General features: G+C 41.8%; 2 protein-coding genes across 12 annotated transcripts; one reads left to right on the top strand and one right to left on the bottom strand.

Annotated features, from left to right (window-relative positions):
• Window positions 1-59,336: 59,336 nt before the first annotated feature.
• CCK (cholecystokinin) lies at window positions 59,337-68,950 on the top strand. 5 transcript variants are annotated; one of them, XM_061586121.1, is made up of 4 exons: window positions 59,703-59,782; window positions 62,693-63,018; window positions 65,003-65,254; window positions 68,086-68,950. In XM_061586121.1, the coding sequence occupies exons 3-4, from the start codon at window positions 65,005-65,007 to the stop codon at window positions 68,214-68,216; spliced, it is 381 nt and encodes a 126-aa protein (XP_061442105.1). In that variant the 5' UTR covers window positions 59,703-59,782; window positions 62,693-63,018; window positions 65,003-65,004; the 3' UTR covers window positions 68,217-68,950. The 5 variants fall into 5 exon arrangements, with proteins under 5 accessions (XP_061442106.1, XP_061442105.1, XP_061442102.1 ...); XM_061586118.1 differs by lacking the exon at window positions 59,703-59,782 and adding an exon at window positions 60,287-61,122; XM_061586122.1 differs by lacking the exon at window positions 62,693-63,018 and having other exon boundaries at window positions 59,337-59,782; window positions 68,086-68,948.
• An 18,355-nt stretch (window positions 68,951-87,305) lies between these two features.
• Window positions 87,306-218,746, bottom strand: TRAK1 (trafficking kinesin protein 1). 7 transcript variants are annotated; one of them, XM_061587552.1, is made up of 17 exons: window positions 218,451-218,746; window positions 195,624-195,818; window positions 156,882-156,958; window positions 150,490-150,606; window positions 135,902-136,002; window positions 134,760-134,868; window positions 132,168-132,246; window positions 131,509-131,639; window positions 131,259-131,333; window positions 128,993-129,130; window positions 122,012-122,088; window positions 112,339-112,575; window positions 110,455-110,771; window positions 104,283-104,498; window positions 98,863-98,965; window positions 96,996-97,083; window positions 90,353-90,440 (listed from the first exon to the last, which is right to left on the bottom strand). In XM_061587552.1, exons 3-16 carry the CDS (start codon window positions 156,930-156,932, stop codon window positions 97,011-97,013), a joined length of 1,824 nt encoding a protein of 607 aa, XP_061443536.1. In that variant the 5' UTR covers window positions 156,933-156,958; window positions 195,624-195,818; window positions 218,451-218,746; the 3' UTR covers window positions 90,353-90,440; window positions 96,996-97,010. The 7 variants fall into 7 exon arrangements, with proteins under 7 accessions (XP_061443531.1, XP_061443530.1, XP_061443534.1 ...); XM_061587547.1 differs by lacking the exons at window positions 96,996-97,083; window positions 218,451-218,746 and adding an exon at window positions 182,684-183,198 and having other exon boundaries at window positions 87,306-90,440; window positions 104,169-104,498; window positions 195,624-195,713; XM_061587550.1 differs by lacking the exon at window positions 96,996-97,083 and having other exon boundaries at window positions 87,307-90,440; window positions 104,169-104,498.
• Between the last annotated feature and the right edge of the window lie 69,612 nt (window positions 218,747-288,358).

Here is a 288,358-nt window from a genome sequence, read left to right on the forward strand (position 1 = left end):
CCAGTTAGCCTGTAATTTATCATGTTTCCTGGGTAAGAATGCCATAACCATATCTCCCACATCATACACACGTTCTCTGGCTGTTCTGTCATACCAGTAACTTTGCTTCTCCTGTGCTTGACTCAAATTCTTTTGTACAGCTTCCATCATCGATGTTAATTTGCTACGGAAGTCTAATACAAAATCAACTACAGATGTTTTGTACTCTCCCAGGGTTCCTTCCCATGAATTTTTTAACAGTTCCAAAGGTCCCCTCACTTTTCTAGTGAACATGAGTTCAAAGGGTGAGAAGCCTGTTGACTCCTGAGGAACTTCTCTGTACGCGAATAAGAAGCACCCCAAACGTTCATCCCAGTCTTGTGGGTGATCTTGAACATAACTTCTTATCATGCCCTTCAGAACCCCATTAAATCTCTCAGTCAATCCGTTAGTGGCTGGATGGTAAGTGGTGGTCTTTAGATGTTTTAGACCACAACACTTCCACATACACTGCATCACGTCTCCCATGAATACACTGCCTTGATCCATCAGCACTTCATGAGGGAAACCCAGCCTCATAAAGATTTTTAACAAAGCCTCTGCCACTACAGGGGCTTCTACGGATCTTAATGCTTCCGCGTCTGGGTACCTGGTGGCAAAATCCACCACTACCAATAGATATTTCTTGCCATGCCTTGTGGGTTTGGAAAAAGGGCCCACCAAATCTACTCCCACTCTATAAAAGGGTTGTCCAATTATAGGAAGGGGCTTTAAGGGTGCCTTAGTCTTTACTCCACTTTTCCCCACCTTTTGGCATATACCACAAGATAGACAATGTTGTTTTACATCTTTGGAGATATTTGGCCAATAATAGTGTGCCGCCAATCTCCTCTTGGTCTTTTTTATTCCCAGATGTCCTGCACATGGGACATCGTGGGCTACCTCTAGCAATCTGGTTCTGTATTTGCTAGGTACTATCAATTGCTTCACTGGTTCGCATTCATCCTTTCTCTCAGCAGGCATCCACAGTCTATATAAAATCCCATTCTCACACACAATTTGATTCCTCAGCTTGTCAGTAAAGGGAATCTTTTGTGTCAGGGCTTGCTCCTTTATTTGCTTCAAACTTGTATCCCTATTCAGTTCTTTCCTGAACTGCTCTGCTTCTTCACTAGTGTTAGATCCAAACCCAACACGCAAGCTGTCCTGTTACCCCAGCTCACTTATTACACCCCGGGAGAGTGCGGAGCTGAGTAAAAATGAACCCACTATCAGAGATCAAACAACACAAAACAAAGCCTTTGCAAAGGGGACCCAATACTTACAAGCCAAAGCAGGTGAGCATGGGAACCGCGTTTATTGATAGATGGGGGTTTATATAGGTTTACCCCGAAGTTTACAGTATCATGTTCACGTCATAAAACATAAAGAAACAATTGCTAACTGCCCTAGCTTTAGGACGTATGTGACAAACAAAAAGGGGTACAGGAGAAGAACAAAAGTAGAAACATTGCACTGTCAACTTGTCTACATATTTCACATGTCCTTGAGATAAGCACTATGCAGGAACGGACAACGGCGCATGGGAAGAGGAGGTTCAATTGCAACCGGGCGCCCTCTAACTTAAACACAGACATGGTATCATTTCGTCTTGCATATGAAAAGGGAGGGATACAACTCGAGAGCTATGAGGGACAATAAAGCAGCCTTTGACATTTCTGTGTGAAACATTTTGACAGTAATAAGCAAAGCCATAAGCATATATACGGTATGAAATGCATAGTAGGGGAGTCTCCAGCGTAATCCGGCTTTTATTATGTGAGCCACTGGAATGTTGGTAAGGGTCAGGTCACAAGGAAATAAATCTACATTTTATACCGAAAGTCAGATAAATGCCACTCTGGTTCTATTTCTCATGAAGCCTAAGCTGGTTTAGGTAAGACCAGTGAATTATAGTTTTATTAACACAGGGGTTTCAATTTGAACACAACAATCCCCCCTTTCAGCCCTGAGAGACTAGTTAGTCTCTCAGGTAGCTGCATCACCTTGTTTGGATTGCCAAGCCGGTCTCAAAGCCAATTCCATGTAAGTTGGCTGTGGTTTTTTGAAAAGGGACACTGTGAGTCGGTTCAGGCAGGCAGAGGCCAGTTGCATTAAATTGGGAATACATTGTACACAGCAACAAACTGAAATTAACAAGGCACCTATTACAACAATATAAAATAAGATCTTATGCCAACTGGGCCAGGCTGAAAACCAATTGGAGAAGCTCGAGAACAAGGAAAAATTTTCTATGTGCTCTACTTCGTGATATATATTTCCGATGTCGTTAATGTGTTTTATGACATCAGCCTTACTGTCTGTTATGTGGGTACAACATTCGCTCCCTATCAGCGAACAGACCCCCCCGTGGGAGCTCAATAAAAAGTCCAAAGCGAGCCGGTTCTGGAGAACTACAGTTCTAATTTGCCCTTGTTCGTTGGTGAGATCCGAAAAGGCAATGGCCGAATCATTCATAAAACGCTCAAAAGCTTGAGACAATTCTATGAGCTCCTGGTATGTTTTGGCTGCGCCATACTGTGGAAAGAAACCTCTCAGCACTGCCTCCCCTGTGCTTCTTTTGTTACGGCGACGCAGAGTAGGCAATGTGGAGGAAACCCGGAGTCCTGGAACTACTCTTCCCAAAGTACAGGTCCAGGAGCCCGTTACTGGTAATTTCCTTACCGCTGAGTGCCCACAAAGCCACCAGAGTCCAGCTGGGGTTTGATGATCCACTAGATCTGTAAGGAAAGGTACTAAATGGTGGTCCGCAAAAGTCAGGTGTAGCAAATGCTGCCAAATAGAAAGCCACGTTAAACCCGCTGCTTTTCGTGTTTCATTTATAAAAGACCAATTACCTGGTTTTGTAGAGTAAATTAAGCCATCGCATAACATCCCTCCCGCTGGCTGGCTTCCGCTGCCTACGCATACTGATCTAGCGATGGGCCCACTAAGAACCAACCCCCCTTCTAGTTCCTGTGAGCTGGAATGTGAGGCGAAGGAGAGATAGTCATTTAACGGCAATGGGGCCCCCGTCAAGGGGACTCCCGCCTGTCCGTGCGGTGGGGTGTGTGCACAAACATAACAGGTGCCCTTTTCCGGAGCTGTTTCTTCCATTAAGGCAACAAAAGTATTTCCGTCCCACCCATCGCCTCTTTTAGTGTTTCTATGTTTGAACCCGCCCCATGTTTTCCTGGTTTGTGTAGCTTGTGTCACCTTGTCTTGTATGGGTTTCTGAGCGCCCAGTTTATCTTTTAGCCATGCATAACATGATGGTTCTCCAATACCTACACAAAACTTTGGTCTTTCTGCCATCTTGGGCTGGGTTGTTCCATATTTAACCTGGAAAGTAAGCATGTTATATTCTGAACTTATAGATGTTATGTCTACCTCTGGAGGGCAGCCGTAATTAGGCATATGTCGATATTGCCAGCATCGAAGTGCAAGTCTAATAGGCCATTCGATTTCAGCCTGGGTGCAATGCGTTACCCAGCGGCCAGTATAATTATGTTGCAAGATAACGGCTGTTTTATGACACAACCGTCCCGCTATGTCAGCCTTCACTATCCCTTCCTTTATCTGATTTACATCGTAAAGAAAAGGGTCTGGGCAATCCCGTGTTTTTGGGATTGTTCGTCCAAAGTCTTTCAGGTAGTAATAATCATTATCATTGCATATCTTCACGTTTGGGGGGCAGCAAAGGGGTAAGGCATATCGAGCTAACACAGTCATCCCCCATAAGTAAATAGACATCCTTTCTGTTTGTTGGAGCATTTCTGTGTTGATGTCTTATTCAATGTCCGCGTTCTGGAAAGGGAATTGTGCCGCCTGCCACTGGCCGGTTTCTTCGTTCCTCTGCAACCGTATCTTGGGGACCTGGGGTGGTGGCGGTGCCGCTACTACAGCTGGCTTTACGTGGGAATGATGTATCCACGACTTTCGTCCTTCTAGGAAAACAGCAGCTTGTGTAGTCAACAGGACTTGATGTGGTCCCGTGTATCTTGGCTGCAAGGAATCGCCCCTCATGAATTTCTTTGCCCAAACAAAGTCCCCGGGGTTGTATGGATGCACCTGGTCCTCAAGGGGTACCGTCTTAGTGGATCCGGCAGCTTTCCACAGTTCCCGGAGCCTGGTCTGCAAAGAAAGATACTGGGATACAGTTATGTGATCCCCCCCCAATAGTGAAACCTCTACATTTGGCAAGCACCCCCCTTTTGTGGGAGGCCTGCCATACACTAATTCGAACGGTGAAAGCCCTAACGCCCGGGTAGGGCGGGTACGCAAATGGAAAAGAACGAGAGGGAGTACCTGAGGCCACCTTAAGCCTGTTTCCTGAGTATACTTAGCCAACGCTGTCTTAATTTCCCAGTTCTGTCTTTCCGTCGCTCCGGATGATTGTGGATGGTAAGCGGTATGGAACACATGTTTAATTCCCAGACCTTCTTCAATTTTTGTCAAAATCTGTCCTGTAAAGTGTGTTCCTCGGTCTGAGTCTATTACCTCTGGAATTCCGAACCGCGGTATTACTTCTTTCAGTAATATTTTGGCCACCGTTGTTGCCATAGCGTTTGTGGTTGGGAATGCCTCTACCCATGCTGTTAAAGGGCATACCATGACTAGGAGATGTTTCTTTCCTTCCGCCTTAGGGAGATCAACGAAGTCGATTTGGAGCTGAGTAAAAGGTGCAGCCGGCACGGGTCTACCCCCTTGTGGGGCCCTGTTTGGTAAAGCTGGTCCGTTGGCTTGGCAAATGTGGCATGCTTTCACTATTGCGCCGCATACGGGTTGGATTCCAGGGGCATACCAGAAACGTGTGATCGAATCTGATAAGGCAAGTATGCCGTAATGGCCTCCATGGTCATGGAACCATTTTGCTGCTGCGTGATACAACGCTCTGGGTAGACACGCTCGGCCGTCCGGCATGGTCCATAGTTGTTGTTTCAGGATCGCTCCTAGTTCAGTCCATTGCTTCACTTCCTGTGGGGGTATTGAAACAGATACAGGCGGGACAAAAGCAGTGGTCACTAGTGCCAGAGTTGGCATACTCATAGGTAATAATGCTGCGTGGCGTGCGGTCTGGTCAGCCAGGGCATTTCCCAAAGTCACTGGGTCCTGTTCCTTAGTATGTGCCTTGCAATGCACCACTGCTAGCTGTAAGGGATCAAGAATAGTTTGTAACAGTTTTTGCACAAGCTCCAAGTGTTGGATAGGCTTGCCCCCTGCAGTTGTAAACCCCCTGTATTTCCACAGATGAATGTGACAGTGTATAACTCCAAAAGCATACCTGCTGTCGGTAAAAATAGTCACTTTCTTACCTGCTGACAATTGACATGCTCTGGCCAGCGCATAAATCTCTGCTGCTTGCGCTCCCCATCGTCCTGGGAGGGCTGTCGCCTCCACCACCTCCCACTGTGTTGTTATCGCAAATCCTGTATATCTTACCCCATTTTGGTAATAGGAGCTGCCATCTGTAAACAGTATAATATCCGATTCTGGCAATGGCTCATCAGACAAGTCTGGTCTGATCTGTAAGGTAGATTGTAAGACTTGCACACAGTCATGCTCCGGGAGGGGCAGGGGTGAATCGGGTAAGAGTGTGGCTGGATTTAATGGTCCACAGCGTTCAAATCTGACATTTGGATCCTCTAGCAGCTCTGCTTCCAGCTGTTGCTGTCTTTGTGCTGAAAACACCTGTGTGGTACCCTTTCGCAGCAAAGCCGAAAGGGCATGGGAGGTCCATACAGTGGTGGAGTGTCCGAGGGTCAGTCCTTTCACTTTGGTTAGCAGCAAGGCTGCCGCAGTCAGTGTGCGCGTGCATGTGGGGGTCCCACGAGCTACATTGTCAATCTGTTGAGAGTAAAACGCCACTGGGAAATGGCTGGGACCGTATAATTGTGTCAGAACTCCACTGGCCACCCCACATCTCTCATGTACAAACAGATTAAAAGGTTTCCCATAATTTGGCGGTTTCAGGGACATGGACGTGGCTACGCTTTGCTTTAATAATTCAAACGCCTTCTCGTTGTCCCGGCTCCATTGTATCAGATCAGGAGCCTTGCTTGCAGTAAGCGCATATAGTGGCTTGCTCAATTCTCCACATGATGGCAGCCACGGTCTACAGAACCCAATCAGTCCCAGAAACCCTCTTAACTGCCTTTTTGTTCTTGGAAGGGGGCAGTTTTGTATGGTAGAAATACGCCCCGGGTCCATTTGTCGCCCCTCTGGCGTTAAGATAAACCCCAAGTATTTGACTCTTTCTGATAGCCACTGGATCTTCTTCGGGTCTATTTTGTGACCCCTTGAATGCAAGTATAACAGAAAAGCCTTACCGTCTTCTCGCAGCGCCCCCTGGTGCTCATTGGTAATCAAAATATCATCAACGTACAGAACAAGCACGGAACCTCTTTTTGGGGTGAACCCTTCGAGATCATCCCTCAGGCATTGGCTAAACACCCCGGGACTATCGCGGTATCCCTGTGGGATTCGGGTCCAAACGAAAGAGCGCTGGTCCCATTCGAGTCCGAACAGATATTGCGAATCTGGGTGGAGAGGAATGCTAAAAAAGGCATTTTTGAGATCAATCACGGTAAACCACTTCGCGTCCCATGGAATCTGACTGATAATTGTTATTGGATCTGGAACAACAGTGTGCAAAGGGATCACATACCTGTTTACCGCCCTCAAGTCTTGGCAAAACCTCCACCGGACTGGATCTCCGGGTTTCTTTGGAGGTTTCTTTATTGGTAGTATTGGCGTGTTGCAGGGGGTCCGCTGCGGCCGGATAACTCCTTTTGCAATGAAGCCTTCTATTATGGGGCGTATGCCTTCTCTTGCTTCTAATGACAGAGGGTACTGGGCAACGTTTGGTGGCGGGAGGGATGGCTTTACCTGAATTCGAACGGGGCTTACTGATCGCAATAGCCCCACGTCTGTATCTTCCGTGCCCCACAAGTCAGATGGCAGGTCAGCAAGGTCTCCCAGTAAACCGTCTCCTGCATGTTTGTGTCTAAGTGTATTACCCGCAGGCACCCCTAATACACTCATCAGCAAGCCCACCCCTTCAGGGGTGCAGGTTAAGGTAGCCTCCAGTTTACACAACATGTCACGTCCCATTAAGGAAATGGGACAAGAAACAGAGTAGAGAAAAACGTGGTTAAACATTTTATCATTGTATTTAACTTGCAACGGTAGTGTTGTGCACATGGGCGTGGGGTTTCCATCTACCCCCATTGTCATTTTTACTTCTTTACTCAACCAGTTTCCTGGCGCTACATTAATCAGGGAGTATGTAGCTCCCGTATCTACCAGAAAGGTCACCGCTTGTCCTTGCACGTTTAGGGACAGTCTGGGTTCTTGAGTTGGGAGAGAGAGAGAAAGAAACATCCCTGCTAAAGACATCAGATTCATCAGACCGGATCCTGCCCCCTCCCTTTCCACAGTTAGTCATTGTTGGTGTGCTGGGCGCCCTCCGTACTGATCCCATGAAGCCGGCGTCTGTTGGACAACGGGAGGGGGTGGAGGTGGGTAATCCGCTTGCGCACCTGTGAAATCTGGGTAAGAAGGGTTGTTAGAAATGTGTTGCACGTTCCCTGTCCTCCACGGACAGTCCTTCTTGAAATGTGTGTACTCTCCGCACTGAAAACAAGCCCTATCTCCTTGCCATGGACTCCTCGTTTGTCCTCTTCCTCTCTGATTTCCGGCTCTCGGCCCCCTCGGAAAACCTCTGCCTCTACCTCGAAATCCTCTATTTGGTGGCTGGCCTCTTATAGCAAGAGCCAGCATTTCAAAGTCCTCTTTTTTCTCCTTCTTCCTACTTTTCTCCTTGTCCTTATCCCACACAAAATCCGCTACTTCCAATATCACTGTCACAGCTTCCCCCCCCCATCCGGGTCTGAAATTCAGAAAATAATCCCTCACCGCTGGCTGCGCTTGATGAACGAAATTGGCAATGAGGGTTGGGTGATCCAACACGTTTTCTGGGTTCAGATTTGTATAGCTACGTGCTCCCTCTAACAAGCGCGACCAGAATTTTCTGGGAGGTTCACTGGCTTCTTGTTTTATTGCCATGAATTTAGCTTAGTTGGGGGGTTTCTGTGACATCCGCTCCAAGTGTGTCAACAGCCTATCCCTGTCGGTCTGCAGCTGGGCGCGGCGAGGCTGCGTCCAGTCTCCCGCTACCCACGCTGCAGCCACCCGTGCTTGGTCCGACCAAGCTCTATTTCCCGCTGCCTCCGCAGCCCATGCAGTCTCCAACGTCCACAACCTGCTACGTTCTTCACCTGTCAGAACCCTTCTCAGCAAATGTTCCACATCCGAGTATGTCGGATTGTGGCTTTCGAACAACCTGCCCAACAACTCTCTAATTCTCCTTGGCTGCTCACCAAAAGTTCCAGCCATCCTACTCCATTCCTTTAAATCCCATTCCAACCAGCTCTTTAGCTCAACTACTTCGGTACGCTGGATGCCCCCTCGGGCATCTACGTACGGCTGATCATGTACAAGTAATGGCATCTCTAACGCTTCTGCCTCCTGCCTTTTCTTTTCTTTTGTTCGCTGGCGCGTGTCCATACCCCCTGAGGCACCCTTCTCCTCTTCCCTTTCATCTGTGTCATCATCCGACACACATGAAAGAAACCTCTTCTCCGGAGTGGGATTTCTGCTCCCGGGAGCTGGGAGCGGATCCGGAGCAGAAGGTATTATAGATCGGCTCAGGACCGTTCTTTTACTTGACGTATTGTCATTAAAATAAGAAGGAGGGGGTTCCTCAATGGACAGAGTTCTTATTGCCATCAAAGTAAGACTGTCCCATTTTTGTGACCCTATTTTCCATAGGAGCCAAAATTCCAATTGGTCTGGGTGGGTATCCCCAATCCGTCTCCGCAATCCCAACAACGGAACGGTTTCAAAGGACCCATCCCTCGGCCACCGTTCACCCGGCACCGATACTGCAGTCATCCGCGGCCATTCCTCCTCACAGAGCTGTATCATTTTTTTCTTTTTTAAACCTCTCCTCCTCACTGGCAACTCTTCCTCTTGCCACAGCATGCACATAATTCCCAAAGGGCTGTCCTTGACCGGCACACCCTCTGTATTTCCCATGACGTCTGATAGCGGGTTTTTCCTCAACTGTGCTTTATCCCCGAACTGTCAAAGCCGCCCGCTCGCGTTGATAACCGAGGAAATCCTCGTGGCGCCTGTTATCAATTTAAGGGGTGCAATGGCAAAAAGGGGGTCTGCACAAGGGATCCCGGACGAGCCCCCAATTGTTAGATCCAAACCCAACACGCAAGCTGTCCTGTTACCCCAGCTCACTTATTACACCCCGGGAGAGTGCGGAGCTGAGTAAAAATGAACCCACTATCAGAGATCAAACAACACAAAACAAAGCCTTTGCAAAGGGGACCCAATACTTACAAGCCAAAGCAGGTGAGCATGGGAACCGCGTTTATTGATAGATGGGGGTTTATATAGGTTTACCCCGAAGTTTACAGTATCATGTTCACGTCATAAAACATAAAGAAACAATTGCTAACTGCCCTAGCTTTAGGACGTATGTGACAAACAAAAAGGGGTACAGGAGAAGAACAAAAGTAGAAACATTGCACTGTCAACTTGTCTACATATTTCACATGTCCTTGAGATAAGCACTATGCAGGAACGGACAACGGCGCATGGGAAGAGGAGGTTCAATTGCAACCGGGCGCCCTCTAACTTAAACACAGACATGGTATCATTTCGTCTTGCATATGAAAAGGGAGGGATACAACTCGAGAGCTATGAGGGACAATAAAGCAGCCTTTGACATTTCTGTGTGAAACATTTTGACAGTAATAAGCAAAGCCATAAGCATATATACGGTATGAAATGCATAGTAGGGGAGTCTCCAGCTTAATCCGGCTTTTATTATGTGAGCCACTGGAATGTTGGTAAGGGTCAGGTCACAAGGAAATAAATCTACATTTTATACCGAAAGTCAGATAAATGCCACTCTGGTTCTATTTCTCATGAAGCCTAAGCTGGTTTAGGTAAGACCAGTGAATTATAGTTTTATTAACACAGGGGTTTCAATTTGAACACAACACTAGAGACCACTTGATACAGTTTGTCTCCTTCAGCAGGCCTTCCAGGGGTTGCTATGGGGACCGTAGGCTCGAAAACAGGTTGCACCCTGTTTTCTTCAGCCCCTGTTAACATGGCTTCTGTCTCTCTGCCAAGTTGTTGTCTGGTTACCACATATATTTTCCTTGTGCCCCCATTACATCTCTTCCCAGTATCATTGGTTCTTGTTGTTGGGCATTAATACCTACTTTATATTTTCCCTCTCAGCCTCTCCACTCCATTTTCACTAGGGCCATAGGTAAACTTTCTGGTTGACCCCTCACTCCTTGGATAGTCACCGTTTCCTGAGGTAATATTTCCTCAGATTTTATTAAATCTGGCCTCAGTAACGTCTGAGCGGCACCAGTATCAAGCAATGCCCAATAATTTGCCCCTTGAACACACACTTCTTCTCTTAGACTCGAATCCAAGTCTTTTACTTCTGTCCAGATTATCTGGCAGAACTGAACATTTTTCGTTGTCAGCTCTTTTGGTTCTGTTTTTACTGCCCTTGCCTGAGCAAGATTACTAATGGGGTTGGCAACCTCACATTGAAAACGTAGGTGCCCCGGTCTACCACATTTATAGCATAATTTCTCCTCACTTTTAGGGTACACAGATCCACTCTGGGGTGTCCTGTGCCCTTCAGATTTTACTGGAGGACTCACTCGCTGTGGCACCACATCCTTTCTGCCACCATTATATGGTCTGGGTTTAAACTCTCTTGATGTTTTCCCCACCCAGCCAGTTCTATTGGAGGCAAAGTGATCCGCCATCTCTGCGGCCTCCTGCACCGATGTAGGGGAACGGTCTTTGACAAGGAGCCTTATTTCTGATGGTAACTGATGGAATAATTGATCCAGTATCATGAGGCTTTTCACCTCTTCCACTGACTGAGCTTTGGCACTATTCATCCACTTTCCAAATATATCCATCAACTTTGCTCCCAGTTCAACAAAAGACCTCCCTGCTTGGATCTGACAGTTTCGGAATAACTTTCTAAAATAGTCAGGTCCCAGTCTGAACCTTTTGTATACTGCCTCTTTAAACTCGGCATATGTGACGGGCTTGTCTGAGGGGAAATATTGGTATACCTCTGCCAACTCCCCCTTGATCAGGTTTGATAAATATTGCATATATTTATCCTCTGGTAGCTCCCACAATTGAGCTGCCTTTTCAAAAGTGCTGAGGTAAATCTGTGGATCTTGTCCAGGCTCAAACACTGCAAAGTCTTTTGGTGTAACCTTTATCTTTGTTTTGTTTCTGTCCTTTCTTGTTTCATCAGAATGAAACTTCTCTCTTTCAAATTTTAACTTTTCCACCTGTATCTCCGCATCCAATGTTCGTTACTTCTCCCTCTCCTCAAACCCCATTCTCATTCTCTCAGTTTCCATCCTCAACTTCTCAGTTTCCATCCTCAACTTCTCAGTTTCTAACTCTCACTGTTTATCTTTCCCATCAGCTTCAAAGACCCTCTGCTTGTCTTTTTCCTCAGCCTCCCATCTTAACTTCTCTCTCAAATACTCTATGTAAGCTGGATTGCTTGAGTACCCTTCTGGGGTTTCTTCCCTGACAGGTTGTTTTTTGCTGGACAGTTGTAAAAGCTATTAGTGCTACCCTCAGTTCATCTACCCCTTTACCCTTGTGAGGTAAATTGAATGTTATGCACTTCTCCACCAGCTCCTCTCTTTTCATCTTTATGTATTCAACCATGGTGTTTGAGTTCACTCACTCTTTACCAGTCACTCTTTGCCAGCCACTCTCACAAGTAATCTTTATTTGTTATTTCTGTTTGCCACACCACTGTTAGGGACTCTCTATTTCATATCTGGACTCTCTTTTGTTCGTATCCCACCGCTACAGCCAACACCTGTGACGTATTCTCCTTTGTTCGTATCCCACCGCTACTGCCACCACATGTGACACCCTTCCCTGGCTCTCCCTGTCAGGTTCCTATCTGCTCGTGGCTACTGCCTGTCACTAGGCACCACCAGGGACTCCACCAGTCCGGACTGTCCTTTTTTATGGTTTCTCTCTCTGCTCTAGCATAGACCTCACCAGATCCCTCTGCTAGGCAGCACCACCAGTCACGTCCTATAACCAGTATCCCCAGAGACTCTGCCTGAGTCTCTCTCAATCAGGTTACCTCTGTGACTGCATGCTCAAGCTGTCCCAATCCCTTTGATCTATACAGAATGCATATAATTCTGGGTTGCTCTGTGGTACTTGTGGTGTTATATTCTTCCCTTCACCGCTGCCACCATTTGTTATTGTTACCCTTCAGCCTTGGTATTTACCTTACCCTCCCTTCTGGTCTGTGAAACCCCAGCCAAGGATCAGGCCTTTGGTAAACCAAATAAGTATTTATTAAATAACAGAGATAACAAGATTACTTTATAAAGGCACATAAGCATATGGTTTCATCTATTACTATGATACTTGACTTATCATAAACTAGAACTCCCACTCTCTCTTTCTCCACACTCTCCTGACATCTACCTCTCAAACACCTCTCAAAAACCCACCAAAACAACCCACTCACGTCCACCCAGATTCAACTGTCATTCTTCCTTTTATACGCTCAGCCATTCTAACACTCAGCCAATCATCCAGCATTCTACTGCTCATTTACTCCCCCCTCCTCTTTCATTCCACTTACCATGTATCTCCTATACAAACAGCACTTACCATATATACATTAATACAGGAACATCACACATACATCATAGAGATATGAGGAAAGTGATTTGCAAAAATTCCAGAAGGATGGGAGGAAGGCTAAGGAGTTATGATAAATGGGGGGAAAAGCTTTGGACCTCTGTCCTGCTCAGTTCCAAAAGTCACAAACTGATTTCGCAAGAGTAGATGGATGGGTTAGCACATGGCACTAAGGCAGAAAGGCGTCAATATCCTGCATTTTCCAAGCAAGCACCACTGGTAGAATTACTAAAGAGCACAGAACAGATAAGAACAAGGCGATACATTATTTCATCCTTTCCCAAAAGTACTGTGATTAGAAAGCCCTGGTAAGATTATTCTCTCCAATTAGAAGTAAGACCTGTCAGTCACAAAAGAGCTCCCCCCCCTCGTATTATCCATATATGGTAAGCTTGAGATATGTTTCAGTTTTTGCAGACATAATACTGTCTAAAGTGGGGTTTTTTTTAGTATTTGAATATCTGAATCACCCTGAAGCACTTCCTTGGCCTCTGCTTTGGTTTGGGGTAATTTGGAAATATCCCGCTTCAGCTTGGACAAGTCCCAAATCCGTCTGAGGCAGGTCTTTTACAGTTCTTGATTCAGGATTTGTCTGAATCTTTTGCAGACTTCTAGCGGTAAGCGGCGGTAACGCAGCCGAAGCTCTGCTCATGGCCGGAGTTCGATTCCAATGGAAGGAGGAAGTCGAATCTCCGGTAAAAGGGGTCGAGGTCCACTCAGCCTTCCATCCATCCGTGGTCGATAAAATGAGTACCCAGCATATGCTAGGGGGTAAAGAAAGGCCAGGGACGGAACTGGCAATCCCACCCCATATATATGGTCTGCCTAGTAAACGTCACAAGACATCACCCTGAGAGTCAGAAACGACTCGCACTACAAGTGTGGGGACACCTTCACCTTCTTCATCGTAAGCTACAAGCTCCCAAGTGGCTTTGGCCCAACCTACATAAGAGACCACCTCCACCACTGTGCAGAGTTCTGATTACTCAGATGCACTGAAGATCCTTTGTTAATGACACCATCTGTCCATTAGGATCATCCAGCAAGGGTACAATAGGAGACAGTAATCTTTTTGATATATGAATCATACATGCAATAATCACATGGAGGGGAGAAGGGACTAGGTTGTACTGGCTTCATCCCTGACAGGCATCACATATTTATTTATTATTTGATTTATAACCCACCCTTCCTCCCGGCAGGAGCCCTGGGCGGCAAACAAAAGCACTAAAAACTTTAAAACATCATAAAAACAAACTTTAAAACATACCATCTTTAAAAACGTTTCTTTAAAAAAGCTTTCGAAACATCATCTAAGATTAAAAACATTTTTTTTAAAGAAAGTTTAAGAACATATTAAAAAGCAATTCCAACACAGATGCAGACTGGGATAGGTCTCAACTTAAAAGGCTTGTTGAAAGAGGAAGGTCTTCAATAGGCGCCAAAAAGATAACAGAGATGGCGCCTGTCTAATATTTAAGGGGAGGGAATTCCACAGGGTAAGTGCCACCACACTAAAACTCGATTTCCTATGTTGTGCAGAACAGACCTCCTGATAAGATGGTATCTGCAGGAGCCCCCCACCTGCAGAGTGCAGTGATCAGCTGGGTATATAAGAGATAAGATGGTCTTTCAGGTATCCTGATCCCAAGCTGTATAGGGCTTTGTACACCAAAACTAGAACATTGAACTTGGCCCACTTGACACATAATTGCATGCGCATAGGTGCTCTATGCCTCTGGGAGCTTTGTGCACTCAGAGGCTCCAATCATGTGGGATGCCTACAGATACACTATGGGAGCCTTTTTTGAGCCCACGGGCCACATTCCCTCATGGACAATCTTTTGGAGACTACATGTAAGCAGTCCGCAATTTCTGTCCCATCCTGTCACAATCAGTGTTGTTACCATTTCACTACAGTTCAGCTTCCTTGTTATTCATTTTGTAATTAATATGAAACCAATGCAGAAAACAATGTAATTATCACCTGTGTGATTTCCATTCCTGACCTTGAGTGAATAGGCTAACTGTGACCATTTCTGCTCCCATTTCCATTTCTGACAGAATTCTCCAACATCCCCAACAACATGCCAGTGGTGGGCAGAGCTTGGAGCAAAAAGTGGGTGGAGGAACAGATGTGACTCTTACCCTTTGAATGGTAGGCTACATTCCAGACACACAAAAGCTGTGGCTTGAGGAGAGTGTATAAGGCCACATTTGGCCCCCAGGCCTGAGGTTTCCCACACATGATGTAGGTGCTCCTTTCATATGTTGTCACACTCACCAATGGCAAGGCTCATCCTCTCCCCCCTCCAAATTATTATATGTGGGATGCATGCATGAAAAGAGTTAGTGTCTGCCTTAAATTATGGAATACCCTCCTGTTGCAAACTCACCTTAGTTCAAGTTTGAGCATCTTGTGGAAACATCTAATTCTTTGGGCTGGCTTCAGGATTAAGTTAGAAAAAGGTGGAGGATATATTGAATAATGAGTGTTTGGTTTTGTTATCCACCCTGTGTGTTTGGGATGGGCCATGCTCCATATCTAAAGGAATGAATGAATATGGTCCTGCTCACAGCTGGGCCATTTAAATCCTACCAAATCCAGTGGGATTTAATCAGCAACAGCATGCAGGGTTGTGGCCAGTGTTTGTTTCTACAAGTGGAGAGAATGAGATGAAAATAATAGAAAAATCACATAAATTGACAAACATGAAGGAAGACCATTTATCATCCCAAGGAGGAACTGTCATGATTTTAAATAACTTGACACCACCATTTAATAGACATGTTCGTCCCATAGCCTGACATTGCAAATCTTATTTTAAAAAATATGACAGCTTGTAATGAAGAATCTAATTTTTGCTAAGGTCAACAGAAAGGTGTCAAGTTGATGTATACAAAGAAAACTGACAAATTCATTGGTTAATAATTTTGTCTGGTTAATTGAGGTAGGCTGCAGTCCTACACACACTTATCAGTGAACTCAGTGTGGCTATTTTCCAACTAAACTTGCAAGGATCTGGCAGCTAACTGTATAATGAAAAATTAAGAGATTACATCTACTTTTGTTAATCAGAATATTTGAATTTATTTCCTCACTTTCCTGGCATACTACACTTGCCTTTTTAAATTTGAAAAATGCTTCTAGAACGTACATGACATTTGAAGCACCCACTGCTTGTTCCTCGGAATACAGTGGTGGATTGTTTCAGTAGATTATGCAAGAGTATTATATTCAGAGGATTCCTGTTGTCCTTGAAATATCATTTTCACCACTTTATAAACCTAGATCCAGCATTCTTGCTATTTCTCTCATACATGGTGCTATTAGCAATCTTACCTGTAAGTAAAGGCACAGAATTCACAAAATGACAGTCAAACGCCATTTAAACAAAAAAAACAAAAACCATCCAGATTTATTCTCATTGAATCATCTTAGAATTGATCTTTACCAACAAACATTCTCAAGAATTATTTGCAGAATTAAAATCAGTTTTCCCTATGAAAACCACTGTATTTAATTTGGTTGTTCCATTATGGTGTAATGGGAAAGAAATGTGGGTGTTGCACACACTTGGAAAGTAGTTTCTGCCCCAAATAGTTCCCTATAAAGTATGGACATTAAAGCTGCAATCCTACACACATTTACTTTGAAATAATTCCCAGTCAGTAGAGTGAGACTTCTCAGAAATCATGTATAGGATTATATTGTTAGTAGTACTTTACACACTTTTCTTTTTTTTGCACAGGTGTAGATGACTGTAGATGAAAATATGTACTCCATGGTTGCTCTCATGTATGAAAACCACATTGAGTGTCTATTTTGCCGTGCTTGGAAATCTAGGGATGGGCAAGAAATTAGATTCAGTTTGCATTTCAAGCCAAATCTTTCAATTCTGTACTTTCTAAAACAACACGAGAACTAAAAAACAGCCATCCTTTGAAATTTACACTTATTCCAATGTTGCAATGCAGTTTGCCAACCAAACAATTTTTACAAAAAATGCATACGTACGGGGGGGAAATGTGCATAAAAATGAATATATGAGTAAAAATAACAGACAAAAATAATGAGAAATTGCTTGCAAAAATGTGTATAACTAATGTACAACTGCCTACAAAAATGTGTTTATTAGGAGAAATTTGCACTAAAATGCTGGAGAATTTTCATGAGGATGTTTTGTTTTTTAAATTGCAAATAGCTGCAGAAATGTGGAGAACTGAACATAAGATTGGAAAAATCAGAAACTGAGAGAACCGAAATTGACAGATCTTTCCATCTCTACTTTACACAGCAGCTCCCAAATACATACACATGTAGCAAACTAGGCATAATTTTCATGCATGCCTTTGTATAGGGTAGGGCTGTAGCTCAGTGGCAGAGCATCTGCTTTGAATGCAGAAGGTCCCAAGCAGGGCTGGGAAGGACCCTGCTCTGAAACCCTCGAGAGCCAATCTAAACAATACTGAGCTAGATGGATCAATGGCCTGGTGGAGAAGGCAGCTTCTTATACTCCTGCTTTGTTTTCCCTACAGCAGTTCAGAAGCAATTACAAATATGAAGTAGCCTTTACAGTCAGATTAATTAAAAACACATTCAAAATCACTCTAGGACATTTCATAGAAGTAATAGTTCCTAAAGCAAAGGACCAAAGTGATGTTAATTTGATTTAACCCATTTGCTCTGCTCCTTGAGCCTTGAAATTACCCTCCTCATATCACTTCCTACCTACAAGACTGGAATACCATGTTTAATTGATCAAGCATACACACCTTTTATTTACCGGTGGCTTTGAAATACCACTGGCAATCTTCCTGTAGTCCAACTACCCTTCTGTGCATCTGTTCTAAAGAGAAGCAGGCTCAGTGAGACATCAGCCAGTTGCTTCTCCTTTGCCACCTACTGGGAGGAGGTCTTGCAGCATCCTCAGCTTCCCCCTTCCCCTGTGGGAACGCAGGGAGAGCTGTGAGAGGACGCTGTCGAGGGCTCACCCCCTGCTCCAGCGGTGGAGGAGACATCTGACCAGTTGGCAGATTCCCGGCTGGAAGTCCAGCAGTTTCCCACACCTGCCCAGACGGACAGCCCCCCTCAGTTGGAGGGGGAAGTCGAGGTCCAGCCTCTCTCCTCCCGCTCTCCCAGGATTCAGAGGTGCAAAGAACAACAGCCGGTACTTCGAAGGAGCAAACGTTTGCACGCAAAAGAGAAGCCTATAAGTGGGGGGAGACAAGGAAGTGGTGCTGAGTTAACAACTGCAACTGGAGAGTAGGTTAGTCAGTGTCAGGCAGGGAAATAGTTCCTAGAAAGCATAGTTAGATGAATGAGTCGAAAGGCCTTTAAGGTGAATGTAACTTTAGTAAAACGAGAAAGCTTTACTGAAACGTGTGAGCCTGAGTTCCTCGCCTCCAAATGGACCAGAGACCCTATCAGTAAATACCTCTGCACTGAAATCTGCACTTGTTGCTGATTTGCTACCAGACCAAGTTCAAAGTGTGCTTTCCATGTTAAGTGTGCCACATAGTACTTGTTCTGCTCTTGTAAGAAATCATTTCTTTAGTGTGGCAGCACCTATGCTTTGGAACTCCCTGACTATTGCCATTAGGCAGATGCTTTCATTGTACTCTTTTCAACACCTGCTAAAAACATTTTTATTTAGGCAAGCCTCTAGGATGCACTTCTCTAGGATGCACACCTTAATGTGGTGAGGGGGTTTGAGAGTGTCGAAGAAACTGAGAGCAATGCTGTCAAGAGTCTAGACCAAGAGTATTGTTATGTTGATGCATTCCATTTCTTGCTTGACAATTTCTAACTTTCCCTGGTTCATGCTTCTCACATTCCATGTTCCTATTGTGTATGTCGTACAACTCTGGACTCTCCTTTCTTATCTGTGCATGTCAGCCTCTGGGCTTCCATTCGGCTTTGATCCAGTTGTGTCATTAGTCACAGCACTACTCGTTCTTGTCTGTTGTTCTTCCCCAGTAACTCACTGGCTGCTATGCAACCTGGGGGTCTCATCTTCCAGCACTATCTCGTGTTGCATTTTGGATACTCTGTTCATAGGGTTTTCATGGTAAGAGGTATTCAGAGGTGGTTTATCGTTGCCTTCCTCTGAGTCTGGATGCATCAGTAAAAAAACAGGCGAAAAAACGGGGGGGAAACAGAAGTGGGGACTATTCAAGCACAACGCGAATAGGCAAAATGTGGATTATCCAGGTGAGTTTGGATGAACCCTTAGTCTGGTGTCTCAGCTTTGACCATTCCACCTTGGGTGACCCTGCTAGGAGTGCTTTAAATGTGTATATTTGTTTTTAATGTTTTTAATTGTTGTAAACCGCCCAGAGAGCTTCAGCTATAGGGCGGTATACAAATGCAATAAATAAATAAATAAATAAATATGTGTGGGAATTTCACAGAGTAGGATTTGGTGAACACTCTTAGGCACCTTTTAAGGTGACAGGTACAATCTGAGGCTTGTCTTCTGAGTTGTGAGGCCTGTTGGAAGGATAAGGCTCACCTTTGGGGCTAAGGGGCTAACATGTAACACCCACTCAGAGTTGTGTGGCCCTGACGGGGGTGGAGCTAGAAGGCCTCCCTAACCACCTTGCAGGGATAGGGCCCAGAGAAGGGGATTGGGCTTGGATCACCTCCTTTTCCGTGGCAGGGTGTCCTTGCCCGATTGGGTAAGATTTAGGTCCCGCACTTTTCTCTGCAGATCATTTTTCCCCATCAATCACTTAATTGGCTTTATTTAAATAAATGTGGCCCTTGATTTACCCACACTTCATCTTGTCTTGCCTCTTCATTTCCTGACTATGGCTGTAATTAAAACATAGACAGGGTGGTTCATGACAGATGCTACTGGAGGTCGCTGATTCATAGGGTCCTCATAAGTCATAATCGACTTGAAGGCACATAACAACAACAACATTTACAATAGATATAACATATAAAATGAGAATTGTTGGTTTTATTATTATGAATGTTTTTAAATACCTGTCTTTAACTGGTTTTGCTAATAATTTTATTGTTTTAATTCCTTCTGTAAACCACTTTGAGGTTTTTTACAATAAAGTGGTATATAAAAGATGTAAATAAAATAGATAAATAAATTTTGGAGTCACTATGGCCCTTGGGCCTCTTTCCACTTTTAGGAACAAAGGAATCTATCTTATACCGACTTAGGCCATTTGGTATCATCTAGCTCAGTTCTGAGGACGTGGTCTAGCATGGGCTCTCCAGGATTCTAGGCAATAGTCTTTTCCAGAAATTGGATTTTGTACCTTTACATGCAAACCATATGCCCTACTACTGAGCTACAGCCTTTCCCTATTTAAAAAAGCATCTTTAAAAATTGTTCTTTTCAATTCACTAGTGAATAAAAATAGAAAAGAAATTGTTCTTTTCAATTCACTAACGAATACCTAGGGCAGATCCACACCATGCATTTAGAGCACATTCAACACACATTTGAAGCACATGAATCCCATCATAGAATCATGGGAACTGTGGTTTGTTAAGGGTGGTGGGAACTATAACTGTGAGGGGAAAATTACACTTCCCAGAATTCTTTAGGGGAAGTCATGCATTTTAAATGTGAGTTGGATGTGCTTTAAATGTATTGTATGGATCTACTTCATAAACTTTGCCTGCATGTAAATCGTTTTAATTAATTTTTTAAAATGAAAATGTGCTGTAAAGTTTACTGGGCGACCATGGGCTACTCACCATCTCTCAGCCTAATCTGCCCCAATATTATTCCTAAAACAGGGGTATTATGGGAAATGTTTTGCAGTGACTACAGACTCTAGCAACTAATAGTCTCCTTCAGTTAGTGCCAATTACCACCAGTTTCTGTTACAACAATCGCAGTCAAATTGACTTAAGTTGGTTGGCTCTTTTATTCTGGGGGGGAAAAAACCCACAACAAAGCCATAATATTAGACCATTAAATTGACACAACATTGGATGTGATGGGACCTGAAAGGGTTTTTAAAAATGTTTTTACATCTTTTCACAATATTTCCTGAGGAGCATCCTTTAGCCGTCAAAACCTTCAGACAATTCAGACAGTTGTATCAACCTGATTTTGTGCAATGTCACTTTAACAAGGCATAAGGAAACATCTGGGGGAAACGGAGCTGGCAGAAAATGCAGTGATATCTTTTGAAAAGAGCATCTAGGGCCTCGTGGGAAACATTCAAAAACATTATTTCTGAAGGAATAAATACACATTTCAAGTTGCAACTCTTAAATATTTTAATACCAGGGCAAATTCTGTGTAAATATTATCCCTTTGGAGGTCATCTGTCCTCACTCTGTGATCATCATTTGAAGCTGTGGTCTCGCCCCCTTTTAATAACCCTTTCGCACTCCCCAAGATGCATAAAGATGTGAGCAAGGATGCCAGAGGCTGAACAGTTCAATGGGAAAGGCTAAGAACAGGAAAGAAATTCCAGATCTTGTAGATTACAAGCCAAGGGGAGTACAGTTATCTAGCTCTAAAATTTCCTTAATTCATGTAGAAGCTTTAGCGTGCTGGAGACAAAGGCCCAAAGGAAAAGTAGTCCTGTATCTCAAAATATTTACAATAAAGCAAGATTAATGCTAGGGAATGCTTGGCCTCAGACTATTACTAGTAATTTGATCCCTTCTTATTGTTGGAAGTGCAACAGCAGGGATCACTCAGTTTGTAACTTAAGAGTTCATTCTACTAGTGTTCAACTAGCCTAGAGGGAGACAGGTGTAGTTGTTGCTTAGCAACTACCAGGCAGAGTGATATGGTTTTCAGAGAGGTAGCACCTGCTGTCATTAGCTGTGTCGTTCTGAGGGAGTTTGGTATGTTTGGTTGTATGTCTCCCTGCTGTGTACAAGCCAGCCATGAACTAAGAAACACAAAATCTTTGTTCTTTTCTCAACACATTATACACTGTTGTTGTTTCATTTGCTCAGTAACATTTTATCAGGACTTTTCTGTCTGGACTCAGTCTGGTTATTAAGTGAGTTCGCTAATACTTTCTACACTACCAAGTTAGCACAGTCTAATTATGAATTACTATATCCAGCACCTTCTTTTTAACAGGGACCATATTTTGTACTAAGAAGTATTGACAGAACAACGCTGGCTCTGCAGCACAGGCAAGAGTTCATTACTCCTTTCCTCAGCCCTTCACTCTCTGCTTATCCAGTTTTCGCAACAGATTCTGGAAGTGTGGTAAGATTCTTTTCATTGCATGTCTCATTGATACAGTTTACCAGCTTACCACGTAGCTACATGTACACCATGGTAAGTTCCCACTTGGTGGCATGTATTTAGACATGCCTCTTTCCTTGCGGGTAAATCTACTTTTTCTGCCATCAATATTCTATTCTAGTCTAGTCTCCATTTGTATTTCTGGAGGGGTCTGGTTACTCTAGTATGGCCCCAGTATGCCACTTTTGCCCAATATCATCTCTTCTTCTGCAGTATATATAGCTACATTTCTTTTTCCAAAATGCTTTCTTTATGAGCAGCTGTGATTTTCCCTCACCCTTGAGCTGTTTTGTATGATTGCATCCTAGCCATAAAACTGCAGTTTGATAGTGCATTGAACTGAACTAGCAACCAATCATAATGGAAAGGGTTGGGGTTATCACCATCATGCCTTGTGGTTATCACCATCATGCCTTGTGGTTTATAGAACAGAGCAATGAGAATATAGTGGCAACCATCAAAGGTTGCTCTGGAAAACTAGTGGCTGTTGGAGTACAGTTGTCACTGGACTAGGGCCTGTGGCCCTCCAGATATTGTGGCCCAACACCTATCAGCCCTGCCAGCATAGCCAATGGTCAGGGATGATAGGAGTTGTGGTCCAACAACATCTGGAGGGTTTTAGGCTCCCCATCCTGGAACTAGAGCAAAGTTCTAGAGGCCATCCAGATTTTCCTTTTTAACAATAATGCAATCACATGGTGCGTTAAGCTTCTGAGGGCTGCCACCACAAAATGTGATGTATAAATAAATGGAGCACAAGAAAACAATCAGATTTTTTAAAAAATGAATGAACATTGAACTCAGGTCTACTGAATATCACTTGGATGCCATAACCATGTAAAACTATCCTTGCCCTCTTCTCATAGCATTATACAGATCTGAGCTTCTTTTTTGTGTTCTTTTTCAGAGCAGACACACCAGTGAAACAGAAAACCTAGAACACTACAAGATTCAATCTGATGGATATTGGAACTCCCAGATGAGCATATTCTGTTGATTTTAATAGGCTTGGGAGCAGTTACAAGTCAGAAAAATCTGTTTTGCTGCCTACCTGCCCATTATTCATGGGGCAAGTGCAGGGTTGAAAATACATCAGAAGTGCAATGTTGCTTACAAATAGAAAAAAGAATTACTGTTTTGTGTTAACAATGTCAAAGCATACTGTGCTTCAATTGCCTAGTATTATTCTTGGTTGAGTGCCTTTTGTATCTTCCTTAGCCCACTTTGGCACGCAATAACCCAAGTATGCTTAATGTATAATAGAAATAATTACTCTTGGAGTGATTTGAAGAACGGATCTGACAGCACAAATTGAGACATCCAAATAATATTGTGGCGTGCTATACAATTATGCTTTATGGTGGTGAAGCAGATAAAAGCCAAAAACACCTGATTCAACTGGATCCATCCATTGCTGTTCATCAGCGTCTTGGAAATAAATGGTTAATTTGTAATTTAGTTTGTAACTGTTGGTTAATCTTGTTTCCAGTTTTTTTCCCTAACAGATTTTTTAAAAGGAGCAGCATGTACTTTGTTGCTTTCCAGTTATTGAAGATAGCTGTTCTTTTAGGACCTCTTCACACATTGTTAAATTAAAATGCAGAATGTGACTGTGGACAAACCAATGTTTAGAAACTTCTGTGTGGATAGAGAGAATGAAGATCCTTTTGTAGACTTGGTCGCAAGCCCAAGTTGGTTGGTTGCTGTATAATACAATATTTTCTCATAGTTTATTTAAATTGCAGGGCCAAAGGCCAACACAAAATTAATTAATATATCATGTACAACAAACTTACCATGTTAAAATTTATAATTGAGTTTAAAATAAATTCTATAAAGGAAAATTTAAAACATCATAAGGCAATGAGAATCTATGCTGATTGTACAGCATCTAAAATTTAAAACTAAGACAGACTTGAATGGCAGCTGTTATTAAGATTCAGAATAAAATTAGCTCGTAGTTTCAAAGCTGCTAACACAAACAGGGATACCTTATGTGTCACGTCCAAATTTGAATCAGACATTAAGGAAATTACTTTCCCTGCTTCTGTAAGAGATTCAGATTCATCTAAAAGCTTCTTGAGGAACTTAGTTCTGGGGTCCTGATAAATTGTGCAATGAAGCAGTATATGAGGAATGTCCTCCTCCTTATTATATCCACAGGGACATCGTCTTTGATCTTTTGGAATTCCGAGGATTCGTCCCTCTCTGTCTGCATTAGGGAGGGAGGGAGAAGAAGTGTAGTGCAGTGAACGCGTGCCTGAGGCTTTTGGGAAAAGGATACGTGAGGTATGGGGAGAGATAATGACCGGTCTTAAACTTCCCATACCATGGGGCCACTCTAGAGTTAGTTAGTGTTAAGTTATCCAAATACTCAGAGTGGCGGAAAACAATCTCACGTAATTTTTGATTAGGTGGTAATGATATAAAAACCTGAGGAGTTATATGATAACTAGATAATAGTTCTTCTAATTTAGGACCCCAAAGATTAGAGGAGAAGGGGTGGTTTAGGCACAAATTGAATAGTTCCTTGCCTGGCGACCTTCCAGCTAGTTTTGAGAACTTCAAAAGGGCAAGATGAATATGCGCTCCCAGGGGAGGAAGGCCAGTCTCAGCACGTAAGATGGCTGCTGATGTTCCTGGAGGGAGGGATAGTAAACGCCTGAGGAAATTTGTTTGAATAGTCTCTAAGGACAAAACAGTTTCCTTGTCCCAACCCCAAATTGATGCGCCGTATAAGACCTGAGGAATTACTTTAGATTGGAAGATTTTTAGAGCCGGAGGAATTAAGTTACCTCCTACAGAGCGATAGAACTTTAGAATTGCTCCTGCAGTTTTTATGGCTGTTAATTTTATGTGTTGCTGGTGTCTTTTCCAAGAAAGAGTGTCCGCAAAGTATATTCCCAGATATTTATATAACCGACATTGCTCCAACTGATGGTCTGCCATTGACCAACGATGTCCTTCAAATCTCTTACCAAAAACTAAAACTTTCATTTTTTGGTAATTGATTTCTAGCTTTTCCTTTGTACAGAGTGCCTGTAAGTTTCTCATTAATTTTCTTAAGCCAATTGGGACTAAAGACAGCAGGACCATGTCGTCCGCATAAAACAACACGGACACCTTCCTGTGGCCGATAGATGGTGGAAAGTATTGTGGACCGGAGAGGTCAGATATGATGTTATTAATAAATAGATTGAAGAGAAGGGGGGCTAAGAGGCAGCCTTGTTTAACGCCCCTCTCTATTACTATCGGGCTCGTCATGTCTCCACTTTGGCTTACTCTAACCATAGCATTATTAGTGTATAGGGCCCTGATGAGATAGAGAAGACGGCGATCTATGTTTAGATTATAAAGTTTTAACCAAAGAGCATTCCTATCGACAGAGTCGAAGGCTGCTGCCAAATCAACGAATGCAGCATATAGATGTCGTGTGGGTCCAATTATACTCTTTTTTGCCAGGAAGTACAGGGTTAGACAATGGTCAATCGGAGAAGATCCTTTTCTGAAGCCCACCTGTTCGGGATGTATGAGCTGGTTAGTCTCCACCCATTCTTCCAACTTTTGGAGTAAGAATTTACTATAAAGCTTGGAAGCCACATTTAGTAGGCTGATCAGGCGATAGTTGGAGGGTTTAGAGGGATCATTGTTTTTATAAATTGGTACGATAATATTGCGCCTCCACCCATCAGGAATAATGCCAGAGTCATTAATCCTAGAGAAAAGGCTTGCCAAGAATGGGGTCCACCAGTCCGGGAATTGCTTGAATAATTCGGGGGGGAGAAAATCTTCTCCTGGGGATTTACCATTCTTCAAAGAATCAATGAGGATACTGATTTCTTCTGGCGTGACTGGGGGTCACGGAGGCGCTTTTGAAATATCGACATCCAATGAATGGTCATTGGAGGCTATCGCTGGGCAATAAAGCCTTTGGAAATGGGCATGCCAGGCTGGTGTCGGAATTCGATGTACATCTTGGGGGTTTAACGCACCCATCCCAGATTTAACTAAATTCCAAAACAGACGCTCATGTCTGTCAGAGGCCGCGCGGGCTAGCCGCTGCCAGTGGGCTTCAGCAAAGTCGGCTTTCTTTTGAATTAAGAGGGCTCTATAAGAGATCTTCATAGATTTGAAAAGAGCTTGGGACTGGTCACTTGGGTCTATAAGAGTCAATCTTAATTGGGCCTTCAACTTTCTTTTCCTTAGTCTACACTTGCGATCGAACCATGTATAAAGGCCATGTGTCCTAGTGGTGCCATTGCTCTTTTGAGCCAGGCATGGTCTCAGTAGGGTTAAGATAGTTTGAAAGGCCTGAATGGGATCGAGGGTTTCATTCAGTACTCCCTGACGTATTGTTTGATATAAATTACTCCCCAACTGGGCTGCGACACGGTCCCTAGTCTTCTCGGACCAATGGATTTTTTTCTCAGTCTGTGCTAGTCCCAAACATGATGTGGAAAGGACGGTACTCTTATTAATCCTAAGGCATAGTTGGAGGGGAAGGTGGTCACTCTCTATCCTACATTCGACCTTAAAGTCGATAATGTCCGAAAACAGAGATTGTGATACTAAGATGTAGTCAATTGTACTAGCACCTTGGGAGAACCAGTAGGTAAAGGAACCTCGAGAAGAGTCCACTGTAGACCCGTTTATGATTTAGTGAGTGCAGTGAGGCTAATTCCAACAAGTAGGGACCCTGTTTATTTGACTTTTGATCTTTTAGAACCCTGTATTGAGTAACGGCCTGATATAAGGGGTCCCAATTGGAGGAAACCGTGTTAGGTGGCCAGAGGTCACCTATTCTAGCGTTGAAATCTCCGCAAAGTAAAAGACTGTCATTAGGGTACTGCATTTCATATTGTGTGAGAGTCTCTTCAAGCTTATCCCATACATTAATGGGAATTGTAGTAATGTCGTATAAGGGAGGAATATATATATTAATGCATATTAACGATTCAGTCAAGATGCCCCTTATCCTAAGCGCTAGAATAAATTGAGGGAGTGTTGATGGAAGATGATCAACTGAGAGAGAGTGGGAATCTGAAATGAAAGTAGAGAGGCCTCCACTAGGGCGGCCCTTCATTGAATGTTTTATCGCGGGAGAGGAAAAGGAGAGGTATCCTGGAAGGATCAGACTACCTTGAGAAGTGACCCACGTTTCCTGTATGCATACTATTTTAAAATTACTTAGGTACTCTAAAAAATCGGGATCTTCCCTCTTATTCCCCCAGCCATTGACATTCCAAGATAGAATGGGTAAGTGTCATATAACATTGATCTCATTGAAGATATCTGATGGAGCGATGCATCCGTTCATCATAGGTGGGGGCTGTTCTCTCTGTAAGGAGTTGACCGTGGGGTTCAATAATTTAATTGTCGAAAGGAGAGTTTCCTGGGTGGAGGATAAGCAATTGAATTGTTTAAGATCGGAGGGATGGGGTGGAGACCCCCTCTCCTCTGCCTCTAGATAGCGCATTTGGTCCCAAAACCCAGGGGGGTCAATAGTCGCTCATTTTGCGAGCTCATAGCAAGGAGATTTTTGTAACCGATTTCCATCTTGGGCTTGGAGGATAGAGTCCTTTGTCAAGATTTTCTGAACTATCTTCTGATTGCTACCACTCTGGGGTACAATTCTCATTTCATGGCCTAAATGAGAACTTAGAGGCCCACATATCATAGGAACTTGTAATGTGTTTAAGATCTTTGCTGTTGATTCTAAAACAGAGGTAGGTTCTATCATCTCTTCAAGTTGTTGCTTAGGGCTCTGGTTCATGAGGGCGCTAAGATAGGACTTTAAATGGTGTAATTGTACCAAAATCTCATTTTGATTCATTTTTGGTAGTGACCTGAAAGTTTCTATAAGTAGTAGTTCTTCTGAAGTAAAAGTACCAATGTTGTCTTGAGTCAATGAGAGTGCCTCATGAGGCGGAATACCTTTTGGGGGGAGTTCTTGTATAATACAATATGTAAATCAGATGTACTTTGCAGGGTGCTGGATTTGAACTAAAGTACTCAGGGTTCAATTGCCTGCTGGGCCACAATGCTTATCAAGCAGCTTTGAATAAGTCCGTGTGACAATAAAACTGGGTAATTCCATGTACACCTCCCTTAATCCCTTGTATTGGTGGAATGGTGATCACTTAAATACATTTTCATATGATTTTTCATATGTCATGCATGGGCCATCTTACTTTTCTTGAAATTTCCAGATAGTTTTCCACATATATTCTCCTGTAGTTATAGAAAGCAGATTGGGATAAAGCCCATTTTCTCCTGCTGTCCCTTATGTCTAGAACTGTCTCCCTTATTTCCTTAAGTCCTTCCACAAAATTCATCTTCATTTTCAGGGAAGCCTAGTGCCTATATCTTATCGTACCTAAGCCAAGGTACAATAATAGAATTACGAGGTACTGTAATAGAAATTATTGCATATTCTTCCCCTGTCTGCCCAAGCCTCCATTTCCTCTCTTCCTCTATTGTTTCCATGTGGCTTTTTTTAGATTGTAAACCCTTTGGATTAAAGACCTGTCATACGTGTTCTGTAGCAGGCACTATATAAATAACATTCCTTCATATTTTGGCAAGACTGTTCATCTTTCCTATGACTGTGTGGCAAATCACAAAACTGGAGATAGAAGAAAATCAATGTAGATAGCTGTTTAGACATGCACAACCCTACCATTGATGGTGGTAGAGAAAATGAAAGCTAGCAAAAATACAGAGAAGTTTTCTAAACTATGACACAAGGCATAGTCATCATACAGACTTAGGCAGGCACTGTCATTTACAACAAGTAGCCACAGGTAGGATTTGGACCTCATTTGCCTATCTTTAATATGCATCTCATTAACTATTCAAAAATGTAAACACCAAAACCAGAAGAGCTATCTAAAAGATGTGGCAAAGGGCAGAAATAAGTAAACAAAACTGGAAAGTGATGAGAGCAATGCAGGCGAATTAAAGATGAAAACACATCTCCTCCCCTCTCCTGCCTTCCTTAAAACAATACTTTTCTACCAAAAGCACTAATAGATATGCAAATCATATACATCTAGTAATTTATTGCTTAGTAATTGCTTAAAAGCTTCTGGCTGCTAACAGTAGAATTTTATATTAGAAATTCAAGGTGCTCACATTAGTTTTAAAGCCCGAAATGACTTCTTACCCAAATATCTGAAAGACCACTTCCTGCCCTACAACCCCCCTCGGGTGTTGAGATCAGCAGAGAGGCCCTTTTGGTAGTTGGAACTTCGGGGGGGTGGCCCAGGAGAGGGCATTCTCTGTGGCAGCCACTAAGCTCCCTGCCGAGGTGCGTCTAGCAACTTCATTGCACAACTTTTGGCAACTGCTGAAGATGCACCTCTTTACCCTGGCCTTCAACACCAGAGATGTATATTTTTAGGACCCATCCTATTTTCTGTGATGTTGTTTAAGTTGTTTTTAACTGTTTTGAATTATGTGTTTTGAACCTGTTGTAACCTGTTGGGACCTTTGGGTGAAGAGCAGATGATAACAAGAAGAAGAAGAAGAAGAAGAAGAAGAAGAAGAAGAAGAAGAAGAAGAAGAAGAAGAAGAAGAAGAAGAAGAAGAAGAAGAAGAAGAAGAAGAAGAAGAAGAAGAAGAAGAAGAAGAAGAAGAAGAAGAAGAAGAAGAAGAAGAAGAAGAAGAAGAAGAAGAAGAAGAAGAAGAAGAAGAAGAAGGTTTTGCCTTTCTAACTGTGCATGCTTCATTTAGTTTAAATCTAGGTGGTCAGAACAGTTTTACCAGGCTGAGGGAGAGTACCTCTGTGGAGTGGCCATGGTATCAAATGCCTTGAAGCTGAAGCTTTGCTCCTTCCCTGTTTTCCTTTTTCATTGCCTAGCCCTAGATTTTCCTTCCCGTTGGTCCTAATAGGAAGGAAAAGCAATCCACCCACCCAGGGACCAGTATATTCTCCCTCCCTTTCCGGGGGCATTGTCGAGAGAACAGAAGAGCTTTGAGTCCAACCAATCCATAGCTTCGATCAATCTCTCTGTGTAACAACCCCTTTCTGCCCTCTTTGCCATCACACAATTGGGTGGTAAGGGGCTTTCCAGGGCAGATCTCCCTCTCCCCCATCCCTTTCTGAGGGCAGACCTCCTCCTCCCCCTGTGGAGAGGGAGATCCATGGTATTCTATGATCTATGGAATGGGAAGTCCTTGGAAAGCCGCTGCCAAATTGGGATGGGCAAGAAATTTGATTCAGTTCACATTTAAAGCCAAATTTATCAAATCCACACTTTCTGAAACAACATGGCAACTGAAACACAACCATCCTTTCAAATTCATACTTATCCCAATTTTGCAATGTTGTTCTCCCACTAAGCAATGTTTGAAAAAATGCATATATTAGGGGAAAGTGTGCAGAAAACCACATATATTTGTGAAAATAACATAAAAATGCTTACAAAAACATATACATTAGTCAAAACTGCATACAAGAATATGTTTAGTAGGATAAATTCTTACTAAAATGCTGGAGAATTTTCATTATTTTTTAAAAGAAATTGCAAATTGCTGCAGAAATGTGGAGAACTGAATTTACGATTGGAAAAAATTGAATCTGAGAAAACTGAAACTGACAGATCCTTCCATCCCTTCACCAATCAGTGTTGACTATATTAAACTATATAGACAAATGATCTGACTTGGTATAACGCAAGTTCCTAAATTGCTCTTTTTAAAAAGGTCTTTATAAGCCATTAAATGCAGTGCTCTACATATGAAATTCAAATACAAACAATTGGTTTATGAGGCTAAAAAGCAACTGCTAAACAGTCCTACTAGAACCCACAACTATACAAGAAAATACACTATATTTATCTTGTTCCATTTAGTAACAAGGCCCATTTTCTTACAGATGTAAATTATTTGTTTAGCACCTGCAAGTATCTTGCAAGTAATTATGGGACAGACAAGGCAAATGTAGAAATATGTTTCCAAAGATGCAGTGCTCAAGTGAACTCCAAACTACAGTTTAAAATCATCTTAGGGGACATTTGAAGCTGACTTGCCATACATGCATGCACATGTCTTGCTAACTGGCAGCTGCACGTGTAACTCATTCTTCAGGGTTGGGGACAGGAGGGAAGTATTGGATGCAGGCTAGTGTGAAAATTCTACCTGTGGTGTTGTAACTGTGTGCCAGACTAGAATTATTTTAGCCTTTAAGAGCAGGGTTTGAGGGAGTTACAAAACTCATGTGTGGGGGGGGCTTTGACCCTTTGCCTCCCACTATGATCCGTCCAGAGCAGGAATTCCACACCTGTAGTTTCATAGGGAAGTGAATAGGATGGTTTTCTCCCTCCAATGCAAATTGCAGGCATGCAGGGTGGGGGAAGGCATCCTAGATCAGGACCACAGTGGGGGTGATGGTTAAAGCTCCCACATCACCCATGCTAGGGTCCCAACATGGACTATACTCCCTATGCTGGCAACTTGTGCAAAGCAAAACCTCCACTTAAAAGCACAACTATATCGCTAACATGACATGTAGTTTAGCCCTGTGAGAATTCATTAATTTGTATACAATCACCACTTGATGTGTTGCTCTTCAAGGAAGGTGCATGTGAAATCAGGTGTCAGATTTGAATGGGCCAGCGTTTACTCAGTTTCACTGCTATCTCATTAATTTTTAGCAGCCTTCATCTGTGAAGCTTGAATACATTGCATTAACAACATCCTCACCCAGGCAGGAGGATTTGTCACTATATTTTAAAGTGTATTACCAGAAATAAGTAGACTTCTTGTGTGATGCACCCCTATTATATCATAGGAAGGCCACACAAATTCACTGTCCAGTTCTGTAGGAGCATGAGGCTTGCTGGGGAAGCAGGCAGAGAGCATACATGAGCTTGCATAGCTACACAGGGCACTACTAAGACAGCTACCCAAGACATTACTGCAACAGCCTAGAACCACCTGAAGCCTTATGTAGGTTGACTGGGCCTGCAATATGGTAGGCTCTGCCTCCCTGGAGGAGCTGGCAGGCTGCTTAAAGGACCCTTGCCAAGGCAGAGGTACTTGTCCTCTTGCGGCTGGTGGTAAGGCTGTGTCTCTTGGCTAGGAAGGCCCTAAATCAGGTACTGGTAGTTCTCTTCCTAAGGAAGCAATTTACTTCAGCCTCATGAGAGTCCTCTACTGTATACTGTAAGATCCCCAGGTTGTGGGTCATCATGACACTAGCAAACTTCATCCCCAAGAGGAGGAACATCACTGAACATACTACTGTTCAGTTTAGTACTGCTGTAACTAAAACATCACATGTATCTTTTCAGGGGAAACAGCAACACCTCAGTTTTAGTGTTCCAGTTAAATTTATATTTAAATAATATAAATGTATTGTTGCGCGCCTCCCCCAATCTCCGAGCGGTGAGATTTCAGGGGGTCCCTGCACCCATCCAGGGTTTGGTTTCCTTTGGGAAGAAGGCCAGCGGAGACTGCGGTGTCTTTATGAAATATGGTTTATTTATGTACACACATTCCAACCTGAGCTTAGGATGGAGGGGTTCAAGGCATCAGCAGTCTAATATCCAGCTTTTCCATCCGGGTGCAGGGGCATCCTATCACGACGATGCAGGGAGCCAGCCTCTGCGCATGCCTGCCACCCTAGTTCTCCAGTACACCCACTTCCAGTTCCAAGCACACTTCTCCCTGCCCAGGAGTGGGGGGGAGACTCTCCTCCAGTAGAGTTTAAAATGACAAAAAGGATCTTCCTAGCCCCTTTCACCAGTTGCCGGGGCAACTAAATAGGACCATTAACTACCTAGCCACTCTATTTGATTAACAAAGGAGATTCATCTAGCTAGCAGAGCCAGCCTCCCAGGCATAGGATTCCAAATCAGAGGCTGGAAAGGTGACCCACAGAAATCATCCATTCCAGCCCCCCCCCCATGCTCATAACAGTATTTATATTTATTATTGTGGTAGTCTTTTACTTTGTGGTAGTCCTTTGATTCCATGAGGTGAATGATATTTTAATATTTTAATAACACTAATTAAGGCCACTGCAAATTAGAGATTTTAGATAAAAGCTTTTAGCCGAGTGTTACATGGTAGCCAAGCCAGGTGTTGACTAATTGTTACAGCCTCTATCATGATAGTTTTATATCATTAACTTCACCTTGACAATCCCCAAGAGACAGTGAAACATACCATCCCAAAACACCAGGGCAAAGGCTCTTACTTTCAAGTAAGAGGGAAAGTTGTATTTGAGCAGGCTATGATACAGGTCTAGCAGTAGACTCAGGTTATAGGAGTTGCAAAACAAGAGTCTAAGATCAGACTTCGGAATTCAAGACTGGATGGTAGCAACAAGTTGCCACACCCTTCCTGCCAAGCTTTTAAAGAGCAAGGTGTGGCGAGTTCATTCATGTGACTCTTGTCCTGTATAAGAATACTGCCCTTACAGGCATGCACTTCTGCAGGGGAGAGGGCTGCATCTGCTTGTGCCAACAAAGGCAGCACCAAATCCTTGCTGATGGAATAGTGCCTTGTTCCCCTGGCTCCTACTCTTCGTCCTGCCCTCCGCTCCTCCCAACTGGCCAACAATTTCCCCAGTTCCAAGTGAAGTTTCCTGCTCTGGGGGCACAGCAGGGAAGACAGCTGGCAAGTCTGGATCCTCCTCCCGCCTCTCTGTTTGTTTCCATTCATTTGGGCCCTCTGCTTTTTGCTCATCATCTATCAAACAGTGCCACCCCGATCCTGACCCTGTTGGAACCATGGGGTTCATGACAGTTGATCTGAGAGGGAGACTCAACTGGGTGATTTATAGAGCAGTCCGTACATGTCTACTGAGATGTAAGTCTGATTACGTATGAAGAGTCCTACTGGATCAGACTAAAGGTCTATCTAGCACAGCATCCTTTTTCCCATTCAGGCTGCTTTCAGGTGTGGGGCTTATTGTGTTAGTTTAACGGATTAAAATGGTAGCACTTCTGTCCCAATTTCTAAAATTCCCTTCACACTGCAGTACCTGTTGCATTAAGGAACAATAGCTTTTTCACCCGATACTCTGGTATTACACACAACTGTCTTTCACATAGCTGCAATTAACATCTTGTTTTTGTCCCTAACCCATTATACACATGCTCACTGTAGTTCCCCACTGAGTACGAAATCTAAGATCTTCTCCTATTGCCATGCAATCCCTCTCTTTAGCATCTCACTTTTTTTTTTTAGTTATATAGATATGGGGGGGCAAATTCTGCTGCTACCCACACCTATGCTGGAATACTGGCACAGTTTTTGTCAGGTAAAAAAAAAAAGCATGCCTAAAGGGTAGGAATGCATTGCATGCTGGGATGCCTGTCACATGAGCAGCTGCAGCTAGCAAAAAGTTTCCATGATTTTCCGGGTTCCCAAGCTTGCAAACAGATTATTTCTGGTATTATTTGTCATGAAAATTAGCCCTAACCTTGCACTATGTTCCACTAGAATTCCAGAACTAGCTTGTATGTCATGTGAAAAATCAAATATAATGCGCAAGTTACCAGGTAAGAAATTGTCAGAGTAATGACATACAGTGCAATGAGAAAGCAGCCTCAGATGCCTATGGAAAGCCCACAAGCAGGACATAGCCTTCTCCTGCTGTTCCCATGCAATTAGCATTCAGAGGCAGGGTGCCTCTGATAATGGAATCTTGGACTCAGGACCTGTTACCAAAAGGATTGCCTCCCCCTGTCCTGTGCTGCACATGACTTGAGATCTGCAGGGAGACGCTGTTGGTTACACCATCACCAAATGAAGCTCAGGTTGCCATAACACGGAATAGGTTGGACTAGCACTGATGCTGGCTAGTTTTCAGTTTCAGCTGAAAACATTCCTTTCCACCAGGTATTTTGAGTAAACAGCTTTGGCCTATGTATCAGAGTATGGAGGCTGGAGGGAGGTGTAGGCTAAATTTTATATAAGTGAACACTCTGCTTATGTGCTATTTTTACTTGGTTTTATGTTGATGTAGTTTTTACGTTGTCACCTGCCTCAGAACATTTTGTGATGGATGTAAACTTTAAAAACAAATAAATATTGTATATACTCATCCTGTCTAGTCATCCCTGATAGCCTTAATCTTCCATGAATTTGTCCATTCACCTTTTAAAGCCATCTAAGTTGGTGGCCATCACAATATGTTGTGGTAGCAAATTGTACTATGCATTGTGTGAAGAAAAACTGTGTATTCTGAATCTCCTGAACCATTAAGACTTACTGTTAGGTGAGTGGGTATAGGACTGCAGCCTCTAATGAAATATTGAAAAGCAGCCTGCTCTGTTTTGGTTAGCCGCAAGTGCAACAGCTTGCATTCATTCTTCTCCTGCATTCCTCATCCCTGTCTAAGACTGTTTGGAAGATTTTAGAGAATTCCAACAGAAATGGGAATGGAAATTACCAATGTTGTTCACTTATTTGTCCTATATCCAGAAAGAAAATCAATCGAGCAAATATGATCAGAATTCACTGTTGTTGTTTTCAGGCTGCAAATGATGCATAATTGATTGTGTTTTTTCCCCTATTTGCATTCTGCTTCCTTTTAGTTTAAATTAATGGTGTGAAATACTGTAATTAATTATGTAATAACAGTTTTTGTCAGAAGTTGAACTGCAGTACAATAGAAACAGTGCTGCATGCCACAAATGAATCAGAATAGAAATCGATGTGTTCTTATATTCCTGCGTTTCTGTAAAATAACATTTGCAAATCCATCTTTCTTCATTTATATGTGTCATGGAATATGCTACTAGTACCTCTAAGTACCACCTACCAATGTTTAGGTTTGATTTTTATGGTGAAATGGGGTGGGCAGGGTTGCTTACTGTTTATTTCTTGAGCATTTACTAAGGTCGCCATCCTAACTATGGCTCATATCCAATGCTAGTCCTACTCAGAGTAGACCCATTGAAATTAATTGGTGTGACTAACTTAGATTTATTTATTTCAGTGGGGCTGCTCGGTGTAGGACTTAGTTGGATACAGCCCCATGATGACGAGTCCTCCCAGGTAAGTAGAGTTAGGATTCCAGCCCAACTCTCTTGCAATCTGTTAATAAAAGTCACTAGTGTGAAACAGGGTGTGTGTCCCACAGGCACACTTTTTACTTTGAAAGATGAGACCCACTTTCAGTATGTCAGAGAAATCACTGAGAGGAGATGAAATGTTTCCCACCCAAACTAACAGTGTAGACCATGCAAGGCCTACTTTCACAATACATCCTTGGAAAGAAGATGACAGCCTCCAGGAATCTCTCCTTGGGGATGCAGCACTTAGGGCCAAACTTGATAAGAAAGTTTGAAAGGAGGCAAAAGATTAATCCTTTCCAGCTGTGCTATTTCCCAATCCAAATTGCCTGGCTGGGTGTGGGACAATGTCTTGAATATCATCTAGATCCTAGGAAGAACTGGGTATAAGCCTAATGTGAGACATCCAAGGCATTTGGTTTTTTGGGGTGTTTTATGGATGTTTCGTTGTTCTAATAAACAATTGTGTATTTTACACAGAATGACAAAAATGGGGGTGAAGAGTTCATAGAGCATGGGAGTGAATTTAGGTAATCAAGCAACCTCCCTACCCATATTTCCACAGGATGTACTGCTAATGAAGTATCCAGAGGAATGTCAGCTTTCATCTGTTCTGGTGTACACTAGTCAAATGGAATGTATTTCCAGAAGTTCTCTAAATCTCTTCCTGTAGAATCACTCAAAAAGCAACTTCAGAATAGGTATACTATACAACCTGACAACACAATCTAACTTTCGATAAAAGGAGATGTGATGGGAAAACACTAAACATTAAAAGGAAAGAGGGTTGGTTTTTCAGAACAATTTAGATTTTCCATGCAGGTATCTATTTTAAAGACAACAATAAGTAGAAGCTCTGCTGTCAGTGCAGACACTTAATGAAATGTGAACATTAATGGAATATTATTGTTACTTTCCAGGTTGGTACCTTTTTTTGTTCTGTTTGAAGAGGTTTATAATAAAAAATATATAAAAAGGCTCCATGATAAATAAAGGTTTAAGAATTATCCTTCTGGCTCTAAAACAATGCAGAAGGGATGAAACCAACATAAGTAATTACTTCAGTTTAATTGCGTGAATCCTTTATAATGGTATTATGGAAGAATGACAGAAAATTCTGATTTTAGCTGGGTGAGAGTGGTCTACACAAAGCATAAGCCTTGCATCGTTCCTGTTAGAAACTTGACAGTCTTTAGACTCTTTATAAAGTACAGTTATAGCTATCATCGCAGCCACAAAAATTAGTTTGAAAAACTAATGTGAAGACGTGGTTTGTGGGGGAGGGGCACCTCTACTATTAATCGGTGATCATTTATCAGGCTGTACCTACCATGGGTCTCATAAGGAAATAAACAGTGAGAGTTTTACACATCCAACTCATCTAGGGAAGTCAGGGAGTTATGAAATTCTACTTTTCATGTGTGCAGAGGTTCCAGACAGCTGGCTCCCCACATAGCTGGATGACACTTTAGTCCCTAAGTCAACTGTATTCATCTAAAGAGAACTCGAAAAGATAAAATAAAACACATCCAGAGGCAAAATTAATTAATTGAGCATACCACTTTATAAAGTCAATGACACTGGCAAGACAAAAGTACCAATATGTTCACTTTCTTTTTTCCAATCAGTGTCTTGAATGATGAGCACCAGCAATCAAATATTTCATACTTGGTACTTTCAGATTCTAGGGTTCTGCAACCGCTTCAGACAAATCCCAAATTCCAAACCAAATCAGACCAATCTGAGGCGGGTCAGATCAATCCCAATCAATCCAGAGTACTTCTTACTGACCCGGAGCTCAAAATACTCTCTAACAAAGCCAGACAGCCTGTCTCCAACGTGTTGCAAAACAACATCATATAAAGAGAACACCGGGGTGGGGGAAGGAGTTGGACTTTGCTCATGGACAGCTCTAGCTTCCAATCCAGGGCTAGAATCTCACTCAACACACTCCAATCACAGTGCTTTGGGGGAAGGATGGGGAAATGTTAAAACTAGCAGCTCATTCTCACTGCCTTTCACTCTTTTGTAAATTCTCTGAATGTTAGAGTTTGGTAGAGATTGGTGGCATTTGTTCAGCTTTCTTCAGTACCCTACCCAGCCATATATATGTGTGTGTGTATATATGTATGTACACACACGCACACCTGTTTGCTTTACAGTCAATCCCAGTCCCATCATTATTCATCTGTTCAGCTTACCTTTTGTTTATCCTTCAATTCATACCAGTACTCTGTCTTTCTTATATACCTGTTAGTTTTCCAATCCTTTCCCAATCAATCCCAGTCATACATACTGTATATATATATTAGCCTTGCTAATTACTTAAGCATTGTCACTACCCTTTTCCCTCCCCCCATTTTGACCCTAGTTGTTTAGGTTACCTTTGCATTTTAATTACGTGTGTTTGCGTGTGCACGTGTGTGCATGTGTGTGTGTGTTGAGTCTCTGCTTGTAAACACACTAGACAGATCAAAGCGTTTCCATTAACCACATCTGGAGGGAGAATGGGTTGATCTGCCACTCAGCTGTGCCATCTCTTTGAAGCTGAATTTAAAAAAATATGCACTCAAGCTGATCCCACCCGGTTTTACAGTAAAAAAGGGGCAGGGTTTGACTAGTGTCATGTGTTCCTGTTTTCAGAAGAGAGAGGTGGAGGTGAGCTGGGACCGGCACAACAGTGAGTGTGTTTCTACCTCCCCTCTCTCTGCCACACCCAGACACCCCCACATACAACCAGTACATCGTACACAGTCAGTGCACAAGCAGCACACATACAGTGAGTGTATAATCTATAAAGTTTAGCACTAGCAAAATTTTAAAGGGGGCTAGCACAAAACTCCTGGATCTATTTGTCTAAAATTTGACAGAGTTAGTCCCTCTTGAGGGGCTACTGTGTCCCCATGTTTCAAGCACCTATGTGAAAAAACATGGCCATTTTGGTTTCCCAAAGAGAGGACCAAAAATCTGAATTTCTGAATTTTGATTCAGATTCAGGGTACGAACTGAATTGCATTGGGTCCAAACCAATCTTCAATCAGCCCCTGATCCGAATCGCCCTGGGAGGGGGGCTTGCACAACCCTCTCATATTCCATAGAATTTTTTCCTCTAAATGGCTAATTATTACTAACAATGTAATAATAACTTAAATGGAGCCTTAGACTCTAGTGTTCTGTTCTGTTTGAAACTGATTTACATGTTTTTATTATTCCAATCATTTTATTGGTTCTTATAATTGTATGGAGAAGGAAGATTAAGAAATCTTAAACAAATAACAATAAATTCACAAACATCAACAAGCTAGACAGTGACAGTGGAAGCCATGCATGTTTGTTCCCGTATCTGTTCCCATTCATGGACAAACATGGGTCTAATTTTAACAGGGAGCGCATAAGTGGGAGTAAAACCCTACCATCTCTGCCAGCTTCCCACCCTGCAGTCTTCTCAGGTCCTTTCCTCCCAGCTGATCATATTGTCCTGTGCTGACACTGTTGGAATCTGCCTGGGCAGAAATTGAGAACAGGCAATAGCGCTGTACATGCCATTTGATATCATGTTAGAACTCACCCTCCATTTTATCTTTGAAGGGGCCAGTGTGAACAAAGAAACATGGCTGACACCATCACATCTAAGGCAACAACTACTATACTAGTAGAACAAGAAGGTGATGCATCAGTTAGTTTCCCAGTAGACAGTAAAAGATCTGTTCCCTGTCTTCCAAATTATATGCTATCTCTAAGAACATTCTAGAGAAATGTGAGCATTGGTCCATGGTTAGCTCAAATTAAATTAATGGCCCTTGTGCCCAGAGCAGTTTTGAGGAATAGTGTCAGTTTCCAGAGTCATCCATTAATACAGCCTAATTAAGTAGGTAGGGCACTTGCATGATCATAGACTTAGAATATACATTCATCTTTTGATAACTTCTTAGAATTGGGTTGTTGTCCCCTTCTTAAAAAAAATATCTAGATCTGTAGAAATTCATATATTTTTCCCCATTCTGAGCACCATCCTGTACTTTTTTCCCGCTAAAGCGATGTCATTCTAATTCTAAAGAATAGCCTAGTGATTCAGAGACTCCATATCTGAATTTCTGTGAAAGTATTGTTATTCAGTTTATTTATTTTTATCTTCTTGTATTACTACCTGTAAAAGTAGATAGAGATTCTTTTTCTTGCTCCACTCAGATATATTCAGGAAGCTCACAGCCAAGCGTCACTACCCACAGAAAGGTCAACTTCACTGAAGACTGTATGACCCAACATTCAGTCCATTGCTTCTTGACATTTTTAATAGGCTGTGTCTGCAGGCCTTTCTTTTCCTGTAACATTTTTGATAGAAAAATCATTGACAGACAACTAATAAATCCTTCCAAAAAACATGAAAAGGAATATTGACATAATGCATTATAAAATCCCTCATGTTCATAGGTATTAAAAGCAGTATGTAGACCATTTATATTTACATCTTAGATAGTTACCTCTCAAAGGTTTCTGTTTAATTGTTATCACATAATCTCAGTTCAAAGTCCGCTGACCAGGCCCATGGATTGTTTCTCCAAAATGCATTTACTTACTATTTAAACAGAAAACCTATGATAAAATATAATCATATTTGGTCTCCTCCCTGGTAAATGGCTTTCCCTGCATGAAAAATACAGTTAAATGTAAACTATTAACACAGCAATTCAAATTATGGGTATCTGCCATTTTCTGCAGCTACTAGTGATCAGCCAGCATAAAACCCTCTGCATCCAGTTCCCATGCAGCAGTGGATAAGAGGGGCTATGGTGAGTAGAAAACACCTGAACCAGTAGAGGCCATATCCATGGCATCCTAACCAACACTGCTGCCATCAGCCAACCTCAACATATTGCATACCAGGCACACATGCTCCACTTCATGTAGGACTGATCATACACAGAGACATGCACCCAAGTGCAACACTGTAAACCAGGGGTAGGGATCTTTGACCCTTCAGATGTTGGTGAACTACAGCTCCCATAAGTCCCAGCAAGCATGGCCACTGGCCAGGTATAATGGGAGTTGTAGTTCACCAACATCTGGCAGGCCAAAGGTACCCTACCCCTGTTGTAAACAAAGCCACAAAGACTCACTAGCCCCCACCAAGTGCACAGCAATCACAATCCCCATACACACTCATGCACTGTGCCCCCACACCAAGGAACCATGCCCACACACACAGGGCAATACAGAAGAAAGCTTCATGGCAACCATGGAAGTGGGTACATAGCTCACATGGGCACAGCAGCACACAACAGCAGCAAAAAGCCAAAACACCCATCAACCTCCTTGATGGGGGCCTCCTTCAGATGCAGAGGCAACCCTAGCACCATGGCAGACAGCAGGCACCTCTTCCTCATTTGTGGAGCAGCAGCATTGTGGCCATGGCCACATCCCCTAAGCAAATGTTTTCCATGCCTCCCAGGAGGTGATTGGCATTGCCCAGGGAGGCAATGAAGCATTGACCATGCTGTATACCCCCGCATGGAGATCACCTTCACTGGAACTGCATTGCCACCTTCAACTGCAAACACTCTTTCTGTACTGTCAGGTCTGGGTTCAAGGCAACAGCTCCTCCTGCCATAAATATCCATAGGAGCATGCTCACCTCTACCCACAGAGCCACCATGGACCTCAGGCACCTGCAGACTAAAGGAGAGCTCCTCAACATCCTTCTCCACCTCCTTCTCCACTTCAATCCTCATGTCCCACACCCCCAGACGGTACTTAACCCTCTTCGCTCTGCTGCCACTACTGCTGCTTGAGGGGGCACCCTCACCTCCACTTGGAGCTCTGCCCACTCCACCATGACCACTGTCAACTCCACCCCAAGGTTTATTCTAATGTGCAGCTAGACACATTTTGTGTAGTGCCAAAACTTTTTGTGCAGTGTGAAATATGTTTTTGTGCAGTTGAGCATATTGGAATGAATTAGGAGTGAGGTAGTTCCTGACAAAGAAATAGAGAAAAGATAAAAAGAAAAAGAAGATGAATACTGGTTCCTTTATATTACTAGTCAGTGGTAAAAAATGAGGTGCTGGTACTCGTGTCTTGATAAACAAACTGTGGGTGCCAGCATAAAATGGCTGGCATGGACCACAACAACAAAAAAGAGGTGCTGGCACTTCGTATTGATGGTTACTCACAAAAAAAGCCCTCCTAATGATATATTATGGAGCTAATTACCTGAATAGTTTGGGGGCGGGCAGTATGCTGGCTGCTTGTGCAGTAGGAAAAAAACCTGGCTACCCCACGAAGGGCTTAGAATAAACCCTGGCTAGTGGTTAAAGTGTTGGACTACGTCCTGGGAGGCCATGGTTCAAATCCCCACACAGCCACGAAGCTCACTGGGTGGCCTTGGGCCAGTCGCTGCCTCTCAGCCTCAGAGGAAGGCAATGGCAAACCCCCTCTGAATACCACTAACCATGAAAACCCTATTCATAGGGTCACCACAAGTCAGGATCGAATTGAAGGCAGTCCATTTCCTTTTTCACCCCACCAAGAGCCCCTCCCCTTCTCACTGTTACTGCTGCTACTGCTCAAGGGAACCTTCAGCATCAGACAGTTGACCACCAGTCCCACCAGCCCCACAGGGAGCTCCATCCCCCCACCCCATGGAGAGCTCCACAGCTCCCTCTACTAGGGCCGCCCCCATGGGGGGACAGCCCTTCCTCAGTTGCATCCAGCATGAGTCCTCCATAATCGTTGCTGACAGTTCTGATGTCAGCTCCAGCAGCAGCACCACTGGGAGGATGGGATCACCCAGAGCCTTAAATGGTAGTAGCATGGGGTGTGCAGGTGGTACACTTTCCTGGGGCACTTCTCAGTCTCTGAGGGGAAGGCAGCCATCATCTGTACAAGGAACAGTCAGTCAGTGGGAAGAACAGTGTTCTGTGCTACCTGGCTACAGGTATTTTCAGTGACACATGACATTGGGACCCCACTCCATCTTGCAGTCCTCTGCCAGCAGGTATGGTGGTGCCCATCCAGAAATGCATCCACTTCCTTGGCATGGAGGATGAGTATGTGAGAGGATCAGGGATGCCTTCTGTGCTAAAGCTGACTCCCCTGCAGGGAAAGTGCTCATGAATGAGCAGCACCACATAGGATGGAACCCTTTGCTTACCAGCTGGTAAGCAAAGGATGTGATCCTGTGAGGTGCAGGTTGCTGCTCCTTTGCGTGGGGCTTCCCTGCAGGGAAGACCCTCATGAACGAGTAGCACCCCACAGAATCAAACTCCCCTGTTCTCCGTCAGGAAAACATTTAAAAAAACAATTCCAATACAGTTGCAGACTGGAATAAAGGTTTCTTCTTAAAGGCTTGTTGAAAAAGAAAGGTCTTCAGTAGGTGCTGAAAAGATATCAGAAATGGCGTTTGTCTAATATGTAAGGAGAATGAATTCCAAACTCTCAGTGCCAGAACAAACACTAAAGCTCCACTTTCTATGTTGTGCAGAATGGACTTCCTGATAAGGTGGTATCTGCAGGAGACCCTCGCCTGCAGAGCGTAGTGATCAACTGGGTATATAAGGGGTGAGATGTTTAAACATTAGCCCCATTCCTGAATTGATCAGGGATCGGATCCAGGGCAGGTGGTCTCCAGGTCAGCACAGGGTGAGTCGGTCCAATGGGGGGAAACTGGATTGGGGCACTTGGGGTCAATTAGGGGGTCTTTGCATAGTCCTACTAATTATAGTCCAGTCCCAGCTCATCACATTATCTAACTGAAAATTCTAAACCTGCCCTCACCAATCAAAATGTGCATATCTTCTATCCTTCTTTTGCATACTGAAAATTCTAACACCAACCCTTTCTTCTCACAGCTGTCAGTTAAGGTCACACAGTTAAACTAACTTTCACTGAGCCAAATAAAAAAATTCCCACATCAACTACATTAGAATGTACACTAAGGAATGTAAAGGAAGACACAAAAGACCAAGTGACGTAGCTAAGGGAAGGAAGGGATGGCTGGGCTGAACAGAGAGTCGAAGTTCTCCAAAATGCATTTGCTTTCCACCTATACAACAAAATATCATTATATTTTAGCTTCCTACCTGGTAAATGGCTTTGCCTACATGAGGGAACAAAGTCAAATGTAAAATAGATAGCGGTTATCTATCTACCTAACCTCTCTCCCCAAATGACTAAAACTTTGAACAACTATGTATATATAAATGAAATTTAAAGCAAATCCTATCTGTGAGTGGTATTTAGTGCTACTCCTACTCAAAGCAGGCCCATTAAAGTTAATAGACATGACTAACTTAGGTTCATTAATTTCAGTAGGTCTGTTCCATCCCTGTGGAGGAAACCCTATGCATGTAGATCACGTGTCAGCCAGAAGATGTAGCCAGAATGCCAGTTGAAGTCTAGAGTGTGGCTGGCCTTGTTGTTCAGTACTCCCAGGTACTGAATATGAATAACGCTACTGCCAACACATTTTATTAATGCTGCCTCTTTCCCACTGCTTGAATGCAGAGAGCATGAGTGACTGGCCAAGTTTTACCTTTTCCTCTGCAATAAAATTCAGGTATTCTCATTTCTGAATGCAAAGATCTGAGGAAGTCTTTGATTATAAATATACTTTTTATTCAACTGTATGAAGTAACACAGTAAAATGAAGGTGTCAACTAGACACAACCAAAACACACAAACTGCTTTCTGCAAATATATGTTGAATAGATGTGTCTTCCTCTTACGCTTCTTTGAAAGAGTCACTGCCTGGAATTCTTATATGATAGGTCATGTTTAACACAACCTTTAATCTTGTCAAAACATATAGCCTTAAAGAAGCTTTCATATGCAAAAAAATTAAAAAAAATATTTACTCTCTTTTGCAAATGCCGCCCTGGGCTCCTGCTGGGAGGAAGGTCGGGATATAAATCAAATAATAAATAAATAAATACTATTTTCAAGTACACACACAAACACCATTGCTACTTATAGTAGCACCAACAATTAATTTTCAGGAGAATTTTAAAACCTCAAAGGGCACTTAAGGTACAGTAAATTAGTGACAACAGTTTATGCGTAAAAAGATGTTTCACAGTAGGATGATGTTTTACAGAAGGTGAGTTATCTCACATACTTGTTTCACAACTCCATCTATGCTTTAGTCATCATATTATCAGAAGACACACCTACATTGCATTCTTAGATTGAGGGAAGGGAATTGGGTGCAACTAAATACACAAAGTCTTGTAAGAGATTGGAGAATTATAAGTGAAGCCCAATCACTGCAAAGCCTTTGCAGATGATCCAAACTGCACACAATATATGAACAGTGGCTCCATTTTATTTCTTTATGTCAGGACTGAGGATTGTATTCAGCTAAGTCCTACTCAGAATAGACCTATTGAAATGAATGAATGTGTCAGTCATGTCTATTAATTTCAATAGGTCTACTCTGAGTAGGACTGGCATTGATACCACCCTAAGACAGGAAGTGCTTCTGTTGCAAGGATATTGCATTTTCCTAGCATTCAAACCGTAATATTTTCTTGCTGGGAAAATGTAATTCTTCTACCAGCAAGTGCATCCACTACAACTACAAATATAGAATGTGCATTGCATGAGCATAACAGAAAATGAGGTAACTCGTCATCATGTTCTAAACATGCATAAATATTAAACGTTCACATATTCAGATATTTTGAACTGGAGTTCTTACAAAGGTTTGTCACCAAAGATTAACTGCCAAAGAACAAGCATGATGTATTATTGTGCATGGATGCTGCCTTTTCCCATTCATGTCTATCCTGTTCTAAAATAAAATAAAATAAAATAAAATTGGACTTCTCTCTCTTGGAGCATTCTCTACAGTTTTCTATGCATACACAAAGAGAGGTAATAAATATGGGTTGCATAGTCTGCTCCTTTCACAACAGTTCAGAAATGGCCCCTAGCCTCCTTTGTTTCATTGTGTTCTTTGTCTTTGCTTTTATCTAACAATAGCATTGGGGTGGGGGCACAACACTCAGTGACTGGAAAAAGCTGGCAATTCTGCAGCGTGGGCTGCTGTAAAAGAGTAGCAGCACCATGCATCAACTGTGCTATCTTCTGGGTTGGTTCCAGGTACAGTTTTTTTTCTTGTTAAATGTGGTGTAAACAACAAATGTTGATACAAAAGAGGCCTGATGGAGGGTTTCAGGATGATCTGATTGCAATTACTGAGCTAAATAGATCTGAGAAAATTGAAGGGTGGGGGAAAGTGAAAGAAGCTCATCAACGCTTGTCCATGGAAATGTTAGGAGAATAATGAACAGTATCATTTAGAGAGTTCTGAAAGCCCATCTATTAGGAGTTTAGTGACACTACACAGACATTTTATAAATTTATTCCATTATCTGATGCCAGAAACACATATAATGTCACTCATCTGTTTCCACGTGCCAGTTCTGAAGAATATGCTCACTCTGATTCTTGGTACCATTTGATTAAAATCCAATGGAGCTGAATTACTGACATGACCCAGTGTACTTTCCTAAAGTGCAGGGCATTTTGAAAGTACAACCCCTCTCCTCAAACTATATACATGATTTAAAATATAACACTGCAATAATATATAATGAATTTGACTGTCATTCTTTGCACTGCACTGCCTTAGTTCCACACATCTGCCATCTGGTTTAGTCTCTGGGGCACATTTCTCCCATCTGCTCCCATTTGGCAATGTATCTGTTTGTCAGCATATGAATAATGGCAAAAAATTGGTGCCGACATGGACCCAGATTAGTGATGGAAAGATGTGCCAATTTAGGTTCTCTCCATTTCTCTTTTTTCCAATCTTAAATTCAATTCTCCACATTTCTGCAGCAATATGCATATTTTTCTTTTAAAAAATCCTCATGAAAATTTCCCAGCATTTTAGTGCAAATTTCTCTATTTTTATGTGGTTTTGACTTATGAACACATTTTTGCAAGCAATTTCTCAACATACAATACATTTTTGCATGTTATCTTCACTCATATATTCATTTCTATGTGCACCTTCTCCTAACATATGCATTTTATTAACACTGTTTGGATGGCAAACTGCATTGCAAAATTTGAATAAGTGCAAATTTTGAAGGACGGCTGTGTTTCGGTTCTCGCATTGCTTCAGGAAGTGCAGATTTGATAGATTCAGCTTGAAATGCAAACTGAATCAAATTTCTTGTCCATCCCTAACCCAGATGCTAGACTTCTCAAAGGCACAAAGCAGATTCATGCAACAACCTTTTCCCACTCTCAATACATAGTTGTTTTACACTCACCGTTGTGGTGGGCACCAGCATGGAAGTCAGACTCAAGAATAGGTTCAACATCCATCAGTTTGCTTATGTTGGCAGAGCAGATTAACATATTCATCCATTCCAACCATCCACAAAACTGGACTCCATAAGGACATCAGCCACGGCAAAGGCCTGATTCACATGTCAAAACTGTGACATGGTTGTGGCAGGGCCCAGTATTCATATCCCTCTATTAGCTGCAGAGAGATCTGAGTGAATGGACAATGGGGAAGAGTGAGGGAGGTGAAGGAACCAGCCCCAGAAAGAGTCCCAGAAGGCACCACTCCATCAGCAACTCCCAGGAGGTAAAAAGCCCAAGAGTTAGTGAAGCCATCACCTGCATGGCCCCAGCAAGTAGTGCTGCCTTTCTTCTTTGACTCTGAGGACACACACACACACACACCCATTAGAACTCTTGGCAGTGCAAAAGGCTACTCTCAGCCTCCACAGCAGCAAAAGCTCTTGAGCCACACTGGAGACAGTGTCTAAGGAACAGAGTACAACCCCTTTAAGTACCAGACCTGCAGACGAAGGAGAGTGACATGAATTGAAGTATATTTGCTGTATATTTTCCTCCTTCCTAAATGTATCAGTGCCTCAGTTCCTCCATGTACTTATACATTCATGCCATTTATTATTGATACTGCTATTGGAATATTTCCATATGCTTCTGCACTGCTATGCATTTACTATAAATATCATTCCATCATTGTATTCACATTTATGATTTTATCTTTCATATATATAAGAAATGCTCTTAGTACTGAAATGAATAGAAATACAGTTTTCACCCCATGGCTGTATATTGCAGAGTTTAGCACTTAATAAAAGGAAAGCTTCTTGTAATTCAAGACTGAGATAAAGCCAAGAATGTTTATAACTTTCTCCATCTTGAGGCTAGAAATGGTTAAGGGATACAGTATACGGTACTTGCATGTTTGTGAGAATATAGGTTTAGGCTATAGGGCATATGTAGCTCTGCAAAGTTGCTTATTTGCTTTTGAGTGACTCACAAAAGCTCTCCTGGCTGTGTTCATCGAACATCTTTCAATAAACCTTTAAAAACTTTTACATTGGTGTGGTTCCAAAACTCCTGCTAGTATCTTGCTAGCCTCAGCCTAATCAGCTGGGAGCTCTGGATATATTAGAAAGGCCTGATTGCCCAACACTACGTGTCAGTTGGTGGAGAACTGCGAAAGGGGGAGGTATTGAGACCAAACCCAAATGGCTAGCCTGTTCACAAAGGAAAAGGATCCAAGCGCTATTGTGAGTTCAAATGCATGCATAGGGGATATGCAGTTCCCTTGTAAGGCCCTGGGCAGCAGGAGCACGCCCGAGTGGGAGAGGTGATTTTTACTCCACTCAGAATTAGTGAAGGACATAGCTTATCTAAATCAAAGGAAGGACATATTTTGATTCAATTTCAGACTGATGAAGCACCCTTGGGGAAGGATATACTTTGGTGCATAGCAAAGAGCCCTCAGGAGAGGTAATTTTAAACCTGAAGGGTCCGGGAGAAGGACATCTCCCGGCTAGTGATGGCTTTGTTACAAAAGACATGTCAACAGGAGGAAACACCATATGGGTCGGGAGCTGTGCAGCCCCACATGTGGGCAAGGAAGCAGAGAGCTATGCTCTCTCTCAGTAATCCTACTGCTAGGGAAGACATGTCTCATTTGAGAAAGTCCCGGAGCAGCCGCTGGTCTAACTTGCAAGATGTTGATAACTTAGTGAATAAGATGGGTAAATGGCAAGACTTACTGGATTTGTACAAAGACTATGAGAAACAAAAAAGGCAAGAGGCCTGTTGTGGCTGTCACCTGAGGCCAAGCAGCTGCTGTTGTGTGGCAATGACTTAACTGGCTTTTGATGAGCCCGGGCTTTGGGGATGACTTCTGCATTGCCTCAAATCCTGGGCTGGTTAAAACGGAGCCCCAGACCACCGAAAGACTGATGTGTAACAAGGAATTTGATTATGAACCTGCACTGTAACAGCACACAGGAAGAGCTTTTGAACTCTCAAACTGACCTAAGATGGGAAATTTTGATTAAACTGATTTGCATCCTTCGGGAGACTGCTTGAAGTTATTACTATGTCTCCTTAATTTAAAGAAACTAATTGTTTTGCTGGAATAGTGTAACAACAAAAGCTGGCAAGGCTGAGATAACAAGCTGAACATTCACACACAGACCCCTCTCTTATCCTCCAAGAGGCTTTGTTTAAATATCCTGAAGACAAAAGGAGAAGACATTAAAAACTGGTCGTAGATTGAATTGGTATGGTAACGGTCTTTTCACCACTTTCAAGTCACATACAAAAGTATTTCGGGGCTCCTGAGATCAAACACCAGAAAGTATAAGCATGCAACTTAATTGAAGATATAGAGGGTACTTCATTAGTCCTCATTTTTGTCTGTGGTGAAAGGGCTAAATGAATAAGTATCATCCCCATAAAGCTAGGGGAATCTCTCCCAGGGAACCTGTAGATAAAAGGAGCCATTATTTTTCCTTTTGTGCCTATTTGGGAGAGAAAACTGTTGCTTGGGCTAGAGAAAGGAGAGACCACACACATATGTTGTCTACTGGTGCTGTGAGTATACTTTTAAATACAAGATCGTTGTGACTCACTATTGGTGTAAAATCTTTCAATTGTCAACATGATCCATAATTTGAAAGGTTTAAAGAGAAGTAGTGGGCTTGGAATTGGTTACCAAAACCCTGGGAACAAATTGGATTCAGGGTCAGAGAGATGTTTTAAAAACAACAGCCTACTTAGCATAGGCTAAGTATATCTGCTGGCTGCACCTTGAATAGAGTGGCCAGCATAAATTCAAACAAGGGCAGGAGAAAAACAAAGAAGGCAATAACAAACAGGAATAAATGTGTATGTGTGATTGTATTGTGGCTACAAAAAGGATGGCAGGAAGAATGAACGTAGGATGAATGTAGAACTTCATATAGGAAATAGAGGAGTTACTGGTAGGCAGAGGGGGACCACGGGGGGGGATTGGTTATCTTTTCCTGACCTCTCCCCTCCCCATTGTGCTCTTTTGCAGATTATTGTTGTTGCTGTACTGTGAAACACGTGTGAAAGGGAGAAATAAAAGGGTAAAATGTGTAACACTAAAGATAGCAGGCTTAATTGGTAAACCAATTATTGAAATGATACAAAGAAACTCCAATTATTTAATTAGAGATTTTCCAAGAGATTATCCAAATTGCCACACCCTGATATGGGTCAGGAACCAAGCAGATGAATTAATGTTAACCTATCTAGGACAGAACATAAAGAACATAACAATAGCTTCTCTAGATTTTCCAATAGTGAGGTGATGGGCAGATTAACCCTGGGAATAGAAGGACACACTCTGACAAAAGACACAGCATGGCTATTGATGCACCCCAATTCACATTTACCCAAGGCACAAATTGATGGGTTGCTGGCTACAAGCTTTGGGGAAGTCATGCATGCTGCATAAAACAACAGAAAGGGGGTGAAAGCCTCTGCACCGCAGAGGATTTCTGTATATGTAGGACAGAATGTTTGCAAATTGTATTTTTGAGGGTCTGTAACAAAATTGGTTTAACAAAAAGTGTGTTTGGTGCAAAGGGGAGACTCTTTTAGCATCCCTACACACACTTGAAATTGAAATGAAGTGTTGCTCAAATAGTGTTATGAGAAACCTTTTCTGCTGTCTGACTTGTGAACAAATCACAGGTTTGCCTAGCTGATATAAGAATGTAGCTAAAAGTGAGAGCATGTGTATGCAGGGGGATAGAGTTAGAGACCAGCATATTTCAATAAACCTTTCAAAAAGTTTACGTTGGTGTGGTCCCAAAACTCCTTCTGCTAGTATCCTGCTGCCCCCAGCCTGATCAGCTGGGAGCTCTGGGTATATTGGTAAGGCTTGATTCCCCGACACTACGTGTCAAGAGCCGGGACTATTTAAGAGGCAAGCTTTAGACCCTGTTCTGTGTCAGACAGCAGGCTCTACTGGGAAAAGGGATCTTCCCCAGGTGGGCCCTGGTCCTGGGAGGCAAGGAACAAGTCCACATCCAGGGTCTGGAGAGCAGAATTAGATCAAGCTGGGGTCAAATTCCAGAAAGGCAGGTCAGTCATCAGGTGTCAGGTTCCAATATGCATTGTCAGGTGCAGCAAAAGGTGATGTTCCAGGATGGGCAGGCAAGGACGTTCTAGAAACATAGTCAGCCAAAGTGGTGCAGGCATCAGATAAGCAAAAGGAAGTAGCACCATGGAGAGCTGGGGTTGTAAGCCAGGCAATCTTAACTTGAATGTTGCTCCAACAACTGGCAAACTGACTTAACCATAAGTAGGTTAGGGCTTCTTTTAGGTCAGGACTGGGGGATTTGTGGCCGTGCAGATGTTGCCAGGCAACACTTCCCATCATTCCAGTTGTATACCGGGCCCAATTCAAGGTGTTGGTATTAACCTTTAAAACCCTAAACGGTTTTGGCCCAGTTTATCTGAAGAAACGCCTCCAGTATCACCAAATATGCCGCCAAACAAGATCGGCCTCACAAGACCTTCTCTTGGTCCCATCGGTGAAAACAGCTAGGCTGGTGCAGACCAGAGAGAGGGCCTTCTCGGTCGTGGCCCCCACCCTCTGGAACTTACTTCCGTTTGACCTTCGACATGCCTCCTCCCTGATGGCTTTTCGTCGAGCCTTAAAGACCTTGTTATTCAGGCAGGCCTACGGGATTTCTGGGGTGGGTTAGGCTATTATGTTGTATTACTAACGGGTGGTTTAGATGTATTGTTGTTTAATATGGTGACTGTTGTATGAATATGTTTTAAATTGTATTTTATATTGTGTAAGTCGCCCAGAGTGTCTGTTAAGTCAGACAGATGGGCGACTAACAAATAAAATTTTATTATTTTATTATTTATTATTATTCCTGGCCACTGGTTGGGATTGATGGGAGTTGGAGTGCAACAAGTTCTGAGGGCCACAGGTTATGACTGCTTTAGATTGCATGCTCCACTTTCTCAGTGAATGAGGTCTCCAGACCTTTAATGAGGTCCTGCTTACTTTAGGAGCCTGACTGCAGTAATGTGGAAGCAAGAGCTGCATGGTTGTGGCTTTGGAGCTGAAGTCTGAGGATGGTAATGCTTACCTCCTAAGGGGCTGGCCCTGCTGTGTTTTCTGATGATGCGGGTTCTGAGGAGAAAAGGACACTGAGAACAATTTTGGTCTAAGAGACTGTCGATGTCTGTGGCTTCTTTGCCTGAAGAGGGTGGGTCTGAGCATCATACATCCTAGCTTGAGTGCTATAGGGCTTAAAGATACTCTACTCCACAGTGAGTGGTCCACAGTTCTTTACTTCTGCCTCTATTCCTGCTGAGCTTCATCAGTCTTCCACTGTGAGTCTTAGCCTAGAATAGCACGTTTCCACCAAAGAGGCAAACAGCATGAAAACTGAGCAGACTGAAAATTTGGCTAACTATGTGGTTCACTGCCCATTCCATCTGCCCTCTCAGCAGAGACTATGCCACAAATCTATCTTGTCAAGTGGGCCAAAATCTTATCTAGTAATGGGGGGGATGGTAATGTGGACCTGTAGTAATTAATGGTGACTGTTTAATGAGTTTGGTGTGGTAGCAACAACCATCCTCTTTCCTGTATGCAGGCAAGAGATCATCATTGGCAAGGTAGGCAGCAGGAAGGAGGTACAGCCCACACTGTAGTAAGATTTGTTTTGCCCAACTTGCATGATAGTGCTGATTGTCTACAGAAGGGATGTAGCTCAGTGGCAGAGCATCTGCTTTGCATGCAGAAGATCCTCGGTTCAATCCCTGACATCTCCAGGTAGGGCTGGGAAAAACCTTTGCTTGAAATCCTGGAGAGCTGCTGCCAGTCAGTGTAGACAATACTGAGCTGGATGGACAATGGTCTGACTCAATAAAAAGCAGCTTCCTATGTTCCTAAGTGAAAAAAGCAGTCAGCAGGATAAGCATTTCCACTGAAATCTCTTCACCTTATCTTCCCTCCCATCTGCAGTTTGACATGGCAGATCTTCTAGGGGTCAGCACAGCCAATAATTTCTGTTAGTTTGTTGCTTGTTAACCATGAAGTGTTCTGTGTGTGTGGACAAGCAAAGACCATCTACACAAGTACTCCTTGAACAAAGATGAATGCTCACACAGATTGCATGTCAATATATGGTTATATATTTTTCAGCCCATTCCTCACCCTAATCAGTGGAGTTTTGGTGGGTGCTCAGTCCAAACTCTCACAAAAAGACTGCCAGACACTCAAAAGCTCTTGTCTATCTCTTTCCCTTATATCATGCCGGAAGGAAAGGACTATTTGAGCAACATCCTAGGCACAGGCATGTGGCACAACTATCATCTGCATCCACCCAGGGCATTGGCTTACCAAGTAGTTTCCACTTAGTAAATGGCAATCTGTAGTGGACAATTACACTAGAATTTATTGTTGAGAGATGAAATTATAAAAAGAGTGCTCTGAAAAAAAGAATAAAACTATACATCAAAAATTAAAGGGGGAACAACCGTGCTTCTCTTCTTGCATTGGTGTGCAGAATCTTTGAGATTCCTTTATATTTCATTAATGGACATTATAAGAGTGTTGTTGAATTTAATTCATTTTGTTCTAGGATTCAACCATGGTTCGTTGTTTGTTTCCTGTGTTGAGTTAAATTAGCTGTTGTTACTTTTGAGCCATGTATGTATACACCTTTTGCACACTGGTGTTGATCTCATTTGATACACCTGTCATAAGAGAGGCAGCACTCCATCTTGGCACCTAATAATAGGCTTCTTTGCTCTGTGCACACCCAGCTCCCTTCTTCTTTTTCTTTTGACCTCATCTTCTAAGGCTAAGGTCAATAGATCTAAAAAGAGCGACAAATGTCTCTCATTACTGAAATGAACTGCTTTGAGAATTTTTCAGCAGGAGAATGAAAATGATGCTCTTTCTTATTATGAAGAGTAATTTAACTGTCAGGAAGCATGAACTACTTTCCATGTGACTGAAATTGGAAAAAGCTATCACCTTTACAGCCTATGAAATCTAACCCTCTGAAACCACCAGTCTGTCCCTAAGCCTGTATCTCAAGTTTGGAGCCTGTTGATCAGTTGTCAGAGCATGTAGGACTGAATACACATAATAACAAAGCACTTCAGAACTGTGGCCCTGTGACCAGCACTACAACTCATAGATCTGCCCATTTTCTCTCCAATATTCTTCAGTCATTAAAGATCAGAATTGGCTTTAATTCTAGAGGGACAAGCTACATCTTCCTTCAGAACAGCTACACAAATTATAGGCAGTGGACACTGATGTCAGTTGGCAGTGAATCCACTCCAGGATTTAGTCTGAACTTTCAAGGAGCTGTCCAAGGTGACTTCAACTTACACAGCTTCTTGAAAGTTCAGACTAAAACCCAATGTGGATCCAATGCCCCATTGAGATCGAAGCCACCAGTCTCCACTGTATATAATCAATATGCTCATATCTCCCCCTTTACCACCAAAGCACCCAAATGTGCACACCCAAATGCTGAAAGAAAATTAACTAATTCACTATAACTATTTAATAATTGTATAATATTGTATTTACGTTGACAAGTGATAAGGACAAATATAGCAATTATAGGTTCCCCCAAAGTAGGACAATAGAGGGAGAAAAGCAAAGGTAAAAATAAGATGATAAATGAATATAGAAAGAATGTAGTCAATATATTACTCTCAAATGTATTCTTGATTAAAACATATTCATATCTATGCAAAGTAATATTGATTTGAGATTATACTGAAGTGTGATCTATTTTGGAGTTTTACACATTCCTGCAAATACATACTTTCAAATTAAACTGACATGTAGTATAGCTCTTTTTGTTGCCAACATTTTCTGCATAGAAAAATCCAGCTTTTCCCTGGGGACCTCATTATTTTCAAAGGGCTCTTTACCAATAACTGTGTGTAGCTGCTTCCATATTATTTCTATTAAAAATGCATTTTGGCTGAGACATTATGCTATTTTCTCCACCCTGTCATTGCTTGTAGATCTTCTGAACTGCATTGTCTTTTTAAAATAGATGTTATCACAAGAGCATTAAAGACTGGGGGTGGGATGGCAAGGCATTTAGAGGGACAATTTGTCACTCTCTGTCAATCTGAACAACTGACTTCCTACCTCACTCTTGCATGGGGTACATCTAAATGCTAGTTTAAAAAAAGATCCTAGGTTCAGTCCTTAGCATCTCCATATGGGACTGGGGAATTGCCCTGTCTCATCCCTAGAAAACCACTGACGGTAGACAATATTGAACTTATTTTAAATATGGATCGGGGAGCACTTGGTGGGGAAAAGCTCTGCCTGTGACCCTGGTGGGCCACTGCCAGTCAAAGTAAACTGCACTGGATGAGATGGAGAAATTGTCTGACCTGGTCTTGATAGTTCCAGGATATCGTCAGATCTGATAAAATGCTGACCCCATTATGAGCAGGTAAAACTGAAGTCTAAGAGCCATACAGTTCCAAAGCAGGAAACCACAGTGTTCAAATAAGCTATCAAAAGGAAATGTGTACTTAAATGGGGGGAGGGGCTCGCTTTCTGCTGTCCGTGGTACTGAATATGAGAGTTATTTTCCAAACAGCTAGACATCCCAGCAGTAAAGCAAGGCAGAGAAGAATTATGCCAACTTGGGTAGCTGTAAAAGGGACTGTAGACAGAACAGCAGGAGGAACCCTTTTCCATGACTGCGAGTGAACAGTCTGTAGATATGACTGCTCTTATAACTTAGCTCTCACTAGCATTGCAGTTGGCCAACACCAGGTTAGGTTAAATTGTCTCATCAAGAAATATGTTGGTCCTTCTCCTTTATCCCAATATCTCAGTGTCTCACACCTGATCCAGGCTCTTAAAGCCATAATGATGTGACATGGAGGGATGAATATTCCCTAGGGAGTTTATGCTTTTCTTCAACACAATCATTCATTATCATTTCTTTCTTCTTTTGCTGCAACAATCTATAGAGCAACCTACTGAAAAGGGAGATATATTCAAGGACAAATTCGAAGCATACCATTTTGTGAGGCATGTCAGCAGGAGGTAGAATTTTCACATTTGAAAAGAACTTACATTATTGTATTCATGAATTCTTTTCATATGTGCATTGTGTATACATCTCTTACAGAACTATTTGACAAGCTGTGCTAAAGATTGAAATGTTTTAGCCTCTCACTGATTCACATTAAAGATTTAGAGTGCCATCCTATACCTTGGGGAAAGTTCCATTGAACTCAGTAGAACACACTTTTGAGTAGATATATGGAGGATTGTGCAGTTAAAGATCAATTTCCATGCAAGAAATGCTTGCAGGTGTGCTCATACAGTTAATTTTGATCGCTTCAGTAAACAATTCAAAGCAATATTTTGCATTCTCTTTGTTCATGAAGCAGCTAGATAAGATTATCTAGTTTAATGCCCACCTCAATGTACAAAAGCAGATTAAATTATAATCAAGACATGATAGATATATTTCTTATTGTCTCCCTATGTTATTAAATTAATATAGCAATTCTTAACAGTGTCCTCGGGATTCTGGTGGATATTCCTTGTACTGGAGTTCTATGTTAGCTATGATGGAAATTAACTCAATAGGTTTCCCTATATTTTTTTATTAAGCTGAACATCAGAACAAAAATGATAATATATGTAAACTATAAGAATAGAATACCAAATGGCCACAAGCAATACAGATTATCATCTTTGAAAACATGACACATGCTCTTTGATATTCAGAAGATTAATGCTGTAAAGCTCACATACATATGCCTTGGAGCTTATATCTATTTATCTGTCTGTCTCTCTGATTACAATTGTATCCTGTCCTTCCTCAAGGGGTCTCAGGATGGCATTCATAATCCCCCCTTTTTATTCTCATAACAACTGGTAGATAGTGACTGATCCAGGGTCATCTAGTGACCTTGATGGGCAGCTGGGGATTTGAACCCAGGCCTCCTCAATCCAAATCCAGCACTTTACATGCTACACCACACTGATGATGAGTTTCCCATTTCAATCACAGCCTTGTTTTCGTCTTTTTTTAAAGTGTAGCTGAATGAATGCCTGAAACAATGTTCAAGTAAAAAAAAAGATCTTACTACAGAGATTGGATTGTGTTGCAGACCCTATCATGTGCTGATAGGAACCTAAAGAACTTGGTGTAAGCTATTCAAGAAGGAGCACATCCACTCCTGCAGTCACTGATGGAAATAAAGATTGAAGGTAATGTATCATACAGGATTTCACTTACTCATATGTAAGGGCTGAAAGCTTTTCCAGAACTGTAGGGGGGAAATTATGAATAGATCAATGGCCAAACTGAGCAGGAGATTAGAATTTTGTAGCATGGATGAATGTGAACTTCAACATGCGAGGACTTCACTTTTAAGCCATAAATAAACACAGGGTGATTCACGACAGATGCTATTGGAGGTCACTGATTCATAGGGTCACCATAAGTTGTGATCGATTTGAAGGTACATAACAACAACAACAAATCTGAAGAGTATGCTATGGAATGTAAAGAATACATGTTGTCTTTTAATGAGTGACTGGCTCTATTTTACCCATGGACAGCTGGCACTCTGTTCCTGAAATTTGTGTATATATTTAATCCCTTTGTGGTGTTGTGTTTAGCTTAATATGAAATGTTCCCTGATATTTTTAAAAATTAATTCTCATCACCATTTTGATATCATTATTCCGAGGGCTCTTGTTGTTTTCTAATTGTGAAACTGAGTGCCCTCCTGTCCCTCCTTCGGCCGCCACCCCTTGATTTTTAACATTTGGATTGAACAATCAGAGCGACTAAGACAGAAAAACTGGCAAACGTGGGTCAGACCAAACAGGGTGGGCGGGGGGAGTGTGCAACAAGGAGGCAAACAACAAAAGGCATGTAGGTAAACTTAGGGGGGCTGGGAGATAAATGGGGATCAGATCTGTTCTGCAGTAGTTTTCTTCTGAATCCTGCACAGTTAATAGCAACCATACATTATTACAGTAGATTTCTGTCTTCTACTTCCATTACAGGGTCAGCTCCTCAACCCTCCCCGCACCTCTCTCGTTTTCCGATAGCAGACTGTAAACTTTCTAGTCAGTGGTGGCTGGTGCCCATTGGGAGGGAAAGCAGGAAGACCAACAGCCAGGTGGGGGCTGGCTGAGGGTAGGCTAAGGCTGGTGGGACAGGGCCCCGTTTGCTCTCATGGACCAGCCTCCCCTCCTTCTAGGTAGACACATTATCATTGTTGTTTTACAGCACCCACCTCATCAAAGATGCTGTGGTGTGGTGTAGTAAGAGTAGATGTGCAAATACAGGGCAGTGGTCAGAGTGTCGGACTAGGACCTGTGAGACTAGGGTTCAAATTCCCACTCAGCCATAAAGCTCACTGGGTGACCTTGGGCCAATCGCAGTCTCTCAGCCTGAACTACCTAACAGGGTTGTTGTGAGGATAAAATGAGAAGGGGAAGAACCATGTACACCCCCCTTAAGCTCCTCAGCAGAAAAGCAGGATAGAAATGTAATCACAGAAGTAAAAGAAAGTCTTATTCAGTAGTGTAGTGGCAAATTCAGAAGCACAGGGTCCCTTCATGATAGACATAGACATAGACACAGCCACAGCCACAGCCACAACCCTCCCCACTTTTTGCTGCTGGGTTGAGAATGAGATCCTAGTTAATGCCTTCTCCCACAACAACAGATGTCCCCAGGAGCCAACAAGGGAAGAATGTTAGCTACTGCAGAGAGTCTTCTCAGTGGCTGACTCACCTCCTTTTACTCTGATTGGCTCCAATCAGCAGGAAAGGACAAGAAAGCATGTTAGAAGACGCTTTTCAGTGGCTAACACCGTTTCATGTTGATTGGCTTGTAGGATGCTGGAGACATAGGGACCCTGCTCCCAAAAAAGTAAGGGATCTAAGACCCCCTGAGACCTGGACGACTACACTCCTGCGTATACGCTACAACCTCTCCCAAGCTCCCACTGTTCCTCCTACAGGGGCCTGGAGGTGCCTCCATCCCAGAGAGAGCCCCATTCCCCCCGTCTCAGCCCCATTCTGCGCGAGATGTTTTGCGACACCCCAGCTCTGCCACGTGCGTCTCGGGAGAAAAGGGCAGCGTCTTAAAACGCGGGCGGATCGCTCTGGCTCCTCTCTCGGTGCTGAAGGAGGAAAGGGAACCAAGAGGCGCGGGCGACGTTTCAAAGCAACTGCCCGAGCCGAAAGTTCCCAACAAGAGCCGCGAGCGGGCCGGGTCTCGCCGCTGTCGGGCCACGACACCGCGCGCCTCCCAGGCAGTGAGAACCGGCCGGGACGAGAAGGTAAGTGGGGTGCATGTGTGTGGAGACAGGGAAGGGTGGCCTTTTTGGAAACCGATTTGCTAGAGATCGAAGAGGAGAACGGCCGCCAGTCCTGCCGAGCCCAGGAAGATCCCGTGTAAGAGTTGCTGTTTTAAGCCTGGGCAAACCTCTCCGCGCCTTCCTTTTCCCCTCTTTTCCTCCACCGCTCAGCCTTCCCGCCGCCAATAAAGCGATGATCCTGCTCGTGGGGCGGTGATGCTGGCGAAACAGTCGGGCGGGAAGTTGAGGCTCGGATCAATGGGTCTATGCCGGGTCGCCCAGGAGGCCGGCGCCAGGGCGGATCAATGGGCTGGTCGGCTGCTCCAGATGGGGTGGGGGCGGCGGGAGGAGGCGCCCGGCCGCCAGAGTGTTTGTTCAAGTCTTTGCGTGGATCCGCCGGGCCACGTCTGAAGGATCGAAGGTTTTCGGTGCGCGGCTGTTTCCATTTATTTTTATTGTTTAATGACCCCTAAAAGCATCATCTCAGGGCTCTAGTGAGCTCGGAAGAGCCTGATCCTTCATTGACTGAGAAAAAGGGCCGTCGCTTCGACGCGGAAGGTCCTGGGTTTCATCCTCGATAGCTCCAGAGAGGACCGGGAGAGAGCACGGCCTAAGCCCTAGAAGCTGAGAGGCGCTGCCTGGAGCCGATGATCCTGAGCTAGCATAAGGCCACCTCCCTACGCTCCTCGAGAGCCCCGAATCCCTGTCCTCTCTAGGCTGAACGGCCCAGACAGGACAGCCTAAAGCCTGGGGCGCCCTGACGTCGGGACCGCGTTTTCCAGCTCGCTCAGCACCTAGAAGGGCTCCTCCCTTCGATTTCACGCCTTCCGTGCAAAAAGGGGGAAAGCAAAATAGGCACTCTCAGACAGCCACAATCCTTCTAAACCTAACAAAACGAAACAGAGCAGGGGTGTGTGTGAAGCGACCAGATTTCAAATCATTATTAGGAACCTTCCCATTGTCCGGGGCGGATGGGGGTTCAGACTTTTTACAGGATCTTTTGAGTTGGAGGTTCCTTCCTGTCTCCGTGAAAGGCGTTTGATGGCAGGACTGGCAGCCCCTCACACCTGGCCATTCCAGACGCGTTGTTTTGTCACGGAGAAATTGGAAAGGCGTGTTGAAATGAATCGGGAAACGGCCGATATTCCATGGCAAGGCTTCCATTCTTTTGTTTACCGTTGATTGCAGTGGACTTTATTTCTGCGAAAGTATGATAAGGAAGGGCAGATTGGTGTATGTTTTGAAGCTGCCAGAGGAGAGAAATCAATTGTCTGGCATCAACATTTTCTTAAAGAAGTGTTACTGAACTCCTCCTGCAGCAGGTGGGATCACAAACCCTTTGTCTGCAGAACAGTCACCTAGTGTGGGAGCCAGGCTAAGTTAGTTGCACTTAATTCCCATTGAAATACATATGGATCCGGATAAGTCATGGCTAACTTACGCTGGTTCCTAGACCACAGCCTACAATGGAACAGCTCTACATAAACTGGCGGGTGGGCAGCTGCCAATATGTATTCATATTCATCAGTTCAAGCAGGCACAGCGGTGACCCACCAAGTCCAAAATGGTCCACCAGCCCTTTAAGGTGGTCCACCAGAGGCTAAGTAAACCTCTTGCTTTTGCAGTCTGCCTAGAACTGCAAAACTGGAATGAGTGGGGATCAGAGCAGCTGGTGGGCCATAAAACATGATGTTCAGCTTTATGGAGTACACATTTCACATGCCTGCATTAGATTCTTCAAAAAGATCTATACTATCAGATCCAAATTAGAAATATTACACATTCCTTTTGGAAGGCCTAACAATTTTGGTATAACTTACAGAAAGGGGTAGCCAATGTGGTGAATGACAACTCCCATCGCCATGGTCAGTGATGAGGGATAATGGGAGTTATAGACCAATAACATAAGGAGGGCACCAAGTTGGCTACCCCTAATTTACAGTTTAACTAAAAGTGGCTTCCTAGTCTTCTCAGGTTTACAAGGTTTGGAGTAGTTACTTCAAATGTGAAAATCTGCAGGGTTCCATAGAGTAGCAACACCACACCCCAGTCCCTGAAATGATTTATCTCATTTTGATAGACCAGGGGTAGCAAACATGGTGCTCTCCAGAAGTTGTAGACTACAACTCCCATCATCTCTGATCATTGGCCATGCTGGGTGGGGCTGATGGGAATTGGTGCCCTCCAGATGTTTAGGGCTACAAGTTGGCTATCCCTGTGATTGACTGTGCATCCAAGTAAATCAGGATCACACTGTGCGTCCGTGCGTGCGTGTGCGAGAGAGAGAGAGACTGACGGTCAGGATTTAAAGGGAAAAATACTAAGTCTATCATACTTCAGCAACATTTTGCATATTACGGGCAGCCCAGTAGTTGTCTGGGCTTTCAGGGCCCCTTACTTTTTTGGAAGCAGGGTCCCAGCAGGATCGCAATGTCTCCAGCATCCTATTAGCCAATAAGCATGAAAAGGAAGACTCTTCTCAGTAGCTAACACTCTCCCTTTTCATGCTTATTGGCTCCTAGGGATGTCTTTGTTGTGGGAAAGGGCATTAACAGGGTTCTCATTCTCAGCTCAACTGGGGGGGGGAAGGATGGGAGGGGGCATGGCTGTGACTATCATGAAGGGACCCTGCACTTCTCAATTTGCAACCCAGCCCTATGCCTATTTGCTCAGCAGTAAGTCTCTTGGAATTCTTTTGGACTTGTTCCCAAGTAAGTGTGCACATGATTGCCCCCATACAAAATTAAGAACTGTCCTGATCTGCCTTGGCCAAAAGAGAAGGATGCCTCTTCAGGAGAGCATCATTCATTCTAACTGCAGTTGCTAAAGCATCTGCTTCAAAGTCACTCCACCTGCACCCATGAATTATGATGTTCTTATTTCTCCTCTCAGCACTCAGCCAAATACCAAAGTCCCTGGACCATTACTAGAAGAAGTAGGTGTCAGAGAAGCACAGACAGGATTAAACACAAGAGTGTCCACTTTTCCTTTTGGAACTTCTCCTTCTACCCCCAATCCCAATACAAGTGAATTTGCTCCATCCATGCATTGGAGTGTGTCGTACTCCCATCACTGCGTCAGAGCTATGCAAACAAATGACACTCTTAGAAGCACCAAACTAGACTATATAAGGGGCAGCACTGAAGGGTTCTGCTACAACTTCAAGGCTGCATCTGCTCTCTGTGTACAGCAGTAGCAATCTGCACCTCATTTAAAAGGTAGGATATGATGTTCCACTGAGAAAGTCTACCATTTTTGCAGGGGGAGGGAAAATAAAACTACTGCTGGCTGGCTTCTTCACTTATTTTTTTGTAGTTAGAGTTTTTCTCAGACTACACTGAGTTTTTCTTAGAAATGTTAAGGATAAAATCAGTTGTGATCTTCCAAATTGTGAAAGGCAGTTCTGCAAGCACTTCTCATTTAAAAAATGTTCCTCTCTGCCTTTCTTAATCTTTCATTAAACATGTTCAGTGTTCATTCCCTGCATTCTGAGAAAGTATCTTGGGCAACAAACCCAGATTGTCATATTGTTACTGTTTTCAATAAGAACTATTGCTGTATCGTGTGACCTGTGCTATATCAAAAGGGAAAGTTACACTAACTTTCCCTTTTGAGATATGAAATATTTTTGAAGCCCCAATCTAAAATTTATCAGGCAGAATTCAGATTATTATTATTATTTCAGTTACATTTCCACATGCAGTGCAATCCTATATATGTTTATTCTTCAGAAGTAAGCACATTGAATTCAATGGAACTTCCTCCCAGGTAAGTGTGTATAGGATTATAGCCATAATGGGTTATGGATGAGGGGCTAGGGAAGTTATATTATTTGAATTTTGATATCTGTGCTACAATATTGGCAATAGGGTTCTTTCTGATACCTCACTTCCAGTTTGTTGTTTGGTACACAGATACTGGATGCAGAATAAAATGTTAGCAGTCTCACTTTTGTTTAATTCTACCATGATGCTGGTTGCAGAGTCTGTAATGAATGAATTATGCACTCTAATTTACTTATTTACTTTAAGGAACTTGGTAATTTTAGCATGCAATAGATAGTTTGACACAATCCAGCCAAATGCAAAAATTTAAGTCCTCCTGTTGGGTTAAACACACATTGCACTTTCCAACTGGAATAAATGGGTTTTACCTTTAGCTGGATCATATTCTGATTTCTCAGATGAATATGAAACATATCTAATATTTAAGCTTATAATGAATATGCCAAATTGTGGATATGTGCAAAATCAGTCATTCACTTTACATTTCTTTAGGTCTCACACAAGTATCTTCAGATGTGCACTTTCTCTCCCTCAAGCATCCTCACTCAGGCATAAATATTAATTGTATATTCCACACACTTGAATGTGAATTGAAACCTCCTAAGGGTGCACAGAATGGCAGACTAAGGGCACAATCTCAGACTACTTTAGTGCAGATCAGTACCTTTTATTCTGCAATCCTATGCATGTCTATTCAGAAATAGGTCCCACTGAATTCTGTGAGACTTGCATATGGGATTGCACCCTTAATCATTTTGCCCTATTCTCAAATCAGTGTGGTAATTAAAATGCTCTTTCTTATGAGCAAATTTTGCAATTCTAGTCTATATTAGTGAATGCAAATCTGGAACTGGAATAGTGGATATATATTTCCTCTAGATAAATTAATGCAGAGTACAAAAGGTGTGATTTTGTGGCATTGCATACCTGACAATTGCATACCTAACATACCTGATCCACACATACACTATCCTGCAAGGAAATCAACACCATTGATTTTTCTACATGTAAAGATACTATACAGTGACAAAGAACAACCAGAAATATGCTTTTCAAAGCAGAACATCTCACCCTTTTAAAAAAGGGGAAAGTTATTTCCCTCCAGCACTGCTGTGCCTAAAATCAAGCAAAAGAGAAAGTGATGAATGTTTTCAGTTGGCCAAGGCAGGAAGGGCATTCTCCCATCAAACAGCCTTGTGATGAACTGGTGATCTCTGCACAAGCCATAATCAACCATGGGCACTGATGCTATTTCTTCAGCAATTAACGACATCTCTTTCTAATGGCGCCTCCAGAATTTTTTTATTTTTTTATTTGCTTGGAAGAAGCAGATGTGGTGGGGCAGGAGTTGTGTGTGAAAAGTGCTATCTGCGCCTTTTTAGATTCTTGACAACCTCTTCTTCCTTTTCCTTTCCAGCTATGTACAGTGGGATCTGCACCTGTTTGTTCCTGGCTGTGCTGTCCATGAGCTCTTTGGGACAGCAGACTTCAGGGTCGCACAATGGCAGTCCCGTGGTCACCGATCTTGAGCAGAGCTTGCTAGAAAGCCATCGGCATGTCCGTACCCCAGCAGGCTCCGGGAAATCTATTCAGCAGGTGGATGGCAGCATTGACCAAAAAGCCAACCTGGGAGCTCTCTTGGCCAAATACCTCCAGCAAGCCCGGAGAGGTATATTTTGATTAATTTTTCTACCCAAGATATTGGTGTCAAAGAAATGCTCTCTAAAATACAGCACATGAGTAGATCCAAATTGAAGTCAGGGTGATCTCATGACATTTTGCAGAGCATAGGCAAAAAAATTGCATCTTGTTAGTCCAGCCGGTGGAGAAGGTTGTCATTGGTTAGGTAGGTCGATTCTTCAACACATACTGGAGTGACTGATGCCTTCCCAACTTAACCTATCCAAAATTTCTATCCAGTTCACCCCAGCTCAGCCAATGATGGGCAACTGGCCTGATCCTGCTCTTCTTGTGTTCTTATGTAATGCAAGCCCTTCTGGCCAGCCATGACAGCACTATAGAATGTTCAGGAGCAATGTTCCTCTAAATACCAGATGCTGGAGAGAGGCAATAGGGCAGGGCTATCACCTTCATGCCCTGTTTGTAATCTTCACAACAGCAAATGAGAACCTATAAGATAACTGAAGAGGGTGAAGAACAACAGAGAGGTTCCTGAATTGGATTCCAAAGGGCACCTGTTATCTGAGCAATCAGTTCTTAATCCAAGATCATCTCCCTCTTTGTACTTTTAGGGTGAACGTTTTCTCAATAGCCACATTTGGATTGATTTGCCCAGAATAAACTACGCTGGGGTGGCAAGAGTCCTCTAGGATGCAAGTCAGAGCCTATGTCTCTATTTCAACATTTTTGTGACAGCAAAAGGATTAATGCCATGGAGGACATTTTCCCCCTTCCTATATGGTTCATTACTTACCATGCAATCCTGTACATGATTATTCAGAAGTCCCAATATTTCAGTGGGGTTACTCCCTTGTAAGTAGGTTTGAGTGTGCAGCTTTACAGCATGATCCTGTGCATGTCAGCTCAGAACTAAGTCCCACTGATTTCAGTGAGGCTTATTTATTCCCAAGTAAATGTGTATAGGACTGCAGCCTTACAGTCCTATACACCATGTACATTATGTTCACTTTGCATTTCTGCCATTTGGGCATTTAGGCATTAATCACTGCATCAGTAAATGAAAGCATAGCTTAGTTATGCATTCATACCTTTTGGCACTTGCCATTTTATCAAAGAAACTTTCAGCATTTATGGTCATAAGCTGTGGAAAAACATTGTTACACAGTCTTCATTCGTGTGGAGTGTTTTCAGAAGCCCCACTTGGATTAAATAACAGGTTGCATTCTAAATCAGACAACTTCCCTTACTGGCAAATTCCAAAGGGGTGGTAATGTTAGGCTGCAATCCTACACACTTACCTCGGAATAGGTCCCATTGAATCCAATGGAGGTTACTTCTGAGTAGCAGCAATGTAGTGGTAAATTCAAAAGTGCAGGGTCCCTTCATATTGGTCACAGCCATGCCCCCTCCCCCCTTTTTTTGCTTCTGAGTTAAGAATGAGATCCTTGTCAATGCCTTCTCCCATAAGAACAGACATCCCTTGGAACAAATAAGCATGAAAGGGAAGAATGTTAGCTACTGAGAAGAGTCTTCTTGGTGGCTGACTTGCCTCCTTTCACTCTGATTGGCTCCAGTCAGCAGGAAAGGACAAGGAAGCATGTTAGAAGACTCTTCCTTTCATACTGATTGGCTCACAGGATGCTGGAGACATAGGGACCTGCTGGAACCCTGCTCCCAAAAAAGTAAGGGGTCTAAGACCCCCTGAGACCCTGGATGACTGCACTCCTGCTTATCCTATATGCTACAACCTCTCCCAGGCTCCTACTGTTCCTCCTACAGGGTCCTGCTCCCAAAACAGTAAAGGGTCTAAGATCCCCCGAGATACTACACCCCTGCCGTGTAGACATGTTTGGCTTTTAGATCAAAGAATGCCTTCTTTACAAATGAATCTTCAGAACAACTGTGCTGCAATACATTGTTACATGTCCAGGTTAAGTTTTCAGTCACTCATAATTCAAATGAGTGTGTGAAGTCTTTTGATTTTAATAGTTGCCCCATGTCGGAAGAATAACCTCTTGTACTTTTTATATTTTTTATCACATTTGTATTCCCTCTTTCCTCCAATAAGTTCAGGATGATCTATGTTAAACTACACAATTTTGTTTTCACAACAACCTTGTGAGGTAGGTAAACCTTAAAAATAGCCACATGCCAACTTTATGACAGAAAAGGGATTTGTCTCTATTTTTCAAAACTGCTGTACATTATGAGTAAAGCAGAGATGCTTCTAAAATACTGGCACTGTGCTTTCTAGTGTTATAGTAGGATACATTGATCAATGGCAAACCGCTGTAGCAGTAGAACCAGAGTTCATTAACTGTTGTCTTCTGTCTTGACCAGAGATGATTGTTGCCTGCTGCAGATATTGATTAGTAATCTTATTTGTGGTCTTATTCAGATAAAGCACCATCTGGCAAGAGTTAGATCAGGATGGATCACATCCATGGGTTTGGTGGCCCCTAGTGACTAAATCTTGTTGATGGGGAAGGGCTCAGTAACAGAGTGAAAGCTTTGCATGCAGAAGGTCTCAGACTTAATCACTGATGTCACCATTAAGTCCCCTGTTCAAAACCCTGGAGAGACACTCAGCAGACAACACTAAGCCAGCTGGACCAATGGTCTGACTCGGTACAGCAGCTTCTTATGTTCCTGTGACTTCCGTTGAAGAGTTCTGTGCTGTTAGGTGACACCTCTTAATAATATCTTGCAAAACAACCAACCCCTGGGACCATGCAGATATGCGATATGCATCAAACATATTCACTATCTACTCTACACAGCTGATGAAGCAATTTCATGTAAATCTTTGTTGTTACAGTATAGTGTTTTTTAATGAATGCATACTTTTTAATTTTTTAGGTTCTACTGGAAAGGTCTCTGTAATGGGACTACAGAGTTTTGATCCTACACACAGGATAAGAGACAGAGACTACACAGGCTGGATGGATTTTGGACGCCGCAGTGCTGAAGAATATGAGTATTCTTCTTAAAGAGTACTCTTCTGAAAGAGCTTCAAACTATGCTTAAAAGAAATGAAAATCAACTCCCATTTCTGTACAGGAAAAAATGTCATCCTTTTCAGATCAGTGTTTTAAAAGAAACATATGTACTTGATGTAAATTTGTCTGTAAAACTATACAATGCAATATATATTATATAAACATATGCAGAATTTTCCAGAAAAAATCTCTCCTACAGTTTCTTACCACTCATTGTAGACATATTAAAAAGTATTTCACTCATCTGTCTGTTGTTTGATCACCACAATTGTTGATGCGTGTCACAATCCACTGCAAAAGCAAAATGCTTTCCAATCATTCATACACTATTAATCTGAACAACTTCCAAAGGAGTGCTTTTTTAGAAAAAGAAAAAACCCTGTTAGAGCATGTTATAGACAATCTGTCCAGATATCAACATGAAAAGCATTTTCATGGTTATAATCCACTTAAAAAAATAATTCAAACAAATCTCGAATGACTATAATGAGTGCCGCATCAGCAGCTAAACATTTCACCTTTAGGTTCAATATTTTTCTCTTGTGAAGTAAATGTGAACATTCTGCTACAATTATTAATTCCAGAATAAACAGAACATCCCTTGCCTCATGGTGACTTATACATTTGTTTTGAAGTACAAGATGAACTTTTCCCATCCATCACCGCAGAAAGAATGTGGTTACTTTGCTATGGTTAGAAGAAATACAGTGTGGCTGATACAATAATTTGCATTAGAACTCCAGAGTTGATTGTTTTGCTAACGCAGGATCAGCCTCATCCACTTGCCTACCACTCATCCATACCTTAAGAGTTTCAGGACAGGTAAGGGAAAAGGTAACAATTCCTTCCCTTGTCTGGACAAGCCTGGGGGCTTGCTAACAGTACGTCCCTGCTCCCATGAAATCCCATAGCTCTGAACTGTCTCTGGCTTCAAAATCAGGGAGCACACAGAGATGCAAATATTTTAGTAAAGGGATATATCTCACCTGAGCTTGCTTGCTTGCTCATTACTGAGTGAATTTCAACAGAGATTAGTGTAAAGAATTTATGGGTAGTTGATAGTCAAAACTGAGGTCTGGGAGTGTGGTCAATGAGCACGCCATAGACTATGGTAAAAACATTTATTAAGAAAATGAATGATCATGATCATTTCCAAATCACAAACCCAGCAAAATATAATATAACCGAGAGGTTGCTTGAGATAATACAACCACTAAAAAATAACAAAGCTAAGATAAACCTGGCTAAACACTTAAGAACTCTAAGGTTCCTCAGCAAAATAACAACAGGCTGTTAGCATAGTCAGTTACCAGGTGGTCAGAGTCAGATGGAAGAGCAGAGTCCTGATGTAGGTGCAATGTAAATCCTCCAGGCCCACAGCAGGCTGTTCCAAAAATTAAGACCCACCCCTCAGGAGTTGACTTTGAGGCTCTGGCTCCAGAAAAATGTAAAGGTTTAAAAACACTTTCCCCCAAACTACCCAGCAACAGGACTAACAAATCACAGACTAGGAAGGGTGTGACCCTTCAAGGCCTTGGTGGCACAGCTAATTTCGTTACTAAGTTAACCTTAAACATAGGTGCATCTACTTAGGTTAATCAAATCTATAACACTTTCCAATATGCTGACAGCAAAATGCAAAGTTATTAGCACAGACCGCCTTTCAAAATTAATGTCAGCAACAAAATGGATCCCATTCATGACAGTTGGGAAGGGAAAAGCAGCCCCGTACTTCTAACAGCTATAGAACAGGTGAGTGGAAGGTAGATTACTTATTTATTTATTATATTTATTACATATATGCCATCTTTCCTCTGAGCAGCTCAAGGTGCCATGCAAACCTCCCAATTTTATTCTCACAAGAACCCTGCGTAGGTAGAATTCTGGGTGATTTGAAGATCAGCAAGGATTTCTGATTTCCCTGATGTTTATCAATGACAACAGAATAACTCCCCTCTCGCTTAATTATATGCTGAAATGAAGAGAGTTTGAGGGGGACATAAAATCAGGAGTGGGTTTTTGTGTGAAAGGACTGTGAGCTCTGTTTAGTTCTGGTACTGAAAACAAATCCCTGGGCTCCAGATTATTTTATTCTAATTTATGTATTTAATACCAGGCTCCAGTTGGTGGATCTGGAGGTTCTAGTGAAAAAGTAGATCCTGCAAACCGGATGTGTTCTCAAACCTGCTGTAGCAGAGGGGATTTTGAGAGGTATCATTTTCTGCATGATAAGCTGTACCTAATGAAATTCCCTCTTCTACATAATTACTAAAAGAGAAAGATGCAGAAATGCACATATCCAGGTTGCCCAGAAAGAGGCTGTCCTCATTTACTTTAGAGATGCCCCTCCCAGCAGGTGCAAAGTTACCCAGGCATCTTCTAGCAATGCCCCAGATGTTATTGTGCTGGAGGTTAGAGAGGTGGTCTTAAGCAGAGGGCCATTTGAGGCATGCCCAAGTGGGCATAGCTCTGTAAAATGTGCAAATCAAGTCAGTTGTGGGAGGAAAGGATGAGTCTCCTGAATGCCAGATCTATTTAAAGCATTGTGCAGCATGCAACACATATACTCATGAACTCCTCCAAGAGGAGGCCTGGATACTTTCAGGAAGCACCATAAGACTTTGCTGCTGGGCTTTTAGCCACAAGGGTTAAACAGGTGGGGCAATTTTAGTTCCTTTATAATTAGGGATGAGTGAGAATTCTACTCATTTTGGATTTAGCACTAGGTTTTTCAACGGTTTGCAGAGTGATCCTGTTTGTTCCAAACTTCAGCAGCTTTCCCACTGACACTAGATTTCTCTCTCTTGAATATTCCTTCAAATACATTGGTCTTTTGTTGATTTTACTCACAGCACAACAGTACAGGTTGCTCACTCTCTGCCACCCCCCTCCACTCAAATGATCCACTCAAGTAATTACAACTTGATAGGTATAACTGAAACTTGGTGGGATGATTCCCATGACTGAGTTTTCCCAGGGATTGATGTTAGGCTGCCTGGTCTGTAGTTCCCCGGTTCCTCCTTTTTGCCCTTTTTGAAGATAGGGACAACATTAGCTCTCCTCCAGTCATCTGACACTTCACCAGTCCTCCATGATTTCGCAAAGATAGTAGATAGCTGTTCTGAGAGTTCTTCAACCAGTTCCTTAAATACTCTAGGATGCAGTTTATCAGGCCCTGCTGATTTGAACTCATTCAAAGTGATTAGGTATTCCTTGACGGTTTGTCTGTCTCAAGCTCCAATCCTGCCCCTTCTACTTCATGTTTCCCAGGAGGGTCATAGAACCTTTTTTGGGAGAAGACTGAGCCAAAGTAGGAATTGAGCACTTCTGCCTTTTCTTTGTCATCTGTTATCATTTTGACATTGAGTAGCTGTGCCACCATTTGTTTTCTCTGTCTTTTACTATGGATGTACCTGAAGAAAGCTTTTTTGTTGCTTTTAGCATCTCTCGCTAACTTGAGCTCATTCTCAGCTTTAGCCTTCCTGACGCCATCCCTGCAATTCTGTGATACCTGCCAGTACTCTTCCTTTGTGGCCTGGTCTTCTTTCCACTTCCTGAATATGCCCTGTTTTTGTTTTCAGATAATCTCTAAGCTGTTTGTGAAGCCACACTGGCTTCTTCTGCTGTTTTCCCCCTTTTTTCCTTGTTGGAATTGCTTGCCATTGCGCTTTTAGAATGTCCTTTTTTAGAAACTCCCACTCATCTTGGACTCCTTTTTTCATTAGGGTTGCTTGCCATGGAACCGTACTTACAATTCTTCTGAGTTTATTAAAATCAGCTTTCCTGAAGTCCAGGGTGCGCATATGGCTACTCTCAGCTTTTGCTTCTGTTAAAATCAAGAATTCAAGTACGGTGTGGTCACTTTCTCCCAGAGTTCCTGTAACGGCCTCTTCATCCACCAACTCATCTCTGTTGGTTAGAATCAAGTCCAGGATAGCTGATCCTCTGGTTGCTAGTTATCTCCAACACAAGTCAGACATTTCTTGGAGGGACCGTGTTTGGTCTGAAAAGTCCTTCTCTGTTATCATCCTCCCAGTCTCCCTCAAAGAAGAGACCCAGAGAATGGCCTCAGATGAAGATCTAAGGGTCTGAGCAGGTTGACATCAGGAGAGATGTTCCAGAAGATATTGGGGTCCTGAATCGTAAAGGTTGGGTTTACCCTAGGTTGAGAAGTCTGTGGCCCTCCAGATGTTGTTAGACCCCAATTCCCAGCAGCCCCAGCCAGCATGGCCAATGGATAAGGATGATGGAAGTTGTAGCTCAGCAACATCTGGAGGGCTGCAGGTTCCAGGTCCCTGCTGTAAAAGAACAGCATATGGTCTGACCTTCCTGCCCAGACACAGGCTATCATCTTCCCTCTTATCATTGCAGCCTCTGCTTTACCCCAGAAACACAAATGCACAGGAAAGGGGAGAGATGGAAGTTTGCCTACTGGAAGAGTAAATTTTAATCTTTGAGGTATTTGTGTCCCACAACCCTACCTAATTTTCATAAGGGTCTCTTTATTTCATTGTTGTTTTTTAATCCATAAATGACATTGGCTTTCATATTTCAAAAGGGTCTAATATCTGTGATAATCATTGTCTACAGAAAGTAAATTTTTAATAAAACATAGCTTGCAAAGACACTAACATCCCTTTCATTATTATTTTATCATGCAGAAAAATGTGCACATACTAAAACGCAGCATAAGGTGCATTTCCATCACCACCACCACCACCTGTACATCACTGCATGGACCAGCTGCTCAAACTTCATTCTCACAGTGGAAATATAAACACTGATGCTTTCACTGCAAACATTAGACTACACTCTCACTTCCCTACATGGAGACAACTTTTTGATTACATGGCAAGAATGTTTGGAACAATTCTGAGGGGTATATTACACATTTTGGTAACAGATTAAATAGCCTGTGATTTACACAGCAAAAGTGGCGTGCAGATGAGGGGCAGATGCTGAATCCTCCCCAAACATGCCACTTCATCCAAAAGTCTGTGTCACAATGCTATTTTCCCCCAGTAAACCCAGCTGGGAAGTCAGTCCAGCTGGCTGAAGAAACAGAGAAAGGTCTGTGGAGAGCAAACACGGGGAGCAGGGGAAAAGTTTAGCCCCTCCACCTCTACATCTCCCTCCATTTCATACACTATTGGGACAGATTTACATTTAAAGATATGGATCAGCTAAAGCCACATTTAGTTTGGGTCTGAATTTAAGGAAATAATTGCCTGCAAAAGCAAGCACATAACACACAGAGCTAAGGAGAGACATTTCTCTATTGGCCTACCTGGAACGCTGGTTCATAATTAGCATGCTGTCATATTTCACTGCTTTCAAGTTTCTGTGATTCTTTCACGGATATTCAGCTGCTATACACAAGCTGCTCGATTATCAACTGCTGACTGGCTCTTCTAATTATTTTCAGACTGTTCAGTGCTCTCCAAGTGGTTTGTGCCAAAGTTTGTCTAAGGCTGATCAAAATGGACAAGCAGACTAGATATGGCCATAAGGGCTTTGCATTGACTCATCTAGAGCCAAAATGAAATTGTGGGAATATACTGAACTCATTAACTCATCACTTATTAAAGTATCTTTCAGGGTCATGACAGAACAGTGTACAACTGGTTCCCTGGGCTAATCAGCATGACTCTTTACAGGGAAAGAGATAATGCTAGTGGTTTTCAGTCTGGACTAATCTTCCATTCTATTGCACCAGGGAGAATTAACCTTCAGCATTTTAGCTGAAGTCATAAAGCTAAGTACTATAAGTGTGAAAGTATCATACACTGGAAGGTTAGTAGGTTCTTCAATTCCTCTGTTGACAGTCTACTAGGTATATGATTTCAAGTCACAAAGGAAAAACTGGAGACAATTTCCCCATAGCCATCACACCCTCCTCTCCAATCTCCTGCATTATCTCTCTAACAATTCACAGTTGGGTATTAAGAGAACATTTCTGAAGAGAACTTTTGCAGAGGGATATGGCTGTTTCCTTCCTAGGCTGTTTATATATCCTAATATTGTTTAGTCATGCTTACTCAGATTGTGGGTATCTGGGCAGCTTTGAGCAGCAGACCCAGTGAGTCAGCACCTGTATGCTCAAGGTTGACCCAAGTCACAGTAAACACAAGGACTTCAGACCACAGCTTCCCATGGATCCAGGAACACTGTCCCAGTTCCAGTGGTGTCAACACCCAATATAGAGTCTGGAGGAGTTGAAAAGCAATTATGAGGTTTCGAGTTGCACAGGAGAGTCACACAGACGTTGCTAATGGAAAGCAGAAAATGTTTAGAGGCTTCATCTTACAAAGCCAGTCATAAAGCTGTCACATATTTAAAGAACACTGTTTAGCAGATAAACCTAATTCACTGTCCGGAGGCAGTGATCAGCTGGATGTGGGCTAACAAACTGAAGTTGAATCCTGAAAAGACATAAGTTACGGATGAGGGAGCTCCACCACTGACGGCTTTTATGGGGTAATTTTCTATATAAATGCCCCTTGTCGGAGGCTACAACATATTGGAAATACAGGGCAGCCTCCCCCCTCTTTATGCCGTCTCCCTCGTACCTGACCGGGATGCAGCTTGCTGCTTTCACCTGCACCGGGCTGCCGCCGCCGCCGTCACATCGAGCCGGGCTGGAGCTGGAGCTGGGCTGGGGCTGGGGCCTTTCAGCGGGTCTGGTGCCGCGGCCTGTCCCTGGGAACACCATGCTGTTGCGATGATCTTTCGGTGAATGCTGAGGGCGGGGGAGCGCCCCTGCAGCCGCCACTATCTTACCATCTGACCTCTGTCTGCTTGCCCTTAATATCGGCAGTATTTACATCTTAATGCCTTTGTTGTTGGCTTCTGAAGAGAACTTCCCTGTTAGTCGCGACGTGAAGGGGTTTGTTTGCCGCGCCCCACCCCCCTGCTGAATGTACTGGATGTTGGATGCTGAGATCAAGAGGGGGTGTTGTTTTTTGGTCTTGCATATGGACTATCACTCACACCGGTCTTTGTGCAAGGGTGGGAAGACTCATATCACGAGTTTCCATCTGAAGGCACACTTTTTGGACTATACAGATGAGAAGCCTTATTGTAACTGAGTTAGTCTCTATGTTATTGTTTAGCTTTCTTGCTTAGTGTTTGGTGTTTTTGATGTTTTATATGTTTTTTGCTTTGTACGTCGCTCAGAGTGGCTGGGTAGCCAGCCAGATGAGCGACTAAGAAATAGAATAAATAAATAAATAAATAAATAAGTGTTATGTGTTCCAAGTTCTTGAGTTCAGGAGATGGGAAGACAGTCTGTTCTGGATGGGGTTGCTCTCCCCTGGAAGGAGCAGGTTTGTAGAGTAGGGGTACTCCTTGATCCAGCATTGTCACTGGAGGCTCAGGTGGCCTCAATAGCTAGGAGTGCCTTTTTCCAGCTATGTTTTAATTCTTTTTAATATTGTATTTTGGATTTGTAACCCACCCTGGGACCTGTTGGTGAAGGGTGGGAAATAACAACAACAACAACAATAATAGCCACCTAAGATTTCTAGGCCATTGGAGAGTGATTTTCTATGGCAGTTACCACAGGGAAAGGCATAGGAGTGGTGTGAGGCCAGGCCTTAAGGGAGGAATCCTTCCTGAGTGAGTAGTGGCAAAGTCCAGTATCAGGCCACAACCAGAAGACCTGTGAAAATGACCAGGAAGCAGAAAGAAATTCTGCCAGAAGGGATATGGAATTTGGTGGTACTCAGGAGAACCACAGCCCGATCCCTATTCCCTTATCACTTTGTAAGAAAAACTAAAGCACATCTATCATTCTGATTGACACCAGGGCCAGGAGGAGCTGCAGGTGAGAATTCTAACATATAATCCCCACATAACCATGAAGCTCACTGGGTGACCTTGGGCCAGTCACTGCCTCTTAGCCTCATGAAAACCCTATTCATAGGGTCGCCATAAGTCAGAATCGACTTGAAGGCAGTACACACACACACACACACACACACACCAATTCTTGCATGCAACCCCCAGCTTTGTATACACACACACACGGGTTCTGCAGCAGCAGGTCTCCCAACATCACAGCTACTCCAGGCCCCACAAACCCTCTGGGAGGCCCTGCAATGCTGACCACAGGGTATGTATGCTGAAGACATTCCTCACCCAAGGCACTATTTATCTGAACACCACTGAACACCATGAGTGAAAGTGGCTATATCATAGCATGAACTCTGCATGAATTCAGGGTCAGTACATGTATGTTAGCAAAGCTTTCTGGCTCTTTGGAGAGGCACACATAATTTGTGTTCACCTTGTTGTCCCCACTTAGGCTACTGGTGGCTCAGTACAGGCTCTAGCTACCATGCCAGAAGTGGTTAGGACAGGGGATTCTAACTACAAGTTATTTGTGTATGTGTCAAGAAAAGCCAAATAAAGCAAAATTCTTCCTTATCTTAGACAGTATCTGGGTCACAGCTACTTATCTAGCCTGTTTGCATAAATTAGTTACCGTACTTGAGGGCAACCCACTAATTCAAGGTATTGATTATTTTTATTTGTATTAGTATATAGGAAACAGGCTATATAAACCATAGATTTCGTCTTACAGATCTCTCTACAAGTTTACCAGATTGAGTCCCTCATTCATTTTCTCAGCTGTTCTCTGTTTTGTTTTGTTTTTTAAGATGGCTAAATAAAGAACAGCCCCCCCCAAACCCAAACAGCCAGGAGAACGCATCACTGGTAATCACACATACATCCCTTCTGGGTTCCACATTGTTCTCTCTCTCTCTCTCTCTCTCTCTCTCTCTCTCTCTGTGTGTGTGTGTGTGTGTGTAAAGCTGTCTTTCTCAAAGTTTCCAGCACAATCAGTATGGACTAGGAACTGAGGAAAACACTGCCTAAATTACCCATTCTATGACCAGAGCTCTGTGTATTTGGATGGTTTTGTGCAATTACCAGCCAAGGACAGAATTTGACATCCAGCATGGGCTTCTGCACTGAGGATCTCAGCTTCTGTTTGTTACACACACAACATTTCTACTCCTTGTGGTTACAGAAAAGCATTTTTTAAAATGTCTAGTGAGATCTCCATAAAGCAGGAGAAGAATTCAAACTTACAGCAGTAAAAGAGGGGGATCAGTACCATGGATAACACTTTGTACTTTCTGGGCCCATCCATACCTAACCTCAAAATCCATGTTTTCCATATTCAGTTGGTGGCCTTGAGATCCACACCATGTCCTGTTTGTGGTCGGATTTATTTGTTACAACCGGATTTTCAAGCATCCATACATGTGGGCTTTTTTGGGGGAAGGTCTAATTTGCATTTGCATTTTGTCACGTCCCTATGTCCACCCCTTTATGGTGATTGGTCCATAACTGTAGTTTGCTTTTCATGAGCTTTTCCGGAAGAGCACAAACACATATATCTTTTTTTTTAATTAACAAGCATGCTCAGGTTTGTGTTTAAATAGACATTCCTTCAAGTGCAGAAGGCATAAATTATTTTTATTAATTATTATTATTAACAAAATGTATTGAAACATTTTTCAATAAAGTACCCTTGTGGGCTGTTAAGTATAACACCGTACATACTACTTAAAATTTACTACTACAGAGGTATTCCATGTTTTCAATGAATAGTGTGCGTAATAACGCAAAATAGCTTTTAAGTGGAAGTATTATTCATTAAACATTTGATTTTATGTTTGATTGCAAAATAGTAGTTTTTTAAAAGAAAAAGCAATGCGATACAGCTACAGAAGCCAGAAGAAGGAAGTACCTCGGTTCAGTATCAGAAGCAGGAATGAACTGTAAGGAAGAAGGCAGAGGTGTGGACAGAGGGTGGGACCTACCCCTGTGATCCGCCCATAATGCAAAAAGCGGGGAAAGACATCCCCACTACAGAAGTTAGAGGTGGTTAATAATCAGGACAGAAATAACAATTCGTTTATAGCAGGGTATGGGAAGTGCGGATTTTTCTAGAGAAACTCCGAAATGGCAGGGAATGTCATATGGATGCTGGCAAATTAATGGACACACAATGGAGTTAGATCACAGATTAAAAGGAGATATGCATGGGCCCTCTGTATCACTACTGTTCTCTGCTTCCAACTACCCCATCAGTCCACATTTTCTCCAACTTCCAAATCTTTCCCCCCCATTCTTCCAACTTTTTTTTGGGGGGGGGATTTCAAATCATTTGAAAGCAAACAAAATTAATGTTCATAATTAGCCTCATTTCAGAGTTCAGGGGTTTGAGTACAGATGATGATGATGATGATTGCCCACCCTTCACTAGCAGGTCCCCAGACGGGTTATACAGCAGTCTAAAATTCAGTATTAAAAGCAATCAAAACAAATTACTTTCACAAGAATAGGGTGGGTCCTGAAAATGCAAATCTCAAATACCAAAGGCCAGGATCCAGAAGTGCATCTTTAGCATTCACCAAAAACTATACAGCGAAGGTGCCAGGCACACCCTTGTGGGAAGAGAATTCCACAATTTAGGAACTGCCACAGAAAATGCCCTCTCCTGGGCCATCACCACCCCTGAATTTCTGAGGGTGGTGGAACTACCAAGAAGACCCCCTCTGCTGATCTTAACACCTGAGTGGATCTGTAGGGAAGGAAGTGGTCTCTCACAAATTTGGGGGCTGAGTCATTTAGGGCTTTAGACACAAGTGTAAGCACCTTAAATTAGGCCCGAGAATAAACTGGCAACCAGTGAAACTGTTTTAAAATTGGGGTTATATGAGTTCTAAAAGCAACCCCAGCCAGTAATTTGGCTGCTGCATTTTGGACCAGTTGAAGGTTCTGAATAGTCTTCAAGGGCAGCCCCACATAGATCACATTTCAATACTCCAGTCTGGACGCTACCAGAGCATGGAGTACTGTAGCCAAGTTGTCCAAAAGCAGCTGTAGCTGGCAAACCAGCCAGAGCTGGAAATAGACACTCCTAGCCTGTAATATTTTTCTGTAATTTTCTTTTCCTTGATAAAGATGATTTAAAAAAAAAAAAACACCAAGAGATCCAGAAGAACAAGCAGGGTTGCATTCTTCCCATCTCTTTCCTGACAAATGTCATCAATGAGGGCAACCAAGGCAGTTTCAGTGCCACTCCTATAAGAGTAACCATCTTATGAAGAGCCACGTAAGAGCATCCTATAAAATAAAGGACTTTTGCAGAGCACATAACACCCGAATAACTGTATTTTGGTGAGTCATTTGCTTTGCAATTGTCTCCATGTCTTAAAAAGAATGCTCACTATGAACAAACAACATATAAGCTCCGAATACCCATTGGCTCCATTCCAGGCCTGCATAGTTTGTAACCTCCCCCAGGCAAATACAGCCCGTAAGCTAGGTGTGGTGGCCTGCAAGATTGGTTGCCTGGAACAGCAAAAAGAGATAGCTGTGAAACACAGGAGGTGGACCACACCTGGTAATAGAGCTTGGTGGGTAACAGAGACCCTATTCAGGCATTTGATGCTCCACTTGATTAACAGAGAGCAGGATTGCACGTGTCCTGCTGACTCTGTCCCCCTACTGTCCATGCATTGTTGAAAAATCTAAAGGGGGAAAGCCTGTTTCTGTGTGCTGGAACTCTGCGCATTGAGGATACTCCTCCCCTTCAGACCTTCCTCCAACATGTGGACAACATGGGGGCAGGTCTGGAAGGAGGCACGTAGTGTCAGAGGTGACGCTAAAGGTGCTACTTCACAGCCTCTTTCAACATGTTTTACCTCCTTCACCAAGCAACAAATAAAGGAAGGTAAGATGTATAGGCTTTTCTGTTCTCTTTCAAGCAGTGGCAGCTGGTGGCTCCATGTCTGTGGGGCAATGGAATAAGTTATGGATTTTAGTCCAAACTTTCTTGAAAATTTGGACTAAAACCTGGAATGGATTCCACTGCACCACTGACATGGAGCTGCCAGCCACCACTGCTTCCAACACCCTCTGGTGTGGCTGGAAACTTCCAGTTGCTTGGCTAGGTGATGGAAGCTTTCTGGCTTGGTTGGTCACTCTCATTCAGAAGGCTAGAATTTAAAGACCAAGTGTGAAGGGAGAAAACCACACTTCTGCTTTACTTCATGCTGCAAGCCACAGGGGATGCGATATGTGCATTCCCAGTTAGCAGCATGGTAGGCCTTAGGTTTTCTGCTAAAACACATAGAAGTAAAAGAAATCCCTATAACCCAAAAAGGCTGCATCTGTCTAGCAATTTTTAAGAAACGCAGAAAGGTGAAAATAAGATATGCATGTTTAAATTGATTGAAATTCATATAGCTAATATTTTACAGAGAAGAGTAGAAAAAGCAATTATTTTAATTTCATGTTTTGAAAAGAATTTAAGCATGTAGTACTATTTTGTATGTTGACTTTTTGTAAAAAAAATGCTTTTAATTGTGCTGTTACTACTATTGCTTGATTTTAGTTAAGTTGTGAGTCACTTTTTTAAAAAGAAAAGGCGGGATATAACGTGATATTTCTATGTACGTATGTTTATTATTGCTGTGTTTCTGGCAAGTGGTGAGTGATGGGAGGGGGAAGCAGTAGTGTAGCAGCCAATTCAGAAGTGCAGGGTCCTTTCATGTTAATCACAGCCATGCCCCCTTCCCAGTTTTCTTGCTGTAGGGTTGAGAATGAGATCCTTGATAATGTCTAGGAATCAATAAGCATGAAAGAGGAGACTGTTAGCTACTGAGAAAAGTCTTCTCAGCGTTTGATTCACCTTGTTTCACACTGATTGGCTCCAGTCAGCAGGAAAGGACAAGGAAGCAAGTTAGAAGACTCTTCTCAGTGGCTAACACACTCCCCTTTCATGCTGATTGGCCTATAGGATGCTGGAGACATAGGGACTCTACTGGGACCATGCTCCCAAAAAAGTAAAGGGTCTAAGACCCCCTGAGACCCTGTACGACTACACCCCTGGGGGGAAGTGAATGAGTTAGAATGTTCTCTTCCCTAGAAATCACAGCCTTTTAGGCATCCAAAGTCAGGTGCTGGAGTTAGCAGGGGATCACGCCATAGGCATCACACATTTTATATGAGCGTGTGATCAATTCATTACTCATTACATTTCTTTGTTTCTGAAATGGAACGTCTGAATTGCCCCCAAGTATGTCCATACAGGTGGTTTAGGCAGGGCTAGTTTAGACTGGGCTGGTTTAGACATTCATCATATTTTTTAAAAGCTTAATGTAAAGCAGGCTTGCACAACTTGCAATACGCAAGATGTACACAGCCCACCAGCCACATATTCTGGTCTGTCAAGTGATTTTATTTATTGGATTTATATTCCAAGAGCTCAAGGGGACATACATATCTGTCTCCCATTTTTATCCTTGCAACAACCCTGTGAAGTAGGTTAGGCTGAGAGTTGGTGACTGGCTTAAGGTCACCCTGTGAGTTACTTAGATGAGCGGATATTTGAACGTAGGTCTCCCCTTATCCTAGCCTGACACTCTAACCACTGCACCATGCTGGCTGCCTTAAAACAGGAGAGGTTGTCAAAGCACTGGGCAGGGTGTGAACACAGGAAGTTTATTGAGACCCTGGTGGGCCACTATGTGAGCTATATTTGACTGGGTGGATCACATGATGTAGATGCCCAATGTAAAGAATACGAAGCGCATTGCTGTCTAAAGGACAAGACTGTGAAGTGCTGCTGCTCTAGTTTTAGTCTTTCACAGGTCCTGGAGCACCCTCTTGTGGCACAGCGAGGGCAGCCAAATGGACAAAGTAAAAACAGGTTACATCTACACAAAAAGGTAATATATGCATGTGGTAACTGACAAATGTGTATTTGCAGCCTTATATAACTTATATATATATCACAGGAAGCTGGAGTTGGCTACAACTTTCCACTACTGTACATGTACAAAAGGGACAGATGTGCTTAGCTATATTTAGCTTCAACTAGAAGTTGAGCGTGTTGCTGGTCCCATGCTGTGGAATACTCTACCAGCAGCGATGATCCGGCAGGCATCCTTGGGGCCAACCTTCAGATATCTCTTGAAGACTTCTTAAAATGTCAACAGGCCTATTCAGTCATTTAAACTTTTTAAAGATGAGCCAGTCATTTTTATGCACATTCTGTATTGTATTTATGGTATTTTATGCTTTTTGCACTTTATGTTATACACCACCCTGTTATTTTATATAAGGGTCTTTAAATATATTTATAAATGAATAAAATGTTACACAAATTCCCTTGAAATTAAAAGTGCAGGGAGAGCTTTCATCAGCTTGTGCTTCATAAAAACAGATCATCAACTTACAAGAAAACAAGATTGTACTCTGCGGCTTGTTATTCCGATGAAGATCTCTGCAGAGTATTCTACAGACTCCCCCCCCCCATCTTCTCCATGTATTGAGAGTGGTCCATGTATTTCACTGGTAAATCTTATGAAGACACCTAGATGATAGACTTGTAGCACTTAAGTACTGGCAGATGTATAAAGACAGAAAGGTGATTAAGGACCTCACATTGAATTGTAATCACAGCCTTGGAACAGAGGAAGCTGCCTTCTACAGAGTCAGAGCAATGGCCCATCTAGCTCAGTACTTTCTACACTGACTAGCAGCCGCTGTCCAGAATTTCAGACAGGGGTATCTCCCAACCTTACTTGGAGAGGTTGGGGATTGAAACTGGGGCTTAACCCCTGACAGGTGGCCCCTCACTATCACAAGAAGCAGAGTATGAGTACAAGCTCTATCCCTGCAACAAGTGGCATGTGGCTGGTCACCTGGAGCCATGGCAATTCACCACAAGAGACTAAGCTGCCTGATTAGCTCAATCCCAGCCACTGGGAAGACAAGTGGGAAGACAAGCCACTGGGAGGACAAATAAGGAGGATTTACATTGTTTCTGAGAAAATGCTCAGCAAAGCTTTTTGCTCTGGTGCACATCTCTGTGCTCTTTGTGATATGGTTAAAAGGGAAGCTTTTTAATTATCTTTGAAGTTATGATGAAACACGAGGAAGACGACAGCATCTGAAGTCTACTAGACTAAAGACCTTAGGGGCTATATTGATTAAGACACATATCGCATTACATTCAATACATTTTTGGGCTCTGTTCCTGAATGACCTGTCCAAAGTAATGCAATACTTGCTAACATCCAGATTAGATTACTAAAAAACACTCACTGTGGGGCTGCCATTGAAAACTGCTTGAAACCTTAATAGCTGGTACAAAATGCAGCAGCAATATTAGAGCCTGCTGTAGAGAGAGACACTGGGTTAACCACACTAATTCCCCATTTAAAGCAGGGATGAAGAATTTATGGCCCTCCAGATTGGATTTCAACTCCCATGAGCCCCGGGCCAGTATGGGCAACAGTCAGGCATGATGGGAGTCTAACAAACTTTGGAGGGTACCTGATTCTTCTTCATCTTTGCTTTAAAGAAATGTAAGACCTGGGTCTTCTGAGAGCCACCTCATCCCATAAGAGCCCATCTGTTCTCCCATTCAACCATTGCACATAGGCTCTAGAATTCCGTCCTCTTGAGAGGTCAGTTTGGTCTGGGCCTTCCAATTCAGGGTTATCAGCAGTGTTTTCTTCTGCTGGTGTTGGTGGTTTATGTTGTTTCTGCTATTTATTTTATTATTAGTTTGATGTATTGGTTGTTTTCAATGTATATTTTAACCCAATTAGTTGTTGTGGATGTTTCCTTTAACAGAAACATGGAATGCAAATATTTTAAAACAGCGGTTCCCAAACTTTTTTCCCCTTGGACCACTTTAAAAATGCTGGTCTTGGCGGACCACTTAATTCCCCCCCCTCCTATTGTAGTACTGTTCTAGATGCTATATCATTTTAAATTGTATTTTTAGGTTTACCTGAGAATGCAGCCTACACACTGTAGTTCAGTGTCCAGGTTAACTGTCAAATTCACAGAACATATGTTAACTTGTCTGTTCATACAGGAAATCCAGTTTACTGCTGTCTTTAAGGAAATCATTGATTGCTATAACTTTGGCATTCAGCCAGCTGCTCCTGCGTAAAGAACACAACATCAACATGCTTCTGGCTTAAACACAACTATGAAAAGTAAATCCCCGTAAAAAAGTCTTGTAACACTTCTTGTCATCTCTAGGGAAAGGATATTCTTCTTTTTTGGAGCAGCCACAGGGTCCTGAATCAGCATGCATGGGAAACACATGAGGACATCTGATCAAGTTGATGTGTCTGCTGATCCTCCTGCCTATAAATTTGAGTGTTGCTGGTTGTGAAGCTGTGACCACTTTGCAGCTTTTGAATAATCAGTAACTTTAACCCTAACACTAACTACCCACTTGACACTAAGTATTCATGCAGCCTCTTAACAAAAGTAAAATAGTGCAAGACTAGCCCTGCAGCAATGCCCTGCTATCACAATAACCTTGGTAGTTGTTTAGAAAAATTGAAAAAAATAGAAAATACATTAAACCATTGCAGGGATGGCGTCAAGAAGACTAAAGATGAGAATGAGATGAGGTTAGCAAAGGATGCTAAAAGTAACAAAAAGCCGCTTTCAGGTACATCCATAGCAAAAGACAAAGGAAATGGTGGTTTGGCTACTCAATGAGGATGGCAAAATGATAATAGGCCAAAAAAAAAGGCAGAAGTGGTTAATTCCTACTTTGGCACAGTCTTCTTCCAAAAGAGGTCTATGACCCTCCTGGCAAACATGAAGTCCTGAAGGGGCAGGATGGCAGCTTGAGATATAGACAAATGGTCAAGCAATATCTAATTACTTTGAATGAGTTCAAATCTCCAGGGCCCAATGAACTGCATCCTAGAGTGATGAAGGAACTAGCTAAAGAACTCTTAGAACCACAATCGATTATCTTTACAAAATCATGGAGGATGGGTGAAGGGCCAGATGACTGAAGGGCTAATGCTGTCCCTATCTTCAAAAAGGGCAAAAAGGATCTGGGACCTACAAACCATTCAGTCAGATATCAATCCCTGGGAGAATCCTGAAGTAGATTATAAAGAGGTCATTCTGTAAACACCTTGAAAACAATGCAGTGATTCCTAGAAGCCAACATGGATTTGTAAAAAACAAATCCTGCCAGACTAATCTTATCTCATTTTTTGATCAGGTAACCACCCTGGTAGACTGTGGGAATGCTGTGCACATATCTTGATTTCAGCAAAGCTTTTGACAAAAAGTACCCCATGATATTCTGATTAGCAAGCTTGCTAGTGGGTTAGATGGAACAACTATCAGGTGGATCCACAGTTGGCTCCAGAATCGTATTCAGAGTGCTTATCAATGGTTCCTTCTGAAACTGGGCAGAAGTAACGAGTGGGGTACCACAGGGCTCGGTCCTGGGCCCAGTGCTCTTCAACATTTTTATTAACAACTTGGATGAGGAGGTACAAATCTGCAGATGATACAGAATTGAGGGGCACAGCTAATACCGTGGAAGACAGAAACAAAATTCAAAGGGATCTTGATAGGCTGGAGCATTGGGCTGAAAACAACAGAAGGAAATTTAACAAGGATAAGTGCAAAGTTTTACATCTAGGAAAAAGAAACCAAATGCACAGCTTTAAGATGTGGAATACTTGGCTCAACAATACTATGTGCAAGAAGGATCTTGGAATTGTTGTTGATCACAAAGCTGAGTATGAGCAAACAGTGTGATGTGGCTGCAAAAATAGACAAATTCTATTTTAGGCTGTATTAGTTCCCCTCTATTCGGCACTAGTTAGGCCTCATCTTGAGTACTGTGTCCAGTTCTGGACACCACACTTTAAGAAAGATGCAGACAAACTGGAACAGGTTCAAGGAGGGTAACAAGAATGATCAGGGGACTGGAAACAAAGCCCTATGAGGAGAGACTGAAATAATTGGGCATGTTTATCCTTGAGAAGACTGAAGGCAGATATGATAGCACTCTTCAAGTACTTGAAAGGTGGTCACACAGAGGAGGGCCAGGATCTCTTCTCAATCATCCCAGAGTGCAGGACATAGAATAATGGGCTCAATTTACAAGAAGCCAGATTTTGGCTAAACATAAGGAAAAACTTCCAGTTGGAGTGGGACAACAATGAAATCAATTATCTAGGGAGGTGGTGGGCTCTCCAACCCTGAAGGCATTCAAAAGGCAGTTGGGCAGCCATTTGTCAAGTATGCTTTGAGTTGGATTCCTACCTTGAGCAGGGGGTTACTCGATGGCCTTATAGGCCCCTTCCACTCTACTACTCTATGATTCTATTCTATGATGCATACATTTAAAACACTCTTATACCACTTTAACAGTCATGGCTTCCCCCAAAGAATCCCGGGAATGGTAGTTTATTAAGGGTGCTGGGGGAATTTTAGTTCTGTGAGGGGTGTCTTAACAACTCTCAGCACCCTTTACAAACTAGTTCTCAAGATTCTTTGGGTGAAGCCATGACTACTAAAGTATTGCAGGACTGCTTTAAATGTATGGCGTGAATGTGCGCCTGCTTTCTTGTGCTCTCCCCCTTAAACACTAATTAAGGGCTACAATCTTAATCCCACTTATCTGGGAGTAAGCCCTACTAAATTCAATACAACTTACTTCTGAGTAGACATATTTAGGATTGCGCTGTAAAACAAAACAGTCTGGAAATATCTGATGCTGCAGTATTGTTGAAGCTATGCAGGTATGGATCTGATCAGTTCCTTGGCTAGGAGACAAGAAGCCCCACATAAGGACAGGATATACAGTATAATCAGCAAAACATTTTAAGATGAATTTTCAAGTATCCCTTTATTGGGACTGGTTTTTTAAAAAAGAAATGTGAAAGGTATTTATTTCATTGCTAGGCAATAAGTCAAAACCTGCTTCTGGAATTGAGCTCCGGGAACCATAGAAAGCCAGTAATAAAATAGGATAACTGGTATAATGTGCTTCCAGCAAGCTTCCCTCACCAGGTGGCAAGTCATTGCATTCTGCTCTGGTTCCCAGATCAAAAATTATTTGGAATCTTACATTTCATTTGACAACTGAAGTAACAGGTCTTGGATGACGGAAACTCTTATGAACTTGGAAACAAATGCAGAAAATATAAAAAAAACCCAGAAAATAGAAATAATCCACAACAAAACCTTTATTGGTTTACGGATATTCATTTGTGAAGAAAATATTAATGTTATTTTGCATTGCCTTGTGATCTGATTTTCCCGTGGTTAGACATCTTCTATTATTTAAAGAGAGTAAATAATACTACTTTCAATTTAATCATTTGATTTTTACCTTTTTATTCCACAAATGATATCATGGTCTCTTGGTACACGAAACGGTCCTCATACATTCGTGATTTTTTTTAACTATTCAAAATTGTTAAATTTATTGGTTGTCTTAAGATACATTCGGATAAAAAGATGTAGGTACTTGCAAATTGCAATTAAGTGCACACGTACAAACAGCAAGTAGAGGCAATGATAATGTGCTAAAATGTTTGTAGAATAAATAGAAATCTGGAAACACATGCAACAGCGTGTGTACGTGCTTACCACCTCTCTTGCTCTCCTCTAACATTCCCAGTATTCATGGCGGTATTGCAGATAGCTAATTCATGTAAAGATACCCGGCTCATCTGTCATTCATAAACAACAACAACAACAACACCAGTCTACCAATACAAATAATTATCAGTGCTAATGATTTAGTAACAGTCTGGCACAAGGGCAATGCACAGCAATTTACATGTAGTGCAGTACTGGCATAAAAAAAATAAAGTGGGTTTTTTAAATTAATCAAGAAGAACAGCCATCCACACAACCATGCATGCCAATTGCTTCAAAATGAAAACTCAAAAATAATCTTGACCTGGGGCACAAAGCATCAGGAAGTTCTTGTGAATACACCCCACTGAAATGAATGGAAGTTGTTCAAGAAGATGCTGGCACAGCCCACATTCATTTCATTGGGGCTTGGCAGAAGAACTTATTGGTGCATTGTGCTCCTCATTTGTTCTCAGTTCCTTTGAGATGTTATTTCATATTTCTACACATTGGACTATTTTGGATGCAATGTTAAACTGTGATTTAGCGTTACAGCTATAAACCTTAGGCTAGGGAACTTCCACCTCACCTCTGCTCCTCTGATACAACCCGAAGGTCACAAGCATCTGCTTCCACTTTTAAACTAACTAGAGCTCCCTGCAATGTCTGAAGTGTGCGCGCGTGTGGGACTCTAAGTTAATGTATAACTATGGTTAGTTGAACAAGTCAGGATCATAAACCAGAGTTTGATCCTGGCTTGTTTAAATGAATCATTTCTAAAAAACATATAATGCTAAACCATAAATTATTGTTACATCCAAAAAAGCCCATTATCTCTGGGGAAAGAAAAGTCAAAATACTGAGGATTTCCAAAAGGTATAAGGGCAGATGAAGTAAAACTATTTGCTAGTAACAGCTAGCTAGCAGCTGTATCATCTGGATATGAAGGAAACAGATATGTGAAAGACAATTATAACTTCACTTAAATTAGCAATGTTCTAACCCTGTTTACAAAATGATCCACTGGGTCATTTTAATACCTCAAAATCTAGACAGAAGAGGTGGAAAACAGATGAAAATATTTCTCCTTCACTTGTACCACTCTTGCTAATTTTTTTTTAATTATTCTCTAAAGACACATTTTGGCAACACCGTACTACATTTGTTTAAATTTTTTAAACATACCTACAATCAACTCTTTCAGTGACTTTGGTTCCTCATGAAAGCGAGTGGGTATTTTCAGTGTCTGCAACAAAATACTATTTAAAGCATTTTCTCTTCCACACTCCAGTGCAGCATTGAAAATAAAATTAACATAGAACATGAATATGTTAGAAAGAACAGCAGCAGAGGTGTGTTTTCTTCCAGGCATGTAGCAGATTTAGCAGTCACTTTCAACACATTATTACTTCAAGTTTATTGTGTAAGGAAAAAAAGTCCTTTAAATCAGTTAGGCATATGAGCCACGAGCAAGGATATTTACCTCTCCTCCATAAAGGCAAAATAAGATGGTCAGACTGCTAAGCTACTTGCTTTGATGAACAATTCCTGAACTACAAAGACTTCTTGCATTTATAGGAGTTATGATGTGCGCTGATATTCCACAATTCTGATAGCATGATCAGTAACCTTTGCTAGATAAGGCTATTTCCAATGTCAAGCTAAGCTAACTAGAGAATTCATTTTTTTTAATCTAAGGATTGCTTTTTTTCAGTGCAAAGAAACACAAAAACACCTTTTTCAAAAAGTTAGCATGTTAAATTGTCAAAACAGTGTCATGATTCACTTATAATACATCTAGTACATATTTACATCCTGTACAAAGTTTACACTCTTTTTTCCCATTAGGCACAAAGTTGATTTGTCAAACTCAACAGTAAATGGAAGAAAAAATCTTTAAAAAATGTCTGAAGGAGGGTCCTTGGTATCTCTTTGAGAAATTCAGCCACATATTAAGTCATTCACTGTAAGCTAGTTTGTTTGGGAAGCTTTGCTCCCATTAGGATGCCAGGTGTTAAAGATGATGGACCTTTCATCTGCATGCTGGAACCCACCATTGTCGGGAAGCTTCGATTCCTTCTAATGCCACTGTTCAACTGAATGCCCCCAATAGCACTTGTTCCAGCAGGACAACCCAAGGGTAGGCTTTCTGGCACCAGGCTCCCAGAAACAAAGGCCTTCATTGGCCTTGGTGCCCCAGGGAGAAGAAGTCCTTGTTCATCAGTTAATGTAGGAACTTGTGTTTGCCCCGAGCTCACTACTTTGGCAATTCCAAACTTTTTTATTTTGTCCACTAGGTTAAGGTTGGAGACGGACACATCAGTTTGACTCTCGCTGTTCCTGATGTTCTTTTTGTTCCTCACCTCCTTCAGAATGGAACTGGCAGGTTTGGAAGCTAGGAAGTTGTCATAAGGGGGACTCGTGCATTTGAACTCAAAAGATGGCGGGGAAGAAGAAGGTGTCTGCATAGGTGAGTTTGGAGGAGTAGAAGGAATGGCAGCCATTTTGGGAGAATATGTGCTCAGGAGGGTGCTTCTGCCAGCTCTGTCCCAGCTCAGTGGGTTGTATACTGCTGCTGATATCCCACGCTCCTTGAGCAACCACACAAGCCCCAAGGATGTGCTCATAGTAGTTGTGGACTCTCGAAGATTAGTGAAGGATTCTACCAGACTCAGACGCCGAGGAGTGCACGGGGTAGCCACTGGGGTGCCTTTCAAATTGCCAACACTGCTACAAGCTGGAGTAGGTGCTGTATTAAGGCTGGGGGGGGGAGGAGGCAGAAAACGGAGTTAGTATCTCCAACAGAAATCCCTATGTTCAAATTACTTCCCCTTTAAAAACCCACATATAAAAACATACTTAGTACCAATCCACTTGCCTCTGATTATATAAAGGTAAACTTTAGAGATCATGTTTGTCCAGGAAGGCTGGATAAATTGCTTCTCAGCCACCGTTCTCAGGAACGCTTTGAATGCAGTGCATTCTTCTACTTACTGGACCATGCATGCTCCTGCGAGCTTATTTTGGCCAATAAGGAAATGTGTGTGAGTAAGCATTTGCGAGTTATGACAAACAGTTAACAGTTTAGTAATATGATTGCAGCTGTTTGTAAGTATACGAATAGGACATAAGTGCAGTGAAGTTCCAATAGTTATGCTTTCCATTTTATCACTAGTTGCAAAAAAAAGAAGGAATACTTGTCCTAAACTCCTTTTTATTGACAATTTTAATGTGAGTTTTAGAGGTTCTTTTTGCAATCAAGCCATATATACATTTTTCTAAATAAAAAAAATAAAGAGAAGGAGTATGCCCCTGTTTTATAGCAAAGGCTCTTAAATGTGAGCACCCTACAACCAGGCCACATCCACATATGAGTCTAAAATCACTTTTCAGTCTACTGTGCATCAGTCTGGATGCTATTAAATGTGGGAAATATAGAAGACCAGAGTTATTTTAAAATAAATGTACATTCTAGCTAATGTAAGGTGGTAACATTAAAATTACAGTTGAGGAAAAGAGGGGGGGGGCTTCAATCAACATGATCATGTACAAAAGCTACCTTAAACTCCTAGTTGCAAACAACAACCTTGGTTTCCATGCACAACGGAGTAGCAACAGCTGTGATGGGGTTTGCAAGTTATATCAATTTCTTTCATCAACATATTTCCCTTTAACACACAGTAAAAAGGAAACCCCATAATTAAACAAAGTATGTGTGTAGAGAAAAGGGCTAGAAACTGATGCTTACATTTCTGACTCCTATCCACCCAAAAGAGAGCTGGTAATTATTAGTGGCAATTTCGAGCTCACAACTTCTCACATATACCATGCAACTGTCTGATAAATTTCTGATTAGTTAGAGTGAATGATGACTCTCTTTATCTTCCAATCCCATCAAGCAAACCCTGAGCAACAGGTCACAAATACCAATCAAAAGTCAATCTCATTCAATAATGCAAAACAGGCAATATGCACTCTAAAAATGCATGCAAGTTTATCTAGAAGCTTGGTCAATTCCGCTAGTTACAGTGGCTAAGAAAATTGTTTTTCTTTTACTAGACTGCTGACTCTTCCTTTTAGAAGAGAAGCTTTAAATGAGTTTTCTGCTATCAATACATTCTGATTACAGTGATGACAGGAGTAAACAAATAATTTTAGCATGTGTTTTAATTTTTTTTTATTTTAAAATTGTGTTTTAAATTGTTTTTAAATTTGTATATTTGTTTTAATGTTTTTAGTTACTGTAAACCGCCCAGAGAGCTTCAGCTATGGGGTGGTATATAAGTACAATAAAAATAAATAAATAAATAAATGTGTGGCAGAGCATGAATTAAGATGTTCACAAATCCCATTATATACTTCTCTGCTGTGGATACCTGCTACAAAACAATATAGTCACTGAAATAATAATATTTGCACTGACCAACAAGGTTCATATTGGAGCCAATATAAATCTTTTCTCTCTTTTAAAACAGCACACATTGTTTATACTAGGTATACTGGTGAAAATTCATTTTGGAAGATATAAGACTAGCATAAGCAGAGTGTCTCAGGGCTAGCTCACACAGCTTGCAGTTTCCCTTCCACACATAGCTCCAGTGACATATACATCTGGGGAAACATTAGTGTGAACTAGGCTGTACACAGGCCAAGCTGACAACTATTTTCAGACAGCAAGTATTATATAGCCACAGGGATCACAGAATTCACTGTCTGTATGCATAAGTAGCTGTGTCTGCATGAACATTTCCCCATTTGACTGAAGGCAAGAAGGGTAGTAGTTGCTCTGAAGTTTAAAAAACCAAACTGCCTGTGGGAGCTCAAAAGTGGACCTTTAAGCTTTAAGTTTTGCCAGTTTTTGTGCAGACTAAGCAGTTGATCTGCACTGATTGTTCCTTTTAGTAGGATAAAGTGATCTGTGGACATCACCTTCTTAAATTATTTCAAGAATCTACTTCACTGATGCTTGGTATTTTATGGCACTGGATGGCTTTCTTATACATATCAGATTATCATATTAAAAACAAAACACAGGATTAATAAACTGTGTGGGCTGAAGTGCTGCAAATATTACCTGAGCCAATTCTCCTGGTGATGGCAGAAGTGTCAAAATATGGGGATCTAACACAGGGAAGCTGAATGACAAGTATTCTGTGCTCTGAAATGATTTAGCACTCATTTGGAAACACTTAGCTCAATGAAGGCCACAGAATTAAGCTTGGCAGCTGTAACTGAAAAAGTAGTTTCTTAGATTGCAACCAAAGGGCTGCATTCTTATGAAAATGTCTTCGCAGTAATAGCATGGAACTGCACTGTGCATGCAGGCAGAGACTAACAGAGTCATAGAAAAAATGCTACATCGCTGCAATTCTATCAACTGACAATATAGATCGGAGTGGATGGGCTTTTGAAGGAACTAGAAGCATAACATTTATTTGAGGTATAATCCCATGAACCAGCAACCATGAGATCATGATTGAAATTATAGGGTGGTTCAAGGACACTTTATGAAAAGACAGCCTAAGAATGTATTCTTGTCACCATATTTTATATGCAATGATGTATCCTGACAAGTCTTCAACATGAAGTGAGCTATGCATATATTCACTAAAAAGCTGGCGTGCACTGACCACAATGTGTACAAAAAAAAGCAATGAGGAGCTGGCTCAAGAGAAGCCAAAAAGTACACAAAATTTGGAAAAAGCACATTAATCACAACAGCCAGCTCCCTACTGCATAGCAAATGCTTCATATACCCTCTTGTGGTGTATAGTTGTAATTCCAGTTGTTGATACAGCCAGCTAACTCCACACTGCTGGTTTCACAAGGGAACTGTGGTGGAAGCCAACACAAAAAGTAACTCATGTCATTGCTGAATTATAAACATACAGAAGAACGGTAATGGAAAACGTAACATTTTCCCCTTTGGCTACATGTTAAATATATTTTTGATATGCATAGACAGATAAAAATGAACCAGCGTTCATTTGTGTTAAGTGCCCTCAAAACATGAAGGTACTTTTGTTTTGTTTTCAATAAGCATGCAGTGGAAAGACTTAACAGTGTTACATGTCATTAAAAATTGGTGCAACATTGGGAAAAGTGGCCAGGTTTTGGTATTTCATATGAAAAAAAAATACAAGTAAGTGTGTGTGCATGCATGTGCAGTCACCTGACTATAATTTTGCCCTAAGAGTAGTGATTTTATAGGTCAAAACATTCACTTTCTTCTATATTTGCTACTCTTGATTCAGTGTACAAGACCAGTCTAACAAAATCTGCTAGTAAGCTCCAGTACAAGCAAACAGCTTGTCCATTCCCACTCAGTCCAGGCTTAAAAGACCCTTTCCTAGTCATTGGTTCTAGGCTTGGGTTGATATATAGAATGGGTGACTGTACAAAGAATACCAGATCAGCAGCAGTTACCGGAAAGGAACCATTATAGCTTCTACATAGTCCCACACTTGAAGATAGTTGGCAGGCTCTTTCATAAAAGAGGGAGCAATGGAACATAAATGAGTGACTAAAAATTCTGGAGATTTTCATCCTATTCTCTTTTAAATATAGGACTTGCAAAATCTCCTTAGGCATTTGATGCCATATGAGATCAAAAAAAGCAGTTGGCAGCTGACAATTATTATTATAATAATGCCTGCTATAACATCGTGTCTGGGATAAAAACGTCCCTTTCTGTTCAGCATCTGTAAATTGCTGCAGGGTTTACCCTAGCCCTTTCTATCCCCAAATGGATCTGTTGAGTAATCTTCCTAATCAAACAATGCACATGCTAACTAAATACTGGGAATAACATGGAAAATAAAATTTAATTTAGGAAGCGAGTTCATTTTTATAACACTTGGTCAGAGCTTGGAAGTAATTTGCTACAAGTAACAAATTACTTGTAATTCATTACTTTTTTGAGGAACAAGTAGGTAATTCCTTTAAATTTTGATTGTAATAGAACTAGGAGTAATTTTATTACTTTTGTGGAGTAATTGTAATGTTTCCAGCATTAGTTTTGGGCAATACTTGGGGGGAGGAAGCAGGGGAAGTCATCTGCTCCTCTGGTTTGTGGATGAAAACCATGTGCCTCAAACTGGGCTTCTGTGCAGCGTTGCTCTTCCCTCATGCTCTGTGGGTGTGTAGGAGGCAACGAGGAAGGAGGTGGAGAATAAGATGGGGTGGAGTGGAGAAAACAGTTGTTGAAAAAAATGGATGGTGGTGGCGAAGAATGGAGTGGAGGGAAAAAGGAGCCAGAGGGCAAGAACATGGATAAAGGAGGAGAAGGAGGCAGCAGCAGAATGGAGATAAAGAACTGTGCAGGTGAAAGATGATAACGTGTGTGTGTGTGTGTGTGTGTGTGTGTGTGAGAGAGAGAGAGAGAGAGAGAGAGAGAGAGAACGAGAACACTGTGTTTGCACTTGGCACACAAAGTGGCCTCCACCACCCTCTCTGGCTAGTGTGCTGAATTTGCAGTATTTTAACTTTTTTGCATCTCAGGGGAAAATGTTTGCTTGGGTGAGTGTCCCTTAGTTGGCAGCAGGGCAGGGTCCGGGAGGTGGTTAAGTGAGAGAGATTATACTTGCTGGCTGAGTGGCGGGGGTGGGGTGCACTTGGTTTGACGTGCAAAGATCTGAGTAGTGGCCTCTGCCTCCCTCCCCACCTCCCTTACCAGCGGAGAGAACATCATTGCTATCTTATGGATTAAAAGAGTTATTCTACTACCTCTGTATGTGTATTTATTTTTAATGTTGTTTTAGGCTACTTAGATGTGCAGCAGCCAAGGCCAGCACTTTGTAGGCGTTTTGTAAAAAAACTGAAATGTAATTGTAGTGATTACTTTTGAGAAAAAGTAAAGTAATCAGTTATTTTCAGAGCAATTGCAACGGTAATTACTAATTTTGGGGCCACGCAATTGTAACTGTAATTTATTACTTTTTAAAAGTAATCTTCCAAGCTCTGCACTTGGTCTTTGAAACATGTGGCAGCTCAGCTCCCACATCATTTATTACCTCTGAAGCATATGGGAACCCCATTGGGCTCATGGGAGGTTCCACTTGTATGAACCATGTGGTTTTCTATATATGATACCTGTAAGGATGACGGCTCCAGAAAGTGGTGCCACCACAATGGAAATGAGGGTAACATAACAACAATCCAGACTGATGCTCTGGTTCATAACACCACCACCATACCACCATAAGAGATGCTGTGTGTCTGAACTGAGGCCTATCTTTTTCCATGTAAGACTCTCTCTAACCTTTGCCGACAGTGGCCTTCAGTCAAAGTCTTCAAGAACTCCCAGTTAAGAGTACATTATTATACCCAAAATTTGCCATTTACAAGTTGCCCGTGCAAGGGGGAAATTTATGTCAGATTCACTAGTGTTCAGCTTCTGGAGTATTACCTACCAAACACTATAGCTTTAGAATGGTTTACTTTTAATTATAGTGAACACACTTTTTTTTTCCAGTAGAGGTTTGCATAGGCCCCATCTGCACCATACATTTAAAGCAATATCATACCACAGTCACATTTTCCCCCAAAGAATCTTGATATTAGTTTGTTATGGGTGCTGAGACAGATTTAACAGTCAATCCCTTTTTCCAGGGAACTCTGGGAATTGTAGCTCTGTGAGGGGAACAGGGGTCTCCTATCAACTCTCAGCACCCTTAAACTACAGTTCCCAGGATTCTTTGGGAGAAGCTATGACTGTTTAAAGCGGTATGATATTGTTTAAAATGTATAGTATAGGGGCCTAAGTCTTCATATTTCCTGTACTCCCTTCAGTTATTACACTCCTTGAGAGCTAATGTAGATTGTAAACTCCTTGCAACTGGGCCCTGCATTTTTTTTGCTTGGATTCCTCTTTAAAGCATCAAATATATCAATGCTGTCATATAAACAATGAAAGCTAATTTCAGAATATTGTAACAGTGTCCCTACACTAACATTGACTAACAAAACTATGAGTGAGGAGGATGCCAGATGTTCTTTAAGTTGGTAATAGTTCCTTTACTAACAAGCAATGCCTTGTTAAAGGGAGGAAGATAGAGTATCCAAAATATATCCTGAAAACAAAGACCAAAAAAATCCTTCATAAGCCTTGCGCTTGCAAATCAGTATTAAAAACAGCACTCCACTATATGCAATTTAGAATTTTGGTTAGAATATCACCTTGTGTTAGGATGTTAGGTTACAATGGAAAGGGGGATGGGAGTGGTAAGAAGTCTTTGAGTTAGCTGGTACCACAAAACACTAGCATTCCTTCTGTATGACTCTGCCAGCGTAGAGTTAGCTGGAATTGCTGCTCACCCCCTGTCACGCTGGTCATATTGTGTGCCCTATATCTCCTCTCAGCATAAGGTGACATAAAGCAGTCTCATCGTCTTCCTCACATGACCTGTGAAGAAGCATCATTCAGAATTTAAGGAGCTCCTCATCTCCAACCCTTGAACACTTTGGTTCTGAATCCACAATGAATGCTGAAGTAACAAAACCCTAAGCTAAGTTTAGCATTTTACAGTGAAATTAACGTCACATTAAGAACGTTCACATTTTAAGCGATAGGAATTTCCACCAAAACTTCCAGTGAGGCTGGGAAAGGAATTACACTTAAATTGGCCACTTATTTTGTTTATTTTTCCCCCAGCACTTCACTGAGTGAAGTGACTGGAAAAACTTTTTGCATGAGGCTGGAGAAAGAAAAGTATGATGGAGAACAGGAACATGGGAAACCAAATACAATATATATTGGAGGGATTTGCATCATTTCCTCCAGCTTGCTAGAATGGATCGCCTCTGAAAGTATTAAGTGGCAGATTTCATCATCGTCTGGATTATTAATTTTTTAACTTTTTTGTTAAGGCTAAAGAAGACATTCAAAAGACCACAGCTTTTTACATATCAAGTGGAACCCCCCCAAAATGTTGCCGTTTTGAGCATTCCCAGTTTGGTATTCCAGCCAGCTATTTCTTCTTTCAGGATGCTCCATTCCATCTCCTCTCCCCTTGCCTGATTACTGTGTCTCCTCCCACTCCAACAGATGCTCAGCATTTTGCGGCCACTAACCACACTCAGTCCTCACTGGGCTGTTTTGTATGGGGGTGGGTGGGATTGTACCCTAGGCATTAATTCTAAAAAAATTTTGTACTCCTGCAAACCCTGAATTTCCTTGAACATGCTTCCTCTTGTGTCGCAGTAGCCCCATTTGGACTACTTAGCCTTCAAAACTCAGGATTTCAGTTCTTAGTATACATGGGGACAACTCCAAATATTACCAGAATTTCCCCACACCTTTGAATAGTCCTCAAAGTCCCTGAATGTCAGTTAGTTAATGCTTAATGTACCTTTACTATTAACTGCCAGGGCCATTAAGACATAGTAAAGAGATTACTTCCACTACAACCTCCCAAGTAGGTTTATGGAAATTTCTTGTTTTTACTTTAATTCATAAATTACATATTAAAATTACCCTGAACCCTCTCAGTAATACTGGGCCATATCTGTAACTCAATTATAAAATGGACTTTGAAGTAGAGAAAGATACATACCAATTTATTAATTCTTTAATTTGACCTTGTACGCTAAGCTGCTGCTTAAACTGTTACAAAACAGTAATCTTTATCATTGTGTGGACAACTGTTTGCTGTTATTGTATGAGTTTTGAAATCACCAACTCATTTCACAGTTGCACATCTATTTTAAGGAGCCCGAGAGAATTGTAATGTACTATTATATTTAAGAAACAGCTGGAGCACTTTTCACATTTCTTTTCACACCAGGCTAATTTTTTTCTCTCAGGAATCTCCCCCACCCCACCCCCAGTTGAAGATTCTTAGATTACTTCAAGTTTTGTCATACTAATATTTACATACTAATATTTTCAAATGTTTATTTGAATACTTGATTGTATTATCTTTATATTGCATCTTTCTTTAAATGTAAAGCCACTGGCCTTATTAATGGTTCTGAGTCATGAAGTGACATTAATTCCAGTGTTCATTCCCTGTACGTCAATCACTCTTAACAGGAATTGCAATTACACTGGAGGCACTACATATATGTACGGTAAGCTGGTGATGTGATCTGATGGGTTGTTTAGAAGGTACCGAACCGTGAAGTATATCACTGCTAAAATCTCCTTGCCTTCTAGGCACAATTGCTCTCTGGAATCCCTTACCTTGGAGTGACTCGTGTGAGCTCATCAGAAGGGTGTAGAATGCGGCAGGTGGTGAAGGTGAAGGTGGAGTTGGTTTGTGACATGCACTTCCCAGGATGATGTACTACATTAAAAAGAATAGAACATTCTTTGCGTTTATAATAAAAACGGAAAAAAGAAACACTCTGTGCACTCAAACAGATGGAAAAGTGATGCAGTACTTCACATGGTCTCTGTGTAAGGAAGGTGAAATGCACCCACTTTCTGAATTGCTTTACTTTCTACCAGTGCTTTTTTTTTTTTGTAAACAATGAGGTGCTAATATTCATATATTTATAAAAGTGCCATGGGTTCCAGCACAAAATGGCTCCTATGGGGAACAAAAACAGAGGTGCCAGTACCCCATACCAGTGAGCATTGTTACAAACAAATGTCCTGCTTTCTACCTCTTCATCATACCAATATCTACAAGGAGCGTTTGACAATTTGTCATCACTGGAAAGAGCTCTTCAAGTCCGGTTATCATCAGGGCTCTAAACAGTCATTGATGCAGTAAGGGTTAGGAAGTCCAATCCCACTAATCGCAAGCCTAAGTAACAAAGTGCTTAAGGGCCAGTTCTTAAATTACAGGAGTGGCATGGTTGCTCCTCTCACATAGCTGTTTCTCATTTCACTTTGGGAGGAAAACAAAACAGCAAGATCCTTTGGGAGGGGCTATTGATATGGTTACCTCCAAAGCTGGCATTTCACCAGTTATCACACTGTCAGCTTTTCCCAATTGATTTTGCTGTTCTAACATTACTAGAGTAGCATGGGATGGAGCCATGGAAAGAATGGTAACCATGCCACTTCTTATTAAGAACTGGTCCTACTATCCTTTTCTACATTAGCAGTTTTTGAAGAGGTAACACCGGTAGAAAATTAAACATGTCCTGTCAGTAGACAAGGCCTTCATGGCAACTGAAATCCAGAATGCTCATACATTTCAGCTTCCTCCATAGTGATCCAAACAAAAGTATCTCATCACCTTTTGTTTCAGTAATGGATCCCAGTAGAAATGCAGCAGTAAATTTTGGATATGTACATAACAATACACATGTTTTTCCTTTTGTGCCCAGAGACCAGTGTAACCATTTTGAGTCCACTACTGTCCATCTGTGACATTCCCTTGCCTGTTCCCCTCCCCCCAACCAAAGACAGAACATCTGCAGCTGCACCAGATAGCATTTATGTCATATTTATTCATAAAAATATTTTGACGCACGAAGCAAAAGGGGACGATATTGTTCATAATTTTACAATAGTGCAACAAGGTAATTGCTGGTGCCATAAATCACAGAATCCTTTTATAATATACTTAATACGTCCTTAATTTGGGTTTATAAATTGCTATAGAGTGCATCTGTAGAATGCAAACTGGAGCTGGCCATGAAGTATGTCAAGCTGCTTAAGATTTTCTTAACCCTGGTTTACATTTTAATATAATGGGTTCTTAGTTACATGATGAAAACATGCATTTGTATTTTGTCTAGCCTACAAAGAAGTAAGAGATACAGAAGAAAGCACTGTACAGGTCTCTGCTATCAGATCTAGACAAATATTGGGCTGGATCCAGAGTTCCATGAGTGAAGTCCCATTTATAGAATGGGACATCCTCAGGTCAACGGTTCCTTCCAAAAATCTACTCCATAAGGCTAGGGGCCCTCTGGAACAATATGGGAAATGATGTACGAAGCTACAGAGGGAGATGGGAGAAAATCACCCCCAACCTTCCATTTGCAGAAACCTCTGGTGGATCAAAGCCTCTCTGGATGAAAGGAATCCTTTTCTCAGAGGAGTATGTTTGAATTTAACATCCTGTTATATAGCAGCCTTGTGAATAATGCATGTAAGGTGGTCTTTCCCAACCTTGGGTCCCCAGATGTTGCTGGAGTTTAACCCTCATCAACTCCAGCCAGCGTGACTAATGGTCAGGGATGATACGAGTTGAGGTCCAACAAGATCCACAGGGCCACAGGATGGGAACTGCTAATCTAAGGAAAGCTACAAATCTTTTGGGCTCTCCACCTAGATGTGGAGTACTAGTTTACATGATATACCAGGGGACTATACCCCTATATTACATGTATCAGAATATGCATCAAGGGTGACCCTATTTGGACAGATATATCCTGACCTCAATTATCCATGCCCTGGTAGTTTCTAGATTAGACTACAGTAATGCATTATTTGTGGGGTTGCCTTTGAAGATGGCTTGGAAACTGCAATGGGTCTAAAATATAGCAGCGAGGCTGTTAACTGGATGGGGTGTTACAATCACATTACACTTGTGCTTTGCCAATAGCTTTGGCTCCCAGTTCATTTCCCCACCTGATTTAAAGTGATGGTTTTGGCCTTTAAAGCCCTTCATGACTTGGGATCAGGATACTGCCTGTACACCAAGATCTTCGATGGAGGCTCTTGTTTTGGGGATCCCTGTCATCTAAGGTGTGGCAAATGGCTACTAGGGAAGGATCTTCTTGGCAATGGTGCCCTAAATGTGGAACGGTCTCTCCAGGGAGGCTCATCTGGCACCTACTTTGACATAATTTCAACATCAGATGAAAATCTCTTAATTTTGCAGGCTTTTTAATATGGCCTTAGTTTTTATGCAATTTTGTCTTTTATTTCTGCTGACAGCTTTTATGGTGCTATTTTCAATTGTGCATTAATATTTTTGTTTTAATTTGTGTTTACTGTAATTTTAATTACTGGATATGGGTTTACGGACAGGGTGTAAAGCTCTAAAAAAAGATGCATACACATTGTGCAGTCTGGGCATATATGCATGCCTCTGTATGTATTTACAGAGTTACACAGTACAAAGTACAAATGCCAGAAAATATGGGAGTCTGGGATTAGGGAAGCAAAGATGTACATAAAACAACCATATGATTATACCTGGCAAACAGGAGAGAAGGGTTAAGGCAATTTGAAGTTTATATCTAAAAGAGAAACAGGCAAAAGGAGAGTGCATGCTGGTATCTTGTAACCATGGGCTGTAGCGAGAAGCAAATGCATGAGGGTACTGTCCAATCTTAATTAGTATCACCTCCCACACACCTTTATCCCAAACCGGTGTAATTGTGCTAATCTTCCCCCTTCTGACATGTGACATACTTTATGCTTAAGCCCCTTTGTTGCAAAGCTAAACAGAAATTCAAAAGACATGCATCCAAAATGTTCCTTGAAGTTCAACCGAATTAATTACGATAGGAAAGATATCATGATTGCATAGGTTCTTATTTAGTAAACAAGCCGTAATCAGTTAGTGTTGTTAAAACATGCACAAAAAACATGCTGGAGAGGTTCCCTGTGACTTTTGTCCTCCACCTCTCAACTTATAACATATCCCCAAAAGTGTGGGTCATACGTTTAGCATGAAATGACATATGCAACAGTTTGACATATTGTTTTGAACAGATACAGCACATCCACATGCCACTCCAAACTTCCAGAGAGGCTGAAAAATGCACAAGGTCCTTCCTTAGTCACTACACTTACTCTATGTTTTGAGGCACACACACACAAATCACAACTAAAAAACCTCATGTGTAGCTATGCAAGCATTAGAGCAGGAGTGCAGAGCCTTTGGCCCTCCAGATGTTGTTGGGCTACAGCTTCCATCTGCCCTGACTATTGCCCATGCTGTTTGGGGTTGATGGGAGATGAAGTTCAGCAACATCTGAAGAACCCAAAGGCTCCTCACCCCTGCCGTGGAGAATAGCTGTCTGTATCAAAGTGAGACAGCCTGACAAGTGAAGGTGCCTATGCAGATGAGAAGTGACTCAAAATGAAGCAAATTTTCCCCATCCTAATAAATGACCATCACATATTTGAGTTTTAAACTGTTTTTAGCATTTCTGTTTGCCGCCCTGGGCTCCTGCTGGGAGGAAGGGTGGGATATAAATCAGATAGATAGATAGATTAGATAGATAGATAAGTGCCCCTAAACTCTCCTGGCATCCTTGTTTCTCTTTGGATTAGCACACACAAAGGACTGGACACTTTCAGATTCTAAAATGTGTGCACAGAATCCCATCTGAGGAAGCTAAAAAGCAGTGGCCACACACACATTTCAACTGATATGATATACATTTAACTTTATGCATATAATGTTCATTGTCTGCAACCAGCATGATTCTGAAAAGAGCAGTATACTGAACTGCACCTGCATGTACACACACACACAGAAAAAGAATTATATCGTTTTAGTCCACAATATGATAAGCGTTATTCCAGCTGTGAATCAACTATTTGAAGGGCTTTAAAGTGCTTCCTTGAGTAACAATCCAAGATTACACCACAATTTAGCCCAACATTCCCTTCTTTAAAACAGCGTATTTTGGTTTGAGAAAAATCCACTTGTAGCCTTACAGTAATTTTTTTATTCCCAAACAGACAGAACTAAAAGGTAATGTTGTGGGCATGGAGGCACGGATGTGAAAATCCAGTCCACCGCTCCCAGTTCTCCTGCACAGTACTTAAGAAGGCACCTTCTTGGGTTTGTTTTTACAGAAACTACGTGAGAAATCATGGCCTTGGCATGATAGAATTCTTTTTCTCTTCCAACCTCAAACTCCTTGAATATTGGCTCCATCAAATAGCAGCTTCTGTGAAGTGAGTTCTGCTAAGATAGCTGCAAGAGGATTTTTTTATTTAAAAAAAAGACCCTCCAGTCCAGACTGAGCCCCCTGGGGTTGCTATAAAAACAAGCACACACACACACATGCAAAAGCACATTTAACACTCTATGTAGTTGAGCCCTAAGGAGTAACTGATTTGAAGGGACCCATCTTATTATATGAGACAATGATTGTATTCAATCACTAGGTGCTGCTTGCTGTCTCTTGTGATGAATCACACCTCAGCAACAACCTAGCAGCAGAATGTAAACATTGCAGTCCGAATCCTGCTTTACCAAAAAAAGATTATTTTGAAAATTCAGGCTTTTATATTTACATGAATACAGATACACAATACCAACATTAACAAAATTGGCTTCTCTTCTCTCGGCACTGAAATGAATCACATTTTTTAGCAGCCTTCTCTTATCAAACAAGAGAAAAAATATGAACCATCCACTTCTTTAAAAAGAAAACTACAGCAATAGCAATGATTTGTTAGAAGTAGTAGTTTCAAAATGGGCTCATGTTAATTCTCGTATGCATGTCAAGCTACACATGAAGCAACTCTGTGGATGCTGCTCTGGAAAGATGTGAGAATGGCCCAATTATTAACATCCTGCAAACATGGCAGTTGTGCTGGACTTAATGAGGTTCCCTCACCAGACCCCTCATCATCGTCAGTCGCGGGTTCCTGCATCTCCTCTGGGAAAGCCTGAGAGCAACTTGGGGAATTCTCGCTGTCAGAAACAGTCACTTGTGCTTGGGACCTCTCACCTGAGGTCTCAGTGTGCTGAATTGGCGTCGAGGTAGTTAGGCTCTTGTATGTAATGTCACCTGACTCATCTTCTTCAAAATCATTAAGGCAGTATACTTCATCCAGGTCGAGGTCAAGCGTTCGGAAGCCCTTTGTGACAACCCCAGGTCGTGGGTCTAGAATCCCCCCCAGATGAGGTTGAGCAAGCTGCTGCCAATGGTGCAACGTGGCAGAACCTTGGGGAATAACAAAACAAAAACAGAAGTCAGATTATTTGGTGATTTCCCCCAAACAAATAGTTAAATCTTTATATAGCCATATTCTCAAAGAATCACCAGTTGCTTCCAACTTCGACAAAACTTAAGCTGTTCTGTAAGGTAAGCAGTTTTAATAAGTACATAAGTAACATCCTATATAGCAGCCTTTCCCAACCAGTGTGCCTCCAGAAGTTGTTGGACTACAACTCCCATCAGCCTCAGCCAGCATTGCCAGGAAAGATGGGAATTGTGGTCCAACAACATCTGGAGGCACACTGGTTGGGAAAGGCTGCTATATAGTAAGCCATTACTTATGTACTCATTAAAACTGCTAGTGAGCAGAATAACAACTGAGAGCAGTGTGGTGTAATGGTTAGAGAGTAGGACTAGGACCTAGGAGACCAGGGTTCACTTCCCCACATAAACATGAAGCTCACTGGGTGACCATCGGCCAATCACTGTCTCTCTGCCTATCAGTTGTTTTGAGGCTAAAATAGAGAGGAGAACCGTATATACCACCTTGAACTCTCCTTGGAGGGAAGGTGGGAATTAACTGTAATAAATAAGATTTTTTTTAAAAAAAAAATCCTTATCAAGACTTTTGCCATTCATATATCTTCAATAGGATTAGGGCCAACTGTAGAATTTAGGGCCCAAGATGTGCTTGTTTTGTAACTGTCTTGTATTCTTGTTTGTATTTTTAAGATCTGAGGGCCTTTAATCTAAAAGGAAAAAAAGAGGGGAAAACGCCAGGTGTAAGAAATAAGATTTATTCCGAATTTGACATTTCAGGAGGAAATCCTTTCTCAGGGGCACATTTCTAGCAGCAGTTCTCAAGATTCAAGCAACACTATAGCACAGAAGCCACTATAATATCCCTTGCAGGGTCGTTTGCTAGAAATGTGACCCTGAGGATTGATTTTCTTTCTGAAAAGCATCGGCTTGGAATAAATCTTATTTTTTTCCTTCTTTTTTGCCTGCCAGTAGTGCTACCTGTTTTCTGGTTGGTTTTCTACCTTTGTTCTAAAACAATATAAATAGATAGCAGTATAAACTAACAAAATAAAAAAGGAATCAATCTAGATATTTAGGGGGAAATATCACACTAAGACCCATACAGTCGAATGGTCAGAAAATATGACCATCAAGTGTTTCTGGGCAAGTTTTTGAAGACTGAAGGGCTGAATGAAGGATGCCACGCGTACAGTCTAAAATTTATCAGTGCAGATTAAAAAGAGAAATATTATACAGAACGATGCAAACTATATCAGCTCTATCAGTTCTACTTGCATGATTGCCAAACAAACTTTCATTTGCACAGAACGTATTTATTTATTTGATTTATATCCCGCCCTTCCTCCCGGCAGGAGCTCAGGGCGGCAATTTGCCAATATAAAATATGTTCTACTATACCCGTAGATTTGTCTGCAGAAATATTTTGGGTGAGAAAAATGTGCAATATAAACAAGCATTACATATGAAGCACAAATTAAAAATATCAGTCTAAGCACATTTTATTCTTCTAAGACTACATTTTCTGATGTAGAAGCAAAATCCTGATTAAGGAAAATGGTAGAATGATTGCTGTGTATCTCCATTAGGAAAAGGCTAAAACCGCTGTGTAATATATGAAACACTGCAGATTCTACTGAAATTGACCTCAATTCATATTATATCAAAAAAGGAAAAATATTAAGACTTTTTTTTATTCAGTGATGTTACTGGAAAAAATGATAGGGTGACCTCATGAGTCAAATGTAGCTGTTCTGAGGCAGTGTAATGCTGAATACTTTATATCGGGGTAGGGCCCTGCAGATGCTGGGATTACAATTCCCATCATCCCTGACCATTGGTCATGCTGGCTGGGGCTGATGGGCTTTGGAGTCCAACAACTCTAGAGGGCCACAGGTTCCCAAGCCCTTCTTTAGACACATTCTCAGTGCAATCCTATGCATGTTTGATCAGAACAAAATCAAATCCAAGTCAATGCAATTTACTACCAAGTAAGTGTGAATAGGATTGTAGCCTCAATTTTTAAGAAAGTAGTAAAAATATTATTACTGTGTTACTTTGTCCAGAATAAAAATTCCTATATAAGTGTAAATCTAAAAAAGTTGAGTAGTTCTGTGCGCCAAAGAGAAAATTTGAACTTTGTGTTTCAGACTCTAAGGGGAGTTTCAAAAGGAGTGTGTTGCATGTCTGTCATTCAAAAGGGAAAAAAATAAAAAATTATACTGGGCTGCCAAAAGCTATTGGCCACATAATATGAGATTATATTTATAAGCTCTTGAATAAACATGCTAAGTAAAAAATAAAAACAAAAAGCCAATGAGACTAGCCATATATTTCCAGTATAATGATGCAATGCCCAAATTAGATATTCTCTATTGGCAATTAGTTTGCGATCTTACAAAAGGCAAGCATCTTATATAGTAATTTTAGTCTATATACTTCTTAAGCCCCATGTCTTAAATGGTAAGATATATTATTATTTCTCCCTGAAAATGAACAAATCACTTTCTTTTGTAATGCAAAACAGGAAATGCAAAATTAAGCCTACAATCCCATATACACTTACCTGGGAGGAAGTCCTACTGAACTCAATGTGATTTGTTTCAGAATAGACATGCATAGGATTGCATGATTAAGTGTTTATTAATCTACATCAGTAGGAGGGTTAGGCAATCAGAACATAGCTTTGATGGAAAAGTTAACACAAGAAAGGTTGGTGAGGCAGGATCCAAATAAAACATTTTCATATTAAGTGGTTTGTTTACAAGCTACGTAGCAGTGAGTAAGTATAATTAATGTCCACCAACAACACATGCCTCTTTATTTAGGGATGTCTTTGGGTAGTATTTTGGAATTTACTGTGGCTAAACCATTCTACCAAAACTGAATTTCTAAATCTCTATTTAGAGATTTGGTATATTATATTCTATGCTTTTTAAAGCTTACATTAATCTCAGTAACTCCTTTAAAAAAAAAAAATCATTATTATTTTGAAATTTTTTTTGTCTTTGTGTGTGTTTTGCCCCTTGATGTATGTATATATGCTTTGATTGTATAAGCTATATATGCTAGTATATTGTAGTGTAGGACAATGAAATAATACATATTTCTTTGAAGAATTTGATTTGTACACTTAAAAATTGAATAAAAAAAGGGAAAAAAAGATTTAATACCACTGAGGGGGAAAAAACCTGACAGTTCTATCATGCTAATCCATTGAATAGAGGTAACAAAGCACAGGATTGCTGCCAGTGCTGTCAGAAGAAGCCACTTCATCCTGATACTTACAGCCTGGGCAATTTGATGCTTCTGTGATACACTCCAAGACAAAATTTACAGAGATGAATGGTGTTTTGGTGGAGAGGAGAGAGAGAGAGAGAGCATGTGCACACGCAGGAGGAAGGGAAGGGGAAACAGAATTTCGAACCACCTTTGTGATCTATCATAAAGGCCCTAAAAGCAGACCCATCCCTCTAGTCACCACATGCAACAGAAGTCAGAAAGCGGAATGGAGTATAAAATGGACAATGATAGACAAAATTCATCTACATTCCTTATGTGTTGGAATATTTACTCTCAATCTTTTTTCCCACCAACTAAGAGGGCATCTGAAAGCAGTGGATCCTTATCTGTGTCTTCCATTCAGAGTAACACGGGTTGCAACCTGACAGCGGAACTTTAGCTTTCAGGTAATCATCTCAACTTAGTGAAAGGACCCAAGCACATGATGACCCAAACTCACAAATTTACACTTTCTGCAATATACTTTTGATGTTTTAATGTCAACTGAAGCTTCTTCAGCATTGCTAGTAAAGCACCACAAGTGTTATTGGGAAGATGGTTAATGGCTACAGACCTTACAATGCAATACTTTACATTGCAGGTATAGCATCAGATTGCACCACTGTAATAAATAGTAGGGCTCCGCTTATATGGCAACATTTTATTCTGCAAAATTGTAACATTACTATTCATAACTTTTAGATGGTGTAAATATGGGTTTAATTGATCCAGATAATACCCAGGAAGGGGGATGGAAGGTCTATATAAACTGTTACCCAAGCATATTATTCTCATTCAAGTGTCTGCTCAGTTCATTGTTTCGGGACTAGTGAGGCAATAGCGGAGAAAATAATCCAAGTGACCAGCAGAACATTCACTTGAACAGAAATCACACACACAGAAACTTTGTCTGTATATTTTCCCATGCATGACAATGTGGCAGCTGAGGGTCTCAATATGGGCACTGAAAGAAATGTTAAACTACCCAATATTGTAATTGATATTTAGATCTGTATACAATGGTCCTTGGATTGATAGGTACCATTCTATTGACTTTGTTATGTAATGTCTATAGTTATACATTATATAAAAATGTATGCATGGCTCTTTCAGAAAGGGGGGGGAATAAGCTTGTCAAGACTAAGTTAAAAATGTTAAAATACAGTTTGCTATAAGGCAAAAGGTGTTCATTTTTACCTGTAGTGGAAATGGAACTAAATAATTCACTACAACTTTTTAAGCTTTTTATAGTTTTTACAAATTTTGCAGCCATCTAGGGACCAATGGGAAGTAATTCTTAGAAACAAAACACTAAATTTGCTTTTATGTCCTACTGTAAATATTGAAGAAACTGACTGGGTGAAAAACAATAAAATGAAAGGCAAAGTGCAATTAATTATAGTTGGATGAAAAAAAAGGTATGTATTTGCTCTAAAATATTTTCCCATCTTAGCTGCCAAATATCAATTTCCCACCCCCCACTCCACAGCTAATGTTTTTTTAAAAACTATAAGATAGCCAGAAATGTGAATGGACTATGTAAGCAGAAGAGAAGGTTCAATACACAAAGAAAAATTAAAATTAAACAAAGTGAAAAATCAAGAGAGACAGAGAAAATGGAAACTGAAAGTTTATTGAAGAATAAAGCAGAGGTAAGTGGATGACAGAAACCTACTACAGTGCTAAGAACCGGTAAATGAAAGTTGGCTATCCTTCTTTGGAGAAATTTAAGAATTTCATGTGGGCATTTATGAAAGCTACAGAGGAAATTATTTTATTGACGTTTCAGCTGGTAGTACATGCTATTTTCATACAAAAAAAGAGAGAATTTTCTCACATAAAAAAAGAAAAATAGTGCCATGTTTTATTTTGTCCTATATTGGTAATAACAGACTGATGTTGCTATTGGCCTGAAATAGCTTATGGGCTAAAAATGGAAAACAAGTAATGGACAGATTTACTTGTTAAAAATCCCTTGATTGTAACTCCAAACACACAATTAAGAATTTCTGAGTGACCTTTATTTCAGTGAGACTTAAATGTGTCCTGAACGGTACGATAAACATTCCTTAATGCCTTGGAAATCAAAAACTCCTGACATGCTAGTAGGGAGTTCAGCATGACAAATTCTGTGGGGTTGGTTTTCAGTCACTCTGAAATCAGCTAAACAAATGATACAAGTAATGTGGGACTGATGTTTAGACAGCTAGTGGCAACACTACAGTAACAAGTAACTTGCAAATAATTTAATGCAAATGAACCCCCTTATATAAGTTATAATTTAATGAATTATAACTCAACTCTACTGTTCTTCTCCATATCAATATGTTACTTCTCCCTCTCCCTCTGGATAATGTTCTATCTATGAATATGTGAATGAAACTAGGAATTCAACTGGAGTTTACTGAACTATATGAATATTCTACTGAAAAATGTTAAGAGACACAGCACACCTTCTCCAGAGATTGCTTACAAAGAAGAAAACCTTATTCTCAAAAGAGTTCAAACAAGCAGCGTGGATGGCTATCTCTAAAGTAAAACGAATATGTGTTACAAAGATTTCCAGCTTCCTGTTGATGGAGAAGAGACCATAGACAGTCACTAAGGAGAACAGATAAAGGCCTAGGCGTTTTATTATCACCTTCTAAGGGCTTCACAATCTGAAGCTTCTCTGGGAGGTATGAGCGACTGCTGATGGACATTCCTGAATAGCCAGTAAATTCAGAAAACCTGGAGTGAGTTCCCAATGACATGATACTCTCAGTTGGAGTAATGGAGCCACTATGAAGTCTACCCTTCTCTGCAAGTTCTCTCAGCTTCCTTTCCTGCTCTTCTTCAAAGAACTTTCTCTCTGACAAATAGTTCTCTCTCCGAAGGGACAGCCTTCGAAGGGCCATTTCCAAGTCGCTAGAGCCAGGTGTTCCTGGAGTTCCAGGTTTTTTGTTCTTGTCTTCATTTCTAAAACAAAGAGTAAACATACTTTAGTTTATGTTGTGTGTACAATCAACAGGAGCAGTAAGAGAAAAAAACACCTAAAATGTCAGTATTTAAAATGCCAGAAAAATTGCTTCTAGCTCTCCACAGCAGCTTTACCAGCAGAAGCTAGCATTTTATGTTTGAAAATAAATCATAGGGCTGGAAAGGTACGAGGTTCCTTTATCTTACTCTAGCTGCCTATCTCAAAAAGATCACCCCATATTACATATGCTGCCCTTTCAAACTAGGGGACTGCAATGTGTACAGTAGAGATTTATGAAGGATATACAACTGATTTAACAAGTAAACATGGGCTGAACAAATACAATGTGCATCAGGAGGAAGAAGGGCAGACTGCTTGTTTTATTTTGCTCTCACTAGAAACATCAGATCTTTTGCCCAAATTCCATGACAACCAGACCAATGGTGGGCCGCCTAACTAGTTAGAAAGAGGTTGCTATCACAATTTTAATTTTGCAGCTATGTAACAATTATTTCAAAAAATTAAGATATTTTGTTGTTAAGATGTTTTTAGTGTTTTACCACTTGTTGTTTGCCACCCTAGGCTCCCTTTGGGAGGAAGGGTGGGATATAAATTTAATTAATAAATAATAACATTTTAAAAATGGAGGCCAGACTTTCCCTAGCACAGAAAATCTATTTGGGGATTGCACACATCTCAAAGTTACCAAATTAAGTTGCACTCCAAGACTGATACTGGACTTATCAATTGGCAATGTGAGTGATGGCCAAATAATTCCAGGAGAAAAACTTCTTAGTTAGTAATAAGAAAACCTACCCTTTGGAATTCCCTCCCCTTAAATATTAGACAGGTGCCATCTCTGTTATCTTTTTGGCACCTACTGAAGACTCTCCTCTTTCAACTAGCCTGTTAAGTAGAGACCTTACCCAGTCTGCATCTGTGTTGGAATTGCTTTTTAAGATGTTATTAAAGATGTTTTAACATGTTCTTAAAGATGTTTTGTTTTAATATATTTTAACGTCTGTTTTTATGATGTTTGATTATGTTTTTAGTGTTTTTGTTTGCCACCCTGGGCTCCTACTGGGAGGAAGGGCAGGATATAAATCTAACAATCAAGAATTACAAACCCAAACTGATTTAAACAATCATCTTAGTAGGAGAATGTTGTATCATCAATAATTACTGTTAACTGGTTTCAGTATGTATGAATGCAGCCATCAATATCAAAATGATTTGCCTGAACCATACCACTCTGATGTTAAATTACTGAAATACAATTACATGAGAACACTAGTCAACATTTTTGAAGGTGTCTAGTAATTTTAGAAGGCCGAATATAGTTCACTTTTTAAAAAGATCAATGTTAGGAGGCTGGAGCACAGCAATATATGAAAATATGGTTTCCTCTGAGTATCTCACTCAGGCACAGCAGTATTGATCTTCCTCATAATGTTAGGCTAGTGTACTGACCTAATCAATGTATAGCACAAGTCACTGAACGGAAGAAAATAATTAGGATGTTCTTGTTCTGGGGATACATCAGAACTCTAGCTATGCATTACTGACCCAGAGTCAGTAGATTCAGTTTCTAGGATGATGCTATTAGTCTTGTTGTCTATCACAATATTGGAGATGTCTCCTCCATAGAAGCTGGAACGTGGTGTGCTCACACAGCTAGAAATGACTGAATTCATTGCTGAAGACTGATTAGATCCTGGGATGTTCATTGGAGAGGGAGTTAGGGATCTCTGCTTTACCACCTGGTTGACGTTTCGCACTGCGTCAAAGACTCTCTTGTGATGGCTGACAAAGACACAGATAGTTAATAAACAACAAAATAAAACCCACAACAGAGAAATATTCCATAGTGGCATCATATCATAGTTAGCACAAATCTGTAAGAGAAAATATGGTTCTGGAGATTGACTGTGTTATTACTTATTCATACCTAGGATCAACAGTGGACAGAACTGTATCTGTTGTTCAGTGTTGTTCTACAGAAGAGGGAAAGGCTGTAAGACAATAATGTTTCCCAAAACAGTGCTTCCCATTTTCCAGATCACCTACTAAATGAATCTGTTCTCTTGATACTTGACCAAGACTGTACCCTAGGATGTAGCTGGGGATAATTCTCGGCTTCACACACTTATACTCTCAATTCTTATCCTAAGAAAAAGCAATAACTGAACCAGAAGACTCTGTACTGATCATGGGATCTCCCTTACCCTGCAAGCTATCTCTGGTTACAAAAGCAGACAGACGCTCTCATATACAGCCAGGGAAATCCTCTATGGGAATAAAATGTACCATTGGTCTCACCTGAAAGGTGATTTTCATAGGAGTGGGCCATCACTACGGGTAATAGTTCCACCTATCGTGCGAAGGCAAGAATGTTTTTGAAGTCAAGACTAGGGGCGTCAGGCCCCTCCCACTCTCCAGTTCATTCGTAGCGAGTCTAAAAAGAGATATCTAAAAATACAAGAACAAGGCCAACAGACCCGCCAGGAAAATAACACAATAGTCGCATGCATAATAACATGACTCTAACATAACAATATAACAGAGCTAAAAGTCTTGACTTCACTCTTACATTTAAATATAATAGCGTAACAATAATATGTAACCCATTAGAAATATCTAGTCATCCTCCAACTGGGAGGGTCGTGATGGCCCACTCCTATGAAAATCACCTTTCAGGTGAGACCAATGGTACATTTTCCATAGGAGGTGGGCCATCACTACGGGATGTACCAAAGCAGCCCATACAGGGAGGGACCACCCACGTGTTAATCCTCATTAAGAACCTGTTGCAACACTCGTCTGCCGAAAGATGTGTCAGCAGAGGCATAACAATCAATTTTATAATGCCTTATAAACGAGTGTGGGGTAGACCAGACTGCAGCCCTACAAATATCGGCAACAGGAGCATAAGTGGCAAAAGCAGCCGAAGTGGCAGCTGACCTGGTAGAATGAGCCGTTAGACTAGCTGGAACTGACAGCTTCAAAGACTCATATGCTAAAGTAATACATGCCCTTAACCAACGGGATAAGGTAGGATTGGATACTTTATGCCCCATAGATCTTGGATGAAAGGATACAAACAGAGACTCCGTTCGTCGAATCTCTTGGGTCCTAGACAGGTAGGTCTTGAGAGCCCTCCGGACATCTAACGAATGCCAAGCCTTCTCAAGAGGATGGGTAGGATTCGGGCAAAAGGAAGGCAAAAGAATGTCCTGGTTGCAATGAAAAACTGAATCGACCTTGGGACGGAAGGAAGGATCAGTCTTCAGCACCACAGAGTCCTTATGGAAGACGCAGAGGTGTCGAGCAGAAGACAATGCGCCCAACTCCGAAACGCGTCTGGCAGATGTGATTGCGATCAGGAACAAGACCTTGAAGGACAGTATACGTAGGGGCACAGTCCTGATGGGTTCAAACGGAGGGCGTTGCAAAGCCTGCAGAACTTTCGGCAAACTCCATGAGGGGAACCGATGGACAACAGCCAGAGAGCGTAGGGCGACACCCCTCAAAAAACGTTTGATGAACGGATGTGAGGAAATATGAGCTCCAGGAGAGGACACTGAGAGAATGGATGACAGAGTGGACGCATGTCGACGTAGAGTGTTGGGTCGAAGTCCCATCATAAAGCCGCTATGGAGAAATTGCAGCACCTGATGCACAGTGGCCTGGGATGGATCATGGTGGTTGGACTGGCACCACTTGGAGAAAGCCACCCAGGTATGTTGATAAATACGAGTGGTAGATGGTCTTCTTGAGGCCAAAATAATATCAATCACAGCGTCAGACAGTCCAGCTGACCTCAAATGTCCCCGTTCAAACGCCACGCTGTTAGATTGAGCCAAGTAGGGTCCTGGTGCCATACTGGACCCTGGGATAGAAGGTTTGGCGTGACTGGAAGTGTCCAAGGATCCATCATTGACATTGCCAGAAGATCTGAGAACCACGGTCGGCGTGGCCAAAATGGTGCTATCAGAACCAGCTGTGCCCTCTCGGTTCGTGCCTTCCTCAAGGTTTTGGCTAACAATGGTATGGGAGGAAAGGCGTACAAGAGACCGTCTGGCCACGGTGTCGTCAGAGCATCCACTGCTTCCGCTGTTGAGTCCAGGTATCGGGCAAAGTACCTGGGAAGCTGGCAATTGCGACTGGAAGCAAACAGGTCGACTGAGAGAACCGACACTGGAGACGATGGAAAATGACTGGATGAAGTTTCCATTCTCCCGGAAAGACCTGTTGTCTGCTGAGCCAGTCTGCTGTCACATTCCAAATCCCTCTGAGATGTTCTGCTTTCAGGGATTGTAGATGTTGTTCTGCCCAGACAAAGATGAGGGAGGCTAAGTCCTGCAGAGGACGAGACTTGGTGCCCCCCTGTCTGTTCAAATGTGATTTTACACATGTGTTGTCTGTTCGAATGAGCACATGGTCCAAAGGGAACAGAGACTGAAAATGACGTAGAGCTAAGTGGACAGCCTTTAGCTCCAGCCAGTTGATGCTTTGAGTTTGGTCTGCGGTGGCCCAAACCCCCTGAATGTACTGGGAGTTGCAGTGGGCTCCCCAACCGATGAGGCTGGCATCTGTGGTTACAACGGTTCTGCGGGGTTCTCTGAACGACGTGCCCTTGGAGAGGTGTTGAACCTTGGTCCACCAGCGGAAGGAGAGACGCAGTGCGGGGCTCAAATGAACTTTGCGATGGTTGGAGCTAGCAATGTCCTTTTGAAAGGGCAACAGAGTCCATTGAAGGTGCCGAGTGTGGGCTTGAGCCCATGGCACAATGTGGATTGTAGAGATGAACATTCCGAGCACTCTGGCGAGAAGCATGACGTCTGCGGATGTTAGTTGCATCAGGGACCTTGCGATGCTTGTGATGGCAGTGATGCGATCTGGAGCCAAGAACACCATTGCCTGCAGGGTGTCCAACAGTGCCCCTAGATGTAGTAGGCGTTGGGTTGGTTGGAGATGGCTTTTGTCGAAGTTGACAAGCCAGCTGTAGGCCTGCAAAACACTGAGGGTGACCGTTAAATGATGATGAGCCAGCTCCTCAGACTTGGCCCGTATTAGCAGATCATCCAGATATGGGTAGAGATGAACCCCTTGGGTCCGGAGATAAGCCACTAGAATGAGTAGCACTTTGGTAAACACTCTTGGAACAGAGGAGAGGCCGAATGGCATCGCTCTATATTGAAAGTGCTGGTGGCCAAAAGCAAACCGAAGAAACTTTCTGTGGGCTATGCAAATGGGCACATGGAGATACACTTCCTTAAGGTCGATAGAAGCCAGGAAGTCTCCTTCATGCAGACTCTCCGTAATGGAGTGGAGTGATTCCATTTTGAACCTGCGATATGTTACAAAACGGTTGACAAACTTGAGGTCCAATACCGCCCTCCATGATAAATCTCGTTTTGGCACAGCAAATAGGAGGGAGTACACCCCTTCCGACGTCTCAGTTGTGGGGACTGGCTCTATTGCCGCTATGTCCAAGAGGTGTTGTATAGCTGTCTGCATGATTCTGTGCCTGGCTGGTGCCCTTGGGCAAGGGGACAGATGGAATCTGTCTGATGGGATTGCCCAAAACTCTATGGCATAGCCATGACTGAAAAGCTCCCTGATCCAGGAGACCGTAGTGAGGTGCAGCCAACGGTCTCCAAAATGAAGTAATCTGCCACCTATGGGCAGTGTGTTAATACTGCTTGCGTTGGCGAGGACCTCCCCTATATGAGGACGATGAGTTGCCCCTGCGCCCTTGGTACTGACCTCTGCCCTGGAAGCGTCGATTCCAGGAGCCCCTGAATGAAGTGGGGTCATAGGATCTGAAGTCGCGGCCTCGTCCTCCTGGCCACGTTCCTCGAAAGGGCTGGTTAGAACGGAAGGAAGGAAATCGCCTGAAAGGCCTGTGGTCGATGTTCTTGACAGTGGCCAGAACCGGTTTGTGGGCGTCTTTGGGATCAACCAGCACTGCCTTTAGAGCTTCCTCACCGAAGAGTAAAGATCCGGAGTAAGGAGCCCTGGATAGATTCATTCTGGCAGCTGAATCAGCCTGCCAGTGGTGAAGCCAGAGGGTCCGTCACGCGACTATCTGAGCTGTCATGGCTCGTGCCCCCAATTGAGTGGCATCCAAGGTGGCATCGGCCACAAAAGCTGCTGTCTTATGCAACTTTATCAGTGACCTTCTGAGGGCGACAGGATCAGGGTTAGTGTCCTCTAGAAGATCATCCAGCCACATCATAGGTGCTCTGGAGAAAATGGAGGCCGAAGCGGAGGCACGCATGGAGAGGGCAGTGGCCTCGTGATTTTTGCGGAGGGCGAAGTCTATTCGTCGCTCAGATGTGTCCTTTAGTTGGGATTCCCCTTCCCTGGGCAAAAGAGAACGTGAAACGAGGCGAGCGATTGGTTCATCTATGCCAGGGACGTCTAACTTGGTGGCAAAGTCCGGAGCTAGGGCGTAAAACCTGTCAGCCAGGTTCTTGAAGCGGCGAGATTGGAATGGGTGAGCCCATTCTTCAGAGGCCAATTTGGCAATCGGGTCCGGCACCGGGATGTAATGTTCAGTAGGTGCAGGGGATTTGAGAACCTTGGCCCCTTTGATAGCTGGGGTGGAGGAAGTTGAAGGCGCAGTCTGGAGACCAAGGGTATTAACTACCCTGCGTGCCAGGGGCTGATAGTCTGAGGCATTAAACAAGCGATACGATGTATCCTCCTCATGATCTGAATAGTTGCTCCAGTCATCTCCTTCAACGTGGTCAGTGAAGGCTGAATCCTCCGCATACGAGGCTTCGTCAATACATCTGCCTCTGGCTACATCAAAGGGGTTTGGTGAACAGGAAGGATGAGCATCATGACACGCACGTTGGTCCATGTTGAGTTGAGGTATGGCAGGAACTTGTGGTGGTGACTGCATTTGGGTGAAAAATGCCAGCATGGCTTGAAGTTGGGAGAGGAAATCAGGGGACGGCAGCAGCCCAGTTGTGGCAGATGTTTGTGCCTGAGTGGCTATTGGAGCAGATGTTTTTGACGGTAAAACGGAGGGAGGCTGGTTAGGCGAAAGCTGAGTGGGGAAGCCAGCAAAATCTTCGTCAGAGGAAGCAGCAGGGGAATGAAGTGATCGCTTATCAAGGTGTTGGTATCGCTTATGTGTGCCTGAGTTGCTGTGGTAGAGATGGGGGTTGGCACAGAGCCATCAATATGCGGATGACACTCAGCTCTATCTCTCGTTTAAATCTTCACCAGAGTTGGCTGTGGAGACCTTGTCCAAGTGCCTGGAATCCGTGAGTGGATGGATGGGAAGGAACAAGCTGAAGTTGAACCCTGATAAGACCGAGGTACTACTTGTGGGGGACAAGAGAAGGTTGGGTGACATTGACCTGAAGTTCAACGGGGTGAGTCTACCCCTAAAGGACCAGGTCCGCAGCCTTGGGGTTGTGCTTGATTCCAGGCTGTCTATGGAGGCTCAGATTTCGGCAGTGAGCCGGGCAGCCTGGTACCAACTACACCTCATACGAAGGCTGCAACCCTACCTTCCTACTCACCAGCTCCCACTAGTGGTACACGCCCTGGTCACCTCTCGTTTGGACTACTGTAATGCGCTCTACGTGGGGTTACCCTTGAAAACGGTCCGGAAATTACAACTGATACAAAATGCAGCGGCTCGACTACTTACGAATAGTCGCCGCCGAGATCACATCACACCAGTGTTGTTTGACCTACACTGGCTACCAGTTGTTTTCCGAGCCCAATTCAAGGTGTTGGTATTGACCTTTAAATCCCTACACGGTTTCGGCCCAGTTTATCTCACGGAGCGCCTTCAATGCCACCGATTATGCCGCCCGACAACATCGGCCACACAGGACCTTCTCTCAATCCCGCCAACAAAAACAGCTAGATTGGCGGGTACTAAAGAGAGGGCATTTTCAGTGGCGGCCCCCACTCTTTGGAACTCCCTCCCTCTTTCAGCAGGCCTTTGGGGTATCTGGGGAGGGTTAATTGTTATAACTGTAATGCCTCCTGCCCAGTTTTAATATTGTTGCAGATGTATTGTTTTATATTGTATTATTGTATTTTATCTATTGTATTTTAATAATTTTGTAAGTCGCCTAGAGTGGCCATTGGCCAGATAGGCGACGAAGAAATTAAATTTATTATTATTTATTATTATTTATTATAGCGTGGCCGCTTTGGTTTGTTATGGCTGGAAAGATGTTTTGTCTTAGCCATTGCTTTAACATGCTTAGACTTAGTCGCCTTAGAGTGTTGCGGCTGGGCTGTTTGTGACATGCCTGGCTGATCTGGCATCATATTGGCTGATTGCGACATGCCTGGCTGTTCTGCCATCTTATATTAACTTGGGTGCAGTACACGGCCACAGAGGGGGCAGGATGTAAAGACCCGAACTGGCACAGTGTACGACCACAGAGGGGGTAGAATACACTGGCAGATGGCTAAGTGCACGGCCACAGAGGGGGCAGGATGCACTGTGGTATCAGCGTTAGTATAATATAGGCTGTATTTTAGGCTTGGTACACGGCCACAGAGGGGGCAGGATGTACAAAATATAGTTCAGATTAGTGCTGTAGGCTGGATTTCAGGCGTGGTACACGGCCACAGAGGGGGCAGGGTGTACCGAATATAATTCGGATTTAGTACAAGGCAGCCACTGAGATTAAAGCTCCAGCCTTGATGATACAGTCACAGTAAATTTGTGTGTAAGGAAGCCCTGTGTAAGTCTGTCTACGGCCCACATACAACACACATACAGATAGCTTGCAGGGAAGGTATCCGTTGGTTAATAAAGGGGTAACAAAAAGGGCGGGAAATTTAAATCCAAGAAAAATGGCGCCCAGAAACAAGAGCAGGAAAAAATGATCCAAAATGGCGGAGGGAGAAGAAGCAATGGCGGCCGTCTGGTAAGGAGCTGGGGGAAGGGCTGCCCAGCACAGTCTCGCAAGAGGGTCCGCGGGGCCGATAGCCGCACTAGCGGCTCTAAAAAACCCCAAGGAGGGGACAGCCAGGAGAAAGGTAAGGCAGAAGGGGAAAAGCAGCCCCCGCCGCCCGCCTGCAAAGCTCTTCGCGGTGGGGAAATTAAAGCCACGGAGCGAGGCTGAGCTCAAGTAAAAGCCGCTATTGAGAGAACCGCAGCCGCAGGCTTCAGTGGGGCGAGGCAGGACCCGGGCAGGCTAAAACAGGTAACGGGGTAACGCTGGGAGCCACAGCCGCAAGCTCCCGCTGAGATCAGAAGAACCGCAGCCACGGTTCCTCCAAGAGCGTCACGGAGTGCAGCTAAAAGCAGCCCAGCAAGAAAAACCGCTGGAGGAGGATTGCAGCCGCAAACTCCCGAGGGATGCGGCAGAACCCAGGAAGAAAAAGAAAAAACTTTAAAAGGGGTCAAAGGACGAGGGGAAACCGCAGCCGCGGTCTCTCTAAGAGCTGTAAAGCAATCCAACAGGGGAAATAAACTGCCCGGGCAAGGGAAACTCCCCAAGGAAAGTCCCCAGAAATCAGATAAGCAGTTAGACACAAGACAGAGGGGAGGAGAACACTTGGGAGACACACAAGTAACAATACCTCCGCACCCTGTCAAACAAACACACAAACAAACAGGAAAGACTTAGCTAAATGCTACGCTATATAGATCTCAATCTTGTTCGTACGAAGGCAAGAATGAACTGGAGAGTGGGAGGGGCCTGACGCCCCTAGTCTTGACTTCAAAAACATTCTTGCCTTCGCACGATCGGTGGAACTATTACCCGTAGTGATGGCCCACCTCCTATGGAAAATGTGGGATCTCCTGGTACACTTGTTACATTCTCCCTGCAGCAGCAGTAACATGCAGATACAATATCTGCCTTTAAAAAAAGATAAAAATGCTCACTAAATGATTTGTACATAAAATGCTACAGTGGTGGAAAACATCCTCAACTATTGCCTGCACTAAGTAAACCAAGATACCACTTTTTTGTGACTTCAGCATAAAGCAAATGTTATAGTTGCCACATCACCAATTTTAAATTACTTACTAGAGCAGCTGTCACCACATGATGAGCATTTATATGAACCTCATACAGCTGTCACCACATAGTGAGCTATCTGCATACAACACTAACCATGCGGATCAGGACATTTCCTCCAAGCTTTCACAGACTTTTTAGAGGGCATTTGCAAGTAATGTGGAGAAACTAATCTCATCCTGTGAGGAAACACTGCAAACGCCACTGCATGGGGCTACTTAAAGCTGCCCCCCCACACCAGCCAAAGCATATGTAGTGGTTTTAATATACTTTAATGTTTAATAAATAAACAAAATGTTTATATCCTGCCTTTCCTCCAGAAAGCTTAAGGCAGCACATATTGGATTGCTGGCCAGTTTCCCATTCCAACCCCGACCAGACTCACATCTGCTTGTCTTCAGTGAAGTTGTTACATCATGTCTCTTGAGATCATGTTACTATCAAGTTTAGCGGTGCCCACAAAAGCTAGCTAAGCAGCATAACAGCAGCCCAATCTCACTAGTGTCACTTTACTGCTTGTGCAAAATAAGCAGAGGAAATTTTTATTTACTTATTTATTTAACGAATTTCTTAGTCGCCCATCTGGCTGGCTATCCAGCCACTCTGGGCGACGTACAAAATAGGCATACAAATATAATAGACATTAAAAATCTAAAAACAATGATGATAAAATCTAGTCCACCCCAAAAGCCTGCCTGAAGAGCCAGGTCTTCAAGGCCCAGCGGAAGAGGGGGCATGGCGGAGATTATTTGGGAGGGAGTTCCACAGGGTGGGGGCCACAATTGAAAAAGCCCTCTCTTTAGTCCTCACCAGTCTGGCTGTTTTGACTAATTATTTTCCCCCTCACTACCTAGTTTGCACATTGAATTCTCACCTCTGTTAAATCACTATTTTGGCTATCCATCTTCTGAAAATGGAAGTAGCTTGCTTATTTTACCAATTTAAGCTGTAATGCTAGAGAAAAGCATTTTATTTATATTTTTAAAAAGGGTTCTTCAAGCTGTGGCTGTAAAAACATCCTCAAACTGCCTTCTCAATTACTTTCTTGCCAATAGTTAGAAAACCATTTCTAAGTAATGATTTCAGGTCTATCTTCTTTGCTTAGAAGAGTGCTTAGATGAGATTGCACAAAAAGTTTTGTTTCTATCACATGAAACATTACTAGTTTAATAGTAATTTTTCTTATTAAAATATCACAAAATATCACAATGCATCAGTCATACGTTAAGTCAGGGCAGTCAGGATCATCCAGATGAAGTTCTTTTCGCATTGACCCTTCAATTTCTGCTGCCAAGGAATCCTGTTAAGACAATTTTAAATGGTGTCACAGCATGTCATTAACAGATATGTCTATTTTTGTAGTACGCAATGAAATCCACATACTCATAGCCTTCTTTTATGGCACCATTTAGCTAGCCATTCATCAGTAATACGCATGCAGCACAGTTTTTAAATCCTCTTGCATCTTCATTGCATTAAAAAATTGTGCTAGAAGCTGCTGCTGGGCAAGGATTACAAATATTACCCTCTCTTTCAATAGAATACTATGAAGAAAACCTTTATTGTGTGCATGGACATCAGGAATTAATAGTCATCCACATGAACCTATACTATTTTCTAAATAAGGATTTAAGGATTTTCAGAAAACCGAGACAACTGTGATCATCATTAAGATGTTCAAATGCCGTTAATATCACAGGATTGTGGTCCGAAAAAGTTTTTGGTAATATATCCATTTTAAAAATATCCTTCGCTAGAATTTTAGACATCCAAATCATATCAATCCTCGAGAATGTTTTATGTCTTTCTGAAAAATAAGTAAATTCCTTTGCGTTATCATTTATATATCTCCAGGTATCCACCAATTCTAAATGTTCCATCAGTTCAAAGCAAATCTTCGGTAATTTACCCTGTGTCTCTTTAATATTTTTTTCAGAAAGTCTATCAATTTTTGGTGAGATTACCCCATTCCAATCACCCATGACGCACCAATGATCATATGAAAACTCTGACAATTTTTCCATAAGTCCTGTGTAAAACCTTGTTTTATCTTCATTGGGGGCATAAATACCCACTATCAAAATGTTTGTACCCTGTAAAGTAATTTCAACCCCCACAAATCTACCACTATCATCCAGTAATACCAATTTAGGAAGCAATTGTGGGTTAATGTAAAGAACAACTCCATTTTTTTTTTTTTGGTCCAGCCGAAATAAATTCTTCACCCAAATTTTTACAAATCAAATATTTGGAATCTTTCTTCTTAATATGAGTTTCTTGTAAACAAATTATATCCAATTTTAATTTTTTCAAATAATGAAACACTTTCTCTTCTGCGCCGTGTTGGCTCCATTTATATTCCAAGTTAGATATTTGTAATCCATCTTTAAGCGTGTATTTTAAAATGTGCCTGATGCTCCTTTTAATCCATCATCTTCCTTCCCGTCCTCTGCATGTTCTTGTTGACTTTGTTTCCATATATCCATATCTTTGAGTTTATCTTCTTCCATGTCTTTTGAAGCTTTTCTCAAGAAGTCCCTTGCTTTTTGAACAGTATTCAATCTATATTTCTGTTGTCTGAATGTAAAAATCACTCCTTCTGGAACATCCCATCTAAATTGAATTTTGCATTGCTTAAGTTTTTCTGTAAAGAAAGCATATTCTTTTCTCTTACGTAAAAGTCTAATAGGAATTTCTTTCATCACCAGTATTTCCTTACCATCAATTTTAAAGGTATTTTTAAAGTGTTGTTGTAATACCATATCTCTGGTCGTCTTCTTTATAAAGTGAACAAGCACATCTCTTGGAATTTTTTTCATTGCTGCATATCTGGAATTAATTCTATAAACTTTGTCTATTTCAAATTTCATCCGATCTTCATTCAAATCCAGAAATTTTACTAAAGCATTAACAATTTTATCTCTGATGTCTTCACCTGTTTCCTCAGGGATTGCACGGAATCTCAAACAATGTTCTTTATTTCTCATTTCCGTCACAGCCATATAGTCCAAGTTTTTTTCTAATTCCAGATTTAATATATCTGTTCTATTCTCCAAGATTTGTACCTTTTCTTTAGTATTTTTTGCATCCTCCTTTATTTGCCCAATTGTCCCTTTAATCTCATCCACTTGTGTTTTAATATAGTCTTTTATATCTATCAATTCAGTTTTCATTTCCTGTTTTATATCATTAATCCCTTCCATTATTTTTTGAAACATATCTGGGGGTATAGCCCCTTCCTGTGGGTCAATTGAACCTCTTCGCTCCTGGGCCTTAGTTGCTTTTTTAGTTGTCATTCTCGAGAGAAGCCTTTAATTTCTGATATTAACCACTGTTCCAAAACCTAGAGGCAGTCTATTTCTTTTTTTTTTTTCTCCACCAACAAAAGATTTAATATTCCAGGCCTGTTATTATAGTCCGGCCAGCACAGCACAGTTCTTATCTACGTCCAGGAATGCAAAACAATTCTGGTTCACAACACCAAGCGATTAGTAACATATACGAACAGCAGATTCGTCCAAAAAGAAATAGTCCAAGGAGAAAAATAGTCCAAAATATATTTCCATCAAATAATAATTACCTCTCATCCATTTTTAAACTTTAAAACTCCAAATTCAGGCCAGCTTTTTGTCGTAAAAAAAATATATAAGTTGTTTACATTTTCTTTCTTCCTTAATTATATTTAAAAGATAAAAAGTATGACTCACCCAGATTTCTCAGTTGCTGATTCGTAAACAAATCCCTTTTATTGTAGTAATTTAAGCCGAATGATAAGATTTAGACAGAAGTAGGCTCGCTGGTTAAGGACGTTTTTTAAGAAGAAAAAAAAACGCTTCGCTTTTTTCCAGTACAGCTTGCTGGAAGTCCTGACTCCATCTTCAGCCGATCGGCATGCCTTCTTATCTCAGGGATTTCCTGATCAATTCCAGCAGCCGACAGCTCAACGAAGTCCTGTGGAAAATCTGATCGGTTCTCCTATACCTTGGAGAACATTTAAGCCAGTCAAAGTTTCCTCTTGGCTGGCTTTTAAACTGAAAAAAGCTTCCTCTGAGGCAGAGATCTCTCAGAGACAGTCACCAGCTGAGCACTCACTTCCGGGAAATCTTGGATTTAGATGGAGACTAAATGAATCTTTATTACAGAATGACAAAGTAGTACAAGAATGTAAGAAGAAATTAAAAGTGTTTTGAACATAATTTACATAAAGGAACAAATGAAAATATCGTTTGGGATACAAGTAAGGCATTTATGAGGGGATATTTTATTAAATGTAACTCTGAATTAAAAAAAAAGAAACAACAGAAAATGCAATTAATTTTGGAAGAAATAAAACAAAAAGAGGAAGAATTGAAAAAGAATCCAACTAAAGTTTCTATTGTAAATCAAATTAAAATGTTACAGAAGCAAGTATCAATGCTGACAGTTAGAGAAATTGAAAGGAAACTAAATTTTGCTAAACAAAGGACTTTTGAATTTGCAAATAAACCAGGGAAATGGTTAGCATATAAATTAAGAAAAGAACGTCAAAAAAATATTATTTTAAAGATACAAGAAGGAGATGAGACGCTGACAGATAATGTAAAAATCAAAAAGATTTTTCATCAATATTATTCAACATTGTACAAGTGTCAGGAAATTCCATCTGAAAAAATAGAAGAGTATATATCTAAACAGAATTTGCCTAAAATTACAGACTTTCAGAGACAAGCTATTAATGGCCCTATTACGTCAAGAGAGATATCTGAAGCTATAAACAAAATTAAATTAGGAAAGGCGCCAGGACCAGATGGGTCATCTGCAATGTATTATAAATGTTATAAAAGAATTTGGACCGTTAGCAGGATTTAAGATCAACAATCAAAAAACAAAGATGTTGGTGAAAAATTTAACTTTAAGGGAACAGAAAGAGTTAATGGACAAGACAGATTTTACAATAGAGAAAAAGTTGAAATATTTAGGTATCATTATGACAAATAAAAATTCAAAGTTGTTTCATAATAATTATGAAAAATTATGGACAGAGATTAAGAAAGATTTGCTAAGATGGGATAAACTACAATTGTCATTAATGGGTAGAATATCTGTGATAAAAATGAATGTATTACCGAGAATGATGTTTTTGTTTCAAACAATACCTGTAATATCCTCTGATTTACCTTTTAAACAATGGCAAAAAGATATCTCTAAATTTGTATGGCAAGGAAAAAAACCAAGAGTTAAATTTAAATTACTACAAGACGCCAAAGAAAGAGGAGGACTGGGATTACCAAATCTGAGACTTTATTTTGCTGCCTGCTGTCTAGTCTGGATAAAGGAATGGATCTTATTGAGGAATAAAAGACTATTGGATTTGGAGGGACATAATTTGAAGTGGGGATGGCATGGATATCTATGGTATGACAAAGTAAAAGTAAATGTAGACTTTAACAATCATTTTATAAGACGTCCTCTGTTGAAAATATGGAATAGATATAAACCAAGGTTTTATTCGAAAATACCATTATGTGTCTCAAGTCAAGAAGCGTCTTAAGGAAGAGAAATGGCTGGAAAAGAGAAATGGTTAACTTGTCAAGAACTATTAGAAAATGTACATGGAGAATATATAATGAAAGAGAGAGAACAACTGACAAAGGAAGGATATAGTTTTCAATGGTTTGCCTATTTACAATTGTTAAAAAGATATAAAATGGACAAGAAAATGTATGGGTTTGAAATAAGTAAATCTGATTTTGAAATAGGATTGTGTACAATTGATGAAAATATAATTGCGAAAATGTATAAACTCTTACTGAAAATGGATATGGAGGAAGAACAAGTAAAAGAGTGTATGGTAAAGTGGGCAAAAAATTTTGGTTATAACATACAAATGGATCAATGGGAAAATATGTGGAAAAAAGGCTTGAGATTTACACTATGCTATAATCTTAAAGAAAATTTCTATAAAATGATGTACCGTTGGTACATGACTCCAGAAAAGTTGTCAAAAATGTATAGTAATGTTTCTAATGTTTGTTGGAAATGTAAACAACAAGAAGGATCATTTTATCATATGTGGTGGCTGTGTAAAAAGGCAAAATCATTTTGGGCACAGATAGGTAGGAAGATGCAAAAAATTCTAAAAATAAATATTCAGTCAAAACCAGAATTTTTTTTATTGGGTTTTATGGATAAACAAATGGAAAAGAAATATGGAAGAATAATATTATATATGATTACGGCAGCAAGATTATTATATGCACAAAAGTGGAAAATGGAATCAACACCAACAACGGAAGAATGGCTATTGAAATTAATGGACTTAGTAGAAATGGATAAATTGACATGTCTACTTAGAGAAAAATCGACAGATACATTTCTTAAGGAATGGAAGCCTCTCTTAGACTTTTTGTTGAAAGATCAAAATAAAATGATGATATTGGGATTTGACGATTAACTAAGACAGCCTATGGAGAAAAGTGATCCTGTATGTATACATTAAGGGACAGGTTTGATGTATATTATATACTTATAGCTGATCTGCGACAAATCGGAAGTCAACTATTTTATTTTATTTTATTGTTGTATTGTTATGTTTTTTGACTTTGTTTTGTTTGTCTTTTGAAAAATTTGAATAAAAATTATTAAAAAAAAAAAGATGTTCAAATGCCCATTACCATAAAAAATGTTAGAATAAATTATTTTCTTTAGGGTTAAAATCAATGATGGACAATCAACATTTAACATATATTTCTTCTGACAAGAGCATTTTACAAAAGCACTATATTGCTATTAAAAACAGAGTTACAGTTTCTATTAAAACAAAGTCCCATTGCACTGTAAATACTAACTAGTTCATTGTGGCATCATCATTGTGGCTAACTGTACCAACCTGGTATCAGAGCCAAATGTGCCCAGAGAAATATGCAAATAAAATACCTGGTAAAAGTTAAGTATGACACCATTTGCAATTTTTTTAAAAATCGTGTCTTTATTGAGATTTTTCCTTTTCCAGTAAAACAATACCCCATAACGTAAAGTACAAAAACCTATACAAACAATATGTGGAGTCTAATTGACCCCACAATTTAAAATAAAATAATTAAAAAATGTGCCATCAACATAACATAGTTGTGCTATACTTTGCAGATTTGGATGCTGTACACTGCCTCATTGGCATTGTTTATCAATTACAACATATGGCACAAAGCATTGGGGGAAGATTTGTAAACCCTTTCGTGTGTCCACAGAATATGGCACAGGGGCAAGCTTGTCTCTTATACTGATAATTTGGCATTGAAGCCCATCAACGAATCTGAAGACTTTATTGATTCTTTTGAAGAAGACCAGAGACAATGCAATTACTGAAGGTAACCCTCAAAATATTTTTGTAAACTTCTTTCTCTGAACAGAGGTCATCTAAAGGTCCTCAACAGAGAACTGCCATTAAGTCCAGCCAACTGCTGAAGTGAGGGTGCTAACTGCTTGCAAGCACTGCAGATGTAATTGGGGGTTCAGTGACTTCAAAAACCGTATTATTAAGTTTTGCACAAAATGATATGGGGGGGTCAGTTCTGCTGGGTCACAAGGAAGGTAACAAAAAAAATGTGAACAATTCAGATTTGTAAAGGGGCTTTGTAAACCTGTGGGGAACTACTGATCCCAGTACTGTTTGTGGTAAAGTGAGTGATTTGTCTATTATGATAATTGACAAAACATGTTTTTTCCATCCCTCTGTCACATGAAATACACACACCAGTATCTGTAGACATGACAATAAACTAATACTTTTAAATAACAACTTTAAAACAGTTTGGGGGGGGGCTCACTGTGACATCTAGCATGTTATGTGTATGGTTTTTCTACTTCCTAAGTCATTCCAATAAGAGTGGAGTTCACCCCAAATGAGTAAACAAACAAACGAATAAACCCAAGCACAACGTTTCACTAAATAAAGAGAGGAGGGCTGAAACACCACATGGCATTTTATATCTTACCATAGTTGAAGATTATCTCAGTCAGAGTTGTAGAAGACTGAAACAAACATTTTATTATTTTGTTCAGTGCTGTTGGGGTATGTTTGACCCCAGCTGTCAATTAAAGAAAGGGTACTTTAAATATGCCTGTCACTTGTCCACTGGTTTTGGAATCTATTTCCTTATGCTGATCAAGGATGCACCACCTTTGGTGTGAGATTTTTTAGAAAGGGGTTTTATAAGTGTTCTTACCATGGGGAAAAGGCCTAATGAGTGGTAACGGCGTGATATGGCATTTGGCATGGTCTTGTTGCGAAGGTTCTTCAGCTCTTCCTGAGCCTCATGAAGCATTTCCATACACTCTGCATACTTGTCTTCCAGCTCTCGTAACTGCAATGCACAAAGAATGGAAATTATTCCCATGAACCTTGAGCTATTCTAAAGACTACAGATACCACACAAATGAGGAAAAACACTTTTGGGGAAAAAATTATGAATTGTACAGATTTTTAGTTCAATGGTTCCAGCGAATTACTGTTGAAAAGATTGAGATTCCATGGGGTTCTACAAGCTGAATAAATTATGTAACTTGTGTGTACTTGTCTTTGTCTTGCAAAATTTATTCTCCCCTAACAGAGCTCTACAGAGTACAGAAGAGCTATCACTTGATCACAAAGACTGTTCAGGTTTCTGTTGGCTCTTGGGATTTTGTAAGGGCTTGCACACATTTTCAAGCTGTTCTGTGGCAATAAGGACTAGCAGCTTAATTTTAATGAAAAAAGAGAAAACGAAATAAACCAAATGCTGCCCTTACAGGCGATATATGTAACACACAGGCAATATATGTAACACTTGCTTTGGATCTCTCCTAAGGCTACTTTTTCAAAGAGTGAAATCCAGGCATTTATCACAGAATCTTAAGTAGGGCTGAACGATCAGACAAATTTACAGCCAAAAAATATGCAGAGTTAGATGTGCTTATAGGTCACTGACATCTATGGGCTTAGGCATGCTCAACTCTGCATAGAATTGGCCTGTAAGTTCCCCCTATTTTACTTACAATTCTTACAGTGCAATCCCACAAATACTTACTTATATACAAGATCACAGCCTTAGTGTTTCTTTTGATTTGTAAAATCTGTTTATATTGGAGACTATGAGTTCAATGGGGTGAGTTTACCCCTGAAAGACCAGGTCCGCAGCCTTGGGGTTGTACTTGATTCCAGGCTGTCCATGGAGGCTCAGATTTCGGCAGTGAGCCGGGCAGCCTGGTATCAATTACACCTCATACGAAGGCTGCAACCCTACCTTCCTGTTCACCAGCTCCCACGGGTGGTACATGCCCTGGTCACCTCTTGATTGGATTACTGTAATGTGCTCTACGTGGGGTTACCCTTGAAAACGGTCCGGAAACTACAACTTGTACAAAACACGGCGGCTCGACTACTTACAAATAGTTGCCGCCGGGATCACATCACACCAGCGTTGTGCGAACTACACTGGCTTCCAGTTGTTTTCCGGGCCCAATTCAAGGTGTTGCTATTAACCTTTAAATCCCTATATGGTTCCGGCCCAGTTTATCTAAAGGAACGCCTTCAACGCCACCAATTATGCCGCCCGACACGATCAGCCACACAGGGCCTTCTATCAATCCCGCCGACAAAAACAGCTAGATTGGCGGGAACTAGAGAGAGGGCATTCTCAGTGGCGGCCCCCACCTTCTGGAACTCCCTCCCACAAGACCTACGGCACGCCTCTTCCCTTAATGTATTCCATAAAGCCTTAAAGACCTGGTTCTTTCAACAGGCCTTTGGGATTTCCGGGGAGGGTTAATTGCTATGATTAAAATGCCTCTTACCCTGTCTAGTTTTGCTTTTGCTGTTGTATTATTGTATCATTATGTTTTATTGTATTGTGTTCAACTGTTTACATGTACGTCGCCTAGAGTGGCCATTGGCCAGATAGGCGACACATAAATTAAATTTATTATTATTATTATTATTATTATTATTATTATTATTATTATTATTATTATTATTATTATTATTATTATTATTATTATTCCAAAGAACAGAAGGGTCAAGCTTCAGAGGTCTGCCTGAGGATAGGACTAGCTTAGGCCCACTACAGAATCAAATGTATAGAGTTGCACCAGGATAGTCCACTGCTAAATCTACATTTACACTTAGTTTCTTACCCAAAATGCCATTAAAATTTCTAAATATGAATAACCATCCTGCATATACCAAAGAAGATATTTTAGACTAAGAGTTGAGATGAATACTGCATTTCAGGTGTTAAGTAATTGCTTTCATTGATATAGGTCTGAAATGACATTGTGTGAACCTCTAAAATTTTAATTCGAAAACTACTGCATATATGTTCATCTCTAATTCAGATGATTCAACTGCCAAGAGACCAAACACAATTGGGTTAAAACATTTCAAGGCTATTGCTACTAAACTGAATGTAATTTCCCTGCTCCATAATCGTATCATTATTAAACCGCCATACTCACTTCTGCTGTGAGCTGCCTTTGGGCATCTTTAGCTGCTCCCAGATGTTGAACAAGTTCTTCATTTTCCACTGTACACTGAAAAAAGACAAACATGAAAAGCATAAAAACACAAACAATCCCATGTTTCCTCTTCCCTCAAATATATTTAACAGTTTTTAAAATAAATAAATAAAAAGGACTTAGTAAAAAAAGATAATCAACAAGAAATATTGCATTATGTTAGCTATTTTTCTTATTACTTGAATCTTACAGCTTTTGCCTTTTTCTGCAAATCCACTATCTGAGAGAGAAGATGAGTGATTTCTTCCTGCTGTCGAGCAGCATCTTCAGTTTTTTTGGCTAACTCTTCAGAAATACTGGCAATCTGGATGTTTGCATCTCCTTAAATAATTAAGAAACATTCACTTAAAAAGAAGAATGAGCTTACATGGAAAAACATTTAGCATAGCAATGACTTGCTAAATCAAAATAAGCAAGATGCTTTGATGAATATATCTTTTAAAAATGAAAGAGAGAGAGAGAGAGAGAGAGAGAGAGAGAGAGGCAGACAGACAATGAACACCAACATGAAAAAATCTGGGATTAAGAAGGTTTTCTGGTTGATGCAGAAACTACATGAAATAAATCATGGCCATAAATATTGGTGAAGTAAGCATTACTGTAGCTCCAGAATGGATTTTCGTACAGTTTAGGAGTGGTGTGGGAGAACAAGAACCCAACAATTGTGAAACTGAGGGCCAGTGTGTTTTAGGTGCATCAGTTCTCAACCCAAGTGGTGGGGCTGATAACTTAAAAGTAATACACACCAGCCTCGTAATATTCCTTTCCTTGAATACACAGCAAAATGCTACGGACTCCAAAAGAAGCCTCATTACTCTATCAAAAAGCAAAGGAAGAAGAGAAACATACTGAGCTCCTTCACACAGTCGTTTACAAGTTGCTGTTCTTTCTCTTCATAAGTAATGGTTTCGGTCTTCAGCTGGCAAGCCTGTTCAAAGTATCAAAGAAGGCTAAAATTAAAATTGCGTCAACTTCCTGCTGGGTCTAGCACTGCCATTTTGACTTTAAAAAGGGGAAATCTTTCAACAGCAGGCCACAATTCTAGGACAACAGCAAACAACTCATCTCCTTTCCCCTTTCCTCTGTGAATATAATGAACAATACCTCACCACCACTAGGTGTCATTGCTGATTTTTAAAAAAAGTATATAATGTAAATGTACTGCCTTCAAGTCTATTCCGACTTATGGCGACCCTATGAACAGGGTTTTCATGAGGCTGAGAGGCAGTGAATGGCCCAAGGTCACCCAGTGAGTTTCATGGCTATGTGGGGATTTGAACCCTGGTCTCCCAAATCGTAGTCCAACACCTTAACCACTACGCCACACTGGCTCTCAAAAGTATATAGGCAAGGTTGAAAAATTTAATACCAGATTTAATGGCTGGAGAATGCATTCAGGTGAACTGTTATATTCTAAATGCTCATTATAAAAAACCCAAACACAATACAAAACACAAAAAACCTGGAGTCAATAGGAATATACCTTTGCAATATCCTAAGTAAAGAAAGCTTAAGGGAGGCTGTACTTGTAACTTCCAATGCCCTATATAGTTCTTAATGTTTACAATGTTAATCTTGGGAGTAATGTGTGCTAAATACGTAGTGGGGGAAATGCTGCTTTAAGAACCTGTCACAATCCTGACTTTTCAACATCACTATCAAATGAGTGTTCCTGCTTATATCAGCTCTGGTGAATTACAACCCATCTCTAAATACTATGCTAATTCATAATGTTATAGACAAAATGCTGATCATTCTGGCTCTCGCGGTGGGCAAACTGTATTGAAAAAAATGCACAAGTAGGAACATTTTAATTTTATTATTACATTTATATCGCACCTTTCCTTCAAGGACCTCAGGGTGGAATATAAACACAGCTCTTCCCCTCCCAATTTAATCCTCACAACCACCCTGTGGGGTAGGAGAAACTCAGAGACAGTGACTAGTCCAAGGTCACCCAGTGAGCATCATGGTTGAGTGGGGATTTGAAGTCTGGTCTCTCGGTCCAACACTCTTTAACCACTACCTTACACTGGTTCTCATGACAAACATGACAACTCTTTCCCTGACATGGGATGACAGTTAATTATATACAGTAGGGCCCCACTCATACGGCGGGTTACGTTCCGGACCCCCACCGAAAAGTGAAAACTGCTGAAAAGCAGAACTCGTTGAATAGAATGGCGCGCGACGCCCGAAAACCGCCGTAAAAGCGGAACAAGCGCCGTATGAGTGGGGCTTTAGTCTAATTGTGTCTAATTGAGACCGCCTCATTAGTAAAGCGCCGTAAAGCAGGGCCCTACTGTACTGTACTATACTAAGGAGCCATGCTTTTTTGGTAAAATAAAATAAAATGAGAGGACAGTACTCCATACCTGTGAGTACTATCGTACACAGAAAAAGCCCTGCTGAAGGGAATTCCAAATACGATCAGGCTAGGTCTTTGGTGACCACTGAAAGAGACTCAAATTCCACTACCCTGAACCCTAGTCTTTAGTTTTATCCAAATGTAGGCCTTCAAACACAGAGTGAATCAGCCTTAGGCCTAGTGTACACAAACAGATGAGGTGATAAAACTGTTTCTAGATTCAATATTAGTTCCATTTTTGTGGGGAGAGGGGGACATCTTGGGGCAAGACACCCGCTGAGTGCCCCCTCTTCTCTTTCACTGTCTTTGGGCACAATCCTCAACATCATGCAGGGGTGCTTTTCCTCCCACCACCACCAACTGCTCACAGTCAATGATTGCTGTTGCTCATTCTTGCCAGTATCTCTGTCTCTTGCCACTGGGTCACTTGTTTTCTCCCGAGTGATGATCACAGCAAGGAAGAAAGGAGCACCAGCATTTGCAGCTACTTATTTGTGTTTCCTACTCTGGTCCAAAGCAAAAGAGGGAATGGATGAGTGAGCATGCTCCTCCTCCTCTTCACCCTTGCTGTTAGTTGTCTCATGACAGCATATAAACAGTAGTGAGTGACAGCAGCACTAAGGATAAGGAGCAATTGCTACTTTCCTTTGCCCTCTCCCAGAGACTGGGCCCAGTGCTGCAGAGAAGAAGGCAGATGACAATGGCAGTGATGGCAAGATGGTGGCGCAAAAGAGTACACCGGAAGCCAGCATTGCTTGGACTGTAATGACTGGAAGGGAAGGTCCAAAAGATGTAACCACCACTTTCTATAGGCTGCACTCCAGGAACAATTTTATCATCTCGCCTACTGTTGGGCTAAGTCAGGCTTTAGACAAGGGACACCAGAGCTCAGTAATATTTGCAAACATTCATTAGGGAGAGGGGTTGGGGTGGGAGGGGTATCCACTAGCACAGAATCAGCTGTAGACTACACAAAAATTGTGAAGCTACAGCTTTTTCATCAATCAGCACTGGTTCTCATGGAAAAAGAAAAACAAAATTATGGTAGCTAAAATACTGGGGAATTGTTTTACCTCTGATCTAAGCACAACATTCTCCTCTTCAAGGTCCTTAAGTTTCTTTTGAAGAGAATCTAAATGAAAATAGTTCTGGACAGATGAAGACGACTCATTCCTCTTCAACCTGGTAAGAGGTCCATTAAACACATTTTATTTTTGCTCCCTTTTGTTTATAGTAAAGCAACACAGCACCCTTCCAACAACCAAAGATGTACGAGAGTCAGTATTTTCATAGGTTGTTGGAGAGTTTAAAATAAAAGAAATGTAGTAATTTTTATTTCACCCACTTCTAATGGAGAAGCTGAAGCTACAAAATGTGAAAGAAAACTTTGGCTCTCCATAGGAAATTGCTTGGGAAAGAGTAATCTTATAATTTTATGACTGGTACAAAACATGAAAGAATGAAAGACTACAGCAGCAGGCACAAAAAAAAGGTCAATGGCAAGCAAGGGTTGTAATGCGACCACTACAGTTAGCTGCCTATGACACAAGACTGTTCTCTTTGGTTGCTCAAAAACTGATTGAACTGCTGATCAGCCATTGTCCACATGAGTTTATATAAAGCTGTTGTATTGCTGGACCAAATTCTTCAAATGATTGCATTTGGTTCAAAACTTTAGTTGCTGTTGGGTACAACAAAAGTGAAATGGCTCGCATATTACTGAAATAAGGAAGAACTTGCCTGTCACATAGGTAACAGCTGTGGGCCAATGGGGTATGCCTGCTTTGAACCCCATCTGGGGTTAGGTTTCATAGCTTCATCATGCACTTCCATTTTGCTGCATAGTTTAGTTATATCTTCTATCAGCCAATGGAAGCCCAAAACATTTAATGTAATAGGGGTGTCAAGCTATATGTCAACTGCATTGCATTTTAGCACCCTTTACCAGAATGGTCCAAATGGAGCAGCTAGCTGGAGAATGGTCTCACCGCTGAGCGCTGCTAGGAACACCCACTCATGATAAAGACTAGGAACACCCAATGGTGAGATACTATGTTGTACATGCAAGGTTTTATTCTTTGGTCCTTGAATTAGGAGCTGTGGCATGTAGCCCACCTCTAGTCTGACTGCAGAAACCATGTGATGATGCCAGATGGGGAAGAAGGGTGCAAACTGGATGATACAGCATGACCTATGTTTCCCAGCCCAGACTTACGGAGTTGAACAGATGGATTCCGGCTCACTCTCTTCAGCAGCACTTGTATAAAACTGAAGCAGTTCATCTTTCATGGATAGCTCATGGCGTAACTGAGAAACCTGAACAAATGAAGGGGCAAAGTCTGTCATACATTTTCCAAATGCATTTTGAACAGCAAAAATCCACGTTGCTTGTTGTATGGTTCAGCTAGTCAGTGGATCTACTTTAAACGGGTATAGGAAACTTTCCTGTGTTGCAGAAAAATACAGATAAAAAATTCCAATACCTGTTATGATTAAAGAAGGGTTACTTGTCCACCTCTTTTTCATTTCAAAGTTGCCAATTCATCACTGTAATATCAGTAACTGTAGTTAATTAAATAGTAGTGCACCAACAGAAAACTGCAAAAACTTGACAAATCACACAGGAGGACCACAACCACTTCAAGCAAGATATTATAATATGGCTATACATGTCTATGTAACAGTCAAAGTGCTAGTAGATAAATCTGTTTAAGCTAGAACAGATATAGCAGAGCATGACTACTAGTTTGGTAACCTTGCTTCAAAGGGGTAACTTACATCAATGTTGCATGGCCTGGAAAGGATTCTGGCTAATTCCTGGCTATAGTCCAAAACACTGACTGCAGTTAGAAAGTGGCTTCTGAAGGAATGCCACAGATTTCTGCAAGCGTTATCTCAACAGTTGCTAACAGGTGTGCTCATCTTACCAGACGGACGCTAAAACACAAACCTTGCAAATTAAATATGGGTACTGGAAACCTATACAAGCCTTTTCTCTATTTACATAATAATCTATATTCTAAATTAAGTCTAGAAATATCTATGCAACTAACACTAATAACTTTGTGGTTTTATCAGGAATACCTCCTAGAACTGGGTAAGTAATCCACTGTGGAACTTAATCCTCTTGGTTTTGTTGAAAGTGAGGTCAATTTCACCCGTAAATATTTTTGTCAGCAAGAGGAACAGCCCAATTCATCATTTAAGATGAAGAACTTTGATTTAAACTGATTTTTTTTCTTTTGGCAATTTTTATTCAAAAACAATAGATGGGTCAATGATTTTGGCTATGTACCCTGTGGGACATGAATAGATAAACTAGGATTATGTCATGCCAACCCAGACACAATGTAAGATTATAAATAGTAAGATTATAAGTAGGAACCCATCCTTTTCATGAGGAGGAATGAACTTTAACAGCCATTACCTTATTTTTCTCTTTATCACCATTGCTTCAATTTTCCCTTTTTTGTTGTTAGAGCAAGAATCTCATTTCCTGTAACCATGTTTTAGCGTGAATCCATAAACCCTCAAAGAGCAGATTATATTGGTTTGCTCCTCCCCTAATCCTGCTGCTGCTGTGAGCTAAGCCACAGTTTAGCTTAGCATGTCATCTGAACCTGGGCTCATGGTTAGTCTCACTTCAGAGAAACCAGATGCTATAACCAAGGTTTGTTCTGGAGCAAGACAAACCCCAAGCCCAGGTTTAGGCAACACACTAAACGGAACTATGGCTTAGTTCACAGCAGTGCAGCAGCAGGAAGATGGGAGAAGCAGCCAAGCAGCCATGTCCTCTCTGGGAGCATGCATGCTTGTGCTAAGGCCAGGTTGGATACTGAGACTGCAATTTTGACATGTGCGAATTTCTCAGCTTAATTTACATTTTTATCCCGAGTCCATCTAAAACCTGAAATACAAAATGTATTTAAACTTTTTTTAAAAATCACTTAAAATGCACCCCAGTAGGCAAATCCTTGTTCTCAAATTTGACCTGAACATCCAAGGAAGGGGATATTTCTATGGTGTAGTCACCAAAGATTATTCTTCACAGAGGAAAGAATCTTAATAATCACAATGAGAAACAGGGAAAGAGACAGATCCAAAGCCACTATGTGGAAATATGAAAGCTATTTTATGGCTAGAGTGGCCAAAACTCCTGGTGATTGAGCTGGTAATAGTAGCATATAGTCAGAATGCTTCTTTTTCTAATCCATGCAAAAAAAGAAGAAGTAAATGAAACTTTTAACCATTAAAGCAAAACAATAGACATCAAAATCCTATGACCTCCTCTATACGAAACCAGAATAAGAATTTATTTAATAGTAGCTCGTAGATAATATTTCCAAAGGAGACTGGATTAGGTTCCATTGAGTAATGATACCCCTCATCAAGAGACTTAAAATACTGGAACACAGCACAGACTAGCAGCGTTTGCTACAATGATGCATTTGCTTCTGCTTTTAGAAATGCTAAACGGCTACTGTTCCTCTCCAAGGTAATTCACAGGCATAAGAATCCATTACAATCCACAATTCAGAGACTATGTCTGAAGCAGGTGGATGTATACAGTAAAATGTTGACTCCAGTGCACTCACCTCATTTTCTTTAGTGCCTTAAAATGCATCTTTGTCTCAGTTTTCATAATTTAGTACTACTGGAAAGAGTTGCATGAGGTAGAAGTTAGTAGCAATTATTTGAAGTTGGGAAGGGGAAAGGCTCTGTCCTTGAGACAGAAGGAAAAAGGAGATTTCAGTCGGTTTTAAGATAATACCCAAAAGCATGATGCTACAGGATGAAAAGGAAAGTTACCTTAAAAAAAAAAGTTAAAGGAAGTAGAGATAAAGTTAGATAACTGCACTTCTGATGAAATGCCTGCATCATGAGGATTAAATATGTTAGAGCCTGGTCAAGAGCAATTGAGTAAAAAAAATTCAGTCAGATCCGCATGTTTAACATGGGAAGACAATCAGGAAATATGTGGACTTCAAAGGCAATCTTTACTTGTAAGCCAAGTTCCCATGGAATGCTGAACCATGATCGATATATTAAAAAAATTATAGAAATGTTTATGTACTGCCTTTCAGTCTCATAAGAGCCCCCAAGGCAGTAAAATAAAACACATTCTTGATACAAAAAAGAGAGCAAGAACAGTAGAACGACTATAAAAACAAAAGAAAAAAATAGCCATATATTTTACCATGTAATTAAAACTCATTAAAACTTTGGTGAAATAAAAATGTTTTGACCGCCCACCTAAAAGCCATCAATGTCCAACCTCTCTTAGGGAAGAGTTCCACGACCAAGGTGCTGCAACTGAGAAGGCCTTTTCCGTGCAGCTTCTGCACAAGCCTGAATGAGCATGAGTCAAGTGTTTTGCCCCCTCTTCCTTATACTGCCAAGTCTAGTTTCACTTTTACGAAATCTCTCCTTTGCTAAGCCAGTCCAATAATGAGGTGGAATAAGACAATTGTCTCAGGCTGACAGCACTGGAGGAGATGGATGGAAAACTGGTGCCCCCTGCTTGCCAGATTTTTAGCTTGACTACCCAGCTAAGTGGCCACTCACCCAGTCTTTGCTACCCCGTCCAAGGAAGGGCTAAGGGGCCCTCCTTCAGAGTGAGGTCTTTTGGGCAACATGACCAGCAGAGTCCCTGCTATGGTGACTAGAAAGGCTTTTTAAAATATAAATTTATTTTTTTTGCAGCATCAAAGAAAGCAAGGAAGAGGAAAGGGAGCAGCTGGGGAGAAGAGGAGAAGAGCAGAGCCGCTGCCTGCATCAGGTGGTGCAATCCCTTGTGCCAAGCCTGCAGCCTAGTATTAATTGAAATTGGGGATCCTGCTTTAAGACAAACTCTGACTATAATAAGCCAGCTTCATAACACATAGTTTGAAGAAGGGTTATTATGAAACTGACCAAAGTTTTTATTTCCAATTTCATTGTAATACTAAGTCGAGATTGCTTAAAAGTGAAACTAAACTCTGGTGAAGCCTTCTACTGCATCATATAGAAAGAGAGAGGAGCTTGCAAGCCCAGTGCGTGTCCTGGGCTCATTCAGGCACATTGACATAGTGCTAAATCAAGGTTCAGTGCTACATGTGAATACAGACATTGATGTATAAACAAGTAGAGTCCACAGCATTTTCATTCACTTAAATATTTGCAACTTTGCTAACATCCAACCATTGGTCCCATATTTTTCTTATGAAATGTTCATACTGTGCCACATTATGTACAGTATAAAACTAAAGAAGCAGAACATTTTTCTTACTAGACCATAGGGTAGTGGTTCCCAACCTGTATGACTATGGGACCCCCTTTGTAAGCTCAAAAAATTTCACAACCCCCCTCCCCACGCTAATTGTAATCTTAGTCTCTGTTAATTGAAAAAATGGTGCGTGGCAAAATCATATATCCAAATATCCCTTTCCATTAAAAGCTCCCTGCAGACAGGGAGGTGTTGCTTTCTTTTCTTAATGCAAAGAACCAATCAAATTAATATCCCCCTCCCCCCCCCACACATAGTCAAAGGCCAGCTCCAGACACTCTTGGATCAAACCAATTATATGGATCCATTTCAGTTGGGTTTCAGGCCTGGTTTTGGCACGGAAACAGCCTTGGTCACCCTGTATGATGACCTCTGTCGGGAGAGACACAGGGGGAGTGTGACTCTGTTGATTCTCCTTGATCTCTCAGTGGCTTTGGATACCATCGACCATGGTATCCTTCTGGGAAGACTGGCTGAGTTGGGAGTGGGAGGGACTGCATAGCGGTGGTTCCGCTCCTACTTGGCGGGTCGGCTCCAGAAAGTGTTGCTTGGGGAACACTGCTCGGCACCCTGGACTCTCCAGTATGAGGTTCCACAGGGATCAGTTCTGTCCCCCATGCTGTTCAACATCTACATGAAACCGTTGGGTGCGCTCATCCGGAGCTTTGGAGTGCATTGACATCAGTATGCTGATGTCACGCAGCTCTATTTCTCCATTTCATCTTCTTCAGGTGAGGCTGTCAATGTGCTGAACCGGTGCCTGGCTGCGACGATGAACTGGATGAGTGTTAATAAACTGAGGCTCAATCCAGACAAGACTGAGATGCTGCTAGTGGATGGTTCTTCTGACCAGATGGTGGATGTCCAACCTGTCCTGGATGGAGTTGCACTCCCCCTAAAGGAGCAGGTTCGTAGCTTAGGGGTTCTCCTAGAACCATCTCTGTCACTTGAGGCTCAGGTAGCCTCGGTGGCAAAGAGTGCCTTCTACCAACTTCGGTTGGTGGCCCAGCTACGCCCCTATTTGGGCAGGGATAACCTGGCTTCAGTTGTCCATGCTCTGGTAACCTCCAAGTTAGATTACTGCAATTCCCTCTATGTGGGGCTGCCTTTGAAGACGGTTCGGAAGCTGCAGCTTGTGCAAAATGCAGCGGCCAGATTGGTAACAGGGACCAGACGGTTCAAACATATAAAACTGATTCTGGCCCACTTGCATTGGCTGCCTGTATGTTTCCGAGCTGGATTCAAGGTGCTGGTTTTAACCTATAAAGCCTTACACGGCTTAGGACCACAATACCTGATGGAACACCTCTCCCAATACGAACATACCCATACACTACGCTCAACGTCCAAGGCCCTCCTCCAAGTGCCTACTCTGAGGGAAACTGGCAAGAAGGGAGAGGGCCTTCTCAGTGGTGGCCCCCAAATTACGGAATGATGTTTCTGACGAGGTGCACCTGGCGCCAACACTGTTATCTTTTCGGCACCAGGTCAAGACTTTCCTCTTCTCCCAGGCATTTTAGCATGTGTTTTTAAATTGTTTTTACATTTTTAAAAATTGTGTTTTTAAATTGTTTTTTGTGTTTTAAAATTTGCATATTTGTTCTTAATGTTTTTAATTGCTGTAAACCGCCCACAGAGCTTCGGCTATGGGGCAGTAAATAAATAAATAAATAAATAAATAAATAGTCTGAAGATGTACAGTCCTATCTCCCAACAGTTACAGTATCGGACTAAGATCCAGGTTCAAAACCCCACCCAGCTATGAAGCCACTGGTGACCTTGGGCCAGACACAATCTCTCAGCCTGACCTATCTCACAGGGTCTGTGTAAGGAAAAAATGGAAAGGGGGGAGACCATGTGCACCACCTTAAGCAACTTGGAGAAAAGGTGGGATATAAATGCAATAATTAAATAAATAAATACGTTTCAGCTGCAGTATGTGGACCCCAGCCTCAGCCAACCTGCTGAGCTTTTTTCTTCTTTTTAAAAATATAATCAAGAAGCAGCAATGTGTTGGTGATGAGAATGCTAGATTGTGCACTGCAGACAACAAGGTGCACAGACTGAGGCGAGGGGCTAGTGCTTTTAGGCCTTGGGATGATCATCAGAATGTACCATTGGTCTCACCTGAAAGGTGATCTTCATAGGAATGGGCCATCACTGTGGGAAATAGTTCCACCTATCGTGCGAAGGCAAGAATGTTTTTGAAGTCAAGACTAGGGACGTCATGCCCCTCCCACTCTCCAGTTCATTCGTAGCGAGTCTAAAAAGAGATATCTAAAAATACAAGAACAAGGCCAACAGACCCGCCAGGAAAATAACATAATAGTCACATGCATAACAATATGACTCTAAGATAACAACATAACAGAACTAAAAGTCTTGACTTCACTCTTACTTTTAAATATAATAGCGTAACAATAACATGTAACCCATTGATAAAATCTCTAGTCATCCTCCAACTGGGAGGGTCGTGATGGCCCATTCCTATGAAAATCACCTTTCAGGTGAGACCAATGGTGCATTTTCCATAGGAAGTGGGCCATCACTGTGGGATGTACCAAAGCAACCCATATAGGGAGGGACCACCCACATGTTAATCCTCATTAAGAACCTGTTGCAACACTTGTCTGCCAAAAGATGCATCAGCAGAGGCATAACGATCAATTTTATAATGCCTTATAAATGAGTGTGGGGTAGACCAGACTGCAGCCCTACAAATATCGGCAACAGGAGCATTAGTGGCAAAAGCAGCCGAAGGGGCAGCTGACCTGGTAGAATGAGCCGTTATACTAGCTGGAACTGACAGCTTCAGGGACTCATATGCTAAAGTAATGCATGCCCTTAACCAACGGGATAAGGTAGGATTGGATACTTTATGCCCCATAGACCTTGGATGAAAGGATACAAACAGAGACTCTGTTCGTCGAATCTCTTGGGTCCTAGACAGGTAGGTCTTGAGAGCCCTCCGGACATCCAACGAATGCCAAGCCTTCTGTAGAGGATGGGTAGGATTCGGGCAAAAGGAAGGCAAAACAATGTCCTGGTTGCAATGAAAAACTGAATCGACCTTGGGATGAAAGGAAGGGTCAGTCTTCAGCACAACAGAGTCCTTATGGAAGACGCAGAGGTGTCGAGCAGAAGACAATGCGCCCAACTCCGAAACGCGTCTGGCAGATGTGATTGCGATCAGAAACAGGACCTTGAAGGACAGTATACGTAGGGGCACAGTCCTGATGGGTTCAAACGGAGGGCGTTGCAAAGCCTGCAGAACTTTCGGCAAACTCCATGAGGGGAACCGATGGACAACAGCCGGAGAGTGTAGGGCGACTCCCCTCAAAAAACGTTTGATGAACGGATGTGAGGAAATATGATCTCCAGGAGAGGACACTGAAAGAATGGATGACAGAGTAGAAGCATGTCGACGTAGAGTGTTGGGTCGAAGTCCCATCATAAAGCCACTATGGAGAAATTGGAGCACCTGGTGCACATTGGCCTGGGATGGATCGTGGTGGTGGGACTGACACCACTTGGAGAAAGCCACCCAGGTATGTTGATAAATGCGAGTGGTAGATGGTCTTCTCGAGGCCAACATAATATCAATCACAGCGTCAGACAGTCCAGCTGACCTCAAGTGTCTCCGTTCAAACGCCACGCTGTTAGATTGAGCCAAGTAGGGTCCTGGTGCAGTACTGGACCCTGGGATAGGAGGTCTGGCGTTACTGGAAGTGTCCAAGGATCCATCATTGACATTGCCAGAAGATCTGAGAACCACGGTCGGCGTGGCCAAAATGGTGCTATCAGAACCAGCTGTGCCCTTTCGGTTCGTGCCTTCCTCAAGGTTTTGGCTAACAATGGTATGGGAGGAAAGGCGTACAATAGACCGTCTGGCCACGGTGTTGTCAGAGCATCCACTGCTTCTGCTGTTGAGTCCAGGTATCGGGCAAAATACCTGGGAAGCTGGCAATTGTGACTGGAAGCAAACAGGTCGACTGAGAGGGCGCCGAACCGACACTGGAGACGATGGAAAATGGCTGAAGTTTCCATTCTCCCGGGAAGACCTGTTGTCTGCTGAGCCAGTCTGCTGTCACCTTCCAAATCCCTCTGAGGTGCTCTGCTTTCAGGGATTGTAGATGTTGTTCTGCCCAGACAAAGATGAGGGAGGCTAAGTCCTGCAGAGGACGAGACCTGGTGCCCCCCTGTCTGTTCAAATGTGATTTTACACACGTGTTGTCTGTTCGAATGAGCACATGATGCAAAGGGAACAGAGACTGAAAATGACATAGAGCCAAGTGGACAGCCTTTAGCTCCAGCCAGTTGATGCTTCGAGATTGCTCTGCGTTGGGCCAAACCCCCTGAACGTACTGGGAGTTGCAGTGGGCTCCCCAACCTATGAGGCTGGCGTCTGTGGTCACGACGGTTCTGCAGGGTTCTCTGAACGACGTGCCCTTGGAGAGATGTTGAACCTTGGTCCACCAGCGGAAGGAGAGGGGCAGAGCGGGGCTCAAACGAACTTTGCGATGGTTGGAGCTGGCAATGTCTTTTTGAAAAGGCAACAGAGTCCACTGAAGGGGCCGAGTGTGGGCTCGAGCCCAGGGCACAATGTGGATTGTGGAGATAAACATCCCGAGCACTCTGGCGAGAAGCATGACGTCTGCAGATGTTTGTTGCATCAGGGACCTTGCGATGCTTGTGATGGCAGTGATGCGATCTGGAGCCAGGAAGACCATTGCCTGCAGGGTGTCCAACATTGCCCCAAGGTGTAGTAGGCGTTGGGTTGGTTGGAGATGGCTTTTGTCGAAGTTGACAAGCCAGCCGTAGGTCTGCAAAACATTGAGGGTGATCATTAAATGATGATGAGCCAGCTCTTCAGACTTGGACCGTATCAGCAGATCATCCAGATATGGGTAGAGATGAACCCCTTGGGTCTGAAGGTAAGCCACTAGGATGAGTAGCACCTTGGTAAATACTCTTGGAGCAGAGGAGAGGCCAAATGGCATCGCTCTATATTGAAAATGTTGGTGGCCAAAAGCAAACCGAAGAAACTTTCTGTGGGCTATGCAAATGGGCACATGGAGATACGCTTCCTTAAGGTCGATAGAAGCCAGGAAGTCTCCTTCATGCAGACTCTCGGTAATGGAATGGAGAGATTCCATTTTGAACCTGCGGTATGTTACAAAACGGTTGACAAACTTGAGGTCCAATACCGCCCTCCAAGATAAATCTCGTTTTGGCACAGCAAATAGGAGGGAGTACACCCCTTCCGACCTCTCAGTTGTGGGAACTGGCTCTATTGCCGCTATGTCCAAGAGGTGATGTATAGCTGTCTGCATGATGTTGTGCCTGGCTGGTGCCCTTGGGCAAGGAGACGGATGGAATCTGTCTGATGGGATTGCCCAGAACTCTATGGTATAGCCGTAAGTGAAAAGGTCCCTGATCCAGGAGACCGTAGTAAGGCGCAGCCATCGATCTCCAAAATTAAGTAATCTGCCACCTATGGGGAGGGCGTTAATACTACTTGTGTAGGCGAGGGCCTCCCCTATATGAGGACGATGAGTTGCCCCTGCGCCCTTGGTACTGACCTCTGCCCTGGAAGCGTCGGTTCCAGGAGCCCCTGAATGCGTTGGAGTCATAGGGTCTGAAGTCACGGCCTCGTCCTCCTGGCCGCGTTCCTCGAAAGGGCTGGTTAGAACGAAAGGAGGGAAATCGCCTGAAGGGCCTGTGGTCGATGTTCTTGACTGTGGCCAGAACCGGTTTTTGGGCGTCTTTTGGATCAACCAGAACTGCCTTTAGAGCTTCCTCGCCGAAGAGTAGAGATCCGGAGTAAGGAGCCTTGGACAGGTTCAGTCTGGCCGCTGAATCAGCTTGCCAGTGGCGAAGCCAGAGGGTGCGACGAGCGACTATTTGAGTCGTCATGGCTCGTGCCCCTAATTGAGTGGCATCTAAAGTGGCATCGGCCACAAAAGCTGCTGTCTTACGTAATTTCGATAGTGCTCTTCTGAAGGCGACAGGATCAGGGTTAGCATCCTCTAGAAGGTCATCCATCCACATCATAGAGGCTCTGGAGAATATGGAGGCTGAAGCGGAGGCACGCATGGCTAAGGCAGTGGCCTCGTGATTCTTGCGGAGGGCGAAGTCTATTCGTCGCTCAGTAGTATCTTTTAGGTGGGATTCCCCTTCCCTGGGCAAAAGAGATCTTGAAACGAGGCGAGCGATTGGTTCATCTATGCCAGGGACATCTAACTTGGTGGCAAAGTCTGGGGCTAGGGCGTACAATCTGTCAGCCAGGTTCTTGAAGCGTCGGGCTTTGAGTGGATGAGCCCATTCTTCGGAGGCTAATTTGGCAATTGAGTCTGGCACTGGGATGTAGTGTTCAGTAGGTACAGGGGATTTGAGGACCTTGGCCCCTTTGATAGCTGGGGTGGACGAAGTTGAAGGCGCAGTCTGGAGACCAAGGGTATGAAGTACCCTACGTGCTAGCGGTTGATAATCTGAGGTATCGAACAAGCGATATGAAGTGTCCTCCTCATGATCTGAATAGTCGCTCCAGTCGTCTCCTTCAACATGGTCAGTGAAAGTTGACTCCTCCGCATACGAGGCTTCATCCGTACATCTGCCTCTGGCTACATCAAAGGGATCTGGTGAACAGGAAGGATGAGCTTCATGGAACGCACGTTGGTCCATGTTGAGTGGGGGTATGGCAGGAACTTGTGGTAGTGACTGCATTCGCGTGAAAAAAGCCAGCATGGCTTGGAGTCGGGAGAGAAAATCAGGAGACAGCTGCAGACCAGATGTGGGAGATGTATGTGTCTGGTGAACTATTGGAACAGATGTTTGAGGCGGTAAACCAGAGGTAGGTTCGTTAGGCGAACAGTGAGCGGGAAAGCCAACAAACTCTTCCTCGTCAGAGGCAGTAGGAGGAGAATGGAAAATGTCACTTATGTGTGTCTGTGCTGTGGCGTTGGTTGGCACAGAGACATAACGAGGGCGCTTTGGTTTACTATGGCTGGAAAGATGTTTTGTCTTAGCCAGTGCTTTGGCATGTCTGGTCTTAGACGTGTTAGGATGTTGTGGCTTGGCTGATTGTGGCATGTCTGGCTGATCTGGCACCATGTGTGTTGATGGTGACATGCCTGGCTGTTCTGCCATCTTATATAAACCTGGGTGCAGTACACTGCCACGGAGGAGGCAGGATGTAAAGACCCGAACTGGCACAGCGTACTACCACGGAGGGGGTAGGATACACTGGCAGATGGCGAAATGCACTGCCACAGAGGGGGCAGAATGCACTGAGGTATCAGCGTTAATATAATATAGGCTGTTTTAGAGTTGGCACACTCAGATTAGTGCTGTAGGCTGGGTTTTTGGCTTGTTCACGGCCCCAGAGGGGGCAGGATATACAATGTAAATCAGATTTAGTACAAGTCAGCCACTGATATTAAAGCTCCAGCCTTGATAATGTAATCCAGCCACTAGGATTAAAGCTCCAGCCTTGATAATGTAATCCAGCCAGTAGGATTAAAGCTCCAGCCTTGATAATACAATCCAGCCCACTAGGATTGGAGCTCCAGCCTTGATAATATAATTCAGCCACAAGGATTACAGCCACAGTAAAAATGTGTGTAAATCAGCCTTGTGTAAGTCTATCAGCAGCACATATACACAAACATACAGATAGATAGCCTGCAGGGGAGGTATCCGATGCTTAATAAATGGTAACAAAAAAGGCGGGAATTTTGAATTTCAAAAAATGGCGCCCTGAAAAACGGGCGGGAAAAAACGATCAAAAAGGGGCTGAGGGAGAAGGAGCAATGGCAGCCGTCGGAAGCGAACTGGGGGAAGGGCTGCCCAGCACGGACTCGCCGAAAGCCGCAGTAGCGGCTCTGGAAAAACTCTGGAAGAAGCAAGTAGAGGAAAAAACGGCAGCCGCCGCAGAGAGAGCCGCCATCGCGGTCTGTAAAGCCCTTCGCAGTGGGATTTAAGCCACGTAGCGAGGGCGATCTGAGGTAAAGGAGTAACGGCGGGAGCCGCAGCTGCAAGCTCCCGCTGAGATCGGATCAGCCGCAGCCGCGGCAACGATCAGGGGGGGGGAGGGAGGGGGATTCCCCTTCCCTCACAAGCGATCAAAAGCGATCAAAAAAGAGAACCGCAGCCGCGGTCACTGAGGGAGCTCCCTGGCTACGGATACGACAGAGCCGGGGGGGGGAGGGGGCTTGAAACTGTCAAAACAAAGAGAGCCGCAGCCGCGGTCTCAGAGGGAGCCCCCAGTCAAGGAAATAAAAGAAATTAAATAGCTCTGAGGAAAAGGGGGAAGAGAGCCGCAGCCGCGGTCTCTGAGGGGATCCTCAGTAGGCTAGACACAAAAACGGAAAAAAGGCTTTAAAGAGAAATAGACAAACAAATACGAGACTTAGCTAAATGCTACGTGAAATTCCAATCTTGTTCGTACGAAGGCAAGAATGAACTGGAGAGTGGGAGGGGCATGACGTCCCTAGTCTTGACTTCAAAAACATTCTTGCCTTCGCACGATAGGTGGAACTATTTCCCACAGTGATGGCCCACTTCCTATGGAAAACTGATGACTTGGTTAGCGTGCACTTGGGGAATGAAAGCAAGCAGAAGACAGATCAGTGCACGCACACACACACACCTGCATGCATGTATTCGGGGACATGGGAGGGGGGAGCCCTCAATGGCTGCAGCTTCTTGGAGAGATGGGGGTCGCATTGTAGGTGGGAGAGAGGAGGGACGCTGCACACACATTTAGCCTCAGAAATGGAGAATGAGCCAGTCCTGTGCTTCCTCACCGCTTCTTGGCTCTGTCTGGGCTGAAGGTGAGATCTGGGCAGCCTCGCAAATAAGATTTTTTTTTTTTTAAGGAAGTGACAGTGAATCAGGAGCCAAGAAAGGCAGTCAGGCTGGCTGCCAGGAAGGAAGGGGGACAACAGCCTTTCATTGCAGCCTTGCTTCTTTTTGCTTCACGAAAAGCCCTCTCCTCTCATTCTGAGCAAGGGTGTTGTCAGCAGTGGCAACGCGAGGAGCTGGTAGCTGGTGATAGTAATCCCCTCTTCTTCCTGGTAGCTCCACTCTTAGCCTCCTTTGGCATCTGCCATGTGTTTTATAGGCAGACGGCTGCCCTCGATGCACCTGGAATACACTCTGCCACTTCAGCAAAAGTCCTCCCCTATTGTTTGGAGCAAAGAGGAGGTGTCATCTGCAATGGCAGTGGGGAGCAGACAGCATCCAGGAAGGGAAGACCTTTTTTAAAAACTAATTCATTTCTTTACTGTTCTCGCACACACACACACGCATGCGCACACACACAATTATTTTGCAGCTCCCCAGAGATCAAAGGACATAAATGAACCTTCATTCTAAACTATTGAAACTTCTTTATGAGAAGCAATCCAGCTGATAACATGGGGATATGAGATACTACTGAGCTACACAAAGCAAGAATATTGGATTTTACTAAACAAGAACAAAGAAAATGTGATTATGAAAAATCTGTTCTTAATTAGACTGTATGATGGAATATTTGATCTATAAAGAAATACTAGGTGTTAAAGAGAGGAATTTCTTTAAAAAATCCTAAAGGAGGCTTCGGAGTGGCTGTAAGTTAACAGCAAATATGATTGTAAAGACAGTCCAAACAATGCTTTAAAAATGTAAATTCCGACTTATGGCAACACTATGAATAGGGTTTTCATGAGGCTGAGAGGCAGTGACTGGCCCAAGGTCACCCAGTGAGCTTCATGGCTACGTGAGGATTCGAACCCTGGTCTCCCAGGTCATAGTCCAACACCTTAACCACTACACCACAGTGGTTCTAGAGATAGAAAAAGTACAACTAAACATTAGGCGAGACTTAGTTCAACAAAGCATGTGGCCAACATAGATCCATCTTGATAATACTGATAAAAACTGCAAATTAGGATGTGAAAGACAGATAAAGACTAGGCCAGTGTTGGAATTACCACAAAGAATTTTGACCAACAGCTGCTCACCAATAGGAATTTGCTTCCTAGCTATATTTTGGTATACTTGCTTTTACTATTCAGAAGGACATGCAGATAATGAAGGAGGAAAGGCCTGATACTACAAGGAAACATGGCAGGAATTACAGTAGTAGTAAGAGAATGAGCAAAGAGTTGATAGATAGGGAGTGATGGATGAGCAACAGTCAATATCTGTAAGGTGCCAGGACACACCTTGAGAGGTATGGGGGTGTGGTGGGGAAAGAGAGAAACAGGGAAGGAGTCTGTGCAAACTGTGGGAAGTGGCAGCACTGCTGGGTGAGAGAAGGATCTCAATAAGCCACAAGCAAGAAGAATAGGTGAAATACTGCTACAAGACCAAGAAGCTCAGGGATCTGTTGCCTCAGTCTGAACCCACATGGTGACACTGAACCAACAACAAGGAAATGGCAAGACATGAGGGCAAATAAAGCCAAACAAGTTTGGCTTCAGGTACTGTTGGGGGAAAGAGTTTTCTGAACTGGAAACATGTCAGTATTAGTCATATTTGAATGTTCTTACCTCTTCCCTGATATGCTCTACTTGTTCTTCAAGGAGTTCATTTCTCTCAGTCAGAGATTTATTTTTCTTTAACAATGACTGGCCAATCCGAGCAGCTAATTCTAAATCCCGCTCTTTCTGTAAAAAGTAAAAACAAACGGTCTCAATTATTGGCTCATTTAGAAAATAATTACCTTCTGAAAGCACAAGAAGGTTAAATCTATGTTCTAGGTAAGACGAGAAAGTCTGCGTGTTGAAACAAAGCAACCAATAACTTGTGCTTATTTTCTTTTCTTTGTACTGCACAGGAGACACCCACATAATTTGGGAAACCTGATGTGTACGGTATTAAGTATGCATATAAAAGCAAAGCCCTAAGTTCAAGTGTGAGAAAGTTAACGAAATCCAATCCTTACTCCTTTATTTGAAAACTGTCAGCAAGCTTGCCAGTATAAGTAGCATACATATTGCTTAGCACTTTACAGGTAACTTTAGGAAATTACTATTTTATGGTTTCTACTAATGTTAGGTATTTATATATAAAAAAATTAAGCTAGCTATGCTGGCCCTTAAGAAAAATTAAAATATAGGGAATATTGTTTGAGAGTTCTAGAGAAGACAAGATTGACACTACTTTGTGACATTTTAGCTGGTCGAATAAAGATACTGCCCTAATAAGAATTTTAGTATTTAAACAGCATTCTTCCTATGTGCTCAGTGTATCACTTACATTGTCTCAGTAATGTTTACAAGCACCCTGTGAAATAGGCTGGTATCATCCGAGGATCATAGGCATAGGACTGAGGCTAAGAGATAGTTAGTAAAGTCTATCCAGTTAAATCCTGTAGGACTACAACTAGTGGCTTCCAGTTCATAGCTCATAGGACACAGCGGCTAGATGCAAGTGAGAAGAAAATGTTACATGCCAAGGAAAAGGAATGAACTGGATGGATCATGGCAAAACATACAGCATTTCGGCATTGTGTGTGTGTGTATGTGGAGGCTCTTCAAGTGTATATTTAACATACAGGAAGCCATATATCTGTTATTGTTGCCTTATATACACTAATAGGCAAAAAAACCCTTGCGGTTTAAGAATGTACCTACAACCAACAGATATTTCCATCAAACTTTAAAAAGCAGGGAAATTGGGCAGCTATAATGAATGCACCAGAGGACCAGGAGACCTGACCTTCTCTCTGAGATATTGTACTGCCCTACAAATTTGTAAAAGTACAAACACAATTTGGGTTGGTCTTTCACAGTCCAATCCACTTCCTGTGTAACTTGGAAGAATTTGGTAACATGTGCCTCTGAGCATATGGTGAATGGTGGCAACACCTGCAATCAGCCCAAAGAATAGAAACAAGACAATATTAAACAAGCTAATCTTGTTTTGGCAGGGAGGAAGCAACAATATTAAGACAGTTGATATAGTTCAGATAGTCACTTTAAATATGTTTGATTTACTTTGCAATTTTAATGAAGTTTCCTATAGTAAATTATTTTCTTTTGCTTCTGTTTCTGTGAATATGTGAAGTACAGCAACACTTTGCAACACTCTGAACTTCAAAAACAATTGTGGAATAATGGCAGTGACTATTCTGCAGAATAGTCTCCAATGGACATGAGGAGTGTCTCAGTTTGCACAAGATAAAACAGTGGGAGAAGAAATATATTCTAGCAAAATTCTAGGTGTGCTCTATGATTTTATTGACCATGCCCACCTTTCCTTAAGTAGGGTGGTTTAAACATAGCAGGCTCAAAACATGCATCTCCAAAGATGGAGAATTACATTTTTGTATTTATGCTGTTGTTCTTACTTTGGTTCTTTCCTGTGTTACTACTGTTTCTGCAGAGAATATAACCTAGAAAATTATATTTCTCTCATTATTTATCCTAGAAATCTGTGTCAAATTAATTTTCATTAACTTCAAAGCCTTTTTATTGGTCAAAGCCATATGATGGTGAAGGCAGCCTTTTGTGTTTCAAACTGGAGGTTTTGTTCTATTTCTATTTTGGGTGCATTAACAGTCGAATCTCATCTGAAGTGAGACTAATTATAGTATGTTGCTACTTAAGCAATGAATCTAGTTGTTGGAAAAAACAAACTTGGCCTGCCCAAGATGCATGTGTTTCGTCTGCTATGCTTAAAGCACTCAAGGAAAGGTGGGCATGGACAATTAAAAACAGAGCACACCTAGAAATTTGCTAGAATATATCTTACCTCCCTCTGTTTTATCTTGTGCAAACTGAGACACACCTCATGTATCCTTAAGAGACTATTCTGCAGAATAGTCAGTGCCTTTATTCCACAATTGTTTTTGGAGGTTGTTTTAGTGTAAATTTTGCAAAGTGTTGCTGTACTTCACATATTCACAGAAACAGAAGCAAAAGAAAATACTTCACTAAAATTGCAGAGTAAATCCAACAAATTTAAAGTGACAATCTGAACTATATCAACTGTCTTCATATTGTTGCTTCCTCCCTGCTAAAACAAGATCAGCACAGCACATGTCTTGTTTCTGTTATTTGGGCTGATTGCAGGTGTTGCTACCACTCACCATATGCTCAGAGGCACATATTACAAAATTCTTCCAAGCTACACAGGAATTAGATTAGACTGTGAAAGACCAACCCGAATTGTGTTTGCATTTTTACAAATTTGTAGGGCAGTATCTCAGAGTATACAGCATTTGTATCTCAGAGCGGAGGTCAGGTCTCCTGCTCCCCTTGTGCATTCAACATAGCTGTTCAATTTCCCTGCTTTTTAAAGATTGATTTGTCGGCTATAGGTGCATTCTTAAACTGCAAGGAAGGGAAGAGGGGGGAAGGAGAGATGGGAAGGAAAAGGCAGGTCTGATCATTTGCATGCTTATTGAATTCAATGGGATTTACTCCTGTGCAATCATGCTTAGGATAGGTAAAACTGACCATGGAGGAGGAGGGGGAGGGGAGGGGAGAGCAGAGGGGGGAAGGGGGGAGGATACTGGAAGGGGGAAAGGAAGGGGGAGGGAAGGGTCAAAAGGGAGGGGATAGGAGGAGAGCAGGTTTGATCGTTTACATGCTTTTTTTATTCAATGGGATTTACTCCTCTACAATCATGTTTACAATCGGTGAAACTGACCTGGGGGAGGGGCACGGAGGAGGAAGGGGGAGAGAAGGGGAGGAAGAGGGTGGGGAGGGAGAGAGGAGATTGGATGGGCAGGCACTGGGCAGAGGCAGAGCCTCTTTCCTTTCCAAAAGGAAAACATTGTAAACACTATAATTGCTTTTCAGGGTTACCCCACCTTTTTATTCCCCACCTTTTTATTCTATAGCAGGCACATGTAGTCTCCCACCCAAATTTAAACCAAAGCTGTCCCTGGCCACATCCACAGCAGACCTTTATTTCACTTTAGGCAGTTTGGGCTTCTCCCAAAGAATCCTGGGAAGTGTAGTTAGTGAAGGGTGCTGAGAGTTGCTGGGAGATGCCCTATTCCCTTCTCAGAGCTACAATCCCCAGAAGAGGGGCTGACTGTTAAACCACTCTGGGCACTGGAGCTCTGCCAGGGGAATAGAAGTCTCTTAACAACTCTCAGCACCCTTCACAAACAACACTTCCCAGGATTCCTTGGGGGAAGTCATGGCAGTTTAAAGTAGAATAAATGTCTGGCATGGGCGTGGCCCCCTGATTAGCCAAGCCAAACAGCTATGAGTCTGGCTTTTGGAACACTGACAGTTGGTTCTTACTGAAGTTGCCTGATGCTATAATAGACTTCAATGTTAAATACTTTATATTAATTAATATCAGCCATGCATGTTTTTAACTTTTAAACTGCAGAAGATGAAGGTCAGAGTATGGGGCAAGGTCAGTAATAGGATTACAGGTACTCTATGAACATGGCTGCTTTTTAATTTATTTCAACAAATTATGAGACCACTGACAGAAAAAAGTCCAACAGGGGTCTGTGTTTTTTCTCTCTTGTTTTACACTTTGAACTACTGATTCTCTCTGGGTGTTCTGTGCATTGCCATGAAAACTTAGAGTGCTGTTAAGCAAGTGTTTCTGAGTTCAGACTATAAGTTTTGTAAGGTTTTGTTTTGAAATGAGCTTATGGGAAGCATCAGAATGGCATGTGGGGTATTTTAAATTTAACATTGTGGAATGCGAAAAATCCACGCTGGCTATAGCATACAGCCACTGTCATGGCTGTATAATGTAAAGTAGAATCATAGAATAGTAGAGCTGGAAGGGACTTGTAAGACCATTGAGTCCAGCCCCCTGCTCAATGCAGGAATCCAAGTTAAAGCATATGTGACAGACAGTTGTCCAGCTGCCTCTTGAATGCCTCCAATGTTGGAGAGCCAATATTGTAAGTAGTCAACATTGTTGTTGGTCTGGCCTTCCTACAGCTCTTGCCACTGTTCCTTCACCTTGGACTTAAAGATGGGAGTTAAGCCGCTTTAGGGAATGTTTGCATGTCAAAAAGCAAGGTAATCTGGGCATGAAAAGCAAGGTAGTCTTGGTATTTGTTGTTGTTATGTGCCTTCAAGTCGATTACGACTTATGGCGACCCTATGAATCAGCGACCTCCAAGAGCATCTGAGTCTTGGCATAAACTACATTAATAGTAATTCAAAAAATGCCACTCAATCAGCTTTATAGTTCTCCATTTTAACCACAACCCTAGAGTGATTTACTTTCCAGTCTCCATTATTTCATTACAGTTCACTCCAAGTTAGCATGTTTAAAACTATGAGAATTTTCATAATCTTTAGTACACTTTCTTGCAAGTTTTGAGATAGCTTTCCAAGTAAATTTACCTGAGATCAGAGTACCACAATCACAAATTTTATATGACTACACAGGGGAACCATTGGTAGTACTTGATATTGTTATGGGTTTGGGGGCTGACATAGATGATTTCTATGAGTCCCCTTCCAGGCTCTGATTGGGAATCCTGCACCTGGAGGTGGGCTCTGCAGCAGAGAAACCTGGTCTGCTGGTCAGATGAGTCTTTTTTGTTAGTCTAATAAAGTGGCCAGGTGGGCTAATGGTTCTGTTAAGTGCCCATTAACTGGTAAATTGGCCAGGGAGATCCTTTCCTTACTGAAACTCTTCAGGAGAGCCTCCCCCCCTCCTGGGGCCAAAAGAGAAGCTTCTGTTTTTAGTAGAGTCTGAGAAAAGGCTGGGAACTGGAGACATGCAGAGAGACGGGCTCCCTGCATCGTGCCTTTAGAATGTCTCCTGTAACTTTAATGGAAAAGCAAGATCTATTGGACTGCTGATGCTTTGAACCCCTCCATCTTAAGCTCAAGTTGGAATGTGTGTAAATAAAAACCATATTTCATAAAGACACCATAGTCTCTGCTAACCTTCTTTCCAAGGAAACCAAAACCTGGGTAAGTGCAGGGACCCCTGGAGATCTCTCACTACTCAAAGACTGGGGTGGCGCGCAACAATATTCTTTGCAAGAGACAATAGCTGAACAGTTTTGCTTAGACTACAGCAGGAGCAGATTCTGATGGCATAAATGGAAGATTTCCCCCTAAAATACAGTGACTGGCTGGTGATCCTCATCTGTTATTGACTTTTTTTAAAAGCCTCAAATCCAGATTAATTAATTAATTAATTAAATTTATATCCTGCTCTTTGTTCGAACGAGCCCAGGGCACCAAATGAGTTTTGAGTGAGTCTCCTCGAAAAGCCTAAATCCCACTTCTTTTCATGGGACTACGTCACAACTAACTTTGGCTGGATTTGGTTCTATATCGGTCATTAAAAGGACAAATTCACAACAAATAAAGCCTTTATATCCTATAATTTGCATAAGTACTCAAAAAATGTAGCTATTTATAAACTGGCATTAGTGGATTACACATGCTTTGACTATGTATGAACACAAAGGACACAATGTAGCAAAAATTTGTCAGAATTAGATGTCAGTGAAATAAGTGGCACACGCTTGATGCAACTAAAATTCTACTTGATTGCTTTTGAAAGAATTTAGTTTTGACTTTAGAGGTGATAACACACACCCCACATACACACATTTACTGAACATGTAAGGAAGTAGGATTGCTCCTGCTACCCACACTCCCTGCATGCTGGCAAGACTCTCCTGCAACTGCACATTAGGTGCCAGTGTGAAGGGGTCATACCCACCTTCACACCAACACCCAGTTCATGGCATTGGGGGTGTGGGCTAGCAAGGTGGTGATGAAGGTGATGGAACAGAGACACAGTTCTGCTGCTTCCTACGTGTGTAAATACAATTTGTGAAGGGGCCTCATTTAACCCAATTTTGGGTGGATTGTGTACACTATTCTAATCACTTCACTAAGGCTGAAAGTAGTAATTTCTGAAGGTGATAAACCTTTTCCAAGGCACATGTTACTTTTATTATTCCATGTTAACATGGGATACTTACCTCTTCAAGAAGACGTGTAACAGCATCAATGTCATTGTATGTTTTAGTCATCTGGCCCACTCTTTCAGCACATAAAACTGGAAGAAAACAAAAGAAGCAATTCTTGGTTTTGCCCACTGTATGACCAAAACAAAATCTGAATGATATAAGCATGAAAGAGAAAAATAAAGTTTTAATGTTTCATCAAGTAATCTTTCATCAAGTAATGGTTGTATCGCATTACATAATTACTTACAGCCTGGTCTGATACATGCTTACTAAGACTTACTACAATTAATGGGGTTGACCCTGAAGTGTGCACAGAACTGCTGTCTTGCGCTTCCAAACATATTAAAAGGGTTCAATATATTCTTTAAAACTGTGAAATTAAGATAATAATTTACTTCTACACAGTTAAAAGAAGTGCTTACAGTATGATTGGGGCCAACACGACACTGCTGGTGACCCCTTATAGAATTTTAAATGTTTTCTGAACTCTATGGCTTGGATCCTTAAGTAAGAGGTAACTTAAGGAAGTTCATGGAAGGAACACACACATGAGGCTGCTTGGGAAAGAGAAGTCACTCAAAATTGGACAGAAATCCAGCCATTTTAAAAAAAAAATTGCAATTGTCTCCTCCACTAGCAAACCCAAACCCAACTCTTTACCCCACATTATTCAGGGAGCTCCCTCCCCAGTCTTCTGGTGACGCTTGGGGGGCAGGAGGCTGTAGCAGTGAAGAAGAGATGGGAAGGTTCCCTTCCATGTACTTCCTTAAGTTAACCTCTCTTAAGATCCAAGCCTATGTATTCACATGTATCTGTAGTCCAATATTCAGGCCTATGATTGTTCTGTATGAAAGTTCTTTGCTGTCATGATTCCCTCTGAGTACTCTTGATTCAAACCAGGAGCAGCAAGCACTGCAGAAAGAAGATCATGAATGCAAGCAGGAGAGAGATGAGACAATGGAGCACAGCCCAGTTGACAGAGCAGCCCCCCTTCCTCCGAACACTCCTGGCTCCACTGTTGAAGCAGGAGTCCCAGAAGCATCCTCTCTTTTGCCAGTGCAGGAGAGGGATCTGTTAGAGTCTGCAGAGGCCACTTTCCTGCTGGGGGACGTGGGGGAGGGCAATGGGGTGTGGCCTGATAAGACAGGTCAGGAGGATTCAGAGGTGGAGGCAAGCCTGGCATTGTCTCCCATGGAGAGGCAGCACAACAAGAGAAAACAGATGCATCCCTCTAGATATAGTGTCCACCTTCGGGCTAGGAACTTCCCACAGGAGCAGGGATTCTGGTGAGTAGCTAGGCATCTAAGCCTCTGATTAAAAGCTTCATAGGTAGATGAGCAAACTTCGTGCAGCCTTGGACTTCTTACTACTGATCTGACCTAGAGAACTCTGGTCCTTGCACCTTGACCAGTCGTACTCCTCCTAACCCTGTGCCTTGCACGAGCTCCTTCACGGTATCTGGCTCTCCATAACTCTGAGTCTCTAATGTTAATCTGCTTTAATAAAGTATCACTTCCTTACTTGTAAATAAGTGCACCTGCTTCATGTTTTGGGCAGGATCCAAGACATCTTCACAGTTGGTGCATCATCAATAAAGCAGGATTCGAAGACTGCTGGTTTTGCAGTGCCTTTCAGACAACTGTAACATCAGCTTGTGCAAGGCTCTGCAAAGTCTTGGTTCTGGTATGACATATCAATTGGGGTCAACAGGGAAGGTTTTCACAGTAGTATTCATGTTAATCTTTCATTTCCACCTACAGAGCTTGTTGCCAAGTGTGCAGAGGAGCCACACAGCATGACCGTCACTGTGTATTGACATTACATTTTATATGTGAATATCCTGATGCCATTTCTTCAGCCTCATTATCCAAACATGAAAAAGAGCAGCAGCACATACCAAAGCTTATCAATTTGTTCCCAGGAAAATGACCTTGCTCTGCCCATGGGAGTATCAGTTATACAGTTTAATTGTTTGGGTTGTACCTGTTAATGATTGTAGTTGTGCGGCCTCTAAGGAAAAGTCTAGTTGCCATAGTGTGACTGAGTCTTTGTTTAAGAAGAGCTTGCTGCTGATAATCCAAGTAAGGTTTGTAAATGCACTTCAGCATTTGGGTAGAGAAGGGTGTGGGGAGAAGCACACCGAAACCGAGAAAGGAGTGTGGGAAACAACTCATTTTGAAAAAGAAGCCTTTATGTTCTTGGTATGCACTTTCTCTTAGAAGCCTTCTTGTTAATTAAGATTGCCTAAGTACTACAAAATGTATATCATTCTACTTTTTCTCTAATTTACTTCAATTCTGACATTTCCAGTATGTTAGGAAATACCATGAAATCAACATGATTGTCGTGTGTGCCAATGGAGCATATGGCACAGACACCTTTTGAAAACAATAAATTATATTTCCATGTAGGAATTTTGACGATTGAAGTAGCCCCTAGTTCAGTGGTGGTGTTTGAATTTTTAGTATAGGATCTCATAGCTAGCTAAGCCCCCTTTTAGGATGCACACCTTAATGTGGTCAGGGGGGTTGAGAGAAGAAGCTGAGAGCAATGCCATTAGGAGTCTAGACCAACAGGCTAAACTCCTAGCAGGGGCACCCAAGGCGGAATGGTCAAAGCTGAGACACCAGACTAAGATGCATCCAAACTCAGAGGAAGGCAATGGTAAACCACCTCTGAATACCTCTTACCACGAAAACCCTATGAACAGAGTATCCAAAATGCAACACAAGATAGTGCTGGAAGATGAGACCCCCAGGTCAGAAGGCACTCACTAAGCTACTGGGGAAGAACAAAGGACAAGTATGAGTAGCACTGTGACTAATGACGCAGCTGGGTCAAAGCCAAAAGGAAGCCCAGAGGGCAATGCGCACAGAGGCAAAAGGAGAGTCTGGAGTTGTATGACGCACACAATAGGAACATGGAATGTGAGAAGCATGAACCAGGGAAAGTTAGAAATTGTCAAGCAAGAAATGGAACGTATCAACATTCCAATACTTGGCGTGAGTGAATTAAAATGGATGGGAATGGGACATTTTCAATCAGACAACTACAAAATATTTTATGCAGGAAATGAGAAATTAAGAAGAAACAGGGTTGCTTTAATAGTGAGAAGTGATGTAGCAAAAGAAATTAGGAGCTACAGTGCAAGGTCTGAGCGAGTGATATCAATGAGATTAAATGGGAAACCTATTAACATAACCATCATCCAAGTCTATGCACCAACAGCAAATGCAGAAGAAGAGGAATTGGAGAGATTTTACGCAGAAGTACAGGAGGAAATTGATCACACACCAAAACAAGATGTGCTGATAATCATGGGGGACTGGAATGCGAAAGTAGGGAACAGAGAAGAATTAGGAATTGTGGGGAAATGGGGCTTAGGAGACAGAAATTAAGCAGGAGAAAGACTTACTGAATTCTGTGAAGCCAATAATTCATTTCTTGCAAACACATTTTTTGAACAACCGAAAAGATGACTGTACACGTGGACATCACTAAATGGTTAATATAGGAATCAAATTGATTATATAATTGGTAGCAGAAGATGGAGAAGTTCCATACTTTCTGCAAAAACAAGACCAGGAGCAGACTGCGGTACAGATCACAAACTGGTTGTATCGAAAATCAGAGTAAAGCTAAAGAAGAACAATAAAGCAACCATAATGCCAAAATACAATTTAAATATCCCAGAAGAATATAAAGATCAAATAAGGAACAGATTTGAGGCTTTAAACTTAGTTGACAGAGAACCAGAAGAACTATGGAGTGAAGTCAGAGACGTTATCAGGAAAGAATGCAAAAAAGCAATACCTCTAGTTAAAAAGAGAGAAAGACCTCAATGGATGACTGATGAAACTCTTAAAATGGTTAAAGAGAGAAGGAAAGCCCAGCATAAACACTGAATGCTTTTTCTGCAAAAGCAAGAGGAGATAGAAACACGGTAAGTATCTATCAGTGTCCCTGCTTTTCAGATAGTTGTTTAACTCAAAAAGAAACCGTCAAACAGAATCCTGCAAGTCACAAAGCAAAAACGTGAGGTGCCAACTACACACTGCTGTTCTAACTCTAGCATGATCGTCACTGAATAATATATCTATCTCTGAATGGGCAGTTTGTTTTTCAAATCTCCGTAAACAAGGCTTAACAGAGTGATAAGAATTACAACAGAAATATTAGAACAAGCAATTCAGTCAAGAGATTTGCTCTTTGTTCACTATAAAGTACAACTCCAACATGCCAGATGCCACACATTGTGTCTGCAGCAGGGACTTTCAAACTATAGCAGAAAAGGTAAATAATAATAAAAAAGGAAGTTTTTGAAACTCCTGAAGTATAAATCCAGTTCTTAGTTATATTACTATTTTTTACCAGGTGACTTCACTCTATAATTTTTATTTGTTACTGCAGACCATCAAAACATTTTGGATTTTACCACCTGTGGGAGTCTTTGGAATAAACTCTTCCAAAATAATGATTTCTCCCATGTTGAAATTGATTGTGTAAACTGGACTTAAGGCAAAAAGAGACTCTTGTTGATTAGCAGCAATCACCTCTGTCCAGGGGCCCAGGTACCAACAGTCAAGTGAAATAAAGGGTGGTCCAGGGCCAGCGTTCAATTACAGAGGCTCCTAACAATGAGTCAAAGGGAAGCATGTACAACCCCCTGCCCTGAAACAGTTTGCCCTGAAGACATCCCAACATTTGGGGGAGTTGAGAGACAAGTACCTCCCTACCCCCTTCAGCAACTGCCTTTACCTCCACAGAGGTACACCTCAACACAGCTGAAGTTATGGATATCTCTACTAGGAGAATATTTCTTGCCATTCCCTTCTATCTCACCACTCTCTATAGTACACAGTTCTCATTTTTGTTTTGCTATTCTACCAGTGACAGATCCCACAAAAAAGTGCTTCACCACCACCACCACACAGGCAAAAAGCAATGGTTCCCAAGGCCTGTATTGCACTGTCACAAGGAAAGGACAGCATGCCTGAGAGAGAAGTCTGAATCAGGTGGGAACTCACGCGAGACTGGAGAGATGGGAGGAAAATGTGGCTGAAGTATGTTTGCAAGGAATGCATAAGGTTTGTAAAAAAATGGGCTGAGTGCACAAGCTGTTATGCTTGCTGTCTATGGGGGACAGTTGAGAGGAACGGAGAGAGGTGGAATGGATGGAGATATATATAGATAATATCTTTAATTTAAATTTAAGGCGAAAGGACAAAGAATGAAGGGGTAAGGAGAAAATAAGACATTTGAATGAGAAGAAAGCCCTAGAGATTCAAATATGAACAAGAGAGCTAGAATAACACCAAAGGCCTGCTTTTGAAAGCAGAAGAATATTACTGCAACATATCACTGAAATCCCCTCCCTAATTTATATTCCCATTACAGCAAGTATAAATTCAACTCTGAAAGGCAGATTTTAATGAGTTCAATGACCATACCACACTAGCATATTACTTCAAGGTGAAAAGAATGAGGTACTTAACTAGTCCTCCTCCCCATAATCCTGGAGCAATCTAGTATTTACACTCTGGTTTCCTATTATTTTTACTTAGTAAGGTGTTTTCATAACTTTTATGGGATTGGATTGGATTGCTATGATGGATTGCAATGGTGTCTAAAATCTGTTCCGGGAAGCTCTAGGATTCTTTAGAAGCATAGCAAGCATTTCTTCAGTTAAAAGGCCAATAATAGTAGTAAAACTCATCAAGACAGCATACACACCACCACTGATCTTCTCAGCAACGTGCAGCCACATGGCGGGGGTGTGTGATGGTGGTCCTAAGGCATGTGAGCATTTCATCGCATCCCAACAGGCCTGACCAGTGTTCAAGACATAGGGTAGAAATTGTTCATCACCACTTCTCTAGGGTTTTGTACATGCTAATAACCCACTTTTAAGAGCCTGGGTGGTATGTGGTCAAGTGTCACACTCAGAGTAGCACAATGTAAATCAATTGACTTACATTATTCATGGTTCACATGTCCATTTATTTTAATGGGTCTACTCTAACTCGGTTTGATACCAATCTCTGTTTTCCATTTGCTTCCCAACAATATATCTACAATAAGCAGGTTTTTGCACAACTTCATTAATTATTCCCTTCCCCCAGCTTTTCTGGAAGCATTACAGCCTTGGCAATTCTGGAGCTGCAATCTTCCCTGGTTTTATCTCTCTCTCCTCCCCTCCATTCTTCAACCCACAATGCCAATGTGCAGTTTCTTCTCACAACTCAATAGAATAAAATAAAATATCCCATACCCCAAGGGCAGTCACATGCTGAGCAGACATTAAAAAATTATCAAATACCTGTTATGGGCTTACAAACATTTGCAGTCAGACTTGGGGGCAATCTATTCTTCCAATGCCATATGTCACACTCTTACTAGAAAACCTATTTTCAGTGTTCTCTTGCATAATGAATTTTTGCCCCAAGCTCCGAGGGTCATTGTACTCTAGCTTTCCTTTACAGCTGGGGAAGCAGGGCAGCCACAGAAACCAAGGTATTTTCCAAATTATTTTCTATAAGTATCTCTTTGTTCCTTGCTACTTTCATCATCCAGGTTATCTATGCTGGTCAAGGAAATGCATATAAATCACATTCTGCAACTGTCAGTTTATGAATCCTTTTGCTGATCACTTCTGCAATCACAGGGCTACAGAGTGACATAAGAATAATTCTGTGAAGGGTTGGATATCCACTAACAATGACATCTGAGTGATGTGCAACCTCCAGCTACAACAACATATTTGGCCTGGCTCCAATATGTCAGATAACAAGTCTTGTCAGACAACCCAAAATCATGCTCAAACCCAACTCAAAAATGATATTCTAAGAAGAAGGGTGACAGGATTCAGAAACAGCATCTGCTCTTCCCTGCTCCCACCAGTACATAGGGATTGTTTTGATACTCCTGGTGCACAGGGGAGCTCCGATCTCTCCATTACTTAGGAACCATGGAACCTAAGCACTAAGGAGCACATGCTACACTCTCATATTGCTCTGGAATCTGCCTCTTGCCAAAGATGACCTGCTCTTACACAGAAGCCACCCACTCCTATCTGATTATAAAAGACAGAAAAGCACCTGGTCTTCACAGGAGCATGCAACAACTAAATGACAAAATATTCAGCCACATATTTCTACTACTCCTTAGTATATATTCTGTCTCTGTCCATCTCTCTTCTGGCCATGATGTATGTTTCCCATTCAGTTACAACTGCTCCAATGAGTTGTTCAGAGAAAAGTATTACTGGCCCTTAGAATGTCTTGTATATAGTGAACTGCCACAATTAAACTACAAATAACCTGCAAGCTAAATGCAGTATCAAATCAAACAATATTTCAAGAAAACAAAACTTTCATTTTTAAAGAATAAAAGCACAATCACAGGCTGAAAAAAATGAACTTACTGAATAAAGTTGATTTAAAGACCACTGAAAATATTTGAGGTACTCTTTTACAATCTCAGCATCAAAACAGTGTGATTAACAAGAACGTATTAACACAAAGAACTAGTTAAAAATCTAATTTCATACATTAAAACATAAGTGGTAGATAAGATAAAGTACCTTCTTCCAAGAAATCAAGGTTCTCATAACATCTATGTTTGTATTCATTATTATGATCATATTCAAAGTTTTCCTCTTCATTTGTTGATTCATTCACTGACATAGCTAAAAATCATCCTTAAGCAAAAATCCAGTAGTCTAATGCCCTGAAAAAGGACAAACCATCTTCACAGAGGCTACATCTATAGAGCAGTTCAAGTAAGGTTTCCATAGACCAGATACCAATCTTCTTGGCTCAACATACTTTAACTAGAATGGCTAGGTAGTTTGCACGTTATGATCACCACGATACAGCTGGACTAAATACAGAAGCCTGGGGGATGGAGAAGAACCATCTGTCTAATTGTTACTAGAAGTAATCCATGTACTATTTGCAATACCAGATTAAACTCCAGTTACATTTCTTTGAATGTAACCATTTCATCAAGTGCTAAGCAACTTCTCCCTTTAAAACAATATCTGTTTGAACCTATCATATTTCCTCCCTGCGTCAAACACAATTGGTAGCTTCCTACAAGTTTCATAGCAACCCTACCAGGAAATACACACAGATACAAAGAATGCTACAGCTTGGTGAAAGGAGGTAGGGTGGGGAAGTTACCTTTGCAATCTATTACCTAACCTTCAAAACTACAGATTTCTAAAGGCACAAACCAGAAACCAGGTACAGGTACAATTTGGGAATTAGGATGCTACATGGCTTCAGAATAAACTAGACTGAAACTAAAAAACTTAGCTTTAAATGATCACTATGGCTTTAAACTATCATGGCAATAAGAAGCTCAAGAATCTATGCTGTTTCTACCATATCTTACATATATTAAGTGGACACACCCCTTTCTGTCATTTTTAAAAAACTATTATGTGTTTGTTTTAATTGGGAAACTGGTATGTCAGAAACTTGGGTGTGGAGCAACATATTCCAAAGACACATGATACAGGCTAAAATCTTAAAAGAGCTAATTAGGAAGTAAGTCCAGTGGAACTCAGTGGAACTCACTTCTAAGTAAATATGGCTAACAGACAAACTGTTATTTAGAAAAAGGGATTTCAAGGCCAGCTCCCAATAGATGGAACCACAGAAGAAACACATTTATGATGCCCTTTACATATAGTCATGGGATTATACAGCCATGAGAATGGCTGTATACTATAGCCAGCGTGGATTTTTCACATTCCACAATGTTAAATTGAAAATACCCCCATGACATTCTGATGCTTCCGATAAGCTCATTTCAAAACAAAACCTTACAATACTTATAGTTCTGAACTCAGAAAAACTTGCTTAACAACCCTCTCAATTTTCATGGTGATACACAGAACAGAGAGAATAGAGAGTTCAAAGCGTAAAAACAGGAAAAAAACCCAGAGCCCCTTTGGACTTTTTTCTCTGAGAGTTCTCATAATCTGTTGAAATTCATTAAAAATCAGCCATACTCACAGAGCACCTGTAATCCTAATACTGACCTTGCCCCATACTCTGACCTTCATCTTCTGTAGTTTAAAAGTTAAAAAAATCCCTGGCTCAGTTTTAATTAATTTAATAAATTTTGGCTGGCAGCCTATAACGCGGGGCATGCTCAGTAAGAACCAACTGTCAGAATTCTAAAAGCCTCACAGCTGCTGGGCTTGTCTGATCAGGGGGCCGCACCCACACCAGACTTTGATTTCACTTGAGACAGTCATGGATTCCCCTAAAGCATCCTGGGAAGTGTAGTCTGTGAAGGGTGCTGAGAGGAGACTCCTGTTCCACTGAGAGAGCTCCAGTGGCCAGACTGGTTTAACAGTCAGCCACTCTGATAGAAGGTCTGTGAGGGGAACAGGGCATCTCCTAGCAACTGTCAGCACCCTTCACTAACTACACTTCCCAGGATTCTTTGACAGAAGCCATGACTGTCCAAAGTGAAATAAAGGCCTGGTATATGGATGTGGCCAGGGACAGCTTTGGTTTAAATTTGGGTGGGAGGCTACAGATGCCTGCTGTAGAATAAAAAGGTGAGGGAAACGCTGAAAAGCAATGATATTGTTCACAATGTTTTCCTTTTGGAAAGGAAAGGGGCTTCCCTTCTGCCCAGTGCCCAACCAACCAATCTCCTCCCCCTCCCCTCCCTGCCCCTTCCCTGGGTCAGTGTTGGACTATGACCTTGGAGACCAGGGTTCGAATCCCCACACAGCCATGAAGCTGACTGGGTGACCTTGGGCCAGTCACTGCCTCTCAGAGGAAGGCAATGGTGAAACAACCTCTGAATACCATTTACCATGAAAACCCTATTCAAAGGGTCACCATAGGTGGGGATCGACTTGAAGGCAGTCCATTTCCATTTTCAAACATGATTTCATAGAAATAAATCCCACTGAACTCAAAAAGTATGCAAATGATAAAACCTGCTTTTCCCCTCCCCCCTCCCCTGCCCTCCCTCGCTCCCCCCTGCTCAGTTTTACCTATCCTAAGCATGATTGCACGGGAGTAAATCACACTGAATTCAATAAACATGCAAATGATCAAACCTATCCTTCTCCACCCCTCCCCCTCCTGCCTCCCCTCTCAGTCCTCCCCTCTGCGTTTCCTCCCCATCCTCTGTGGTCAGTTTCACCTATCCTAAGCATGATTGCGGCGGAGTAAATCCCATTGAACTCAATAAGCATGCAAATGATCAATCCATTCTCAGCAAACTTGCACAGGATCCCATTTCTTACCTCCTGGATTAAAAAGCAGGGAAATTCACTAATAGGCAAAAAACCTTGCAGTTTAAGAACGTACCTATAGCCCACAGCTATTTCTATCAAACTTTAAAAAGCAGGGAAATTGGGCAGCTATAGTGAATGCACCAAGGGAGCAGAAGACCTGAACTCCTCTCTGAGATATTGGACTGCCCTACAAATTGGTAAAAATGCAAACACCATTTGGGTTGGTCTTTCACAGTCCAATCCACTTCCTGTGTAGCATGGAAGAATTTGGTAATATGTGCCTCTGAGCATATGATGAGTGGTGGCAACACCTGCAGTCAGCCCAAATAATAGAAAGACGTGCTGTGCTGATCTTGTTTTAGCAGGGAGGAAGCAACATTATTAAGACAGTTGATATAGTTCAGATGGTCACTTTGAATATGTCTGATTTCCTTTGCAATTTTAGTGAAGTTTCCTATAGGAAATCATTTTCTTTTTTTCTATTTCTGTGAATATGTGAAGTACAGCAACACTTTGCAAAAGTTACACTAAAAAAACTCCAAACATAACTGTGGAATAATGGCACTGACTTCTGCAGAATAGTCTCCAGTGGACCTCAGGAGTGTCTCAGTTTGCACAAGATAAAATAGTGGGAGGTGAAATATATTCTAGAAAAATGCTAGGTGTGCTTTATGTTTTCAATTGACCATGCCCACCTTGCCTTAAATGAAGTGGTTTAAACATAGCAGGCTGAAAACATGCATCCTCTTTTTCCCAACAGCTACAGTCATTGCTGAAGTAGCAACATACTGGAATCAGTCTGATTTTACATCAAACCGCAGTTTCAGATTCCACTGTTAATGCACCCAAAATAGAAATAGAACATAACCTCCAATTTGAAACACAAGAAATGCTCTCTTCACCATCATATGACACTGACCAATAAAAAGGCTTTGAAGTTAATAAAAATAAATTTGACATAGATTTCTAGGATAAATAATGAGGGGAATAAACTTTTCTAGTTTAGATTCTCTGTAGAAACATTAGTAACACAGGAAAGTAAAGTAAAAAGAACACCAAGAAACATACAAAAATATAATTCTCTATCTTTGGAGATGGCAGATGTTGCCACCACTCACCATATGCTCAGAGGCACATGTTACCAAATTCTTCCAAGCTACACAGGAAGCGGATTGGACTGTGAAAGACCAACCCAAATGGCGTTTGCATTTTTACCAATTTGTAGGGCAGTCCAGTATCTCAGAGACGAGTTCAGGTCTGCTCCCCTGGTGCATTCACTATAGCTGCCCAAAGTCCCTGCTTTTTAAAGTTTGATAGAAATAGCTGTGGGCTATAGGTATGTTCTTAAACCGCAAGGTTTTTTGACTATTAGTGAATACATCTCTGTTTTGGATAAAGTAATGTATGAAATGGTTCTCTGATGACACATACATAGATATTCAAACAAGATATGAAACATTTTTCAAAATCCTGTTAACCATAGTTAAGACTTACACTGGCACCCATCTTTATGTTTAAGGCTAACTTGGGTTTATTGTTTAGGTGGAGGATGGAGGAAGTCTAGTTGAAAATGGGCTGGGTGGTGTTAGTGCACAGTCCCACAGACCACACCTGATCCCTCAAAACTTAAGCCCTATCTGCACTATATATTTAAAGCAGAGCTAAGGGTGCTGAGATCCCCTATTTCCCTCACAGAGATAATTTCCAAGAGTGATTTAACAATCAGTCCCTCTTCCCAGGGAACTCTGGGAAATGTAGCTCTGTGAGGGGAATAGAGCTCTCAGCAATTCTTGGCACCCTTAATAAACAACACTTCGCAAAATTATTTGAGGAAAGCCAAGACTGTTTAAAGAGGTATAATACTGCGTTAAATGTATGGTGCATATGATGCCACAGTAAAGAGATGAGTTACATCTCTGGAAGGCAGCATGGAGATCTTAGGAAGAAGAGTGAGTCACAACTTTATGCTTCATTCCTACTTTATTGATTGATTGATTGATTGATTGATTGCATTGCATTGCATTGCATTTGTATACCGCCCCATACCCAAAGCTCTCTGGGCAGTTTACAACAATTAAAAACATTAAAAACAAATATACAAACTTAAAACACATTTTTTAAAAAGCAATTTAAAAACACAAGCTAAAATGCCTGGGAGAAGAGGAAAGTCTTGACCTGGCGCTGCTGAAAAGATAACAGTGTTGGCGCCAGGCGCACCTCGTCAGTACAATAATTCCATAATTTGGGGGCCACCACTGAGAAGGCCCTCTCCCTTGTTGAAAGACTCCCAGCTTCCCTTGGAGTAGGCACCTGCAGGAGGACCTTGGATGTTAAGCATCGTGTACCCATGGGTTCATGTCAGGAGAGACGTTCCATCAGGTATTGTGCTCCTAAGCTGTGTAAGGCTTTATAGGTTAAAACCAACACCTTGAATCCAGCTCGGAAACATACAGGCAGCCAATGCAAGCGGGCCAGAATTGGTTTTATATGTTCGAACCGTCTGGTCCCTGTTACCAATCTGGCCACTGCATTTTGCACAAGCTGCAGCTTCCAAACCGTCTTCAAAGGCAGCCCCACATAGAGGGAATTGCAGTAATCTAACTTGCAGGTTACCAGAGCATGGGCAACTGAAGCCAAGTTATCCCTGCCCAGACAGGGACATAGCTGGGCCACCAACCGAAGTTGGTAGAAGGCACTCTGTGCCACCGAGGTTACCTGAGCCTCAAGTGACAGAGATGGTTCTAGGAGAACCCCCAAGCTACGAACCTGCTCCTTTAGGGGGAGTGCAACTCCATCCAGGACAGGTTGGACATCCACCATCTGGTCAGAAGAACAGCCCACTAACAGCATCTCAGTCTTGTCTGGATTGAGCCTCCGTTTATTAGCCCTCATCCAGTCCATTGTCATAGCCAGGCATTGGTTCAGCACATTGACAGCCTCACCTGAAGAAGATGAAAAGGAGAAATAGAGCTGCGTGACATCAGCATACTGATGCACTCCAAAGCTCCGGATGACTGCACCCAATGGTTTCATGTAGATGTTGAACAACATGGGGGACAGAACTGATCCCTGCGGAACCCCATACTGGAGAGACCAGGGTGCTGAGCAATGTTCCCCAAGCACCACCTTCTGGAGCCAACACGCCAAGTAGGAGCAGAACCACCGCCATGCAGTCCCTCCTACTCCCAACTCAGCCAGTCTTCCCAGAAGGATACCATGGTTGATGGTATCAAAAGCCGCTGAGAAATCAAGGAGAATCAACAAAGTCACACTCCCCCTGTGTCTCTCCCGACAGAGGTCATCATATAGGGCGACCAAGGCTGTTTCTGTGCCAAAACCAGGCCTGAAACCAGACTGAAATGGATCCATATAATCGGTCCGATCCAAGAGTGTCTGGAGCTGGCCTGCAACCACTCGTTCAAGGACCTTGCCCAGAAATGGAACATTTGCTACCAGTCTATAGTTAAGATTTTCTGGGTCCAGGGAGGGTCTCTTCAGGAGTAGTCTCACTACCGCCTCTTTCAGGCAGTCAGGGACCACCCTCTCTCGCAGAGAGGCATTAATCACTTCCATGGCCCAGCCGGCTGTTCCATCCCTGCTAGCTTTTATTAGCCAAGAAGGGCAAGGATCCAGCACAGAAGTGGTTGCACAAACCTGTCCAAGCCCCTTGTCAACATCCCCAAGCTGTACCAACTGAAACTCATCCAAGAAATCAGGACAAGGCTGTCTACATGTCTCACAGTGGAACAATGTGCACATACCACCACTGAAAAATACCATCTTTGAGGCAATATATGCTGCTCTGCCTATAGTACCTAACACATGAATGTTTGTGGTACTGAAGGATGACTTGCAACTCAATTCAGACAGACACAAGGAGCAAAATATTAATACACAGTTCACCTTCTCGCAAAAAGCAAAGATTCTGAATTTTCAAAGCAAACTGTAGGATGAAAAATCCCCCTGCAATGACAGTTACCTCAACAATTTGATTAGGTGTTAAATAGGCAAGGGTTAGACATTTGGAATGTGTGCACAGAAATAAACGTAGACCAATAGATATGAAACACCGACAGTTCAATAATTTATTTAGGCTCCATGACTTGTATGAGAACAGAGATGTAGTGACTGATGAGATCACACAAGACAGGCTGGGACTTATACCATTTCCATCGCTTACTTAGAGGCAGATTCAAGCCTTCTTGGTGAAACTAAATGTTAGAGAATGTTCATTAAGCAACTTCACTTGATTAGAAAGACGGATTTGAAAGATTGTGAATAGATTAAGCCTCAAGTGCAAAGAGGCTTGTTTCAAATATTTACAAATTACTATTAAATATCCCTGTCAGCTGTAGCGTGGGGAGCTCGCGCACTCCAGCTGATCACTGTCAGCTGGAGCTCCCCGCACTACAGCTGATCATGCAATCAGCTGTAGGGTGGGGAGCCAGCATGCTACAGCTGAGTAGAGCCCCACTTTCTGGCAGTTTTTGCTTTTCGGCTGGGGCCTGGAATGGAACCTGCCATATAAGTGGGGCCCTACTGTAGAGTTTGGAACTTCAGAAAGGACTAGGCTAATGTGGGAACAAGGCTATTCATTCAAATATAAACACGTAAGACTTATTTAAGTCTATAACTATTCTGTAAAAACAAATGAAATAGTAAGAGAAACAGAAATCTTTCCAAACAATTGTTTTGTATTATGTAGACCAGCTCTCAAAAGGCCAGCCATGTCCTTCTGTTTATGTCTTAATAACGTAATGGGATGCTTGTTTCTCTTTTACTGACACACCCACTTCAGATCTGCACAGAGGGTATTATTTGCTTTATACTTTCACTAGTGACTATTCTTAGCACCATGTATTATGTAAATATTTCATTATCTGAAAAGATAAAAAGCACAGCACAACACAGCTTGCTTGCAATTATTTCAAATGTTCCACAGTTTAAGACAGAAACAGGTCATTCAAGAAGCTGGAAATATGACTTATATCTATCACGTGTACATCTTGCCTTTCCGAAGGAACTCAGCACACATTGGGTTATAATGTTTTATTCTCACCAAAGCCTTGTGAGGGAGGGATGGGGTAATTTTACTGAATAGGAGGGTAAAAAATAATTCTTTTGAGATTCGGTTTCAAATATCTTGTAACAAACTTCAATGGGTCACATATGTAGGCTGCACATCACTCCCCTGCCAGTTCTTCACCCCTGTAAGCAAAGGATTAAACAGCAAAGCTTACCACTGAAATGACGGTTCTGAGATTCTTCTCAGAACTGTCATTACCTGCAGGGATCATGGACATTGTAGTTTTCTCAAGACAGAAGAAAGGTACCTGAAACAGGGTCTTTCAGTGGTGGCACTGAGATTTTGTAACATCTTCCCCATGGAGATTTGCCAGGCTCCTTAACTTCTGTGTTTTAGATGCTTGTTGATGACTTTTTGTTTTTGTTTTAGTGTGCTTTCAATTTGTAACTGCAACTTGCAATTTTCTGTTTGTGTTTTTTAAATCTGTGGCTAATTTATATGTTCTGCTTTAAATTCTTGTAACCTGTGTATTATTTATGTTTTATTTTTGAAGACACTTGGTGGTCTATTGTGACAAAAAAGTGGAATAAAAATAAACAGATCTCTGCAGGAAATGACAGTTCTAAGCATGGCTCAGAACCATCATTTCAAATTGTGGAGCCAGACAGCAACCAGGCTTGGCCATGTGGTAATAAGCTGGGCTCCTTCATACCACTGTTGCCCCTCCATGCAACAGTAGGTGCTTTTTTCTTTTTGAGGGGGGTGGGGTGTCTAAAAATGCCTTTGAGGATTTGCAAATACTTGTAAGGAATAATCACAAACCCCAGATGTTTGTGAGTCAAAAGTTGGGGTGTTTTCCCACCACTATCATGATGAAGGGTAGACAGAGATAGTGGCAGGTCCAAATAACACACCTTGGGTATCATGTGTGGAAAGATAACCCATTACGTTTCTGCAGTTTGAAGCCATGTCCCTGCTCCAAGTCCAACACTCAAACAGGAGCAATAATTTAATGTACAAATTCAAGAATCAGTAGTAAATTGAATATATTCGGTGCAAATGTGCCCAGTGTTAAAGCAGACAATGAAACAACACTGAAAAGAACACACACACACTGGAGGATCTCCCTGAGGTATGCAGGAAAAACCAGACTTTAAAAAAAGTTATAGCCCAACCAAACTGGAAGGGACCAAGAGCTGCACGGGTCTGCTGTATGTAAATGTTGGCAGGACAGTGCATCACATGGTTGTGAGCCCTTACCTATCAGAGCTGAGAATTAAGATGAAGAGGAATAAGTGGCTGGCTGGCTGTTTCCCTTGAGCCTAGGTTGTGAAGTGAGAGGATTGTTCTCTGACAACATTATGCCCTCAGGTGGACTGGAGGAGGAAGGTAAAAGTAACAGAAAACAAAATCCTCCTCTTTGCCTCTACCCCTTCTTCAGGTGTAGGCCAAAGCAAAATAAATAAATAAATTAAAATTTAAAAATGCAGGAACAAAACACAAGAAACCTTGACATTCTTTTTTGAAGGCCTACACTTGCTGACTATGGAGTGAAGCCAGAGACATTATCAGGGAAGAATGCAAAAAGACAATAAAATGTAAATGTACTGCCTTCAAGTCGATTCTGACTTACAGCGACCCTATGAATAGGGTTTTCATGAGGCTGAGAGGCAGTGACTGGCCCAAGGTCACCCAGTGAGCTTCATGGCTATGTGGGGATTCGAACTCTGGTCTCCCAGGTCTAAGTCCAACACCTTAACCACTACACCAAAAAGACAATACCTCTGGTTAAAAAGAGACCTCAATGGATGACTGAAGAAACTCTTAAAATGGTTAATGACAGAAGAAAAGCAAAAGGAGAAAGAAACATGGTTAGAATCCTAAATGCAATAATATAGCGACTAGTACATAGGGACAAAGAGAACTATTACAATAGTTATTGCATAGAAATAGAAAAGGACAACAAAAAGGGAAGAGCAAGAACCCTATTCCAAAAGATTAGAGAAGTTAAAGGGAAATGTAAACCGAGTAGTGATGCTGAATAATCAACAGGGGAACACACTGACTGACCGAGATGAAATAAAAGGAAGATGGAAGCAATACACTGAAGAACTCTATAAAAGAGATGCAAGGATGACAGATTCATTCATGGAGGAACTATGATGAAGAACCAGAAATTTTAGAATGTGAGGTGAAAGCTGCTCTTAAAATACTTGGAGGAAACAAATCACCAGGAACAGATGGCATACCAATAGAGTTGCTACAAGTTACTGAGACTGAATCTGTCCAAATTGTGACAAGAATTTGTCAAGAAATATGGAAAACTAAACAATGGCCCGGAGTCTGGAAGTGTTCCATATATATCCCAATTCCAAAGAAAGGGGATCCCAGGGAATGCAGTAATTATAGCACTATTACCTTAATATCCCATGCAAGTAAAGTAATGCTCAAGATTCTACAACAAAGGCTCTTATCATATATGGAGCAACAAATGCCAGACGTCCAAGCTGGATTTAGAAAGGGAAAGAGATCATATTGCAAACATACATACATTGGATAATGGAACGGAGCAAGGAATTTCAGAAGGAAATCACTCTGTGCTTTATAGATTATAGCAAAGCCTTTGATTGTGTAGATCATGAAAAACTATGGAATGCTTTAAAAGAAATTGGGTGCCACAGCATCTGATTGTCCTGATGCACTACCTATACTCTAGACAAGAGGCTACTGTCAGGACAGAATATGGAAAAACTGATTGGTTCCCAATCGGAAAGGGTGTGAGACAGACCCTATTTTTTTTTAATCTATCTGCAGAACATATCATACGGAAAGCAGGATTGGACCAAGATGAAGGTGTGAAAATTGGAGAGAGAATTATCAATAATTTAAGATATGCAGACGAGACCATACTACTAGCACAAATCAGTAATGATTTGAAACGAATGCTGATGAAAATTAAAGAGGAAAGCACAAAAGCAGGACTATAGCTGAAGGTCAAGAAGACTAAAGTAATGACAACAGAAGATTTATGCAACTTTAAAGTTGACAACGAGGACATTGAACTTGTCAAGGATTATCAATACCTTGGCACAGTCTTTAACCGAAATGGAGCCAGTAGTCAAGAAATCAGAAGAAGGCTAGGACTGGGGAGGGCAGCTATGAGAGAACTAGAAAAGGTCCTCAAATGCAAATGCATCACTGGACACTAAAGACAATGGTATTCCCAATCTCTATGTATGGATGTGAAAGTTGGACAGTGAAAAAAGCAGATAAGAGAAAAATCAAGTCATTTGAAATGTGGTGTTGGAGGAGAGCTTTGTGCATACCATGGACTGCGAAAAAGACAAATAATTGTGTGTTAGAACAAATTAAACCAGAACTATCACTAGAAGCTAAAATGATGAAACTGAGGTTATCATACTTTGGACACATCATGAGAAGACAATAATGCTGGGAAAAACAGAAGGGAGTAGAAAAAGAGGAAGGCCAAACAAGAGGTGGACTGATTCCGTAAAGGAAGCCACAGACCTGAATTTACAAGATCTGAACAGGGTGGTTCATGACAGATGCTACTGGAGGTCGCTGATTCATAGGGTCATCGTAAGACATAACCTACTTGAAGGCACATAACAACAAAAACACTTGCTGACATCTTAAAATTTAATTCAGAAAACCCCATTTTCTGAGAGTTGTATTCATCTGTCTCATGCACCATTCTTGTAGGAAACTGCTTTAAGTCTGTTTCATATTATATTTTTAAATTGTTTTAACTCACCCTGGGACATCATAGTGAAGGATGGGTAAGAAATCAAATAAGTAATGATGATGATAATAGCTAATGACGTGACAAAAATATGAAAGCTTGTTTTCTTCCAGTGTGGTCCTGCCCCACACTTCATACAGCAACAGGCTTTGCTAATATGTGGCAATATAGTAATATCAGATAGCTGCCAGGCTACAAGGTAGCGCAGATCCTTTTGTCTGAGCACCATGGACAGTAAGACAGTATTCCCCCTACACACAGTTTGAGGCACACGTACTAGCTGATTATGATCTAGCTAGTAAGTGTGCCTCAAACAGAGCATGCAAGAATTACCTAAATTTACAAGGCCCAGAGGTGCTCCTACTAAACTTTGCTCGACTCAGATTGTATCAGGCACCTTAGCAATGTGATCTGGGCTACGTGTCACACAGAAGGCAGTAAAAAAGTGTAAAACAAAAGCAACCTTTTCAGTATCAGCAAGCATGCTGACCTTAGGGAAAACAAAACCCATCTGCTCAGCCTTGTAAAATATATTTAGAATAGTTCCAAATGTAGTAAGATGAAAGAGTGAACTCAAGACAATACTGAACTGAAATCATAAAAAGGCAGAAGGATGTGTCGGAGAAAATTGCACAAAACTGATCAAGCAGTGGTGCCAACCCACACACTAAAGCAGGGGTGGGGAACCTTTTTGGCTCCGGAAGGGGGGCAGATTTCTATCCGCGACGTCCGAGGTGGAAAGGGGAAGCCTGGAAATGCTCACAAAGCTCTTCCTGTGCTTTTTCTTTCCATCTCTGATATCGGAGGCTGGGAAGGAGAAGCAGTTGCCCTCCTTGAGCAAGGCACTCTCCTACTGCCTATCAGCTGATGGGCACGTGGGAGTGTGCCTTGCTCTAGCAAAGGAACAACTGGGAGCCCACTTTAAGCTTCTGATTGTTCCTCTGAAGTTCCGCTTTTACCCGCCCCACACCTGGCATCATACAGATCCCCCACCATAGCGCTCAAAGAAAGGAAAAGCAAAATGCTACAGTTATGTACTTGGCTTTCATTAAGTGAGAATAAGGCTAGAAAGACATCCACCAGCAGGAAAGAGTGCAGCAGCTAGGACAACTGTGGAGCAGGCTTGCCTGTTTTCCTCCTTCTGAATCCTGCTTCTGCATTTGCTATTACTGAGGACAATGCTGGCGGGAGTGCCTGTCCCCCTGCTTGACTGCCATCAGCCAGCCTGAGAAAGCCAGAACATGGATGGCAGCAGCCCTGAAGGGGGCAACACCAAGGTGGGGATTCCCCCCTGCCCACTGTGGCCACTTCAGAGGGCAGTTCCTTGCCCTTGTGCCAGCTCAAAACACCTTTCCTGGGGGATAGTATTGTTGATGTGTTTGGGTTATTTATTTATTTTTTTTACTGTTGGGGGATAGATTGCTGAGCAATCTTGGGGCCTTGTTTTGTGGGGGATTTGGTGACCTTTTTGTGAGCCTTGTCTTGTGACTCAGAGGAAGGAGTTGGCAATATTTGGGGGGTAGTGGTGGTCCTCCCTCCGATCAATGTGGTCATAAATATGGTGCTGGGAGGAGAGTGAGCCAGACAAAAGGAACTCAGTTCAGCCAGTTGAAGTTTGTGCTGACCTCTTCCCCACCCAAATATTTGGTTGTCCTGTTAGCCAGCCCACTGTTATCTGGATGCTGCTTTTAAACGTCATGCTGGCTTGTAATAAGATCTTCCTCATTCACAATTTAATTGGGGGATGAGGCAGCTGATCTGGCATGCATAACTAAAACTGAGTGGGCGAATGGGGGAGAGAATTAGTTTCTCCCAGATGTGTCCATCTGTGCAATTGGTTCAGCATCAGGGTAGATTCAAGGGCCAGGGAAGGGAGTCAAGGTGATCTATAAAAATATCCTCTCTCTTGGCTCCCAGTTGCTAATCTCACCTTCATTGCATGTATATGCTGACCAGTGGAACTTTTTCAGGTGGCCCAGGGTTAATTACATGCTGGTCCAAGGGAGGTGGTGAAGCCATCTGAAGCATATTGTGACTTGTTTGTGAGGCATTTCTAGGATAAAACCACTTGCATTCGTCAGCACTTGGGACTACACTATCGCTGTAGATCAGGTGTGGGGAATCTTTGGCCCTCTAGAAGTTGCTGAACTATAACTCCCATCATCTCTAGCCAATGCCATGCTTGTTGGGGCTGATGGTAGTTGTAGGTTCAGCAACATCTGGAGGGGCAAAGATTTCTCACACCTGCTGTAGATTAATCTGGTGAGATGCCTACAATCTGGTGAGATGCCTTATCAAGTTTTGTTAGATGAGTTTCAGTTGATACATGTGAGGGTGTTTGTTTAAGTCTGTAAACCACCTGTGTGTTGGATCCTTGCTCTTCTTTACTAATAACATATGGCAGGGTGGGAGCACCTGGTTGGGCCAGAGGGGTGACTAATGCCCTTTTACAATGGTGGTTCCATGACACCTGAAAGAGGAGACAGTAAGACCACTCCTGCAGAAATCTGCCCTGGACCCAACAGGTCTTAATAATTTTAGATCGGTAGGAAAACACCCCTTCCTGGACAAGGTCATTGAGTGGGTGATTGTTAACCAGATCTAGGCACTCTTGGATGAAAATGATTTTCTGTATCCATTTCAATTGGTATTCAGGCCTGATCTGGCACAGAAATCGCTGTGGTTGCCCTATAAGATGACCTCTGTTAAGGGAGAGATGGGGGAGCGTGACCTGCTGATTCTCCTTACTCTCTCAGTAGCTTTTGACACCACTGACCATGGCATCCTTCTGGAGATATTGAGTTGGACAAACAAGTACAGAGGTTGATGCATGTGGGACATTGTTCTGGCTGATGGGTTTTTCAATATGGGGGTCTTGTCCCCCATGCTACTATCTAACATCTACATGAAACTGTCGAGTGGAGTGGTAGAGTTTTGGAGTGCATTATCATCAGCATGCTGATGCCATGCAGCTCTGTTTCTCCTTTTTATCCTCCTATCCATGAAACAGTGGATGTGCTGAACTACTGCCTAGCCATAGTAATGGACTGGATGAGAGCCAATGAACCAAGAATCAATCCAAACAAGACACGAGATGTTGTTACTGGGTGGTTCCTTTGGTCGGATGAGTGGTGTACAGTCTGAAGGAGAAGGTCTGGAGTTTCAGAATTTTCCTGGATCCACTATTATAAATAATAAAGTTACCATTATGATATTGTATATAATTGACACTAAACAGAATGAAAGGGGGACAGAGAAAGTAAGAAAGAAAAGTAGAAAACATAAAAGTAGAAAAGTAGAAAGTACAAAACATAATTTGTACAACACCACACTGGGAGAGAGGGCTCCATTTAAATAGCCTGTAGCATTTGTTTTAACGGATTTATTCTCGTATTGTTCCCTTTTAAATTTTTCTATTATCTACCTGCTTCAGTTCAAGCAATGCTTATAATCATACAGTATTCACCAAGTTCATTTTATTTTGAAAATTACCCAAGATATGAGTTTATTCTTCTAGAGTGTGTGCCACAGTGCTACAAATTTGAGTTTATGGCATGCTATTGCAAAATTTTAATATATTTTCAGGCTCCCTGTTGCTAAATCACCTTTAAAATCTAAAATTTCTATTATAATCATTTATGCAGCTATTTTGTTTTCACGAAGCAAAATTGAATCTAAGTTGTTAATAAATTCTCAAAGAGTAGAAGAATCCTGATCAACTGTTCTTCGAGTCTGCCATAAACCAATCTGCCATAAATAATGTTCCCGTGTATTTGACAATGGGGAAGAGGGGAGACTAACTGCAATATAGGGAAATTGTTTAAATTGAAAACTGTTGACTACCTGGACTGTTGTAATTAGATTCATTTCATCATGCCCTCCTAAACTTATGCCAAATTCCTATTCTTGGAGAGAATGGATGCAATTCATGAAGCCAAACCTTTTATTAAAAAGAGAGGAGTTTGTTCATGCTTGATTCCTTTCCTGTTCTCTGATACATCAGGCTTTAGAAAGTCGTATAGATTTTGGAAATATCCCGACCAAACTTTGTTATCACCCTCCTAATATTCCAGGTTTACTGACCGACTGGTTTATCAGAATGACCTTTGCTAATGTCTTTATTAATTTAGAACCAGAGCTTGGAAGTAATCAGTTACAAAAATGAATTATTTGTAATTTATTACTTTTTTGAGGAATGAGTGGGTAATTTCCATACATTTTGATTGTAATAGGAGTAATTTTATTACTTTTGTAATGTTTCCAGCACTACTCTGGGGCATTACTTGGGGGAGAGCAGGGGAAGACTTATGTTCGTCTGATTCATGAATGAAAATCATGTGCCTCAATCTGGGCTTCTGTGCAGCGTTGAGCTTCCCTCATGCTCTGTGAGTGGGTAGGAGGTGACGAGGGAAGAGGTGGAGAATGAGACAGGGGTGGAGTGGAGAAAATAATTGTTTTTAAAAATGGACACTGGTGGAAGAGAATGGAGGGAGAAAGGAGCCAGAGGGCAAGAATATGGATAAAGGAGGAGAAGGAGGCAGCAGCAGAATGAGATAAAGAACTGTGGTGGGGAGAGATGACTGTGTGTGTGAGCGAGCGAGAGCACTGTGGAGGTCAGAGATGACTCTGTGTGTGTGTGTGTGTGTGTGAGTGAGTGAGAGAGAGAGAATACTTAGCACGCAATGGCATGCAAAGTGGCCTCCATTGCCCTCCCTGGCTACTTTGCTGCATTTGCAGTGTTTTAACTTTTTTGCACCCCAGGGAAAAATGTTTGCTTGGGTGGGTGTACCTTGGTTGGTGGCAGGGCAGGGTCCAGAAGGTGGCTGAGTGAGAGAGATGACATTTGCTGGCTGCGTGTGAGTGTGTGGAGTTGCACTTGGTTTGACATGAAAATATCTGAGCGGGGGCCTCTACCTCCCTACCTCCCTTACCAGTGGAGAGACCACCACTACTATCTTATGGATAAAAAGAATTATTCTACTACCTCTGTGTATGTGTGTTTATTTTTAATGTTGTTTTAGGCGACTTAGATGTGCAGCAGCCAAGGCCAGCACTTAAGTAACTTAAGTGTAATTGTAGTGATTACTTTTGAGAAACAGTAAAGTAATCAATTTCTTTCAGAACAATGGTAATTTATTCTAATGTAATAGTAATTTATTCTTTTTTGGGGCCAAGTAACAGTAACTGCAATTTATTTCTTTTTAAAAGTAATCTTCCCAGCTGTGTTTAGTACTGTTCAGTAACTAACATGGAGGGTAGATTAAACAAAAACTAGTCAAGTAATAAAAATATAACCGCTGGCTGAGCCTATTTAAAACCAGCTAAGTGGCAATCCTACTAGTCCTCCGCCCTGTAATTTATCATACCTATTGTACAGCATTCTTGTATTTTACATACAATTAACAAATCAAAGGATTACAAATTTTGAAATATAGGACAATGTAATTTTGACAACAAACTTGTTATGGCAAGATTTTAAATGGGGAAGAGTGCACAGTTTATTATCTTCCAATAGTAGCAGCCAGTTATCAATATAATTCATCTAGCTTTTTGTTCCTTGTAACGAGCCTCTCAGAAGCTTCCTCAAAATCAGCTCAGCAATTTAAAAGGCAGAGCAGAGAAAAGAAAAGTGCATCTGTCCAATTCTTAAGTATTCTAAAGTGGGCCAGTATATCACAAGAAATTATATTATTCAGATTAACCAAGCGCTGTAACTCTTCCTAGGGCAAATTCATAGACAGTGCAAATAATTTGCCCTTTAAATATGCATTCTGGGTGTGGATCTTTTACAAACATTAAATATATACCCAAAGAGCTCACCAGTTTTCCAAGGCTTGCGGGCATAGAGATTTTTTGTGAAATTCAACATAATTGAATTGAATTAGCTGTGTAATTTTTCCTCTTATTTTAAATCACTCTAAATCCTTAAGTGAAAAGGTAATTCCTGATTGCTGCTATGCCCCCCCCGCCATCAACTTGTTCCCCCCATAATTGTGGCCCTTCTTCATTTATTAAGACTAATATCCAATCCAAATAGGGATACAACATATTTTCATGGCCTCTACATTTCCATTTTGTGTTCCCACTAAATTCTGTAGCCAAAATTAGGTTTGAATTTCCTGCAAGGCGGGTGGTGCAGTTTCAGTTACTCCTCCTCACACCCTCCTTTAGCACGAGACTGATGATCACATCCAGGATTGTGAAAAAGACACTGCCAGCCTGGTAGAAAACCGAAAGTTCGAGAGGAGCTTACAAAGAGGACAAATTCCCAAAATTTAACTTAATGGTTTAACCAGAGGAGTTGTTTTAATCATTTCCTGCAACGAAGATTTTCTATGCAACACTCAGCTGTTTACCTACAGCCTTTCATATATGCTGTGCATCCTGCCACATTTCACACTAGAATATGTGCCCATTACTACCCAGGTTTCACATTTCAAAATGGAACACTTGCCTCAGCTAAATAAGTGCATTTAAGCATGAGCTGTAGCAGCAGTTATTCACAATAAGCAGTAATTTTCCTTTGCTCAAAAGATCTTCCAGTATGTATGTTCTGCTGTCACTCTTACTGGCAAAAAGCCCTACAACAGTCTCCCGCAGCATGCTTCAAACAAATGCTAAGAAATGCTAAAAGCTGGCCACCTTAGCTGCACAACCCCACAGCTGTTCTTCCAGTCTGCTCTATAGGAGGCAGAAATGCTTATATTAGAAAGTACAGCTCATATTGCTGGCGTAGTTCAAAAGCACATAATTACCATCCGTACAGTCTTCATAATACCAGTCCAGCTCGTAGTAATCCGCTTCAATGAATTTCTGCATAGTCCGTTACCCCCTCGGACAATGTAGGAGAGAAGATTTTAGGGAAATGCTACAGAGGTCAAGTGAAATGCAGCCATGCCTCCCTGCCTTTACAGAATACTCTTCTGCAAAGGAACTCAGAGACTGCCAATAATAAGCTGAACATCTTCAGTCAAAAACAGGAGCCAACACGGATAGGGGCCAACAATAAAAAAGAGAAAATAAGAACTTCAACGGAAAAAAATAATAAGAAGGGAGAGGCTTGTTGCAGCAGCTGCACCAGTAGCTGCTCTAATAAAGAAGCTCTACACCAGAGCTGGGAATGGGAGTTAACAAAACCATCCTATCAAAAGGCTTGGACTCTGACGTTGGAGACACACACCACCACTTGGGGGTTCCTAACTCATTCCTTTCCCACTCCAGTCCTCGCATCTCTTCTGGTCCAATACGTTGCCATGGAGACTGGCTGGCTCTGAAAGAGATGGAGGGAGGAAATGCATTCTGCTGTTTATGACTACGGTAGCTAGTATGTGTCTCACTAGAAGACACAGAACAGATAAATGCTTTGCATTGCTGTAATAAAATAGATCCACATTAAGTACCAGCTTGTTGCACAACATCAGTTTTTTTCAAATCACTTACACATCATCATATTTTTAAATGTACACCTAGTGTAATACTATTACAAATGGGAGGAGGGATTCCCACACCCAGAAATGTAGATGGAAGAAACCAAGCAACTTCCTCATTTTTGCCATAAGTTGGTAGAGTCATTCTCTCTCTATATATAATAAAAATAAAATACAAATATAACACACACTTTCAACCCTTTTGACTAAAGCTTCTATCTGTGAACCAGTGACCCATTTTTCCAAATAGCCAAGTTCCATGACAACACAAAAAGGATTACAGCAAACTACAGCCATTTTGTACAACTTAGAATACTTAGCATCTTCCTCACAGCTGTTGTATTCCCTTCTCTCCTAAAACTAATCTTTTCATGGGTTTGCAGTTAATGCACACTTGTGTAGTTGTGCCATTTTTAGAGACAATATGATTTTAACAATGGGTGATCCATAGCAGGACATGAAAAAAGTAGCAGCAAATGAATAAGCACATTCTGCCGGACAGGATAACACATTTCTTCACCTTCAATTTGATTATAAATACTCCATGTTTATTTGGGTTTTGTTACAACTCCCCATCCCTACCCCTCAACAGTATAGGGGTGTATCCAGTGTTTACAGTGTTTTCACTGTTTAGATGAAGAGTCAAAAAACCCGTTTTTGGATAGGCAGAGAAGCCAAGGCAGAGAAGGTGACAAAGGACTGCTGTGGGGCCAAAGAAGGGGGCGGGAATGACAAAAAGGAGGGAAAAAGTGGTAAAAATCAGACTTGGCAGAAGAGGATTGCATGGAAAGGAGCGGGAATTCTCAGGAAAGTGCTCTGAAGTCGGCCAGTTGTACTCCAGGATGCCCAATTACAGCAGAGCACTCTGATGCTGGCTGGATACTCCTCTAAGGTTCAGAAATAGGAACGGGTGCCATTTAAAGCAGCACAATGGCTGTGCAATTTAATGCTCTTCTCTCACATTCAAGCAATAGTGTAATTCAGAAGTGCAGGGTCCATGATAGTCACAGCCATGCCCCCTCATAGCCACACCCTCTTTCCACTTTTCCTCATTTCCCATGCTCTCTCTGTAGCCTTCCAAGCCCACATTCTACTACAACAGATGCCCCTAGGAGTCAATCAGCATGAAAGGGAAGGCTGTGTGTTAGCTACTGCGAAGAGTCTTCTCGGTGGCTGACTCAGCTCCTTTCACTCTGATTGCCTCCAATCAGCATGAAAGGGCAGGCTGACATGCTCCCTTTTCATGTAGATCGGCTCATTCACAGAGACCTGACTGGGACCCTGCTCCCAAAAAAGTAACGGCTCTATGACTCGCTGGGACCCTGGACGACTACACCTCTGCATGCAAGATGGGGGGGAATTGGAACAGATGAAGAGTTTTAATAGTGAGGACGGAGCAGAGGTTGTTGGAGCGGATGTGGTGTGACAGTGGGCATGACATGCTCAGAAAGGCATAGTGACTCAGAAGCTCCCCACTACTGATTTACTGAGATGGAAACAAGCCACAGTGAGCCTTGGGCTTGTGTGTATCCATTTCCTTTGACACAGCCTGAAGGAATTTGGAAGCTATCACTTTCATTTTTGATTAACCTCAGTTTACATTATATCCAAACCCTAAATAATGGCTAACAAACCATGGTGATATTAACCACAAATTGTCTGGTTTAGACAAAATGAGAGGGTTAATTTAAAAAAAGAAAGTGAAAGAAGCTGTGCTAGAGAAGAGGGAGAAGCAAAAGGCTCACTACAGGTTGTTTCTGTCATTACTGTCAATCTAAATGCAACCTTTGTATCATCTTAATAGTTATATTATATATTTAAACATAATAAATATTGTGCCAATTTTTCCTAAACCCTGTGTCACAGACAGCTTCCGTCCAGTTAAATATTCAGTGTAGTAAAAATACACATTAATTTCTAAAGGGTAATTATTGCTTATCGAGCAAGGGTAGGATTATACATTTGCCCTTTAAAACAATGCTGCCGCCTCCAGGAATAAAAAATAAGGCATATGAAATAAATTGGGAAATATATTTTTTATAAACAACCCCAATTAGACATTTGGAATTATAACAGGCTACTTCCGATTCTTCCCCACCCCAATGAAATGGAGGACATATGACTATTTTAGGAAGAAAGATTTACTACTTGCTTCAGAACAGATGAAAATCCAATATAAAATTTCTTCTCTCCTTCTTGCCCCCTCCTCTTGTCCAGGATTTAATATTATCAGCCTTGTTCTGGCATGGATTTCTCTTTTTTAATGGTCTGTGAAGCTAGTATTATTATTATTAGTGATACTGAACCAATACTATTGGCAGTGATGATTATGATGACTGTAATTATTATTGTGATGAAGGTAATTATAACTAACATGAAGAAGAAACCAGGAAGCAATCTTTTGAGGTAAGCTGTTCTTGAGGGAACTTTAAATATGAATCTGAATGGTTTAGGGGCTAGAGAACTGGGAAAGTCAACCAGAAAATAGAGATAATGAAAAATTAACTTAAAAAAAAAGTCAAACTGTAATCCTAACAGAAGATACTGAGACAATTAGCAAAACATTTGCATTTGGTGCATGGTAATATTAATATTAACCCTGCAAAGAGAGCAAATGAAATGCATTTTTGCATCAAATTTAACCATTTGGAGGCCTTGTGACTTACCTTTAAGGCACTACCACTGCAAGCACATTGTGACTCCCTCCTTAATTTTCAAAATAACAATTTCTGAGGTTCAAGCATATCTGGATGCAATACCCTCCCACCTTGAAGAGTTTATTTCCTGATTGCAGAGGCTGGCTTTGGTTGCTCGGTGAGAGGAAAACACTTTCTGCAGCTAAGGAAATATGCTTTTTTTGGACCATTTCAAATGTTAGCCATCACACTTAGAGCAACAACCAAACCCCCCCATCTTACTTCACATTGGCATACTCCATGTAGTGAAGTATGATGCCTATTAGTATTGTACATGTCAGCCCAATCATCTTCATGCCAGCATCAGCTGCCACTAGTGATATGAGGCACAAGTGGAAAGAGTTTCCAACAACTGAGATGACTCATGTGGTAAGCCCAATGAAATCTTACACTCTAGTATATAAGAGCACTACTATGCCAAAACATTTTTTGGCATCCTCCATCTGTGATGAGTAATACACAAAGGAGGTCTCAGGGAAGAAAATTCCAACTAATGCCCGGGCCTGATAAGACTACCTGGAACTGACAATAGAAAGCTCTCCCCACACCTTAATTCTCTTTTTCTTTCTGTGAATCTGGAATATGAGCTACCCATCCACCCAGATCAATTTTTCTATTAGATCTGAATCAGATGTGGCTGTGCAAGTTCTAAACCAATACCTGAATGCAGTAATGGGCTGGATGAGGGCCAGTAAACTGAAACTGAATCGAGACAAGATAGAGGTTCTACGGGTGGATAGCTCCTGGGCTGGGAGTTGGGTGATGTGCCTGTTCTGGGTGGGGTTGTACTCCTTCGAAAAAGGATCATGTATGCAGTTTGGGAGTGCTCCTTGGTTAATTTCTGACCAAGAAAGTGCAGTGTCTACAGTGGCTAGCAGCACCTTCTACTAGCTTCAGCTGGTATGCCAACTGCAGCCATTCTTGGACCAGAATAGTTTGGCCACTGTGACCTATGCACTTGTAACCTCAAACCTGGAGCAGTGTAATGTACTGCTTGTGGGGCTGCCCTTGAGGTTGATCCAAAAGCTGCAACTGGTACAGAATGCTGCCACTAGGTTATTTAGTGAAGTGTCCTATCACATGCAAATTACCCTGCTCCTGAAAAAACTGTACTTGTTGCCAATAAGCTACAAGGCTAGGTTCAAGGTTTGGGTTTTAACCTATGAGCAACGTGGGATCAGGATACCTGCAGGACCACCTTTCTCCTTACTGCCCTGTTCGAGCACTGTGCTCAGCTGAGAAGGCCCTCCTGACTGTGCCATAATCTCAATGAGTGGCAATCAGTGAGAGGGCCTTCACTGTAGTGGCCCCCTTTTTATGATACCACCTCCCTTCTGAGTGCTGTTAAGGGTCAACATGGATGATACTGGCACTTGTTAAAAACACACCTGTGTACTCAGGCTTTTTCTGGCATTTAATACTCAAGAGTTAGTTAATGGTGCCCTGTGGGTTACCAGCTGCATTTTATTTATTGAATACACATTGCCTTGAAGCAGATTATCATAGGCAGTATATTAATATGTTTATTTTTTTTAAAATACCCAAAGAAGAAGAATAGCATCTACAAAAAGGGCTAGTGAAGGTTAGCATTCCATACAATTACTAATCTACACAATTTAATATACTCCACATGCTCCAAACCAATACCCGATTGTTGTTAAGCAAAAATACAAAATACAAAACTCTGGAAAAAGACCACATAGCAGCCTTTGGTGCCATTGTGATATTTAATGGAGTTTAATCATTTATAGCATTTATGGGAGTCACACTAACTATTCCCAGTTCAGATTTTCTCCCAACTAAAAAAATTAAAAAGCCAATCTAGATTGTGGGATGCAAAGGTTAAATGCTTTATGGTCAAGAATAAGTCACTAAGTGAGCACTGGATTTTGCTTCAGCTGGCAACAAAACTACTAAATAAGTTGGCTGCACTCTAAGGACACTGTAGAGAAGTGTTACCACGTGCAGGCTAATAAGACTAGCCTTTGCTTTTGTACGCGAATTAAATGCACTACTAAAATGTCAAGTAGCCATTTCAAAAAGGCATACCTATTCATTACGTGTGAAGACTTGTTGCTGTCTATTTTTTAGTTTTATAAGAAGGTAAGAAGAGCCTGCTGAGTCAGACCAGTGGCCCATCTAGTCTAGCATCCTGTTCTCACAGAGGCCAATCAAACACCTATAGGAAGCCTGAAAGCAAGACTTGAGTGCAACAGCATTCTCCCCACTTGTGGTTCCCAGCAACTGACCTTCAGAGGGATACTGCTTCCAACAGTCGAGGGTAGAGCATAGCCTTGCCCTCCATGAATTTGTCCAATCCTCTTTTAAAGTCATTCACGTTTGTGGCCATAGTTTAACTATGCACTGTGTGAAGAAGTGCTTTCTTTTGTCTATCCTAAATAAATACTGTTCCCGTATAGGGCTAGTTGTCATCATTTTTATTACGCACCCTCCACCAGAAGGTCCCAGGGCAGATCACTACAATGTAAAATACAACATTCAAAACAGTTGGAAACAAATTACAATCACAAATTAGAGTGAGTCCTAAAACTATGTATCTCAAATGTACCTTGTTAATCACTGTGCTCAGCAGATGAAGACCTCCTGCAGATACCATGTTATCAGGAGGTCCATTCCGGACAACATAGGAAGCAGACCTTTAGTATTGTGGCACTGACCCTTTGGAATTCCCTCCCCTTAAATATTAGACAGGCACCGTGTTTGTTATCTTTTCGGTGCCTACTGAAGACCTTCCTCTTTCAATAAGCCTTTTAAGTATGGACCTTATCCCATTCTCTGTTTTTAAAGATGCTTTTAAATATGTTTTTAAGTCTTTTGTTTTTAAAATGTTTTAGAGTGCTTTTAGTATTTTTGTTTGCTGCCCTGGGCTCCTGGAAGGAAGGGTGGGATTTAAATTTAATAAATAAATAAAAAGGCCAGGGTAAAGAGGTGTCTTCTGTATACGGCGAAAGCTGTCTAAAGAAGGTGCCAGACGTAGACCTCTGCCAGAAGGGAATTATGTAACATAGGGGCTGCCAGTACTAAAATATCTGGTAACTTATGACATATTACTTCACTGAACTTTTCAGAATGGATGAATACTAAAACAGATGTACAAAGGTTTAGAGACCGCTTTGTGTAAGCAGAAGGCACATTTGCATGCACAATGGATGTGTACATCTCCAGTTTCCGCTAATCACCTTCTCAGCCCCAGTCCCCAATCCCATGCCATGTTTTTCCGTTGCAAAGGATCCCCACCCCCAACACTCAGAACTCGCTTTCCAGAGGGTACAAGAGCTTGCAGCAGGAAGGAAGCAGTGGAAAAGTCCCACTACATGACCAGAACTCCACTTGTTCTTCTATGGGCAAACTTAGGATAGGGAAGAAAAACAAGTATTAATGCAGAACTTAAGACTATTGCTAGATATTTCTATGTAAGTCTCTAAGCAATGACTTGTACCTCTCTGTTCTATGTTAATTACTATAATAATAACAACAATAATAACAACAACAAAGCAACAACAACAACAATTATTCAAGCCTCACATAATTAAAAAGGATTGAAATTGCTTGGTGATTATATTCTAGTTTCACCCTCAAGTCATGGGATGACCCTCAAACACCCTTTGCCACAAGCTACTCCCCCCCCATTTCACTTGGGAAGTAGCCATTATCTTTAAGAGATGGAGGGTCAAAGGCAAAACAGAACATAATTCAGAGCATCATCACAGACACAATGAAGTTCAAATATCAACTTTCAAACTAACCTTTTAAAAATATTGTCTAATTTACAACAAGACTAAATACACAAGTTCCACAGAACAGTGAAAAAGAACCAGAGGTTATTTACTCAAACTGAAAGGATCAATATTTTAATAATTAAAAGGGGGGGGGAGGAGGAGAGACCAGGCACTACTAACCTGAAGAGTAACAGTTTATATTTGATAGGCCAAATAGTACTTTAAAGCACTTCAAGCCACTGTTTTTTATACATAGAAGGAGGAGTTGTAACGTCGGTGGAGTACCATGCAGCTATAGCAGCTACTTGCTATTCACCCTCAACTATGCCCTTTTGGTGTATGGGCTCCGATATTGGTTAGAAGGACTGAACCAGTGACAGGTGTACTCAGCAGGAAGATCACTGTGATGATATTATATCTTTGCAATCATCATCTCCAATGAATAAGAAGGGTATTGAGTGCTGTAATGTACTAACCATACTATCACTGTGTATGGGGCTTGGGAGGCTGCTCTGAGATGGGTATCATACAAGCTTGCCATTAAGAAGTTAGACCAGAGTGAAAGCATTTATCAGTCTCCTAAATCTGACACCAAGGCCCTATTCCCATCACTCTTTGAGTCACAGCAGTGCATTTATATGCTACCACAGACTGAATTGGTCACAGTCATGACAATACTATGCACTGAACCCACCCTAGTTGGGCAAAATATAATGTAAAAGAAAGGGAAATTAACTGCACAGATTGTTATTCCACCTTACCCAACCAGTTATTAGTACTAAAATGCTAAATGTAAAAAACTACAATCAGTGTGCATACACGCAGTAATATATAATTATATTGGTGACAGCAAGTCACACACATGATATGAACCAATCAAGCCAGTTTTAGAGTAAATAATTCTGGTAGGTAAAATTATTTGAGACAGTTTTTTAAATTACACCAAGATATACAGTGCCTTGTAAAAGTAATCAGATCCCTGACCAATGCTCTCATATAACTGAATTACAAATGGTACATTGTAATTTTATTCTGTATGATATTTTATTTTGAAACACTGAAACTCAAAATCAATTATTGAAAAGTGACATTGGTTTTATGTTTGGAAATATTTGTAAGAAACAAAAACTTGAAACACGTTGCTTGCATAAGTATTCAACCCCTGTGCTGTAGAACCTCCCAGTTTACACAGATGAAAGAAATTGCCCTATTGAGGACACAATTACCTTACCATTGGCCTCCACCTGTGAACCATTAAAGTTGCTGTCACATTGTCAGGATAAAAACCTCACTGTTGAAGGATCATTGGTCAGGCTGTGGATCTGAAGGAAAATGAAGACCAAAGAGCATTCTACAGAAGTGAGAGATAATGTAATACAAATGCATAGATTAGGAAAAGGGTACAAACTAATATTCAAGTGTTTGGATATCTCAGTGAGCACAGCTTTATCAATAATCAGGAAGTGGAAACTGCATCACACCACCCAGGCACTGCCAAGAAAAGGACGTCCCTCAAAACTCAGCTCTTGAACAAGGAGGAGACTTGTGAGAGAAGCCACAGAGAAGCCAACAATCACTTGGAAGGAGCTGGGAGGGGAGTAATGGTGCACCAGTCAACCATATCAAGAACTCTGCATAACACTGACCTGTATGGGAGGATGGCAAGAAAGAAGTCGTTACAAAAAAAGCACCATCTGAAAGCACATCTGAAGTTTGCCAGAAAGCATGAGAGTGCCCCAGCTGCGATGTGCGAAAAGGTTTTGTGGTCAGATGAGACCAAGATAGAGCTTTTTGGCCAAAACTCAAAGCACCATGTGTAGGCAAACCTAACACTGCCCATGCCTCAAGACACAGTGACGTATGGTGGTGGCAGCATCATGTTGTGGGGATGTTTCTTATCAGCAGGGACTGGGCATCTTGTTAAAATTGAAGGAAGAATGGATGGAGCAAAATACAGGGAAATACTGCAAGAGAATTTGCTTCAGTCCACTAAAAAACTGAAGCTTGGGAGGAAATTAACTTTTCAGCAGGGCAATGATCCCAAGCACAAGGCCAAAACAAGACTGGAGTGGCTCAAGAACAAAAAGGTGAATGTCCCACAGAGGCTCAGTCAAAGTCCCGATTTCCATCTCATGGAGAATCTGTGGCGCTCTTTGAAAATTGGGGCCCACAAGCAAAGTCCAACCAACCTGAACGACCTGGAATGATCTGCCAAGATGAATGGGCCAAAATCCCTCCAACACTGGGTGCAAAGCTGGTACTTACCTACCCCAAAATACTTAAAGCTATTATTGCAACGAAAGGTGTCTCTACCAAATATTGTGTGGGGGTTGAATACTTATGCAAGCAACATGTTTCAGTTTGTTTTGTTTCTTACATACATTTCCCAAGATAAAACCAATGTCACCTTACAATAATTGATTTTGAACTTCCGTGTTTCAAAAGAAAATATCATACAGAACGAAATTAAAATGTAGCATTTGTAATTCAATCATATTGGTCAGAGGTCTGAATACTTTTGCAAGGCACTGTACATCAGTAAATCTAATGTGGATTGTGTCTGAAGGGATGGGAGGATGAAACATGCACTGTACATAGAAGAATTTCACTCCTGTGATACAGCCTTTCAGTTGGGTACCAATTCAATTAAAATTAGCAAAATTTCCTTATAAAATATGTTTTAAAATGGGTTTTTATAGTAAATATTGATTTATATCACAGATCCCTTCAATTTTTCTCCTAGACTTTTCCTTGTTGCAATACACAGATAATTATTGACAATAAACTTTGTGCAGCACAGGAGACTTGAAACAGATTACTCAAGTGACTCTGATTCACTGTGTTAATAAATAGTGCACCACTCTGACTCCTTTATCTTGCCTGCCATATAAAGGCAGCCTGTACACATACAACCTGATTCCTACAGAATGACACTGACACACAGATTACAAAACATAAGGGCGTATGCAGTTGTCCAAGTTAGTGGCAAATTGCTAAGCAAGAGAATGTTAGCAAACTCTTATGATACAGATCTTTCCACAGAAGGTTTAATTGTATTGCTGAAGTCAATGTTACAACTATTTCCAAAGAGACACTGAACCTTTCACTCTGCCAAACTTGTACAACCATAAGGAGCAGGAAATGTGGCAATTTTCATCACCATTTCCAATAACACAGCCATTTTAACAGGCTTATAAGTGATAAAATATGTTTTAACTCCCCCCCCTTTTGAAATTACAGATACTGTATAGGGAATCCAGCGGTGCTTCAATGAAGGGTACCATACAATCAAAAAAGAGAAGGCAAAAGGGAAATAAGACCACTACAATTACTTGGCTTTTGCTATCATTGGTGTTAGAAAGGTATTTCCAGAGGGCAGGGGAAGTCATGTTAGCTTGTTGCAGCAAAAAAATAAAAAAAGGGTTGTGACACTATACAGACTAACAAAGTTAATTCTAGCATAAGATTTTATGGATTGGAATCCATTTCATCAGATGCATAAAGTGTATTCTCAATTGCAGGTATAAATGGTAGCACAGGGGGGAGTAGTAAGCAGTGGTGTCAGAAGGAAATGAAATCCAACTGAAATAGCGAGGCACTACGTACGTGACTGATGGAAGTTAACACTAATCAAGTGGTATTGGCTAAACAACCTCTGACAAGAATGACCCTAGCAACACTTATGAAAACACCAGAGAATGTTAATGCATTTTTTGTTCTTGTTTCTGAATACAATACAAAGTTGTCAAACCAATAACGAGAAAGTGCTCATGAACCCTGAAATACAGGCATACCCCGCTTAAAGTCGCTTCACTTAAAGTCACCTTGCTATAAAGTACATGCTCCATACTCCACCATACCCCACTTTAACGTACGCACTTCACAATAACGGATACTTAATGGCATGACGCTGCTGCCATCTAGTGGCGATTCCCGTGCAGTACAAGCATAGATAATTGCTTCACTTTAAGTACATTTTCACTTTACATACACGCTCCAGTCCCATTGCGTATGTTAAAGTGGGGTATGCCTGTATACAGCATACCCTGATCATCAGCTGTAGATGAAACACAGCTATCAATCAGTGGCTTGCAAACAGTTAATACAGAACCTAGATCATTCACACTGCCCCCACAGGGGTAGAAAGTTCCAAATATTGACTCAAAAGCTTACAAAATAGCAGAGAAAACTATCTTTCTTACATTATTGCATAAAGCTCAGAGCGACTTGAGATGGATAATTCCTTTAGATTTGAAATATCCTTTGTGGTACTCTAAGATATGTCTAATGGACAATGCTGGATTTAGATACAGGAGACCTGGCTTTGCTATAGTGTCATTATGTTGCTCAGGACAAGTCACTGTATCTCAGCCTCAACTCGCCAACTGTAAAACAGAACAAATCTACCTCACAGGGTTGTTTGTATTGCAATGCACTCTGGCAATTAAATGTGCCATTTAAATGAAAACAGTAGTGTACATGCGAGCATAGCAAAGAAGAAAACTAGTTTGCAATCCAAAACTGCAGTTTGCTTTTGGGCCCCATCCACACTATACGTTTAAAGCAGTAGCAAACCACTTTAAACAGTTATGGCTCCCCCTGCCCCCAAAAAAGAATCCTGGGAAGTGTAGTTTGTTAAGGGGGCTGAGAGTTGTTAGGAGGCTGCCATTTCCCTTACAGTGCTACACTTTCCAGAGTTGCCTGCTTAAACCACTCTGGGAACACTCAAAATATATGCAACAGATCCGATGGCTCTACTTCAGATAATTATCCTATTGTTAGGGGGTTAAAATTCTTCTCTGCACTAGAGCTTTCTTGATGATCAATACTGAAAATGTATTCATTTTGGAAATATTAACTTGCAGTTCGTTGCAATAGAGGCAACCTTAAAAAAACCTGCAGTACACAACTTAATGTTGCTGCGAACCTACATTATCTACAAATCACAACATTATCAATGTAATTCCAGCAGATCTTCAGTAGCCCATCCAGTATCAACCTTGAGCGATGATGTGCACCCAAAAGGGACACAAATGCACATTTACTAGGGAGCAGGGAGTTACTAGGGAGCGGGGACAGCACTTCAAATCTTAGTTTAATCTCTTGGTATTTTTGTACTTGTCACTTTTCTCTGAAAGTTTAGCTGACCTACTAACAAAAGGATAAGACATTGTTTTTAACTGTATGGATATTTAAGATAATTCTTAATGTCACAGGTAATAAGCTGGCAGCTATAACGTATAACGTACCCATATTTAGTCTATGACTATGTGAACTCAAATTCCATGAGAGGTTTCAAGGGCATTCCAAGGATTTTTAAATACTGAAGTAAGAGTTCCAAGCTGCTTTTTGGTCACCACTTGTGTTGTAAATGTTTGCAAGCTTGCAACCTTCTTGGCTGCTGGAGGTAAGCAGCTTGTGTGTAGGATTGCAGCCTCGGCTTCTTACCCTGCCACTGTATAATAAGCCAAAGAAAAATCATGAACTTGGTGGAGATTGACATACGCAAGTTATATTCCAAATGCTTTTAGTTGGGTATAAAATGTCATATACAGCCTACAACAGAAAAGCTGTTATGAGTAGTATATTTAACTGTGTTTTCCACCTAGTTTATGTATACAAACTGATTCACAGAAGGACCAGATACAAGTTCATGATTTCTATTATAGTACTGTCATTTTTCAAATTAACGTGATCTGTCCCATACATTGCATTATTTATCTAAGAATAGCTACTAAACTGAGGAAATATTGGCTGGGGCGGGGGGACAAAGATAATTAATGAATTCTACAGGTGATTGCATTTGACTACAAATGAATATATTAGACTTACGGAAGTATTTCAGTGTCTCTTCTATTTGCTCAGTGGTTAAGTCAATATTAGCATCAGGAGAAATGAGAGGAGTATGAAGCCAGTCGTCGTGGTCATAACCATAGATTGTATCTGCTCTTAGCTTATAGTGGGGCAGTTGCTCTTCAAGCAAACTGATGATTTCAACTTCGGGAAGATTAGTACTGTTGCACACATCTAAAACAGAGGAAAAAGACAAACAAACAAAAATGGGTTACATGGCTTTTAAAATAAAAATAGGACATTTGTGATTTAATAGAAGCCAAATCAGCAAAATTCTCTCCAGTAAATTCCATCAGTTCTAGCAAAATTCCATCCAAAAAAGGAACTGTACACAGTACACTTTTTAGAAGCTATGACTAAACATTTAGTAAGAAAATATGAAGCTTTTGTCTCAAAAATTAGGCATTTTGCTGTTCACAAGCTGGACCCATCACAACGATCATACACCATTCTGATCCTAGCTTCTTATTATGTGGCAGGCTGAACCATGAAGAAGCTCAGTGTTGAATTCAGAGCTTCTGGCAAGGTCCCGGTTATATAAAACAAACAAATAATCACATTCAATGAAAACAATACAATCAGTGATTGAGGAAAATGTTCGCTGTTTGTACTATTAATACACCAGTATGTTTTAGTTAACAAAAATATACTTGCATTTGTACAAAATATTATTTCCGGTGTGCATATTCTGTGTTTTTTTACTTAAATATAAGTAGTGGTTGAAAATGCAACACATATACCTATACAACAAAGCAAATTACGACTGGTTCTATTTATCCTCAAAACATAACAAGAACTCTGGCCTACTTGGAGATATATAAACTAGAAGCTATAAATCAAGCATTTCTGCGAGTTAGGGCAGTGGCCCAAAGCATATTTACTTGCAAACAAATTCCACTGAAGTCAAACAGGCTTTACTTCCATATGTTTGCATATCAGAACACTTACCCAGGATCTAAAGCTAATCTCCATGTTTTAGATGATAACAGACTGAACACAGACTTGCATTTTTTAGCTATTATAAGGGTGTACATATGGCTACCTATTATCGCCGTTATCTGTGTGCTTTTCATTCCTGATAAAAGAAATGTTTTGCAAAAGTTTGCAGTCTATTTCATCCACAGCAACCAACCCATAAAAGGTGCTCTCCCAGAACCCATCCAATCTCATTGCCTTGTTTTCTAGGAGTAAGATGCCAAAAAGTTATGAATATAGACTGCTTAATAATTATATGACAATTCAAGGTTCTTATCACTCTTACCCCAGCACTGTTAGGGCAGTGACTTCCTTCACCCTTTATGACAAAACAATGCTGATGGGCATAAGTGATCTCATCACCATGTGACTCAGGCTAACCTCAAAAGGAAAGCATTTTACTAGAAATAGCTACCATGTGCTAGCCAGGAAATAAAGATGCGAGGCATTGGCTTCCATTGAGCATTGTACTCTTATTACATTTTTTAAAAAACTCTTTAAAAAAAAATCATCGCACTGAAGATGGTTAAATAAGTTTCTATGCATCTACATTAAAAGATCATTTGAAATGTGGTGCTGGAGGAGAGCTTTGCGCATACCATGGACTGCAAAAAAGACAAATAATTGGGTGTTAGATCAAATTAAACCAGAACTATCAGTTGAAGCTAAAATGTTGAAACTAAGGTTATCATACTTTGGACACATAATGAGAAGACATGATTCACTAGAAAAGACAATAATGCTGGGAAAAACAGAAGGGAGTAGAAAAAGAGGAAGGCCAAAGAAGAGATGGATTGATTCCATAAAGGAAGCCACAGACCTGAACTTACAAGATCTGAACAGGGTGGTTCATGACAGATGCTCTTGGAGGTCGCTGATTCATAGGGTCGCCATAAGTCGTAATCGACTTGAAGGCACATAACAACAAACATTAAAAGAAAACAAAGCCCTAGCACAGTAACCTGAATGTATTGACTGCACGTACATGCTAAGAGTAGACAGGATGTGTCTTGGCTTTAGCTGTCTGTGCATAAAACCTCTCCCCACTGTGCCTGGCTCTCTTATGTATGGTAGGAATACTGCACCTTCCTAAATTAAAAATGCACCCGCGGTTATCTGTTGCTTGTGCTGCTATCTTGGTTTTAGTGACAAATTAGATGTGATGTGGCAGATTAAGAGACAGAGAATAAGGTCACCAAATTTAAAGGAAAGGAGTCCATACAAACAAGCTATTTATCTCTATTGGAAGGAAAAAGGCTGCCAAGAAGCTGTTTCGGGGGGGGGGGGGAGAACGTCCAGCACTTTCTACAAGTCTCATTCATCCAATACTGAAAACAACACACACTCTTCATTTATAGGAAATCAGCACAATCCACATTTTAACAAACTGGCCATGATGCTGTAAAGTTTAGTTTGAGCCACAGAGAATGGGAGTTACGTTATTAACAAGTGGAAATGTCATGGAAAGTGTGGGGCATGGCTCCTCCTAAGCATTAATAGTGGGTGGGTATGTTCAGTCCACTTCCCTTCGGGTGCCAGAATAGATGGGACACATACATCTATGTTGGGGTAATGTGAGTTGAGCAGCTAATGTGTGTAATAACCACTATTGTGCATATTCACCACACTTCATGGAGTATGTACATATAATCTGTCTATGAAAAGAGAAACCAGGATCTCCAACGTATTTTTCTCAGGAATGCTATTCGTTCTGCACCAGGGAGGCACAGTTCAGGAGTGCAATTCAAGTTCTATCTTCATGGAAGGATATGTTCACATTCTCCATGACTCACGGCCAGTTGTTATGTACATTAACCATGCAACTCGCAACCCTAACACACACATCAACAGTATCAGCCCAATTCCATACACTCCCATCATCAGCTTTTAAAATCAGTTAATATAGAGCTAATTCATTTCCAAACTCCACCATACATGTTTTTTTTTTAAATCAAGTTAACAAAAGCAATTTATCTGTTGTTCTCCTTACAGTCCCACATCCAGCTAGGGACTGAAAATTAATTTTAAGTATCAGAAAAACCTCTCTGACTGGTATGACACATGCCTGGCTAACAACAAATTCTAACATAGCCTCAGTTGAACTGCCCTTTTCTGTTCCTCCTCTCATCAAGCTTTGGGAAAGGGTGAAGGGAATGGATAAGGGACTCTTCGGCCAAAGCATGGCAAACTGAGAGGTGTTCAAAGAAGCCACTTTCTTCAAATTTTATTTTAGAATCATGTGTTAATGAAGCTTGTTGGAGTGAACCACCAAAAGAGAGAAGGCAACTAACTAGCCAACCCCCACCCCTCTACCTTCAGGGCTTCTAGTCTGCCTTACATGCTAAGAGCATTCAAATGAATTTGTGCTCTTAGGACTATGAGTTGGTAATCGGATACTGTACTGCACAGAAGGCAATCTAAATTAACTCCAACCTTGAATAAAAAATGCTACCTGCCTCACACATTCCCTCCTGTAAATTTCATGCTCTAAAATATCAATGCTTCAAATTGGGGATATTAAAATAGGAATGTTTATTGAACTTAGGTACCAGTTTGGATAATGGCATAAATTTTCATGCAGATCTGATCTCCAAGGCCAAAACCTGGGTTGATTTCCAATCACATTTGAAACTTGTTTTGCAGTCACAATTTTACCCAAGAGAACCCCTGGAATTTTAGTGAGGACGCCAAGTATTCTTTACAGAGCCACATTTTCCAAGATTCCTTGTTTGGAGCAATGATGTGCTACTAGTGCATCAAAAGTGAGGAGAGGAGAAAAGGACTATTTTCCATAGGAGGACTGCCATCAAGTGGGTTATAGCTCCACCTATCGTCCGAAGGCAAGAATGTTTTTGAAGTCAAGACTAGGGGCGTCAGGCCCCTCCCACTCTCCAGTTCATTCTTGCCTTCGTCCGTGCAAGTTGGATATATAGCTTAGCGTCTAGATAAGTTTTTGTGTATTTGTGTGACAGGGTGTGGAGGTTTTGTGTGTGTATTCCACGTTATTTCCTTCCCTCTGTCTTTTACTTTAGAGTCTGTGGGACTGACTGTACTTTGTTTGTCTTTGTACTTAAGGGGGATCCCCTTTTTGTCTATTTTTTTTCCTCAGTCCCTAGCTATTTACTGGGAGACCGCGGCTGCGGTTCTCCCTTCCTAAGGCGGCGGACGCAGACTTACTCCAGGAGCTTGTGGCTGCAGCTCCCTGCCTAGCCGAACGGCGATTCTGGGAGACCGCGGCTGCGGTTCTCCCTTCCTCAGCCGGCGGATGCAGACTTAATCCAGGAGCTTGCGGCTGCAGCTCTCTGCCTTGCGCCGCCGCTCTTTTTTCAACTCGCCGCCTATTTTCACGGCAGCTCCCTTAGTTTTTTCTCCAGAGCCTGTGGCTGTGGCTCTTTCTACTTTCACTGTCCCTTTCTGGTTGGGCTGCCCCGCCTCCCCCGGCTCGTTCTGCGGCATTTTAAATCTCGCCGCGACTGCCTTCGGAGCCTGCGGCTGCGGCTCCTTATTCCCCTCGCTTGCTGAGTCTGTCCCGCGGCTGTAGAGATCTGGCTCGCTCTCTAAGCTGTGATTGCGCTTCTCAGCCCCGCGGCTCCAGAGCATTTTTTGAGGCCGTTTTTTGAGCTCGCTGGTGCTCCCCTGTGACCGCCATTGCTTCTTCATCGCCCGAAGCCTTTCTGATTGGCCAATTTTCCCGCTCTTTTTGCGGGTGCCATTTTGTTCCTCCCCCTTCTTTCCCGCCCTTTCTGTTTGGTCCTTCCCATAGTAAACGATTCTGTTCTAGGCCTTTTCTGTCAGTTTCTGTGTGTATGCTGCAGAGCAGAACCTCTATAATCCTGCTGTAAGTTCTTCAACACAAACTGCTGCCTGAAGCTGACTATTGAAGCTGTTTCATGTATCCAGCCTAGTTGGAACTGTACATTCTGCCCCATCTGTGGCCGTGTGCAAAGCCTGTTTGGAACTGTGCATTCTGCCCCATCCGTGGCCGTGTACCAAGGCTGTTTGAAATTGTACTTTCTGCGTATACTCAGGCTGTCTGGAACTGTACATTCTGCCCCATCCGTGGCCGTGTACTTAGCCATCTGAGCTGGTGCATTCTGCCCCATCCGTGGCCGTGTACTGAACCTGTTCAGGTCTGTACATTCTGCCCCATCCGTGGCCATGTACTGAACCCCCTAGAAAATATATGATGGCGGAACAGCCAGCGATAACTCAGGCAACCAAGCCGAAACAATCTAAGGTGGCCAAGCATAAGCACACCAAAGCGGTTGCCAAAACTAAACATCTATCCAGCCACAGCACAACCAAGCGGCCATGCTACGTCTCTGTTCCTGTTTCCGAGGGGGCAGGCCAGGAATAGTTAACAAATCTATTTCACTCTCCGACTGCATCCTCCAAGGAGGAGGACTTTGCTGGGTTTCCTGACCAACCAGCAGCCAGCCACCCTCCTCCCATATTACCACCTAGGGCTTATTCATCTTCACAGCCTGCTGAGCCGTCCATAATGTCGCCTCTACAAGCGCAACCATCTACCTCCCCGGGGCTACAGCTGTCTCATGAGTTCATATCACAACTACAAGACATGCTGTCGTTCTTCACTCAAACACAGTCACCATCACAAGTCCCCGCCATTCCTCAGCGCAGTGTGGACCACTATGTACGCAATGAGGCAGATCCATCATGCTCTCCAAATCCTTTTGACATTGCCAGGGGCAGGTTTGTTGACGACGTTTCTTGTGGGGAGGAGTCACCATTTGCTGTGCAACCCGAAGGAGACGAATTGAGTGATCATTCGGAACATGAGGAGGATACATCTTATCGCCTGTTTGATGCCTTAGATTATCAGCCCCTTGCTCGCAGAGTATTGAACACCCTTGGTCTCCAATCTACACAACCTGCAGCTGCCACTCCCGCTATTAAAGGGGCCAGGGTCTTGAAATCCCCCACACCAGCAGAGCACTACCTTCCTGTGCCAGATCCTATTGCTAAACTGGCCAAGGACAAATGATCTCATCCATTACAAACACGCCATTTTAACGCCCTTGCGGACAGACTTTACTCTTTGGCTCCGGACTTCACAAGCAGACTGGCCGTCCCTGGCATAGACGAGCCAATCTCCAGTCTAGTCTCTAGATCCCTTTTGCCGAGGGAAGGAGATTCACATTTAAAGGACGCCACTGAGCGGAGGCTGGACTTTGCCTTACATAAGAATCATGAGGCCACCGCTTTCTCCATGCAAGCCTCTGCATCAGCTTCCATCTTTTCTAGGGCAGCGATGATGTGGTTGGATGACCTCTTAGATGATCCTAATCCCGATCCTGTCTCTCTGAGGTCACTGATGAAATTGCGCAAGACAGCGGCTTTTGTGGCTGATGCCACCTTGGACGTAAATCAGCTGGGAGCACGAGCTATGGCAGCTCAAGTAGTCGCTCGATGGCCCCTCTGGCTTCGTCACTGGCAATCAGACTCTACAGCCAGAGTTAATTTATCAAGGGCACCTTATTCTGGCTCATTACTCTTCGGCGAGGAAGCCCTAAAGGCAGTGCTTGTTGACCCCAAGGATGCTCGAAAGCCTGTCTTGGCCACTGTCAGGAACGTTGATCGCAGGCCTTTCAGACATTTCACCTCATACCACATGACCCAGCCCTTTCGAGGAACGCGGCCCGGGGGATGAGGCCGCGATTTCCGAACCTATGATTTCCATCCCTCCAGGGGAGTCTGGAACAGACGTTTCCCAGGCAGAGGTCAGTACCAGGGGCGCAGAGGTACCTCAACGTCTTCATATAGGGGAGGGTCTCACCAGCACAGACAGTACTGACGCGATACCGGTTGGGGGCAGACTGCTTCTGTTTGGAGACCATTGGCTGCGTCTGACTCAGGTCGCCTGGATCAGAGATCTTTTTTGTTATGGCTATGCACTAGAGTTTTCGGCAATCCCTCCGGACAGATTTCATCCCTCCCCTTGTCCCAGGGCGACAGCCATACATCACCTCTTGGACACAGCGGCGATAGAGCCAGTCTACAACAGAGAGGTCGGAAGGGGTGTACTCCCTCCTATTTGCTGTGCCCAAACGAGATCTGTTATGGAGGGCGGTGTTGGACCTCAAGTTCATCAACCGTTTCGTAAAGTATCGCAGGTTCAAAATGGAATCCCTCCACTCCATTACAGAAAGCCTTCAAGAAGAAGACTTCCTGGCTTCTATCGACCTAAAGGAAGCGTATCTCCATGTGCCTATTTGCATAGCCCACAGAAAATTCCTTCGGTTTGCTTTCGGCCCCCAGCATTTTCAATATCGAGCGATGCCGTTCAGCCTCTCATCTGCCTCGAGAGTATTTACCAAGGTGCTACTCATACTAGTGGCTTACCTCCGGCTTCAAGGGGTCCATATCTACCCCTACTTGGATGATCTTTTAATACGGGCGAGTTCCAGGGAGCTGGCTCATCGCCATCTAATGCTCACGTTCCATGTCTTGCAGGCCTACGGCTGGCTAGTCAATTTCGACAAAAGCCATCTCCAACCAACCCAACGCCTACAACATCTAGGGGCGATGTTGGACATACTGCAGGCAACGGTGTTCCTGTCTCCAGACCGCTAACTGCTATCACAGACATTGCACGGTCTCTGATGCACCACGCAACCGCAGACGTCATGCTTCTAGCCAGGGCTCTCGGAATGTTGGTGTCCACCATCCATATTGTGCCATGGGCTCGAGCTCATACTCGCCAACTCCAGTGGGCTTTGTTGCCGTTTCAGCAGGACATTGCCAGGTCAAATCATCGAGCAATTCCCTTGAGCCCCGCACTGCATCTTTCATTCCGCTGGTGGACGAGGGTCCAACATGTCACCCAGGGCACTCCATTCAGAGAACCCCACAGGACTGTTATCACCACAGATGCCAGTCTCCTCGGCTGGGGAGCCCACTGCAACTCCCAGTTTGTTCAGGGGGGTTGGACCACAGCAGAGCAGACTCAGAGCATCAATTGGCTGGAACTGAAGGCTGTCCACTTAGCTCTGCTTCATTTTCAGTCTCTGTTCTACTTGGACCATGTTCTCATTCGAACGGACAACACGTGTGCCAAATCTCATTTAAACAGACAAGGGGGGACCAGGTCCCATCCTCTGCAGAACCTAGCTTCCCTCATATTCGACTGGGCAGAGCAACATCTGCAATCCTTAAAAGCAGAACATCTCAGAGGGATTTGGAATGTGACAGCAGACTGGCTCAGCAGACAACAGGTCTTTCCAGGAGAATGGAAACTTCATCCGACCATTTTCCATCTTCTCCAGTGTCAGTTCGGCGTCTTCTCAGTCAATCTATTTGCCTCCAGTCGCAATTGCCAGCTACCCAGGTACTTTGCTCGATACCTGGACACGACAGCAGAAGCGGTGGATGCCCTATCGCTACCGTGGCCGGATGGCCTATTGTACGCCTTCCCTCCAATACCACTGTTAGCCAGAACCTTGAGAAAGGCGCGACACGAGAGGGCCAAACTGGTTCTGATAGCTCCATATTGGCCCCGTCGACCGTGGTTCTCGGATCTCCTTGCCATGTCAGTGATGGAGCCTTGGACGCTCCCGGTCAGGCCAGACCTCTTATCCCAGGGCCCAATATTGCATCAGGATCCCAATTGGCTCAAGCTAACAGCGTGGCTTTTGAACGGGGACATTTAAGGTCTGCTGGACTGTCTGACGCTGTTATTGACATTATCTTGGCCTCGAGACGACCATCCACCACCCGTATATATCAACATACTTGGGTGGCATTCTCCAGGTGGTGTCAGTCCCAGCACCTCGATTCTTCCCAGGCCACAATACAACAGGTGCTGCAATTCCTTCATAGGGGCCTCCTGATGGGACTTAGACCCAACACCTTACGTAGACATGCGTCCACTCTGTCGTCCATTCTCTCAGTGTCCTCCGCTGGTGCTCCTATTGCCTCGCACCCGTTCATCAAACATTTTCTGAGGGGAACCGCGTTACGCTCACCGGCTGTATTCCACCGTTTTCCCTCATGGAGTTTGTCGAAGGTCCTACAGGCTTTACAACACCCTCCGTTCGAGCCCCTTAGGACTGTGCCTTTACGTCTGTTGTCATTCAAGGTCCTGTTCCTGATCGCGATCACCTCTGTGAGACGAGTTTCGGAACTGGGCACATTGTCTTCTGCCCGCCATCTCTGTGTCTTTCACAAGGACTCGGTTGTGCTGAAAACTGATCCTTCCTTCCGTCCCAAGGTCAATTCAGTTTTCCATTGCAACCAGGACATTGTTCTTCCTTCATTTTGTCCGAATCCTACCCATCCTCTACAGAAGGCTTGGCATTCATTGGATGTTCGGAGGGCTCTCAAGACCTACCTGTCTAGGACCCAGGATATACAACGAACTGAGTCTTTGTTTGTATCCTTTCATCCATGTTCTATGGGGCATAAAGTAGCTAATTCCACCTTATCCCGCTGGTTGCGTGCATGTATTACCTTAGCCTATGAGTCCCTTAAGCTTCCAGTTCCAGCTAGTATAACAGCTCATTCCACTAGGTCAGCGGCCACTACGGCTGCTTTTGCTACCAACGCTCCTGTTGCTGATATTTGCAGAGCTGTTGTTTGGTCTACCTCACACTCGTTTATAAGGCATTACAAAATAGATCGTTATGCCTCTGCCGATGCCTCTTTTGGCAGACGAGTGTTGCAACAGGTTCTTAATGATGATTAGGATGTGGGTGGTCCCTCCCTGTTATGGGCTGCTTTGGTACATCCCGCTTGACTGCAGTCCTCCTATGGAAAATGGACCATTGGTCTAACCTGAAGGGTGATTTTCATAGGAGGACTGCCATCACAACCCTCCCAGTTGGATACCTAGATATTTTTGGGGTTTTTTCATATATTCCTGTTACGCTATTATATTAGATTTACTAGTGAAGTCAAGACTGCTATTAATGTTATATCGCTACGTTAGAGTCATATTATTATGATTATTGCTATTGTGTTATGTCTTTGCTGGTAGGCCCGTTGGCCTTTTCTCCTGCATTTTTAGATATCTCTCTTTGGACTCGCTGCAAATGAACTGGAGAGTGGGAGGGGCCTGACGCCCCTAGTCTTGACTTCAAAAACATTCTTGCCTTCGGACGATAGGTGGAGCTATAACCCGCTTGATGGCAGTCCTCCTATGAAAATCACCCTTCAGGTGAGACCAATGGTCCATTTCATTGCCTCTGCCGGGAGATGAGGTGCCTTAGGCTCTCCTTCAACTGCCATTACATCAGCTTCCTGAAGTGTTTCCATCTTAGCTGGTCATTATTAGAACCGTAACTTTGAGAACTGGTGCCTGAAGTTGATCCCCTCTGTCTGTCCCCCCTTCCCCCGCCATCTCATCCCCTTGCATGTCATGTCTTCCAAGGACTGTGAGCATAAAGGCAGAGACTATCTCAGTACTGATATTTGGAAGCCGCCTTGACCGACAAGGTAAAAAAAAAATATGAAGATGTCAAATGGTTAACACTAAAGTAAAAGCACAAGAACCAACCCTCATACATGAGAAATCACCACAATGATATTGTCCCTCTAGTTGTGGAGATGGTAATGGGCACATTGACCTTACAATCATATCTGGTGCAATGAAGTACTGAACATAAGAACATAAGAACGTAAGAAGAGCCTGCTGGATCAGGCCAGTGGCCCATCTAGTCCAGCATCCTGTTCTCACAGTGGCCAACCAGGAGCCTGGGGGAAGCCCGCAAGCAGGACCCGAGTGCAAGAACACTCTCCCCTCCTGAGGCTTCCAGCAACTGGTTTTCAGAAGCATGCTGCCTCTGAAAGGGGGGGGAGCCAATGCAGCTGAACCTGGGCACACACACCCACGGGCCTCATTCACATATAATGCTAAGCCAAGATAAGGCTTAGTGGGAAAGGTGTGTGGGTACTCAGAAGAAAAACTGTGGTTGCAATTTCCCTCCTGACCCAGCCCTGCTACTGCCATGCTACCTGGACCTAAGGCATAGCTTGGCTTGACGTTACATGTATATATATATTTATTTGTTACATTTATATCCTGCCTTTCCTTCCAGGAGCTCAAGATGGTTTACATGGTTCTGCCCTCTCCATTTTATCGTGACAACAGCCATGTGAGGTAGGTTAGGCTCAGTGACAGTGATTGGCCCAAGGTCAGCCACTGAGCTTCATGTCTGAGGGGGGATTTGAACCCTGGCCTCCTGGGTCACAGTCAAACACTCTAACCATTACACCACACTGGCTCTATGTGAACCTGGTCTCATGGGACTCCTCCAAAAACACCCATGGGAACTAGCCTCGGCTACAGCTCGTGGGGTTTTTTTTTAGAGTGAGATCATCCACAAGCCCAGGTTTGCACACAATGCTAAGCCAAACTATGGCTTAACTGTGGGTAGTAGTATTTCCTCCTGGGTACCCACATGCTTGCTCATTCAATTTAGCTTGGGGTTATGTGTGAGCCAGGCCACTGTGTACAACAAAGGTAAGATGATCTTGCTTGAACATGAAAAAGCTAAGGCAAAAGCACAAAACACATCACACACAAATGCCTTTCCAATAACATACATATTTCACCAGCTATCACAAAGTATTTTGCCTGGGAATTAAGTAAAACATAGGTTAACTCTAACTGCATGCATTTTAAGTGGGGGCTCAGCTTCTACTTTTTTTCTGCCTCAAAAATTTTGTTAACAGAAGGATATTTTCACTCAATCTCAGAATTAAACCAAAAACAAATAAATAAAATAACAATTATATTAATAATAGATTACAGACTTTAAGGATTTTTTTCTTTTCAAAAACATCCAGAAATTCCTATACTTTTCCTTGAATCATTTAAAACCTTCTTTCCATTTCTCTAAAGAGCTCAGTGTGGTGTACATACTTCTCTACCCATCCATTTTATTCTCATAGCAGCCCTGGGAGGTAGATCAGGCTAGGCATTTGTGACTCGCTCAAAGTCACCAGGTGAGCTGGAATTTGAACCTAGGGATCCCTGGCCTCAGTCAAACACTGAACTCTATACCAGTGTTTCCCAAACTCCCCCCACAAAGAAACCACTTGAAGACTGCTGGGGGTCTTGGCATATCACTTAATGGTTTTTCCACCTGTTGTAACAACTGCAATGTGCTTTACTAGATGCTGTATCATTTTAACTGCATTTTAATTACTTCTTTTATTTCTTCTATATTCTATTTTATTGCATTCAAGCTGTCATCCAACAAAAAAACTCTAGGTAATAAAAATACAAATATAATAGAAATCAATATGAATATTTAATGTGAGGGATGTGCCGTCTCCCATCTTCAGCCAAAAATCCACAAACACACCACATACCACCTGAATGAAGTGGTCCATGGATTACAGTTTGGGAACCTCTACTGTACACCATATTAGGTATCTTACCAAGAGAGAAGAACATTCTTCTAGGATACCTTACATTAGCAATTGATTTGAGTGGAATAAAATGTATGGTTACAGCGGATGAACATAAATGGCATTAAGAATGCTTCCGAGCAAGACACAAATCTTCCTGGATTCTAAAAAGTTTCTGATTCATTATGGTACCATGGGCTTGTAACTGCACCCTGGTCTCGTAACTATACCTATTTGATAACAGTCTCATTTGTCAGGCTATGAGCTCATTATATCTACCTACAGCATCTTACATATCTTATTCTTAGACCAATGAGCATGGCCATTTATCCTAGTAAGAATAAACAGAGTCATGAGAGATGCTGAACTTTGCAAAGATCAGTGCTGGTATCTGCCACCACATGCATCTTTCATTCCCTTAAAGCTTTTTGAAGCTTTCATTAGTCAGCTTTAAAAAAAACCTGCCAGGTGCAAGGCATATACAGCACCTGGATGTCAATTCTCAATGAATGACTTGGCTTTCTTAAGTTTGCTACTGCAAATAATACAACCTTCAAAATAAGCATTGTGCAAGTTAGCCAGTTGCAAGAGATGGTAGAGAAAGCTACCACCACCACAAGTAACCAGACTTCCAAAGATACATTTCAGTATTATAAGCATGCTTAAAGCTGTTGGAACTTTAATGTGAAAAGGGACACTGGATGGAAATGTGTCAGAAGTGAAATGTTTAAAGCCAGTAGCTTATGTCCAGAGTATTAACACCTACTCATTTGGGATTTTTGAGGCTATGAGATTAGATCTGGAAACTTTTGAAGCTTTGTTGTATCTGCAGCTTTGGCTTACATAAAGCTTCACTTTGGACAGAAGCTGGAGATGCTTACTTATTTGGCTTTCGTCAATTTTATTATAACTTTGTATTAGGCCGCCTTGATATATTTTTATGAAAAAAATAAAAAATAGGCTCAGTTTCAAGGGAAACCCTACTGAAGGAAGCAGAACTGTTAGATGATTAAGATTCACTCCATCTTAGTCTTGTCAAGCAACCAAACACATACAAAGGGCTTGTTGTAACTTTTACTCCAAGCTTACTTAATACCTATTTTATTTTCTCGAGCTAATAAGCTGTCTGTGAGGAAATCTTTTAAATATATCTGTCTCTTATTATTCAATCAGTAGCATCGTAAACAATATAATTCTACATGCAGTGTTTTTTTTAATTTTCTCTGCATAAAGGGAAAATACTGTAAAGATGGTTAAACTGGATACATATTTTCATATGCCAAACTTCTAATTCATTAAACAGATATTGTATGTATACACACACTGTAGAATTCTAGTTTGCCTTGTACACAGAAAGCATTCAAACAGCTACAGGATTAGCACACACACACACACACACACACACGGCTGCAACCTGGATCCTGACCTTGAACCAAATGGTTCTAAGAACCACTGAGATACTGGGGGGCACAGGACAGGGAAGAGAAGAGATAGCTCTCCCTTCCAAACCAAACAGCAGCTTATTAGGAGAGACAAAATGAATACCTTGCCCTCCCACTGAACATTTCATGTTATTGATATTGCTGCTAGGAGGGTAAACTAGTGCCATCTTGTGTTCAATAACTGACACACACTTTAGGCACAAAAACAATCCACTATAATAAAAGTTGCATCTTGCACAATGAAAATGGAAATGGACTGCCTTTAAGTCGATCCCGACTTATGACAACCCTATGAATAGGGTTTTCATGGTAAGTGATATTCAGAGGGAGTTTATCACTGCCTCCCTCTGAGACAGAGGCAGTAACTGGCCCAAGGTCACCCAGTGAGCTTCATGGCTGCATGGGGATTCTAACCCTGGTCTCCCAGGTCGTAGTCCAGCACCTTAACCACTACACCACACTGGCTGGGCAGCCAAAAAATGAGCCCAACCTCTCAAGGTATTCCTCTCTGCAGAAAAGAACAAAAAATGATGCAAATCTGCATTCCAGACAATTCATGGAAGCCACACGACCACTATGTGAAGTATGATAATAGTCAAGAAATCAAAAGAAGGCTAGGACTGGGGAGGGCAGCTATAAGAGAACTAGAAAAGATCCTCAAATGCAAAGATACGTCACTCAATACCAAAGTCAGGATCATTCAGACCACGGAATTCCCGATCTCTATTTCTGGTTGTGAAAGTTGGACAGGGAAAAAAGTGGATAAGAGAAAAATCAACTCATTTGAAATGTGGTGTTGGAGGAGAGGTTTGCAGATACCATGGACCACGAAAAAGACAAATAATTGGGTGTTAGAGCAAATTAAATCAGAACTATCACTAGAAGCTAAAATGATGAAACTGAGGTTATCATATTTTGGACACATAATGAGAAGACATGATTGACTAGAAAAGACAATAATGCTGGGGAAAACAGAAGGGAGTAGAAAAAGCCAAACAAGAGATGGATTGATTCCATAAAGGAAGCCAAAACCTGAACTTACAAGATCTGAACAGGGTGGTTTATAACAGATGCTATTGGAGGTCGCTGATTCATAGGGTTGCCATAAGTCGTAATCAACTTGAAGGCACATAACACACACACACACACACACACACACACATGCAGGACAGTCCTTCTAGCCTGTATCGCTCTATTCTGAGACTTAGGACACCATGACAGTTCCATCCAAGCACTGCTTTTTCAGTGATGCATCAAGTGTCACAATTCACGTTGTGATATGTTCCACTTCTTTGACCCACTTAGATCATGTGGACTAATTTGCAGAGAATAGCTTGGCAATAAGTAATGGAAAGAGGCCCTCAGGAAGCTGGCATGTGAGAAAGGGATTTGTACTTGAAGGTTTTCATTTTAACTGTTAAACAATTTTCAAAAGACAACTAAAAGGACTTTTAAAGAGAAGTAGGAAAACGTATAGCTATTATTATAACACTGGCTTTTTTACTAGAATCTGCAGTGTATTGGGTAATTCCATTCAGAAGTGACATTTTTAAAAACTTGCACTTCAACTCTTGACTTTGAAATAATTATACAGAGACTGATACACATACACAATTGATTATAAAATAAAAAACATTTCAGAATATGTGAAGTGACCTTAGCAAAAAGGTACCACTATTAGTGACTGGGTTTAGCCTTCCACCAATACAGTGCTTCATCTTAGACAGAAGGAAATAGTAAAGTTAAAAGCAGCACACCCAGAAAGGAAAATATTGGGAGGAAGGGCAGGATATAAATCTGAGAATAAATAAATAAATAAAATAAAGAGTGCTCTTGAACACTGCTCCTCTGCTGCAAGAACAAGGCATATCCATAATGAATAAAACAAAATGCAGCACCAGTAAGAATAAAGGCTTTTGTCATCCATCAGTACTTCTACAACCTACACTGTCCAGACAGATGGTGGGAAACACTGAAAAAGCAAAGACACAATTCATAAAAGGCAAAGAACTATTAACAGTGGATCTGGCATTCATTTACAGTCCTAATCTAACATTTAAACTGAAATGCAAAATAATATAAACTGTATAAAGAGATTAAAAACAAAATCTCGGGAGTTAGGAAGAAAATATGATTTTTTTAAGCCTGTTAGTAAAAATTGACCTTTCAAAGATAAATAAGATTTCTATAGCACCTAACAGATCAACAGATTCATTGTGGCATAAACTTTCATGGACAAAAAAATGTATGCAATAATATATCCGTTGGTTTACAGGTTCCACAAGAGTCTTTTTTTTCTACGCACTACAACAGATTAACATGGGCTGCTTTATAATGGCCATTGGCTAAAAACAATAACAAACAATAAAGTTGTTAAATTGTTGACAACATGGGCTGCTTCTTTGGAATTTGTCACCTTTCAAGTATGTCAGGGTGAATATATACTATATTGGACCCCACTTTGAAAAGGTTACACCTCCTGATTTTATGTGGATTTGGGGCTATTTGTTTTAAGTAGTACTCCACTGCATCACATCAACGTTTCTACTAGAAGTGGAAACGCACACTGAAGACCAACACTAGATGGCACTCAACGGTCGTCTCTTAACTTCTTGATAAATACAAGACAGAGTGTGAATTGAGGAATAGAACTTCCAGAGACAAAGCAAGTACCAAAGAGGCAGGTTAGAGAAAAAGATACAAAAAAAGACACAGTAACAAATATTCTTAGGAGGAGAGAACAAGGTTAAGGCAAGCATTTAACTTGTCCCATTCATTGATGCTCATTAATCATATCAAAATTTAGCAAACCAATAGGTTTTCAGCCTCACTCCACTTTATTTAGCAAAATGTATATACCAGTAGATTGTAATAAAATGACTTACAAACATGACTTACAAAATAATAATAGTAATAAAATATCAATTAAAAGACAAGTATTTAAAATTCCAAAATTAATTAAAAACAATAAGCTAAAAATATTAAAACACACATAATTTTTATGTGTCTGGTTAGGTTTACCTAAACAAAAATGTTTTAAGCAGGCACCAAAACAAAATACAACAAAGGTGCCTGCCTGATGTCAATTGGCAGGGAGTTCCAAACTGTAAGTGCTGCCACACTAAAAGATTAATTTCTTACAGCTGCAGAACAAGTATTATGTCACACCTGTAACAGTGCCGATCCTGCAGATCAGAGCAGTTGTGGGCATATGATCCCCCAAGTGGTTAAGAGCTTTATATACTTACAGTAACATCTTGAATTTGGCCTGGTAACCAATCATCAACCAGTACAGATCTCTGAGCAGAGGTGGTGTATGCTGACAGAGTCTCACTCCTGTCAGTATCCATGCTGCAGCACTTGGCACTAACTGCAGTTTCTGAATCAACCATAAGGGAAGCCCCACACGGAGAGTGCACTGCAGTAATCCAATCTTGAAATCACCAGTGCCTGAAATACTGCAGTCAAGCTCTCCTGGTCCAGGAACAGCTGTAGCTGCCATACCGGCCACTGCTGGCAAAATGTGCTTCTATCTACTGAGGCTACCTGGGCCTCCAGTGACAAAGCTGGATCCAGGAGCACCTCCAGACTGCGTTCCTGCTCCTTCAAGTAGAGCGCAACCCCATCCAGGGTAGGCAATTGAGCAATTTCTCAGACATGAGAACCCCTCACTCACGGTGCCTCCGTCTCATCAGGCACAATTCAAGCTTGGCTTATTTCCCTTCATCCATCCCACCACTGCATCCAGGGCCTACACAACCTCTCCTGATTCAGATGTTATGGAGAAATAGAGCCAAGTGTCATTGGCATAACAATGTCACCTTGCTGCCAAACTCCTAATGTCTGTTCCCAGCACCTTCATACAGATACTAAATAGCATTGGGAATAAAATGGTGCCCTGTGGCACCCCATAATGCAAATGCCAGAGGGCCAGAATAGTGCTCCCAATTCGCTTTCCACAGAGTTGGTCCAGGAGAAGATCATGATCAATGATACTGAAAAACACACAGAGATTGAGAAGCAGCAGCAAGGTCACATTCCCCTTGTCCCACTCTCTGTAAAGGTCATCCCGGAGGACAATCAAACCCAACCCAGTCTGATGGGCAGGCCTGAAACCAGATTGGAACAGATCTAAATAATCCGTGCCATCCAGAATGTATGCAGCTGCCCCACCACAACCCTCTCCACCACCTTCCCCTAGAAAGGGTATTTGCAGTTGGTCGATAGTTATTCCAGGCAAGGGGTCCAGGGCTGCTTTCTTTAAGAGCGGCTGCACCTCCATCTTTCAAGACTTCCCATTGAAAGCTTGACAGAAAATCCATGCCTCTCTTCCAGTGAGTGGAAACATTATATACCAAGTAGCAGACTATTTTTTGCTAGGGATAATTGGTTGCCAATCACTCACAAATGCAAAGTACAGTTGAACCTGGACACTTTACAGTTTTGTGATAAATAGTGAATGTTGTAATATGAAACACTGAGAACATTTGCAATCTTTCACATATGAGTGTTGTCCAATTAAGAGTAATGCAAGGGGCTAGAACAATAATAAGTCTTTAAAAAGGAAAGAAGAAAAAACAGGACTCTACTTACACAGTAAACTGCTTTTACTATGCTTGAGGTACTCTACTGACATGAGGACTTCAGCTTTTACTTGTTTGGTGGAATGGCTATTTTATTTCCACAAGGCTTCTAAGGGAGTCTTTTATCCCAGTTGGTATCTATATTGAATTTAATTGATTCCACATCTTGTTTTAAGTTGTTTTTATATATACAATTTTAATTGTTTTTATATATGCAAGGATTTTAGCTATTTTTATATATGCAGTTGTTCTGCATATATATTTAATGTGTTGCAAATCACTTCAAGATGCTTCCTGGGAAGCGACCCATTTATTATTATTATTATTAGTAGTAGTAGTAGTAGTAGTAGTAGTAGTAGTAGTAGTAGTATATAATTTGTACATGCCACTGCTTTATACAGAGATTAATCCACACTTGGAAATTGTAATGCAACTATAAAGCAGCTCTTAAGTGTGTCTCACTAGCTTTTGCATATACTTATCCATTTCAGGTTGTGGGAAAGAAAGACTTTTTAGGAGCTTCATGATACTAATTGCCTGAGACTGTTCTCATCAGCAACAAGATAGCTCCTATAAGTGCCTAGTAGCAACTGAAGATCAGACAAGGTAAAGTTTAGAGTGTTCAAAAAAACTTTTCCCTAAAGGAATGGGATTTGGGGAAATACCTGTAAAGATAAGTAAGTGAAGCCAAAAAAGGAGAAATGTGTTCTGGACATACTGAACGGGATGGAAGTATTCACAGAGGTAGATAGCTACCCCTGCCCTCGTCTGGTACAATCCAGCCACCGGTTACATGATATAGAGCTGCTGGCTGTTTATTGCAGCCACAATTAGGGGAGAGAGAGATTGAGAGTTTTAGAATAAGAAGCTCAGCACTGATTTGAAGAACACGAGGAAGCCTATCCAAAAACTGAACAGAAAAAGCTGTGTTTAGGCAGAAACATTTGGAAATAGCTGAAAAAGAAATCACGGGGGGAAAAGAAGGAAATCCAATGATAAGCAGAGAAGATTTTTAAAAAGTCCAAAATAGCTGGTGTGGTACCCAAAGATTTTTGCAGTAAGTACAAGTTGTGCAAAAAGTAGAAGCAATATAGGTATGACACTTACCTGGATGTTGGGAAAAAATAAAAAATAAATCCAGGAGACCCACAAACCAGAGAAACAAAGGAAACAACGTGGAGGATTTGAGAGATGGAGTTGGATAGAATTGGTCAGGAGATTGCTCATCACACCAATTTAAACTTTTAGCCCTAAAAAGATCAGTTTCAGCTTTTAACATCACCTTTGTAACTTGACTAAAAAGCTTCACAGAAACCTTGTGCTGAATTCCTTCACAAAAGATAGTCGAATATAGCTTTATTTGCTGTGCCTCTCCCATTCTGTCCCATCTTCTGAAGGCACATGAGGCTACCACCTTGCTGAAACTAAGCAGGTTTGGGTTTGGTCAGTGCCTGGATGGGAGACCGCCTGGGAACATGTATGCCACCTTGGGTTCCATGGTGAAAGAAAGGCGGGGTATAAATGTAATAAATAAATAATGTTGCATACCTGAACCTACATTTAAGGATCACGAAAGAAGGAACTGTATAAAATAACACTGTCTTCAGCTTAGAGGATTAAAGTAGTGGGGAAACTGCATTTCCTTCTATGGAACATTATCAAGAGATCATCTATGATGAGCTGAGCTGCTCTGGCATGCAAACCAGAAAGAGGATATTAAGTTAAATTCTTCATGACCTCAGGGAAATACTTAGAGAAGTCATAAGCACAATTTTGTTGCAACATGCTCAGAGCAGATATCTTTTATAAGAAAAGCAAATTCAGTTCCTTGATGTTTGTGTGAGGCCCTCTGCTTACTTAATATTTTTTAAAAAACAGAACAGAAATGGCTAAATAATCATAGGGATGTTTAGAATGCAGAGAATCGTAAATCCCTATGTTCCTATTGAATCCCTATTTGACCCACTTAGGACCCACAAAGAATACTCCATTCCCAGAGTTTTCTGGGAATATACCTTCTGTCCTTTCAATGGCCTGACAAACATTTACAAATTACAAGAAAGGTAGTATTTATAGCCACAAACAGAAATTACAAGTACCTATTAAAAATTCTAAACTTTTACCATTAATGCAGACTGCAGTGCAGAAAAATTCCCCTTCTACTCCCAAGCACAGTGAAGTCCTTGTGATTTCCAAATCAAGGTGAACTAACTTGGTAAGTTAAAAACAATTATGTTCACCCCACCCAATCATGAAGGTGAGTGAGGCTGGAGAACAGGACAGAGGTGTACAAGATTATGCATGGTGTGGATAGAGAGAGATTTTTCTTCCTCTCTCATAATACTAGAACCCAGGGCCATCCAATGAAGCTGCATCTTGGAAGATTCAGGATAAACAAAAGGAAGTACTTCATACAGTGCTTAGTTAAAGTATGGAATTCACTCCCACAAGATGTAGCCACCAACGTGGATGGGTTTAATAGAGGATTTGACAAATTCATGGAGGATAAGGCTATCAATGGCTACTAGTCATGGTCAGAGCTTGGAAGTAACTAGTTACAAGTAATGAATTACTTGTAATTCATTACTTTTTTGAGTAACGAGTGGGTAACTCCTTTACATTTTGATTGTAATAGGAGTAATTTTACTACTTTTGTGGAGTAATTGTAACGTTTCCAGAATTACTTTTGGGCATTACTTGGGGGGGGAGCAGGGGAAGTCTTCTGCTCCTCTGATTTGTGGATGAAAATCATGTGCCTCAAACTGGGCTCGTGCTCTGTGGATGGGTAGGAGGCGACGAGGGAGGAGGCGGAGAGTGAGACGGGGTGGAGTGGAGAAAACAATTGTTTAAAAAAAGGATGGTGGTGGTGAAGAATGGAGTGGAGGGAAAAAGGATCCGGAGGTCAAGAACATGGATAAAGGAGAAGGAGGCAGCAGCAGAATGGAGATTAAACAACTGTGGAGGTGAAATATGACGTGTGTGTGTGTATACTGTGTTTGCACTTGGCACACAAAGTGGCCTCCACCACCCTCTCTAGCTACTGTGCTGCATTTGCAGTATTTTAACTTTTTTGCATCTCAGGGGAAAATGTTTGCTTGGGTTAGTGTCCTTTAGTTGGTGGCAGGGCAGGGTCTGGGAGGTGGTTAAGTGAGAGAGATTGTGCTGGCTGGCTGAGTGGGGGGGGGTTGCACTTGGTTTGACATGCAAAGATCTGAGCTGTGGCCTCTGCCTCCCCACCACCCTTACCAGAAGAGAGACCACCATTGCTATCTTATGAATAAAAATAATTATTCTACTACCTCTGTATGTATTTGTTTATTTTTAATGTTGTTTTAGGCTACTTAGATGTGCAGCAGCCAAGGCCAGCACCTTGTATGTGGTTTTTTTAAAGTAACTGAAAAGTAATTGAAGTGATTACTTTGGAGGAAAAGTAAAGTAATCAGTTACTTTCAGAGCAATTATAATTGTAACGGTAATTACTACTTTTGGGGCCGTGTAACTGCAACTGTAATTTATTACTTTTTAAAAGTAATCTTCCAAGCTCTGGTCATGGTGGCTATGTTCTACCTACAGTCTTGGAAGCAGTATGCCTCTGAATTCCAGATGCTGGAAATCGCAAGTGGGGAGTGTGCTGTTGCACTCAAATCATGCTCTCAGGTCCTTCTACTGGTCCAGCATCTCATCTATGCTGTAGGCCTGAACTGCCCCAAAGCTGCCCCATCCCTACAATTATTGAGGTTCTTACATCTTTGTCACTTGTTGCTACAATGCCAACTTTTGTGTTGTTTTGTATTTCATTTTAGGTCACAGATCTGAGAGATGTTAGATATATCGTCGATACACAGAGGATTATATTTTGAAAGGCTAGCACCTAAAAAGGCTTAATATTTCATTTCCTCCATCCTAAGGATGCAGACTATAGAATCATACTGCAATAGATTTTAAAGGCCTATAATCTATGTTGAGATCTATGACCAGTATGAAGGTACTGCTAGCCTATCAATAGTACTTTCTACTGATTGTACGCAAAGTTGACTTGTCCCCTCACCCCATAAGTTCACATCAATGTAATTTCAGTATGTAATGTGAAAGCTGATGTGTGTGATTTTGTGATGCACATGTACATGTCAGAAAATGTCAGATTTTTGCTTTATGTTCCTGTCTTCTGGACAAAGTCCTCTGAATAAAGCTGACCAAGCTTCATTTAAAATACTTGTTTTGCACTTGTCTGCATGGAACTTCTTCCATAAGGAGGGTATCTAGTGCTAGTAGACCCACATGTGTAAGCAAATGAACCTTTCTTGACACAGACTAGTAATGATTATGTATAGTTTTACCAAAAGCAGTGCAGCCAGTCGTTAACTCTTGCTGGGGAGGGGGGAGATGTTATCATCACCAAAGAAAGAGATAGAATAGTCAAGGTTATTGCCTACCGGTAATAGTGCCAGCATCTCTGTACTCCCTGTAGTCTGATGCATCATTTTCTACAGCTTCGCTTACATAGTGCTCTTCATGAATGCCTGCATTACAGGCTAGGACTGCATGGTTGATCGTCTCAGGAGAGGGCACAGTGGCAGCCAAAGTCCAGTCGTTCAAAGCTGTGGCGTCCAGCTTGGCAGGTTTTACAGGGAAGTGCCAACTGCCATCAGGGGGACCATTAACGGAGACTGGGTCTGGCAGAGGTAGAAAATGCAACCTTCTTCCTTTGCAGGTGCTGGCTTCCTTGAGAAGTCTGTAAAACACAAGCACACACACAAATGTAGCATGGTTTAAGTCAGACAATCACAACAGAGTTAATCTACACAGAATCCTTAAAGTTGTTTGTTCTTTTCCAGGAATCCCAAAATACATGCCAGCTATTATCTATCTACCTATCTATCTACCTACCTATCTACCTACCTATTTACCTATCTATCATCTATCATCTATCAAATCCCCCACCCTTTCTCCCAGTAGGAGCCCAGGGTGGGCTTATATTAGCATATAAATGGTCACTATTTAATTCTTAAATAGATGTATTTGAACAAAAGGTTACAGGAACAAAGGCTGGGAATAAAGCCAGAGGTTATGAAAGTCACCAATTTCCAGTTTCAAATTTAAACAAACAGGAAAGCCCAGAAAGGATGCCAAAGAATTATTAATAGGATGCAATAGCATAATATTTGCTACATCAGTGGGAGCCCAGGCTGAACTGCCACAACCACAACCAGCATCACCCAATCGTCCAGGATTCATATCAATATTTTATATATATGCACACATATAAAGGCCAGAATTGCCACCAAAGTAAATTAAGTTCAAGCATGCACATGGCTGGAAAGATTAAACCAATTATTGTGTTTCAAAATGCAACCATTATACCAATACCCACCCGAGAGACACACCCATTTTCTAAAAGTTTCAAGTGACTGTAACAGTCAGTCAAAAGTCACATTTTCTTCCCCAATTCAGTAATATCAAGCACTCCATTTACTGCTGGATGAGCTGAGAAGATGGTTTCATGTGGTAAAACAAGACTCAAACGTATGGCATACAAGGATATTCCCTAAAGTTAGTAGACTTTTATTGTGGGAACACTGCACATGCTCAAAAATATCTCTTCACCAGGTCATATCCTTAAATACACTTAATGCATCTAAGGGCACATCTAAATGACTCCAGCTTTGGGCATTGCAAGTGCTATTTCACTTCCACAATCCAGACATTCTTCAGCCCACAATAGTCCATACCTATGAGGTGTAGAAGATTCTCGTTGTGAGAAAATGTTCTGGAAATAAAGCACACACATCCCTTGCACGTGAACACTTCCTGTACTCCCACATTTTTCTGTATGGAATCAGAAGCAAACATTCAATGGAACTTTAAAGCTGTGGAATTCTGGTTTCACTCTGCTGCACAAAGTCAATTGAAAAATGACTCCAGTCCTCACCAAACACGCCCTAGAAATTCTATGAGCAGATTTGACTTCTGATGGGTCCTGATTCACCACTGGGAAGCAGAGCCAACACAACCAACACAAAGTAAGGGACATTCTACAGCAGGGATAGTGAGACTTGAGGCTTGTTAGCTTTCCTTTGTTTTTTATTAGAACTTAAGATCTGCCAACAAGAGTCAGATGCAGAAGACAGATACTCAGAATTTTTTTTAAAAAACCGGGTGTGTCTGAGCATACAGTATTATGAACCTTAGAATTTATTTTCTGTACCAGAACTGAACTCAGCTTACAGGCCTTCCATACCAAAAATCAGTTCCTGGTTAGCTTTCTTCATTTCAGCAGCTTAATTTAGCTGGGAAAAATTGCTTTGTTAAACCAACTGGCAGTTGGAAACCCTTGCTGATTTACAACAAATCATCCAGAGATCTACCAGAGAACCCAAATCTACCTTCTACTCACCTGGGCACATCTTTAACCCGTCATGTCTATGAAGCCTTTGGCTGAACCTGGGTACATGGGTTACCCAAGCAATGTGGACAGTGCAACAGAGCTATTCCTTTCTGCCTTGGCAGGGTAAAGCAAAAAGCCCTAAACCATATTCGAGCAGCCCATACTCTGGGTCTTCCCCATTCCAGCATCAATGCAGTTTTTCCAAGATCCATCACCGTGTGTGGAGAGGAACTGCAGTATTGACTCTTCATGTTAAACTAGCAACCTGCGAAGTAGTACTACTGTGGCTGCCATGTTACTGGAGTAGGGCAAGGACCCAGCTTTATCTTTTGGCCCAACTTAAACAAAGCCTATGTAGTGGTTAAGGCAACCTTTCCCAACCAGTGTGCCTCCAGATGTTGTTGGACCACAATTCCCATCAGCCTCAGCCAGCATTGCCAATGGCCAGGAAAGATGGGAGCTGTGGTCCAACATCTGTACATTGACATTTTTAAGCACCTCTATCTGCTTTTGCTTTTATTTATCCACTGTAAACTTCTCTGCTGTTCCCCTTCCTTTGCCACATCTAAACTGAAGCCTCAGAAGTCCTAGGCAGTCATAGGAAGGGCAAGGAAGAAATACCTACACAGCCAGAAGCATTCTGAAGGTCTCTACTGCAATCAGTCCTGGTGCAATGAGCAAGCTGCTTTTCCATTTAAAACTGACTTGCAGGTAAAAAACTTCAAAATGCCTCCAGTTATACAAAAAGGTTTTGCTAGTACTACAACTGTATCGCACAGAAAGTATATGCAATTTTGCTTGTGTTACTCTGTACCAGCACGATACATATTGATAGCACTATATAATAATTCACTAAATATCAGCTGAATCATTTCTGTCCATTGCAAATTGTTTGTCCAACTAAACCATATGTTTAAAACGAAGTCCCCCTCCTACTTTACAATTAAAATTTTGAGCTATTCGCTTAAAGTTACAATCCCTGCCAAGCAACAAGGGGACTGTGATCTAAAAAGAAAATAAAGTATCTGAAATGTCAACTTTTTAGATAGCAACATCTCATGAAGGGGGGCATTAAAATGTGCCCTCATTTTAAGTTTTCTCCTTGTTATTCCTCTGCAATGGGAGGAAGCCACAGTTTAAGAACATACAGAATTTTAGATTCCATGCCTTTGTTTAGATTTCTTTCCTGTCCCACCCATGGAAATAGACTGCCTTCATGCTGATCCCGACTTACGGCAACCCTATGAATAGGGTGTTCATGGTAAGCGGTATTCAGAGCGGGTTTACCATTGCCTCCCTCTGAGGCTAGTCCTTCCCAGGGTATATCTTTAGTTACTCACTTACTATAGCAACTCAGCTTGCCCTTCACCTTAAAATACACACATGAACAATAGAGTCTTGTGGAACTTTAAATAATATCAAATATATTATGACATACAGAGAAAAGCTGAGCCAGGGTTAGTGTGTGTGTATACAAATTTGAGACACACAGAGAGAATATTTTTTTACAAAGGGAGACCAGTACGTAGAGTGTAAACAGAAATGAGATCCAGTCAAAAGAGTAACATCTGATGACCAGGATGGCATATTCTGTTATACATACACTTTGATACATGATTATTTGACTAAGAAAATTTTAAAATCGTAAAACTGATTAAAAATATTTTTTTAAAAAAAAGAGATCTAGTGTCACCCATTCCTAAATAGTGACGAGTTGGTAAACCAAGATGAATTATGTACATACATAAACATCTGTAGGATAACAATTAGCTTATCCTCTTTGCTTGTTATTCACTAGCAACAATCTAGGATTCTGCCCCAAACCCTGGTGCCAACTCTGTCCTCATATGTAATCAACAATATCATTAACATTAGTTATGCTATCAGGGGCTCATTAACTTGCACATTTTCCAGCACAACATATGTTGCCATATGGCAGCAATGCCTTTGGCTATTTATAGAGGTCCCCAAATCAGCCAGTTCCTATGGGGATATATATGTTCCCTATTCATACTTGCTTTGCTATTTTGTCACAAGTTGGGAGCAGGTCACACTTACTCTGATTATATCTTTTACACTTTTGAGATCTGCACAGTAATCTTTCGTATTACTCAGCCTTACTTTCTAAGAACATTTCTACCCCTTCTTCTCTCTATGTTCATCTATTTTATCTAATTATCTATCCATACATGTGCACACATCTACCCAGTTATGTGAACACTTCACATATGAGCTCTGGCCCAAAAAGCTTTTGCCAGAAGATGTTTATTCGTTTTTAAGATGTCATAAGACTGTGGTTTTTCCTGTAACAAACTAATACAGCTACTTACTGGTGCTACTACCACTACTCTACGTTTGTAAACTAGATACTGATGGTAAGACCAGAATGGTTACTTTACTATCAGAATCTAGCAAGTCAGGCCACTCAGTCAGTACAACTATCTAATAACACACAGTCTCAAGGGGTGGTATTCATCGCTAGTCCTATTCAGAGTAGACTACTGAGTTAACAAACAAGACTAACTTAGGTTTATTAATTTCAATGGGTTTACTCTGAGTAGGACTTAACTGAATACTACCTAAGGAGTACAATGAACTGTCATAACCTACTGGCTGCTTCTTCACACCACCTTTATCTTTCTACAGCCGGTTTGCATGTAACACTAAGCCAAACCATATGCGAACATATGGATACTCACAGCAACAATCACAGGTAATTCACTCCTCCCCTGGTTTGCCTGCTGTTGTGCTATCTGGAATTGAACCATGGTTTGGCTTTAGTGTTACATTTGAACCTGTGCTCACAGCTTGTCTCACTCCAGAAAACCATGAGCTATAACCAACGTTTGTTCTTAACTTGCGGTTTGTCTGGAACAAAGTAGACCATGAGTCCAGGTGCTAAGACAAACCATGGCTTTGCTCCAGATAGCACAGCAACAGAAAGACCGAGGAGTGAAGCAGCCATAATTTTTGCATGCTCATGTTTAGCCATGGCTTGATTTAGTGCGTTACCCAACCTTTTTTGACCCAACGCCCGTTTGCAAAATCTTTTTGTGCCCAACGCCCCCCTCAGATTAAGTATATGCCAATGCTTCCTATTCTTCCCTTAAAATATGAGTAATGCATAAAAGGTATTTTCAGTTATTATTACTGATTGTTTTTATCATGCCTTTTTATTGCACTTAGATTACACAATGAATTTTTAGTATGATTTATTAATATACATACATAGTTATAGATAAGTAAATAAAATGAGATTTATTATAAAATACTAGTGTGATCCTTGAGCTTGATGAGTTTTGGCTAACTTCACAATATCTGAAGTATACTTGGATAGTAATAGTCTTAAGTTACCACGACTAACAATATCCAAACGGTTTCGATTCTTCACTAGTATGCAATTCACTGCACTAAATCCTCATTCAACGAGATAAGAAGATGGAAAGGCAATATAAAGAACTAATTAAGTCCACACAGTATGAACCAATAGAATACACTGTGTTACTTAACAACAAAATCAGTGAGTTTACCGGCATTGTTTCGTTAAACAAGTTCATTTAAACATCACAGAAACAACGGGTAGCGAGTGTGTCCCATTCCTGAAGAAAACCAGCGAATAACTGTCTGCATCACCCGTTTGCACACGGCACTCATTCGTTGGAAGAATGCACCCTCCACCAATACACCCAGCTTATCAAACACTCTCTCGTGATTGGTTCCAACATCCCTCAAGACAGCATTGGAACATAACCTAGTGCCGGGGCATGGCTAATATCCCCATTTCTTGATATGACACTGGCCGCTATTCAGAATTTCTTTACTAAAGAGCACACACTATTTATAATGTTATTTCCATGAATTGAGACTATTAAATACATTCTAACTGGGGACAAAACATCCCTGCTGCAGGGATGAGACTGTGTTGGGACCATCAAGGGGCAAGCATTTCCACCTGCCTTGCCCCACCCCTCTGCCTGGGCCTTATCAGGAGGAGCTGCAGGCTGAGTCGTGCTGCTGCAGGGATGAGACTGTGCTGGGACCATCAAGGGGCAAGCATTTCCACCTGCCTTGCCCCACCCCTCTGCCTGGGCCTTATCAGGAGGAGCTGCAGGCTGAGTCGTGCTGCTGCAGGGATGAGACTGTGCTGGGACCATCAAGGGGCAAGCATTTCCACCTGCCTTGCCCCACCCCTCTGCCTGGGCCTTATCAGGAGGAGCTGCAGGCTGAGTCGTGCTGCTGCAGGGATGAGACTGTGCTGGGACCATCATGGGGCAAGCATTTCCACCTGCCTTGCCCCACCCCTCTGCCTGGGCCTTATCAGGAGGAGCTGCAGGCTGAGTCGTGCTGCTGCAGGGATGAGACTGTGCTGGGACCATCAAGGGGCAAGCATTTCCATTTGCCTTGCCCCCCACCCCTGCTCTTAGTGACATTTGTTTGGGGACTGTCCTTTACCAGGAAGATGAATGCTTTTGGTTTACTGTTCCTGTTTTTTTAGCTTTTACATTATTGTTAGCTTTTATTGTTAGTCTCTTAATGTTTTGATGTTTACATGTTCTGCTTTGTACGTCACTTAGAGTGGCTGACAATTCAGCCAGATAAGCGACTAATAAGTCGAATAAATAAATAAATAAAATTAATGATTTGTGTATTAAATAAAATTAAACTTAAATGCTTCAACTGTTGCATCAGACCACCAAATGTCAACGCCCCCCTATTGAACCCAAACACCCCCTAAAGCTTGTAGTCATGCCAACGCCCCCCTGAAAGGCTGTAATGTCCCCCAGGGGGGTGCTACCGCCCACATTGGGAATCGCTGGTTTAGTGCTACACATGAACTTCTGGTCAATGCTGTACTGAATGAGTGTAGTACCAGTAAGTAGCTGTATTAGTTTGTTACAGGAAAAACCACAGTCTTATGACATCTTAAAAACTAATAAACATCTTCCGGCAAAAGGGAGAACTTTTGCATATACTCTCTGGACACATTGGCACCACATGGCCTGAACCTGGAGAACAATTACGTTCATATACATTTTTAGGTGATTAACGGAATCCTTATAGGGATCCAGAGTAAGCTTGAGTGAAGTTCTGTTTGTTGCTTTCAAAACTGTCTTATCTGTATACCAAAGCAACTCGCATCCAGCCTTCTTCATTCAAGTTCTCCATCATGCACAACAATCACAACCCAAGGTACGCAATGTTTTTATAAGAGAAGATTACAAAATACCAACTTACTATAGAGCATCTTAAAGTATATAAGACCTTAAACATTATCCCATGAGGCCTTGAGATCTATAAACCAATTTCTATTCCAGAAAGTATATCCTCAAAGCTCTATAACTGCCACCTTGTTACCAGCATTTGTATCTTAGCAGCTGATGAAGGCGGAAGCTGAAAAGTTTTGTTAATACAGTAAAAACCTCTGGTTAATCACAGTTACGTACGTTCACTCACTCACTCACTCACTCACACACACACTCACTCACACTCACACTCACTCACAACACTCACTCACAACACTCACTCACACACACACAGCAAAAGCTAAACTTAAAAAAAGATCCACCTAAAAAGCTGTTCTCAGGATTCATGTGTGTGACCACTTGACAGCCATTCTACTATGGCTTACAAACCACAGCCGCATGCTAAGGCCTCTGGGGGTGGTTTACTATCTCATCACCAAAACACTCAGCAGTGTTTCTATGTACAAAAACATTGACATGCCCAGATGGAAGGAGTACATTACCTTAACTATTTGCATATATTAAAAAGGTATGTGGTATTCACTCCTATAACACCAAGCTATTACCAAGCATGGAAGCACATAATGTGTTATTTAGGAAGGTTTAGACAACCAGTCTTGCTAACAAAAATTACTACCCAGGTTATTCTCTTACTACTAGCTGCCTAGCCATGTATATAGTTGTTCATTAATGACTGTAGCTATACTTAAATCCATTTTTAAAAAAAGCAAAGAGCCTGTGGGATCAGTAAAAGAAAATTAGTAGGGCTGAACTTTGTTCTTAATTTTGAATAATCCTTGCAGTGAAAATTTAAGGGCAAATAACCAATGCAGTATGGCCCATTCCTTAACCATAGTGAATTTTGCTGAGCAAGGTCACAGAAGCATACATGGTCTCTCCTACCTACTTTATTCTCACAACAATTCTTCAAGTTTTATAAGGGTGAGAAATAATGACTTGCCCAAGATCACGCAGCAGTGAATGATCATCCAGGTCTCTACATTTTAAGGCAAAGGGATGGAAATAGGCCACAGACTGCATGTTCCCAGTCCCTCCTCTTTCAAAATGCAAGTTCTCCTGGTTCTTAACTATAGCTTGGTGTAAATGTTTCGAAGTTATTTACAAATCCTGGATATGCATTAACCACAGCGCACAAAACAATGAACCATATTTAAGAGTAACAGGAGAAATGTTGAAAGAATTTATACTTAAGTAGCGAGGTAGAGTGTGATCCCACAACCTGTTCCTAAATTCTTAATGGATGAAATGCACCAGCCAGAAGAGGCAGAATGTTCATATCCAATTGAAAGATCAAAGTCCTGGAAGAGTAGCAGGAATTTGATCCAGATCACTTCTGGATGTGAAATGGGACTCTGAGTTTCCTTTGCAAACAAAACAAGCAGTTTTCTGATTGGTGATGCCTATGCTAATAAAGTTCATCTCAGGACACAAACAGCGACAGGGAAAACAAACAATTAACAAAATCTGGAAACAGCTGTGCTACAGAAAATGTAGAGAAAGTTCTAAACCTAATGATTGTGTTTAAACAAGAACACAAAAAACAAGTTGTCTTAAAAAGAAATTATTTAAACTGCATGAGAAACGTAAGAGGTTCTTTTCAGAGTCACCTGCATTCTACAGAGGTACTCGATGACATTTTTAAACCATAGAAATGTTGTCTGAAAGTGTAATAATATGATCGGAGCAATGGAGACTAACGTCACACAATTATACACAAAAGATAGCACAGATGAAAGTGAATCTGTTATACTACAAAGGCTGGATAAATTATCTGGCTATGATAAAATATAGGTATGCAGTAGAATTAGTGAAGAACTGGTACAAGGAATGACATGAACACTTCCCTCCTCCTTGAAAGCTAGTGACGTTTCTCAGGAATCTGCTTTGGGATCTTTCATTCTTTCTTTAATATTTACATGGCAACTCATGGAAGGGTGATTGTTGGTGGAATCTGAAGACAAAAGCAAATTAGGGCTCGTGGAGAGAATGAAAGGGGGGATGCGGGATGACTTATGAAGTGGAATTTAAAAATGGGATAGAATTCAATGGTACAGAGTTATACATTTGATGACTATCAGGTCTGGACAACTTTAGTCAATCAACATGATAAAAAATTGCACACAGATATATTGTTCTTTAGCACAAATCTAATACTAGATCCAATCCAGTATCAGGAGCATGATTTTCCATTCTCCACACAATGGATGATGGGGTGACGCTGCCACAGTCACACACATTTCCTTTTTTTTAAAAGTGGTCTCAAACAGGGTAGATCTGCACTCTTGGACTGGAAAGGAGAAGCACAGAGACTTCAAGTGCTACATAAAGTGTTCACTTAAAAACAACAAACAAAAATGTTCAAAAAATGGCAGGCATTGCTGTGAGGGGTTAGGAGGCTTGCTGGCATTTTCCACTATTTAAAAAACAAATGGGGCGCTAGAATGGAACTGTAGGAAACTGTTCACTTTCTACAGAATTTGTTTAAATAACCAAATGTTTGAAATGTCAAGGACAATGTTGACATTCACTTTTGATTTCATGGTTGCTATCCAATATACTCCCTCACAATTTGAGAAGTGTATACATGACAACTGTCAAGTGAATTGTTTTGAGCATATTGCTTACTCCTTTCCTTTTGTACAATAAACACAGTTTAGGAATATATAGTGCCCTTTTACAGGGAGACCATCAGAATAGAATCTAAAAATATTTACTCATAAAGCACAATGTTTGAGAGGCCTCACTGACTTCTGGCCCAGTTGAGGATGGGTGCAAGGATGGAGAATGAAATCTGGAATTCTGAATTCAGAAAATGAACTATGAAACGACATTAAAAATCTATTATGGAATTTAGGGCTTATCCAAGCTACACAGCATTTTAGCTACATCTGACAAAAAAGTGGCTTAAGTTAAAGATTTTGGTATTGGTGTACAAAGCCCTATGCAGCTTGGGAGGAGGACATCTGAAAGATCATCTTACCCCTTATATAATATCCAGTTGATCATTGTGCTCTGCAGGTGAGGACCTTCTGCAGATACCATCTTATCAATAAGGAGGTCTGTTTCGCACAACATAGGAAGTGGACCTTTAGTGTTGTGGCACATACTCCTTGGAATTCCCTCCTGTTAAATATTGGACAGGCACCATTTCTGTTATCTTTTTGGCCCCTACTGAAGACTTTCCCTTTTCAACAAGGCTTTTAAGCAGAGACCTTATCCCAGACTGTATCTGTGTTGGAATTGCTTTTTAAGATTTTTTAAAGCTTTTTTAAAAAGGTGTTTTGTTTTAATATGTTTTTAAAATATATTAAAATAAAACATCTTTAAAGTCTGTTTTTACAATGTTTTAGACGGTCTTTAGTATTTTGTTTGTCACCCTGGGTGCCTTCTGGAAGGGCAGGATATACATTTAATTAATAAATAAATAAAGAGTAAGCGGATAGTATTTGGAGGCTTTCTGGAGACTGGACCATTGCTCTCACCTGAAGGGTGGTTTTCATATGAGTACGGTCCTCACAGCGGGTAATGGCTCCACCTATCGTGCGAAGGCAAGAATGTCTTTGAAGTCAAGACTAGGGGCGTCAGGCCCCTCCCACTCTCCAGTTCATTCGCAGCGAGTCTATAGAGAAAATCTAAAAATACAAGAACAAGGCCAACAGGCCTGCCAGCAGAAAAATAACACAATAGTAACATGCATAATAACATGACTCCAACATAGCGATATAACAGAACTAGAAGTCTTGACTTCACTCTTAAATTTAAATATAATAGCATAGCAGTAATATATAACAGCTTAGTAATAAATCTATACATCCTCCAACTGGGAGGGTCGTGAGGACCGTACTCATATGAAAATCACCCTTCAGGTGAGACCAATGGTCCATTTTCCATATGAGTCCGGTCCTCACAGCGGGATGTACCAAAGCAGCCCATAATAGGGAGGGACCACCCACATGATAATCGTCATTAAGAACCTGTTGCAACACTCGTCTGCCAAAGGAGGCATCGGCAGAGGCATAACGATCTATTTTATAGTGCCTTATAAACGAGTGTGGGGTAGACCAAACAGCAGCCCTGCAAATATCAGCAACAGGAGCATTAGTAGCAAAAGCAGCCGAAGGGGCAGCTGACCTAGTAGAGTGAGCTGTTATACTAGCTGGAACTGGCAGCTTAAGGGACTCATATGCTAAGGTAATACATGCCCTTAACCAACGGGATAAGGTAGAATTGGTTACTTTATGCCCCATAGACCTTGGATGAAAGGATACAAACAAATACTCAGTTCGTCTTATATCCTGGGTCCTAGACAGGTAGGTCTTGAGAGCCCTCCGGACATCCAACGAATGCCAAGCCTTCTGTAGAGGATGGGTAGGATTCGGGCAAAAGGAAGGCAAAACAATGTCCTGGTTGCAATGGAAAACTGAATCAACCTTAGGACGGAAGGAAGGATCAGTCTTCAGTACAACAGAGTCCTTATGGAAGACGCAGAGATAGCGAGCAGAAGACAATGCGCCCAACTCTGAAAACTCGTCTGGCAGATGTGATTGCGATCAGGAACAAGACCTTGAAGGACAGCATACGTAGAGGCACAGTCCTGATGGGTTCAAATGGAGGACGTTGCAACGCCTGCAGAACCTTTGGCAAACTCCATGAGGGAAACCGATGGACAACAGCTGGAGATCGTAGGGCGACTCCCCTCAAAAAACGTTTGATGAACGGATGTAAGGCAATAGTCGCACCAGACGAAGAAACTGATAGAATAGACGACAAAGTCGAGGCGTGTCAACATAAGGTGTTGGGTCTAAGTCCCATCATGAATCCGTTATGGAGAAATTGTAGCACCTGCTGCATGATGGCCTGGGATGGATCATGATGGTGGGACTGGCACCACTTGGAGAAAGCCACCCAAGTATGTTGATAAATCCGAGTGGTAGATGGTCTTCTTGAGGCCAAGATAATATCAATAACAGCGTCAGCCAGGCCAGCCGACCTCAAATGTCCCCGTTGAAAAACCACGCTGTTAGATTGAGCCAAGTGGGGTCCTGATGCCACACTGGGCCCTGGCTTGACTGGAAGTGTCCAAGGATCCATCACTGACATTGCAAGAAGATCCGAAAACCATGGTCGACGTGGCCAATATGGTGCTATCAGAACCAGTTGTGCCCTCTCATTCCACGCCTTCCTCAAGGTTTTGGCTAACAGTGGTATTGGAGGAAAGGCGTACAAAAGACCGTCTGGCCACGATATTGACAGAGCATCTACTGCTTCCGCTGTTGTGTCTAGGTATCGGGCCAAATACCTGGGAAGCTGCCAATTGCGGCTGGAAGCAAACAAGTCGATGGCAAAGTTGCCGAACCGACACTGGAGACGATGGAAAACGGTTGGATGAAGTTTCCATTCTCCCGGAAAGAACTGTTGTCTGCTGAGCCAGTCTGCAGTCATATTCCAGATCCCTCCGAGATGTTCTGCTTTCAGGGATTGCAGATGTTGTTCTGTCCAGCCGAAGATGAGGAGAGCTAGGTCCTGCAGAGGACGGGACCTGGTGCCCCCCTGTCTGTTCAAATGTGATTTTACACATGTGTTGTCCGTTCGAATGAGGACATGGGCCAAAGGAAACAGAGACTGAAAATGAAGTAGAGCCAAGTGGTCAGCCTTCAGCTCCAGCCAATTGATGCTCTGAGTCTGCTCTGCCGAGGACCAGACCCCCTGAACATACTGGGAGTTGCAGTGGGCTCCCCAGCCAATGAGGCTGGTATCTGTGGTGAGGAACAGTCCTGCGGGGGTCTCTGAAAGGAATGCCCTTGGAAAGATGTTGGACCCTCGTCCACCAGCGGAATGAAAGGCAGAGAGCTGAGTTTAAGGGGATTGCTCGGTGTTTTGAGCTGGCAATATCATGTTGGGACGGTAGCAAGGCCCACTGGAGGTGGCGAGTATGAGCTCGAGGCCCTCTGGAGGTGGCGAGTATGAGCTCGAGCCCATGGCACAATTTGGATAGTAGAGATGAGCATTCCGAGCGCCCTGGCTAGGAGCATGACGTCTGCGAAGGATTTGTGCATCAGAGCTCTTGCGATGTCTGTAATAGCGGTTATGTGATTTGATGATAGGGACACCTTCGCTTGCAGGGTGTCCAACATTACACCTAGATGCTGTAGACGTTGCGTTGGTTGTAGATGGCTTTTGTCGAAGTTGACTAGCCAACCATGGGCCTCTACCCTGGAAGCATCTATTCCAGCCTCCTCTGGAAGAGTGGAAATCATATGTAGGGAACTCATGGTCTCGTCCCCCAGGCCGCGTTCCTGAAAGGGCTGAGACATGTGGTATGAAGCGAAACGCCTAAAAAGTCTATGCTCCCTGTTTTTGACAGTGGCCAAGACGGGATTTCGAGTGTCCTTAGGGTCAACAAGCACCGCTTTTAGTGCTTCCTTGCCAAAAGGTAATGACCCGGCATAAGATACCCATGAGAGATTAACTCCGGCCACAGGTTCGGCCTGCCAGTGACGAAGCCAGAGGGTCCGTCGGGCCATGACTTGAGATGCCCTTGCGTGTGCTGCTAGTTGATTCGCGTCCAAGGTGGCATCGGCCACGAAGGCAGCTGTTTTGTGGAATTTTATAAGCGATCTGCGCATTGAAAAAGGATCTGGATTGGGATCCTCGATGAGGTCATCCAACCACATCATCGCTGCCCTGGTGAAGATAAACATAAGAACATAAGAAGAGCCTGCTGGATCAGGCCAGTGGCCCATCTAGTCCAGCATCCTGTTCTCACAGTGGCCAACCAGAAGCTGAGGTTGATGCACGCATAGAAAAGGTGGCGGCCTCATGGGTTTTGCGTAGTGCAAAGTCCAGTCTCCGCTCAGTAGCATCCTTCAAATGAGATTCTCCTTCCTTTGGCAAGAGGGATCTGGAAACTAAGCTAGAAATAGGCTCGTCTTTGCCAGAGACGTCCAGTTTGGTAATAAAGTCCGGGTCCAAAGCATAAAGTCTGCCCGCAAGGTTATTAAAGCGGTGTGCTTGTAGGGGGTGAGCCCATTCTAGTTGGAGTGGATTGAAGGCCAAGGGTGTTCAACACTCTGCGCGCCAGAGGCTGGTAGTCTGAGGCGTCGAAGAAGCGATAGGATGTGTCCTGCTCATGCTCAGAATGGTCACTTCAATCATCTCCTTCGTCTGCAGCGCGATGAGGGATAGCAGGAAGTTGTGAGGGTGGCTGTCTCTGAGTGAAAGATGAGAGTATGCCTTGGAGTTGTGAGATAAACTCCTGGGATAGTTGCAGGGCTGGAACAGTGGACGGTTGCTCTTGGGCAGGCGGAATGGGTGGCCCCACGGGTAGGGTAGAAGAGTAAGCCCTTGGTGGGATGACAGTTGGCTGCTCAGGAAACCTGGAAAGTCCTCCTCGTCAGAGGAGGCAGCAGGAGACCGAAAAAGGGTAGTTAGCTGTGCAGGGGTTGACCCCAGAGGAGTCGGAACAGAGACATAGCGATGCCGTTTGGCAGTGCTATAGCCAGAGAGGTGATTTGTTTTGGCAACCGCTTTCATATGCTTATGTTTGACCGCTCTAGTGGTTTAGGCTTGGTCGCCTGGCTTGTCTCCGTATGATGTTTTGGCATGGGCGCCTGGGTTGTTTCCAGCTGTTCTGCCATCATAAAAATATTAGGGTAGCTGTACACGGTACACGACTGGGGCAGAATGTACAGACCCGAAGGAGCTCAGTACCTGGCACACGACTGGGGCAGAATGCGCTGACAGATGGCTAAGTACACTTCCACGATGGGGCTAAGTACACTGCCACGATGGGGCAGAATGTACACTATGAACAGGCTTAGAACAGGCTCAGTACACGGCACACGACTGGGGCAGAATGCACTGGCAGATGGCTAAGTACACTGCCACGATGGGGCAGAATGTATAGAGTTAACAGTTAAGACAGCTCTTATGTGGGGTAAAAGTCAAGCCGCTTGTATAGTATTCACAGCCTTGTATGTATCAACAGTCTTGTACACTGCCATGTAGGGGCAGAATGCACAGTTCAGGCGGCTTGGTAGAGGATCAACAGTACACGCCACAGCAGGGGCAGAATGTAGAGACCCGAACAGGGACAGTGTACGACCACAGAGGGGGTAGGATACACTGGCAGATGGCTAAGTACACGGCCACGGAGGGGGCAGGATGCACCATGGTATCAGCGTTAGTATAATGTAGGCTGGGTTTCAGGCTTGGTACACGGCCACAGAGGGGGCAGAATGTACAGTATATATTTCAGTCTTAGTACACGGCCACAGAGGGAGCAGGATGCACTATGTTGGCGTCAATATTTGCTTTAGCATGCTTAGTCTTAGTTGCCTTAGAAGGTTGCGGCTTGGCTGTTTGAGACATGCCTGGCTGTTCTGCCATCTTAAATTCACTTTGGGTGCGGTACACAGCCCCAGTGGGGGCAGGATGTAGGGACCCGAACAGGCACAGTGTACGACCACAGAGGGTGGTCGGATACACTGGCAGATGGCACAGTGTACGACCACAGAGGGGGTAGAATACACTGGCAGATGGCTAAGTGCACGGCCACAGAGGGGGCAGGATGCACTGTGGTATCAGCGTTAGTATAATATAGGCTGTATTTCAGGCTTGGTACACGGCCACAGAGGGGGCAGGATGTACAAAATATAGTTCAGATTAGTGCTGTAGGCTGGATCTCAGGCGTGGTACACGGCCACAGAGGGGGCAGGGTGTACCGAATATAATTCGGATTTAGTACAAGGCAGCCACTGAGATTAAAGCTCCAGCCTTGATGATACAGTCACAGTAAATTTGTGTGTAAGGAAGCCCTGTGTAAGTCTGTCTACGGCCCACATACAACACACTCCTAGAGCGACCGCGGCTGTGGGTTTCTACGGCTTTGGCTGTTCCCGAGTTTTTCTTCCCGAGCTCCGTCACAGTCTTGGGAGCTCGCGACTCTCCCGGAGCGGCTTTTCTGGGCTAGGCTGCGCGAGCCGCGTCCTGTGGCGTCGTTGGAGAGACTGCAAATTGAGAATGAAGTGAGAGATTCAGTCTTGAAACTACCAAACACTGATAAAATAATTTGCCATTCAGCTTCCTCTTCCCATATGTTTTTCTATACATCATTACTGATTTGAGCATAAACAGCTCTACATGGCATATGACTGTTTTATATTATTTATGGTGGCCAATCCAGAAGTTATAGTTAGCCAACCAGGGCAGGGCCTTGACAACTGTGAGAACAGGAAGCTGGACTAGATGGGCCATTGGCCTGATCCAGCATGCACTTCTTATGCCCTCCCTGCAAGGCTGGAGCACAAAGACATGCAGACTGGGGCTTATTGTTACTTTGGTTTGGCATTCCTAAAGTGCTCTGAGTATCTCAAGCAGGGCAGAGCTAACCTAGCAAACCCTCCACCAACTCTAGCTTGGAGCTTTGGCTTCATACTGTCAAGGCACTCCAAGCACCTTGGAAGCATCCAGTCAAGCTGACAAGGTTCTCTTTCCCTCTTGAGCTCCAAAGTTGGGAGGTAGCCTGGGGCTTGTCAGAGGACAGCAGAGCATTCATCATAGGGAGCACTGGAGAGCGACATTCCTATTTTATCACACACACAAAATGTTTATTGATCCACCAACCATTTTGTCCTTTTGATACAGAGCCCCATGTTCTTAACATTGTCACAGTTAACTTGAACACCTGCAACAATGAATGAAGTTTGAAGGCACACAACTGATATTTGAGATATTCTCCCTTTTTTTCAACAAACAATTGCAGTTAAGGATAAGCACTATCTGGTGTGCATACCTGATTCACACAGCAGTGACCTACAGTAAAACATGAGACTACTAACTCTCATGCGAGGCAGCAATAGTGGTGATCTTGGTCAGTATTGTTTAAATGCTAGTTCATCTGCCAGGTTCTCAAGTCATGCTTTGCAGAATGTTCGTAAAATATGCCAACAGGCTACAAGTAACTTTACAAGTGTCTGTATGCTTGGGGGTGAGAGGGTCAAAAACAGACCAGATTGTCATCTGTGACTGTGAGCACACCATTGTATTTCTTTTCCCAAAGAAAAACCATCCACATGACCTTCACTGCACATAAAACCAATGAGAGTATTCTAAACAGCTTTTACAGACTATACCAACGCTCCAGTCATTGTAGCTCCTTGCAGCAAATGCTAAGCAATACTATAAATAGATCTTCCTTAAGCAAGGCTCATATTCTGTTAAACAGGCACTGTCAGCTTTTGGTTTGTTACTATCACCTCCCCCCCATTTCAAAACCCTGGATACTTTCAAAAACAACTGAAAAACCTGAAGCTACAGTACCAGAATGGTTTCCAACCAGGTTTGTGGTTCGTTCCATTCAATGAAAAGCACATCAACTCAGTTCACAGGGAGCCACAGACACAAAAATATAAATATCCTGTTTACATCGCTGAAAAATATATTCAAGCAACAACTGTAATGGGCGGGCCAAAATCAGGTATTTAGAAACAGTGGTGGGTATAAGATATAATTCCAGCAGTGCTCAAATGAAAGAGCTATCAAACAGAAAATCTTACTGATTAAAATTTACTGTCTGTATGCATTTTACCAGCTCTATGTTAGGGACATGTGTGCCAAAAATGTTCTGAAAGCACACAGAGGAAGGGGGAAAAGAAAAACTAGATTAGGCTGAGAGCACAAAATGAATGACAGAGAAGGAAACTGGGGGCCATGCCATCAGGGTCAGAGAAGGTATCATCATAGGAAGACTTCAGTCCAGAGAAGTCAGAATAGCATTGAGCCTCAATTTCTTAATCTGTATTTCTTCTAGTGTTCATCACTTGCAATTGTAATAAATAATAATAATAAAAAGACATGGCTGCTGAAGCCAGGGCTGTGGAGTCAGTACGCCAAACATTCGATTCCGACTCCAACTCCTCTATTTTTCTACTGTTCGACTCCGACTCCACCCAAAATTGCTTCCAACTCCACAGCCCTGGAAAGGGCTGTAAATGTCTTTTTAAATTGGAAGCTCTCATAGGAGCATTTTTATTGCTGCCTGAATATGTGCTGGTCTTGGCATCACAGCATTTGTCTTCATCTGGGTCCTGTGTCATACACTGACACGCAAAATGTTTTCCATCTTGAGTTATGGTGAAATGCTCAACTACAGCTGACTTCATGGGAAGCTTCTTTGACATTGTGAATTTATATTTTTAAAAATTTGTCAATCAAAATTTATTCTGAAGCCGGTGTCAGAACATTTCTACCGACTCTGACTCCACCCAAAATTGCTTCCGACTCCGACTCCATGACTCCGACTCCACAGCCCTGGTTGAAGCTGGGGTCTTGAAGTTAACAGTTTAGTTTTGATAAAGTTTACTTTAAATGAAAGTGAGGTTCAACTTTAGACTGAGAACAATTAAATGCCTGTATAAAAGCTTTTTGAAATTAGAAATATCACTAAGTATTAGTATTATATCAGTATTATGCCTATGTTATTTTACTGGAATGACCATTTTTAGAGCACCAAAGACATTTGTTTTTACCCACAATTCTGGAATTACAGCAACTTATAGTATGCATGTTGGGTTTCGTTCTTAGAAGTGTGTCATACCGTGACTAATCAAACAGATGCATTTATCCCAGGCTATTCTTGCATATTAACAAGTCCTGAAATAGGACTTCCCAGGAGGATCTTTACGCCTGCGCAGCCTCTAAGACGAGCTCTGTCTTGGATGAAACTTATCCAGTTTTAAATTCAGTCAGAAGGGACTTTTCTGACTGGAGATGATTTCTTCCGGATAAGGAAGAAGCATGAGATCTGCCACATAGTTTTGTTTTGATTGTTGGAGTCTGGAATTCGTCAGAATTGTCTGTCTTCCAGCAGTTCAGACAGAGCGAGGATTTTTATGCTAGCTCAGCTGGATAAGTGACCCGTTTTTTTTTTAACGGACTAGCAGGCAAATATTCTCCTGTCTACATTTATCATTTTCTTATCTATACAGCTAAAGAGATTTGTCAAAGTAACAGCAATTAGGTTAACCTAGATGAGGTAAGACTTTCCTTCTTTATTTACGGAACTAAGGGGGAAGAAAATATAAATAGCTTATCTTTTTTTATTGCAAAAAGCTGACATGGAAAATTGCGTTTTAAAGTTTACAACGGATGAGAGATTTCTGATTGGGAGAGATAAGAAATCTTTTTGATTTATAAGGCTTTTGTGTAATATATGTAAGGGACTATTTTTTCTGATCTACTTTTTTTTGGACGAATCTGCTCATTCTCTCTGCTACTAGTTGTTTGGACGCTGTGAACTAAAAGCTGTTTTTGCACTTCTGGGCTTTTAAGAGATAAGGACTGTCTAGCGTGTGACGTTAGTTGGTTGGAAAGATTAACTCCTTTGTAACTGGATAAAGAAATAAACTGCTCTTTGTTTGGGACATTGAAAATTGAAGGAGTTTTGTTCTTTTGGTTTTAAGAATGACAATTAAGAAGATCATGGATATACAAGAGGGGACTTTATTTCTAGACATGCTTCAGAAAATAATGAATGGGATCAACTCAATAAAACAAGAACTGAGAAATAATAGACAAGCGTGGAGAACTGAATTTCATGAAATGAGACAGGAGCTGAAAGAAATTCAGGATTCTATGAGAAAAGAGAATAAAGATAGATCTGGAAAACAAAAAAAGGATGAAAGAGAAATTAAAGGCAAGGTTCAATCTATGGAGATTGGCTTAAATATGGACATGAAAAAAGATTTGGATTTCCTGGTTGTGACGGATCCTGGAGATAAATATTACAGTTTGGAATACAGTGCTGTCTCTGAAGGAATTGAAGAGACTGGAGATAAAGATATTATCGGTTCAAAAAAATTCCTGGACTGGAAGGATTTGATGGAACTCGAAATGGAGAAAGTTAACAGAATTAATCCCTGTTTTGTGACAATGGAAAAACCTTCAAGAGATGTACTAGTGTATCATGTGGAAAAGAGGAGCAGAGATGCGGCTTTGAAACAATACTTCAGTGTTACGTTTGGATTTGAAGGTGAGAAAATATCTATGATGGAGGAAATTCCTATTAGACTTTTATTATATGACTATGACAGCAAGATTTTTGGGTGCGTAGAGATGGAAGATGGAAGACGGACCCAATATGGATAATGACAGAAGAGCGATTTGAAATTACTGGACTCAGTAGATTTGATGAGTTGAATTAATTGACATGTTTATTTAGAAAAAAAAATTGATTGACATATATCTCAAGGATTGGAAACTTCTCTTTGACTTTTTGTGGAAGATTAAAATGATATGATGTTAATGAGATTTGAAACCAACTAAGATAACTGTTGGAGGAAGGTGATTTTATAATCTATTAAGAGATAGGTCTGTTATACATTATAGATTTATAGTTGTATTATAGTGTTTTGAAATTACTGGATTTAGTAGATTTGATGAGTTGGATTAATTGGCATGTTTATTTAGAAAAAAATTGATTGACATATATCTCAAGGATTGGAAACTTCTCTTTGACTTTTTGTGGAATATTAAAATGATATGATGTTAATGAGATTTGAAACCAACTAAGATAACCGCTGGAGGAAGGTGATTTTATAATCTATTAAGAGATAGGTTTGTTATATATTATAGATTTATAGCTGAACTACGACAAATCGGAAGTCAATATTATTTTTTTATATATATGTATATATTTTTTGTATTGTATTAGTTATTGATTTGTGTTGTTTTCTTTTTGTATCATTTTGGTTTTGAAAATTAGAATAAAAATTAATTGAAAAAAAAAAAAACAAGTCCTGAAATAGCTAAAATATTGTGGGCATCAATGTGCTTTAGGCTTTTAAGTCATTAAGAGATCACGCTCCATTATGTACATGGCACTAAAACACTTTAAGGTTGAAATTATGGATACTTTCAGAATACTTCAAACATAATGGAAAGCCAGCTCTATATTAATGAACACAAAAGGTCAAGTGAACAAATTTAGAGAGGGTGCCTTCAGACTGAGTGTCTGGCTTGCTTTATTTTTTATTGTTTTTTTGAGCACCAGCTGTCAGATCTTGGCCTGCCTTTATATTAATTTCAGCTCAGCCTGGACTGTGTACCACACAAGCTCTCATGTTCTCTATGCAGGGATTTTGTACAGTAAGAAAAGAGTCACTTTCATTCAAAGAAATGCAGCAATTTTTTGATTGAGACACAAGAAGATGTGATACTTCAGTAACTGGGTGATAACAACTGAACTGCTCTATATTGTAAAAGGGAAAAAAATCAGTTTCCTATGGGCGTGTGGGATACAAGTCAGCATCGCACTTTATCATATTTAGTGGTACACACTGGTTTGATTCAGAGGTTAGATTCTACACATAATTTGTGTTCAAGACATACAGGCAAACCGCTGCTTATGCAGCTCCCCATTCCCTGACCTTCCTCAAGAATCGGCATATGCTACCCCAGACAGTAGCCTTGCCAGAGCAGAGCAGAGCAGAACAAGGGCCCCAAAACGGCTCCCTGGTTCAGATGTAATGCCAAACAACATTTTTCTGAAACTTGTGGTCAGGTATTAAATTTGAATAAAGTAGTAGGAGCCGTTAAAAAGGTAACCTGAATAAAAAAACACTTTTAATCTTTAATTTTACCAGTACACCACAAAACAGTTTACTTCAGCACTTAAGAAATATTTTTCAATTCAATAAAGACGCTTAACAGCTACTACACAGTATTCACAGCTGTGTCTTACAATTATCCTGTACCAGTTACATTAAAGTAAATATAAGGAGATATCGAACTAATAATGGAGATTAACCACAGCTTCATGGAATCAAAATTTTATGGTCACCAATATAAGTGTGGTTTATGACCATGTCAACTTACAGTCATTGACAGACAGACCTGCCAGATAGCCTCTAGGCTAGTACAGAACCACTATAGCATGGGCAAGAGTCTATGCCCTAAATTAAATGTAGCCTTCATTTGGTGATCCTGTTACATGTGTTGACAAAAATTCTTTCTAGTGATCAACATGTAACTGTAGTAAAAGGTAATCCTACACACAATGAACTAGATTTGACACATTATTTATATTGCACTCATTCACTCCACTAGCCTGACAAAACCACCTGCCAGCACACCAGAGGAAAGAAAGTATTTGTTCTTGGTGAGCAAGACACAGGGAGATTACATTACAGCTAAATTAGATTGCTACAACATTGAGTGGATTTTTGGAAATGTGTGTTCTGAATGGCACTGGCAAAGGGTCATTTCTTCTCTTTCCCCACCTTCTCTGCTCAGATACTACACATGCAATTGGGGGTCTGGCTGCACCATTATTTATTTATTTCATTTATACCCCGCCTTTCTTTTCATGATTGAAACCCAAGGCGGCTTACATATGGTTCCCAGGCAGGCTCCCATCCAGGCACTGACCAGACCTGACCCTGCTTAGCTTCAGCAGGGTGCTGACCTCATGTGCCTTCAGACTATTACCATGTCCAATCACTCTCTCTTCAGGTGCTGAGTTTAGTCTCTCTTCCTCTTCTCAATCCATATTTTCATGGCTCCATTAAGCCATTCAAATGTAGCTTCTTAGTATAGCAGGCACATATATACCCTGAATCTCAACTGTAAACGCACAGCACACTCTGATCAATAAGAGCTCTATATCACATACGTTTTCTTCCCAACCTGAATTCTTCAGTCAGACAAAAATACACTACAGATGCCAGTGTCCTATATTTGAAGGTCTGTCTAATCCAAGTCCAGTTTAAAACATAAAAGAACCATAAGAAGGGAGAGCAAAGGGGATCTTGAAGTTGCCCAATAGTTAGCACTTAAGGTAGCAGATTGAGCATGCACACACTGTAGGTCATCTGGTCACCATCTTCCCCACTATGATGAGATTGTTATATTTATATTTAACATTCCAGTAACTATTTCTATACTTGCCTCTCTCCATATACATAGTTATATACAAATTTTATGTGAATGAGTGTCCTCTTTTTTGGCGCTGTGTTTCTTCTTTTTTTTGGCAATGCTTAAGTGGTCATACTGAGCTATACATACACTGTACTAACTGAACTAACACCTCAAAAGAGGCCATCTACATTCAGTCACAGAACAGGTAAAATCCAAAATGGATTATGGTTTCCAACTATTGCCTCCCATCAACTATAAGAAGCCCCCCCCAAAAAAAAGCTTACAGAAGGTCATATACTATGGATATTCAAGTGACACTGTATAATCTCCTCAGAGGAAGAAACTTCTTGAAGTGGGACAGTGGATCAAACTCCCCTTAGACTTGAGAAGAATGTTATGTGCTATGAGACTAGATTGTTTTCTTTGGGCCCAGGGAAGTTATTGCTGAGTTTGTATAATGCTTCTCTCTGATCTTGAGAAGGTTTGCAATGTGTACATTTGCATTTGTTATAAACTAGTGTTCATACACAATTTCTTCATATCATACCCTCTGTGGCAATATGTTAAAACATACCAGAATACATTTAATGGACTACAATTGTATGATTTAATTTGTATTGATGGGGAGAGGGATTTAACCAAATGCCAGACTGTTACCTCTTCACACAGCACATCGCTGTTGGAATTCACTCCCACCAGAGGTAGCCATGGCCACCAACTTAAGTGGCTTACAAAGAGGATTAGACAAGTTCATGGAGGATAAGGCTATCAATGGCTACTAGTCATAATGGTCTTGGGAGGTGGTATGCCTCTGAATCCCAGATACTGGACATCGCAAGTGGGGAGTGTGCTGTTGCACTCAAATCATGCTCTCAGGTCCTTCTACTGGTCCAGCATCTCATCTATGATGTAGACCTGATGTGTCTCGAAGCTGCCCCATCCGTACAATTATTGAGGTTCTTACATCTTTGTCAGTTTCTGCTACAAAGCCAACTTTTGTGTTGTTTTGTATTTCACTTTAGGTCACAGATCTGAGGGATGTTGTATATACTGTCAATACATAAAGCATTTTGAAGGGATAGCAACTAAAAAGGCTGAATATCTGATTTCCTCCAATCTAAGGATGCAGTGTTTAGGTGTATGGATTTATATCTCTTTGCTCTCTCTCATACTGTAATACATTTTAAAGGCCTGCAATCTATATTCAGATCTGTGACCTAAAATAGATCTGATCCTGCATTTAATACACATCTATCATGACTAGCAGGAATTTATAGCCTGGGGGTGTGTGTTTTACGTGCCTTCAAATCGATTACAACTTATGGAAACCGTAAGAATCAGCAACCTCCAAGAGCATCTGTCATGAAGCACCCTGTTCAGATCTTGTAAGTTCAGGTCTGTGGCTTCCTTTATGGAATCAATCCATCTCTTATTTGGCCTTCCTCTTTTTCAATTCCCTTGTTTTTCCCAGCACAAATGTCTTTTCTAGTGAATCAGGTCTTCTCATGATGTGTCCAAAGTATGATAACCTCAGTTTCATCATTTTAGCTTCTAGTGACAGTTCTGGTTTAATTTGTTCTAACACCCAATTATTTGTCTTTTTCACAGTCCATGGTATGCTCAAAGCTCTCCTCCAGCACCACATTATCCGCTTTTTTCACTGTCCAACTTTCACATCTGTACATAGACATTGGGAATACCATGGTCTGAATGATCCTGACTTTGGTGTTCAGTGATACATCTTTTCATTTGAGGACCTTTTCTAGTTCCCTCATACCCGCCCTCCCCAGTTCTAGCCTTCTTCTGATTTCTGGACTATTGTCTCAATTTTGGTTAATGACTGTGCCAAGGTATTGATAATCCTTGACAAGTTCAATGTCCTCATTGTCAACTTTAAAGTTACATAAATCTTCTGTTGTCATTAATTTAGTCTTTTTGACGTTCAGCTGTAGTCCTGCTTTTGTGCTTTCCTCTTTAACTTTCATCAGCATTCATTTCAAATCATTACTGGTTTCTGCTAGTAGTATGGTATCGTCTGCATATCTTAAATTATTGATATTTCTCCCTCCAATTTTCACACCTCCTTCATCTTGGTCCAATCCTGCTTTCCGTATATGTTCTGTGTATAGATTAAACAAATAAAGTGATAAAATACACCCGTCTCACACCCTTTCCGATGGGGAACCAATAGGTTTCTCCATATTCTGTCCTTACAGTAGCCTCTTGTCTGGAGTATAAGTTGCACATCAGGACAATCAGATGCTGTGGCACCCGATTTCTTTTAAAGCGTTCCATAGTTTTTCATGATCTACACAGTCAAAAGCTTTGCTGTAATCTATAAAGCACAGGGTGATTTCCTTCTGAAATTCCTTGCTCCGTTCCATTATCCAACGTATGTTTGCGATATGATCTCTGGTGCCTCTTCCCTTTCTAAATCCAGCTTGGACGTCTGGCATTTCTCACTTCATATATGGTAAGAGCCTTTGTTGTAGAATCTTGAGCATGACTTTACTTGCATGGGATATTAAGGCAATAGTTCAAATTATTGCATTCCCTGGGATCCCCTTTCTTTGGAATTGGAATATATATTGAAAGCTTCCAATCTGTGGGCCACTGTTTAGTTTTCCATATTTAATTTTTGTCAAACTTTGGACAGATTCAGTCTCAGTAGCTTGTAGCAACTCTATTGGTATGTCATCTGTTCCTGGTGATTTGTTTCTTCCAAGTATTTTAAGAGCTAGGCCACAGATGCAAAAATGAACAACAAATGTAGCCCATTCAATTCAATGGCTGAGAGTAGTAAAGTACCAGTTGGCAAGGATGGAGTCAACTCTTCTATTCTGCCATAGCCTAAAATGCCAGTATCTAAACTGCTTGGAAATATAGCAATTTCACGTGCAAATTAAAGCCATCTCTTTTCTTCCATCTGCACTGGCTGCCTACAGCCCAATCTCTACCAGGACTTTGTCCCTCAGTGACTCTAGGGAAGAAGCAAACTCCAACCCTGCAAATGCTAAAAATAGCCCCTTTGCTAGAAAGGCATGAACATTATTAGCAAAACCCAGTCCTGCTAACTTGGGAACAACCCAGCAGGCCCAGCTGAAAGCACTGTACATGGGTTGAGGAGATAGGATGAAACAGTATCTCTAATACCTGAAGAAACATAGAAGTATAATTAGGTGCTATATCCAATAGAATACAGAAAAGAAGGGTTAGCTGGAACTAAACAAATTAAACAAAATACAACTATTAAAAACAAACAGTAGAGAAGTAGATTTTTGTTTAGTTTTTAGAGCATTGGTATTTTAACAACACCAGCAACCTAGAATGTCCACGCAATAAATAAGAAAGGATTTCAATAAAAGCTTATCAAACAACCCTACACTAGACTCTGGTCCAGGACTCTGTGGAACACCCCTAGAAATTGTTATTCCTATTTGGCTACTTTATTACTGTGCAGCAGTTCCCTGAAGCACTCACTGAGTACCTAGTATTTCATGAATAGTTGTGCACATGGCCTAGACTGTGGCCTAGTTTGCGCATAAAGCTGATACATGGTTTGTTTCTCCAACATGTGGTTTGATTGAACATACGAACCCAGACCAGCAGATTAACTATAGTTTGTTTCCTGGCAACAAACCATGATGTGAAGCCAACTGTTGGCTTACAAGTTTTAACTATGATTTGACATTATGTCCGAAATTAACTTCCTTGGTTAACCATGGCCTCCCCACCCCAAACGTTTGCCAAGCTATACAGGAATGAGTCAAGAGCTGCTTGAAAACAAACCATGCACTGGAGAACCAAGCCATGGCTTGTTTGCTTATCTGTTGTTGAACAGACCATGGTTAAATCAAACTATAGCTTAGCACAATGTGTGAACACAGCGTATACCACTTCAGGTTGCTATTGGCGATTTGGCACATTAGAAAAGACCCCTCAAAATACCTCCATGCACATGGAAAATTTGCTTTGTAGGAGCACTCAAAACTGTCAGTTCCTCAACACCAACTGTAGTTATATATAAGTTCAGGAAAAGCTCTCAACTTAATTTTGTTTGTTGTCTAAACTGGTCCATAGTGCCCCTAGATTAATGGTTCCCAAACTTCACACACACACCCCAACCACCTGAAAATTGTTGAGGGTCTTGGTGGACGACTTACTGATTTTCGGCCTGTTGTAGCAATTGTAATGAGCTGTGCTAGACACTGTATGATTTTAACATATATTTTAATTGCTTCTCTTATTTCTTATATATTGTATGCTATTATATATTGAATTCCATTGAATTCAAATTGTAATGCAATAAAATGCAATGTAAGAAATAAAAGAACCTATACAAATATAATTAAAAATCAATACAAATATTTCATGCGACGGATGTGCCATCTCCCACCTTCAACTACAAATCCACAGACACACCACAGACTACATGAATAAAGCTCAGGAATCATAGTTTGGAAACCTATGCCCCTAGATTACGGAGTCTTGTGATTGCAAAGGTGGCAAGTCCTGTATGGCCTGGGAAACAAGAGATTTTATAAAAATAAAGAGAAATACACCAACAAAATGCAAAGAATATGTAATTATGTAACAAGGCATACCCTATTCTAGTTTCACGAACATCTTACTTTCAATCTATGGAAAGACAGGGATCTTCCCTATCCACTGTGGACCAATGTAGATGTCATGCTGCCCAGTCCTCTAATAATTTTTACGAGTGTCCTGACAGTTGAGGCCGTCCTCCCTTCTCCTCCAGCTGTCCCCTCACTTCTTACACATGTATTCTTTTTTTGGAGCTAATGATGGTTGCCATTTTGTCTACATCTACATTTGTGTAAACACAATGTGCAAAAATCTCCTTCTAATCATGGATGTGACTTGAAACCAAGCACGGTTAGTAAAAATGTCAACACATTTGAAATGCTAGCCATTTTTGAAGACAGGACTGCTATCGAGAATGAAGGAGGCAACTGGAAAGAGTCCGCAGGGCACACCTGATCTTCTAACTGTGGAAGAATGAGGACAAGACAGAAGTCATGCTTCCTAGTGGGGAGGGATGACAAAGTGAAGAGTTGTGTTTTTCTTTTTAACTTCTGATACACTGAAACATTTTGATATTGTGAAATTTATAAAATTGTTCTCTGTTCAAAAAATTATCCCCCCCCCTGAAAACTGGTAATTCTTAATATAACTTGAGAGACAGTGCTGGAAAAAAAATTTTTTTTAAAGAGCAGCCTTCTGCAATCTAGAACCCTAAAGATATTTTGGTCTACAATTCCCATTAGTCACAGCCAGATGAGCCATGCTGGCTGTGAGTGATGGAAGTTGTAGTCCAGAACATCTGAAGAACAAAAAGTTGGGGAAGGCTGGATTAGAAAAAAGACAGAAGTAATTGAAATAATGCTTCCTGATCTACCACACAGAAAGAAAATATGCCTGAAATGCAATCCAGGAAATATTTATATCTAAAAGAAGAATCTGATGTGCCATCTCAGACTCAACAAATAAAAATCAATATTGCCAGGTCACCAAAAGACTGCTGGTGAAATAAATATTTCTAACATGATGAAGAATGCATTTTCTTCTTTCTAATCTTTATGATGTCAATATTCCTTTATAAATTATCATGAAATTTTATATTCCTCAAAGACTCTATTGCTCTCACCAACTTCCAATAATGACATTTGGGCCTGCTTGTATTGTCACTGCATGAACAGTTCAAATTATGGGTGTCACTGACAAACGTGATGTTTTATGAACAAAAGGATGTCCACTTTTTGAAAATATTGCTTTGTATAACATTTAATATTTTATCATCTTAAATTTGCATATTTACATCATCTTGAACTTTAAGCATTAACAGACCTCATCCTCGATATTAACTGAGTAATAAAAAGCTACTACAGAACTGCAAGTGAAAAAGTGATCCCTGTTTTTACAAGTTGCAGGAATTTATCATTATTACCCTGACCACTTTAAGTTCAAGACAGATCATTTTTAAGGAGTGAAATACTTTAAAATTAATAAATGTAGAAATGCAATAAAAAGGTCCCACATCATCTGCTACCAAAAAAACATAACTAAAGTGCAATTCAAAATCCAAACCAGAATTCAGGAGGGGAAAAGTGCTGTTCAGAGTACCCTGATAGTCTTCCAATTTATTTTTCCCATGACACTTTTGTTAGAGGGCAAGCCATATTAGAAACAAATGCTAACGACAATTCCAGAAATAAACTCAAAACTCTTGAACCATGTTCACAATTACTCCACTGCTGAAACAATATCCAGGATTTAAGTTTCAGAGCATAAGGAAAGGGCAATTTGCCTCCTGCCTCTCTAAATGGTCACAAAGGATTGGTTCATATATAACAACTATAGTGTCCTCCCATGACAAGTATCCCATGACAGGGGAGACAAATGCTTTCAGCTTTAGGAAGGTGCACCAAGAAGAACTACAGAACTAGCTCTGATAGCTTGCAGTTTCCCAGAGCTCCAGTGCTCTCCTAGTGTACTTGACCTAGTGGTGTTCCCCACAGTGGTCCTTCAGATCCTCATCCCAGACTGTGAGGGATGGGTACACTGAAAACACAGTTATAGGAACAAGGACAGGACACACATGCCCACTGTTTCAGAATCACTGTTAAAATATACAAAATTACTAGAACCAAGTTGCTGCCATTTAGTTTCCTCAGCAACACTTCAGGTCACAGAAAATTAGAATACTAAATGTCCACTTGGATGGAGGTCTTTGATGCAGAAAGAACAGAGAGCAGCTAAGGGAAAATCATATTTTTGCCTTGCAAGAAACACAGATTCCATAATATTAATAATACATGTCTAAGCTGGAATTTCCACATGACAGCTAAACTGTCTATATTAAACTGATCCCTCTCCAAGTAAATTAAGCTTCTGTCTTCTAGTTCATCTGATTTTTTAGAGCTTCATTGAACAGCTGACAGCTGCCAGTTCTTGCTGTATTTTCTATACTGGAAACTTTCCTATCAGTTTCACTTTCTAGCTACTGCAATAGTCATCACCACAGTCCTCCCACCTAGGTAGAGGTGCAGTAATAATTATAATCTTTTTGTACTTTGGCACTTGATATCTCCCACTCTATGAGATAATCATTATAAAATCAATTTTTATCGCTGCCTGAATATGCGCTGATCTTGGCATCACAGCATTTGTCTTCATCTGGGTCCTGTGTCATACACTGACACGCAAAATGTTTTCCATCTTGAGTTATGGTGAAATGCTCAACTACAGCTGACTTCATGGGAAGCTTCTTTGACATTGTGAATTTATATTTTAAAAAATTTGTCAATCAAAATTTATTTTGAAGCCGGAGTCGGAACATTTCTACCGACTCCGACTCCACCCAAAATTGCTTCTGACTCCAACTCCACAGCCCTGTATAGATCAAAACTACTGAAGCCAAGAAAACTTATCACTTTTATGTTGTGCTTTTGGACACTTACGTTCTTTACATTGGACATACGTACTACGAGCTAATTTGTGTCCTTTGCAAGTAGTAAAGTACAGTAAGCATATCAAACAAATGGCATTAACCCAAATAACCATTATCTGCTACAGGGAATAAAGGGCATAGCCTGAACTAGTATGGCCAATGTTCTAGGATGATGGGAGTTATAGTCCAAAACACCTGGAATGCACCACGTTGGCTAATCCTGCTCTACATATATATAGACATCCATATGAATGGATATCAGTCAGAAGGATAAGGCCAAGAGGCATGGTCCCAGTCCCCAAACTCAATTCATTTATATCCCTAGATGTGAATAAGGCTGTGTGTGTGCAAGTGTGAGTGAATAAATAATAATTCTTACCCACTCTTCACCATGAGGTCCCAGGGCAATTATAACCATTAAAAATACACTATTAAACACAGTTAAAAGAGCATATAATCAAGGGAATAGGGTGGGTCCTAAACTATGTATCTCAGGTGCATCTTCAGCATTCAATGAAAACTACATAATAAAGGTACCCGACACACCTCAAGTGTGTGTGTGGGATTTCACAGCTTACTGTAATTCTCTCTTGATAGAATCAAATGGTATTCCTTATAGCTATCACTATCATAGCCTACAAAGTAAAGGTAGCTGTGCTGGCGCACAAGAATAATTCCAAAGTTTATATTAAGACAGCAACTTTATTAGGCCTACCAAAATATCACAAGATAGCACTGAAGCTTTTATGTTCTCCAGAACTCATCCATCACGTTAGTTAGTAAACAGAGCAGTGGTGAGGAGGAAAAGAAAAGTGGCTGTTGGCAAAACCCTTCTGTCCACCAGAAGTCTTAAGATGGCCTGAGAGATAAAAGTAAACTAGCCAGCCTTCATATTAGCAGAGGTAAAACTTTTAGGTGGCAAAAAGTCAATAGAAGCCAAAACTGGATAGCTTTATCAAGCAGCTGGAGGAAAGAGATGTAATCCTCTTCCTCCCATTTAGGGTCCTGCAGCTAAATGGCAGCAGCTAGGACCCCCTATAGTTGTTAGAAATGTTCAAAATATTAAGCAGTATATAAAGGTTTTTAAATAAATATAATATATGGAATCATACCCGTTTTTACGTTATAAATCAGTTTAGAAACCTCAACCTCTACAAACATTCACTGTGACAGGTAAGCCACCCTTTAATCACCTTGAACAAAAATACAGCCTGATTGTTAAGTGAGGTTAAACAATGAAATATTAATTAATCTACGTTATGTGATCTTCTGTACATGGAGCTTAAGTTTTCTTTCAGATCTGACAGAAAGTAGCAACAGCAGGCATTTATCACACATTCCTGTCATATACTACTGTGATACCATCAATAAAACATTATGGTTGGGAGCAATTGTGTGAGGAAATAGGATGGCAATTAAATAATTAAAATGAGCCAACAAACACAAAAGGGTTAGTTGATGGTCTTGAATAAAACTCGGTTTAAAGAAACTAAAAGAATGTTTTTAAATTCTTAAAATAATTTTTATCGTTTTTATGATTTTAATGATTCAAAAGTTACTGTTAGCTTTTATTCTGCCTTATTTGGTAAACTTGGCATGAAACTTAATCCTAACAGCAAACCATTACAATGTGGCAGGCTGAGCGATATTATGCCAGCTCTGACCATCCGCTCTCTACAAAGGTAATCTTGCCAATCAAAACACAGTGTTTAATTTGTGCTACAGAAACATTCTAATTGTTAATCAGATCATCACTGGGAAAGCATAGAAGAGTAAATGGCCCATTGCTCAGGAATGAACACAGTCTCGTTAGGCTTGAATACGTTTACTATACTAAGTAAGTCAAGAAGCAACAATTACCAGTGAATTATTAAAGAGAGCATGGACTACAGCAACTTCTAACACAGGGTCTGAGGGGGAATTTCTTTCTGAAGACCGTGTAACACAATGCACATGAGTACCTTGCTGTTATTAATGCTTACAAGAATACACTACTCATAACAAGTGTGTGACAAGGAAAATGGAAAAATTCAGCCATGGTGCAATGGTCACTTGTTATCTGTAATGCACTCATTACAAATGAGTCCATTACAAACACAGGAAGCTGCCTTTTATCGAGTCAGACCAACTGGTCTACCTAGCTTGGTACTGTCTATGCAGGTCTCCTGGGTTTCAGGAAGGGAGCATTTCCAGGTTCCTTTCCCCTTGTATTTCTGAAACAACTCTCTGCTCCCAATAAGAGCAGATTACTATAAGTTTACCCTGTCATGGAATGGCTTACTTAAAGTAATACTTTGACATACAGTATAATAAGTTTGACAGGCTAATTATATGCATAAAGAGCAGAGCTTGGAGAAGTTAATTTTTTGAACTACAAATCCCATCAGCCCAAGCAAGCATGGCCACTGGATTGGGCTGATGGGACTTATAGTTCAAAAAAGTAACTTCTCCAAACTCTGATAAAGAGGCAAGTGAAGTAGAATTTGCTGAAGTCTGCTGTGTGCAACAGAAAGCACTTATAGCTATGTCCAGAGCACACACACACAGACCATGGTGTGACCAAACAACTGAGCCCAGAGTAGCCTCAGGTCTCATCAGCTGTCAATTAGTTATATAATAAAAGTATACGTACTACAACCTGGGACAGTGTGGATCTGTGTGAGGGAGGGATTGGCTACACCACAAACACTGGGGTCACCAGGGGCAGGGAACATGTTTAGCAAGTGCATCCTTTTATTTTCTGTCATATAAGCGAACAACTGCCATTCACCCCTGCACTTAGATACACTGCCTTGTTGGCAACACTTGGCCCCAGCATTACCAGCACCAGGAGGGCACCAGCACAGGTGCGGAGAAAGGAAAGGCTCATAAGATGCACTTATGAACAGTTTGTTTTTAAATGTGTGACATCCTGACTGGTGTGGGAGTGCCTAGTGGCAGATCTTTCACCATTTCCAAAGCCAATTTGTGCTGGCCAGAGCAGGAAGTAAGTATGTATGTATGTATGTATTACATTTATATACCGCCCCATAACCTAAGCTCTCTGGGCAGTTTACAGCGATTAAAAACAATAAAAACAAATATAAATTTTAAAAAACAAAAAACAATTAAAAAACACAATTTACTTTTTTAAAAAAACAATTTAAAACACATGCTAAAATACCTGGGAGAAGAGGAAAGTCTTGACCTGGTGCTGAAAAGATAACAGTGTTAACATACAGGCAGCCAATGCAAGCAGGTGTATTTTTTAAAATCCCTTCCCATTGCTTCCAACGGGGAGATCAGTTACTCCATCCCTAGGCTAACATAGAGGACACAATATTTAGGCCTCTCTGATGAAGAAATTGTCCCTAACCCATCCAAGAAAAGCGCTGATTTGAGGCCTACCGCCAGCAATATAGCTGTATAACTTCAGAGCTATTTCATGGCGTTGCAGGGACTTCCTCAGCAGACATCCTAGCTACTTCCAGCCTGCAAATCTAGGAGTTAGAATTGCATTTCCCATAATCAGAAACAACCTATACTGATGTTTTTATGAGATGTTGTTAAGTCCCTTGAATACTAACTATGACAGAAAGGAAGCATAACATTTTTAAAATAAATAAAAATGTCTTTCAAGTCAGATCACTCTTCTTCAGGCTTCTAAAGCAGCAATGGGAAGCACGCTGGGACTTAATAAACTATTTTAAGAACATCTTTTGAGGCTTCCTATTCTCTTAATTTCCCTGTCCCTGGGCAAGCTGTCTCAGCTGACTGGGTAAGCAGGCACATTTTGTTATTTATTTAATGTATATCCTGCCCTTCCTCTCAAAAGGAGCCCAATGTGCTTCTTTGCAAACAAATGCATTATTTCACATTAAAGGCCTCAGTATTCCTTCTAAACACAAAGACATATTCAAACTAGATTATACAGCCACAAGAGTGGCTGTATACAATAGCCAGCATGAATTTTTCGCATTCCTCAATGTTAAATTGAAAATACCCCCCATGCCAGTCTGATGCTTCCCTAAGCTCATTTCAAACAAAACCTTACAAAACGTATATTCCTGAACTAAGGAATGCTTGCTTGACAACTCTCCAAATTTTCATGGTGATACACAAAACAGTCAGAGAGAACTGAAAGTTCAAAGTGCAAAAAGAGGGGGGGGAACCCAGACTCCTGTTGGACTTCTGTCAGTATTCTCATAATTTGTTGAACTTAATTAAAAATCAGCCATATTCACAGAGTACCTGTAATCAAAGTACCTGTAAATACCTAGCTGATTTTTAATTAATTTAAGTAATTTAACATTAAAGTCAATGATAAGGCCGCGCATGCTCAGTACGAAGCAACTGTCACTGTTTTAAAAGACAGATTCACAGCTGCTTGGCTAGGCTAATCAGGGGGCCACACCCACACCAGACTTTGATTTCACTTGAGACAGTCATGGCTTCTCCCAAAGAATCCTGGGTAGTTTCTGAAGCACAGAGCTTGAATGGCCAGAGTGGTGTAACAGTCAGCCGCTCTGATTGACGCTCTGTGAGGGGAACAGGGTATCTCCTAGCAACTCTCAGCACCCTTCACTAACTACACTTCCCAGGATTCTTGGGAGAAGCCATGGCTGTCTAAAGTGAAATAACAGTCTGGTGTAGATGCGGCCAGTGACAGCTTTAGTTTAAATTTGGGTGGAAGACTACATGTGCCCGCTGCAGAATAAAAAAGATGGGGGAAACGCTAAAAACAATGATATGTGTCACAATGTTTTCCTTCTGGAAAGAAAAGGGGCTCTGCCTCTGCCCAGTGCCCATCCACCCAATCTCCTCCCCTCCCTCCCTCTTCCCCCTTCCTGCCCCTCCCCCAGGTCAGTTTCACGTATACTAAGCATAATTGCAAAGGAGTAAATCCCACTGAACACAAAAAGCATGCAAATGATCAAACCTGCTCTCCCCTCCTATCCCCTCTCTCTTGCCTGTTCCCTCCCCCTTCCTTTGTCCTTCCCTTCCCCTCCCCTTCCAATCCCCTCCCACTCCTCCATGGGGAAGCATCTTAAGCATGATTGCATGGGAGTAAATCCCACTGAACTCAATAAGCATGCAAATGATCAATGCTGCCCTCTCCTCCTCTCTCCCATCACCTCCCTTTTGCCTCTTCCTTCCTCTTCCTCCACCTCTTCTCCTTCCACTCCACTCCCCTCTCCACTCCCCTCTCCACTCCCTTCCTCCTTCCCTGTATTCTCCCTTCCTCCTCCTCCTCCTCCCCCATGTTCAGTTTTACCTACTCTAACCATGGTTGCACAAGAGTAAATCCCACCAAACTCAAGAAGCATGCGAACGATCAGACTTGCCTTTCTCCTCCTTCCCCTCTCCTCTCCCTTCCTCCTCCATTCTTCCTCCCCTCCCCTCTTCCTCCTCCCATGCCTATTCCAGCCCTTCCTCTCCTCTCCCCCCCCATGGTCAGTTTTACATATGCTAAGCATGATTTCATGGGGGTAAATCCCACTGAACTCAAGAAGCATGCAAATGATTAAACCGGCCCTCCTCCTCTCCTCCCGCCTGCTCCCATATGCCTGCTCCCATACCCCTCCTCCCCTCTGTGCTTCCTCCCCTCCCTACTCCTTCTCAACCCCTGCCCTTCCTCCTGCTCCCCCCCTCCCCATCACCTGTGGTCAGTTTCACCTATCCTAAGCATGATTGCAGGGGAGTCAATCCCATTGAACTCAGTAAGCATGCAAATTATCAATCCATTCTCAGCAAATTTGCACAGGATACCATTTCTTACCTCCTAGATTAAAAAGCAGAGAAATTCACTAATAGGCAAAAAAAAAACCCCTTGTGGTTTAAGAACATACCTATAGCCCAGCCTTTCCCAACCAGTGTGCCTCCAGATGTTGTTGGACCATGTGATGTTCCTGTAAGTTAGCATCTGTAAATATGGTAAGTGCGGGTCTATTGGGTGATGTATGGTAATTGACTGAGAGAGAAGGGGGGAGTACATGGGTGAGAAGCTGAAGTATGCTGGGTGATGATTGGCTGAGTGGCTGGCTGGCTGAAGGTATAAAGGGAGGTTGGTGAGTGATGAAGGGGGGGAGAGAGAGAGAGTTGGTTAGAGAGTCGGTTGGAGAGAGGTTGTTGAGTTGGTTGGCAGAGTTCTGAGGGAAGTTTGGATTGGATTTGGCTGATATTTAAAGAGGATATATATGAACAGAAACATAAAGAGTAACCATATATGAAACCATACGCTTGTGAAACATTCCTAAAGTAATCTTGTTATTTCCTGTTATTAGTAAATAAATACTTATTTGGTTTACCAAAGGCCTGATCCTTGGCTGGGGAATATACAGACCAGAATGGAGGGCAAGGTAATTACTAAGGCTGAACAGAAACAGTATCTAATGGTGGCAGCAGTGAAGGGATAAATTGTAACAAGTCAGGTATCCAGAGCAACCCAGAGTTGTATGCGTTATCTATAAAGATACAAGGGGGTTGGGAACAGCATAAGCACGCAGTCACAAAAGTAACCAGCTAGAGAGAGACTCAGGCACAGTCTCTGGGAGTATTGGTTATAGGACGTGACTGGTGGTGCTGCCTAGCAGTGGGATCTAGTGAGATCTGTGCTAGAGCGGAGTGAGAAACCATATAAAGGACAGTCCTGACTGGTGGTGTCCCTGGTGGTGTCTAGTGAAAGGCAGTAGCCACAAGCAGGTGGGAACCTGACAGGGAGAACCAGGGAAGGTCGTCACAGACCACAATTCCCATCTTTCCTGACCATTGGCAATGCTGGCTGAGGCTGACGGGAGCTGTGGTCCAACAACATCTGGAGGCACACTGGTTGGGAAAGGCTGCTATAGCCAATAAATATTTCTATCAAACTTTATAAAGCAGGGAAATTGGACAGCTATAGAGAATGCACCAGGGGAGCTGGAGACCTGCTCCCCTCTCTAAGGTATTTTACTGTGTTATTAATCTGTAAAAATGTAAACACAATTTGGGTTGGTCTTTCACAGTCCAATCCACTTCCTGTGTAGGTTGGAAGAATTTGGTAACATGTGCCTCTGAGCATATGGTGAGTGGTGGCAACACCTGCAATCAGCCCAAAGAATAGAAACAAGACAATATTAAACAAGCTAATCTTGTTTTGGCAGGGAGGAAGCAACAATATTAAGACAGTTGATATAGTTCAGATAGTCACTTTAAATATGTTTGATTTACTTTGCAATTTTAATGAAGTTTCCTATAGTAAATTATTTTCTTTTGCTTCTGTTTCTGTGAATATGTGAAGTACAGCAACACTTTGCAACACTCTGAACTTCAAAAACAATTGTGGAATAATGGCAGTGACTATTCTGCAGAATAGTCTCCAATGGACATGAGGAGTGTCTCAGTTTGCACAAGATAAAACAGTGGGAGAAGAAATATATTCTAGCAAAATTCTAGGTGTGCTCTATGATTTTATTGACCATGCCCACCTTTCCTTAAGTAGGGTGGTTTAAACATAGCAGGCTCAAAACATGCATCTTGGGCAGGACAAGTTTGTTTATTTCCAACAGCTAGACTCATTGCTTAAGTAGCAACATATTGTATTCAGTCTAATTTTAAATCAAACTGCAGTTTCAGATTCAACTGTTTATGTATCCAAAATAGCAACAGAATAACCTCTAATTTGAAACACAAAAGACTGTCTTCACCATCATATGACATTGACCAATAAAAAGGCTTCGAAGTTAATAAAAAAAATTAACACAGATTCCTAGGATAATGAGAGAAAAATAATTTTCTAGATTAGATTCTCTGTAGAAACAGTAGTAACACAGGAAAGAAGCAAAGAACACCACCAACAAACATACAAAAATGTAATTCTCCATATTTGGAGATGGCAGGTATTGCCATCACTCATCATATGCTCAGAGGCACATGTTACCAAATTCATCCAAGCTACACAGGAAGTGGATTGGGCTGTGAAAGACCAACCCAAATTGTGTTTGCATTTTGACAAATGTGTAGGGTAGTACAATATCTCAGAGAGGTGGTCAGGTCTCCTGCTCCCCTGGCACATTCACTATAGCCGCTCAATTTCCCTGCTTTTTAAAGTTTGATAGAAATATCTGTTGGCTGTAGGTACATTCTTAAACTGCAAGTTGTTTTGGCCTATTAGTGAATATTTAATGTAGCTGCACTGTAGTGCATTGAATATCAAGAATGGTATTCTCCTTTCCTTTCCATCTAGGTCCATTGCCCAAAAAGCAGTGGAGAGCTGGACACTAAGACTAAGAGAGGATTACCTATCTTCTTTTACATCCAGGATTCTAAAGAACAGCTGTATTCCTAGTCGGTCCACAGGTAGTTCTGTCAGCTGCAAACAACTAGTATTACAGAAGATCTCATGAGTGTTCCCCTTTCTTTTAATGGTCTCAAAACAGATTTTACCTAGGTCAGGTATTCCCAAGTGAAAAAACAAAAACCTTCCTTGCTCAAAATTTCACCCAGTTCAGGGGAAGACAGTAGCAGAAGTTTACAGATAATTCAACATTTTCCACAGTTTTCCAGTAGAATAATCTTTAGAAAGAGTTTCCACTAAGTAGAGAAGCTTAAGCCAATGTGCAGTGACTAATCCTCTTAAACTTTCTCTGGCTCCTTTATTTTAATTTCAATAGGAGCAGGAGGGGGGAAGAGGAGACAATGTTCTTCTCTGGGGGACTCTAGAACGGCAAGTGACACACATTCTAATCTATATAAAGGAATTCATGTGGGTATCAGGGGCCCCACAGATCACCCACATAAGAGCAGCATTCTAGCAAACTTACACCCAACAGGATCAATAAGATTCAAAACATTCATTTTGGAAATCCTGTTCATACAGCACTTCCTATGCTAGAAGTAGTTTAACATTCACAAACTAGGTTAATCAACCAAAGATTTGTTTGTTAGTTAATGGCAGTGCTTTTTGTTGTGACAGTACTAACTGGTATGGAGTACCGTCACCTCTGTTTTTGCTGCCCATGGCAATCATTTTGCAATGGCACCCACGACACTCAACATAATTCACTAATAGGTAAACAAACCTTGCGGTTTAAGAACGTACCTATAGCCAACAGATATTTCTATCAAACTTTTAAAAGCAGCGAAATTGGGCAGCTGTAGTGAATGCACCAGGGAACAGGAGACCTGACCTCCTCTCTGAGATATTGTACTGCCCTACAAATTTGTAGAAACGCAAACACAATTTGGGTTGGTTTTTCACAGTACAATCCACTTCCTGTGTAGCTTGGATGAATTTGGTAACATGTGCCTCTGAGCATATGTTGAGTGGTGGGGAGTGGGTAGAGAGGAAGGGGGAAGAGGGGAGATTGGGTGGGTGGGCTCTGGGCAGAGGCTGAGCCCCTTTCCTTTCCAAAAAGAAAACACTGTGAACACTATCACTGCTTTTCAGCATTTCCCACACCTTTTTATTCTACAGCAGGTACATGTAGTCTCCCACCCAAATTTAAAACAAGCCTGTCCCTGGTCACATCCACATCAGACCTTTATTTCACTTCAGTCTGTCATGGCTTCCCCCAAAGAATCCTGGGAAATGTAGTTAGTGAAGGGTGCTGAGAGTTGCTAGGAGATGCTCTGTTCTCCTCACAGATCTTCAATTCGAGTGGCCTACTGTTAAATCAGAGTGGCAGTCTGGCCACTGTTCCCTTCACAGAGCTTCAATTGGGAGTCTCCTCTCAACATCCTTCACAAACTACACTTCGCCGGATTCCTTGGGGGTAGCCATGACTGTTTGTAAGAGCCAGGGCCGGCTCCACGCATGAGGGGCCCTTGGACATCGGCTTGCCCTGGCCCCCCAGTCGGGGTGTGTGTGTGCATGCACGTATGCGCACGTGCGCAGCTCCCCACATGCCCCCCGTGGCCTCCCTACCTGTCTAGTCTTTACCCTTGCCCTTAATGAAGATGGTGGCCTCGGTTTCCCTAATGGGAATGAAGCCTCCACCGCCATCTTTGTTGATGCTATGCACGCACATCTCTGCCATCAACTAATATGGCGGCAGCAGCTTCAGTACATTAGGGAAGCTGCGGCCGCCATCTTCATTAAGGTCAATGCTAAAAAGCCAGCTGACAGGTAAGTGGGGGGCGCGGATCACAGCAGGGGAGCAGAGGGCCCCTCAGGGGCTCCTGTAGCTCAACCTGGCCGCCCTTTAGAACCGGCCCTGGTAAGAGCCTTTGTTGTAGAATCTTGAGCATTACTTTACTTGCATGGGATATGAAGGCAATAGTTTGATAATTACTGCATTCCCTGGGATCCCCTTTCTTTGGAATTGGGATGTATATTGAACGCTTCCAGTCTGTGGGCCATTGTTTAGTTTTCCATATTTCTTGACAAACTGTTGTAAAAATTTGGACACATTCAGTCTCAGTAGCTTGTAGCAACTCTATTGGTATGCCATCTGTTCCTGGTGATTTGTTTCCTCCAAGTATTTTAAGAGCGGCTTTCACCTCACATTCTAAAATTTCTGGTTCTTCATCTTATGGTTCCTCCGTGAATGCATTTGTCATCCTTGTATCTCTTCAGTGTATTGCTTCCATCTTCCTTTTATTTCATCTCAGTCAGTCAGTGTGTTCCCCTGTTGATTATTCGACATCCCTACTCGTGGTTTAAATTTCCCTTTCATTTCTCTAATCTTTTGGAATACGGCTCTTGTTCTACCCTTTTTGTTGTCCTTTTCTATTTCTATACAATAACTATTGTAATAGTTTTCTTTGTCCCTACGTACTAGTCGTTGTATATTTGCATTTAGGGTTCTGACCATGTTTCTATCTTTTTGCTTTTGCTTTCCTTCTCTCTTTAACCATTTCAAGAGTTTCTGCAAGTCATCCATTGAGGTCTTTCTCTCTTTTTAACTAGAGGTGTTGTCTTTTTGCATTCTTCCCTGATAATGTCCCTGACTTCAGTCCATAGTTCTTCTGGTTCTCTGTCAACTAAGTTTAAAGCGTCAAATCTGTTTCTTATTTGATCTTTATATTCTTCTGGGATGTTATTTAAATTGTATTTTGGCATTATGATTGCTTTGTTCTTCTTCTGGCACAGGTGTAGGCACTTATGCTGTTTTACTTATCCTCTAGTTCAGAAGTTCTCACACTGCTTTAGTCATGCCAAGTAAGGCCACACAAAGCCACAACAGTCATATCCCATTAAAAAAGCCACAGAGGAAGCTGGTGCTTCAGTGGATACTAATACAATGTTTCCAGTGACCATGTTTGGCCTCTGCAGCTACATTTGAAAAAGCCTGTTCTAAGTTGTATCTCCTATAGTGGCTAATATAATGTATGGCTTCGTCAGCAACAGGAAACCGCATGCACGGATGGCTATACTGAGAAGCTTGTACAGACTGAATAGAAGACTCAGCGCTCATTGGCATTAGTCCCATTCAATGGGACTTTTTTAGTCCCATTTGTAATATTATTTTCATTTATTTATCTGGCTGATATCTGGGCTATAGATCACCTTTGGAGCTCTTGGGCAATAGTACTGGGCTTGCCTTGAATTGCTGTCCCCAATAATGGGCAAGACGTCTGTGATACATGTGGTAACATAGTTGTTTCTCCTAGTTTTTGTCATAGCCAAGATTTTTTCAATTTAACTTGGAAGGGTTTGAATTTTCATATAAAAATATCCCCCCCCTCAAATGAGCAAAAGAGGAAAGGGAAGACAAGGGAAATCTGTTTCATGGAAAACCCATTTGGCAGACATCTCTCATTTGCTATAGACTCTGTTCCACAGTATGCAAGAAGTCTGGAAAAGAGCCTAAAAACATCCAAGGCAGACATTTAAACTGCCTACTAATAGTGCAGCTGGTGTTCCCTGCAAAGTGATCTCATCACCATGTGGCTATTCCTCCTTAAAAAAACTCACCACAATAAGGGTAAGGGGCTGAAGAATTATCCATTCATTCTAATACATCTTTAAAAGAACTTTTATGCAGAGAGAAAATAAGTGCAGACATATATTGGGGTGGAGGGTGGGAATCTTCCTACCCTTTCTATCTTCAAAAGGATCATTTGTAGCTAACAGTTTATAATCAGGTAGATCTCTAAGTGGATTAGGCTATAAGCAAAAAGATAAGGCTGCATTGCTTTCACACAGTCACCATGAAGTTAAAACTTCTGGCAAAATCTGCCGCAGAGTAACTATTATTACAACGACCCTCTCTGTTAGGAGGAGAGGAAGAAAACAACTAAAGCAGAAATCAGCATAATTTTCCTCACCCCAGGATGAATCGCTTTCTGAGATTAACAGGAAAGCAGCACAGAACATCGCACTCTTCTGGCTACTGCCATGTTGCTAATGGTTTAATGAAGAGGGGAACAATCGCTAAAGGTTGGTTGGCATGAAAAGTGTGGGAAGATTTTTTTTATAGTTAACTTTGAGTTTAATCTCTTCTTCAGACAGACATAAACCGTGACTCTTCAAGGAACTTTTTCAGAATCTGAGGACTGAGGAGCCCCAATTAATATAATCTCGTATAGAAAAGAAAAGACAGCTTTTCTTCGGTGTTACGGTCTATTACCAAAGCACAAAGAAGTTAGTGTTGGCAGTCATGGTTTCCACAGTAACTTAGACCTACATATTGTCTCTACTGAAACCCTCTACAAGTGAACCATCATCTGCCTAACTTTGTGATTAACTAAAATGGCTTTCTCCGATTTCTCACAGAGGTGAAAAAAACTATGAATATGGAGAACAAAGCGGGGGAACTGTAGAAATATTAAGCTACAGAAATATGAAACCATTCCCCTTTTCCAGAAAATACAATTCAGAAGAGAATTTCCAACAATCGTTGGCCTCCAGTAATTGAAAGGTTCAGTATTCAGCTCTGTGAGATGAGATTTATATACTTCTAATAAATACTATATCCTTCACTAGCATGAACATGTTGGAAGCCAAAATACAATAAACAATGGCAATGAGGATGGGATGTGCTATGGAGGATGCAGGCATGCTCAACTTGCCACTTGGCTGGAATATTTGAATTACATAAGGGCCTGCAAGGAAGGTGTGAAGGACTCTGCATCACTGATTCCTCCCATTCACAGAAGTGCCTGGACTCCTAGTCACCATGTATGTGTTGTGACCCAGATTGGGAGGGGAGGCATCGATGAGGGTGAGACCAACTTTGGGGACTGGAGCGATGAGCTGAGGGAGGCGGCAAGCTGAGGGAGGCGGCAAGCTGAGGGAGGCGGCAAGCTGAGGGAGGCGGCAAGCAAGGAGAGTTCATAGCACGCCCAGACCGCTGACCTTGTCAATTCAACCCCCCCAATCCTGGCCCCCCTGCTGGAGCGCAACCTGAACTGTCAAGAGACTGCCTTGTCAGAGACTGCTCCATTAGACATGCCCCCTCACCCATGCCAGAGGCGCCACCTTGTCAACCTGATGTTCCCCAGCTGAGCACCCTACAGCTTCCCACGCTTGAGCAAACAGACAGCCCCCACCAGTCAGAGGGAGAAGCAGAGATCCAGCCCCCCTTGCCCCGCTCTTGGAGGATTCAGAGATGTGAAGTTCAATGTACGGTGCTGAGGATGAGACGTCGTTTATGTGCGAAAGCGAAGCCTACTTAAGTGGACTCATGGGAGGGGTTCGTTGCTGAGTCAATGTCTGAGAGCTGCGAAAATATGCTTAGTCAGTGTTAGCCAGGGCAAAAGTTCCTAGAAAGAGTAGTTAGGCTGATGAGTAGTAAAGCTTTTGATATAACTATTACTTTAATAAAAAGAGAAAAACTCACAGAACCAAGTGTGACTGAGTCCTTCAGCTTCAGGCAGGACATCATGCATGTCAGCTCCCTGCTCATTACAAGGGTCAAGAGGACCACCTGTGACCCACTACTGACTCAGCGCAACTGGCATACACAATCACTCTGAACCTGAGAGGTCCTGAGGTAATGACAGCACCAGATGCCAGGGCCCACCCAGAGGCACTTACCACTTTGATCAGGAAATGTGGACAGCTAAGGAGGCTGTACAGAGTAGGAGAAATGTTTATTGAAAACACACAAACACCATCCTCAGCCACCACACAATGCTAAGGGTTGAATGACATGACGGACATATGATTCATATTTTTGATTTATCCTATTTTGATTCATTTATTATACCTTTATATTCCGATTCATTTACTGTACTTACTCTATCTTTATTGTATTTTTTTTTCTGGAGTAGCAAGGTGTTTTTTTATTTGTTAATGCTTTATTATTGTTGCAAGCCACTTTGAGCTCAACTTGGTTACAGGAAAAATGACATACAAATAGTAAATCAAATCAAAATCAAATCAATATATATTTCCTTTAACACACATTGCTGTGGCTTCCCATTAAAACCTTCCTACACAATTATGCTGAAGAGAGAAGATAAACCACAGAATTTTTTGCAATGGGCAATTTAGCCATTATATAAAATATACTTCATTGCATAATGTGCATCAGGTTCTATGTACTTTTGTTGCTTGTTATACAACTTGTTAAACTGAACTGACCAGAAACCAACAATTCTGGGAGATTGCTATAAAACAGTTCTATTATTTTATGTGCTAAGAAATGTCTAACAACTACTACCTTTCTATGGGAAAAATATTAATATTCAGTACTGAGAATGCTTACAGAATGTCTAAATTTACTTTTTGCTATGCTTTTAGTTAGTAACTGTTTTAATCCACATTCAAACAGATAACATCAGAAGTACTAATGAAGTTAGTGCCTCAATACATTTGTTTCCTGTCTGTGGTGCCCAAAGACCAATGTATTTATTGTGGGATAACCTTTTGTGGACTAGAATTCACTTCAAGATGCATGAAGTGCATCTTCAACAGGCAGATAATAAATATAGGGGGTAGGGGGAGGAATCTCTTAACAGTAGGGATAAAAGGCCATAACATGCAAAAGGTAGCAGTCATTCTGTCACATTTTTATGCTGAGTCAAAATCTATACAAGATGGGAACAGTGACCCAGTCATCACACCAGTCACTGGATATCAGTTGCAACAGCATTTAAGTCAGCTCACTCCAAACTACAATTCACTGATACTAACAGCCAGTGTCTAATGTATGGGTAAAGACACACTTGTGGTTGTGCTGGTTTCAGTGCACCTCCAACTCTGTTTTCTGAACTCAGTCAAACTCCACTCCTTTCACTCCAAAACCTCGGAAGTTGCAGCTCCAGCATGTTTTACCTTGAAGTCAACTTCACACAGACTTCAGAACTGATTGGCCATCAACCCCATTGCAACTCCAGGTGTGCCCAATGAAAACGTTTTGCTGTAAGCTCAGGCAGACACAGCAATTGGCCCAAAGCTTAGCTGTGGGCGGACCTAATCAGTAGTTAGGAAGGGAGATGTTCCAGCCATGGGCATGGGCAGAGTCATTTCAAAATGCAGCCAGAGAAAATGGTCTGGCTGCTTTTGAAGCAACTAGTATGCCTACATCCTATGTTTACTCAGAAGGGGATCCCAAAAGGTTTATGTGTGTATAGGTTTGTGTGGTCTATATTTTTAAATTGTTTGTGGATCAGAGCCATAGCTGGTCCACAAAGGTTCCAATCTCTGGAACAGAAACACTATGTCATTTTCAATGCAAGCGCTGTTGTTCAAACGAGGACTACAATAAAGGTGTCAGTAAATAAAAACAGCCAACATGTTATTAATGAGCTTTTAGTCATTGATTGATTAGCAAGTGGCTTGTCTGCCAGAATGTTTGTGATTTGTGGTTATTCCAATAGCCTAACAAACATAAATTCAATACAGATAATATATTGCAGAGATGATGATGAAACAACTATAGGAATGCAGATAATTGTAATGAAACAGGTTAATCCCAATATTACTGAAAGCTGTTGCTGTGTTGATGATAAAGTTTGAAATTATTATTATTTATTAAATTTATATACCGCCCGACTAGCAATAGCTCTCTGGGCGGTGAACATAAAATAGCATAAAAATACAATGAACAACAAAATAATACTAAATAATATAATCAACAATCCAATACAATAAACATTTTTAAAGTAACTCAGTGTAACTTAAAATGCTTCAGAGAATAGGAAGGTTTTGACCTGGCGCCGGAAGGAGAGCAGAGTCGGCGCCAGGCGTACTTCCTCGGGGAGACTGTTCCATAGTTCGGGCCACCACTGAGAAGGCCGTAGATCTTGTCATCACCCTCCGGGCCTCCCTGTGAGTTGGAACCCGGAGGAGGGCCTTCGTAGTAGAACGTAGTGCACGGGCCGGTTCATATCGGAAGAGGCGTTCCGCAAGGTATCATGGTCCCACACCGTATAAGGCTTTATAGGTCAATACCAACACTTTGAATCTAGCCTGGAAACATATTGGCAACCAGTGCAAGCGGGCCAGAATAGGTGTTATATGCTCGGACCGCTTGGTCCTTGTCAGCAATCTGGCCGCCGCATTTTGCACTAGTTGTAGCTTCCGAACTGTCTTCAAAGGTAGCCCTACATAAAGCGCATTACAGTAATCCAAACGTGAGGTTACCAGAGCATGTACCACTGATGTAAGGTCCTCTTTACTCAAATAGGGACGTAGCTGGGCTACCAACCGAAGTAAAACGCATTCCTAACCACCGAAGCTACTTGAGCCTCAAGTGAGAGGGAAGAGTCTAAAAAGACTCCCAGACTACGAACCCGGTCCTTTAGGGGGAGTGTAACCCCGTCCAGGACAGGGTATATATCCACCATCCGATCAGAGAACCCGTCCACCAACAGCATCTCAGTCTTGTCTGGATTGAGCTTCAGTTTGTTAACTCTCATCCAGTCCATTGTCGCGGCCAGGCAACGGTTCAGCACATCGACAGCCTCACCTGAGGAAGATGAAAAGGAGAAGCAGAGCTGCGTGTCATCAGCATACTGATGACAATGCGCTCCAAAACTCCTGATGACCTCTCCCAACGGCTTCATGTAGATATTAAAAAGCAGGGGGGACAAAACTGACCCCTACGGGACCCCATATTGGAGAGCCCGCGGTGTCGAGCAATGTTCCCCAAGCACTACCTTCTGGAGACGACCCACCAAGTAGGAGCAGAACCACTGCCAAGCAGTACCTCCAACTCCCAACTCCGCGAGCCTCTCCGGAAGGATACCATGGTCGATGGTATCAAAAGCCGCTGAAAGATCAAGGAGAATCAACAGAGTTACACTCCCTCTGTCTCTTTCCTGACATAGGTCATCGTACAGGGCGACCAAGGCCGTCTCGGTGCCAAAACCGGGCCTAAAACCCGATTGAAATGGATCTAGATAATCGGTTTCATCCAATAGCGCCTGGAGCTGGCCAGCAACCACCCGTTCCAAGACCTTGCCCATGAATGGAACATTCGCCACTGGCCTGTAGCTGTTAAAATTGTCTGGGTCCAAGGAAGGCTTTTTCAGGAGTGGTCTCACCACTGCCTCTTTCAGACAGCCCGGGACCACTCCCTCTCGTAAAGAGGCATTTATCACTTCCTTGGCCCAGCTACCTGTTCCATTCCTGCTAGTTTTTATCAGCCAGGAGGGGCAAGGATCTAGTACCGAAGTGGTTGCACGTACCTGTCCAATTACCTTGTCCACGTCCTCAAGCTGAACCAACTGAAACTCATCCAATAAAACAGGACAAGACTGTGCTCCGGACATCTCACTAGGATCTACTGCTATAACTTGAGAGTCTAGGTCCCGGCGGATACATGAGATCTTATTCTGGAAGTGATCGGCAAACTGATTACAGCAGGCCTCCGATGATTCCACCGTGTCCGGAGGGTTTGAATGGAGAAGCCCCCGGACAACTCGAAAGAGCTCCGCTGGGCGGCAAAGAGATGATTTAATAGTGACAGCAAAATGATGTTTTTTAGCTGCCTTCACCGCTCCTACATAGAGCTTAGTCGAAGCACTAACCAGCACATAATTGTATCCGTCGGGAGTTGGTCTCCATTTCCGCTCAAGCCACCTCCTATCTTGCTTCATCGCTCTCAGCTCCGGAGTATACCATGGAGCTGTATGAGCTCTACACAGGAGAGGGCGTGCAGGAGCGATCGTGTTTACAGCCCGGGTCATCTCCGTATTCCACAGAGCAACCAGGGCTTCAGCAGGAGCGCCAGTCCTATCAGCTGGAAAATCCCCCAGAGCCCTTTGAAAACCTTCAGGATCCATTAGTCTCCGGGGGCGGACCATTTTAATAGGTCCCCCACCCTTGCAGAGGGAAGAGGTTACTGAAAGTCTAAACTTCAGCAAGCAGTGGTCTGTCCATGACAAAGGGGGTGTTGTAAAACTCCCCACATCCAGATCACTTTCCCCATGCTCAGTAGCAAAAACAAGGTTTAGAGTGTGCCCCGATACATGTGTTGGACCACTAACATATTGAGACAGCCCCATGGCTGTCATGGAAGCCATGAAGTCCTGAGCCGCGCCGGACAAAGTGGTCTCGGCATGAATGTTGAAATCCCCCAGTACTATTAGTCTGGGGGACCTCAACAATATATCCGAGACCACTTCCGCCAGCTCAGTTAGGGAAGCCATTGGGCAGCAAGGTGGGCGGTACACCAAAAGGATTCCCAGCCTGTCCCTCTGGCCCAACACAAGGTGCAAACACTCCAGGCCAGTAACTGAATGAACATGGTGCTTGGTGAGTGAGATGGAACTCTTATAGACGACAGCAACCCCACCTCCCCGACCCTCAGATCTACCATGATGCTGAACCAAGTACCCCGGTGGGCAGAGCTGAGAGAGACCAACTCCTCCCTGCTCACCCACCCAGGTCTCGGTTATACATGCCAGATCGGCTGCCTCATCCACAATCAAATCGTGGACAAGGGAGGTTTTATTATATACCGATCTGGCATTTAGTAACAGCAACTGGAGATCTGAGAGTTGGCTGATAGGACTACCAACGACCTTGCGGGTGTGGGAAAGACCGGAACAAGGCACAGCCACAACATGTCTGGACCGCGTTCCCCTTACCTGGCACGTCCTTCTCACAGCGCCATACCTTCCTTTGCCCGTCACTACGGTAATTGGGGCCCCCTCAAGTCTCCCCCGCCTGATGGATAAAACTCTCTCCGAAGCACATAATACAACTAAAATATACAACAATTAAACGAATAAAAACAGCCATATATACAGCCATATATACAGCATATAAACATACACACTCACTCAGACATACATTCATGTAATCAGGCACCCATTCATCTCAAATCACATCAACACACCAACAAATCTCACACTCTGTGAAATAATCAAGGCATTATAATGTATTAAGCTGACTTTGCTATAATTCAGTTTAGACATCCTTATACAGAGCTGCAGAGGAATAGAAATGAGGGTGGACACAGCTCTGGGACTTTTTTCAGAAGCAAGTAGGTGCAATGTGTAGTGACAGTTGGAAAATAAAAATGAAATGTGGGCGCGGGGAGAAAAAGAACAGAATGCTCTGCTTGGACAAAATGGGTGGGAAGAACCCTGAACAGGAACAACTGTTTAGGAGGGAGGTCATACTGCAATGTTTTGTTGCAGGTTTCACACCTTAAATATAAATATCTGAAGCATAATATTCAAACACAAATCCAACAAAATCAGAAACATACAAATCATCCTTACTTAAAATTATTTAATTCTGTAAAAGTCCACAGAAAAACAAACAATCACAGGGTAAGAACTTTGCAGGACTAATCCTGAATTAGCACTGTAAATAAAATGGTCTTTCAGTACGTACATATAAAAATATTATTCCATGACTGCTATTACTTGCTTATCAGCTGTAGTCTTCTTAGTGTAATGGAATGTTTGGAATTTTAACAATTGCACATATGCCTCATGTTGGTTGGTCATGCTGGGAGATTAATCAGCTGTTCCATTCCCTGCACTTTACAACCCTTTTTCCATTTCCTCCTTTCCTCTTCTACTTTAAGCCCATGACTCTACATGTTCCTCTAAAATCCACACACACATCAAATGCTACCCATAAATTAGTCAATTTATGGATTGAAAGATGATTTCTTACATTCATTGATGAATGTAAGAAATAATCTTTATTGTTTTTAGATCCATTAAGTAATTAATTTATGGTGGAAGAAATTTATTGATGTAATGAATATTGCTCTAAGTTGCAGTCTGAAATGAATAGCAATGAATCTCTTCACATTATTTCTGTCCTTTTACTTCAGTCTTGATGATTCAACCACTTTCTTCCTCTCTGGTACATTTAAACTTGCCAGGTGTAAAAATGTACAGGAAGTTTTAAAGAGATTACTTTTTTTAAATACACCAATTCTGTGATTTCTTTTTCCCCAAAAGCAGTTTTTGAAAACAGTTTCTAGCTATATATTGCAAAGGCTCTTTGATTAGTCTCAACGCTATGGGTTTTTAAGAGCCTTGATGCTACATTTCAGCATGTTATGGCTGTGATTTTTTAAAAATCTAACAAATTTATATCCCAATTCCTAACATAGTTCAAGGCAGCTTACAATAAATGGAAGTTTCCTCTTTTCTTCATGTTACGGCACAGGATGAGATTGGCTGTGCCCAGCGATCTGCTATCGCGCTTATATGGCACAGAAAGCCTACTTGGTACCATCCAGATGTTGGGACACCAACTCCCATTAGCCCCAGCCTGCTTAGCCAATGATCAGGAATGATGGGAGGTGTAGTCCTACAACATCTGGAGGGCACTATGTTGGCTACCCCTGCTATATGGTCTTTCAACACAATTTTGTGTGATCTGTCATTACGGTCTGGAAAGCTACACTGCAACAGCCAAGATCTTTTAACATCAGTTATGGTTCTTGGAAGCTTGAATTCTTTAACAGAGATTTCTTTTATTACCTGACAAACTTTGCTAAACCCTGCTTCTACAAACTGTAAAGAAAAGGAAAATAAGGAACAGGAAAACCCAGTTGCTCTCACTTTTCATAACACTCAATGGGAGTTAAATAAAAAAAATCCCCTTAGGCTTCTCCCTGGGTTACTCCCAAACGATTCTCATTAAAAACAAAAACAAAGGGCTTCAACAAGATAAGGGTTAAAATCCTATGGTCCTTTGGAGGGCATGTCAGGGGCCATAGAATGGATCCACCTCTCTGCCTATGGAGAGGGAAGTCCACAGGCGGAGAACGCGCTTTGACCTTTCAAGCCTCTCCACTGCATGAGTGGGACCCTTCCACTGAATTGCCAAAGGGCACAGGGGTAATTTGGATCTGTCATATTCAAAGCCCTCCTGTTGTCTAGAACACGCCCCTGAAATGGGGGGTGGGCGCATACCAGTCCTGGAGCTGGTACTAGCCTAGCAAATATTTGGAACTGGTGGTTTCTCCACCTTGAATCTGCCCATCATTAGGCATGCATGTACTCAGTCCTGACATTCTGAATCACTGATAAAACATTTTGTAGTTTCTCTGCTCCTTGGGGTTTCTTCAAGGCAACAGTTTAGAGCAAGCCAGTTAATCCTTAATTTGGAGTTACTCCAGGGTTGATCAGATATAAAATCAAGACAGATGAATCCAAAGGGAGGGATAGAGGCGATCCATTCCTCCCATCCATTCCCATCCATTCTTACATTGTTGTTTTCTCACTACCAAGACTTAAAAAACTGTTTTTGTCATAATACCAATGTTGTAAGCAAAAAGCCATATGTTTGCAATGATCCAAATTATATAATTTGTACACAGAAGTACATATAGTGTTCATTTCAGTGACCTAGAAAAGGTTATTCGGGGGAAACAGTTCTGTAAACACTTGAAAAACTAACTGTACAAATTTAACGCATACTTTCTATTTCATAACAATTAACAAATAAAACTATAAAGGGCTGCAGACTAGGTAAATAGCCCTTAGATCCCACTGGAAACAATGTGACAAGTTAGCCATGACTTAAGTCCCACTGATTTCATGGGGAACTAACAGCAATATCAAACATGTCATAAGTAAGTTCCACTGAGTTCACTGAGGATTGCTCATAGATAATGGGTACAAAATTGCATCCTAAATGCAACTAATTTAGCCTGGATCCAACCAGAAGTGTTTAGATAATAGAGAATGAATTCACACCAATTTCAATGGGACTTAAGTATATATCACTTTTTCTGGAGCATGCACTAAATCTAGGAGTTCAGTCAATGCTTCTGATCTGTGCACCGTCACTAAAGAAAGCACTTATCTTTCCAAGCGATATTGAGAAAACTATTGTAATTATTAAAATATACTCAGCTACACACTCCTTGCAGGAAACTTATTTTGTGTAACAATAAGCCATGTTGAGACAGAGCAAACTACAAATAATAGCCCAGTCTTCATCATGTTAACTTGAATGTAACTTCCACCAAGCAATGATACTTATTTTTTAATAAATATGCTTATTAGTTGGAACTGCAGCCTACTCCTGTTGCAATCCTACACATGGCTACTCAGAAGCAAGCACTGTTCTCACAATCCAATAGGATTTATTTATTTTATTTATTAGATTCCTCCCAGTAGGAGCCCAGGGCAGCTAGAATTACAGCTCAAGTGCACACAGAACAGCAGATTTTGACCCATGAGCCCTAAAGTTGAAAGCGTATTTTAATCAGAGCCACCCATTTAAGTCATTGCCATAGAATCCCCTCTATATCAATTCTCCATCTTTGAGATGTAAACAATGATTTACTTCAAAGAGTTATTGAGAAGATTAGTGAAATGTATAAGGACACTCACCTCATACCCTAGGAATGGGTTGGGCTCCAAATCTAAAATCATTTTTAGAAATATCCATTTGCTAAATAAAAGTTCATAAACAGAGGGGAAAATAAAAATGACAGTTCCCACAAAAGAAACAGAAATTTTCAACTAAAATGCTTGCCTTAGGGTTGTATCCAACTAAACTATACTCAGACCCACTTAAATTAATGGCTCTAGGTTTGTCAATTCCATTATTTTCAGTAGGTCTACTCTGAGTAGTAATAGCACTGATACAAGCCTTAGTCACAATGTTCCTGAGGAACATTACACTACTTAGACTTGTCCAGTTAAGAGGCTTATTGATACTAGACAGATTAGCCATGAGATAGTTCTTAGAGTTAATTATTTCAGCAGCTTAGTCTCTGAAACGTACAGTTTACTTGGCTTGTTTTCCCCAAGCTTGGGAAAGTTTTCTGACTTCTGTCCCTCAAGATACTTTAACCCAGGAGTGGCTAAACTGTGCCCCCCCCAGCTGTTGCTGGACTACAACTCTGATAATCCTGAACTATTGGCATACTGTCTAAGGATAACGGAAATTGAAGTCAAACAACATCCAGCAGACAGAGGTTAGTCACTCCTGCTTTAACCATAAGCCACAGTGAGATACATTTAGGTGCATAGTTCCTTATAGCAATGCTATGGGGGGGTTTTTGGCTAAAATTAAGGATTCTATTTCTATTTACAATAAATTTATAATAATTCTTTACAAAGTCCTTGGTAGTATCATGCCACACTTGTTGGGGGAGCAGGGCTGTGGAGTCGGTACGCCAAACCTTCAACTCCAACTCAGACTCCTCTATTTTTCTACTGTCCGACTCCGACTCCATCTCCGACTCCTTCATAAATGGCAAATGTATATTAACTAGTAATAACAAATTTACTGTAGTAAAATGGTAGCACAAGGCATTTCACCACCACCACTTGAATCATCAGGCTACATTGATAGAACATAAAATATATTTATTTGATTAAAATTTCTGAACAAGAAAACTTTCCTAAATTCCTATGAAAGTTTTTATTTTGAACCTGGAGTCAGAGTCGGTACATTTCTACCGACTCTGACTCCACCCAAAATTGCTTCTGACTCCACGACTCCGACTCCACAGCCCTGTGGGGGAGTCTCACAAAGGAATAAACCGTACATAATTTGTCCCTTTTAGAAAGATTGTTGCACTACGGCATGAAACAGCACACACAATTAAAATTCATTCTTAAAACAAAACCTGAAATCTTTTGCTGTCAACCCATGTTAGAATAAAAGAGAATTTTAGAATTGCAACTTGTTTAACCAGCTAAATGATTCCCAACATCAATACTAACTTGATTTGTTGCAAAAAGCACTGCATTTCTCTCTTGAGATTAGCACTGACACGGTCACCCACATCTCATATTTGCTTAAGGAGCTCGCCATATAGGCCCACACAAAGCCAGAGAACTGGCACAATAGGCTAAGGAAAAGGGCTAGCACGGGCTGGTACAGATCGCAAATATTTATGGGCTAAATATAATGTTAACTGCTAAAACATGTTTAGAAATCACAGTGCCAAGCGTACTATAGCTCTAAGCTCACTCAAAATATGGTCTTTTGGGGGGCCTTCACATTTTGTATTGTTAAAGGAACTGCATGCAACACACATATACAGACAAACAAAACTATTCTGTAGAACAGAGATGAGGAACCTGGAGCCTTCCAGATGTTGGACGACAACTACTATCATCCCTGACTATCAGCCATGCTGGCTGGGGCTGATGAAACCTAAAGTCTAAGAACATCTGGAGATCACAGGTTAGCCACTTATTTAAACAGCTATCTTTGCAATTCTGAGCACTTTCAACAGTGTACTGCACTTTTGACATGCTCAGCTATTGTGGTGCTGTTTTGAGGGGGACTTCCCCCTTATTTTTGGCTGTATAAAAATATATTTTGTATTTCTAGAAACTGGGGATTCCCCACATGCATGTTGATATCTCCCTTGTTGTTTCTCAGGGGCCTCATTTTGGCTCCATTTCTGTCCATACCATCTCAGTTTGCTAATACAATGGTGACGGAGAGGCAAAAAGGGCAGGGAAGGGTGGAAGATGAGAAAGTAGGCTCCAGATCATTACATAGTACAGTGAATTAAAACAGAACATAATTTGAATGTTTGCTCACAGGAAAAAGTTGACTTAGAGATTTGAAAAGGTTTTATTAGTTTTATTAATATTGGCCAATCATTTCTCTTGTAAATATGCATTTTATGATTACGATTTGTTTATTTTGTACTTGCTGGCCTTTGACCGAAATAAACTTATTTACATTTAATTTGAATGTTAAATATGTTTTTAAAAGTTTCACTTTAAATTTCTGATTTCATACAGAGTTCTCTTACAGTCCTACCTGCACATGCCAGGAAACAAATCAAGGACATTCTCCATGCTAAGCATATGCACCACTTTGATCTATGGTCCTTTCCTCCAGAATATATAATAATTATTTGCATTTAGCTGCATAAATATGACCCAAAGTGGGGCTTCAATAGAGTAGTTCATTAGCTTACTGCACAAACTGGTTTCCAAGTGCAGTCTTGTTTTCATTGTCAGAAAGCTTATACACTGTATGGAGTGGGTCCCTTACTTTGCATGGGTTAACACTGGTATGGAAGAGAGGAAACCACTTTGTGTAGTAAATGGACTATTCCATGGCACTAGCAGCATCTTCCCCACATTAAAAAACTACATTGTATAGCAAGGCTATGCATTCTAATCACATTTATTTTGAGGTCAAAGATCCTGCTGAAAACATGAAACACTTCGGAAAAGCATTCTTATATATTGGGTACCATCCCAGACAAAGGACAACCAGATTAAGAACAAGACACTTAACATGGACTACTTGAGCACAAAAACAAAACCCCTTTGATAATCACTTCTAGCTTCAACAGAAGCTTGTGTTCTACAACAGAAGTGAGCAACCAGTACCCTACAGATGTTGTTGGGACTCCAGCTCCTATCAACGTCAGCCAGCATAGCCAATGGTCAGAGATAAGAACTGTAGTCCAGCAACATCTGTAGGGCCACTGGTTCCCCACTTACTGTAAGAGACCTAAAACCTATTTTTGAGAATTATCCGTCACTCCAAGAAGCTACAGCTGGCAGATGTATACCAGTCTACACACAAGCTTGAGACAGCCGTTCACTACCAATAATAAACACTATAAGACCATCACATCAAGGCAAAAGATCCTGCACTAGAGTCAGATACCAACTGTGTCCTTTGATTGACACAAGCAGTATAGTTGAAGAGCCAAATAATGCCATCCACTACACCTGAGGATCTTACACCTACATTTCACCAAATACAGTGTGCACAATATCTTGCCTAACATGACCATCAACAATGTCCAAGCAAGGTTCTCATTGAGAAAACAAGTGAAAAGACATAAATCTGATATAAAAGCAGAAACACAATAGTACTTGTGAAGGAGCATTTCAGCTTTCAAGGACACACCATAGTGGCCATTCCCAAGAAAATTAGTTCTGGTAATTTTGCATATTATGGAGCATAACATGGCAGAACAGGAATTTATACAAAGATGTGATTATATGAACTAGAATACGGGTCTTCTCCCATTTTAAAGACTGGGTAAACTATCTCTATAAACCAGCCTTTCCCAACCAGTGTGCCTCCAGATGTTGTTGAACCACAACTCCCATCAGCCTCAGTCAGCATAGCCAATGGTCAGGAAAGATGGGAGTTGTGGTCCAACAACATCTGGAGGCACACTGGTTGGGAAAGGCTGCTATAAACTAACTTTCTCGTATTATTTGTCATATAGCTTACTACATAAATGCTTACTACACATTGTCTTGTAAAGCTTGTTGCCAACTATTCAATTTTTGCCTATTATGAATTTTGTAACCTATGAAAGTTTATGCTGTGTTAAAAAATTGTTAGCTCAAAGAGATGCTACCGAACTGATACTTTAAACATTTTAACCAAAGAACACAGCTGTCATTAAATAGCTCTTCATCACCATTATTAACTGTAGTACAGTACACTTTCATGAGAACCTTTTAAAAGTCAGTATTCACCTCCACAAATACATTGTAGTCACATGGAACTGCCTGAACATCTGTAACCCCATCTAAATAGATAGCTCTTAAGTTTATCATTTTGTTGTCACAAGAACAATGTCAGTTAAAGCTTACAAACAATAAAATTTCTTAGAAGAATTATGGGGAAGGTGTATGAATAAGCTGCTGTGATGATGAAATAAGGTGCATGGTAATGAATGTATACATCTGCGGGGAATTTGGGCTTAATGTACAAAATAAAGATTTCACCTGCAGATGTTTTCTAGTAGTATTGTGGGAAGTTACCCTTACACAGGAGGAAAGTATTTTCCAGTCAACATACTGGCAAACATAATTCAGAAATTACTTGTGCAATGCTATACTCCAGATGCATATGCATCCAAATCACTCAACTGAATCCATACATTTAATTGTGGATGGCAGAGGTGGCAGACTTGTCTCCTTCCAGACACCGATTCGATCAAACCTGGCTGGAGTTTATAGCAGATGGCATCCAACAACATCTAAGAACATAAGAGCCCTTCTGCATCACAAGAAAGTTGCATCTAGTCCAGCTTCCTGTTCTCACAGTGGGCTGTTTTAAGTGGAAGATTTTTTAAAACTTGATTCCTAGTTTAATTATTTTATAATGTATATTTCTGTTTTAATTCAGGATTAAGGAACCTTTTCCAGCTGAGGACCACATTCCTTTGTAGGCAACCTGCTGGGGACCACATGCCAGTGGTGCGTGGGATCAGAAGCAAAAGTGGACAGAGCAACAGATTTGCCTGTGTACGATAGGCTACATTCTAGTCACACAGAAGTTTCCACATGTACATACCCTCTCTCTCCATTCAAGCAAGGAAGAGCTATTATCACACTTCAGGCAATAGAATTCAGGAACGTTGTGGAACAGTGCTAGTAAGCTGTGGAGCTTGGGTAGAGTCCTGAAGCCCTGGTAAGGGAGGCCACATTTGTCTCTCAGACCTGAGGTTCCCACCTCCTGTTTTAACTGTACTGATATGTAAACCACCCTGGGATCTCTTTGATGAATGCAGTTTAGAAATTGCATAAATAGATAAAATCAGTTAATTAGTAATCAAGACCAGCATCTTGTAGGCTTCTAGTTGGCCAGGATGAAAACAAGAAGTCTGCAAGCAGGATATGAGCACAACAGCACTCTCCTTGCTCATATTTCCAAGCAACTGGTATTCAGAGGAGCCGCCTCTAATACTGGAGATAGTACACAGCCACTATGTCTAGGTGCCATTGATAACCTTATCTACCAAGAATCTGTCTAATCACCTTTCAAAGATGTCCAAGTTTGCAGCCATTACTACACCTTGTGTCAGTGAATTCCATAGTTTAACTATGTGGTGTTCCTTAGACTAATCTATGTTGGTATGAAAGTATGTGACATTTCAGAGGACACACACACAAAGCATTGCCAACCCCCAAGTTTTAATTCGAAAGATTACACTCCTGTACCAGCAAGAATTGGCTCAATAAATGGTTTCACCTGCAAAGTTTGCATTTCTCATTCTACAGGATCTAGGTACTGGCATCCCATTTATAGAAATTCCTCAATTTTCAAATATGACTGGCACTGCCTCTTATGAGTTTTGAGTATCAGCTGCAGATTTAATTTCCCAGGCTTTTAAGAGAGAATTGCATTTTATTCTAATGTAACCCACTCTGGGATTCCTTCAGCAATGAAGAACAGCTAAGGAATATTTTAAATAAAACAAACATGGTAACTACATGCCTCTAACACATATCCTAATCAAGGTTAGAAAAAGTTGAGAGATTAGTAGACTTCAGGGTTTCACTTATTGTAGCCAAAAAGGCATAGGCCTTTGGAGCCCAAGCAAGGCCTCCGCTGGAAATAATAAATCCAGCACAATGACATTAAAACACCTTCCTTTTGGTTAAAATTGAATTCAAAATTCTGTCCTTTAAATAATTTTGGGGACATGTTTCAATTCCCACATCAAAAATTCAGTAGTTAGTTCTGGAGGTCAGATGTATATTTAGGCCAAGTATGATTTCAACTTTCAAGGACTTAAACAGCAACTGCCTCATTTTATACAAGTGTTCAAACTACCATTTCTTCTCTGCACTTTTAAGTACACATATATACTCAACAATACCTTGTGATTTTTTTTATAGTTCCTAACCTATGTAAAATATATTAACAATTCGGGATTAATAGCCAAAATCCTCTGGAACTGGGTAGACTTCTTCATAGGTTTCCATATCTGCTGTAAAGCTCTGCTTCTGCAAGCAAATTCTTGTATAAAGAGGCACAACTGTGTTTTTGAAATAAAGAAAAAGAAGCTAAAGAACATGTAAAAACCAGGCATAGTTCTGCCAATTTCCAAGCAAGTCTCCTGAAGGTCAGCCCACTGTCATGCGATACATTCAAGGGTTCATGGAAAATCTAGACAAATCGTAATCACTCAGCGACACATTCCGGTTACTGACTAAATAAATGCAACTCCCCTAACTGCCTGAACTACCGTACATCTGCCTGTTTGTATACCACATCTGCGATTACATCGCTCCCTTCCTTTGCCCGTACCTGAACGCAGGCAGGTCAGGAGAAGCGGTGAGAGCACGTCTCTAATAGTACCTTCGCGGCCAGAGCTTACAAAAATAAAAAAGATACAGAATGAAACACAAAATTAGACACTAGCGACAGACAACTACAGTGAGAGCTTTTCTCTATAGATACAGACTCAAAAAAGAAGCGCGTGACTCCCGCCCTCCCGCGATGCAATTGCCAGAACCACCGGGTAAATAAATAGCACTCACCAGGCGCAGCCTCTCCAAACCATGCACAGTCGCTGCCACAGCCGGGACATTAATAATCAGCAATGGTGGCGCGCTTGCAAGCTGTCCGTTCCTTGGGGCTCTCTTCCGCCTGTTATTTTGGCTAATGTAAATGGATCCCCCTCCGGGCGTGATGTATGAAGCGGCACATGAGCAGCAAGGGCGGCGATACTATTTCCTCCGTTCCCTACTCGCTCGGCTTCAAGGCCGCCGCCGAAATGGCTTCAAACTGCACTAGCTTTCCAGAAGTACTCGGGAAGAAAGGGAATCCGGCAACAAGGCGATCGAAAACACCTCCCCACCTGTAAATGCCTTCCTCGGGCGGCATGCAGCCAGCCGGCTCCTCACGTGCAAGAGGAAACCCGGTTATTGCTGCTCCCTCTCCCAGCCAGCGCAGGATAGCGCTCTTGGGGGAGGGGGCGGGGCGAAGCGCTGTCGCTACTTGCTGGGATCCCACACCCTGAGGCTGGCAAAAAAAGCCGAGATCTTCAATCCCTTCGTTCTCCACTCTAGGGCCTCTCAACGTTTTCCATCGGCGAATATGCCCTTTTTGTTAAAGATCTCTTACTCCCGCCACAAGTCCTGCCCCACCGCTAGGAGTATGCTCGGCTTGGGCTCAGTCCAGAGAGGTTAACACGCTAAATGCCGCCGGCTGCTCTTCTTGCCGCCTGTGCTTTCTTTGCCGGCTGGGCGGGCCCTAGGCTTGGTTCCTCAATTGCAGTCCCTCCCCCCTTCTCTGGCTATTACCTCATCTCACAAGCCCCGCTGCTGGGGAGGGAATGCCCGAGTGCCTGAAGTTTCCAGGCAACTGACTCCGATACACCAACAGCACCTGATCCCACTCACTGTATCATTAGAACTCTGCCAAACTTAAAAATAAAATAGCGACCTTCAACAGACCGTCCTTTTTTCAGAAAACAATTGTTATAGCCAAGTTCGGCCCCAGAAGTTAACATTAGGAATAATCTAACTTTTAGCAAGAAACTATGAAAATGTGGAACAGTTGGCAAGTACTGTATAAGAAAAAGTGTATGTGCACTAGTCTAGAACGTGTTAATTAGATAATAAAACATGTTTAAAGTGATGACAGTCCCCTTGCATGTCTACAGATATTCAGACAGCGCACTTTGTTAAAATTAGCAGGACCTTCCCCCAAGTGGCTGGGGACGAAAGCTATGGTCCTATGCACACAGAATTTATTGGGACTTGCTTCTGAGTTAATATGCACAGGATCAGGCTGCATAAGTAGTAATGAATTTAGCATGCACAGTAAAAAATACATACAAATTTAAGTGGAGAAAGTTTCATTTCTCAGTTAAAATGCAACTCACAATACAAAAGGATCAACTATCTCCAGGTCACTGGTTGCAAGCAGAAATTGACTTGTACATTGAGTCGATTCCATGCTTACCTGGCACTAAGCTTAATTGAATACTGGCACTCATGTCTGAGTAACTATTTATTTATTTATTTATTTAAAACTTTTATAACCCGCTCTATTTTCAGAGAACTCAGAGCGGCGTACAAAAAACAATTATAAAAAATAAAATAGGCAAAATAATAACTATATTAAAATATTAAAATACATATAATCAACATAGTAAAACTATGAGGCATCCTATATATTAATTAATTGAACGCTTGGCAAAATAGAAATGTTTTGACCTGGTGACGAAATATGCCAAGGGAAGTGGACAACCGCACCTCCACTGGCAAAGAGTTCCAGAGATCAGGGGCAACAACAGAAAAGGCCCTATTTCTGGTCCCCATTAGACGAACTTGAGATGTTGATGGAATCACAAGGCGGGGGTCAGTAGAAGACCTCAAAGGCTGAGCAGGTTCATAAGAGGACATGTAATCAGATAGATAACCAGGGCCCAGGCCATGCAGAGCTTTAAAGGTTAGGACCAGTACCTTGAATTGAGCCTGGAAGCGGATCGGCAGCCAATGCAATTGTTGCAGAAGTGGAGTTGTATGGGCCCATAAGCCAGCTCCTGTTAGCATTCTGGCTGCCGCTCTTTGAACTAGTTTAAGCTTCCGGGCTGTCTTCAACGGCAGCCCTACATAAAACGCATTGCAATAGTCCAGTCGGGGAGTAACTAAGGCGTGTGTTACCTTCGCTAGATCAGATGTTTCTAGAAACGGGTTGGCGAAAGCAGTTGGCGAACCAGTCTTAACTGGGCAAAAGCACTCCTGGAGACCGCCGAAACCTGGGCATCCAGGCTTAAAGCTGAATCCAAGAGTACTCCCAAACTGCGAACCTGAGTCTTCAGGGGGAGTGCAACCCCATTCAGCATAGGTAAACTCCCTATTTCTAGGTCAATCTTACGGCTAACGAGGAGCACCTCTGTTTTATCCGGATTTAATTTCAGCTTGTTCATATACATAGAATCAAGCTGGAAGGAAGATGGATGTGCTCCCACCATCACTTAGGCTACAGAGCAGCATTAATGTGAAAGTTCAGGAGTTTGTCTGTGAACTGGATGTTCCAAATGACTGAGTCCTGCAAACATTCTCAAAGGAAGCCACTTTATGCTTGTGTTAAAGGGAAAGAGTACTAGCTTCTTGATCCAAATTAGTTAATTTTAATATTTTCAGTAGTATCATATATTCTTATGGGCATAAGAATAATAGGGTAAAGTATTCTTAAGGCTGGAATTATATGCACACTTATTTATGAACAAGCCCAACTGAACTCAATGGGCTCAGTTGTATTCTAAACCCAACTGAATTCTAAATATTTGTTAGGTTCTGCTGAGAGTTTCTGTTTAACAAGACCAACCCATGTATTTTACTCACCACCTACATCTACTATAAAAAAACTGCAAGGATCAACATTCCTAAGATTTTCATCTTCTGGAATTTCCAAAGAACACTGAAGCTTGCAAAGTTTTTAATTTTGCTTCCACTCCTACTCCAAGCATACTCATGGTTCATTGCCCTACTGCTGAAAATTATAAAACTGGTAGATGTCAATTGGGGAAAAAGGTAGGCTATATATTCTGAAGTTGAGAGATATACTTAGGCTAGGTTAGCAGAGACATCTACAGCACAATGCTATGCACATTTACTTAGAAATAAGTTTTAAGTTCAGTGAGACTTACTCCCAGGTAAATGTCTTTAGGACTGCAACCCTATCATGACATATACCAAAGCCAGCTTTTTGTCAAAAGCACTGCCAGGCCAAACATGGCCAAGAAACAATACAGATTGAACAAAATGAATCTGCACATTCGGGAGAGGCACAGGAGAACAAAAATGGGGACAATCCATAAAAGGTCCAAAGTTCTCCATCATTGCGCTCTGAATGCCCAGCACTGGCTTCCCTTTACTAAAATGAGCTGGTACATTCTCCAGGCATGCTCACTTGTAAGCAAAAGTGGAGTCTCCAACATAAAGAATATGGTGTCAGAAAATTCAGGATCAAGCAACAAAAGCCTGAGGCAATAAATTTACACAATTAATTACACATATAATCCTGCAACATATGCAGTTGGTTCTACAACAAAGGCTCTTACCATATATGGAGCGAGAAATGCCAGACTTCCAAGCTGGATTTAGAAAGGGAACAGCACCAGAGATCATATCACAAACATATGTTGGATAATAGAACAGACCAAGGAATTAGGAAATCACCTTGTGCTTTATAGATTACAGCAAAGCCTTTGATCGTGTAGATAATGAAAAACTATGGAATGATTTAAAAGAAATAGGAGTGCCACAGCATCTGATTGTCCTGATGCGCAACCTATGGATAAGAATATTGCTGTAAGGTCAGAATATGGAGAAACCGATTGGTTCCCAATCAGAAAGGCTGTGAGACAGGGGTGTATTTTATCACCCTACCTGTTTAATCTATATGCAGAACATATCATATGGAAAGTGGGATTGGACCAAGATGAAGGGGGTGTGAAAATTGGAGAGAGAAATATCAATAGTTTAAGATATGCAGACGATACCATACTACTAGCAGAAACCAGGAATGATTTGAAATGAATGCTGATGAAAGTTAAAGAGGAAAGTACAAAAGCAGGACTATAGCTGAACATCAAGAAGACTAAAGTAATGACAACAGAAGATTTATGTAACTTTAAAATTGACAACGAGGACATTGAATTTGTCAAGGATTATCAATACCTTGGCACAGTCATTAATCAAAATAGAGACAATAGTCAAGAAATCAGAAGAAGGCTAGGCTGGGGAGGGCAGCTATGAGAGAACTAGAAAAGGTCCTCAAATGAAAAGATGTATCACTGAACACTAAAATTAGGATCATTCAGACCATGGTATTCCCGATCTCTATGTACAGATGTGAAAGTTGGACAGTGAAAAAAGCAGATAAGAGAAAAATCAAGTCATTTGAAATGTGGTGTTGGAGGAGAGCTTTGCACATACCACGGACCGTGAAAAAGACCAATAATTGGGTGTTAGAACAAACCAGAACTATCACTAGAAGCTAAAATGGTGAAACTGAGGTTATCATATTTGGACGCATCATGAGAAGACATGATTCACTAGAAAAGACAACAATGCTGGGAAAAACAGAAGGGAGTAGAAAAAGAGGAAGGCCAAACAAGATATGGTTTGATTCCATAAAGGAAGCCACAGACCTGAACTTACAAGATCTGAACAGGGTGGTTCACGACAGATGTTATTGGAGGTCGCTGATTCATAGGGTCGCCATAAGTCGTAATCAACTTGAAGGCACACAACAACAACAACATATGCAGTTGGAAAGAAGAGAAAGCAGAGACATGAGCCAGATACAAGCCTTGGCAAAGAATAAACATGGTAGTGGCTACTGCCAACCAGGATAGAGATAAGGATCACTAGAAGTGGTAAAAAAAACTGTTTTAATCTTGCTCAATAATCAGATTATAGATAGGGTTGTCTAATGTATTGATTTCCTCTTAGTTAGATTTTTATGTAAATAGTAATCTTATTTCTGAGGGGGAGATAAGGAATAGGTTGGGAGAGATTGACCTTCCATGGCTACTATGGAGACAATTAAAAACTTTTTTAATGACTAGGGGAGTAAAAGAAAATGCAACAAGGAAGTTGACTTGCTTTGAGGAATTAGTGATGTCTACAGAGGGTGACTCAAAAGGGTTAACCTCAGCCATACAAAAATGTTAAACACACCCTACAACTCAACAGAAAGTTTGAAAACATATTGGGAACATGAATTACAGACAGAATAGTTTCAGGGGACTGGAGGATTCAGGGGGTAAAACCCCCACATAGGTGGGAATGCCACAGAGTACAAATATTTTGGACCAAGATATTACTGGAAATAAACAAAATAACGAATCAAGAAATTAATGCTATACCACAATTGGCTATCATAAATTTGTTCATAGATGATGATTCAGATCTGCAAAAGAAAGCATTAGTTACACATTTACTACATGTGGCAGATTTCACAGTGGCATGCTTTGGAAGGGCTTATTAAGAGCTAACATAGAATATTTTTATTTTATTTTATTTATTTATATCCCGTCCTTCCTCCCAGTAGGAGCTCAGGGCGGTATAATATTGGTATAAGCTGGTCTGGGATGAAGTATTGTTGGATAAACAAACACAAAACTCCGAGTCTTTAGAGATCAAAGTAAAAGAGATACATTTATTTTGACTAGGTATAATTTTGTACAGTACACCAACCAGGAAGAACATGATCAAGTGCCAGCATATAAATGGATATGGTTTCTTTAAGTGAGTATTTTCCCCTCTCTTTTCTGGTTTATCCCATACCCAAAACCCCTTGCTGGATCGTCACCTTGTAGTGGTGAGTGGGCTTGCGTGTTCCAATGAACACTGTGAGCAATGCCGTCAGGAGTAATGTACTCCCAGCAGGGTCACCCATGGCGGTAAGGTCAAGGGAGAGGAACCAGACAAAAAATGATTCAAGAAAGTCCTCAATGGCAGAACAGGCGGAGGATAACAATACATTACAACGGCTGTGAAGGCGGATGAAGGCTGCAGCAGATAAAAGACTTCCAATTATCATGGTATCCATGCCATTGGATCAAAGCCTTTTTCTGTCAAGATTGTGTGTTCATCATAATGCGCTGATCTCCCCACATAAAACAAATCCACGCACAGGCGTCTTCCAACCAAACCAAACCAAACGAAAAGTCCCATGGCAATCGGCGAATGGTGATGGGGCAGGACTGTGAAATCCGGAAGCCCCTAGTCATGGACCGGCACATGGGCAGTGGATACAGACTCAGTCGTCCTGGCTCAAGGACCGAGGCAGTTGAGTAGTTTGGCAGCTATATCCATGACTGAGCAGTCCTATTCAGGATCCACTCTGTTCACCGCGTATGGGGAGGGGGCTAGAAGAGGTGCCCTAAACATAGTCTGCCTCATTTCTCTTCCTGACTTGATTACCGCGTCCAGTGGGGTCACCACTTAGCGGTTGCAAAAGACAATTGAATTTTGGAACATGGAATATCCGGTCATTGCTGGACAATACAGATGGTGAACGTCCTGAACGCAGGACTGCCATCATCGTGAGGGAGTTGAGACATTTTAATATTGACATAGCAGCATTCCAAGAAACAAGAAGAGCAGGAGAAGGACAACTGAAGGAAGAAAGGGGAGGTTATACTTTCTTCTGGAAAGGACTGCCTGAACAAGAACAACGAATACATGGAGTAGGCTTTGCTATTAAAAATAATAATAATAATCTTTTATAGGATCAAGCTTCATCTAGCTTGCCTAACTTAGTGAGCTCTAATTAATGTGAAGTCTGAATTCCTATTTGGCAGATAGCTGCTTGAGCGCTATTTTAAAATAGCAGCCCCAATTTTTTCTGTGAGTAGGAAAGACTGAGCCTAAAGAGGGGAAACCACTAAGTTGTTTTTAATGTGTTACGTTGTAAATAGCGACAACCACTTTGCAGTTTTGTCTCCTTGCATTCATTGTGTCTTAATTGTGTGTTAATTTTATTTTAATCTAATCACCCCTGGAGTCCTGTTGTCAGGTGGAAAATTGGGATATAATTATTTTTAAATAAAAATAAATATTTTGTTCATTTTTCTAATCAACCATTTTCTTATGAGCTCTCGGAGCTGTATTTTTGTTCGTGGCAACAAAGACAGATAATATTCAGGAACAAGTACCTTTATTTCTGTACTGTTCACCACATTTCCCTGTTTTGGTTCACAAGGAAGACTGTGTTCAGTGAAGATGTGTAAGGAACTTTCTCCTTGTCTTCTGCTCTGTTTTTTAGAGCAGAAGAGCCTTCTTCAGGGCAGACAGAGGCACAAGTAATATATAAAGAGCAGAAACAGCAGGTTTGTAGCCCAAAGTGTAAGCCTGGCTTCACAATTTGCATAACAGACATACACACCAGCATAACAGACATGCATACCAGCAATGCATGAATTGATTCTTCTGGTGAATTTTATAATTTTAAAGTTTTAAAGAAAGTTTAAAGAAAGTCTAAATTGTTTATATGTAGCCTATTGTATCTGATGTTTGACTGTTGTGAACCGCCCAGAGAGCTTCGGCTATGGGGCGGTATAAAAATTTAATAAATAAATAAATAATACATTATGAAGCTCTTGTCAGAAGTTCCTATTGGCACTAATGAACAACTCTCAACTCTCCAGTTAAAACTTGCCAAAAACCAGCAGGCAACTATTGTAAGTGCTTATGCACCAACATTAGATGCTGATGAAGACATCAAGGAAAATTTTTATACCCAGTTGGGCACCATCTTATCAGAGATACCTAAGGAGGATAAAATTATCCTCTTGGGTGAATTAAATTCAAGAGTTGGGTGCGATTTCGATTTATGGCCAGAAACCATTGGGAAAGAAAGAATTGGCAATAGCAACCTGAATGGCATTCTACTTCTGACTAAATGTACAGAGCATAATCTTGTTATTACAAACACACTCTTTCGTCAGAAAAATAAATTTAAAACATAAAGGACGCACCCTCGGGCAAAACACTGGCATCTCCTGGGTTACGTAATTGTCCGTGCCAGAGATCGTCATGATGTACTCCTCACTAGGGCCATGATGAGTGCTGATGACTCCTGGACAGATCACCGATTAATTTGATCCACCATGGCCATTAATATTGTTCCTCAATGTAGGCTCCAAGGAAGAAAACCAAGGCATAAAATGAACACCCACGCCCTTCAAGATCCTATTAAGCGAGCCTGCTTTCAAACAACTCTCAAGAAACATCTACCGACGGAACTCCCTGAAAATGTCGAGGAACACTGGATTAAACTGAAGGCATCCATTATTGCAGCATGTGAACAAATTATTGGATATCAAACTAAGAAACACCAGGATTGGTTTGATGAGAATGATAGTGAGATTGAACATATCATCGACAAGAATAGGAAAGCCTTCCAGATATGGCAGAAAGACATTAACTGTGCTGCTAAGAAAAAAATCTATACCAGTGCAAACGCTGAGGTCCAAAGAAGAACTCGAGAACTTAAGAATGCCTGGTGGATAAAGAAAGCTCAAGAAATCCAGCACTTTGCAGATGCTCACAATGTACGGGGCTTTTTTTAATGCCACAAAGGCCATCTATGGACCAACAAATTACAGTACAAATCCCTTACGTTCAATGGATGGTAGCAAACTTCTTAAGGATAGAGTCTATTGCACTGCGCTGGAAAGAGCATTACCACAACCTCCTCAATCATAACTCTATTGTGGCTGATGAGGTCTTCTCGCAAATTCCACAACAACAAACTAGAGACGAGCTTGCAGTATCCCCTAATTTGAATGAAGTCAGTAAAGCCATCAATCAGATGAAGAACAACAAAGCTAGTGGACCTGATGGGATTCCTGCTGAAGTCTTTATAGAAGGTGGGCCTGAACTTACACAGCAACTTCATAAGCTCATCGAAAAAGTCTGGATGAGGGAGGAGATCCCGGAAGACTTTAGGGATGCCATAATTATCACCCTTTTAAAGAAAGGTGATAGAACAGATTGTGGGAAGTGGGAACTATTGAGGTATCTCTCTTCTTGCTACCACAGGCAAAATCCTTGTAAGTATCCTTGCAAATCGCCTCCTGCCAATCTCAGAGGATGTCCTCCCCAAATCTCAAAATGGTTTCTGTCCTTCCAGGGGGACAGTGGACATGATCTTCACTGCACGGCAGGTTCAAGAAAAATGCCAGCAGCAGAAACGACCTTTATATATGACATTTATTGATCTAAGGCTGTTGACACTGTGAATCGAACCGCTCTCTGGACCATCCTTCTGAAAACTGGATAAATTTGTGAATATTTTGCGACTCCTTCATAATAATAAATAATAATAATAATAAATTTTATTTTTAGGCCGCCTATCTGGCCGCACAAGCGGCCACTCTAGGCGGCGTACAAGATAAAGTAAAATACAACATACAAACTACATAAAAACCCAAGAACTACAATATAAAATGAAACCGTACCCACCCATAGCTAAAACCAATGGCACCCAAAAGAAAAAAGAAAAAAGAAAAAAAAGCAGCAAAACAAAAACAAAACAAAAGACAAAAACCCAGGCCACCTCAGCCAGCCAGCTTATGTATCCCTCCAAAGAGGGACAGGTGATGGAAATTAGTCACAGCTGGCTGGGTACCTGGGACCTGGTCCTGCAGGAGGCACGTCTGCCAGGCAGCAGTCCCACTGCGAAGGGTGGTGGAGGTGGTGTTCCAACAGCAGCAGCAACAGCAGGCTCTCCTTCCCTGGGTGGCGATGTTCTCCTTC

This window comes from Rhineura floridana, chromosome 10 (assembly GCF_030035675.1).
Source record: "Rhineura floridana isolate rRhiFlo1 chromosome 10, rRhiFlo1.hap2, whole genome shotgun sequence".
Classification (NCBI taxonomy): Eukaryota; Metazoa; Chordata; class Lepidosauria; order Squamata; family Rhineuridae; genus Rhineura; species Rhineura floridana.

Bases quoted from the DNA above. Each gene is read 5' to 3' on its own strand.
- CCK (XM_061586122.1), top strand. From the start codon at position 65,005: ATGTACAGTGGGATCTGCACCTGTTTGTTCCTGGCTGTGCTGTCCATG. The intron at 65,255-68,085 runs GTATATTTTGAT...TTAATTTTTTAG, and splicing joins CCTCCAGCAAGCCCGGAGAG to GTTCTACTGGAAAGGTCTCT.
- TRAK1 (XM_061587546.1), bottom strand. From the start codon at position 164,554: ATGTCAGTGAATGAATCAACAAATGAAGAGGAAAACTTTGAATATGAT. The intron at 134,869-135,901 runs GTAAGTCTGGGC...ACCTCTTACCAG, and splicing joins GAATCCATCTGTTCAACTCC to GTTGAAGAGGAATGAGTCGT. The intron at 112,576-122,011 runs GTATGACTGATG...TGTCTTTGTCAG, and splicing joins CCTGACTGCCCTGACTTAAC to CCATCACAAGAGAGTCTTTG.